Source organism: Anser anser (assembly GCF_964211835.1).
Source record: "Anser anser genome assembly, chromosome: 1".
Classification (NCBI taxonomy): domain Eukaryota; kingdom Metazoa; phylum Chordata; class Aves; order Anseriformes; family Anatidae; genus Anser; species Anser anser.
This window is the reverse complement of record NC_139720.1, coordinates 55,123,237-55,367,029: the sequence shown is the minus strand read 5'-3', so window position 1 is coordinate 55,367,029 and position 243,793 is coordinate 55,123,237. Positions and strand designations below refer to the sequence as shown.

The 243,793-nt window shown below is 54.0% G+C and overlaps 15 protein-coding genes and 4 long non-coding RNA genes across 41 annotated transcripts in view; 8 read left to right on the top strand and 11 right to left on the bottom strand.

The window, feature by feature from the left end:
• Positions 1-14,523: 14,523 nt before the first annotated feature.
• Positions 14,524-17,541, top strand: CBY1 (chibby 1, beta catenin antagonist). 3 transcript variants are annotated; one of them, XM_083813930.1, is made up of 5 exons: positions 14,524-14,613; positions 15,231-15,326; positions 15,857-15,962; positions 16,044-16,159; positions 17,023-17,541. In XM_083813930.1, exons 2-5 carry the CDS (start codon positions 15,249-15,251, stop codon positions 17,101-17,103), a joined length of 381 nt encoding a protein of 126 aa, XP_083670056.1. In that variant the 5' UTR covers positions 14,524-14,613; positions 15,231-15,248; the 3' UTR covers positions 17,104-17,541. The 3 variants fall into 3 exon arrangements, with proteins under 3 accessions (XP_083670056.1, XP_083670058.1, XP_083670057.1); XM_083813932.1 differs by having other exon boundaries at positions 14,564-14,613; positions 15,227-15,326; XM_083813931.1 differs by lacking the exon at positions 14,524-14,613 and adding an exon at positions 14,773-14,889.
• A 36-nt stretch (positions 17,542-17,577) lies between these two features.
• Positions 17,578-19,498, top strand: TOMM22 (translocase of outer mitochondrial membrane 22). Its single transcript, XM_083813921.1, has 4 exons — positions 17,578-17,824; positions 17,914-18,032; positions 18,187-18,304; positions 18,726-19,498. The coding sequence occupies exons 1-4, from the start codon at positions 17,717-17,719 to the stop codon at positions 18,798-18,800; spliced, it is 420 nt and encodes a 139-aa protein (XP_083670047.1). The 5' UTR covers positions 17,578-17,716; the 3' UTR covers positions 18,801-19,498.
• A 222-nt stretch (positions 19,499-19,720) lies between these two features.
• Positions 19,721-29,492, bottom strand: JOSD1 (Josephin domain containing 1). The gene is made up of 4 exons (XM_083813912.1): positions 28,744-29,492; positions 24,369-24,497; positions 24,036-24,230; positions 19,721-22,198 (listed from the first exon to the last, which is right to left on the bottom strand). Exons 1-4 carry the CDS (start codon positions 28,926-28,928, stop codon positions 22,099-22,101), a joined length of 609 nt encoding a protein of 202 aa, XP_083670038.1. The 5' UTR covers positions 28,929-29,492; the 3' UTR covers positions 19,721-22,098.
• Positions 29,493-29,932: 440 nt separating this feature from the next.
• GTPBP1 (GTP binding protein 1) lies at positions 29,933-46,731 on the top strand. Its single transcript, XM_083813863.1, has 12 exons — positions 29,933-30,170; positions 33,929-34,040; positions 36,055-36,235; positions 37,261-37,609; positions 38,052-38,175; positions 40,091-40,205; positions 40,664-40,808; positions 40,951-41,133; positions 41,646-41,781; positions 42,360-42,538; positions 43,031-43,228; positions 44,719-46,731. The coding sequence occupies exons 1-12, from the start codon at positions 29,976-29,978 to the stop codon at positions 44,812-44,814; spliced, it is 2,013 nt and encodes a 670-aa protein (XP_083669989.1). The 5' UTR covers positions 29,933-29,975; the 3' UTR covers positions 44,815-46,731.
• Positions 46,732-47,692: 961 nt separating this feature from the next.
• SUN2 (Sad1 and UNC84 domain containing 2) lies at positions 47,693-56,170 on the bottom strand. 4 transcript variants are annotated; one of them, XM_083813824.1, is made up of 18 exons: positions 56,022-56,170; positions 55,509-55,647; positions 54,998-55,173; positions 54,736-54,870; positions 54,511-54,606; positions 53,969-54,062; positions 53,782-53,852; positions 53,445-53,575; positions 53,040-53,231; positions 52,881-52,958; positions 52,742-52,785; positions 52,397-52,562; positions 52,076-52,303; positions 51,387-51,471; positions 51,185-51,300; positions 50,707-50,874; positions 50,454-50,546; positions 47,693-49,949 (listed from the first exon to the last, which is right to left on the bottom strand). In XM_083813824.1, exons 2-18 carry the CDS (start codon positions 55,625-55,627, stop codon positions 49,836-49,838), a joined length of 2,106 nt encoding a protein of 701 aa, XP_083669950.1. In that variant the 5' UTR covers positions 55,628-55,647; positions 56,022-56,170; the 3' UTR covers positions 47,693-49,835. The 4 variants fall into 4 exon arrangements, with proteins under 4 accessions (XP_083669950.1, XP_083669951.1, XP_083669948.1 ...); XM_083813825.1 differs by having other exon boundaries at positions 54,998-55,170; XM_083813822.1 differs by having other exon boundaries at positions 53,040-53,270; positions 56,022-56,169.
• A 144-nt stretch (positions 56,171-56,314) lies between these two features.
• Positions 56,315-65,665, bottom strand: LOC310887625 (extracellular serine/threonine protein kinase FAM20C-like). 7 transcript variants are annotated; one of them, XM_083813761.1, is made up of 10 exons: positions 61,421-65,665; positions 60,083-60,258; positions 59,925-60,003; positions 59,511-59,603; positions 59,124-59,239; positions 58,736-58,916; positions 58,469-58,578; positions 57,850-58,163; positions 57,644-57,703; positions 56,315-57,563 (listed from the first exon to the last, which is right to left on the bottom strand). In XM_083813761.1, exons 1-10 carry the CDS (start codon positions 61,891-61,893, stop codon positions 57,051-57,053), a joined length of 2,115 nt encoding a protein of 704 aa, XP_083669887.1. In that variant the 5' UTR covers positions 61,894-65,665; the 3' UTR covers positions 56,315-57,050. The 7 variants fall into 7 exon arrangements, with proteins under 7 accessions (XP_083669887.1, XP_083669885.1, XP_083669889.1 ...); XM_083813765.1 differs by having other exon boundaries at positions 57,195-57,563; positions 57,850-57,931; XM_083813759.1 differs by having other exon boundaries at positions 58,736-59,239.
• LOC310887802 lies at positions 57,452-61,576 on the top strand. Of its 2 annotated transcripts, none has more exons than XR_014575772.1 (3): positions 57,452-57,544; positions 60,873-61,035; positions 61,447-61,576. It is a non-coding gene; the product is annotated as an uncharacterized lncRNA (long non-coding RNA). The 2 variants fall into 2 exon arrangements; XR_014575773.1 differs by lacking the exon at positions 57,452-57,544 and adding an exon at positions 59,883-60,023 and having other exon boundaries at positions 60,783-61,035.
• Positions 65,666-65,800: 135 nt separating the features above from the next.
• DNAL4 (dynein axonemal light chain 4) lies at positions 65,801-70,054 on the bottom strand. Of its 2 annotated transcripts, none has more exons than XM_083813950.1 (4): positions 69,365-70,054; positions 69,054-69,266; positions 68,189-68,272; positions 65,801-66,954 (listed from the first exon to the last, which is right to left on the bottom strand). In XM_083813950.1, exons 2-4 carry the CDS (start codon positions 69,123-69,125, stop codon positions 66,790-66,792), a joined length of 321 nt encoding a protein of 106 aa, XP_083670076.1. In that variant the 5' UTR covers positions 69,126-69,266; positions 69,365-70,054; the 3' UTR covers positions 65,801-66,789. The 2 variants fall into 2 exon arrangements, with proteins under 2 accessions (XP_083670076.1, XP_083670075.1); XM_083813949.1 differs by having other exon boundaries at positions 69,054-69,269; positions 69,365-70,049.
• Positions 70,055-73,873: 3,819 nt separating this feature from the next.
• On the bottom strand, positions 73,874-80,623 carry NPTXR (neuronal pentraxin receptor). Its single transcript, XM_083835490.1, has 5 exons — positions 79,867-80,623; positions 76,410-76,632; positions 76,022-76,266; positions 75,468-75,647; positions 73,874-75,362 (listed from the first exon to the last, which is right to left on the bottom strand). The coding sequence occupies exons 1-5, from the start codon at positions 80,422-80,424 to the stop codon at positions 75,138-75,140; spliced, it is 1,431 nt and encodes a 476-aa protein (XP_083691616.1). The 5' UTR covers positions 80,425-80,623; the 3' UTR covers positions 73,874-75,137.
• Positions 80,624-81,643: 1,020 nt separating this feature from the next.
• Positions 81,644-97,994, bottom strand: CBX6 (chromobox 6). Of its 2 annotated transcripts, none has more exons than XM_083809620.1 (5): positions 97,868-97,994; positions 97,687-97,730; positions 97,495-97,560; positions 97,275-97,341; positions 81,644-89,780 (listed from the first exon to the last, which is right to left on the bottom strand). In XM_083809620.1, the coding sequence occupies exons 1-5, from the start codon at positions 97,934-97,936 to the stop codon at positions 88,803-88,805; spliced, it is 1,224 nt and encodes a 407-aa protein (XP_083665746.1). In that variant the 5' UTR covers positions 97,937-97,994; the 3' UTR covers positions 81,644-88,802. The 2 variants fall into 2 exon arrangements, with proteins under 2 accessions (XP_083665746.1, XP_083665747.1); XM_083809621.1 differs by having other exon boundaries at positions 81,644-89,726.
• A 2,321-nt stretch (positions 97,995-100,315) lies between these two features.
• On the bottom strand, positions 100,316-117,119 carry CBX7 (chromobox 7). Of its 4 annotated transcripts, XM_083844137.1 has the most exons (8): positions 117,086-117,119; positions 116,869-116,979; positions 115,701-115,744; positions 111,650-111,715; positions 111,081-111,147; positions 110,147-110,486; positions 107,651-107,785; positions 100,316-107,174 (listed from the first exon to the last, which is right to left on the bottom strand). In XM_083844137.1, exons 2-8 carry the CDS (start codon positions 116,935-116,937, stop codon positions 107,140-107,142), a joined length of 756 nt encoding a protein of 251 aa, XP_083700263.1. In that variant the 5' UTR covers positions 116,938-116,979; positions 117,086-117,119; the 3' UTR covers positions 100,316-107,139. The 4 variants fall into 4 exon arrangements, with proteins under 4 accessions (XP_083700263.1, XP_083700262.1, XP_083700264.1 ...); XM_083844136.1 differs by lacking the exon at positions 117,086-117,119 and having other exon boundaries at positions 116,869-117,065; XM_083844138.1 differs by lacking the exon at positions 117,086-117,119 and having other exon boundaries at positions 107,651-107,782; positions 116,869-117,064.
• A 15,913-nt stretch (positions 117,120-133,032) lies between these two features.
• PDGFB (platelet derived growth factor subunit B) lies at positions 133,033-150,574 on the bottom strand. The gene is made up of 7 exons (XM_083809678.1): positions 147,300-150,574; positions 141,879-141,975; positions 139,468-139,551; positions 138,784-138,989; positions 136,917-137,058; positions 136,365-136,534; positions 133,033-135,139 (listed from the first exon to the last, which is right to left on the bottom strand). Exons 1-6 carry the CDS (start codon positions 147,387-147,389, stop codon positions 136,398-136,400), a joined length of 756 nt encoding a protein of 251 aa, XP_083665804.1. The 5' UTR covers positions 147,390-150,574; the 3' UTR covers positions 133,033-135,139; positions 136,365-136,397.
• Positions 150,575-173,585: 23,011 nt separating this feature from the next.
• Positions 173,586-180,332, bottom strand: RPL3 (ribosomal protein L3). Its single transcript, XM_083832441.1, has 10 exons — positions 180,193-180,332; positions 179,102-179,294; positions 178,311-178,479; positions 177,316-177,451; positions 176,349-176,535; positions 175,786-175,946; positions 175,406-175,507; positions 174,829-174,924; positions 174,236-174,355; positions 173,586-173,702 (listed from the first exon to the last, which is right to left on the bottom strand). Exons 1-10 carry the CDS (start codon positions 180,193-180,195, stop codon positions 173,658-173,660), a joined length of 1,212 nt encoding a protein of 403 aa, XP_083688567.1. The 5' UTR covers positions 180,196-180,332; the 3' UTR covers positions 173,586-173,657.
• A 3,744-nt stretch (positions 180,333-184,076) lies between these two features.
• SYNGR1 (synaptogyrin 1) lies at positions 184,077-200,449 on the top strand. Of its 2 annotated transcripts, none has more exons than XM_083815046.1 (4): positions 184,077-184,327; positions 192,145-192,382; positions 193,368-193,513; positions 196,345-200,449. In XM_083815046.1, the coding sequence occupies exons 1-4, from the start codon at positions 184,229-184,231 to the stop codon at positions 196,561-196,563; spliced, it is 702 nt and encodes a 233-aa protein (XP_083671172.1). In that variant the 5' UTR covers positions 184,077-184,228; the 3' UTR covers positions 196,564-200,449. The 2 variants fall into 2 exon arrangements, with proteins under 2 accessions (XP_083671172.1, XP_083671173.1); XM_083815047.1 differs by having other exon boundaries at positions 184,112-184,327; positions 195,660-200,449.
• A 519-nt stretch (positions 200,450-200,968) lies between these two features.
• On the bottom strand, positions 200,969-204,958 carry LOC310888417. The gene is made up of 3 exons (XR_014575902.1): positions 204,549-204,958; positions 203,797-203,868; positions 200,969-202,603 (listed from the first exon to the last, which is right to left on the bottom strand). It is a non-coding gene; the product is annotated as an uncharacterized lncRNA (long non-coding RNA).
• A 339-nt stretch (positions 204,959-205,297) lies between these two features.
• TAB1 (TGF-beta activated kinase 1 (MAP3K7) binding protein 1) lies at positions 205,298-214,257 on the top strand. Its single transcript, XM_083814996.1, has 11 exons — positions 205,298-205,571; positions 206,214-206,350; positions 206,524-206,677; positions 207,311-207,397; positions 207,894-208,032; positions 208,530-208,643; positions 211,019-211,130; positions 211,233-211,377; positions 211,759-211,981; positions 212,272-212,428; positions 213,566-214,257. The coding sequence occupies exons 1-11, from the start codon at positions 205,437-205,439 to the stop codon at positions 213,771-213,773; spliced, it is 1,611 nt and encodes a 536-aa protein (XP_083671122.1). The 5' UTR covers positions 205,298-205,436; the 3' UTR covers positions 213,774-214,257.
• Positions 214,258-221,809: 7,552 nt separating this feature from the next.
• LOC310888428 lies at positions 221,810-225,686 on the bottom strand. The gene is made up of 2 exons (XR_014575904.1): positions 223,039-225,686; positions 221,810-222,322 (listed from the first exon to the last, which is right to left on the bottom strand). It is a non-coding gene; the product is annotated as an uncharacterized lncRNA (long non-coding RNA).
• Positions 225,687-225,836: 150 nt separating this feature from the next.
• LOC310888378 (beta-1,4-mannosyl-glycoprotein 4-beta-N-acetylglucosaminyltransferase) overlaps positions 225,837-243,793 on the top strand; it is a 22,639-nt gene continuing 4,682 nt past the window's right edge. The window contains exon 1 of one of the 5 annotated variants that reach the window (XM_083815008.1): positions 225,837-225,860. Coding sequence is in view for 1 of the 5 variants with exons in the window: in XM_083815006.1 (XP_083671132.1) it covers positions 231,721-231,800 (80 nt within the window). In the remaining 4 variants the exon portion in view is untranslated. Of the gene's footprint in view, positions 225,861-229,206; positions 229,503-229,782; positions 231,801-233,615; positions 234,725-234,754; positions 234,919-243,793 lie in introns of those variants that run through there. The other 4 variants (XM_083815007.1, XM_083815006.1, XM_083815010.1 and 1 more) reach the window with 4 other exon arrangements.
• The window catches only part of LOC310888421, a 5,831-nt gene continuing 673 nt past the window's right edge, over positions 238,636-243,793 (top strand). The window contains exons 1-2 of the long non-coding RNA XR_014575903.1: positions 238,636-241,857; positions 242,488-243,793. The exon at positions 242,488-243,793 is cut by the window's right edge and continues 673 nt beyond it. This is a non-coding gene — a long non-coding RNA (uncharacterized lncRNA). The remainder of the gene's footprint in view (positions 241,858-242,487) is intronic.

The following is a 243,793-nucleotide window of genomic DNA, read 5'->3' as shown; positions in this document are numbered from 1 at the left end:
TGTAAGTACTTAGATTCTAATTCTGGGTGCCTAAGGCTCTGTCTGTAGAGAGGAACTGGCTGGCACAGCTTTTGAGAACTGCATTATTCTGCAAGAGCTATTCCAGAAGAGCACTTAGGGAGGCAGTCCTTTGGCCTAAAGATGAATTCCTTCACAAAGTATGCTTTTACTCCAGGACAGAGTGCACACGCAGAGGGTAATCTTTCTGGCACTGCTGAACAGCTCTGCAAGAGCTAATGCATGAGGAAACAACCTGCCCTCCATTATTCCTCTTCTTAGAAAAGACGATGAATGCACAGAATGTGAAGATCATTTTCCATCCCAAAGTACAACTTCGGATAACCAGTTACACCCTACATCTTCAAAGCACCGTGTGATCACTAGCTGCTCGCTTGGCTCCCAGCAGATGCTGTGCAATGACCCCGCGCATTCTGTCACCTTACACAGCAGGCGAGTGACAAGGTGTACTCGTCCCTACCCCTGCCTTTGCTGTGCAGCTCCAGCTGCAGCTCGGGCTGTGGCGAGGAAACACACCACTGCCGTCTGCATTTCCTCTCAAGTGAGATTGTCCCAGCTCAGACGAGGCATGACCCGAGTCAAACCACTGCCATAAAATATGCTAAGTATTCAGCTGACTTTGCCATCCACACAAAACATTTTAATCCATGGTAACAGGAGGGAAATCATGTGGTTCTTCTGTTGTTTGCTTCTGGTTTTTATTTAGGTTTGTATAGATCAAATGGACTAGAGTCAAATATATAAACTAATGCCTCCTCTGAACTTTCAAGCTGGCAGTATGCCTGTTCCTAATCAGGACAGAATGATCTGATATCTGGCCTTCCAGAATTTAACACATGAAGATTCAGCCTTCAAGAGCGCACATTTATGTCTGAATTGTTTTGGAAAAACTGTGCCTTGTGGTTTCCATAGGAATATGTTTCACTTACAGTTTGTTTGAGACTAAAACATTCCTGTGGCACACCTGGAGTTTCAGAATGGCAGAATGCTCCTGGGTAAAGACGCAGCAATTTCTTCAGATTCTTCAGCTCTCCTCTCTCTAGCAGCTTTTGTGGTTTTTTTTTTTGTTTGTTTGTTTCCTGTAAAGTTGAAAATAAATGGGAGATTTATGTAAAGGAAACAATTTTGTCTATGTTTTCTTTCTCTATGGTCAAGACCAAGATGAACTGCTAAAGCTGGATGTACAATAGTTCTTGGGATAGGATTGACAAGATATCAGATCAGCCAAGCTTCATAGACCAGACTGGAGATCCAAGATGGTTACACTGTTAAATGGAGATACCTGGAAGGAACAGAGATGGTACTGCGGAACTAGGTGATGTCCAAGTCTTTAGAACTTTAGACAAGGCCTTGACAAAATACTCAACACCACGCTGTTGGGACTGATCTGGAATTAATAAAGTCATAAATTTTGCTATCATTAATTTACCTTGAGTTAATCATTAAGGATATGGTATAAAATTAAAGATCTCTTCTACATATCAGGATGTCCAGTCCAGACTTGGTTCAGCATCAAAACTCTAGAGGAAATGATGAATTAGATGGTTGTGTCCATTGATATTAAAGAGATGCCAGTTGAAGTCAGGACCACAACAGGCTGGCTACGACTGGAAAAGAAAAGATGCCAAAGAGAACTTATTAATATCAAAAAAACAGATGAGATTACTCAAGCACAGTTATTTTTCTGAGTGAAAAAGAAATAATCCATAAGTACGTAAACTATACAAATACAGTAAGCGACAGCAGTCCAACCACCATAAGCTTCATTTTCTTTGTGATAATTTTAATAGATGATTGTGAAATAAGTAATTATTTATGTATAACAAAGGATGTTATGAAAAGAATACAAAATGCAGACTGGAATAAACAAGGCCACTTTTAAGCTTTGCAAAACCTAAACCCAGTTAACAGCCTTTCTGGAGACATGCATCAATATATCATTGGCAGAGTCCATCAAGAAGATAAAGGATGTAAGAAAGCCTTTCCTTTTTGAGAATGCACATTCTCAAGATTTAAAAAAGCAAACCAGTAACGGACAACACCAAGGCTGAAAGGGACATCAAGGATAGTCTATTACAAAGCAGAATCAACTAAATTGGCAGATGTTTGCTTGCCTGGAGAGGCTGTGGATTTTCTTTGACCAGAGGTTTGTTTTTTGCTTGTTTGTTTGAGAAAGAACCAGACAATTTCAGTGCTTGACTATTCTTGCCATTACCCTTGAACTCCGCTATTCACTTAATAATGCAATTTTGTTTGTAAAAATGTGCAATATTCTTTGAGCTAACTCCTAGTTTTAAAGGTCAAATAACTGTGACTAACTCTCGCATTCTCATGTCTTCTACCACAAAAGAGACAAAATCCCAGCACAGTCAGTTCTAAAATAATTGCCCAGACCTGCTGCATTACCTGGGCTTGCTCTTACCTGCTCAGCCCTTCTGGGGCTAAAGCATTGTAACCACGTAGTTCTGTAATACAGTATTGCCATTCCCAGTTTTATGGTGAATTTGCAAGGCTTCAGGAGCAAGGCTTGTCGGGCTTGCTTTCTGTGAACTTCTGGTGACCCTTTTGTAACTTTGTTTTACTTGGTTAGCTGGGACAGCAGTTTCCATAATTGACCAGGTGTCTATGGCTAATTTGTTTTGCTTCTGCTTATCTGTGTTGTACAGCCACCAATTTATAAAAATAGCAGTAACAAGCAGTTATTATGTAGAATGAGAGATTTACAGCTAGCACAATGATGTAGTGTAGAAAAATACAGGCCTGATGTGATAGCAGAGGCCTTGAGAATTGCAGACAAGATGGGATGCAAAGGAGTACAGGCAAGTGATGATAAGAGGCAGTGCACAGGCTTGGCATTGGAGAATTGGTGGCTATAAACAGTTCAGTCATCAGCTATAAACAGCTCAGTGATCAGCCAAAGAAATGCAGGCCTGGAGCTGGACAAAACTGGTTTGGGTAGTAACAAAGAAATAGTATCTAACATACATAATATGCACCACGCGTAGCAAAATCAGATGTAACATGAAACCACCGACATGAAGATCATATTCCTCCCAGTGAAGGACTCCAGATGTGACAACTCTCTGCAACATTCCCCACATGCACCAGAATGAAGCCACCAACCTTACAACCCACAGGAGCAGTGGAAGAGGGAGTGAAATACAAGGAAAAGGGATAGAAACCAAGAAGTGTGTTACAATTTTATAGAAGGACTGTAACTGCATTATTGTTCTTTCTGTAAGTTACAGCTGGATCAATAAACATTAGACTCTTAAGATTTCAATTATACTAGCAATAAATTCTTGGCTTTGCATTATATGTAAGATTTACTTCCTCTTTGTCCATAAACGAGATTCTGAGCATAGCAGTGTGTGTCACTAATTAGTGGCTGACATACCCACTTCTAAATTTCACTGGTGTCTGATAAATTAGGAGAAGCTCAAGGACTGCCTCAGCTAACAAGCAGACCAGTACCGAAACAGACATGGATTAAGCACTCATCCTGGTTGCAGCTAAAATTCAGTCTTTTAAAATCTATCACTGAACACATATCTAATTTTGCTAACATATTAAAATAAATAACTGAATAAATAAAATAAAATTGTAGCATTGAAAAAAACAGCCTTTTTCATTTTTAACAAAATAATTTGTCTTATGAGGAGGGCTGCTGCTGTGACCTTCTGCAATTTATCAATTTCAGAGTGAAATTCTGCACAAAATCTTTGTTACAAGGAACAAAATGCAGTTGCGGAAATATGCAACTCTGAATCATGAAATGACTACTTTGGGAGATACAGGCCTTTTTTTACACTGGGAGAGCTTTCTAAATAGCTTTTGCAAATTCCAAAATAACTGCTCTTGACTAAATCCACACATGGAGATTTTTGTTCTGGAGTAAGTGCACGTTGTTCTACTTTAGCTTAATCAACTTTATGATAAACAGGAAGAACAGGCTAATTATGGAATAAGACTGCCTACATATGTAGCTAAGTGGGAAGGGTAATTGCAAGCACTTACCTACATCTCTGGTCATTTGCGTTAACCTCTAAGGTCAGATTAACTTTACAACTGCTTTCCTTACCCTACTTTTATTTCCTATGAAATCTTTACGAGTCTTCAAAGTCACTGACAATGCTACTGACAAGCTTGCATTTGAATTAATGTTCAGTCACAGGCCTGGTTCAAGTCTATGGGTGAATCATCTTCATTTCACTCAAGTAAAATGGCAGAATTGACTCAATATTCATCAAAAGTCACCTGAAAGAGTGAACAAGAAAATTGCTCACGGATGGGTCTACCATGCAGCAGGACACAGGGCAGTGTGTGTATTCTTGACACCAAAGAAATTCTGACTCCTAATACAAACAAGCTGGAAGTACTGCAAATATTGTCTTAACTGTTATGGCCAAAAAAGTCGATGCTTCTCTAACTTATTCATACATCAGCATTGAAAATTAATCTACATTAGACACAAAATAAAGCAGCTTAATCCACCGAACACAGAAGAGCAGAGTTTTTCAGTGCTATGGCTAAAAAAAGTATAATTTATGGAATGTTTTTTCCTTTAATATATCCCAGCTCACAGAAGCCGAGTGCTTCTGTTGTCAAGTAAGTTGAATAATGACTTTGAGTACACTGCTCTGTTTTGTACTGAGGGCAGCATTTTCATTGGCATGGTTCAGAAACAAGAATGTATTTAATGTGCAGCTAATAAAACAAGTTTGATTTCCAGGTTACACAAGAATTCACTGGTCACATCAAGAAATGACGTTTTACAAGAAAGACATTTTTAAATTCACGCTTGGAAGAGGTTCAGCACTGGTATTAGAGACATTTCTTCTTAAAAAAAAAAAAACAAAAAACAAAAAAAACAGAACACCCCACAAGCTTTGAAGAACTTCAACTTTTGAAAAACAAATGATTTTCACAGTGTTTCTAGTGTTTCTTCATACTTGATGAGTCTGGAAAAGTTAAGGCTTTCTAGCTCAGCTTCTCAGTTGGCAGCAGCTTTTCTTTTAAACCAGCCATACTGCAGAACTAGATGTGCTCTTCTTTTGGCCAGTTTTCTACTCTTGGCTTTGCTGCTGCTTCTGCAAGTGAGTTTGTATGTAAACCACAGAGAAAAACAATCTTGCTCCATTTGTATTCCATATGTTTGCCAGGCTAGTGGCCAGAAGAGATCATGAGCAGTTTCTTTTCAAATTCTAAAACGTGGATAGGCATTGACTGCCTCATCACAGTTATTTTCAGCTTAGAATAACATTTAGAACTCTCAGAACAATTGTAGCCAGCTTAAAATGCTGTGCTTCCTTGATTTTGCTATACATAAAGACTTAATTTGAAGTGATGGCCCAGCCAATAATTATCTTCAGTCTTGCACCTTTAAACTTCAGTGATTGATTAACCTGATTATTCTTGTTTTATCCCTTGCTCCAGTTTCCTTGGATTATCATGGATTCTTTGCCAGCCTTACTGGAAGTGTGTCTGTTTCTTAAACACTTCTTCTGTCTATACCTCAAAGTAAGTTTTCATGCCCCCCTCCTCTGGTGCTTGGTCTGAATTGATGATTAGAAGTGGCATGTAATAGTCTCTGAAACTCAGTACAGGTGCACAACTCCCACTAAGTTCGATATGTTCACAGTACAGCAAACTGGAGATAAGAAGCTGATGAGAATAACAACCATCTTCCATCCCAGGCATTTGTGAGGACAATGACTGAGTGACCTTGAAGGAACTCTATCGAAAGTAAAAGCATCTGCAAATCGACTCAGGAGACTGAACTGCCCAGGCAGAGGACTTTTATGAGTACTTTTATGGAGGAAGTTATGTATATTTGATAGAAAAAAAGATAGGGAAGGAAATTCCAGACACTGTTGGAATAAATATGCAGTATATCGTTCATCACCAAACACCGTATTAAAATTCCTAAAGAGCAAATGCTGGAGGAAGCCTACTGAGAAGGACAAAAATGCTACAGAATCCTGAACTATCATAATTGCGAGACTAGAAACATAACAAAGCACTAGGCTTTGGAAGTTGCATCTGTCAGTAGTTTGAACACAACAAAGGCTGTTTAAAATCTCTTAGAGGACCTGCATCCAGACAAAGGAAGAAAGTCCTCTCACCCATTCTTCTCAGGATGACGGAAGGTTCTAACAGGGAACAGGGAAGGGACCTTACTGGGTTAGGGACAGAGTCCTGTGGAGATAAACTGACAAAAAAGCAACACTAAAAATTGCAAAGCAATCCCACTTCCGTACTCCCTGTATGCGAGCAACTGCCCTTAAGGATCTTTCTGTATTTGCATGGCATATGTAGATGCCAACAAAGAAGATGAGCTATGGCAGCAGGAGCAAGAAAAATTCACTCAACCAACCACAACATCTTCCATCCTTCTCCAAACACTTTAACACCTCTCTAGGACGACGTGCTATTTTTAGCCTTCTAGTTTTCAGCATATGTTGAGACTGCTTCCAAACACTTTCTTTCTGATCATTTTCCAGCTCTGCATCTTGGGTCTGGAGGTCTGAAATAAATACCGAGTCTGGATTGCCCTCATTTAGCATGTGCCAGTGGACCCAACGCCTAAGAAAGTATTTGCACTAATTAGACACACACAAGAGGATATACATGCAAGCAGCTCCGATGGGTTCCAGCTACCTAGGATTGACAAACACATACATATGTACATGTACACGCACCCTCCTGCTTCTCATATGGGGAGGACATGTTACACCAGAGCAAAGACATTCAGAGCAACAAGACTGCAGAGTCTTAGTAAAATAAAATATGTTTTACCTTTTCATCCCAGTTCTATGCCTGGAAAAGTCACTGTTTCATACTTTCCTTGTTTGGACTTAGAGGACTTTGCTTCCAAGTTATGATGAGGTTGGTATTTGCTAGAAGCTTGTCCACATCATAGTTCCTTCAAGAAAAAAAAAAGGCAGAAGAAAAGTTTGAGTCATTTACCACATTGGTAGGAATAATGCCTTAATTTTCATATATTCTCTTTAAAGAGCCTAGCTCATCCACAAGTGAGACATAACTGTTTCTAGGGTGAAATACAGCATCCACTAGTGCTGGCAACACCACGTTGCAGTCATGTGAAGAGGAATAAAAACATCCTCTCCTGCTGAAACTGCTAGAGAAATTTCAGGGTGGTAGAAGGCAATTATAGGCTTGGAAAATAGCTGTGACACCAGGATAATGCCTCCATCTAGTAAAAAATAACTGATTAAATTATACCATAAATGCCTAACATTGCTGAAGTCAGCTGTCTCTAACAGAAGCAAATTTGGAGATAGCCTCCCTCAAGATTTATTGAGTCCATAAATTCCTTTAACAAAATTAATAAAGCACAACACGCTCATCTTCTCCGTTTCAATTTGCAGGTCTCGGAAGAAAAGTGGCACTAGCATCACATCGTTACTGTATTCCTCTGAGTCAGTTTAATAAGCAAATTAATCCCTTCCAAATATCCATGCCCTGTGCAGTTACTCAGTGAAATGCGTTTCCCCCTTGCTGCTCCACGATGACAAAGCAGTGTGGGTGAGAGGTCTTCTCCTAACACTCTGTAATGGCAGGACCCTGGCTGTGGCGAGACAAATTGACACGTTGGCAGCGTGGAGTTCACTTTGATGATAGTTAAATATACACAAAGGGTTTCCAAAGAATAAAAGTGACCTAGAGCCTGGCATAATTGCTGTAACAGTGCATGTTACAAGAACAAAAAAATACACTAAACTATGTGCTTGGTCAAGAGAAACAGAAGTTGTTGCTTCCACTTGCTGGCAGGCAGGACAACACAAACGTTCATTACGAAAATATGTAGAAATCAGCAAGATGCAAGCTGAGTAAATTCTGTGTGCTGTGCTGAGAGTAAGCGTCCTCTGCGATAGCACTGAATATAAAAGAAAATGCCTGACATACTTTATTTTGGACTTTAAGGAGAATAACTTGATCTCTTGCCAGCTTTTTTTCTAAGGGATTGGATTTAACAAAATGAGCAGACCTTAAGACTGATCACCCATTTCCTTTCCACTTCTTCAGTGTGCAATACAGGAAAAGTAAAAAAGTTTATAAATATACACATTCTTAAATCCAATTTAAGAACAATATAGTTCAATGTATTTCCAAAGCATCTCTAGAGAAATAAATGGCTGTCAGTACCAACTTTGAATGCTCTCATTGGCTTCTGTATCAGGTTCAGCATTTCCAGCCTCCTATTCAATGCAGCCTCTGTCTACACTTACCACTGCCATTCCTTCCACTGCTCACACTTTTTTCCATGCTACTTTGCCCAAACAGCCTTCTCTTACTTTTCTCCTTCTGCCTTACTTTATTTGCTCTCTATGCTTACAACTTTTCCCTTCTTTGTGCGACAAATAACCATCTTTCATTTCTTCTAAAACACTAACAAAAACATGACTGATAATAACAATGAATTTCTGTTAGAAATTTGCTATTCTGTGTCCAAGCACAGTGGGAATGTTCTTGCATTATTCCACCATACAAGTAATTCAGGTCCCAAGATTTCAAAACAATTAAATCAGAAGCTCCTAATTAAACAGCCAAAACTTAATTGCCAGGCACCTGCACTAGCTGCAAAATAAATGGTTATTATGGAGTATTTTTGAGAACATAGCTACCTAATAGTCACCTAGTAGGTGACTAAATATCAAATCAGGATATTTGTTTCGGAACCCACAATCTTTTTTTTTTTTTTTTTACCAACTTGATCATCCTTATTTGCAACCTGTTGAACACTGGCTCACCTGTCTCAAATTCAGTTACAAGCTTTCCAGTGTCCTGCACAAGGCTTGGCATACTGACATGACTCCCAACAACAAGTTATCGCCACCAATTCTTTGATCTTGGAACTGAAGTAGCACATTACTTCACCAGTGGATGAATGAATGTATTGTGGAAACAGCCTGCCTGCTGACCTGTGACAATTTAGCTTTCTCTTGGACTGACAAGATTTAAACCTTCAGGGACTCATTTTCACCTGCTTTTATTTCCAAAATGAATCAAATTACATAGACACGTGAGCTAGGAACAAGTACCTAAGTACAACAACCCCTCCCTCACAATGTTAAATATGAGATTCTTCAAAATATTGAAGCACTTGGTGCATAAGTCAAAACTGAGAATTGTTTTTCCCATGTCACATTCTTTGCTTACTTCTTTTCAGAAGGAAATATCTACTGTATTTTGGCTGCAGAGCACAACAGAGACAATGAGCACTGCCTGTGGAAGGCTGACCTGTGATGAGAATCCCTAGACAACCAGCGAAGAAGAAAAGGTGCTGTGGGACATGTGTTTCAAATTAGTAAGACCAAACTTAGAAAAGAAGAAAACTCCTGAGGACTTTAGGGAATCCTTTCTTAATGGTTACGAAAAAAATCCTTTTTCACATCATCTGACAGACAAATTGATCAAAAACAAAAAGAAACAAACCTGTCAGTAATAGGAACAAGACACAGAAGTCAGCAATGGATTCTTTCAAAGAAAGCCTTAGCTTCTGTGACGCATCCACTTGGTAGTTGCATGTCTTTGCAAACATTACATTACATTCTTGCAGGGAGTGCTTATTAGTCTTCTTTGGACTGCTCGTCATCTTGAAGGAATGTGGGGAAAGGAAGGAGAATGAGAAACAGTTCATCAGTTTTGAATCCAAGACTCAGAAACAAGTTTATGCAGAGAGCACCCTCCACAATGTCTATTTTGCTTGGACATGCAACGCAACCATCATTTTCATTTTGGATGGTACATTCACAATTTGTATTTTCAGGGTTCTTCCCCCTGTGAATCAACAAAGATCCTGCTTTCCCACTAGAAAACACAGCAGTACCATCCAGCTATTTATGACAGCTGTTGAGCTGCCAAGAATACCTCATGTGGTCCTAGTAGGTCTCACATTTGCATCCCTTGCTACCCCAGAGAATGATGCAAAATTAAAAAAAAAAGTAAAGCAGATCTCCCATTTAGTGCTGAACGTACTATAGTACCTGGCCTTCACAGGTATCTTAGAAATAGATTCTAAATATTTTGGATGTCTCTAAATAGCTTTTACCCCACGCTAGTTCAGGCTTTCTGTGAGCAGTCATATGCATTCCCCAAAACCTGGAAAGCTCCTTCAACTACATACAAGCTTACAGCAGACACCAGGTATGGAAAGGACTTTTTGGGCCACACAGTCCATTCTCATGGTACTGTAGACACCACATAACATAAACCCTTCCTTATTTCTAATTTTGCTTTTGCTAAAAGCCAGTCCACAGACATACCTTTTTAGCAAAAAGAATCAGAGGAAGACCTGTAGGCCAAGGGATCCTGGGGAGAAAAATGACCACCCACTTTGGACACTAAACTTGTACAGACTAGTGAGAACTGGTTACCTCAGTGTTCTTACTACTTTCCTCTGTCTTTGGTGACAGCAGATTGTTCGTCTTGATTTTCTCTGCTTCCAAATGGGAACAGTCCCAGTCAGTGTAGCTCTTGGCATCGCCAGTGTGCCTAGGTGGAGAGAAAGAAGGAATAGTGAAAGAACACAGAGAAAAGAAAATACTTGTTACTTTTCTATACGGTGTGCTAAACATACTAAGCTTCACATTATCCCATGATGCAGTATCACTTAGACAAAGCACAGCTGATGTCCATCTAAGACATGAGAAAAAAATAAGCTTAGAAGGGGATTTAGAACGCAGGCCCTGCTCACCCTCCTTTGTAAACAAGAGAGTAGATCAACCCAAAGGCCTAACATCTTGTCACCAGCCACTGCCAGTTGTGGAGGGTTACCACAGAGCGTAAGAAACAGACCAATATCCTTTCCCTGGTATGGTTTCTTCCCTGAATCCAGTATCAGGATTCCATAGACAGGAGGCTTAATGTCTCATGATTTCCTGGAGAGGAAATCTAAAGTGATTCACAGAAACAGATGACTGTGAAAGCAAGACGCAATGAGAATGAGAATGAGAAGAAAGACAGGGAAACAAGCAAGGAGTAGCCAGGTAGAACAGTTTGGCAAGAATGGTTGAGCAATCACTTGAAAGCCTCTTCAGAGGCCTGGGAAATTTCTATACAACATCATGACCTTATATCCACTTTTTCTAGAGCAGAGGATACATGTTGTACACATTAGTAAGGCCTAAGAAAGGCCTACATAAATAAACGTAAAGGTGTATGTGCGAATTCAGGGAAGGAGGGCAAAGATGGAGACTGAAAGACAAGGGATAGCTCAATTTCCAGCTTACAGCTTGCTTAAGCTGCCTTTCCTGACAGGAACAAAGCCACTCTCACCTATCCATTATGAAATTACACTGAAAAACTGTGTCTTGAATTCTTCAGTACTGAAACATGATCTTGGGAAACCAGAACTGAAGCAGATACACAAGGCTCAACTCAGCAATGAAGGGAAAACCTAGGGTTTAAGGAAAGAAAGATGACAAATCCATGTAGTTTTTATTTAAGAGATCACTGTCAGACTGTTCTTTTGAATGACAAACTCTATACTTCTGCCAGAGGAATAACTGAAGCCTTGAATAGCCAGCTCAAGTATCAATACGCTGTTATCAGTATCAGAGTTCACTAGCTCAGAGAAACCTTCGATTGTACTATCTGCATGACCTGAAAGCATACGCGCTCTTTATTTTGGATTAAGTAACAAACAAAGTTTCAATTGATTCAGAGCCTATAATTAAATAGAACTGTCATATTTAGCAAAAGAAGGATTAAAACATTTCTAAACATTTCTCCCTCTCCTTTTTTTTTTTTTTTTTTTTTTAAGGAAGGTGATGTTAGCAAGGGAGAACAATCAGACAGTTTGCTAATGCATATATTTAGAACCTTCAGGAGACAGTAAAAGCCCTCTGTGAGAAGAAGAAAATGAAGAACCCAGGAATAAGTAACCACCTCAAAGAGAAGGCAGGTATGAGTTAGGTGAAGGTATATTCCTTGGGTGAGAGAGACAGGGCAGAAATGAGTGACTAGAAATCAAAACAGTGCTTTTCCCTCATTTGATTATTTTGCTTTATAAAACTTTATTATCCAGAAGACAAAGGCATGAACTTCCCTGGTTATCACTTGGTAATTTAATTTAAGGGTAACACCCATTACACCTCCATGTCTTCAAAAGTCACAGTACAACGGATGATTGTATATTAGGATCCCTGTAAGAATCAATTAATAGATGCCTACACATCACTGTGAAAGTCTCTCTAGGATAAGTATTAGTTCCAGACTGCTCCTGTGATGATGGATTTCTGCATCTCATTTTACTTTCTGACTGTTTTCTCTGCCTAGCTGTACACATTTTAGTGAGGGCCTCCTGGTGGTGAAAACTGTGACAGTCAAAGAGGAGGAAAGTGTAGTTTGCAGTGAGGTGAAACAGCTGTCCTCTTATCTCTTGAGCTGACTATAACGAAAAGAGAAACAGAAAAAGAGTTGTTTGCTTCACCAATAAAATATAGGTGAGATACATATTCTGATATCTATGATGCCAGAAGAAAGGACTTAATTAACTGCAGAACACTGAGGTGACAAATTACCTCACTGCTGAAGAAATTAATTGGGCATGAAATTAATTTCATTATGCAAAAAAAAAAAAAGCATAGGTTTTACACTCAGTCTCATTTAGCCCACTAGTGAATGTAGCAAGCTTCAAGCAACAATAATTAAAATGAATGTTCTCTTTGACATCGGAATAAGCCTAGAGTGTCTGAGTTCACCAGTCAGTGGAGTTTCTCTCTAATTGTTGATATAACAGAACAAAAATACTGCATGAAAAATACTATATGAAATACTATATGAAAAAAAAGGCAAGAGAAACACTATGGAGTTAAAAGTCTCTCAGATCATCTAAGCTGTATTGATTGCATCAATTCTGTATTGATTGCAACCTGATAAAGCTGACGATGTTCTAAATTAAGCCATCAAGAACAGCTTGAACCTATTCCACAACTTCTACATTGTCATGTGCTACAGCCCCATCTTTCATCCCGTCACTTTCTCAGCCTTCCACCAGATTTCCCAACAATGTCCTCATAAAAAGATATGCAGTTTCCTTACATGACGCCTGCAGCATGCAGGTTCTTCACTGTCTATACAATGGACTTTTGCAGATCCTAAGCGATCTCTCTAGTTATTGTACTGGGAGATAAGACTGCACTAGGTGTTCACTTCCCCACAAAGTGACAGGCACAGTACACAGCGCTACACCATAATGCTTTTAACACGTCTAAAGTCACATGTCAAGCTATCCCTTGGCAGGAGAACAATACAATATATTGAGAGGCAATGCTAAAAATAGCGGCAGTCAGTTCATCCCAATACCTACCTGATATAAGTGGAGATAAAAACACCAAAAGCTATTGCCAGAATAGCCTGAGAGGTTGGTGCAGCGAGGAAATTCCACCGCATTTTTTGAGGAAACGAAGTCTGGCAAGAACTGAAATTTAGTAAAAACAGGCAAAGGAAGAAAGATTCCTGAAGTAAATCATTCTGGAAATCAGACACTGAACCTCTTTCTCTCGCTCTCAAACTTCTCGAGCTTTCTAAACTCTCATTCACAAGCCCTACCGACTGTAAAAGGCACCCCATACAAACTAGCATCTGCGTGCACAGCCGTGAGGCGTACAGAAGTACGCATTCATGTCACACGCCAAGGTGGTGGGGATCGGCTGCCTGCCTTTTTCTGAGTCTCTGCCTTTGTCAGAGGATCACTGCGAGACTCTGGCTAAACGAGACTGTTTAATTTTATAATAGTCATGATGTATTACTACAACGCTTATCCTGCTTAGTGCAAGAACTCCACGCACAACTGTATTATACAGTTTTTATTATTATACAGAATACATTTATTTACAATTACAATTATAACAATTATAACAATATAATTATATACAGGATACAGCATTCCTCTAGGAAGGGGAATGTTACTACCCCTACAGAGCTGGCAGGGCACGTTTAAAGCCTGCTTGCCCCCTCCAGTAACAAACTCCTTGAGCGTTTATAATGGAAATATAGGTGCCTTTGTCTTTGAGCATCTCATGGCATTTCTTTTCCCATCTGGAGCTCTTCTGCTTTGAGTACTTATTTGGAAATTCAACATTTTTAATGCCTTTAAGAACGATTGGGGGGGGGGGGGGGGAATAAGCAAGCATTAAGAGCCGAGTTCCTCACTCCTGTGTGGTCTCTGACCCACACGCACACACGTTAGGTGCAGGTTTTCCATTCCGTAACTAACTTTACGCTCTCCCCATTTTTCTTCCCAGTTTCTCGCCTCACTTCTTTCCACCCTCCTTACCACCCTGCACAGACACATCTATGGCTGTTAAGCGCTCAGCAGACCCACAACCCCACAAAACCCCCACTTAACCTCCACAAACCCATCTAACCGCCTGGCTACGTTCTCATTTTCTCCTTTTTTTACTGTTTTTCCGTTCCTCCCTCTCCCATTTGCCCATATAAGGAGGGATTCCCCCCCCCCCGGCCCCAGGGCCGTCGCCATGGCGACGCGACGGCCGCAAACCGCTGCCGGGCCACGCGGCGGAGCAGCCTACTGCGCGGAGCGGCCGGGGGGCGCTGCCCGCTGAGGTGATTCCCCCCCTTTTCCCCCCCTTCTCCCCCCCCCCGATCCCGATGGAACAGCCCGCTCCTGCCGCCCCCGCACGGCGGGGCAGACCCAACCAACGCGAGGGCGGGGGGGGGGGGGCGAGGGGTGTGGTGTTTCGCTGAGCCTGCTTGTTTCGCTACTGAGGTGCCGGGAGGGGAAAGCAGGGCGAGAGGAGGGTTGGACCTCAGCGGTTCTCTGCCCCGCCGGCTTCTCCTCAGCGCGGACCGGGCGGGTGGCTCCCCCCGTCCCTTCGGGTGGTGCGGCCCGCGCCCCCCCAGTTCCCGGCCGTGTGGGGAGGGGGGAGGTGGCGAGTGCGCATGCTCCGGCCGCGCTGGGGAAGGGGGCGAGGGCGAGGGCGGGAACGGCCTCGCGGCGGTTTTCAGCCGTTAGGGGGCTGACGTCAGGGGCCGCCTCGCGCCGCTCCCCCCGCCAACCGCCGCGCTCGGTTCGGTCACGTGGTCGCGGAGGCGCGAAGGCGGCCGCGTGCCGAGGGGGGTGGGGGAGGGGCGCGGTCCTGTCACGGAGCCGCCTCAGGCGGGGAGCGGCCGTCGGCGGGCCCCGGCCCCCTCACCCCTGCCTCTTCTTCTTGGGAAGGCAGCCGGGAGGGCAGAGCGCCATGCCTCTCTTCGGTAACACCTTCAGCCCCAAGAAAACGCCGCCACGGAAGGCCGCCTCGCTCTCCAATTTGCACTTGGTAAGCCGCCGGGTTCCGGCTTGTCTGCTTGGGCCCTTGGTGAGGAGGGCTGGGCGGTTCGTGTGGTGGAGCCCCCCCGCGCCACCTTCCTCCCCTGCTGGTTTGGGGTCACAGGGTGCGGAGGTACGAGCGGGGTGGCTCAGGTCATCATCACCACAGCCACTGCCCTGAATGGCTTCCCCTGATAGTTTAAAACCCAGGGAGATGAGTGTGCTCGCTGCCAACGGGACTGTGAATGCAACAGACCGTAAAGAGCGAACATCTCCCTCTTAATCCTCATATGGTATCTTCAGTTTGGGGATAGAGTTTGTTTGCTCAATGTGGGCTATATGTTTGGGTGGGGGAAAGTGCAGGCATGGTAATGAGAGGACACGGTCCTCTGCTGCAGCCGTGCATGAGTATGAGTAAGATTTCTGGCTCCAGGGCCAGACTGGCAACTCAAATTGGGATGGTGGTCACTAAGAAATGGGAGTGTAGGGCGGTGGCGGCTTTGTGTTTCTGTAAAACTCTGTGTGCTCTTCTCCTTGCAGCTGGATAGATCCACCCGTGAGATCGAGCTGGGCCTGGAGTATGGCAGCCCCACCATGAACCTTGCTGGCCAGAGCCTGAAGTTTGAAAATGGCCAGTGGGTGGCAGGTAGAGTGCAGCTCGGCGTGTTTGGGTCTGCGATGGTCATGGATGGCCGATAGTCCTTATCGTGGTCTCTATTTCCTCCAGAGTCAGGGAGCTTCACGGGAGATCGCAGGGAAATGCAGCGCTTGCGCAAACGAAACCAGCAGCTGGAGGAGGAGAACAACCTGCTTCGCTTGAAAGTGGATATTCTGCTGGACATGGTGAGTCTTTAGTGAACTTCCACCCGCCTGCAGCAGCGGAAGTGCCCATGTGAGGGGTTCTGGGAGCACCGAAGGAAGCGGCTCTTACTGCAGGGGGTGAGCCCCACTCCTGCGTTCCCCCACTATGCAAGAGGGCTTTGATGCCAAAGTGAGCATGGCAGTAGTACAGTCTGATTTTATCTGCGCCCCCTGCAAGAAGAGGAGAGGTTCCTCCAGCAGCAGGGCTTGGGTTTAGCGTGACTGGGTTGGCCAGGAGCCCCTACAAGTGCCATGTTTCCTCTTGCCCTCTTAGCATGGAGTACGTCATCGCTCTTGCCACTCCAGGCTCTACGCTAAATGTGAAGTCAAGTTACAGTCACTCTTTCTGGCCACAAATTAAAGCTCCAGGATCTTCCTTGTGGTCTCCCGTCTGTTCTGTATGCAAGCCTCTGGGTGAAGGAATTCCCAAGCCCTGAATTCACTGAAATTCAGCCTTGCACAACAATCACAGCTTTCACACTCAAAATCTGGAGAGTTGCGCTCCCCGTGTGCTAGGCTGTCTGAGCGTGACGTCTCAGCTTCCATCCCGCTGGAGTGGGAACACACACACTCTCACGCGGGTGCTGGCTCATAGCTGTAAATCTTGGTAACATCTTTGGAAAGATTGTGCTGTGAAACGCAAGGCGTCGTCGGGAAAGCTGGGACAAGGGGCTCGCCGTGTGCTGCTGCAGGGAGATGAGGCGCTTTGGGGCGGGGGAGCCATCTCTGTCTGATACCTCTCGCACGCCTTCATGTCCCACTGCGTGAAAGGCGCAACAGACCGCGTTCTGCAGGCGTGGCGCGAGGAGGGAGCGCTTCATTCTTGTTCGCTGTTTGCCTTGCAGCTCTCTGAGACCACGGCCGAGTCCCACCTGATGGAGAAGGAGCTGGAGGAACTGAAGACTCACAGCCGGAGGAGGAAGTGAAGGAGAAGAGCTGGCTGGAGGAGGAGGGAGCGAGGAGGCTGGCTTATTGAGTCCTCCTTGCCCCTGCGGGCAGGATGCCTAGGACTGGCTTGGAATTGTGTCGGTACTACATACAGGGACTTTGTTCCGCGGGACGAGATGCCTGTGGTGCTGTGGGCACTGCGTAGGGGATGCTGCAGCACCTGATAAGTTGCACCACAGCGCTGTTAATGAACACTCACGTTTTTTATTGGAGCACTTTACAGCTTTCCTTCACAGCCATGTAACTGCAGGTACCTTATGCTCTAGGACGAGCCCGACAGCGGAGATCCCCCCTCCGCCGCCAACCCCAGCCCCGCGCGGCCTCGCACCCAGCCTGCGGCCGCAGGGGCCGCTCGTCCCGAAGGGCTCAGCTCTGTTCTCCCCCCTCTTCCCATTAAACGTTGCCTCGAACCCAGACTCGGGCTGTCCGCCGCCTTTTTGCGGGCGGGTGGGCGCGGTGCCACCTCCGGGCAGCCGGGAGGCGCTGTCCCCGCGCCGTCCCCTCCCGCCCCGCTCCTCCCCCGGCGCCGCTCCGGCCGCGGTTCCGCTTCCTGCGGCTCGCTGCCCCGCTCCGTCCCCGGCGCTGCTGGCCATGGCCGCCCCCGCGCCCCTGCCTGCGGAGGAGCTGCTGCCCAAGGGCGGCGCGGGCAAGGCGGAGGAGCTGGAGGACGAGCTGGAGGAGGACGACGACGACGAGGAGGTAGCGGGGAGGGCCGCGGGGGAGGGGAGGGCCGGGCGGGGTGACCCTGGCGGCCGGCCGGGCCCTGACCCCGCGCTTGCCTCCCGCAGCTGGACGAGACCCTGGCGGAGCGGCTGTGGGGGCTGACGGAGATGTTCCCCGAGAGCGTCCGCTCGGCGGCCGGCGCCACCTTCGAGCTGTCGCTGACGGTAGCGCAGAAGGTGTACAGGTGAGGGCGGCCGCGCCGGCACCGGGGGCTGCCCGCGGGCCGGGCGCGCTGCGGGGCGGGCGTCGGGGGCGGGGTTTGGGGACGCTCGTCTGGAGGCGATCGGCGGCAGGCAGCGGCCGGGAGGAACCTTCCCGACGGCCTTTCTCCTCCCTAGGTTCTCCAGGGCAGCTCTGTGGATCGGGACCACCTCCTTCATGATTCTAGTGCTTCCTGTCGTGTTCGAAACCGAAAAGCTGCAGATGGAGCAGCAGCAGCAGCTGCAGCAGCGACAGGTGAGGCTGAAACGCCACAGCCCTCTCTTTGCGGTTCGGTCCAGCTCCCGCACGGCCTCGCAGCTATCAGGCGTCGGCAGAGCTCTGGAAATCTGAGCGTGATTTGCTCCGTGCTGTGGTCTCGCTCATCCCACGAGACGCTCTCGCAGCGAGGCAGCGGTGGCCTGGCCTGCACGCGCGGAGCAGCATGCACGCGGGCTGAGGGGCAACGTCCAAAGCGCCCCGGTTTGATGTTGTCCGGCACCAATCTGCTCTGTTGTTGCAGAGAGGAGACCGGTATTGCACAACACATCTGGTAACTTCGTTACTGGTGCAACGTGCCTGGTCCCGGGGGTGTTTGCTGTCCCTGCTCCAGCTGGGGGAGGGCGGCGAGGTGCAGCCCCTTTACAGCTTCTCTTTTTTTATGGATTCTTTCTTACAGATCCTCCTAGGACCCAACACAGGGCTGTCTGGGGGCATGCCAGGGGCCCTGCCTCCGCTGTCTGGAAAAATCTAACTCGTAGAAGCTGCGTTGGATTCGTATCATGTGGGAAGACCTTGAGATTATGCTGTATTGAACTGTTGATTTGTTGGGCCAGGGCATTTTTTTTGTTTGTTTGTTTTTATTTTTGGTTATAACTTTGGGACATTGACCTGTTCACAACGTGTGGGGGGGGAATTCCCCCGTCTGGACCTGATGATGGCTCCTGCCTGCATTTTCCCCCTGTAGAAGTCGTGAGTCTTTTCTTTCATTCAGTCATTGCGCCGTTACCAGTTACAAAGACTTGAAAGCGGGGAGCTCCCGTGAGGACTCCCCGCCTCCCAGAAAAACCATCCTGGGGCTCAAGTCGGGCTGCAACTGACAGCGGTCAAACCCCCACCTTCCGGGGCTACCTGGAAGCCTCAGGCCACCGGTGACAGAACGAGTAGCGACTGTCCCAGCAGATGAAGTAAAAGAGGAAGAGGGGTCACAGGTAGCTGTACCCCCTGGAAAAAAAAAAAAAATCCTCCGGGAAGACACGTGTGCAAATATTTTCACTGCGACTTTGTGTGTGTGTGCGCGTGCGGAGTACCAAGGGAGCAGCAGCCCAGGTTAACAAAGATCACGTCCGTGCTGATCCTCTGCGTCGTAGAGTAGACCTTCAGATATCAGCTGCATATTTTTTTGTATTGAATATTAAATAAATCCAACCTGAGCAGTGTGGTTTTAATAGACGTCCCTGCGAGAGGCTCAGTTCTTTCCTTGAGGGCAGAGGGGCTGTGCAAGTAGGGGCCCTTCCTGCTCAGGCCCAGCGTTGCTGAGGGGGAGGAGGGCTGGAGAAACTTGGGGTAATTTAAGGGAGCTTTTAGAGAGATTCCAGAATGCTGATTCTAGAGATTCTGCCTCAGCACCACCAACCAAGTCTCAAGGTTTCTTAACTCTCCCCGAAGTCTCAGTTTTATAACCAAAGAAAAAAATTTTATTTTTCCTTTACATAATTTGTTACAGAACAATTCAGTTGAACATACAGAAGTGATAGGACATTTATATGGAAATGTTCTTTTTTCTTCCTTTTTTTTTTTTCATATTTGGTTAAACAAAATACATCTCTGTAAACAAACCCAAGACGAGGCTCTAACAAAACCAAACAAGCAAGAAAACAAACACAGGCTACCGCCCTCCCCGTGGGACGGGGGCGGTGTGCCCACCACCCCCTCAGTCACAGCAGCCTCGCTCCCCCCAGGGCCGTGATCGGTCAGTTTCCCTTTACCTGAGCAGCTGGATCACGCTATTTTGCCCCACGGGAGAGGTGCTGACGTACGAGGAGAGGAAAAGTAGCCCCAAAGTATTTTAAAACATCTTTGCATATTGTGCACTGATCTGTTGGCTTGCAGTTTCCATGCAAACAGGGTTTCTCCAAAGTGCGATTTTAAATCAGCATAGAAAACGGTGCTGTTGAGATTCATTTTCTTTTTTCCCCCCCTTCCTCTCTTGAAGAAATGGCTTCAAGTCAGGAGCAGAACGGCTGCAGGCTTCGCATTCTGCTTGTGAAGTGTTTAAAAATTCTGCCGGCTGGTATTGGTCACTGGAATGTGTTACGAAACAGGACTTTTTATAGAAATGTTGGGTGCTTAAAACACAAGAGCCGTCTGCCCTCGGCTTCAGGAGGCTGCACTCAGCACGCTGCGGGACGGCGCCTGCGAGACGCCCGCGGGGCAGCGAACACCGCCGTGGTCCTGTCGTCACACGGCCTCTGCCCCAAGAACAGCGAGGCGCGGTGCAGCGGTCCCGTTCGGCTCCGAACACCTGCTCACGCTTCGCAGAGCTCTCAAGAGACAAGGAACTGAGAACAGGTGGAACGCCCGCAGCCCTCCCAAGGCTTTGCTACCCCCTGAGCAGAGCCGCTGGAGCCCCTTCCCTTCCCAGAGGTTTAACCCAGCGCTCACGTGGAAAGGAGGGAAGCAAACGGCAGCCCGGCCAGGAACTGCTCAACGCAGCGAGCTCTGCTCTAAATCCAGTGCTTCCTCCTCCTGCTGCTGCCGTGGAAGGAATGACCCAACGACAGCGTGCCCAGCGGACAGAAAACAACCCATCAAGATCCCTCTCGGAGTCTCCGTGGCCAGTCACGTTTTCCCCCGCGGAAGGGAGGGGAGGAAGAAGCGATTTGCCCGTCAGTGGAATGTTTGGCAGCCAGCGCTAAAAGAGAAGTTGGTTCAGCCACCAGGCCCTGGTCTGAAGGTTCTGGTGGACCCTCTGCACCTCCCACGTCAGCTGCAAGTAACTATAAAAAGGTAAAACCTGGCTATTATAAAGCCTTCATGCCTTAGGATGATTTTTTTTCCTTTGTAACTTCAAACTCACTGGTAGAAAAGCTCCTTCTGGGACATTCTGCGTAACATTTGTGACCGCGGGCTAGACTTGTGGAAAGAGGAAAGCAAGAGGGAATGAATTCCTCCAAAAACCCCTTCGGTGTTATTCCCCTCCCCGAGCAGCCCCTAAACTACCGGGTGGCCATGCAGAAAACCAAAATAGCCTCAGATGTTGAAGAAACTAAAACCCAAGACAGTACAAAACCCCAGGCAGACTACAACCTCGATCAAGTTCGGAAACCTGACACTGCTCCACGAGCCTGCGCTTGCTGTTGCCACATCGCCTTCGCCAGCCCCACGTTGCCAAACAACCACTCAGCCCCAGACAGAAATCCTTGGAGATACTGGGGAGGAACCCTCTAGGAACCCAAAGAAGTTCTTGAAAGATGACACTTCCCACCCCCCCCTCTAGTTCTTGGCACAAGCCACCCCTGCGAAGCGGAGGGTCGTGCTGAGCACCGTACCGTTCCTAGTGTTTGAGAGCGCCCCGAAGGACCCTTAGGAATTGCGAATGCCTTCACAACTACTTGTTTTGGAGACGTGTGGAGGAGCAGCAGCGTGCTTGGCCCCTGCTCCTCCCCAGTAAGCTCTGCGGGGAGTTACTGACCACGCGCAGCCTTGGATGACTTGGGGAAAGGGAGGCCAGAGGCTTCCATGCACCCTGGTCCCAAAGCCCAGTTTTTAAAGAGCGCGACGCCTTCTGCTTAGCTGAAGGGCACACAGCTCGTTCACCTTTGTAATTAAAGTGATTAGCTTCCAGTTTCCTCCACTCTGCCCTCGATCCTTCCCCACCCACCGCCCCCAGTGTCCTAAGCCACTGCCCTATTGCACCAAGGAAGAAAGGAAAGAGCCTAGCAAAGGAAGTTCCAGAAGAGAAGAGTCGGGGCACCCATTATCCAGGTTTCAGGACATCAGGAGTTCCGTAAAGGGGCAGAGCTGTAGTGGGAGGACAGAGTGGGTCCGGGTCACACGTCAGCTCGCCAGCTCTGGTGTGCTTCCACCTCCTCTGGCACCACCAGCAGGAGTTCACAGTTCTTTCCTCTCAGCTGGTGTTTCAAAAATTTCCTGCAGCAAGGTAAAACAGAAATAAGCGTTACGGAATGTAGAACTTTGTCATCTACAACAAAACACAACTAACTGTGCAAATGTGGCAGGAAATGGGAGGAACATCCCCCACACACCTGTAATTATTTTCTGACAGAAAAAAAAAAAGTAAAAACCCACTAGATTCAAAACACCTCGACCCAGCAAGTTATTGCAGAATCAGACAGAAATGATCTTAGCTTCAGGAGACGGGTCTACAGAGATGTCATTTTCTGATTTTCCAGGGTGGGAGAAGTAGAGTTAAAACAAGTTCAGTTTCTTCAAGTCTCCAAGACCAAGAATCCCAACGTGTTTAAAAATAACTCCAACAAATCTGGAATATTTGTGGGGAGAAAAAGAAAATCTTCTACCATTTGGATGTCTTCATCCCAGACCTCAGCAGCAGAGTGCCACCCAGTCATTCGACGTGGTTCTGCAGCCCCTTCCTGCCCATAAGCTTCTTCTAACGACAAACCTGGATTAACTGCAGTAACTATGAAAGCCAAATCAATGTCTGCTCCGCTATCTTCCAGCCCACGTTTCCAAAATTCACTACGTAGCAAGGCTGGATTTATTGAAGAGCAGCACACATGCGATTAAATCTACCAGAAGCCCTGCAGAGCCGATTTGCATTGCTTTAACCTGGAAGCGCACAAAAGGCTTACGTTCCGTTTGCCAAGACTTGAATGGCACGACAGGCTCTGCAAATATTGCTCATGTGCAGTCCCTAATTTAGAACAAGCCCGGTTGAGACAGCAATGCTGCTACTGCAGTACTTGGGGACAGGACAGAACGGCAGCGGAACAGCAGCGAAGGGCAGGCTACATCCTACCGGCAAAGCCAACTGCACCCGCCGGCTTGTGTAAGGTTGAAGAGAGGAGGGGAGACAAGCCAGATGTGCAACATACAATTAAATAAGCAAGCAGGTTTTACTGTTGTCAAGAAAAAGGCTGCACTTTTAAGCTGGAAAGATTTTTGTGGGGAAATGCACAAACAGATCAGTATCTGATCACACCGGAGCCCCTGGTGGAGCAGGTGGATGTGGCCTGGAGGAGGCTGCGGCCCATGGAGAGCCCCCGCAGGAGCAGGCCCCGGGCCGGAGCTGCAGCCCGTGGAGAGGAGCCCACGCAGGAGCAGGGGGTCTGGGGGGAGCTGCCGCCCGTGGGGGACCCGTACTGGAGCAGTTTGCTCCTGGGGGATGGACCCCGTGGTACGGAGCCGTGTGGGAGCAGTGCTTGAAGAGCTGCTGCCTGTGGGCAGCCCCCGCAGGCTCAGTTCGGGAAGGACGGCATCCCGTGGGAGGGACCCCACAGGGAGCAGGGGCAGAGTGACCGTGAGGGAGCAGTGGGGATGAAGTGTTAGGACTGATCATAGCCCTCATTCCCCGTTCCTCTGAACTGCTCAGGGGGAAGAGACAGAAGACTCTGCATGGGGGGAAGGTGTTTTGAGTTTGCTTTTAGTTCTCACTGCTCTAACCTGTTAGTACGTTGGCAATAAATTACACGAATCTTCCCCTATTGAGTCTGTTTTGCCCATGACGGCAATTGATGAGTGATCTCCCTTGCCCTTATCTCAGTCTCCTCTTTTAAGGAGGGGTGCGTATGAGAGAGCAGCACAGTGGAGCGCAGCTGCTCATCAGTGTGAAACCACCACATAAGTGGAGGCCCAAGACTCTTACTACTGTCACATCCTTGCTATTGGAATTCAGCCACAAATGTTTCCACCCCAAGTGTTTAAGGACAAATTCCCCCCTCCAGCAGGGAAGGGAGAACAGGACAGCAACCCACAAACTCACACCCACACAACCGAACAAACTCACCTGAGCTCGCTTTCACCTCCAATCCACTCAGGCACCTTGAGTTTGGAGTCGAGGTTGTAGTAGGTGCCTCCCACCTCCCGGACGCAGATCCAGTGCTGTCGCTTGAGGGGGAGCTTCAAGGGACCCCAGCAAAGGCTGGAGGGCAGATTCATGATGAAGCCCATCACGTTGGACAGGGCAATGACATTAACATCCCTAAAAGAGCGCAGAGAACAAACGGCAACAAGATTACGTTCTGGTACTCTAAGTCATCTGTTTTGTGGGGTTTTTTTTGTGTTTTTTTTTTTTGTTACAGACAGCAGCCATCTCTGGAATCACACAGTTTCTTAATACCTGCGCTTGTCCCACCAAACTGCCTCATAGCCTTTGGTCTGAAGCGCTGCCATGATTACGTTCACATCATAGTTCCCATTCCCCAGCATGCTCTTCTTGTGGGGCGTCACCATGGTGTTGGGAGACAGCCTGCAAACAGAACAAGAGGCTGCTCTAGCAGGTGCTTGTCGAACCCGTACTCCAATATTGCCATACAACGCTACGCCTGTTTTCAGGGGGTTTGTTTGTTGTTTAACCATGAACTAGTCCATTTCCCCCTTATCCCTCCAGCCAGGGTACTGAGGGGGCTAAATAATGTGTCAGCAACAGCTTTGTTATACCAAACCTCCAAGGATCCTAGCTTTGACATGACAGACTGCAAAGCGTGAAGCTTTTTCCCCTCCTTGAACTGGTACTTCTGAACGATGCTTTAATTACCGTTCCCTCAGCTGAGGGCTGGAACAAACGCCAGTTTGCCATTTAGAACGACAGCTATCACGACTTCAAGAGTTTAACGGTCACCATCAGTCTTGAAGACTGGATGAGATGGCAAGAGCCAGGGCAGGCTGGCTGCAGAAAAGGTCGTTCTCCTGTCCCCCACTGGTAAATGAAGAGTATTCGCACACAAAGCCGTGAAGACATTTGGGTTTGGGAGGTTTCTGAAGCACTGCCTCTGCTAAAAGATTAAAATACACATAAATATCTGTTGCTGTAGGTAACTAAACAGCTCATCTTGCTGCAAACAAATATTTAAGCTTTAATAAGCTCGCCAAGACATCACTTGCATTACTGCAGTATCTAAAAATCCAGAATCACAGTCCATCATGTTATTATGCAAAAAGATAAGACAGCATTTGCTGTCTACAAACACAGATAATGGATGCAAGTCATAAAAGATGGAGACATGTACCAAAAAAAAAAAATATGCCAGAGTCACTTTCACGATTTTATGGTTTTTTCCCCCCAAGAGACATTGTAAGGAGGGAAAAGGACGAGGTAGTGAGTTACTCTGAGGAGGACAAACAGGTTTCAGCCGCTGGAGGAAGAAGCACAGGGGGAAACTGGGAGCCCCTAATAGCAAAGTCAGACAATGCCGAAGAAGAAAGTCAAGCCCGAGCCCGGCTCTGTTGTGATGGGTTGCTCTTTCGAGTGGTGAGGACTCCGTTAGTGCTGGCACAAGGCTCAGATGTTTCACATCACCCAGCTACCTACGTTTCTCCCACCTCTCCTTCACGTCAGCTCCGTCCCCCAGTGCTCCTGATGCTCCTGCACACCCTTTGCTCGGCCTTCAGCACGGTGCAAGTCCCGCAGGCACCGCTCCTCCCGCAAGAACACCTCAGCCCCTCTGCATTCAGGTACAGGGCAGGGCGTTTCAGACCAGCCAAGGCTAGGAAAGCTACGGACAGATAACCTTCTGCATCAGCTGCGTCTTCTTGTGGCGCAGCCGACTGCAGCAGAACAGCCTGGGAAGACCGCTGTGTTATCTACAGTGGGGAGAAGAGCCTGGAACAGTGTGGGAACCCCAAAATCTGTCAGTACCTGCCGCTGGGCATTTCTGAGCGAGGCCGTGGCGTTTCCAGAAAATCAGAGTTGCCAGTCTCCAACTCTCTGCTGTGCTTTATAATTTTATAATCACAGAGATGCTGCTGCAGCTCATCACAGCCCCGCCAGCATCACCACAAAGCAAGATCACTCAGCTACAACTAATTCCTCAGGAACACTGCTTCAACCTATTAGCTCTCATGAGCGCTGGCAAGCCAGGAAAGCCTCCCAATTAACAGGGCTTGGCTAGCACAAGCACCCCCTTGTGGCACAGTTTCCCAGAGACAAGCTTACTTGAGGGCTGAAAGAACGCATTTATCTTTGTCCTTTCCTGCAACTTTCAGAGCTCCAGAAGTGAGATGAAAAAAAAAAATAGTAGAGGTAACACACTAAGAAGCGTTACCCACGAGCAAACTTTCATCAAGAATTATCCCAACACACTTCTACTCACTTGCACCTAAATAAAGTCCACAGTCATCAGCTGAAGGATTCTGAAGCTGAAAGAACAAAGTTGCCTTCTCCCACTTCAATAATAATAAAACTATTTATCTGGAGACTAATCTGAGGAAGACTGACACAGAATTCCAAGTACCAACCCTTCCAAGCTTTCTAAGTCACAAACCTTCGTCACCATGTTGTCTTAACGGAACAGGCTCAAACTCCAACACGAAGTTGTCTTTCCTAACCAGATCTCAACAAACAGACTCAGGTGAAGCAAAGCGATTTTGTTTGTATCTCCATGCAACGTTTGGAACGAACAATCTCACTTCCCGGAACAAAAGCCAGAGAAACATCAAAAAGAGTTCTTGTACTAGAGAAGAGAGGGAGGGCTACAGAGTCAGAGGGGAGCTTGTAGCAAGCTCTGACATACACTTGAGATAATGATAATAATCAGAGGACACTGGCCTCGAGCAGTGGAGTGCAACAAAAGGGAAATCAATGATTAAGCAATGCAGTCCAATTATTCTTCAAGGGATGTGGTCAGCGCTACAGAAAGCTTAAGCTTATTTGTGATTTCACTACCTTGTCAACACCGGGCTTAAAAAAGAAAACAGAAATTGTATCCAGCAACATTTCTGTAGCGTATTAAAAATACTCATTGGTCCTTTGTTGTATTCGTTAACGCACAGACTATGACGAGACACAGGCAAGAGAGATGGAGAAGCACTGTATAAAGGCAGCTAAGACCACGCTACTTAAAGGCAAGTTGAAGAGCCAGACACAAGTAGTAGCCCAACGCAGATGCAAAGGTGGTGGCAATTCTTGTGCCTATTTTATAGCTCATCCGTTTCTGACAGGGATTTCCACGGGTATTCCATAGTTCTGTGGGGTTGAGTCAACTGCGTATCTTGATCTGATTGCTAACATGGAACAAAACCAGGCTGGAATGAGAGACAAATTCTTCCTTCTAGGGCAAGTGGTCTCACCAGAGGAGCATCCCAACCCTTTTCTGAGAAGTTTCAGGCAATGCACTAATTCTCTTTCACCAAGCCCAATGAAAACCAACTAATTAGATCACCACCTCTATCACATGGGCTGCCTTGGTGTGCTTCAGGCCAACAGGAATCCATCTGTGATTAAGATCCTGACAATCACTGCTCTGGAACAAAACCACAGAGTCTTCCTGCTGGACAAAGAGCGCCTTTACACCGCTGTGGGTCAGCTCCTCTGTGAATAGGAATATTATTTACTACACCGTCACGAACAGCATTTCCATCTGGTATCTGCGGCTGCCCATCACCACAACTCTTTCACCAAAGAAAGGAAGGCATGTACTCGATGAGTCAAGCCCCGGTTCCACAAGTGTGCTCGTTTTTGGGACGGCAGCACCATGCGAGCAGCTCCCTGCGACTGCTTTGTCCAACAGGACCCGCACAACTGCTGCCACGGAGCGTGATTTCCTCCATGTCGCTAGCGCAATGTGCTGTCGGTTGCTGGTAACGGGTATCCAAGCATAACCTGTGCTGTTATAACAATTATAAGAGCTGCAGATTGAGCATCAGGGGAGACTCCATTTCCTCTTTGATTCCTTAGCTTTTCAGCAGTGAAAAGTCATCAGGGTTTTCAAAGGCATGCTCAGGATGATTTCCATTAAGTGTTGGAACAACGTAAATAAAACATTGAGCAAAATATGTGCTATTGTACAGGGCACGTTCATCATTCACATTTATCCCAGTAAAACTCAAAAATGTTTTTATTAATTATCTGAAGCTGCCAGGAAATGCTTAGCAATGCTGCAGAAAACATGGATCTAGCTTCGGAAATTAAATCCAGTTTGACAGAGCGCACAGGATCTCACGGCACGGAAGAAAATCCACAGCACCTGAAGAACTTCATTTAACTGCTTGAGTAAGTCCCTCAGTTGGCAAAACTTCTGATTTCCAACAACTCAGAAGTTTTGCAGTATGAAATTGGGAAGTTTTTATGGTGACCCCTTTGTCACTCCTGCCACCTTCGCTCTCTCAAACCCACCCCCAAATCTGTTATTAACATGAAGGTAACGCACTGACACAAGGCAGGGACAAAGATACGGAAGACTGGCAGAAGATGCATTAAGGTAGGTGTGGGAGAAGAGCATGCAGTAAAGCACATGACAGCACCTGCAATAAAGCTCTCAGACCCAAATTTGGCAGCCGGAATAGTTTGAGAAGAAAGAAAAAAAAAGATAGAGGATTTCTAGATGGAGAGAAGGGGGGAAATAGGAAGGAGGGGTGTTTAAAAAGCTATATTCGGTTCAAAGCAGTGGCATACTCTGAACACCTTTGCTCTGTTTCTCACCCAAAACAAGACCTGAGGATCCCTCCAAGCAGTGGAGGAGAAGGGGAAGCTAAGGGCAGCGCAGGGAGCATCCTACCTCTGAAATATCTCCTGCAGGGTTTCCCTAGTGAAGGCGTTGCTGTCCTGGAAGACATTGTTGAGGGCATGGAGGGCACACAGCTCCCTGCGCTGCTTCTCGTGGTAAATATGCGGCGGCGGCGGCTGGGGCGGCTCCGCTGATTCCGACTTGGCCTTGTCACCTTTCCATGGCACGCAACTCATCTTCTCGCCGGGCGGGCGGCGAGGAACGAAGGGGCCTCGAGTCTCTTCCCCCAGAGCGCCGGCAGCAGCCCGCTGCCCCCTTATTCCGGCGGCTGGCCCCTTCCGCTTCACCTTACCCCGCGACCCCCGCCTTTATACCCCACAGAACCGCCCCCCTCCGCCCATACCCCGTTAAGACGCGGCGCGTCCCCTCCCGCCCCCCGAGGCCCAGCAGCCCCGTCGCTGTGTAACCCCTCGCAGGCGAACCCCTCAGCCCCGGGGCGGCGGCGGCAGCTGGGCACACCGCTCCTTCTCTTCCATCGCCCGCCGCGCCGCTGCCAGGCCGCCCGCAGCAGGCCCCGGAGGGGGAGCACGGCGGCACGGCGGGCGGAGGCTCCTGAGGGCGCCGAAGGGGGGACGGGGGGGCGGCGGGGGCCGTCAGGGGCGGCTCAGCCGCGGCCCTGCATCGCCCCTCAGGAAGGGGCCGTTAGGGCCGTTAAAGCCGTTAGGGCCGGCAGCGGGACGGGGGGGACGAAGCTGCCGCTCAGCCCCAACCTCCCCTCCCCACTGCGCATGCGCGCCGCGCCTCAGGCGCTTGTACAGCCCCCACAGACCCCCGGCGCGCGCCTTCACTATTCCATTGGTCGGTGCGACTGTCTGTGAAAAAGTTCCTCTTTCTTATTGGTTACTCCAGGAGAGCGCCCGCCCACCAAGGTGGGCGCTGCCCATCTGTGGTGGCCGCTTAGTCCCACCCCTTCTTCCGAGCTTTCCCGCTCGATTGGCTCCGAGTGCTGCTCGTCAAGACGCCCGGCCCTCCCATTGGGCGCGAAGCCCCCGACACGTCGCGCGCGCCCCGCCGCCTGTGTACACACCGCAAACACCCCGAGCCGCCAGCGCCTCTCCCATTGGCCCCGCGCTCCGCGGGGGCCTGCCCCTCCGCCCCGCCCTCGCAGCCCCGCCCCCGTCTCCACGGTTACATGCTAATCGCCCCCCTTTCCCCCGCCTCCCATTGGCCGGCTCCCCCGGGGGGGCGGGGCCGGCGGAAGGCGGAGGGCCGGGGCAGGCAAGATGGCGGCGGCGGAGCGGAGCCGCTCCCCGCTGGGGGGCTCCCCGGTGCCGGCCTGCATGTTCGCCCCGGAGCCCGGCTCCCCGGGCGGGGGGCCCCGCCTGGCGGCCGCCGCGCTGCCCCGCCGCGCCTCCTCCTTCGACGCCGAGGACGGCGAAGAGCTCAACGGCGAGCCCGACGTCGACCTCACCAGTAAGGTAGGCCCCGGCGGGGGGCGGCTGCCCCGCCTCGCCCCCCCCCTCGTCCTCCCCCCTCAGGGCCGGGCTCGGGGCTGGTCGCGGGGTGAGGAGAGCGGGGGGGGCTCGGCCCGGCCCCGCGGGGGGCCCGGCAGCCGGTCCTGCTCCCGCTTCCATCTTGCAGCGAGGGTGGTGGTCATAACACCCGCCTCGCGCAGGCTGCCGTGGTGCCCCTCGAGCTGCCAGCCCTTCCCGCTGAGGGGCCGGCGCGTCCCACAGCCGTGCCCGGCTCTGAAGCCCGGTGACAGCTCGGTTGGGTCCCCCTGTGCTTACGCCGTCCAAAACTAGCTGGAGTTCCCTTGTGTTTTTCCGCTGCCCCTCCTCTATCCGCTTCCATTCCAAAGCCCTGGGTTTCCTTGCCCTCAGAAGCGAATGAATTGTAGCGTGTGGATCTAGGTACCTTTCTCTTTGAGGGCATGACCCAGCGCGGTGCCGTATTAAACGTTACGAAGATGTCTTACAAGGAAGTGAAGCGCAAAAGTCACAACCTGTTGAGCCGCCTCCGCGTGTCTTAATGAGCTGGACAAGATTTTGGTACAGGATGCCAGTACCCACCTGTGCTTTGTCTTCGATGTGGCTGGTGCGGAAGAGCACGCAGGAGGACGCTGAGGACTGTCACTGATCCTTGACAGCCAGGAACCCGAGCACAGCTCTGACAAAGAGAGAAGAAAGTCTTTCTCCCACTACCTCCATTTGTATTGTCAGCCAGTCTTCCTTTCCTAAAAACCTGCAGGCATCGTGGAAGCAATACGTAAGTATATATATATATATTTTTTTATTTTTTTTTAACCTTTATTACAGTTTACTTTTCCGTACAGCAGTGTATATATGCTGTCTTTTCCCTAAGACTTTGATTTAACCCCATCTTGGATGAGAGCTAAGACTGAGCTCTGCCCCATCTCCCCAAGTTAGTCACCTGCTGTGTGCTCAGAACAGCAGCCCCACGTGCAGTAGCTTACTTGGTCTCTCCCCTTCCATCCCCCATTTTCTCCGTCTTCCCAGTTAATTGCTGCTTGCCACTTCCTGCTTAAAACAGGGACTCTCCCTGCTGTCAGTTTGTATGCTAGCTTTCTGTCCAGGTCTGAGCCGCCTCACCACTGTGTTGCATGCTTTTCTCCCAGTCTTCCCGCTGACCCCAGCACATTCGTTGTAAGGTGTACTCTGCTTAGAGAAGAACGTTTGGGATTCTGTTACCAAGCACGTAACACCTTGTCAGTCGATCAAGCGAGCAGTTCCATTCATCAGCGCAAATTCATTGCTTCTTGCTTGCTGATGGGCAGTGCAGAGTGGCACAGTCCGTCTTGTCACCTGGAATAAGCTCAGCCCGCTGCAGCTGCCGCCCATCTTAATCCCAAAGCTGACCAGAGGAAAGGTGGGAAAAGTGCTCTCCTCCCAGAGATCGGGGTGGGACTTTAAAGGTGGCATCTCAAACTTGTACGTTTTCATATTTTTCTGCTGTCATGAAAATAGAACAATAACTGGTTGTCGCTTTTTTGCCCTGTAGGAATTCCAAAGTTCCTGGACCCGCAGGACTCCTACCGTTAACTGCTCGATGCCTGGCAAAGTTGAAAGAACAGAAGTGAAAATTTTTGACTCGGTGAAAACCTCTAAAAAACAAGAATACGTAGTACAAGGAAAAGAAAAAAGAAGCATAGATGCCAAGATAGAGGGCCTCTCTCTGACAAGGGGTTTGCAAAGAACAGCCTCCGTCTGTCTAGGAAGGTAGCTAAAGAGATCTTCAAAACAGCAAGCACAGTCTTGCAGTGACCTAGGAAACTGCAGAGCTGTCTGGGGGGCTGGGGACTGCAGAAGCAGCTACGAGGAATACTGAACAACGCTAGAAGGTGTGATCCGTGAAAGCTGACGTTTGTTCTACACGTCCTTATTTGATATCCTACCGGCTACAAGCTGATGTGCTGCTTCAGCCTCCTGCCCAGCACCGTGGAGAACGGCTCCAGTGAACTGCTCGGCTGAAACGTCCCCTGATGCCTGGGTCAACGCGTGGCTGAAGCATTTGAAACAGCTGAAAAATGAAGCTGGTGCTGAAACTTGAAGAAACGGAAGTTAGTGGCCTCTACGCTGATGGCCCCTCTGTTATTTTATTGATCTTTATTAATGTAACAGCCTGTCTGATGGATGTTCCTGGGACCCTGACCTCCGCTGATGCGCTGGCCTGAGCAGTGAGCCGGCCTGCTGTGCTTCCAGGAATTCCTGAAGGTGCTCGCTAGGCAAAACGAGCCCCGCATGTAAACGCACAGCCCTCCGTTCTGTCCCGATCCAGCCTCTGAGCAGCTGCTGATTCTCCTCTCAATACATGTGTATCCCGTGGTCTCCTCTAAGAGAAGAAGAAGAAAAAAAACCAACAAAACCAGAACAAACAACTAATAAAGGCAAAGCTCAGTTCATCGACGCACAAAAGAGAAAGACTACGTGGCCTTGCAGATCAGAGCGCTTTGCTACCCCTAGCGCTTTGCAAACCACGCCAGGTAGTTCAAAGCCGTAGGTAGGGCGTGCACCTAAGCAGGCACACGAAGGCGGTTGTCTCTCAGCTGTCTGCCCCTCGCAGACAGACACGTGTTCTGAGTGACCGCTAACATTTCAGGAACGTGTTGCTTTGGCAGCCTTAAGCCATCTAATCAGCACTTGCTATCTGTGCTCCGTTTCCCCGGGTGCGTGCACTGCTACGGTTTTGAGGCTGCTTTAGTTAGGGGATTTTGGGTTCTCTTACGCTCTAACTTCCTAATAAAAACCTTCGTCACCTGCGTAGTAGTAGGTGGCAAAGGTAGTTCCTGCCTGAGTACACGTTTAGGTTGAGTACAGGTTGTTTTAGGAATGTTGGGCAGGCTGCAGGTGGAACCATTGTGAACTGCCGTGCTTTAGGAACATCTAGCACCAATTTCAGGCTGGCCTGGGTGCACAGTGGAGGGAAATGCGTCTTCCTGGGGGTGATTTTGGAATGTATACGTAAGAACAGCTGGTGGAAGCACGGATTTCACGGAGTGCTGTAGGGTGACACGGGAGCACCTACCCGCAGAGCTGTCCGTGCCTCTGCAATTGTTGGCTATCCTGCGTTTTTAACAGCAATGCCTTCCTCAGTCCCAGCATGTGAGCCACTGTACCAGGATGCTCAGCCACCTGCAGATTTGTAATCGCAGAGGCAGCCAGAGAGCAGGTAGCCACGCGGTCCTGAACGGGTGACGAAGGCCTCCTGGCTCTGCCACCCCGCCAATGTGGCTGCTCCGTGGAGGCCTCTGCACGAGTTCTTCAGCTGTGCCGTACGAGTGGCACGGTTCTTTGTCAGAAGCAGTGCCACACGCAAAGATGTTCTGGGAAAAACCCTTCCCAAAGCACTTTCCTGTCCTCATTTTCCTCTTTGTTTCTGTCCGCTTTTTCCTTCTCTTCACCCCGCAGTAGGGAAGGGCAAAGGAAGTTGTGGTGGTTGCAGTAACTGCAGTCAAAGCTTGTTGGTAACGCAACACTGCAGCTTCTTAATTGCTTTGAAGTCAGTTTTATGGGGTAAATGAAGTCCGAGCTTGGACAAATAACCTTGTGCAGTGTCACAAGGAAATAGTTGTCAGCAGAGCTGTTCCTGAAGAACAAAATACCAGAAAGCGGTCCTTGGGGAAGACCCCTCCTCTTTCAGTAAAGCACGCTGATTGATTGGCCTTACAACTGAAGCTGGGTTTGAAATCATATTGGCTATTTCATCTCTTTTCCAGCTGGTGATGGTGAGTCCGACTTCAGAGCAGTACGACAGTTTGCTCCGGCAGATGTCAGAGAGGATCGATGAGGGGTGTGGGGAGACCATCTATGTCATTGGACAGGGATCAGGTGAGTGCAGCTTCCTCGGGAAAACAACAGAAAACGTAAGAATTAAAAGGACAGCCTACTTCATCTAACGACTACTGCTGAAAGTAGAACTGACTTCTCCAGAATAACTTGGAAACCTCTGTAACAGAACATGTGGGACTTTTTTTTTTTTTTTTTAACCCCAACAACAACTGCCTTAGGAACTTTTGTATAAAATCATACCAGTCTTTTTGGAAATGAGGCATAAGTTGTCTGGGAACAACAGCAGAAGGTGAAGGGTACAACACGTTGTAATACCAATTTTAGTAGAGACTTCCTCAATGTCTGATGGAGGCCGTGTTGTGTCTTGTTCTGGTCACTTCTCCATTGTAAATAATATTTTCACCCCACGGGGCTATATTGGAGATGCTTCAGATGGCCAAAATACATGCTGCTGACTTTCCTTGTAAGCATGTGCCGTGGAGAGGAAGGTTTTCCTTTTCTCGGCGTGAAACTTTTAACGTCAAATTTACCAGGGTGTGACCGCAGTCATTTGCCTTTGCGGATTTTAGCAGTTTAGCACAGATCGCCTTTTTGTTCCTGTTCACAATTGGCACATTTGCATCCCGTGCTGATAACAGGCTGCTGAGCACGGCCTTGCTTTGAAATTGAAATTTCCTCTCTCGCTTCTCATTTCATTCCAGGCTGCCGCACGTAGCTGAGGGAGGTGGGGATCCTTTCTGGGGATTGAGGCTATTGGAAAGAGCATCCGATAGAAAAAAAAAAATATATATATGTATCTTCCACTTTCTCATTCATTTTGAATGTCTATGGTTTTGATCATTTTGGGTGCCTGATGAGATGCCTGAGAGGCCAGTGAAGGCTGCTGGGGCTCACCGCTTCGTCAGCGTTGACCCTTCCCTTTCTCCCTCAGCTCTTACTCACCTGTCCTCTACTTCTCATTCCCCTTCCGTGACTCGGGACCCCAACCACGGCGCCGTTTGTTTTCCCCGCCATCTCCACATCTCAGTTTGATTACGAGCTAGGCTGGAGATGGCCCAGCACCCCTGCTTGTTCCAGAGCCGCGCAGCGGTTAAAATGCCGATCAGTTCGTGCAGGCTGCAGCCACTGCTCGCCGGCTGATGAGTCAGCCGTGCATCTAAATGATTGCACAGCAGTGGCGTTGGTCATCCAGGTGCTACGCGTCTCTCCACCTTTCTTTGTGTCTTTGTTTGTGATTTTTTTTTTCTCTCTTTTTACCCACAGAGGAGATTCGGGCCTGAGATCTGTGCAGCTTCTGAGCACCTGGGGCATAGGGGAACAGCCGAGAGCTCTGGTGGCCTTTCACGTGGCTAGGAAAAAAAAAAGCCCCCTGGCTTTCTCTGGCTCTCAGCTCTTTGCTTGGGTGGGCTGCTCAGAGGCAAGAGTGCCTCCTTGTTTTTCCTGGCCTCGTGCTCGCGTCAGCGTTTCTTGCGAGTGCCAGGCTGAAGGCAGCGAGGCAGGCCAAAACCATTGTTTTAACTGGAGTGTGTGGGGGCTGAAGGAATTGCTGCACGGGCCAGATTTGCAGAAAAAGTGGACTTGGGATGTGGTTTTTATGGAGTAAGCTGATAGTTTAAATTGCTTCCACATTTTACTGGTCAACCGTGGGGATATTTTAGTCGCAGCTTTCCTTTTGTTTATGGTTTTTCCTCTGTTGTAATGTGAGAAGAGATTTTCTGCCAGGCTGAGGGAAATGTACACAAATTACCTTCAGCTCGTGAAGTATGGGAATTAGACAGAAATACATTTTCCTTGCCGATCTCTAAGTTTTTGTTTGCAATAAGAGTAAATAAGGTGAAAGAGGGCATTTTTATAATAATTTTTTAAGACTTAAAGTGAAGAGCATCCTTTTTTCTCTCTGACAAAGGACGTTTGTTCTGTTTGCATGGCTGATGTCTCCGGTCCACGTGTGAATCCCGATGGCTGTGAAAGTCCTGGGCGGAGTGGAGTTGCTGCTGCCTCTTGCAGGGTGGTTCTCACTGTCTGTCCTTTGTCTCCTCAACCCCATAACTAGATGGGACCGAGTACGGTCTGAGCGAGGCAGACATGGAAGCGTCCTATGCCACGTTGAAGAGCATGGCAGAGCAAATCGAGGCAGACGTGATCCTCCTGCGGGAGCACCAGGAGGCGGGGGGCAAGGTGCGGGACTACCTCGTTCGGAAACGCGTGGGTGACAACGACTTCCTGGAGGTCAGGTGAGGAGCCGGGCGCGTACAGGGTTAGTCAGCAGCCCAGCTACATTTATTACCCCGTAAGCGGGCTGTGGTGCTGAGCCAGCAACGCTGACTCCAGTCTGGGTGTTGTAGCTGCCCAACAAAGGGAGCTGAGCTTGACCACTCCTTGCTAACGAAATCTCCTTTGTGTTGTTGTTGCTCTCTCTTTTGTGCGCAGACTGTGAAGGTGTGCCTCTGGTTAGCTGAGGGCTGTTGTTTGGGTGACAACCCCACAGTTTAGGGATCTTTTGTGTGCTTGAATCCCAGCAGGGAGCCACATGTGCACACATACATGTGTGTGTGTGTGTGTGTGTGTGCATATATGCACGCTGCTAGAACACAACACTTCTGGCTAATGTTTCCATTCTACTCCAAGACTGTGATGATTCAGGTCACCTTCTAATGGACGTCTAATAGCTTGTGTAATTTGACTTGAGAGCCTGCCCAGACTTGGACGAGGATGGATTTCCAACATTTGCCAACAGCCGTAATTGTCACCTTTATCAGAGGCAGAAGGAGATTGCTGTAGGAAGGGGTTTTCCCCTAAAAAGTTTGTGTTTGAGCTTTGTCTTTTCTGAAAACAGCAATCTAATCTCCCTGGCACCTGGTGCTACATAACAAGTACAAAAAAAGCAGAGGGATTCTAGCCCAAACTGGGATTTAGACTTTTCTTTTTGAATTGGCCCAGCACGTGTAATTGATTGCAGAGAATAGGAGTTGGAAGAGAGGTTCTGTATAGCACCAAGCAATTTTGGATTCAGCGCTCTGTGTTGTGAGCACCAGCAACGTATCTCCACAGTCTTCCACATCCCAGTTATCCCTGTTAACTAAGTGTGAAATAACCTCTGCTCTGTTTGTGAGGGTCTAACATTTTCAAATTTCTATTTGCAGGTTAGGGAGAAAAATCTGATTATTTACAGCAGCAGTGGCGTTTGTTTTTTTGTTTGTTTGTCTCTTTTCCTTCAGGTCTCAGGTTTTACCGGGCTCCTTTTTCCTCTCCCTTCCAGGGTAGCAGTGGTTGGCAATGTGGATGCAGGGAAGAGCACGTTGCTGGGTGTCTTGACCCACGGTGAACTTGACAACGGCCGAGGCTTCGCTCGGCAAAAGCTCTTCCGCCACAAGCACGAGATTGAGTCGGGCCGCACCAGCAGCGTGGGCAACGACATCCTGGGCTTCGACAGCGAGGGCAACGTGGTGAACAAGCCCGACAGCCACGGCGGCAGCTTGGAGTGGACAAAGATCTGCGAGAAATCCACCAAGGTCATTACTTTCATTGACCTGGCTGGCCACGAAAAGTACCTGAAGACCACCGTCTTTGGCATGACCGGCCATTTACCCGACTTCTGCATGCTGATGGTAGGTAGCAAGAAAAACACACGGTAGCAGCAGCAAGGGCGCCGTTCACAGCTTTACAGCCTCAACTTCTTTCCTACTGCAAGGTCCTTGTGGGTTGTGGAGGGAGGCGGCGTCTCCCAGAGGTGGAGAGCAGCAGCCAGGGGGGGTTTTAGCCAGGATTCTGAGGCAAAGTGTCCCAGGACAGTCAGTCACAAAGAGGCCCAAGGTGTATGATTGTTGAAAATTGAAAGGTTTCTGGTTTCCAGAACACCTGGTTAAAGCTGGAGGAATGAATTCTTAGTGTCCGTGAGCATTTGAAGTGAGCTGGGTCTGCTCGTAAAGTCCCAATGACACATCTACAAGCTAATCACGGCCTGCTGCGTGTCTGATGCAAGACCTTCTCTGTAACCCAGCGCTCTGCGGGAGGAACGCTGACGTGAATGTGTTTGTATCCCCACTGTAGGTTGGCAGCAATGCTGGGATTGTAGGGATGACCAAGGAGCACTTGGGCCTGGCCCTAGCACTCAACGTTCCCGTCTTTGTTGTGGTGACCAAGATCGACATGTGCCCTGCCAACATCCTACAAGGTGAATCTTACGAGCTCTCTCCAGGCGTGTTCCTTACCTCTGTGTGTGCTCTTGTCCTCCGTTTGGGTTGAGGAATCGTTGCTGGAAGAAAGCTGCTTTGTCTGGGTTTGACTGCATCTTAAACACCTTCCAGAAATCTACTCTTACTTTTCCTGGCCTGTTCTGCAAGGCAGTTCACTTGTAGTCACCATTTCAAAGTTACCCAGGTTGGGGGGCTCACCTGGGCAACAAAAAAAAGTGTTTGCTGTAGGATTTATTTTTTTTAACTCTAGGGGGAGAATTGTACAGGTGGGGTAGTGGATTTGCTTTTTCTGTGGGAATTTATACCCAGAGGGAAAGTCTGGAAATCTGCCTTCCTTCTGGCCCGCAGTTTGATTGTGATCTCTAGCTGTGGTCAGACTTGTTCTCTGGCAGCAGCTAGTCGAAGGGGCAGCTCCTGGGTACGTCCTGCTCACCTGAGCATTTCTCCGCTCTGCTGGCATAACTGCAGCCGCTCCCTCCTGTGTCCTCACAACCAACCAACACGTAATCAAATCATGGTTCAAAGCAGCTGCATGAGTTATGGTAGCAGGACTGGAGCAGACACAGGTGAGGGATGGCAATGAGCAGCAGGGGCTAGCAACTTCTGTGCTCAGCAGCAGTTAAAACAGCACATCTAACCCCAGCAATGGCCCTTTAACCTATGCTTCACGTTTTTTCAGGTTGTGACCAACTCTCACCTATAAAATTCTCTCGATGTGTTTCTCACACCTTCAGGAACGTGCTGTGGTTAGTTGGAGTGATGCTTTTCTTGATAAGCAGTCTTGAGGATGGGGAAAGTGTCTGTTCCCAGTACTGTCTGTAGTTGGTTCATTTCTGTAAAAATGCTGAATATTTTTCAGATAAACAGAAGCGTGCGATCAAAAGGTAACTTGAATATCTCTGTAATAGAGATTTGGCAAATAAACGAAAGGCCTGACCCTAACACGGTAACTGGGGAGGAAAGAGAATGCTTGGCTCAGTGAGAAGAGCTTCTCTTGGGAGAAGCTGCTCCTGTGTCATGTTCTGTTTAAATTAAATAGTCACAAGATTTGGCTCAAACCTATCTGTGAAGAGCAGATGGCATGATTAAATGTTTGTGTTTGTACCCAAAACATTAGTCTCCCATAGGCAATCATTTGTTCACAAAACCCATCTAATTGGATGACAATTGCAGAATATAAATGATTTGCTCTTTTAAACCATTGTTAGCTTTTTTTTTTTTCCCCTCATGTGTTACAAGGCACTTTGCAGGAGACTGATGCTGGTGCACCCCTGCTGGGTGACAGATCCGAAGCTTAAAAAAATAAAAATAGGCAGGAGATCAAAGTTGGGAGCTGGGAGATTTGTCCCAAAACAGTTACTTCCAGATCTGGTCCCCCTGCATCCCCCTAGCCTGTGATGATGATCTTTATCCTCCTCATTCTTCTCTAACCTTCTGTGGCAGGTTGATTGCCAGCCAAAGTGTTTTGAGGTTTGTTCGGTCAAAATTGATTTCTAATTCACATATTCTCAAATATTCCAGTTCCTGAGTGCTGACGATTTTCATTGATCGAATTCAATGCGAGAAATCCTTTATAGGAAGAGGAAATATTTTGTAACTACTTAAAGCTATTTAATAGACAGCTGTAAAACTTCACAGCATTGTACTTGTAGCTGCAAACCTGTGTGTCTGTTCCTGTACTGTGTCGCTTGGCAGCCGGCATGAAATGGAAAATGGAATGGCTCCTAAGTCCCACCTTGGCTGCAGCAAACTCGTAGTGGCGCTCACACACCTTTAGCCATCTTCTCCTGTCTGTTTGTGGCAAGAGTACCAGTCTCCCTTCGGGAAACCGAACAAAAGCGATTTGTGAAGGCGGGAGATGCTGCCCTAACAATATTCATTTCACCCTTTAAGAAACCCTGAAGCTGTTACAGCGACTGCTGAAGTCCCCAGGGTGCAGGAAGATTCCCGTGCTGGTTCAGAGCAAGGATGATGTCATTGTAACAGCCTCCAACTTCAGCTCAGAGAGGTAACGGGAGCAGAGGAGAGTCGTTTCTCTTTCGGTCCTATTTGGAGACTGGGTGAGAAGATTCAGAGAGAGAGTCCCATTGTCTAGATGTGTTCAGGTTGTATTTGCCATGTGGTGTGTTGATTCCCTGAGAATGTGTTGGTTCTGAGACTGACCTGCTTGTGTTCCCCTCTGAGGCAGAAATGAGAGGCTGCTGCTGGGCAGTCTGCAGAAGATGGCAGGGTGCGCTCAGCTCCCTTCAGCCCCGGAACCTTACACCTTTTCCTGAATGTCATTAGAAGACAGAGACAATGCTGCAGGGTTTCAAACGCGGGGTGTTGTGCATCTGACTGCTTGCCAGGCTCTCCCTTCCTAGCACTGTGTATTGAATACAGTCCAAGATTTTGGATGTCTTCCTACGCATGGAATCCCAGGCAGGGAAGCAAACTGACTCTGTTTTCATCCATCTTCCTTTACAGGATGTGCCCGATTTTCCAGATTTCAAACGTCACTGGGGAGAACCTAGATTTGCTGAAGATGTTTCTTAATCTCTTGTCTCCACGGACCAGTTACAGGGAAGAAGAACCAGCAGAATTCCAGATAGATGATACTTACTCTGTCCCGGTAAGGGACCTGGCATTTTAGGAATTTTCCACTGTGTTTTAGGTTGAAGAGTGTATCTTCCCTAGAGAGGGGGATGTTCTAGAGCTCATCTGCTAAGTGTGGTCGAGTAAACCTGACTAGTGTTGTTTCCTTTTTGGTACAGGGTGTAGGAACGGTTGTGTCTGGGACGACACTGAGAGGCCTAATCAAGCTGAACGACACCCTGCTGCTGGGGCCGGATCCTCTTGGCAACTTCCTACCTATTGCTGTCAAGTCCATCCACCGCAAGAGAATGCCTGTCAAAGAAGTGCGGGGAGGCCAGACTGCCTCCTTCGCTTTGAAAAAGGTGAGATTTGCTCTGCGCCCCCAGAACAGGAGCTGCCCCTGTAACTTTAGAGTGCTCTTGGAGTTGCGCTGCAAGCAGTCTGCTTCTGCAAACCTCAGCTACCTCATTTCACGGCACAGTAAAAATCCCATAGAACCCCTGTCAGTCCCATGTCCTGGTTGTTCCACCTAACAGGTGCCAGGTAAGAGCAGTGAGACCCAGGGTAACGAGGAATAGCGTTGGAGATGTGTAACAAAGCGAGAAAAGTCTGTGCTGCAGCAGCAGTAGTGTTCCGGGCAAGGTATTCACATACTGACTAAAACTTGGTCAGAAATTCCAGCTGAACTTGATTTTTGCAGCCTTTGCATAACGTTGTTGCTTCCTGCTAAACAGCTATCGCTTTGTCTTTTGGTGGGCATGAGTTAGTATCTGCGAAATCCCTCAGGATCCTGCTGGATGCAGTCAGCCAGAGAAGCAAATTTATTCCCTGGAGGATCATGCTAAAGCTTTTTTTTTGTGTCACTGCTTTTCAGATCAAGCGTTCTTCCATCCGGAAAGGGATGGTAATGGTGTCACCTCGCCTGAATCCACAGGCGTCGTGGGAGTTTGAAGCAGAGATTCTGGTGCTCCATCACCCCACCACCATCAGCCCGCGGTATCAGGCCATGGGTACGTGTCACAGCGTTGTCTCATCTTTGTTTCCCAGCAGCAATACTTTACACCAGCTCTAGGCAAAGGTCTTTTCGCTCCTGACGGCTCTGTCAAGCTGAATGTAAGCTGTAGTTCTTGTTTTAATGGTCCCAGCTGTCCATTAGAGAGAGGGGAGGAATTCTACAGAGAAGAGTAGTGAGGAGAAATAAGTGAAAAGGAGATTTGGGGCTCCAAGTGTACTTGTAGCCTGCCTGAGCCATATTTACACGGTGCAAAGATTCTTAAGCTTCCAGTGCAGAGGGACTCATTTTGGGTCCTGCCGTCTAGCTCAGCCTCTTGGTGCGTAGGATCCTGGCAAGGGTGCTCCAGAAAGTCTCCGTTTGAAGGTAACTGTTCTAGCTTATGCGTGTTTTCTTTTGGAGTACTGAACAAAGGCAGGTGCCTGACCCATGTAGTCTGTGGTACGCAGTAGATTTTTACGCTTCAAACTCAGCACCGTTAGCTGTAAAGTCACAAGAGCCACTTTAGATGTCTGTCTGAAGCCTATTCCGCTAGCGGCACCGGCTGTTGAAAGCCTTTGTGCGTTACATTCGCAGTGCATTGTGGCAGCATCCGTCAGACGGCCACGATTCTCAGCATGGACAAGGACTGCCTGCGGACAGGGGACAAAGCCACAGTGCACTTTCGCTTCATCAAAACCCCGGAGTACTTGCATATAGACCAGCGGCTGGTCTTCCGTGAAGGCCGCACCAAAGCTGTGGGTACCATCACTAAGGTAAAGGCTGAAGAGTCCGGCTTTCTTTTTTTTTTGCCCATTAGCTGCTTTTGGCGCTGAGAAGCCAGCAGGAGAACTGAGGGAGCAGCCCGTCCTTCGATCGCAAGCGTCAGCCCTGCCGTGGGTTGCAGATGACCGGTGTGCTTTGCTGTGTGGTGGGTCTTGGCTGGTGCAAATGAGGGAAGGAGAAGGTAGGGGGTGACCCAGATGCCTCTGGCTTTTAAGGCCTGGTCTCTTTCTGATAGCCTCCAGCTGCTCCCTTCGAGTCACAGTTTGGAGGGCTGTGTGTCACCTCAGCTGAGCGGCACTTTAATCCCCGTAGGGGTTCTTGGGGGCAGCTCAGGGTTTCTTTGAACAGCTACTGCCTTCGTTCTTCTGCCGATGTACGTCGGTGTCAGTTGTCCAGAGGGTGTTAAAAAGCAACACTGAGCCTTGCCAGACGGGTCTAGCTGTTTTACCGTTGCTTTTGCCCTCTCCCTTTGTAATACGCAGTTACTCCAGACCACCAATAACTCGCCGATGAACTCCAAGCCCCAGCAGATCAAGATGCAGTCGACAAAGAAGGGAGCTGTGACAAAACGAGAGGATGGTGTTCCCCCGGTTGGGATGGCAGCTGGGGGCCCGCCGGCAGGGGACGAAGCCCCTTCAACGGCTGCAGCACCGCCGACACCTACCGCCCTGCAGCCATCGGTAAGTGAGGGAAATGGCATCTCTTGTAGCTGTTTGCATCTTGTTTTTTGACTGTTGGATGAAGGATGCTCTAAAGCACAAGTGTTATTCCTTTCATACCTTTACACTTACCTTGGGACTCAACATGTGACAGAAACAGATGGAAATATAAGTAGTGTCACAGCAAAAATCAATTCAGGAGGTTTTCCTGAGGAAGAGCTAGCAGTGTAGGGTCCCGGGACAATTCAGGTTGGACCTCAGGAGATGTCTAGTCCAATATCCTGCTCTAAGCAGTGTTAGTTGTGAAGTCAGACCAGGTTGCTCAGGGTTTTACCTAGTCCTATCATGAAAATCGCCAAGGTGGAAGACTGTGCAACTGCACTTGGCAACATTTCACTACTTGACTGTACCGTGGTGAAAAAGTGCCTCCATATACCCAGTAGCTGAAGTAGTGAAGCACCTAACAAATGCTCAGAGACTGCTGGCTGAAGGAGGGGTAGAGCATCCCCATGCTGGAGAAACTGCAACCGAAATAGTGGTATCAGGCACAGGTTATATGCCCTCTCAGGGAGGGAGGATGGGGATGGCCAAGGAGAAGGAAAGGCTTTTCATTTCTAGACAGATGAGTCCAAGCTGTTTTGTCGGTTAAGTCTTCCCATCTCAGCTTGTCTGAGAAGGATACCCCGCTGTTCTCGTGTGAGAGGAACGGAAACTCCATTCTAACTGCGAGCTTTGGGTAGCTATTTATCAGCTTTATCACGTGGATTTCCTTTTACTGTACTTACCCAGAAAACAAAAGTTCCCGAAACTGAAAGCGTCAAGACAGTCGGTCAGCATTCTTCCTTTTAACTGTTGTAGTTGCCATCGGTCAGGTCTCAGCCTGTTGAGCCAGGCCGGCTGCTGAAAGAGGGCCGCTGGCAGAGGCCCTTCCCTGCACGTACACTCGTTGTTCCTCCCTGATCCCTCATCTCCTCCTTGTCTTTGCTGTGGAGTCATCGTGGTTATAAGAAAGGCTCCTGGCTTCTTCTTTTTGTCCCCTCCCCTGAGAGTCCGCGTTGCTTTCGCTCTTGCTTACCTTTGTCTCTCTCTCCTTGCTGCTTCCCCTCAGCCTGCTCTGGATGAAGAGCCCCACGTCCGTGAGGGCAATAAGGTATCTGGCTGCTTTAAAAGAGAATCGTGGGTTTGCTGGCTGGATTTGGGGTCAGAGTCATGTTAGCAAGAGAGTTCTGGGAGGGGGGTTCTCCTTCCTTCCCCCCCCCACAAAGCCAAGGGAACCTGAGGCCTCGATTTTTCCAGATGCTGAACCCCGTGGCTCCTGCTGACTCTTAGGGGAGTTAAACACTCAGAATATCGGGAGATCAGGTCCTCCCCAGCCTGACGGCCCAGACTTCATGGTAGTAAGCAGCAGATCAGTCACAACTGCCATCCCAGTGTCTGGTTGTGTGTGTTGAACTCTCGCTGTGCTGATGTTCTGATTACTGCGCACTAAGGTGTCTCTTCTTGTTTTTCAGTCAAAAGCCGGAGGAGGAGGAGGACGGCGACGTGGAGGTCAGCGCCATAAAGTGAAGTCTCAGGGAGCCTGCGTGACTCCTGCCAGTGGCTGCTGAATTTCGTACTCCTCCTGCTTCTGAGGAATTCCTCCCCTTCCCTTCAGTTCTTATCCAAAAGATCCAGAGCAGCTTAAACCAAAATCCATCCCAGCTGACTGGCTGCAGAAGAATCTTCCCTCCTCCCCAGAGGAAATGACGGAGAGGAGCATAACTTATAAGCTAACGAAGGTGATGAGACACAGAACTGAGTAACTGACACCTTCCTCCTCCCCCTATCGACACATTTTTGTACATCATGGGCTTAGTTTTTATTCTTATTAGTTTTTATTATATTTTGTGTGCATGAAGACGAGAGGAGACTCTGGATAGAAGCAAGAAGAGCCAGTTAGCTGCCTCCCTCCTCCCTCACCCCATTCTGTCTACAGGACCTGCTGCTCTCTCCCACACGCTGTCTCAGACCCAGGGGCTGTCAAACACCTGAAATTTCGGACTTGCAAAGGTTAAAACAACATTGTTTAGGGTGGCTCCCTATGGCATTGTTTCCTCACCACTGTGGCCACGTGCCAGATAGGTTTCTGGATTCTCCCCCATCTAAAACTATTTGTCAGTGGGTTTAATTTCACGTTGTAGTGACTGAAGTTTGAAGGAGATGATGGTAAGAAAATTCATTAGTTGGAGGTCTAAGGGGGAAGCAAACTGAAAATCAGTTCTTGATCTTAAGTTGAGGAATCCTGTCGTAAAAATCTCCTTCTCAAATACGTTAGTAGCAGTCAAGATTTTAATTAGAGCCGGAATTAATTGGGCAGTCGTTTGCCCATCCTGTTCCCCTTCCCATCCTGCGGCTTTTCCTGTTGTCTGTTCGGTGCATTTTGGAGCAATTCTTAACTTGCCTCTCAAGGCTGTGGCAGCTCAATTAGCAGTATTAAGAACGCTGTGCAGGAACACTCAGTCCGTCCCCTGAGCCAGAGAAAGCCTTCTCACCTCGACGGGCAGAGATCCCAGGTGGGAACGTACCTTGGGAACAGAGACACCAGGCAAACGAGACCTCCCCTTGATTTTGGTCACACCAGGATTTCCCAAACGTTTTCTAGAAGTCGCTGGCCAAAACTTTGCCACGATGGAGGTGATTGGGATTGTCTTCTGCCCTCTTTGGCCAAGAGGGTCATGATGAATTCGCAGCAAACGTACAGAAGTGCTTTCAGGTTTGGAAGCACGTGGTAGTTCTTCTGACTTTATTTTTGAAGCGGTGAATTCTGGCTTCAGGAAGGCCCTGCGAGGACACTATGAATTATCAGTATCATGATTTTTAACCCCGGGTTGTGTGATTTGAACAACTCCCTGTTTGTTATTTCTTTTCCTCTTACCCTGCCTCTCCGCTTGGCTCCCCGGAGGACAGGAGTTATCCCCCGCAGGCTCGCGGTGAGCGGTGGGAGCGCGTGAGCTTCCTGAGGGCGGAGATGGCGTTAACAGCACTCCAAAACCATCGGAGGTGAGGGATTCGGATCGGAGCCAAGGGTACTTTGCCTTAGAGACTGGCGGCCTGAGCAGGGGTGGCAGCGGGGAGGTCAGACGGTCCTTTCCAAGCTATGTGCCTAAACACCAGCGCTCTCCCGGAGAGGGGGGAACCATAGGCGGCTACAACACCAATAGCACCCGCATTGTGAGGGGGTGCGAAGTGTGGCTAAGCAGGGCACACCAGGGCCCGTTGCGTTTCTGTCCCGGCCCTGTGGCAGCATCAAACTGCATCTGATTTCACCGCCCTCCGCTTCCCAGGGGAGCAGGGGGCCCCCGGCGGTTTTCTCTTTCTCCATTCCTTGTGCTCCAAACGAAGGAGACTGCCGAGACTGGAAGGGGGTTGACTTCAGTTCAGGCGAAGGAGGCGGTGCGATCTCTCTTTTGTGACCAGCATTCAAAGATCACTCGGGCTGGCGTGATCTATAAAATAAATTTTAAAAAAGGTTTGTTCCACGTTAACGGATGTCTTGTCGCTTTGTGTCCCTCCGGAAAACCGGCGCGCGCGGCTTTGCCGGGAGCCAGGACGAGGGTGTCAGCCTGGCACCGCGCTCCTTCGCTGGCTGTGCAAGGCGGCTGCGCTCGTGGCGGGGGAGCAAAGTCCCGGGGAGAGCTGCGGCCAAGTCCCTGCACAGCTTTTGCTTTGTGTAAGAGTTGGTGCTTCTCAGTGGGGGGGGATGAGAGTGCTCGCATGGTGTGGGCTGAGCTGCGTGTGTGTGTGCGCCTGCGTGTGGAGAGCTGCTGTAGCGAGCCGTTTGGGGCCAGCTCCATCTGAGGCACTTTGCCCGCTGGAGGATGTGGGTTTTGGGCACAGCACCGTCACTGCCTGCATATGCGTGTGCTCCCCGGGCCCTTGCAGTAGCTGGCAGAACTCACCTGTTCCTGCAAGTACAGTAGGACTCGCCAGGGCTTGGCGTTGGCCTTTTCCTGCTTTCTCGGTTGATCTCAGGTTCCCGAAGGCTTCTCCTGCCCTGCACGGCCCTTTTGGCACACAGGTGAGTGTGGGCGGGAGCCGCAGCCCCGCTCCTGCTGCGGCAGGCACTGGGGGCAGCGGAGATGCTGCTGGAGCTGTGCTCTGCCCTCTGCCTGTCTTCATCCCCAGCCCGAGGCCCGACACCCCGTCCCTTTCCCCATTTATTGCCCGTGGCGGTTTTAGGCCCTGAGGTGGCCTTGGTGTGAGCCTGCCTCTGGCCCCCCCTGCTCAGGCAGCTGCAGGTAAGCACAACAACCGCCCAGCTCAGCAATTCCTGCCCCGGCGGTGCTGAGCAGACGCTGCCCTCGTGCCAGAGCCTCCCCCCAAACGCAAAGCAGCTCTGCTTCGTGGCACGGAGAGCCAAGGCGGGCACGGTGACAGCTGTAGCACAGCCAAGGTCTGCCTCATTCCCCCAGCACGTTCACCTGCAAAACAACCCAACAACTCTCGGTAGTTTTGATATAATTTATTTGTCTTGGTCTTTTTTTTTCTTTCTTTGCATAGGCATAAATTACAATCTGGATTAAAAAATAACATGAACAAAACAGTGCAGCATTTGCAACAGGCTACAGCATCAAGTACAGATTCCTCTCCTGCCTGTAACCAGCCAGCTATGCAGGGCTGATTTGTAACACTGGTGGAGGGCAAGCCCGGAACGAGGGAGGATAAAGGAGGAAAACGGAGTGGAAATGGAGTAAATAGGGGAAGTCTGCTCTGCCAGCTGCCTCTTTTTTCTCCTGCCTCACCTGGTGCATCGGCAGGAGGGTTAAATAAACCCTGGGCAGGAGATGCACTGTGCTGGAGCAGCACCTTTACGCGCCCTCTTTTCCCCTTGCAGCTCAGGGAAGCGTTGCACCTCTCACCTGCACGCCCCTTTTACAAAGCATCGTCTCTTGGGCAAACACCCTGCGTGCCCTCGTGGTCCAAGGGAAAAAGCTGCAGGCACGGGGGCCAGAAGGGACGTAAGGAAAGGCTTTCCAGCCCAGTGCCTGTGGCATTTCCTCCAACAGCTGGCTAACCGTAAGCGAAGGGAAGAGCTTTCCCGTCCCCTCTCTGTTTCTCACCAGAATAAACACAGGAACCGCTCTGCCAGGTCTGGGACAGGTCTGGGCACTCCCAGCAGCATGGCTGCGTGTGCAGGGTGCTCACAGGAGCCGTGACTCCGAGGCGAGCAGGCAGCTGCAGACGAGCTTAAAATAACTCAGGCCGCGGATGCCAAAAGCTGAGGCTCCGTGCTCGATATAGGGGAGGATTTCTCTCCATGGGATTTGGCCGCGGGGCTGCTTTCTCCTGGCAGGGGGGGCCTCCCAGCTCTCCGTGGGGTGATTTTAACCGGATTATTTAACCGGGTGATTTTAACCCCTGGGGCCAGCACGGCCCCGTGCCCTCCTCTACACCCCGTGCCCTGCAGCTCTCCAAGCAGAAAGACCAGAACTGACTCTCAGTGCCCCCCCCAGTGCCTGGGAGGATGACGCCAGCATCCTACAGGGCTGAAACACTACTCACGAGCCCTTCAGATTTATTTTTTTTTTTTAAACTAAACGCAAGACAAACATTGAGGTTAGAAACACTACCCAGAAACATGAGCTGAGTTAGAAACCAGGCGTGCTGCGGGCTGGTGGGGTTGCCTTGCGTCCCCTGTCTCCCACAAAGCAGCTAGGGACAGAGAAAATTGCGGGGCAGCAGGTCCCAGCAATAGCTGCCTATACACACGTGCACCGGAGGACGGCCTCCGGAGCCAGGAGTGCTGCTGGCACCCCGTGGAGGTCCCTGTCCCAGCGGTCCAGCCTTGCTCAGCTTCTTTTAGCTTATCCCACGTGCGTGCGTGCCCTCGTGCTAAGCAAAGCCCTAGCCCCACTGCGCGTGGAAGCCGCTCGCCCGAGCGGTCCCGCGTCACAGACCGGCCTCCGCTTACGCAGAAATTGCGTGGAAAAAGCTTTTTCCTTTGTTATTACAAAAAAAAAAATCCCCAGCACCCTAACCAGAAAATAGCCCCCCCCCCAACCCCTTAAAAAAAAAAAAAAAAGAAGGAACAAACCCATGGGGGAAGCAGTTTTCAAAGAGCATCCTCAAGGTTAACAACGGGCAGCATCGCCGAGACCCGGCGGCACAGGGCTGGCTTTGCAACCCAACCTGCTGCGTTCTCCCCTCCTGCTGCCCCCTGCCTCTACTTTTATATTAATACTTCATTAATACTGTTAATGATTCCCCTCTGCCAGCCCGGTATCGAAGCTTTTGAGGTCTTTAAGAGCTCGAGAAGCACAGAGGGGAGGCACTGCATTGCTCCCCAGCCCGCGCGAAGCCCACCGCAGAACTGCCCCCAGCCGCGGGAAGGGTGCGTGTGCCACCAGAAAGGGGGGAGCCGCCCGGCCCCAGCAGAAAAAACGAGCTTCAAGAAGTCAAAAGTGTCCGAAATGCACCGAAAGCGACCCCGCCGCGTGGGGTGCTCTCGCCTCACCCCCTTTGCAGGCAAAAAGTCCTCTCCTCCGCAAGCAGCAGCGCAGGCAAGGCGAGGGGCGGGGGGGGGGTGGGGGGGAACTCCTCCGGCACCCCGGCACGTCTCCGTCCGAGCCCCCGCCGGCAGCCAGGGGGGTCAGTGCGCCGGCTCCCCGTGCACGCGGAAGCGGTAGATGCAGGTGTACTCGGGGTGGCCCCAGTTGCTCAGCACCCGCAGCTCCACCAGCTGGAAGGCGCCCACGTCGTCACCCTTGGGGACAGAGGAGGTGGGTCACAGCACCGCGGTGGTTGAGATGGGATGGGACACGGAGGCCGCCAAGCCCTGCTCCAGCAGGGCCACCCAGGCTGCCCAGGCGGCTTTTGGAGGTCTCCAGGCAGGGAGAGTCCCCAGCCTCTCTGGGCAGCCCTGTCCTCTCTGCACCCTCCCCTCAGGGATCCGCACACAGGGCTGGGACCCCCCTGAGCCTCCTCTTCTCTCCTCACAGGAGAGGCGTGTTGGTGGGGAGGTGCCACAATAGGAAAGAAAACCCCACCTGAGCATCTCCCGAACGTGGGAGCTACAAGGGAGCGGGAAGGGCAGCAAGAGGCAGCTCCCAATGAAAGAAAGGCTCAAGGTGGCCACCTCCCCGTGCCCCAGTTCACAGGCTGAGGGCTCTGAGGACAGGGGGACCACACAACCCACCCCACATCCTCACCACCACCACCCCATTTCCCTCCTGCGGTTCTGTGCTCCGACAGCAGCGCCGCGCCTCACCTCCAAGAGGAACGTTTGGATGGGATTGCCGTCCTGGTCGTAGGTGAAGCGCCCCAGGAGAAGGCCCTCCTCCTCTCGCTCCTCTTTCAAGCCCTACGGGGAGCAGGGAGGCAGAAAGGGAGAGCTGGGGGTGGGCAGCGTGGCCAGGTTGGGAGAAGGAGACGGAGGCATGAGGCTCCCCAGCCTCCCGTCCTCCACCACAGCGTCCTCCACCGCGGTGTCCTCCCCAGCCTCCCCCCTGGGCTCTACTCACGTAGACGGTGAAGTCCTTGGGGGCGCTGGGGATGGTCCCCTGGGGCGAGAGGGCTCTGGGGACGTGCTCCAGCGTGACGGCCGTGGGGCGGATGAGGCTGGAGAGGCGGATGACGGCGAAGCCCTGGGAGCCGCGAAACGCCCAGCAGTTCCCAGGGTTGACGTCTGGCTACGCGCGCGGGAAGGGGAACAGCAGCCCTTAGGTATCAGCAGCAACCTTACCCCCTTATCACTGTTTTCTTCCTCCCACCTCCACCAGCCCAACCGCTTGCCTTTTCACACCCAGCACCCACCTTCCAGTACAAGCGTCACCGCGGCTGCATGGGGCAGTGGGTGCTGCAGGAAGGCTGCGGCATCGCTCGCTGCCACCCCAGCGGGCTCAAGCAACTGCAGGAAGCCTGACTGCAAACTGCCCCCATGCAAAACCCTGCTGAAACCCCTCAAGGACACCCATCTCGCCCCGCTCCCCGGGTGCCCACCTGCAGGATGACGCGCGGGGACTGCGAGTGGTACCACAGGGGGATCCCGAACAAGCTCAGCAGCGCCGTCCTCGTCTCGTAGGTTTCGGAGCAGCGCGTGTTGATGACGCTGGCCCCTGGCACGGCGAGGGGAGGGCAGGGGTAAGCTGAGCACCAGCACCCCACGGAACAGCCCTCCCCCAGCTCGCCCCCCGCCACCTACCCGCCGACTCCAAGGCATAGTCGACCATCCCCACGCGGTCCTCGCTGTAGCGCTTCAGTGCCTGGTCTACGATGAGGTGCACTTGCTGCAAAAGGGGGGGGAACAGAGGGGTGAAGTCAGGGCGAGGGGGTCCTGCCCCCTCCCCGGGGCCTCCAGCCCACGGGGCCAGAGCCCTTCCCATGGAGCAGGCGGGCGATGAATCAGCGCGGCAAAAACGAGAGGACATGCACTTGGCTGCAAAGCCTCATTAGAGGTTGCTAAAAATACCCCCGCTGAAAGGAACTGTGCAAGGGAAGGGGCAGAGCCCGGGCTCGCCCTTCCCAATGCCCATGGATGTGAGGGCCCTGGCCAAGGAGGGGGACAGGGACCAGGCCCAAGCATGGCCCCCCCAAATCTGAGATCCCAGCAGGGCACTGGGCGTCCTTTGGGAGCCGAACCCATGTACATGAAGCCCGTGCAGGCTGCGGGCCCTGCCAGTCCCGCTCGATCCCACCCTCGGCAGGGACCTGCCAACGAATCTTTCCAAAGCAAACAGCCTCATTTTTTCCTGTGGTGTCATTCTGCCGAAATACTTTGCCCCAAGTGACTCAGCACCGCTGCTAGGGACGGGGTAACCGAGGCAGCCCAGGCCGTTTGTGAGCACTGTGGGGTCCCCAACCCACGACTGTCACCGTGTCCCTGGGGCTCACCTCCTCCGTCACCCCCCCGGCACCCCCTGGCCGCAGGGCCACGCCGATGCCGGCCGAGGCCTCCCGCGCCGACAGCCTGCGCTCCTCCTGCACTTTGGCCAGGATCTTGCGCTCCAGGGCCTGGAGCTCCGCGTGCAGGTCCTCCCGCTGGAGGACGAGGGCGGCCGCGCCGTCCTGGTGGGGCTGCGACAGGAACCGGCCGATCCACGCCGGCATCTGGGCCTCCACCTGAAACCGTCGCGGCAGAGCTCAGCCCCTCACAGGGGCCGGGACCCTCGCCCCCGCCGAAAAGTGCTTGGGGGAGTGGGGTTCGGGACTCACGTCAGCCCGCAGCGCCTTGAGCTGCTCCAGCAGCCCCTCCACGTGCTTGCCCATCGCCTCCTGGTCCGACTTGAGCCCCGCCAGCTCCCTGCGCAGCCCCGCCACCTCCTGCTCCAGCTCGCCCATGGCCTGCTGGAAGCCGCCTCGCAGGTCCTCCCGCACCGAGCTGCGCCACGAACAAGAGAAACACAACAAAATGTCTGCACCGAGGCACCTCCGTGCCGCTTACCCCCATGTTCACCCTCATTTCCCTTGAGGCTGTGCCCCCACCCCGAGCAAAACAGGCCCGGATCCCCCCGGAGCACCTCAGCAGGGGTTTCTCCCTGTGCTGCCATGCGCCATTACCTCTGCCACCCCGAATTCAGCTCGAGCAAGCGGGCCTCCATCTCCTGCCAGCACAAGGAGGAACAAAAATCCGCGTGAGATCTGCAGCGGCGGCGGCAGCGAGCTCACCCCACGTACCACCGGGCGTGCGTCCCCTTACCTGTGAGGCACGCGCCATCTTCTCCAGGCGCCCGTCCATATCCCTCTGCACCTGGGCTCGCAGGGCATCCAGCTCCCCCTGCGGGGCGAGGACAAGGAGGGGACATCAGAGCCTGTCCCCTCGCACCCCCACACCTCGGCCACCCCTCACTCTCCTCACCTGAAGGTGTCCGGCCATGTCACCTCGGAGCTGCTCCTTCATCCCCGCCTCGTGGCGGCTCAGCAGCCCCTCCAGCAGCCCCAGGATGTCCCCCGGGGGTGGCTCGCTCCCCGTTGCCGCCGCCGCCGCTCCTCGTCGCAGCTCCCACCGCGACACCTCGGCCTCCAGCGCCTCGAAACGCTTCTCCAGGGCCTGGAAGCGAGCCAGGAGCCGCTGCTCCCCCCACAGCCCCTGCGGCGGGGAAGGCAAGGCGCCATGCAGCCCCCCCATGCAGCGTCCTGTTCACCTGCTGCTCCCCAGGAGAGCTGGGAAGCTCCCTGGGGAGCTTTGGGGACTCTTCCCCCCACCGTGGACCCTCTGCCTGCCTCACCCCCCAGTGTAACTCCTTTGGGTGCCGCGGTTTACCTGGTCCAGGGCGGTCACGTCTCGTTCCCCAGGCACGTCGGAGGAGGATGCGGAAAGCCGTGCAGCCCCCCACCACGGGAACACGGGGAAGCTGTGCGTCGACAGGCCGTACGGGTAGAAGTACCAAGCTCCTGGGGACGTGGGATTACAAGATGATTAAACAGGGGGATGGCAGTGGGGACAGAGTGGACATGCCACACTGAGCCGGCTACCGTCCCATCCCCGTCACCCCCAAACCAAGGTCCAGGAGGAGCACGCTGTCTCTCCAGCCCCACACCACCACAGCACGGCCCCAGACCTCAGGGCAGGGCATGAGGGGACCATGGGGCCTACTCACCATAGGCGGCGGCAGCGAGGAGCAGGAGCAGCAGCAGCAGCAGCAGGGACTTCTTCAGCCGCGGGTAGCGCCTGAAGGAAGAGGGCTGTGGATGCATCCCGCAGCAGTGGGATGGGGCCCCGTGGGGCATCCGCTCGCAGGGGGCTGCGGTCTCCCCATGCTTCCCCCACCCCGGGGCCCTGCTCACCTCGACAAGGGGACGCGTGCCAGCTGGGGAGCCCGGCCGGCCAGGCGGTGCCAGGCGGCGCCCACGCAGGAGAAGAGCCACCCCACGAACCGGACTGGGGAGGGAGGAACGGGGCTCAGAGAGGATCCCAGCAGGGCTGTCCCCTCTGCCCCCAAGGCTGCTCTTCGGAGGAAGACACCCTGCGTATGGGCTAAACGGTGCTCCGGCAGCGGGGCCACCCCTTCCCTCCACATCTCGAGCTTGTGAGAAGTAGAAAACGCCAACCACTGCGTGCATTTAGGGTCAACAACATGCGAGTGCAGCAGCCCTCCAACATCTCACCCACACCACTGCCCAGCTCCGCTAACAGCCCTCGTGCCGCCACCACCACCCCTCCTGCACCTCCCCAAACCCCGCTGCTGACATTGTCCCTTCTGCGACTTGTGTTTATTTTTATTAGCGACACCTAAAGGGAGAACAAGCCTCCACGTGGGGAGGGGAGATGCCAGCAGGGAACAAAGCTGCCTCCAGAAACACCCCCCCTGCACCCGGACCCCACTCACCCGGCGAGGTGAGGACCTGCCAGAGGAAGGAGCCGACCCTGGAGGCCGCGGACCTCAGCCCTGAGCCGGAGCCGCTCTGGCCAGAGTAGAAGTGACCTGGAGAGGCAGCAAGACGTCAGGCAGCACCCTCACCCCTGCCCTTCACCATGTGCGAAGGCTTTGCATGGGGGTCAGGGTGCAGGAGGGGGCTGGCCACAACCTGGGGGCCCGCCACTGCGTCCCTACCAGCGTAATCGTCCTCCGAGGAGTACCCAGACGAGGAGGCGTAGGTGTCGTATGTCTTGCTCTCCAGCAGCCCGTTGATCTTACTGGACTCCGTGTCCCCTGTGCCTCTTCTCCTCCTCGTGGAGAACTCCCCACCTGTGTCCCCCCCGCCAAAAAAAAAAACAACCCCACAGCGTCCCCTCAGAAACCAGCCACCCCAAAAACACCTTGGGGCGCCCCAACACCACGGGGAGCCCCGGCTGCTACGGGAGGGCGGGCTCACCCCAATAAATGCTTCTGTCCAGGGGATCGTCCAGCCCGGAGGTGCCCAGGGCAGACAGCCCCCGGCTGCCCCCCAGGTAGGACTCGCTCATCATGGACTCGCTGTAGTAGGAGGTCTGGGTGCTCGGGGCGGGGGACAGCCGCTTCGTGCTGCTCGATTTCCTCCGGACCGTCCTGCTGGGGGGCGAGAACCGGCTCGTCGGCACCGTACCGCGGCGGATACATGGTGGGGGGGGGTGAGAGGCCGGCCCCGGTGCCCACGTCCCTGCCCGCCCCAGCTCTGGGACAGCGCAACCACTGCTTGCGAAACCCGCTGCCACCGGCCCCTAGGTGGGGAGCCCCCGGCCCCGCTTCCGCTCGCACCGCTGCGGTTTTCCGGCGCGGCGCGCTTGCAGCGCGCTTCCCTCCCGCCATCGAGCCGGAGGCTGCTGGGAGCGGGCGTGCAGGGCGCAGGAGAGCCCGAGCACCCCCCTGTCCGTCCGTCTGTCAGTCCGTCCGCGCCCCCCCCGTACCTGCCGGTGCTCTCCTTGAAGGGCGTCTGGTGGCCCCCCAGCAGGGAGCTGCTGCTGGTGGCATCCTCGTCCCCGGGGTAGTAGCGCGAGGTGACGAGGCGCTGGCTGCGGCGTGACATGGCGGGGGGACGCGGCTCACCTGGGGGGGCACGCAGAGGGGCGGGGGTCAGCCTGGGTGTGCGGGGGGGGCACCCACAATGAGGGGACAGCCGCATTTCGGGGACGCCCACAATGACGGGACGCACACACTTCGGGGACACCCCATGCAAGCGGGGGGCAGCAGGGAGGTCGCGGGGTGCCCAAGGGGCAGCAGGGATGGGACCAACCCTTGGGGTGGGGGCTCCTCGCCCCCTCCCCTCCCACCTCCCCACCCAAAAGGGCACCCCCTCACGCTACCCCCATTGCCACAACACCCCCTGCAACCCCCCCCCCTCCACCCCAACCCCACCCCAACAAGCCAGCCCCCCTCCACCTCCCCCCTCCCCAAAACACCCCCCCGGGCCCCAAACCCACCGGGTGCCAGGGGCGCAGCCCAGAAGCAGCAGCAGCCCAGCGGCCCCCCCCCGGCCCTGCTGCCAGCTCCTCGCCGCTCCCTTTTGTTTTGCAGCCGCTGCCCCCCCCCCGCTCCTCCTCCCCCGCTCCCCCCCCGCCGCCCCGCCCCGTGCACGGCGCGCGCGCGCCCGCGGCCCCCCCCCAAAAAAACCAACGGGGGGGGTGGGGGGGGAGCGAAACCCGGCCCCAAGAGTCCCACGGGCCCGTTGTGTAACGAGCACAGCAACCCTTTGTCTCTTTTTTTTTTTTATTATTTTTTCCCTCTTTTTTTTTCTCTTTTTTTTTCATTTTTTAAATTATTTTTCTTTTTCCTGTTTTTTTTCCTTTTTCTTTTTTTTTTTTAATTTTTTTTTCTTTTCCTCCTTCCACCCCATTTTCCCCTCCAGCCTAAATCCCACGCCATTTCCCAGCCTCCCCCCATTATCCCCCCCCCTCCCCATGGCTCTTCCAGCTTGGCCGTAGGTCCCCCCCCCGTACCCCGTGTCCTTGGGGACCCCTCGCCACCCCCTGCCCGGTGCCCCTGGCGATGGCTCCCCGCCACCACGAACGCCCCCATCCCACGGCACCTGCCCCCAGCTGACGCAAATATACCCGGATTAACCCCCCGGCGAGGCTCAGGGGATAAGCTGGGTGCCGGGCGCTAAATACGGTGCCGGGCCCCGGGGTGAAGCTGTCCCCCGCCGGAGCCACCTCTGCGGGCGACACCGGGGCCGCCACGGGGATTTTCGGGTGGGTGTGGGAAATCCGGGGGCAGAGCGGCGCGAGTTGGGTAAGTCGAGGCGAGCGGGAGCATGCGGGCGGCTCCGGGATGGCTGGGACACGGGGAGCAGTGGGGAACTCGTGCCTCGGTTTCCCCACGCCAGCACGCAGGGACCCTGCCGGGGGAGGCCGGCGCCGTGCCACGGAGCTCGCAGACGGCCCCAGTTAAACACCGAGCTCTGGAGGAGCTTGCCGCAGGCTGGGGAAAGGCTGGAAAAATCCCTGCTCTTCCTAAAAGGGTTTGGAGGGCCCGTACGACGCGTCCCGGCACGCAGAGGTAGCCCAGGACTGGAAAAACAGCCCCGGTGGCCAGGATCCCGAATATGTTTTCTTCACTAGGCCAACCTTTTTATTTAAATAATCCGCCCATCCCGACAATCCCCGCAGCCCGCCGGCCCACCGCATCACCCCAAATGCCCCATCCACACCGTGGGGTACGGGGCTGCCAAAACCCGATGCCACACACCCTGTGCCTGCAGCGTGACAAACCCCGTCCGTCCGACCCCATATCACACCCACGGCCCCACGTCGTCCACCACCACCTCCCCGGGCCGGGCCGCCCGGGCCAGGCAGCGTCCCACGGCCGCCAGCACCTTGCCCAGGCGCCGGTCCAGCGCCCGCAGGTGGGGCTCGGCCAGGATAGGTGCCAGGGGGTCGTCGGCCAGCGCCTCCCGCAGCAGCTCGCTCAGGCGGTAGGGCTCGGTGGCCAGCAGCTGCAGCCGCAGGTAGGTCGACTTCTTGATGCTGCCGAAGCGGAGGAAAGAGGGCTCGGTGTCGGGAAGGGGGGGGTTTCCCCCGAAGGCAATGCGGTGTGGGCGCCTTACCTGCAGCACTGCTGGAGCGGGGCCAGGATGGACATCTCGTCGTGCGAGTGCGTGCCGAAGCTGGGGGAGAAACCCATGGGATGGCATCGGGGCACGCACAGCGTCACCCCAACAGTGGCTGACATTTTGGGCCACGGAGACCCCCAGCATCTTTCCACCCCAGCTGTGTCCCCTTTGGGGTGGCTGGGCCCCCTCTCCATCTTTACCCGCGGCCGTTGTCCAGGTGAAGCAGGAAGGTGTCGTTCCCGAATTTCTCGAAGGTCTCGTAGTGGTGCCGGTCCATGTTGCCTGGAGCAGGGAGGGGTAAGGAGAGGGTGACAGCAGCGGGGATTCAGGCGGTGTCCTCGGGGATGGGAGCAGGGAAAGGCTGGGTGCCGGGATGGGCCGAGCAGCCTCACCCACATACACAACGTGCCTCTGGTTCTCTGGTCCCAAATCTGGGATACGGGAACAGGGAGGCAGAGCACCCTCGTTGTGCTAAGCCCACTCCCCAGTCTGACCATTGCCTTCCCATCAGCTACTGGAAAGTTGAGGGGAAAACTGAAGGGATGCAGCTTGCATGGGGCAATGCCCACACAGCTGGAAACAAGCAGGCCGTGACGGTGGGTTTTTCCCTCGTGCCTCCGCGGGGAGGTTTGTGACCTGTCTCTACGCGTCTGATTGACGCGGTCCAGCAACCGCCACCCACCAAGGAGAAGACAAATGAGGCCACCACACGTCCGCTGTTTCCCCGGTGTGGCAGTGACCACCCTACAGCTCACAGCTCAGCTGCTTCAAGGAGTGGAGAAAGGGTGCGGGGAGAAATCCGCGTGGCACACGGCTCACCCATGAGGAAGTCGAGCACTGTCATGTCGATGAGGTCGAGCAGGCGATGGCCCCTGTCGTAGGGCGGCGTCTGGCGCACCTGGGCGCAGTAGTTGGGGTTCAGCTCCCACCTGCGGGCAGAGGACGGGTGACGGGACCGTGACAGTGACCGCAGGGCAATCCGGGCAGCCCCCTCCCGTCCCACAGCCCCCCCATGCCCCACCGATCCCCCATGCATCCTCCACCCACGCGTGTCCCCTCGCCCCCCGTGTCCCCATCCCGGCTCACTCAGCCTTCTTGCTCTTGTGGTAGGAGCGGCGCCAGGGGCTGCGCCAGGAGCGGCGCTTGGCCAGGGCTTTGTCGGGCAGCAGGGCGGCCATGGAGCCCTCCAGCTGGTCGGGCTTGCCGCACAGCGCGTGCTCGGTGGAGCAGTAGTAGGAGCACTCCCCGTAGAAGCAGACGTTGCCCGCTGGCGTGGGGGACAAAGCAAAGGGTGATGGAGAGCGGACCGGACACGGACCAGACGTGCACAAAGCAGTGGTGAGGTGGCCCTGCTCCTTGAGGACAGCCCCATGGCAGGGGACGTGGTGGCAGCTGGGGCAGTCCCCAAATGGGTGGTTAACAGAGCAGGAGCAGGCAGCCACGGGAGAGAGGATGGGCAGAGGCGAGAGCTCACCCGGGGAGATGAAGAAAGTCTTGGCCAGTTTCTTGTCGGTTGTGATGTCCCGGATCTCCTTCGTTATGTTCACCAAGCGGCCAGAAACCGGAGGGATTCGCCGGAAATCCAGGATCCTAAAATGCAGAACTCGGCACAATTTCTAGTCGACTGAGCCTATTTTCTCACGCCAAGTTACTAAAAGCACCGTGAGGTGCAGGCATCCTTCACCACACACAATACGGGGTGAAGAGGTGGCTCAAGGAGCCATTCCTCAGCTGCATCCACAGTTGGATGCCAAGTGTGCTTGGAGGCTGCAGACCCCCAAAGGAACCTTTAGGCCAGGTTTCCCACCCCAAGCCCCAGGCAGCCACCACTTTTTGGGCACGGAGCAGCACGAAGACCCACCTGTCCAGGTGAAAGGCTGCGATCTCCGCGTTGTGCCGCTCAAAGTCCGAGAAGTAGAAGAAGTCAACGGGGGTCTCCTGATCCCGGCTCTGCCTGCGAGGAGCGGGTAGGATGGGGATGATGGCCAAGGATGGGGTCACCTCCTGCTTGGCCCCATCGCACTGTGTCCCCAGTGCCACTGCAGACGCAGCCAGGAACAGCTTCTTCTTCCAGGTGTGCCCCGCTGGGTGTTGTGGCCCCAAATCCCACAGGGACACAGGCTGGAAAATGGTCCTCATGGACCTTCTTCTTCTCCTTCCCACCACTGGAGGTCACTACCCCATCACGAGCTGCACCCAGCCTGCTGCCGGCAGCGCCGGGGAAGGCGAGAAGGGGGCCACCCGGTTTTGGGGCCCGAAGCAAGGCTCTACTCACTTCATGGGCTTGAAGAGGGCCTGCCCGTAATTCGGGAAGGTCATGATGAGCTTCAGCTGGGTCCCACCGGACTTCTGCACTGGAAGGGGGCACATGAGGGTGAGGGGGGACGGTGGGCATGGGGTGGAGGGACAGGGGCGCGGGCAGGGGTAGGGTACCCGAGCTGACGATCCTCATGGTGGCCAGGTCGTGGAGGAGGGTGGGCATCAGGGGGTCCCGGCGGGGGTACAGCTCGTAGCGGTTGATGCCGACGTGGAATTTGAGCCAGGCGGGGTAGGTGTCGTAGGCCGTCTTCCCTGTCGGGAGGATCGTCTCGGCTTTACTGCTGCTGACCCTGCAGCCCGACAGCCACCACCACCCCAACAACAACGACAGCGTTTAGTTGGGACGGGGCATGCAGCCCCAGCACCTTCCCTGGGGAGACCCAGCACAAGCCCTGGGCGCTGGTGAAAGCCCCCAAGCAGGTCCCACCAGGGGTTGGTGGCCAGCGAGACCTGCCAGCACGGCTGGAGATGGCTCAGTGGCTTCCCTTGAACTCCCCATGGAAAGGCCCCGGGCTCATCCCGCTCCTCCCAGCCGTGCCTTAATTTCCAGCTGGTCTTGTTGCGTTTCCCTGAGGGGTTAAGCTCCCAGGAGCTAATGGGACGTCTGCCCCCCGTGCCAGTGCCCTGCTGCAAAGAGACAGCCCAGGACGTGAACCCAAATCCACGTCTCTCTGGGAAAATGCAGGCTGCGGCCCAGACAAGCCAAACCCGTCTCCCACCATTAGTGGTGGACGAGGTGGTCCTCAGAGATGGAGCAAACGCCCGTTTGTGGACGACAGCGCTCAAACCAGCCCCTATTCTCTCTCATTTTCAGCAGCCACCGCGTTTGGAAGGTGTGCTTTCCGTAAGGAAGCTGCTACATATTGCTGACGGTAACTCTTTTAATATCTTCCCACCTAATTAGGGGTTAGTGGCGCAGGGCCAAAAATAGGCACCCAGCAGCAGTGAGATCACCGTACGGCGGAGCCTAAGGAGGTCAGCGAGCGCCCTGTGAAACGCAGGACAGACGTGGTCTCGTGACGAAAGCTAACCTACATTTGGGGTTTTGCATTTCCAGAATCAGACAGGTGAGAGAGGGGGATAAAACCAGTTAGAAATCTGGAGTGGGGAGTTCCTCGGGTACAGAGACAGGCCAAAATCTTTGCGCTGGGGAAGGCAAGGAGATGAGGAGATGACCCAGAAGATACTATACGTAATACTATGAATAATTCAGGCTTCTCCTTTGACTTTGCCATGTGCTACACAGGCAGGCAGGCTCCCTGTGGCTCCCCAGGGTAGCAGCCTGGAAACTCGGGGCTGAGACAGGAGCCGAGGCACAGGAGCAGCTCACTGAGCGCTGGGGCTCTCCAGGGTGGGATGCTGATTCACCAAGGAAGCGACCTGTTTGGTCCCCACCTTTTGTCCCCTCAAACACTGCCAGGTATCCCCCCAAAAACCCAGCCCGCTCCTCACCATTCGTCGCTCCTGCTGCTTTGCAGGCTGAACTTCTCCATGGGGTTGACGACGAACAGCTTGTCTTTGTCTGTCACCTCCGGCATCGGGATGTTATAAAGGGGATGCTCAAAGAGCGCGGCCAGCTTGGATCCCTTGGTCCGTGCCTGATTCACGTCTCCGTGCTGGTGCTGGATCTCTGGATCCTTCGCTCGTGGCCCCGCTCCCTGCGGGTGGGAGCTCTTCTCCAAGGAGCCATTGCTGCCACTGAAGTCCTGGAGGATCCGCAGGCTCAGCTTTTTGGGGCCGGCCAGCAAGGGGCTGCCCGACATGGCGCCCGAGGCTTTTGGTGCTTTCCCATCACAGCTCCAGCGCCTGCGAGCCGTGGGGAGAGCTAAATCCATCGCCAGGTGCAGCAGGAGGGCCAAGAGCAGGAGGAGGAGGAGGACAATTTTAAATTTCCTTTGGACGAGCGTCTGCAGCCGGCGCCGCATCCTGCCGCGCCTGGGCACCCACGCGGGGTGAGCAGGGAGTCAGAGCATCCACGGCCCCGTCTCGCCTCCGAGCAGAAATTAGAGATCTAGAGTCCTGCGTCTAGAGCATCGCAGCAAAAAGCAGCCGGCGCAGAGTCACGGGAAGACCCCGGTGGGGTGACACCGCCGGCGGGACAGGCTGAGGGCTAGGAGGCTGCAGCGGGGTTTATCGGCGCTGATAAAGGACGAGCTGCCGGTGCCAAGGTTAGCGTGAACGGGGCAAGTTCCAAATCGATAGCTGCAGGTGGCTCGGGGACAGAGATGGCCACAGATAAATCACACACGGGCAAAAAAACAGGTCGCCTGCACCATCCCACCCCTCCGGGCTTCTACCTGCCCAGCTAACCTTGTTTTTGCCCCTTTTTCACACACCTCTGCCCCATCTCCATCCCATCTGCTAGGTTCCTACTATACTTATGTCCACGCTCATAAATCAGTTTTGCTCCCACTGCTCAGGCTGGGCAACTTTACCCCCTCCCCATCTATCCAGGGATGTTTGCATGCAACCGCCTTTCAAAAAACCACTCCAGCTGGGCAAAATAAACAGGATTTGAGTAGCAGCATCGCTGAAAAATTGGGGCGGCGGTGTAAGGAAGGGCTTGGCAGGAGAGGTACAAGGGCAGGGCTGCGCTGAGTGCCTCTGGAGCAGGCAGGGAGCCGGGCTGGAGCCCCCCTCCTGTGCCACAGCCCTGCGCTACCCTCTCGCTCGCGCTGCCCTCTCCGCACCGGCCCCGTCCGGCCCACGCGGGCATTGGGAACGCGGTGTCCCTGGCTCGCTGCGTCCCGCGGCGCGACAGTTGCTTGGAAACCGCCTCCGGCTGACACCGTCAGCCGCCCCAGATTCAGCCAGCCCCGCGTTTCCTTCCCCTCACCGCCGCGCGATAACAGCATGGCCGAGGGGAGCCGGGGCGCGCAGGGGAGGAGAGCTGCTCCCCGTGGGGCTGGCGAGCTCCGAGGCGCGCAGAAGGAGCCGGGCGGAGGGGAGCAGATGGCTCGCTCGGGGAAGGGAACGCGGCGTCTTGCACCAGGAAGCTTTCTGGATCCGGTCTGGATGCGCGTTTTGGAAAGAAGGCGCCGAGGAGGGGCTGTGGCTGGAACACAGGATCGTTAGGTCATTGCTTACCACAAGAAAAAAAGAAAGCAAAAACATGTGCTAACCGCTCGCAGCAAAGAAGCTGGGCTCGGCTCTGGGAGCAGGGCCACGGGTTCTTTTATCCCAGAGCCAACCCTGGGAGAGCAAAGGGAGAGGGAGACCCCCCCCAGTCCTTCCAGTGCCCCAGCAGCAGCTCCAAACTGGGCTCGTAGGATGACAGGGGGACAAAACGTCCCTCCTATGTCCTAGAGCCAGCCCCGAGAGCCCCCGGCCTTCTCTCCCCGCTATGGGTTGGAGGTGTCCTTCTGACCAGGAGCCCATCCCCATGCTAGGGGAGTCCACAAATCCCCCCCTCCTCCCCAGCCCTAATTTAGCCCCAAATCGGAAAGCAGAGGAAGGGGGAATAGGTGGGGCGCTCGCCACCCTTGGCGCTTCAATGCCGGCATTAAATATTAACCAAAAGATTTTTTCAGAGAGTCAAACGCGAGCCTGCAGCAACGGGGAAGAGCTGGGGAGCTTCAAAGCCTGCCCTGACTGCCTGGCAGCCCGGCAGTGTACCGTGTTGCCATGACATCGTCGCGGAGAAGCGATTGAATTTGCACCTCTTCCCTCCATGTTTTTTCCAGCTCCTTTACCCCTTCGCAGCGGGCTCGAGTCACCTGCGGGATGGAGGAGGAGCCGCACACCCAAGGACGTCTCCTTTGCTGGCTCAGAGCGCAGACTCCCCGCAAGCCGACAACGACGTTGCCCGTCTCCCCTCGGCGGGGAGGGATGAAGTCACGGAGCACAGCCACACTGCGGCTTTCCGGGACGGCCGGATAGAAAGGGTCGTTCTGGCTGGCACTGATGCATCACCCTGAGTTTTTCATCCATTTTCCATCTGACTCAGCCTTCAGGCTTTTGAATGGCGACAAGAAATGATAGGGAGAGGAGAACAATACTGAGATATCTGGTCCCAACCTCCCCGGCTTTCCGTTGAAGTTTTTTTTAAGGTAAAAACCTCCAGTGAGAGATTGCAGTTTTATAATCGAAAGCATATAGGCCCTGCAGGCTCCCAAGCATCAGGGGCAGAGGGAAAACATGGGACAACAAGGGGCTGTCTCCGATCCGTGAACTTTACTCCCCTGTGAATTACAGGCATGCCCAAAAGTGTCAGTTCTGCAGCAAAAGGAGGGTGAAAGTCTCTTTTTTATAAGGCACAGGAGCCAGCACAGCATGATCCAACTTGCGACGGGCAGGAAAACTGATCCTACTGAATACTTGCTTGGGGCCTTGACACACACAGCTGAATTTTATGCTTTTGCATACAACAGGCATTCAGACCGGCTAAAGGGGGTTGGCTTCTTTGTGGTCACTTTCCATAGGCAAGCTCTTGCCCTCGGAAACAAAAATAACCTGCCGGCCTCCTGCGAGCCACCTCGCGCTTACCTCAGGGGAGCTGCAGCGCAGGAGCTGCCTCGCTGCGAGTTCACACCTAGCTCACCTCCGCTTGTTCGCGTGCTCGTGCTTCGAGGAGGCCGGGGACTGGTCAACGTTCACTCGTTGCAGGTCACGGAGACATTAGCTGTGGTCAGCCGGGGGCCACCCAGATAACGGGAGGCGGCGAGGCCAAACGATTGCACGCTGAGGTAAGCGGCTCCCTCAATCCCTGCAGGTCAGCACGACCCTGCAGAGATGCCCATGACCAGCCTGTCCGTGCACAAGCACACAGCAGTTAATTATTCATTAGCGCGAAAGAAGCACGACTGAAGAGACTACATACGGCTGAGGGTATCATCCTGCTCCAGCAAAGGGCGTTCCAAAGAGCCGGCTTTACCTTTCCCTCTGGATCTACAGATAGAAAAGGCAGGGGAGGTGGGAAGCCTTGGAACAGAAAACCAGCTTTTCCACCTGCCAGCTGCAGGAAGTGCCAGTCAACAGTGCTATTTTCATTTAAATGCAGCCAGCTGGAGCGAGACGGAGTAACCACACCAAGAGGAAGCTCAAAGGATTTGGAGTCTTCCAGACTGCTCGACAATCCTGGCACCGTGCTCTGCTGTACCAAGCAGATATCACGGTGCCAGTCACCTGCTCTCCCTACCTTGTAAGCCCCTTCCACTTTTCCACTTGATCAGTAAAGAGTTACGTGCGAGGATGTGGGGCCCAGCCAGCACTGATGGTGTAAATTTGAAGTCATTTCTAGTGGTCTCTATATTACTTCAATTCCTGCCTTATCACAGAGCTCCTCACATGCTGAGATGGCAGACAGACATCTTCATCATCGCACCAATGATAAAAATGAGTTTGAGAGAAGGAACTAAGGGAATTGCAAAATCCTCCACCAGTTTGACCCACTGCAGGCACTCATGCAGAAAGGTCTTCCAGAATTCAAGTAGGGGCTGGGCTACAGCCTCTCATAAAACACGAGCAGCCACCGGTACCGCTGTTGGCCTTGGAGGAACGTCCAAAAGCCCAAAGCAGCCACAAATGCCAGACCCCAAAGGTCAGAGTAGGGGCACCCTGGCTGGGCAGAGGACACGGGTACGCTCCTCTTGCTGCTACTCAGAGGACTTGGGTCAGCAGCACCGCAGACCTGGCACCCTTCCTCAGCACTGTGGCTTGGAAGGAATTCAATGGGGAGGGTGAGAGTGCTTCTCTGGTACCTAGGAGTCACCAGGGTGAGAGACCTGCTGCCGGCCTTTGCCTCAGCTACGCCGCTGCTTGCTTACTTCCATGTCTCCCGAACTATTTCGTCTTCCACGTTGGAATTTTCACTTCAGAGCAAACACAGGAAAGGACAATTTAGTACATTTTTATTGTAAAAAAAACACAGTTCCACAGATTTATATAAATAAGCCACATACGTAACATCCAATTACGTTCATCCTCCAACACTGACAGCTTTAAAAGATGAAACGGGCTAAAAATGCAAGTCCAAAAAGACGTTAGGTTTCTGATGACCAAGTGATATCTCACATGGAGCCTCCTTCCCCTGCCAGCCTCCAAACAAGATGCTGCAAGTACACAGCACTTGCGACACCCCCGAGAACTGACAGGGAGCCATTCAAGCTGTACGGAGAGTTCTCACCCACTCCCCAGGCATCGTCAGCCGCCTGTGTTTTAACGCTGTCTGAGCGTGCGGGGGGTGAGAAAGGAGGGGGCAGCTTGCAGAGCAGCCTCCTACGCCCAGGCAGCTCAGCTGTCCTCCCAAATCGAGCTGGGGAGGGTGAAACGAGCCCGCTTCCCCACAGCTAGCACCTCCACGGACAACCCAAAGGCACACCCTTGACACAGCCCCTTCTGTGCAGTCCTCTTGCAAGGGAGGAGGAGGAAGGCATTGTTACGCCGGTGTTCGGAGAGAGGCACCGGTCAGAGCCACACCATACGGAGTGGGGAAGGCAGGGAAGAGAGGAGACAATGCGGAACGAGTGGGAGGAGAAAATGTAGGGCTCGATAGCACCTTTCCTCTTTTGCTTCCCCCCTCCCAGCGCTGCTGCATGGCTTCGCGGCGTGTCGTGAGATTTACCTATCCACCGCCTCCTGGGCTCGAGTGCCACGGAAAGAGCCACAGGCAGATGAGAAATCCCACGAGCGAGGAAGGAGAGGCAAGTTTATACACATATGCACCAACTATACGTATCCCATGGAACTGTTACATCGGTATGAAAAAAAATCTCTCGACGTTTTAACTATTAAAAATAAAGCCCCGCCTCCAGGTCGTACGAAACCTGTGAAGAGGAGGAAGAAATCTCTTGCACGCAGCGGGTCTGGGAGCTGGCCAGACGTCAGGAGCACTTCCAGACACACACAGCCAGGCTGCCACCGAAGAACATGTACAGCAGGTTCTTCACCTCGTGCGTGATCTCGAAGCCAAAGCCTTCCCCGATCACCACGTGCCAGGAGGAGCCAAACTTCTTGTCCATCATCTCTTTGATCATCTTGGCAGCACTCTGACAAACATTAAGGAGGTGAGGCAGAGCAAGCAGTGAGTTTCTGTGCGGACAACCCCCTGCGCTTCCCCTCCCTTTAACAGGGTCCTCAAGCCACAGGCAGCAGGTAGAGCAGCTGCGCTGAGGGCGCTCAAAGCACCCCAGGGCTGTGCCGAGGGGGAAAGGAGGTTACTGTGCTTTCAGCAGCCTCCAACGCAGCAGCTCGGAGAAATTAAGGAACTGCATCTAGCAGCCACTCCGGCTCCTGTTCACACAGTCTGAAGCAAGAATTCTTTTTTAGATGGTGGCGGAGTTACACTGGGTGCAGCGAGCGCGAGAGGAGATTCAGGTCACTAAGCTGCGGCTATTTTTACAGGAGTCCTTCCCCCCCCCCCCCTTCAAGCTAATTACCAAAACACTGAAACTAGGCTGACTTTCAAAAGGCTTGCTTCTCTGAGATCACACCCTGCTTGGTCTCGAAAAGGAGAGAGGAAGATTTTGCAGTGCTGCGCAGTGTCTCGGGCAGGAGGGGACGGAAGGGATCTCCTGCTCTGTAGCTTTGCCTTGCTCCAGCACAAAATCCCTTCGGCAACAAGCAGTCTGTACCCTGCCCGGGGAGCAAGGTGTGCTTTCATTCATCTTTTGAAAGATGGATGCATAAGTTATGGTCTTTAGTTCTCAAAGCTAAAGGCACTCCCCATTTACACGCTCTCAGTAATTTCATTCCAGAGGATGAAAGCTGAGAGGGAAGTCTAAGCAGACTGTACCTAAAGGTTCAGAGACCTGCATTTGCTCACCCCCAAAGTAAGAGCTTCCTGCCCGCTCTGGTGGGGAAGGTTTTGCTCGACGCTGAAGAACGAACCTGCGTTTTGGGAAGGGCCCTCCCCACACAGTTCTGAAACAAGCCCTGAGGACAGAGAACATCTTAGGAACAGAGTGAGTGGAAGCACGTCATAGGCAAGGCAGGATCAGGAGGAAGGTAAGGTTTGTGAGACAGCATCGCTACGTGACTCATCTCTGCTTCCTGCATGAAAGCAAAGCGCTATTACAGGTCCTGCTGACAAAGGCAACCAGATCTGAGATCTAGCCAAGCTGCCTCTTTCTGCCCTTGCTCGGTAGAGGAACAGAGTAATGTTCCTGAACTGACAGGCTGTCAGTGTCTGACTCCACTCTGCCCTACAGCCCCAGCCCCAATCCTGCAGATTCCCCGAGCTGCAGCAACGGAAGGCCGTCCTGACTGGGCCTTGGCCGGTACCTCGTTGTTGGTGGCGTACTTCTCACACGCCGTGACACACAGCTCCATGGCCTCTACGCGCATCTCCTCCGGCATGTCCGTGTGCTGCAAAGAGCAAGCAAGCCAAATTAAGCAGAACAACAAAAGCTAGACACAAGACAACAGTAAGTGGCCTCTATGCTGCCCATGCTGTCGCTGGGGCTCAGGCTGCTGGGCAGGGGCAAGAGGCAGCTGCTCCTTGTGATGTTTGCTTCGAGCAGGGGAGCACCACCAGCAACAGAAGCTTGTCATTTCCACCATTTCAGAGAATGGCAGATATGAAGATGGCTTATTTACAAGCTGTCCATGCAGAATCGTTCTCTACCTACATTAAGGCTAGCATTAAGTAAGCACAGCTTAGAGGAGGAGCTAAATAGGTTTGACAGTTTTCTTGTTACGAGATGAAGGGCAAGAATGTTAGCACTGCTCCTACCGCTGTCCTTAATGATTGCTGTAAGCATAACAAAGTCTAAACGACATAGCCTTTGCCTCCTTTTCTGCTATCTGGCTGGCTAGCAAGATCTTTTACTCCAGCTCCATTAGAAAAAAAGCTGTACTTAGTGTCCTGAACACGGGAGGGGGCTCCAAAGGCAGCACGTTCAGCCCAATAGATGGATCACTTTGCCCGCGGCTGACAGGGGAACAAGGGTGCTAACAAATCTCCTCAACAGAGGTCAAGGGCAGGCAGGAAGCAGCGGCGATGACTGAGATCCCAACCCAGGACTGTTAGCGTGCACTCCCAGCAGCTTGTCAGTGGGAGAAATTCTGCTCTGGAAAGTTGGTGAGAACGAAGGCAGAATTTCACACCTGCAACACCGGTGGGCACACAATCCACCCCTCCTCTTACCCTAATCAGTGGAAAGCTGTGAAGTCTTTTATAATCAGCTTCCTCCTTCTTCCCCTCCCCAGTGTCGGCCATGGTCCTTCCCCACGGACCGCAGGAAGGGACGGAGGGCCGGGCTGGAGCTCAGCAAGGTGCTGCAGTGCAGGCAACTCGGAGGAACGCAGCTCTGAGGACAAAAATGGACCAGCAGCAGGGAAAAACTCAGCCCGGAGGACACTGCTTAAAAACAAAAGACAGGAAGACAGCTTTGAATTAAAACAGAAAGCTAATGAAACCCTTACGAGAATGCTGCTCCTGCCTTCACAGTTACTTACTGTATTTCACCACCTTCTCACACGCTGTGCACTTAGTTCTCGCAGCGCATTAACACAAACAATCGTTTAAAACGTAACGCTTTCCATAAACGAGCCTTCAACAGCACAGCACTTCCCAGAAGCACCAACAGAGCTTGAGGGACGAGCCAAGCCGGGGCACTGCTCCCAACAAGCGATGAGCACGTCAACCCTTGTCATTTAATGCCAAGAGGACACTATTGCCTGCGAGGGCTTGAAACGGTGCACCACGAGCAAAGCGTAAGGGAAGTTTAGGAAGAGGATTAGTGTATATAAGCATACAGAAATACCCTGATCTGTTTTGGGGTAGTTATTCATGCGATTCACGAATGTTTGCCGAGCTGGGGGCTTGGATATTGGAAAACGCTGGGCCACTGCTGTGTGCCCGCCCACCAGCCGGCCTCCACCTGGGCCCAGCACCGCACGGCCCGCACTCGGAGCCCTTCACCACCGCCCTTCCGTGCGGGATGAGGGAAACAGCCCCACACACCCGACCCCACGGCGGCCAGCAACCGCTCCCCGCAGCGAGGCAGCCGCCACGAGGCGAGCCTGGGGGGGACGGGACGGGGCCCCGCAGCCCCGAGAGGCGGGGGCCGGGCAGGCCCCGGGGCGGGGAAGGGGCCGGGAGGGGAGCGCGGCCCAGCCCCGGTCGCGGCCTCACCTGCGCGGCCCGCAGCGGTTGCTAAGGAAGTGCCCCGGCTGTCTTAGCAACCGCCGCCGGAAGTCCCGCCTCCGCGCCGCCCATTGGCTGGGAGCGCCGGGCCGCCTCGTCCTATTGGCGGAGGGGTGGCCGCGGGGCGCTGGGGGGGGCCCTGCTGGGGTTAATTGGGGCAGCCTCATTAGGGCCGGCCTCATTAAGGCCTCCCCGTGCGCTGGGCAGGGCTGCGGGGGCTGGGCTCTGAGCCTGGAGGGGCAACGTCTCGTTGGCCTAAAGCCGCCGCGGGGAGCGGTTCTGAACTCCAAATAAAGATATTTGTATCGATAAGCGCCTTTTGTTTTAATTAGCAAAGTATTTATATAAATAAACAAGCGCCTTGTGTTTTAATTAGCAGCAATAAATGGTGGTACGTGTGTGTGTGTGTGTGGAGAGGCAGCCAGCTGTGTCGTTGCCTTTCTGCAGCTGGGAGGGAGGAGAAGCTGGCCCTGGGGTCTGGAGAGGTGAGGTGGGTTCGGGTCCTGCCAGCAGACCTTGGGGGTCTGTGGTGCTATTAGTCGGAAATTAATCCAGGCAAATTAGTCTGAAATTAATGGGTGAAGAAGAATCAAGCTCCTGGATAGCACCGGGGAAAAGGCTGCTATTCCTGGGCTGCCGGGCACGACGCGTGGGTTTCCATCAGGGCGCCTTCTGGTCATGGGGGACAGCTCGTGTTCGTCAAGACCTCTGGCTGGTGTGTGTTTGAAATGTCCTCGCCGCTGGCTGCCGAAACAAGCGATCGATTTTCTCTGAGACAGAAAAAAGAGGAGGAGGAAGAAGCTGGGCGTTCTGCTCTCCCCTCACCCCGATCTCCAGGCTCGCCCCTACAGCTGCAGGGCGGCTGGCTGCCCTGTTCACCCCTGTCCCCACAGATCCGAGCAGAGCCTGGGGCTGTCGTTGCAGTGGCCGGTGCTGGGAGGACAATGCTGCAGTGATCGTTTGTCTTCCCGTCTGCCTTCACCGCTGCCACTGTCAGGAAGCAAACGCTGCCTCCCGTTCCCTTCGCTTTTACCGCCGCAGTCCCATTTGTGGGGTTGGTGCCGGTTCTGCCTCCTTCCCCTTTTCTACAGGCAGTGGCCTCTCGCAACAAGGCAGGCACAGCACTAAAATTGTGAAGAGAGAGATAAAAGCTGGGAGATCATCCTTTTTCTCTCTTTTTTTTTTTTTTCCTTTTTTCAGTGGAGATAATTAGGAGCAGAATCTCTGCGAGGAAGATCTTTCCATCATTACTTTATCTCCAGGCAGCTACTCTAATCTCTCCAGGGATACAGTGCTTTCAAGCATCGTATTCTTTCTGTGTTTTTCTTTTTTTTTTTTTTTTAATGCTTTAATCCCTATGTAGTTCACCCACTTTTGCTACGAAGCAGCGAGTCGGCAAGAGCCGCCGTTTGTGTGCGTGTGTGTCCATCGGCGGCTGTGTGAGAGCACATGCGCCTGCGATTCTGGCTTCAATTAAACACGCTTTGGTTTTGATCAATGTGGGTCCACGGGGAACGCTTCCCGAGGGAAACGCAGACACTGTTCGTAAGAATAATTCAGCGGCAGCTCCTAGGTTAAAGCTGACAAAACCAGCCAAACCCAAGCTCCAGAGGGTCTGAGGTGAGGAGCTCCGTGTTCCCCGTGGTTGCGATGGGTGATGCAGGGATGGAGGGAGAGCATCAGGTGGGCCCCTTCCCGTCTGTGATGGCTTAGGAAAACGTGGGCAGCTTTGTGTCTGAGCCACTGGGAGAAGGGCTTCTGCGGGCTGCGCCTTTGCAGGATCAAAGCCGCTCAACGCTGTCTTGGGCCGATGCAGGTGTATGGGGGGTATTTTCCATACGGGGTGGCCTGCTGCCCACCTGTAAATGAAGGCAGTTCTTTGGCAAGGCTCAAATTCGCACCTCTGGCTGGGTAACACACCACGTTAGAACAACACTGTGTTGCTGCTGCACAACGGTGTCAGGTTGTGTCGTGTTTGCCGTTCTCCTCAGCTGGGAAATGGCCACCGAGCGATAAAGTCACCGCAACAGCAGCGACCCGCTGGAGCACTGCACGAGCCCTGGTGGGCTTCCTGCCCGTGGGAGCGAGTGGTGCAGGCTCCCGGCAGGATGCAGAAGCCCGGGGAAGCAATTAAAGCAGCCTCCCATCGCTAGGACAGGGCAGATAGCAGGGCTTTTTGTACTGTCACCTGCTGGGGACACGTGCAGCCCGGCTTGGCTGGGTCCAAGGGGGATGGAGGTTGGCATGGCACGGAGAGACACAACCCACGAGCCCCAGTTGAGGTATCCCAACTCCCGGTGTAGGAATTTCAGCGTTTTTTTCTCAAACCTCATAATTAATAGGTTCGGCCCTTGGGTGGGAGGGTTTCCAGCCACCGTGTTTGCCCTGGTGATCTCGTTCTCTGCACAGCAAAGTCCTTTGGGGGGAGGCTTGTTTTGAGCCTGACTAAGCTCTTGGTCTGCTGGAAACCCCGCGGCAGTGAGCGTCACAGTTTAGCAAAGCACCTCTGCTCTTTCTACATCTTTAATTTATCTATTATTTATTTATAATTTTTTTTTGTCTCTTTTGGGAAGAGGTATCCGGACACTGAGCAGTACCCAAGGCACGTATCATGGCCACAGCGTGCTCTCAGCACAGCTGTTGAACAGCTCCTTCTTTAACCCTCCCAAGAACGATTTTGTTTTCCCCTGTCTTGGTGCACAAAGCATTGTTTTTCAACAGGCTGTCCTTAGAGAGGCTCAGGTCTTTTCCTGAGTGGTTATGTTTAATTTAGAAGCTAGCGATATCTGTAAGTCACTGCAATTACTCCTTCCAGCCAGCAGCACCATCGATTTGTTACCTCCTACCGTCTCCTCCAACCAACCAGCCTTTTAAGCCCTGTAGCAGGTTTTTGGTTCTTGCAGGGCTCAGATAACCAAAAATTGTACCTTCCTGCTCTTCTTTTCCACCCAGATGTGGAACACGCAGCCGCAGAGCGTCAGTGCTGGGGCTCGCCTCTCCCAGGAGGGAAATCAAATATTTATTCCTGCTCTTGATTCCCCGTCTCTCAACCAGTTTCTAATCTCTCCATAATGACTTCGTTTCCTTAAGAGCCTTATACAGAAGAGTTTGCCGTAAGCCTTTAAAATGCCTGCGTAAATTATAGCCAGCCTTCCTGTGCCCCCCATACTGCTGAGGCGTCCCCAAGCCTCTGGGGACGTAGCTTCAGGTGACACCCCCAGCCTGCTTTGTGGCATTAAATATCTGCAGCGTGGCCAGCAGGAGCCATGGGGACGTGGCTCAGCTCGGTGTCCCCACCAGCACCTGGCAAAGGCAGGACCCAGGGGAAAACTGGGGCCTCTGTGCTCCGTTTTCCCCAAATATCGGCGAGGTTGTGGCCCCGCTAGAGGGGACAAGTGTCCTGCAGCCCCGAGTGCTGTGCCTGCCAGCCCTCTCCTAGCCAAGCCTCACGCGTGGCTCGCTCAGTAACTCATTACCAGCGCTTAATTAGGCCACGTGAGCTCCTCGGCACCATGGGCTGACCTGGAGGCAGGGGTTTCCTGCTGCTTCCCTCTCCCTGTGCTCGGGGCTGGGTTCCTCCTCCTTGCTCTGCAGTGGGGTGGATGAGAGATTCCCAAATGGTGCCTTGCCACGCAGCGATACCCAAACCTTCCCTGTGATGTTTTGGTAGGGATCTTCCATCTCCCTCCGGGTGCACATCCAGTACCCTGGGGATTTTTCCTGGGGGATTTTTTCCTTCTTTTTCACCCGAAAGCAGCACGGGGCTCGGGTTTGCAGCCCGCCTGCCCTCCCTCCCCACGGCACCCCACAGGAGGCTCCGACAGAAACACCACGTTTATTGTCCACAGCCAGCGTTACAAAAGAAACGTCCCGACACGACACGGCCACGCGCAAGCGAGCGAGCAAGGTGGGGGGGGCACGAAGATCACAGTGTCTCCCACTTGGCACAGGGGCTGCGCTGTGTCCCCACCACGTCCCCCCCTCCCCGGCGGGCTGTCCCCTCTGTCCCCCCTTGTCCCTGAGCCGCAGGGGGGGGGGCAGCTGGTGCTGAAGGTGCAAAGTGGGACTTTTTGGGGGAGCACTGGAAGCTGGACATCACACGAGCAACCGTGAAACCCCCCCCCGAAATACCCCCCACCCCCCAGCGCACACACACGCACACACACACGCACATATCGAGACACTGGTGACCGCACGCGTGGAAACATCGCACCCGCAGGCACCCCAGGGGGAAAACCCCCTCCTGGCCCCGCTCCGGCCCCAAGGCCAGCGGCTCCCTTCGCCCCAGCTCCATGCCACCAGTGTCCCTGTCCCCAGCCAGCTCAAAGCAGGGGACCGAGGCACAGGCGAGGCCAGCAGCCCCCTGCGAGCAGCTCAGTGCCCAAAAGGCCAGGGGGGTGGCAGGGAATACTGTCCCCCCGTGTCCCTTTTCCTTGCTTTTGCTCCACTCCCTCCTGCACCCCGAATAGGACGGGGGGCACAGGGACGAGGCTCTGCCCCTCTTCCCCTGCCTTCTGTGTGGGCACTGGGGCCCCAGCACTGGGAATGCTTAAAAATAAATAAATAAATAAATAAATAAATAAATAAATAAATAAATAGTCCCCCACAGGGCTCCTTACACCCACGGGGGGCCTACGGTGCCTGGCACACTTGACTGGAGAAGAGCTGAAGGGGAAGAGGGGAGGATGCTGATGGCTACCAGCAAACAGCTTGGGGCCCCGTGGGAGAACGGGCTCGCAAAACCAAATATCAGGGCGATAAAAATAAACAGGGGAAGGGGGTGCCCTGCTCCCAGCTCCCCCAGGCCCCATAGACACGACAGGCAGCGTATGGCACGGTCCTGCCAAAACAGAAATAGGGCAAGGTGGGGGGGGGGGGGACAGCATGCCGGGGAGGTATGAGCTGTGCCAAGGGGCTGCCACGGGACCTCCATGCATGCCAGCCCCCCCGGGACGCTGCCGTGGGGGCATGGAGCATCGCCCCGTTGTGGTGGTGGAGGTGGTGGTGGGGCCCGCTGGTCTGGGAGGGGACAAAGGGGCTTTTCCTGCTGTCCGCGGGCACCTCGGCGCTGGGGGGGGCCGCTCACGCCTTCCTCCCCTCGTCACAGGCGGTGAAGGCGCCCTTGCTGGCCCCCCCGAAGACCTCCACGGCCTGGTCGTCCCACTGGATGACGTTGCCCTGCAGGCGGGAGGTGCAGTTGGCCAAGGCCAGGATCTCCGCCGGAGCCAGCATGTGGTCCCACACGCCGAACTGCGCCAGCTCCCCCACGAAGGCCTGCGTGGCGTCAAAGCGGCCGCCCAGTGTGTCCTGGGGACGGAGGTCACATTAGCGAGCAGGGAAGCCCCCCTGGCCCTACCAACCAGGGCCCCGTGCTGAGAAACCCCTGCCCGCGCCCCACGGGCCGGCGGGTACCTGCTCCTGGCCCAGGATGATGACGCCCTGGGGCTTGATGGCGTGCCACGAGGCCAGGTTCTCGCCGGCGCCCCGCTGCTCGCCGTCCTGGTACGCCGACCACTTGCCGTCCCGGGTGGTCCACGCCACGCAGATGTGGTGCCAGGCCTTGTCCTTCAGGCTCAGCGGCAGCTGGGCGACCTTCGTGTGGAAAGCAAGAGCTCGGCACTCGACGGGGCTGCCGGGGGACCCCTGTGTCCCCCAGGCCTCCATCCCTCCTGTGGCAGCACCCTAAATTCTACAGACATCCAGATCTGCTGCTTCTCCCCCTGAAAACCCACCCCGTAGAGCTGTCCTCCCCATCCTCCTCCTCCACAACCCTTCCTCCCATCTCTTCCTCCTCGTGGTCCCCCATGCCGATCCCAGCTCTGCATTTCTCCAGGCCAGGGTGGTGCAAGCACAGGGAATGGGGACCAGACCCGGTGATGCCCGGGGGACCGTTGGGATCACCAAGGGATGGAGGGAAGGGGACGAGGGAAGGCGCTTCCCTCCTGTCCCGCTCCATCTGGGCTGACCTTGTCATTGATGAGCAGCTCCAGGGGGTTGGTGCCCCACTCCAGCAGCACGATCTCGTTGGCTTGGCTCGGGACGGAGTAAGAGAAAGGGGTGCCGAGCCCCGCCAAGGCCTTGGACTTCAGCCACATGCAGATGGTGAAGGCGTAGAGCTCCGGCAGGCTCTTCTTCATGCGGGCGTACATGTAGTTGTTCTGCACCGGGATGGTCACCTTGAAGGCATCGGGAGGGCTGTAGCCTGGAGCTCCTGCATGCCAAGGACAGGGAGGAGAAGAGGAGGGTCAGGGGCAGCTCTTGGGGTGGGGACACCCATCCCGGAGCTCCCCTGGAGGTGCACCTTGGGGCTGGCATCACGCCACGCTGCCTGGTTCCCCGTCGGGCAGGACTCACCGTGCTCCAGCTCCGCCACCCGGCTCTGCAGGGAGTTGAGCTCCTTCTCGATGTCATGCTGCTGCTGGCTGCGGTCGGTGTTGGCGGCCTGCCGCTCCTTCTGCAGGGTCAGGATCTTGGAGAGGAGCTGCTCCTCCAGCTGCTCCATCTTGGTGTGCAGCGCGTCGCGGGCGAGCGCCGGGGCGGTGGGCACCGAGCCGTTGGTGCGGGCCGGCAGCTCCTGCTGCGCTCGGTGGCAGGGGGGAGAAAATGCAACATGGTGTCAGCACAAAAGGTTAAATGCACAGCCCCAAGGGCTTCTCCAAGAGCTTTGTCCCCATCAGCCTCATCATTATGAGGCTGCCTCGGTTACCCTGAAGGACTTTTGGCTGCTACGGAGGCAGAGCAAGACCAGGGCGCACAGCAGCTCGGGCCATCCCGCCACTCGCTTCGCTGTTTCGGCACGGACAGTGCCGTAGCGTCATGTCCCAGGGCTGCAATCCTCTTAGCCCGGCTCAGCCCCTGCGTGGGCGCGTGCACGCGTGCCGGGTCAGGCAGGTAGCTCCCCGAGGGCGTAAAGCCAGCGTCGCCCATCTGCTGGCAAAGCCCCAGCCGCCGGGACGCGTGTAAGCGGTGCCGCGGAGGAACAGGGTCAGCGGCCGTGACCCCGTCCCGTGGGGACACGGTGACACCCCCGCCCCGCTTCCCTGCTCGCACCTCCCCGCCGCGCCGAGCTGCCCTGGCTGGAGGAAAGCCAGCCTTGGCCGTGCAGGATGCGGCCGCCGCGGATGGGAACGGCAGGGGGAAAGTAGCAGGGAGAGGAAGAGCGGAAGGTGGTGTTGGCGTGAGCGCAAGCGGAGCCGGACCAGGAGGGAACACGCTGAGGCTGGAAGTGAGGAGATGCTGCCAAGCGCCAGCGAAGCTCCGGGCTCGGGAAAAGCCTCCAGCGGGGACTGCCGGGGCAAGACCTCCGCAGGTTTTGCAAACAAAACCAAAGCGGAGAAGCAAAAACCAAAGGGGTGGTTGGGCAGAGAGCATGTGCCAGCCCCAGCCAGTGAGCACATGCCAGCTCTTACTGCCGGCTTTCTCCGGGAGAGAAAAACCTCTCCCAGGAGGGAAAAGCACCCGGCAAAGGGCACCCTGCCTCCGGTCCCCGTAACAGAGAGAGGGGTTAGCCCGGGAGCAGTGCCACGGGTACACGTTAGTCACGGCCCCGCGTGTGCTCCCCTCCGCCGTGCCTGCAGGCTGCGACTGCTCGAGCCGGGGGCTGGACGCCTGCCTCCCTGCCGCACGCCCAGCTCCATCTGCTGAGCACCAAAAAAGAAAAGACCGGGCGCTTCTGTCGCTCCCGCTAGCCCCCGATAGCCTGCCCTACGTTACTCAACATGGGATGATCGCTGGCTTTTTTTTCTTTCCTCCCTCTCTGTAACTTTTCTTGCTATGTCCTCACTTCTCTTGCTCCGTGGCATCTCCTCGCGTGCCCTCCTGTCCTGCTGGGGCACAGCCCCCCCAAGGCTGGGCTGCCTCTCCTTAAAAAGCATCCCCCGCATCTCCCAGCGCTTTTTTCCTCCCGAATTATTCGCAAAACTATTAATTACGGCCGTGCAGCTGTTATTTACCGGCGGCTTTCGGGGAGGGGAGAGGGGGGAGCGCCTCCTCCCCGGCTGTTCGGTGGGCGCCCGGCTTCCCATCTGCCGCCGCGCAGGCAGCAGGGGAGTGGGCAGCGGGTGCGGGGGAGGCTCGCTCGGCGCTTTTTTGGCCACCGGAGCCAGCGAGGAGATTGAAGGCTGCCAGGTAATATTAATCACGTTAAATGTCAGCGGCTGGCGGGGGGGCGGCGGGGCCCCGCACGCACTTGCTCAGGCTGTAGTCATTGTTCGGCAAATGCACTTTCATTTATGTAAGGAGATCAGAGCCGTAATTTACTAATGCATCAGCAAATCTGCTCCCCGGGGCTTCCCCTCGCGCCCCGCTCACCTTAGCTGCTGAGACAAGGAGGGCACGGATGAGGGATGATGCTCACCGTGGGACCCAGAGCGGGGTGTGCGGGGAGCAGCAGCACCCACACCAGCTCCGTCCCCTTCTCTGCACCCATCCCACACCGGCACAGCTCCTTTGCAGCCCCTACCACCACGGGAAGGTCGCTGCTTTTCCTCGCAGGGGAAAAGCTCACGGCACGTTTCCATCCCCCCCGAGTCTTGCTCAGGGCTCTCATCGCTTGGGTGCCCCTGCCTGTGCCCGTCGGCCCGCTGCCAGCAGCCAGCTCATCAATCTCCAGGCTGTGCCCCTCCGAGGAGACGTCCTCCTCCCTCCCAAACCTCTCCATTTCAATTTGCAGCAGTAATTAAAAGCATGTAAAAGGAGCATCTGGCTCCCCTGCTCGGCGTGCCAAGGCGATGCGTCCCAGCGTACAGAGAGCGAGGGGGGAAAGGAAAAGGGGAGGAAGAAGGCCAGCCACGCTGTGCCCGAAGGGAAAACAAAGAGAAAGGCGTTTGGGAGACATTAGGGAGAGGTGACGGACGATGCTCCTTGGTGAGGCATGGTCAGGGAGGGCTCCCCGATGCGCCCACCCGTCCCCTCGCCCATGGGGGCATGGAGCCTGCCCCGCTTCCCCCAGGGCAAACCAAGAATCAGATGACTTGATAGGTTTTGTATCAATAAATCGTATGTCTTACAGGGCCCAGGTTATATTGATGACTTTCTGACAGCCCCCCAAAGCATCCAGCATTAAGCCTTGTTGACAAAACCGTGGACATCACCTTCCCAGGGCGTTTTGCTTCACCCCGCTCCCCAGACCGAGCTCAGCCAGGATCCCCTCTCCCTCCTTCCCCCTTCCATGGTCCACCCCAGTGGGAATTTTGGGTGTCCTCGAGGTGCTGCACAGCATCCTACGGGGCTGGGTCCCCCAGATATCGCGTGCTCCTTGGGCACGCGTGGATATGGGTGAGCCAGAGCCCCCCCACAGCCCGCGGGACCCTTCCCTGGGGACGGTGCTTTGTGGGGAATTAAGGGGAGGTGGGCGTTGCTGCTGGCGCTGGGAGAGGGGCTGGATGCTGGGGCCGAGGAGGACGGGCAGCAAGCCCCAAAGATGCCTCCTTCCCCTGCCTGTGGCCTGCTGCTGCGGTGAGGGGACAGAGGGGCAAAACCAGCCCCGAAACCACCTGCTCTGCCCCGAGGGGGTCCGAAGTCCCCCTGCAGGCAGTGGGGAGGGCGCTGGGGACCCGAACGCGAAGACCAGGCGGTCGAGGGCTCGCAGGTGGCTCTGGCCCCGGCGCACCTCGGGGGACAACGCGCCGTCCCCGGGGCGATGGAGCCCCTGGAAGCAGCGCCCTGGGAAACGCAGGCGGCTTCCTTCCAGCAGCTCCCGCGCGCCCTAACAACCGGCCTCCGCCGACTCTGCCCCCTCAGACCCGCAGACCCACACCGACTCACCTCCACGGACCCCCCCCCCGGCCCCCCCAGAGCCCCCTCCCCGCACCTCGATGCGGTCGATGCGGTCCTGGAGGGCCCGCACCGCCTCCTCCAGCTCCCTCACGGCGGGCGGCTCGGCGGGGGGGTGCCCCATGGTGCCGGGCCTGGGGGCGGCCCGCAGCCCGGCGGCGGGGGCCGGGGGAGCCCGCGAGCCCCCCTCGCAGCGGCTGAGCTTGCCGGTGAGCTCGCGGATGGTCTCCTGGTCCATGCGGATCCGCTCCTTCTGCTCCAGCGCCGTGCGGCGGAGCTGGGCCGCGGCGCTGCGCAGGGCCAGCAGCTCCTCGGGGCCGGCGGCCGCGGGGCACTCGGCGCTCAGCGGCGTGCACACGAAGCGGCTGAAGAGGGGCGGCGGCGAGCCGGGGAGCCTGGGGCCGGCGCTGGCCAGAGCCTCGGCGGGGCCGTGCAGGGCCCCCAGCCCCTTGTCGGCGGGGGGGAGCAGGGCGGCGGCGGCCGAGTCATTGTCGGCCGAGGAGGAGGAGGAGGAGGGTGGGGAGGAAGAGGCGGCGGTGCCGGCCGGGTGGACGCTGGCGATGATGCAGATGATGGCCCCCAGGAAAGCCAGCATGCCCGCCGCCAGCAGCACGGCCAGAAACTTCAGGGTGGCAGCGGCGTGGGGGGCGCGGGGCCCGAGGACGGCGAGAAAACGGAGCGGGAGGGGACGAGGGGACGGAGGGACAGCCCGGAGGCAGCCGGCGGGGACGGACGGACGGACGGACGGACGGCACCGGCAGCGGCAGCAGCACCGGCGCCGGGGCCCCGTGGCGCCGCCCTTATAAGCGCCGGGCGGTGCCGCACGCCCCGCACCGCCCCCGGCCGCCCGCAGCCTCCCGGTGCCCCCCCCCCGGCCCGCCCCGGGGCGGGGTCCGAGCGGCGGAGGCAGAGCCCCGAAGCCCCCCCCCCCCCCAAAAAAAAAAAAAAAAAAAAAATCAGCTCTGAGAAAAAATGGGGAAAAAACGGGGAAAATTGGGTTTGGGAAGGGGGTGACGCTCAGGCAGGCATCCAGCCCCAGCTCCGCCCTGGCTCCTGCCAAGCCTTCAGCCCGCCTTACCTGGGGATCCGCAGGGCCTGCATGGCGCGCACACCCGCTGCCAGCCCGGCTGCCTTTATTTCCAGGTCTCCCGTCCCAGTAAACGTGCCTCGTGTCACCTCACCCCCGTCACTGGGGCTGTCTGCGCCAGCACCCTCGAGCAAAACCTCACCGACGTCCGCGTGTCCCGTCCGCCTCCCCGTCCTTCCTGCTCCAAAAAACGCGGCTAAGGCGGCCTCACTGGCAGCGGGAAGCAAAAGAGCTGCCCCAGGACGCCCCCACCGCTTTTTTTGGCACACCACGGGGTTGAGGTGAGCCTGGCACAAGCGGCACAAAATCTTGGCCGTGCTCTGCTTCGGCGGGCAGCGATCCCTGCCAAGGGCGCACCGTTTCTGGAGAGGGCTGCCCCGGGGCTTCGTGAGCCACGGACGCTGGAGATGCTCCCCGAGGTGGCAAAACAGGGATCCTCCCGCAGCAACCCCAGCTGGACAAGACTCATGTCAGGGAACAGCAGCGTTATGGGGAGTTTTGGTCACTGGGCACCTCGCGCGGCGCCAGGCACGGGCAGTACCTAGAAACTACCCAGCAAATATTAAGTCACCACGGTTCGCACCATGGTGCTCCCACGCCAGCCCTCGTCGCCCCAAACCACCCCCTTCCCCCATCGCAGCTCAGAACAGAGCAGACATTTCCAGTTGCCCCCATCCCACCTTCCCCCCAGACCCCCATCACAACCCCCCCAAGAACAACCACCACGTTTGGAATGTAACAATTTATTGGGGTTAATTTTTTTTTTCATTTTTTTTTTTTCTTTTTTTAACTCCCCATTTCTGGCATTGATACAATATTCAAGAGCAGCAGAAAGAACAAAATGTACAAGAATACAAGAGTAATTAGCACAACCCCCACCCCCAAAACCTGGAGCAAACCAGTTTTCTTTGCGGGAAGCGCCAGGGGAAGGGGCGATTCAATCGCCCCTCCAGCGGCTGTGCCTCCCACCCATCCACTCTAGACAGAGTTTAGCCAGCTGGGAACTGGATTAAAAACAAAACAAAACCAAAAAAAAAAAAAAAACCACAACAAAAAACAGAACAAAAGCAAACACTATTTAAAATGAAAATTGCAAGACAAAAAAAAATATATAGATATACAATTCATCCGTGCACAATTCTTAAATGCATTTTTTTTTCAAAATAAAAAAAAAATTACAAGATACATATTTAGGTTTGTTTTAAATTAAAAAAAAATGACCCCCTTCACTCAGTATGCCAAGTGAGGGGAAATGAAGAGACAGATGGGGTGCACCAGAACCACCAGCACTCTAGGAGTTAGTTCTGCCCTTCTCTAAGAGAAAGAGTAAGGCTCTGGTGCTGCCAAAACTCAAGCGCAGGCAGGATCTGAAGCACCCGAGTACCACAGAGCTCAGAGGGGCAACTTTTGCCTGCTTGGCGTTTGAAAGAGTTGCAGGAACCTGCAGGATTCGAGCCTAAGCTTGGCACTGGGGAAGGTGAAAGGAAGAAACAGATGAGGCAGGCCCCTGTCCTCCACCACCACCGGACAACTTTCTACCCAAAAGGGAAACAAACGAAAACAAAAAAGAAATCCCAAAGCAGAGAGAGAGTCCTCCGTTCTTGAGGAGCAAACAAGGCTTCATGGCAGGGGACAGGGGAAGAGGAGGGGAGGACAGCAAACCAAGCTAATGGGGGCAAGAAGGGGGCACAGGCATGACGACTTTGTCCTAACACAAGTCATCACGGAGATTTTTTATTTATTTATTTATTTATTTATTCCGTTTGAGAACTTGACCTAAGACCACGTCCTCCTCCGCAGCCAGCAGGCCTGGCTGCAGCGGGCTCGCCCCTTCGGCCACCTACCTGCTGAGGAGAACCCACCTGCCACGTCTCTGCCCGGGGGGCAGCCTCAGCCCCTGCACGCCAGGGCGAAGCCGGAGCCCCATGGAGCTCGGAACAAAGCCACGGGAGCCAGGGGCTCTGCTGGGAGCTGGCTCTTCAGGGGCTCGTCCCGACCGTGCCCCTTCTCTCCCCGCAAGATGTGTTTTTCGAGCTGCTCCCGAGGCTGGTGTCGCACTGCGTCCAGCTGCCCTTCCATCACTTCGTTTCCTCCGCGTGCCACATCAGAGCTCCTGCTCTGCGCTTTCCAATCCTCCATCCCCCTCGGAGGGGCAGGGTTTCGAGGCAAATCCCTCAGAGGGACCCTCACCCGGGGACAGCCCCGCAGAGGCTCCATTTCGCACCGCACAGAGGCAGGAAGGGACAGAAGAGCTGCCGGAGACAGCCTGGTCTCCCACGGGCAGACGGGGAACAGCACCTTTCACTGCTGGAAGGAGAAGTTTGAAGAGAAGAAGAAGAACCCGAAGCCCTGTGGCAGCTTTTTAAGCGCGGCAGCCAGGACGGAGGGCGCTTTGGACTCGCTGCACAGAGCGCGCGAGGAGTTGCCGGTGCCAAAGGTCCAGCACGGGGCAACGTCGAGAGGGGAGAAAAGTAGAGGATGGATGGGCAAAGAAGGGAGAGGGTGAGGATGGAGACAGACCAACGTCTCCTCCAGTCTATACCCCCAAAAAGAAACCCTACGTATTGCGCTTTGGGAAGGACCTTAGGAACCTTTTAAAATAAAACCAGTTATTTGCTCAAACCCGAAGCGCCACGATGCTTGCTGGAGTCGCCTAGGGAAGGAAGCACAGGCAGGGAGAGGGGGATTTCTGAATCAATACTCAGCCCCCGCCAGCCCCGTGCAAACACCACGGGATCCATGCTCCTGGCATCCTCAGCCGGATCGTGGCAGGGAGGCAGAGGCACAGGGTGGCAAAACCCCTGGGGAAAGGCAACAAACCACGAGGGAACCTCGAACCCAGGGGGAGCCCAAAGCCCGTCCTCCCCCCTCCAAAAAAAAATAAAACCAACCCTCAGAAAAATGCAGCCTGGGGAGCACGGGGTGGGACGGGGTGGGCTGCACACGGGGTGGCGGGGAGAAGGGGGTGGTGGCAGAGGGGAGGGGGCGTTTCTTTTATATTCATATATTTCTATATAAAAAAGTAAATAAGATCCCAGCTCTTGCACGATTATTGGGCGATCGAAAAATGCAGCAAAAGCAAGCGACATTGGAGTAAAAGGATGCGCCAGGCAAGGAGGAAAAAGGGCTTGTCAGAAGGTGGGGAAGGAGGCGAGGGGGAAAAACAAGCACTTAGCCAGACACGCGCTCCAGGTTTGTTACACCTCCCTGGGGAGAAAGATCTGCTCCCAAGCCGTCTCACTAATGCCACAGCCCAGACTGGGCAGAAGCTGGGGGGGGGACACTTGGGACAGCACCCCCAGCACACGGCAGAGCCCCGAGAAAGCTCTTCCTCTTCTGCCAGGAGGCCCCCAAAGAGGTGGTCACCTCCCGGCACCGGGAGCTGCCGAAACCTCCTCTACAAAGAGGGGCTGGGAAAGGGAGTGAAATCCCTAGGAAGACTCAGCTCGGAGACAGCTCCTACCTGGTAAAGAGCAGGATCGGGTTTCGTTATTTCATTATTATTATTTCATAAATCCCCCTGGGAACGTCGGTGAGGGGAGACGCGGAGAAACGCTCCTCCGAAAACAGAAATCGAGTCGTGGCTCACCGCAGCCGGGCCTGCTCACCACAGCCTATTTTCTCTGTTTTCCACCCCGAAAGGAGCTCGCATCTCATCGGCTTCGCGCCTCCCTAGTCCCGCTCTGCTCAGCGAGGAGGGAAGAGAGCACGAGACGGGAGGCTGCCGCTCCGAGCTGAAGGCTGCGGGAAGCACTGAGAGACCTCGGCGGGTAGGGAGGGAGGGAGAGAGAGAGAAGGGGAAGATCCCGAGAACAGCGGAGGCTGTGGGAGGCGTTGGGACGTCCGTCGCCTGCCGCCGCCGAGCCGAGGGCGCCGGAGAAGTCCATGCGAGGAGAACTGTCCTGGCATCCCCTGCCCGCCGCCTTCTGCTCAGACACCAACATCTGGCGGCTCCCACGCGCCAGATGAAGGCGCAGTGGACATCTCGGCTGGGGCACCTAGCGCCTGCCCACTTGGAGGAAGCGTTAGGGACGCTCTTCCCTCCCGCCCGCCGAGAGGCTGGAGGGGAAGATTGCAGCCCTGCTCGAGCAAAATCCCGTCGGGGCCCTCCTCTCTCCTCCCCGGAGCCTGGAGAAGAGGGCATGCCTCTCGGCAAAGACTTCTGAGCACACGAGGCAGCGCCTTCACCCGCCCCTGAAGGTCTGGCTGCAGCCAGAGAGGGGACGCCGCACGGCACGCGGCTGGGGCTCGGCTCTCCGTCCCGACGGGGTGAATCCTGCGTGAAAAATGGCACCGGGCAAAGCTCAGAGACCCTAAAAGGAGGGGAGGGCGAGCCTGCTTCCCGGGAGGTGAGCCCCCGCGGGCTTTAATCCCGCGTGGGCTCGGGGGAGGGAAAGGAGAAGAGACGGCGATTTGGCAGGAAAGGTACGCGCCCACCCCAAATCTAGCAGCTTGCTGTGCATGCAAAGTTAAGTCAACTGTTTCCGTGTCGCGGGCCTGGCCCGCGCTCGGGCAGAACGAGGGCCGGCCGCTGCTGAAGGCCGGGGAAAAACCATTTGGAGACTCCACCTTAGCTCACAGGAGAGGGACGGGAGGGAAGGGAACTCACTCCGACACTTGGGAGGCAAGGACGGGAAGGGTTTGCAGACAGGGTTCCTCCAACACGCAACTTGCCTTTTTCAGCTAGGAGGTCGCTGCTCAGTCCCAAGAATGCCTTTCCCTCCAGTTCAAGCAAGCCAAACACCATCCCAGACACACATGCTTCGATACTACAAAATACTCTTTTCTCTAAGGACCATCTAAAACCACTACAGTTTGTGCAATCACTGCATTTATTATTCATTTTTAAACTCGCTCTCTCGCGCTCTCTCTCGCTCTCTCTCTCCCTGTAGAAATTTTTTTTAAGCTTTTCTTTTTTTATGCAAAACTAATCATTTCACTTTTTCCACTCCATCATAAAATCTCCTCTAAAAACACAACAACAAGAGAACAAACATGGCACAGACACAGAGAATTATCTCCCTGTTTTTTTTTGTTTTTCTAGGGGTTACGGGGAAGGGAAGGGGATACTTTCAAATAAACTCCTCCCTCCACCCCATGCCCCTCCTAAGGGGCACGGAGAGATCTTTTCCTCCCATCTCCGTTACGGAGCATGGGCAAAAATATCGGAGGGGGAGCGTAACCCACGTGAATACGAAGGTCGGTTAGTCAGCCCCAAGCGGCTCGTCCACCCGAGGGAACTTTTGAGGCTGCTGCTGCCTTCGGGTTAGCAGACCTAACCCGAAAAGAGCACGGGATCTTTGTTTCAGATCCAGAGGTTCAGGGTTTGGTTCCCACCTGGTGACGCCCCCCCCCCGGGGGGAGACGCGTCACGCAAGCGGTCGAGCTGTGTCTGCAAGCCGGATCGTACTCCTCTCTTCCTCCACAGAGGGGATCTACCGCACGAGTTCCTCTGCCACAACAAGCCCTCCCCGTCTCCTCACCACAGGAAGAAGGTCCTCGCGGAGTATCCCTACAACGACCCCACTGTTTTGCTCTTCACAGACAGTCCCCTTGCTTGTCACTCTGGAGAAAGGCAAAAACCCTTCAGTTAAACGATTCCTGCCCCCCGCCCCCAAAGAACACCGTACAAGAGACACTGGGGAAAAGAATTCTGCCAAGCGAACACGTCTTGGCCAAAACACATCAAGAGTTTCCTATTAAAGTTCCCTTTTATCTCCCGCTTAAACGCTTCAGTTTGTTTGTTTTCAGAACCTCATTACCACAAAACGAAACACATCACCACGCGCACACCAAACAGCAACTGAACAACCTAAAGTGACTGGCCAGTTTGCATCCACCCCACAAAGAAGCTCCTCTTATCCTGCAGCCTCCAAATAGCAGAGTTTGTTGTTGTTGTTTAGAAGGGGAATAAGAGAGAGATCTCCTTGCTATTTCCCGAAGAGCTTCTCCCTAGAACTACAATCTTTGAAGCTGCAGTCGCATGGATAGGCTATGCTAAAATAAGGGATCCCCGGGTGTGCCAGGCACAGGAAAGATGCAAAAAGTAAAGACACAAAGAATACAGGCAGGTATTAATACAGACACGCACACGAGTCCAACGAGTTATAGGAAGCCTTAGCTCGGCGAATGGATCGGGGAAGTCTCTTTCTCCCTGCCCCTAAGCTTCAGCCGTGAATGCGACCGCATCCCCAAAGCGTCCACTGAGCTCTTAAAACGAGGAGAGGAAAAAGAAGGGGTGTGCCAAGGGGGGAGCTCCCGAGCATCCTCCCGCAGAAGGGAATTTCCTTTCCCCCACCCTTTTCCACCTCCGCACCACGTATGTAGAGGTAAAACCCCTCGGCCCCATCCCGGGGCCGGGGCTGAGAGGCGAGGCGCTCCCACGGGTCGGTCCGTCAGCACCTCCTCGCCTTGTCCCCACAGCCCAGCCACATGCAAGGAGGGGGAGAAGGGAGAGCAAAGGAGCGGCATCTCACCGTCACGCCTACGGCTGACACGGAGCCGAGCAAGCCAGAAGAGGCAGGAGAAGGGGAGAGCCTGGTCCGGACACGAACAAGGGTGGTCGGGGAAAGAGGGAGCTGTGCGGAAGAGAAGGGCCAGCTACGGGTCTTGCTTGCTCCTGCTTGCAAGGGACAAAGAGAAGGGATTTGTAGATCGACCCAGGGGTGCTCTGAGAGGAAGAGAACCAGCACGCGTGCTTCTGATGCGAGAGAGAGTTATTTCTTGTCAGCACCTTTGGTTGACAGTTGTACGGGCCCTTTCAGATCCCGAAATGACAGGGGGGAGCCCTCTTCCAGGCCGCTCTGGGCAGAGAAAGGAGAGGAAAGGAAGCGGGAAGAGCAAGCCGCCCACCTCGGCGTCCTCCCTTCCCTCTGAGGGAGCAGGGGGGAGCGGAAAGGTCGAGGGGAAGCTCAGGCAGGAGGCAGGAGGGCGGCCCTGTCAGCGCCTCTCCTCCCCGGCTGCGGGACGGACGCAAGGCCCAACTCCCGCTCCCACCACAGAAGGGCCGAGGGGGGGAGGACATTTCATGCCCTCTCCCCCAGGCAAGTGCAAGTGACGAACGCCAGGAGGAAGATCTGGCTGGAAGCAGACTCCTCTTCTCTCCCCTCTCCCCCCTGCAAGGCTGAGCAAGTCGGAAGATGCGGGAGGAGGAGGAGGGAGCAGGCCACCTGAAAGCGGCCGCACAACTGCCAAGGTAGCACCAATAGTTAGAGGGAAGGGGAAGCCAACGTGGGACGGTTTGCGGCGTGGGGCAGCCCCACGGCCCCAGCTTTGTCACCAGCACCTTCCAGGCACGGCGCTTCACCTCACGCCCCTCTCCTCCTTGCCCTGGGGCACCTGGAGCCACCACCGCAGCACAGGAGATGGCGGATCCAGGCCGCGGGCCAAGGAGGGCGAGGACGGTAGGATCGGCGGCGTGGCGAGGGGGAAATAGAGGAATGGAAGAGACTGCATGCACCTCGGGTGGGGGGGAAGGCTCAGGGGGTGGGGGCTCCAGTCCTCTTCCGTCCACCCCTCAAGGCTCCGGAGCTCCTCTGCAGTTTTTGTCGAAGATGAAAGGGGGAGGAGGGGGAAGAGCGGCTTCCCCACAGGCGCAGGCACACACTCAGCCCCAAAGGCTCCACCGCCGGTTGGACAACACCACACTCAAGGACAAACAACCACTCCCCAGCCCCACCACCGCCTCCTCCGCCTCCCGCTCCCCCCGCAGCGCAGCGCTCCAGCCTCCGGGCAGGAGGGGAGGAGGAGGAGGAGGAGGAAGGGCAGCCGTGAGGGACAAGGGACAGCGCAGGGGAGAAGGAGAGAACCAAGGACAGCCATTCACACCACGACTTCTCGCAGGTAGAGCTCCCCCCACGCCCCTGGAGCAGGGGGACCTGGCTCGCTCACTTGCTGCCGCCTCCCCCGCCGCCCGCCGCCGCCACCTTCTCGAAATCCTCCGCGTTGCAGAACTCCTTGATGGTGACCGTGAGGAGGTTGCTGGTGACATCCGTGACCACCACGTTAGAGCAAGGGGACATCTCGGGACGCCAGTCGCCAGCCTCCTGCTCCGGCTCGGAAGAAGAAAGGGACAAGGAGGGCGTCTGCCCCCCGCCGCAGCCTCCCGGGGGAGAACGCTTGCTGGTGGCAGCTGACTCGGGTGGGATCGAGAGGTCGAGGACCTCCGACTCGCGCCAGTCGGGGATGGCCGGGCTGAGGGTCTCGGGAAGCAGCTTGGGAGGGGAATCATCTGGGTCGGAGGAGGAGTGGGGGGCGGGCGACGGGCAGCCGGAGGAGCTGGAGCTGGGGGCATCGTACGGGGTGGAGCCCATCATGAGCCCGCAGGAGGCCGCCTGGGAACCTTCGGCCTCCCCTTTGCCCTCCAGGGAGGGGGCGGGCGCGGCGGACGGCTTGTTGTAGAGCGAGAAGCCGCCGAACTTCATGTGGCGGATCTGGGTGCGGAGGACGCTCTCGCTGAACTTTTTGCTCTTGCCGATGACGCGGTTTCGGGACGGGATCTTGGGCCGAGCCAGGGCCCCCCCGGTCCCGTTGGCCGGCTTGCCACCTTTGTCAATGACTTTGAGGTTGAGGATGATGCGGCTGCGCTTGGGCTCGCGGGGCTTCACCTTGCGGTTAATGATGCGGACGGTCTCCGAGAAGGGCGAGACGGGAGGACGGATGCCGGCCCCGCCGCCCACGCTCCCCCCGTTCTGGGGGTCCGGGCGAGGCAGGGGGCGCCGGGACATGCGGTGGCATCGCCGGATGTCTTTCTTGAGCCGGTGCACCGCGGCGCTGGAGTGGAGCTTGGGAGACGAGGTGCTAGAACCAGGCTTGACAGAAAAGTGTACATCCCCAATGTGGAGGGCCTCCGCTTGGGCCCGAGCCTGCGGTGGTGGGGAGAGAGAAAAAAAAAACAGGGTCAGAGAGGTAGCCCAAATGCAGCCACATCTCAAGCCAGGCGCCGAACAGCAATGCCACGTCACACACTAATGACAACCACACATCCACACCACCTCCCCTCGAACCCACCGGTGATCTGGGCCTGGAACCCCCCTGCCCCAAAAACGCAGCTCTGTCGGTGTGAGCTCCCACTTTCGGTGCCAGATTCCCAGTTCTGTCCCCAGCCTGCCACCGAGCGAGCGTCCCAAACTAAAATCCAGTCTCAAGAGAGGGGGCTGCACCCTGTCCTCTGGAAATAAGCAGGAGATGAGGGGGAGGCAGAGAGTACTACATCCAGTTTGCTTTTCCCCTCCCACAACGAGGCATATCTGCTCTTCCACTAAGCACGGTAGGTCTTGAGAAACAAAGATGGAGGTGGGCGAGGGTGGTCTGATGAAGTTGTCTTTGCCAAGCACAAGAAACGCGGGGACCCGAAGCTTAATTTTTAACTCGAGACCACAGGCAGGTTGCTGATCCCTGTTCTGCTGTGTGAACAAGGTCCGATGTTCAAAGCCAGAGATGAGGCGAGCTGGAGCTCGAGCGAAGTTTAACTGCATCTCCAAGGAAGACACTGCTTTGTCCTTTTGAACACCATACCTTTTTTAAAGCTGTTAATGAAACAGCAGGAGCAACGCTGGCTTAAATGCTTGGTGCCAGCCCTCCAAGAGCCAGGGCAGAGGAACAAGACTTCTAAGCTCTTCTGTCCCTTGGAGACAGTGCCCTGGTTCATGAATCAGAGACACAGGAGCAATTTCAACCCCATCCTCATCCCCCCTCAGTGGTGGCCACAGGCAGAAGCAACCCACAGGTTGATGGGGCGAGCCCCCTCTCCCTTCACCCGTCTAGCGAGCAGCTTTCCCCATCTCGTGGGCACAACCAGAACTGCAGTGCTACGAGACAGCTGCTTTTCTTCCCCAACTTTCCTCTCCGGTTGCCCCCTCACGCAAGCCAAGATCGGGATGGCCGCCTGCCAGCTAAGAGCTTAAGCACTCCCAACACCATCTCCTTTGTCGCCCTGCAGGCTGTGCCTCCTACCGAAGAAACGCCTGGGGAAAAAAATGTTCTTGTAAAGGCAGCAATCTAACAGATCTAAGCAAGGGGCCCAGGCCTGCTCTTGCACAATGAGCTCAGAGCCCTGGGCCCGCGTCCCCAGAGAGCTCTGCTGTCACCCTGTGCCCCTCGCCTCCCACCGAGGTCCCAGCAAGAACCACAGACCTTGAACGAGCAGGGAGCGGGGACGTGAAGACATTTTGTCCCTCCCCGGCTAATGCTGGGTCGTTCCCTGCATTCTCCTTACATCCTGGCTGTAAAAGGACTGCAGGGATGAGGCCTCCTTCCCCTGCCGTATGCATGCAGACTGAAGGTTCGCCCGCACCGGGGATTCAGCCTCACGCATCACTCCACGCCCAAAACAGTTCAGAAAATGGACAGACATGGTTCTGTCTCAGGCATCCAACAGGCTGGAGCATAGCAGCAGCTCTGGATGAATTCCCTCAACTCTCCGTGCTCTTACCCCAGCCATCCATGACGTGGAGACCCCTTCAGAAGGGCACAGGCACAGACAGACGCACACTTAGGGCTGTCCTCGCTCCTCCTCTTCACAGGTCCCTCTGAAGCAGATGGCGGACACCGGGACAAAAAGCTGCAGTTTGCTTTCCCACGTTACATACCAGCACGGGCTGGATCAGGAACTTTATTCTTCCTTCCCCAAAAGCAGACAGCCCTTCCAGCACTGCTGCTCTTATGCTTTGGGCTTCTCGCCAGTTTACCACCGTTTAGTGGATAGCAAAGTGCGACACAACGTCCTGTTCCAAAACACGGGACTGGGAAGCCAGGCAAGCAGACACAGACATCCTTCAGGGCCTCTCCTGCTGCATGTCTTCTAGATGAACTCGCTGGCAACAACCACGCCTCGCACCGAGGGGCTCTGCCCGCCCCATGCCCCGCAGAGCCAACTCTGAGTGTGGCTGGCTCACAAGGCTGCCTCCCATTACCCACCTGAGAAAGCAGCACGCCTTATTCCCCCACCACCCCCTGGTTTAGAGGAAGCCATCGCAAACACCCACGGATGCCTTCTACACCCCAAATTTCTCGGTGAAGTTTCCCATCAACCACGGGAAAAGAGAAACGGTAATGCTGGGAGCGTCGCTGCTTGGCCACTTCCAAAGTCCTGCTGCTGTCATGTTTTCTGTCTGTGCACATCAATCAGCTCCTGTCCTGTCTTGACAGACAGCTGGCTTTGCTTTGTGCTTACGGAGCAGCTAGCACCCAGCACTGCTCCGTGCCTAGGACTCTCCCAGCGTGCCACGACAACTAGGTCTCCTGCATTTACTCTGTGTCTGCGTTTCCAGTTACTTCTGGGGCACTTCTTCATAACTCATGTTTCAGCTCTCTGCATTCATTAAATTCCAGTTTTGGTGCTCTCCACGCAGACTACATGAACTGTTGACCTCCTTGGCCAAACTGTTAAGAGACAGGGTAAGCAGGGAGCTCCCCAGGTGCTACGCTGCTGTTCCCAGTGCCTAGCTTCGACGCCAGTTCCAAAGAACAATATGCAAATCTGCGGGTTACCTTGAGCTTGTTTCTCCAGGTAACGTTTCAAGAAAAATAGTATCGGATGCCCTATCTAAGACCAGCCCCCTCAGCCCCCTCTCACTTGCGAAGCTCCATATTCCTACCGCAGGATCAGGTTTATTCAGGCATCAACTACACGAACTCCGGTCCCTTCCCTGCAGAGCACAGGGCATTTTCTGGGCTCGGTCATTTCCTTCTCTTGCTTCCAACTTCAAGCAACGTGCACCTGCCGTTTCCAGGAGACTCAGCGTTCAGGTTTAGCTGCTGGAAACGCACCTCTCCCTGTTACAGGTGCGTTACTCTATCACGCTCAAGAGCTGTACGAACACCAAGCCTTTGAAAACAAACCTGTTCCATCCTCTCAGACGCGTCACCGGGCTGTTACTCAACCGAGAACTTTTCCAAATGGGAACTACCTCGCTGGGTTTGGCTGCGTTCACCCGCAGGATTTGCTCACCGCTGAAGAAGTACTCAGCACGTACATGAAGTAATTCGCTCCCTGCTTACAGCTCAGCCTACATCAGGAGGCAGCTTCTGGAGGCTTGCTGCAGTGCTCTGTCACGAGAGCGAGGCAATTGCTAGGATCGCTTCCCTTCCCCCCGCTTCCCTTTTGGGATATGTATCACCTTTATTTAGCTTGTACAGCTCTTTCCCATTGCCTCTGGGAACTAGTATTATCTCCCTTGTTCCCTACTATTTCTGAATAAATGTCCCTCGAGGCCCAGCGAGCATATTTGTTCATTCATCCCCTTAACGCACTGAGGCGCACAAGCACGTACACTGACACGTGCTCGGTGAAGGCTTGCTTACCTGACTCGTATCAAAACCTTCGCAAGGTCTTTTTTTGTTTTCCTTCCAGATTGCAAGGCAACAGATTTCTCGTTAATTATTTCAAAATCGAGTGATCTCCCGTAGCACTGCTGCACCGTAGTAGCGCTGCTCTCTCGCACGTTACTGGTTCTGCCTCGTCTTTTATTCTCCACCTGCATTCCCACAGTCCTTGTTCCAAACGGCACTTGCAAGAGCTCTTCTTTCCCCTTTCTGGCTGCCATTCTGCCTTTTTATTGCCCTTTTTCTTCTGCAGCCTTCCAAGCGACAAGGCAACAGCAAGCCAGTTCATAGCATAGTTCTCCCAAGCAACACTGCCATAAACTAAAGTTTCCCTACTGGATGGGGAACAAAATGCTACAAAGGGGAACAGGCTGTTTTCAAACCGCTCGGGGATAATTTACGAACAGGGAAGAGATCAAAAGAAACCCAGCTCCAACTTCAGAGTTCAAGGAAGGGCGAAGTGACAGAACAACATGCTGCTCTGCCCCTTCTTCCCCCCTCTCCCCCACCCCGCCTCTCCTTTACTCTGCTCTCAGTTGCTTCTCTCTCCCTATTAACCTTCTCCAGCCTTTTTCCCTCAGTGTATTTACAGCCACCCCGAAGAGGAGTCTTTGCTAGCCACCCACTGAGCTTGGAGACCGGGCTCTGTCTCTTAATAGCACGCGCTAGACTTTATTAGATTAGTTGGTGAGTTTTGCATTCCTCACAGCGGAGTGCCGAGGGAAAAGCAAAATATAAAGAGCAAACGAAGCAGGGGAGAAGAGGAAGATTACCACAGCGTGCACGATCGGTTAATGTCTCTTTCTAACCTTGCACAAGCAGCCACTCCACCCTCAAGCTGAAGGACCTGTCCTCAAGGAAGACTTCTGGCAGACACCAAAGCAGGAGGGTAAGAGCCTTACGCGCCGCGCTGCCCGTTCCAGACCGAGGGCTCTGCTTCCCAGGCACAAAGCTTGCAGCATACCAGGAGCCTCCCAAGAATTACAGCCTCCCGCCAAGCTTGATCTCAGCTGTGGGAAAGTTTGCCCCTAGTACGCGGAGGATAAAGACCCATTTCCTGCCCAAAAACTCCGCCGTTGGAATTTGCAGGGGTCCCTTACGGGGCCGGCCATCTTGGTGGCGGCATCGCAGAGCCCGGCCCGTGGTTTCCCTTTGCAGTCTGGTCGAAAGGGCAAGCGTTGCGCAGCTCTCTGCAACGGGAGCCTGGCTCACAAAGGCAGCAGGTGGCTGAAGATGCAGCTTTTCAAAGCTTTTCCCAAGGCGTGGGCCTCTAACCTGCTGGAATGCTTTCTGCAAATCCCCCCGGGTGCCTATCTGCAGCTTTTGACAACTAATCCCTGGATAAACCTATCCCCACCTGCAACCTAAAACATCCACACAGGCCAGGGGACAATGGTATATCGGAGCACGTATTTCCACGCCTTCCTGGTGGCTCAAAAGACCAAGTTCAAGCACTGACATACGTGGAAGATCCTAGCAAGCCACTGAGTCGAGGGCAGACCAGTCAACCAACGCAGTCCTAGGCCAGGCTCCTACTTAAACGTCACTCCGCCCAGGCCTAATCTGTTCAGCCAGCAGATCAAAAAGAATATTGTTCTAACTGCCAACTCCAAAGACTCCCTCTGGGAAGCGAGAGTCAAATTTCTTCCCCTGCTTCCGAAATTCTCACTGGCAAGAGATCCTGCAGCCGAGAACCAAAAAGGTCGCTAGCGATGCACGAGGCAGAGGCGAGTCCCGCTCGTCCCGCGGCAGCGCCAGCCCTGCGGCGTTATCAGAGGCCACGCCTGCGTCTTCAGCAGGTCAGAAGATTTGACTGAGCCGCACGGGGAGCAAACAGGACTGGCTGACTAGCGTGCCGGTCCCAGCCGCTTCTCTAGCTGCACAAGGTTTGCCTGAACAGAGCTCGAACAAGTTCAGGTGGAGCTGGCTGAGACGCGGTTACTTCTCGCTGCCTGGCCTGGGGTGTTATTTTTTAAGGCAGGATCAGAAGTTGAAGAAAACGGCAAGTCGGAGCACCGGCAGTTTCACCGGCTCTGTCTCTCCAAGCTGCAAACGAAGCGAGAGCGACGGGACTCTGCCCTGCCCTGCACGACTGGGCACCAGCCTTCAGGAGAGCACGTCCTCCCCCTCATCTCGTCCCACCTTCTCCAAAGTACCATGCCAGTTACACAAACCTACGGGTTTTCGGTAACATTTGAGAAGCTGGCAGAAGGAAGATGTGCCACGGAAACGTGTCAGGGACGTGATTCAAAGGATGCTGTTGAATAATTCAGGTTCCAAGTTTGGGAGGTTTTAAAGAGCAAGGGGAGAAGAGGAGGAATGAGTGGGTTTTGTTGTTTTCTTTTTCCTTGCTTTTTTTTTTTTGTGGTTGTTTTTTTGTTTGTTTGTTTGAATGAGAGCAAAAAATTGGCAATGGATTTTGCCGTAACACATTCAGAATCAAAAGAAAAGAAACTGATTATACCTGGTAAAGTCAAAAGCACAGAATAAACAAAGAAGAAATACACTCTTCTACTGCTGAACAATGCCAGGTGTTACAAATACCAGAATTTTTTAATTCAAGCAGAGAACTATTTTAAGCCGGTGGTTTCCCTTTAAGCTTTCCTCTGCATTGTTGGAACCCTAAACACTAGGGTTTCATTTAATGCGTGACTGCCAGAAAGAGAAAAACCAACTAGTCCAGTTTCCCCGTACAAAGATTAAGAGGTGGTACCGATCGGTTACGTTTGTAGTTTCTGTATCTGCAGACTGAAAAACTTAGCAGCAGGAGAGGAAAACGACAGAGAAGGAGGATAGATCTACCATCTGGACTTTCGGAGGATTACCACTGTCCCCTGGGTTTTACTCAGGGCATCAGGATACGCCCATTCCTGCATTTCTCCTACGTTATGCGCTCTCAAAGCACAGGAGAGGTGACACCCTACCCCTCATCGCTCTTTCCACTGCTCATTCAGTTAAAGTGCTACACGAACTTGAGTAAAGCTGCTGCTGCTGCCAGCAAGAGGAGAGCATTAACCTGTTTCACAGATGGGGAAACATGCACAAAGGCTAAATGACTTGCTCGAAGCCACAGACTGACTCGGTGATGGAGACACCTTACTACACGGTCCACTCCGGCTGTCCCAGGGCTTCGTACTGGATCAAAACCAGGGAAGCTCCAAATTCCCTTACGTGCCTTAACCATACAAAGGTGCATTGTGTTTCTACGTTCATCTGAAGTCCGTGATCAAGGTAGTTGGGGGAGGTTGGAGGGGGGGGAGAAGGAAGGAAAGCAAGGAGTTCTGTCTTTGGACAAATAAATCCACAAAGCTCGCATAGATGTCACACAGCTATCAGGCTTCTGAATTAAAAAAAAAATAAGTAAAAAAAATAAGGGGAGAGCTGCACTAGGACTCCCTTCGTCATTCTTCTCTGCAAGAAGGCAGAGATGCTACGACGATACCTTCTTGCAAAGGCGCAGGGTCTGACAGAGAGCAATTGCAAGCTCCAGCTGCTATCCTACACAGAGCAGAAACATTCCCCCCCCCCCCCCCCCAAAAAAAAAACAAAAAAACAAAACCAGCCTGCAGCTTACGGATCAAACCACGCGACTCCCGCGGAGCACCTACACGCCAAAACGCGGTCAGAAGAGCGCGAGCAGCAAGCAGCAGGACTCCAGCCACGGCCGCCCAGCCGCTCGGCGCGCTGCGAAGTCGCAGGGCACGGGCTGGAGGCTGCTGAAGGCAGGGGGGGAGAGCGGGGCAGGCTCGCTCGCTACTGCGACAGCAGCAGAAGGCCGTGAAAGGGGGGGAGAGGATTCCGGAGCAGGGACCGCAGCCTCGCCACGCACAGCCGCGCGTGTGCGAGCGTCCTGCTGGGGCACCCGCCAGGCACGCACCCGCTGGGCTCCTGCCTCCCTACCCCCTGCCGCGGGCGGCCGGCCCCGCGTCCCCCCCCCGAGCGGGGCGCGCGGAAGCGCGGTCCTTCCAAGGGCACGGCTCCGCGAGGGGTCTCGAGGCGGCGGGCTAGGCCTGAGTTATTTAAATGAGAGTTACCTTCAGGAGAAAAGTTTTGGGCTTCGGTCCTCTCTTCTTGGGCCCGTACAGCTCCCGTTCCCGTTCCCTTTGGGGAGCCGAAGCGGTGGAGAAGTTAGAACGGGTCCCAGCGGGGGGAAGCGCGGGGGCGACGGCCGCGGCCGCCCCCCTTCCTCCCCGCTCGCCCCCGGCCCTGCGGCACCCCACAGCCGGGCACCCCGCGGGGCCTGGCCCTACTCACTTCTGCTCGAAGGCGGCGATGAGGCGCGAGTCCAGGATGTTCTCCTCGGGCTCCCAGGTGCTGTACCTGCCGGGGCGGGCGGCGAGACAGGGGCAAGGGGTGAGCCCCCAGGACCCCCCCCCCCCACACACCCCATACACCCCCCCACGCACCCCACGCACCCCCCCGGGGGGCGCTGCCCCCCGCACTCACTTGATGGCCCAGCCCTTCCATTTCACCAGGTACTCGATGCGCCCCTGAAAAACACGGGGGGGGGGGGAATAAAAATAAAAAGGGGGGGGGATAAAGGATGGTGAGAGCGGGTCGGGGGAAGGACCCGAGGCAGGCGGCGCCCCCCTCCCTCCCTCCCCCCTCCCGCCCGGCGGCCCCGCACCTTTCGGATGCGCCGCTTGATGATGGACTCGGCGGCGAAGACGCGCTCCCCCACTGCAGACAGCTCCATCTTGGGCTCCTCGGCGGCGGCGCCCACAGCCCATAATAATCCCGCCCGCCCGCCTCCCCCCCGCGCCGCCCCGCCCCGCGCCGCTACGACCGCCTCTAACGCCCCCCCCCCACCCCAAGCGGGTACGCGCACGCCCGCGCGCCCCCTCCCGCCGCGGCCGCGCGTGACCCCCCCCCCCCAAAAAAATTTTAGTGGGGGGGGGTTAAAGGGGTCGAGTGTGTGGGGTTGGTCCGAAAAATAAATAATTAAAAATGCATAAAGATCAAAAAAAAAAAAACCCACAAAAATAAATCAAAAAATTAAAAAAAAAATGGGAGTAAAAAGTAAAAAACACCTCGTTTTCCTTCTTTTCACGCCATCTTTTCCGTGCCGTGAGGCGCCGCAAGGGAAACAGGCCCCAAAATCTTAATAATAATGGTAATAAAAGGCAAATGGTTGGGTGCGGGGGGAATTCCCCGCCTCGAGTGCTCCCCTAAGAGCACCCTCGATCTGCAGGAATGACATCTTGCAGGTGGTAACGGGGCAGGAGGGGGGGAACTAAACCCCGATAAATCCCAACAAACCCCAATGAACCCCCAAAACCCAACAACGCCCCCAGAAAAACAGCGAACCCCAACCAACCCCAAGTGGCCGCCTGTGACACAAAATGGCGGCCGGGCCGGGGGCCCCCCGCCGCACCACGTTTGTGCTCAGCCCTCATCCTGCCTGCGCTGTGACGCGTCTGGAAAAGAGCAAGTGGCCGGTGCCCGCCGTGTTTTGGTGTTTTTAATTGCGTTGATTAACGCTGTCTGTAAAAACGAGTGCTTCAGGCTCCCCATCCAGGAGCCCCCAGCAAATGGGGGGCTCCCTGGGGCCTGCTCCTCACCCCTCGTGACAGGACAGAGCCCAGGCTCGCTGCACAGCCCCAGAGCTCGAACAAGTCTTGCCCCGGCCCACACTTGCTCTTTTTTGGCCTCTTGCAGCAAAACCAGCGGCTGAAGAGCCGCATCCCCAGGTATTTCCTTTGTTTCGTTCACATTTCCAGTAAAACTCTCAGACAGGGGAGATGGCGGTCCCGGAGCAGCCGCTGGTCCCCACAGGAAAGTTGTGGGGAAGCAACAAGATGTGCGGGTGCAACGAGGCCTTCCTCCCCAGAACCACTGGCACACAGCCTTTGAGCACAGGGGGAGAACAGGAGGTATGAGAACATTTCTACTTTATCCATGCCACTCGATAACGAGAAGCTCACCTGCTCCAAGCCCCCAGGCCTGTGATTTTGCAGACTTGGGTTGGCATCTCCACCCAAACGGCTCCAAGAGTTGATCAGCCAACGCTGTCGCTCCAGCACTTCTGTTTTCTCTAGCAAGAAGCGGTCGTACCCTCTGCTGCGCTGAGGGGCTGGGGTGCAGCAGCTTTTCTGGTGACCTTTTTGGGTGCTGCTGGCTGTAAGCAGGGGCCCAGGACACGTTCTGAGGTACAGCCAGTACCCCATCCTCACGCACCCCACCAGGAGAGCTGCACAAGGCAAGCTGGCAGCACTGCGTGGATCGGAGGGGTGGCATAACAACAAATTATTAAAATATATATATACACACACACACACCATCCAGATTAACCTTTAATCCAACCAACACACGCATGTGAAAGGACAAGCCGCTGAGCTGCGAGTGCCAGCCAGCCTCTGCAGCATTGGCAGGGGAGGGAAGAAACAATCTCTGGAGCAGGCTTTCCCATAACGCTGCACTGCAGTTCCTTACTACTTCACCTGACTCGCTAGCTGCTGCCAGAAAATTAGTGGCTGGCTGGAGGCCTGCTCCAATGCCATCGGTCACATCCAGCCCCGCTGGCTCAGGACAAGCACGCCGACCACACTTTGGTAAGGCAGGCATGGCCGGAGCCGTGACTGACTCAGGAAAGCCCCCCACCCCGAGGCTTTTGCTCCCCGTGCTGTTGTGACTCGGCAGCCATGCTCTCTCTCCTCCAGCTAGTGCCAGCGGAGCTGTCCTGGCACCACCGCATCGTGTGAGGACGTCAGGAACTCCCTACACCCGGAGCAGCAGCCACCCTGCGACTGGCGTTCTGCTTTTCCAGTTCTGATCCATCAAAGGCCAGCTGTCCTGGGTCACCTCTGTACAGCTCTAACTCACCCAGTGGTTAAAAATTAATAAAAACCTAACCTCCTCAAATTGAAGTAATGAGTAATGCCAGGAACAGCCTTCTGCAGGCTCCATTCTTCATCAACCTTCCTTTACTGATCGTTCTCACGCACGCACACGCATTTTTCCGTTCTTTTTCCAACCACACTGCGTGCTTATACCAACAGGAGCGACGGGGGGAAAATAATTCAGCTGTAGAATTAAAGGAAGGGGAGGTAAATGACCACACAAACAGACCATTAAGTAAATGTCAGTTCTCATATTTAATATTTTAATAATTTTGTTTGCAACATTTACCACATAAATCATCTAAATAAATAGATGCTGTACAGTCTCTTATCCATATCAGTACAAAAATAAAACCACACTTTGTGTCAAATTATACTTGAGCCTGCCCTCCCTTTGCTATTACAACCTCCGTTTACAGCACATACTTGCTCAGAAAAGGCATTATACTCCGATGGGTTTGTTTGGAATTGGTTTACTCCCTACTTCTCCCCCTCCCAGACCCCCCCCAAATACATTCATTTAGTCTGTACAAAAGCTAGAAGCTCATTCTGTGCAAAAGGAAGCTTTCTGTGTGCAAAGACTCGGATACTCTAGCGTGCTGACAGGAACAACAGCAACAACCGAAGAGACAAGAACAAAAACCAGGGACCCTCCCTCCTAACTGACCCCATCCCCACGTTCCCCCCCGAGCAGCGGGGAAGCATACCAAATAAGATGAGTCAGTGCGCAGAAGAGTCCAAATGGCGTAGATAAGCTGAGGGGAAAGGTTGGAGCTGAAGCCCCCTTGAGAGAACTGGGGTTCCTCCAACCGTAGAGCTTACTAGGCGAGGGAGAAGAGTCTCTCATCTTAGCCTGCTCAGAAGGTTCTTTAGATATGCAGAATAAAAGCTTCAACTGAATCGTTTTAGTTATTTTGTCACCGTTTTGTTGGAGATAAGGTGAGGAAACAGCCTCCAGAAAAAATCTGAAGACAGCTTCTGGCTCACCCTCCCTTCCTCTCCCCGCGTAAGGACAGGAACCTCCCCAGTCCCCACCTAGGCTAATAAGGTGCAATTCTTCAGACAGAAAACTTTACACAGATGTCTCCAGAGCTGGAAGAAGCGGCCGTAGTTCCAGACTAGGACTGCTGAAACTGAACTTCATTTTTTTTCCCCGGTCCTCAGGGAAAGGAGGTGGCGGGGAAGAAGCCAACGCGCACCCTGAAGGTGAGCTGGGGACTCTGCACGTCTCCTCTCCCCCCTCAGGGAGCCCTCCTTCGCTTGGCATGGCTGGAGCAAACTCTCCCCCTTCAGCCATGGGAGGGAAGCAAAGGGTTGGGTGGCAGCTCTGGAAAAACGATAAGGAACAGCCAGCATCCTGAAACAGATACATCTTTTGCTTTTCAAATGCCACTTTTAGGCAGACGATAAGGAGTGCTTTGCACTCCTAGTGCTTTGCATTTCCAAAGTGCTTCAAAACATACTTCAGACTTAAAAGCAAAAAAAAAAAAAAAAGCTGCTTAACATTTTGACAGATTTGCAAAGAGCTTCTTTGTGCTGACACTACATTTTCTGGTTAAAAATAAAGTAATAATACAAAAAAGTCTCTCCTCCTCCTCCTCCCAAATCCCCCTCCTAGTCAAAACTCTGCTACCCCAGTAACGAGATAAGCTGGTGGAGGTTCTCAACAGGCTCATGAGCTCTCTCCAACATCTGACTGGCACCCTCAGACATCACCCACAGCACGTTTCAGACAAGAACTCCTGCAGTCTTTGCAGGGTGGCCCACGGCAGACAGAAACAATCTCAGCAGCGAAGTACCTACCCACGCCGTCTCGGTAGCAATCCATCTCTCCCCTAAGAGCCATTACCAACTCCCACTGAGCTCGGCTCCTCTGTACAGCTCCCGGTTACCTGGGGATCATCCCTGATAAGCCACTGCACTGAAAGTAAGGGTGCAAGGGAAGAGGGCTGGAAGAGAAAGAAAGGATCATCCCCTCAGGAAGTACTTGTTGCAGGAAAGGATTTGAAGGGCCTGAATTCAGTTTTAAGTGATTGCTTCTCTCTCCCTCTGGCAGTTTCATAGGTGTTCCCATCTTAACCAGCTAGGTGGAATCTGGGTGGTTCGACACCCAGAAGGTTCGTGCCTGTCTCTGCAAGGACGGCAAGCGCAGCTCCACGGCAGTCAGGCTCAGTGGGCAGAGGACAACGTGACCGTAAGCTATTGTCTCAAAAACAAGTTTACCGCGCCCTTGGAGACCACTGTTTTGAAGACAAGCAGGGTACTTGACGTGCTACAGACGTGCTGCCTTGACCTGTACGTGCCACTGCTATACACTCTTCATACCCTACGTAAGCTGTTAACAGACGTCTCCCTTGCTTTCCCACCAGTAACAGGGACAGATGAATGCAGCGCTGACCAGCTCCTCTCTACACAGCCCACTCAGGCGGCCATCCACCCACTGACGCACCGTAACTGATGCAAGGGATCACAGGTTTTGGAGCAGAAGAGGCTGCATTTGAACAGTGGCTGAACATGGCCCGACTCCATCCCCCCATTGTCTCTTCTCCGTATATTGACCCTTCCCCATCCCCATCATGGGATTTTCCTCCTCTTCTTAGGGACTAAGGCGAATCCACAGCCAAGTGAGCAGCACGCGGAGCCTGTAGGGAACAGGCTGCTTTAATTTAGCTGCTAGTAACTGAACTGGGCAATGGATGGCAGTTAACACCAACATGATCAATTACAAAAAAAAAAAATCAGGTTTATCACCTCAGCATTTGTTTTTAATCATGGGGGTTTTGGCCCGAGGCCCTAGATGGGCCTTGAGTTTCACTACAAGTTCTCTGCTCTTGCAACACATCTTCTCTCAGCTAACTGCTCACCCCAAGGCCTGCCCTCAGCAGCCTAGCAAGAGCAACTCTGAGGCACCTCCTTCCCTCCCTTCCCCCAGACAAGCAGCTGCCCTGCTATTTTCCTATAGAGTCCAACAGCCTGCTTCTTCCCGGGCTGCAGGGAAGCAAGGGAGGAGCAGAAGAGGGGTAGATACCACTTAGCTTTAGGAAAAGGAGGTCCCCCCCCCCCCCCCCCACACACACACTTTCCCTACTTCAGAAAACACGAACTTAAAGCCTGAGAGGAAAGGGTGGAGAGGCAATGGTAGATCGAGCTTTGCTCAAATACATGGATGTGGCTAACAGCACTTGCTGCTGTCTTCCGCACCCCAGCCTCTGTTGTGGCTACCACTGAGGGTCTTGCATGAGCTACCCTGCCTATTTTTTGACCTGTGCAAGGCCTCCCGTCTCTATTCCAGTAAAACCATCAAAGAACGCTAGCTGGTGTACAGCAGGAAACAGTACTGGGGCCACTGGCCCCCTGTGAGGTGAACAAACATTTTTACACAGTCAAAAAAAACACCAGGAGAACAATTCTGGACAGTTTCACAACACTAACAACAACCAAAAAAAAGCCATTCATTCATTTCTCTGTAAGCTTCTTTCTGTTTCTGAGCCTCTGACATAAGCAAGGGTCAAGTCACTAACAAATTTAGGCTTACTTTGGAAAACAGAATGGCACCTGGGTGTTCTCACAACGATATCCTGGCTATGCTTGAAAAAGGAAAGGAAAATAAAACAAACACCTTGGTCTGACTTCACAAGCAAGAGGGCCCCCAAGCAAAGGCAAGACAATAAGGAGCATGCAGGAGCTACGAGGCTACTTAATGCCACTATTTACGTGCTGAAACTTGCTGTTCCAAGGCATCACTAACATATCCAAGCAGTAACATCTAGTTTATAACCAGCCAGGAACAGAGGCAGTCCTTTCCAATTATTTATTGTTAACACTAGTTGGAAAAAAAAAAAAAAAGAGGTCTTCCAGTCTCAAGAAGCCCCTCAGTCCTGTCGTATCATATACAGTGACTTTATTGTGAGAAGATTTATGAAGAAACTTGTCTCCTAAACACGGCTGGTAAATTCTTACATGGAACAGTTCTTGGAGAATTTTGTTCATTGTGCATATTTCAGTAATTTTCACTGGCTGAAGTTTGTTTTCCTTGTTTATAGCCATGGAGCCAAATGAGGTATGGGAGAGTTAGCCCATTTCTATTCTCAGCTTGTTCTTCAAATAGAATTACTAAACTCTGCTTCAGCTGGATGCTATTCTGGCTCTCCTAATCAAACGGAATGCTTAACGAAATTCTGAGCACAGCATCTGATTTTCCTGATATGCTAGCCTGGGAGGTCCCAATTCAATTTTCTGATTTTTTGGCTGAACTCGCAAATGGACAGGACTGGGGAAAAAGAGACAAGTAAACCCAGAGAGCCTCTCCTGCCACCAAAAGTAAAAAAATCCCCATACATCTCTACACCTGCAGAAGTGGAGTAAAGCTAATTTTAAAGTCCCTGAAGACCAGCTCCACCAAGGAAGTCTACAATGATGTGTCACCAGACAGCATGGAAGAGAGCCACATCTTAAGCAGAGAAAAACCTTCTCAAAAGATCTTTAAGATAAGCAAGAATTCATGAATGTCAAAAAAAACAAAAAGCCAAGAAAAAAACCCACCCCACAGTAGCTGCTTAGTTTCCTGCCACAAACTCCTCCTCACACGCACACACGCCAGACCCACGCACATGCAACTTGTTGGATCTTAACCTGATACGGGTTAACTCCTAACTGACCTGCACAGAAAACAGCACGGTAGCCAGGTACCTCGCTTGACGCTTCATGTAGCAAGGTGATTAGTCACCAGAAGAACACAAGCTGGCCTGATCCAAAAAAATGATTAAGAGATGAAGCTGTGGGTGTATCATCTTTGGGGAAAAAAAAAACACCACAGGTTTTTGAGAACTCCACTGCAAGAGGAAGAAAAGATGTTTAAAGAGAAATGCCAAAACAAAACATTGAGAAGTCTCAGCTGGTGAGTGGAAAAAAAAAAAAGCTGAAGACGGAAATCCAGTTTACTAGGACAAGCTCTTTCTTGCCACAGGATTGGTATTGCTTCCAGTCTCAGCCAAAACCTGTTTACCTTAGTAAATAGGAAGCTTTTTGGTGCATTTGTACACTGCGATGAAGACAGGAGAAAGGTGGCAGTAGCTGCATTAAAGAAAACAGATCCAACAGATGCCACGAAAATGTAACAGGATGAGCTGGAGTTCACGACTTTTCCAAAAACAAGCTAAATATTACACTTCTGCAACGGTAACTACCTGACCTGCTGCAACCCGGATGAGTGGACTCAGCCATGTAGGAAGACCACAGGTCACAGCAAAAAGAGATGCAGGTATTCAGCGTATTTGGCACGTGTCGGGAAGACGTGTGTGTGTGCGTGCATGTGTGTGTAGGGGGTGACAGTGAGAGAGAGTATGCGACCCCACGCGCTGCAGAAGGGTGATCCTGTTTACACGATGCAACTCCAGACTCGGAAGCCTTGCTCCAGACACCCACTTTCAACAAACATCCTGGGCCTGTGTGCTTACCTCATCCATTCTGCCCTTGCTAGCTATTCTGAGCTTCTTTCCCACTCGCTCTTCCTCCCACCACATAACTCTCCCCCCCTTCCACTTCTCGCCCTCTCTGATTTCTCCATAATTAAACTTTCGTGTCACTTCTTTGGGAGACAAAAGATTAGTCCAAAAATTCAGGATCTTCCCAGCGGTCCTGAAACTGCTGTGACGCAGTAGAAGACAGGCCTGTTCAAACAGCTTTGAGACGGAAGGGGAAATCCTACGTCTACACTGACCTGTCACATCCTATCTGCCATAAAACCTGCTTTTAATAAAAGCTTTTGGGGCAGCCCAAGCACTTTGCAAAAAGCAGATGTTTGGATGACCAGAAGTCCCAGAGCTCCCAAATTCTGCAGGCTAGCAGCCAAAGCCTTGCAAAGGAACTACTGCACGCTGCGGAGTTCCACAGGTGTCTTTACCTCAGAGCTCAGAGGGCGCGTAGCTTCCTGTAAATACAGCAGGTAAGAGATGCATTGTGTGGAGTGGGGAAAGGGAACAAAGGATTTAAGGACAGTAATCACGACAGCCCATATTACTCTGCAGCACTCTCTCTGCCAGTTCCCACCTCAGACTCTAGGTTACTTTTCTTGCTTTCCATAGGAAAAGGTCTATAAAATTTTAAGTTATTTAAATAAAACTTGATTTTAAAAAATGGAAGAGAATACGCACGTGCGAGAACAGATGTTAAACTACCAACTCAAAAGACAGCAATTCTTCAAAAACCTCAAAGTGTCACAGGCAGTCCAGCACAAGGCATTTTTAAGTGCAAGATCAGGCGGGGTCTATTGAAATGCAGACCACTTTCCTTGGCAAAGAGTTTTAAGCCTTCCAAGGGGAAGTTCCCATCAGTAAAGTAGTACAGGATCACAGATACTGTGAGGAGACTGGAGTCATGGCAGATTATTACTCCGACAGTACAATCCAAGAATTCTCATTGCTAAGAATTAAGATTTTTTTTTTCCCCTCTTCAACTCTAATGCATGCCTTCCCCACATGTTGTTTACCTTGGATCTCCCAATGGCATCCAAGAACAGAATTTGCTGCTAATCAAGGTCCGTTCCTAGCTCAGTTCTGTCCAATTCCTGTGTCCTGGGCCCGTGCCAGTATCTCGACTATCTTTGCAGTGCCAGGCAATGCTTCAGTTGTCCTGGTAGCCCCTCCTCCCAGGGAGCAGGAGTCAGTTTTCAAACAACTACTACCACGGATTCAGGGCAGCATTTGTCATTAATACAGAATTTGGCAAAGGATAAGAACACCCCACTTTCCGTAACGCATTTCTCACACAGCACAGACGAGCCTGGAAATCTTGTTTAGCGTAGACAGAGCGGTATGTCTTGACTGTGCTGGGTTTCTGAGCTTTAATGAGGGCAAATTGAATTTAGGGAGCCAATCTAGATTTCAGAGATGCATTTCAGGCTTTCCTGCATGATCAACAAGCAAACGGAGAAACCTCTGCCGTCTGGGTGGACCTGTGCTGCACAGACTTACTTACCACAGGCAGGCAAACACAGTTCTGAAGTCCTGACAGCAGGCCACAGGGAAAACAGCACTGGAGAGAAAGTCTTAACAGGCTGGAGTTATCTACACAGGTAGGATCCATCGCCTCTCGCTGCTGGATGAAGAGAGGGAGGAGGAAGGTGGGAAGAGCAATGCACAGAGAAATATCTTTATCCAGGGGATATCAATTGCAGAACAAGGCGGCAGGCTGGAGATCCAGCTCTCTTTCCACCTCCACATGCCCTCTCCCCACAAACGCAGCTGCCGCCACTTAGCAGGATAAAAGGGGAATTGTTCAGCTTGCTGCTTTCACATCTAGGAGGGGAGTCTTTGCCAGGGAAAGGGCTGTCAGTTTTTCGGATGGACAAAGCAGTGACAAACACACACCCCCTATGCTGCAACCCCCCCCCCTTTTTTTTTTTTTGCGTATCTGAAAGGGGAAAAAGGAGGAAAAAGAAAAGGTCTCTGTAAACATTTTAAGGAGACATTTTGGATTTTTTTTCCTTAAGGGATAAAATAACCCCTCCCTAGCCCCACCCTAAAAGCACTGGATTTGGGGAGCACTGAAAACAGAGATTCAGAACTGCGCACTCCGGTCTCGGAAGAAGCCCTCGGCCACTTGTGCTTCTCTGAAAGTGACGGTGATGGAGTTTGCCGTGATGTCTGTCACTGTCACTTCGCTGGGGGGCACAGTGGGAATCCAAGGGAGACTGCCATCCACATCTGCTGCAAAAGGAGAGGCAGATAAGAGCACGTTAGTGAGAGGGAGAGAGGGCAGGGGAGAAGGAAAGGGGAAGATGGAAAAGGGGCCTCCTTTCTGACAAATGGTGGGTGAAGTCAGCCTGTACCGAGTCTGCACACACAAGGCAAGAAAGGGCATGGCCAAGCCCTCCCCTCAGAGGCTAAGGGAAAGCAGGAGGTCACTGCAGGTTATAATGGGGAAAGCAAAGAGCAGCAAGGGTGTTGAGATACACCCCAGCATTGAATCAGAAAAGACATAAGGCACCAAGACCCGTTAACACCACCCAGTGCATCCCACCAGCCACAATTCCCTGACATCTCTCATGTAACAGCCCCTCCGCTGCTTCTGTCAGTAAAACCCACTCACCCAGGTGAGAGCTCACCTGCTTGCAAATGCCCTACCCTGCTGAAAAGTCAGAAATCACAAGCTCTTAGAGACACTCCACTCTTCCGACCCTCCCACGGGAATCAAAGGGAACCAAAATCGAGGGTCTTCCGTGTACTGCACCTGTAATGTAGCCTGGGTGCAATTCTCTCCAAAACTCATCAATATTGCTTCACGGAGAAGCTGCTCTCCCTTTTTCACATCCGTCCTTTGCTCCCTGATAGGTCCATACAAGAAACCCAAACATTCCTGCACTTTCACACTGTAAGGATAATTAACCGTCCCTCTCCCACCCAAAACCTCATTTTTAGCCCCGAAAGACAGACACAAAAACATACAGAGGGCAGAAAACATACCCCCTCTCTGTCACTCTACCTGTACCATGCTCTGTTGTCCCCACCGAGGCAAAGAACATGGGAAAAATATCCCTAGCAGGGTATTTCCTGGCTTCTGTCTCAAATATTTGGGGTGTCTACTTTCACCTCAGGAAGAGTCCAATCCACCCTGGCGCTAGGTGGAATTCCACACATGCCATACGTCAAGGAGAGAACCGTTTTGCACATCTCTAGTGCCGCCCACCCTTCAGATCCCGGTGTGCTTTAAGGACCAGCACTTCTGGGGGAGAACAGCCCCCCGCATTTGGCCACTGCCTGTATGTGACCCCAGGTTCCTCTGTGCCTGCCCCATTGCTGCCCCTCTGGATTTCAGTCGCTGTTTGAGTCCCTCTCAGAAAAAAAAAAAGAGGGGATAGTGCTGATTCTCAGAATACAGCCCTCTCCCAAAATCCTGCCTCATCCAGCCTGGCTCACAACTACTCCTAGCAAGGAGTAGCAGGATTCCCTTAGCTACTACAAGCTGCACAAGCCCTTGTTTTCCACTCCTCGGGAAGGCTTACGCCTTCAGAAGCTCTAATAATGCACGGATAGAGTTTCCCTGGTAACTCGGAGCAACACGCACATCCCACAGCTCTCCCGCACAAGATGCTGGTATCCCTCCCCACAACGCCAAATGTGCTTGGACATCTCCCATGCCTACACTCACGCTGCCTACTCAGAGGGATCAGGCAGGAGTTACCATCCTCGCTTCATCTCTCTCCCCCCCCTTGCACATAGCTCTGCAGCAACAGACTTCAGAGAGGATGCGGGGTGTGGGGAGGAAGGGGAAGGAGGGGGCAGAAGGAATGCACTGCGGGTTCCTAAGGGCATTCCTGTTTGCTCTCAGAGCTGCACTAGGAGAGGAATGCTGGTGTCCTTGCTTGCCCACAGCCAGCCAAGCTCCTCTTAGCAGAGCAGCAGGCAAAACACGTGCTGGTACGTGGACAGAGGCAGAGCTCATCACTGTCACACCTGCGTGTCACCTCTGCTGGGAGGAAACTGAAAGACTGCAGTAACTTCCAGTAACTTCTGCCTGTTTTCTAACATCGGGAGGGACATTACCCATTTAAGACTACAACCGCACAAAAAAACAGATTAATCACTGAACATTGCAGTTGGAAGGGACCCACAAGGATCACCGAGCCCAACTCCTGGCTCCACACGGGACCACCCAAACCTCAGCCCATGTGTCTGAGAGCGTTGTCCAAACACTTCTTGAACTCTGACAGGCTCGGTGCCCTGACCACTGCCCTGGGGAGCCTGTTCCAGCACCTGAGCACCCTCTCGGTGAAGAGCCTTTTGTAACACCCAGCCTGCTCTCCCCTGTCGCACCTTTGTGCCTTTCCCTCAGGTCCTGTCGCTGTTCACAACAGGACGGTAGATTAAGATAAATCAGCAGGTTAAGATGTACTGACACCCAAACAGGAAAGGAATTTGCAGACAGGAGAGCCACAATGCGAGCCAGGGAGAGCTGCCCTGAGGACCTGACCTAAACCACAATCCCAGGATGGGGCAAATAAGGGGGAAGCACGTAGAGCATCCTTCTCATGCCCCAGAACTTCCCAGTCAAGAGGCGCCTGGCCTTACCTTCTTTGCTGGTGTTCTGCACGGCCTCCCAGTCCTCGGGGCTTTGCCTGGCCTCCAGGCCCACCGCATCGTTCAGGAAGAACTCACACCTGCAGTTCCGGCTCTCCAGGCTCGTCATGCGGGGGAACTTCTTCCGTGACAGTCGCAGGTACTTCTGGTTTTTGCGTTGCTTCCGGAGAGAGAATGGCAGGACTGTTCCCCCAGTCTTCTCTGAGAACTCTGCCTGCCCTGTCTTGGCCCCTGGCAGGCTACTGTCTCCTCCTCCAAACCTCCGTGCAAGAGAGAAACAGAGCTTCTCCTTTCCCTTGTGGGCACTCCTCAAGTCCATGCCATACAGCCGCTGCCAAGACATCAACACAGCAAGGGGCAGAATGGGAATCTGATAATAGCCAGGGCTCTCACCTGGGAGCTGGGAATCTATTCTCAGTTCAGGCCCTGGGCATTTAGGTGACCTAGGAGAAGTCGTTCTGCTCCTACCACACTGTTTCTCTCACTTCTTCACCTGCCATCCAAGCTCCTTCTCACACAGGCAGCCTGAGATTGGCTGCTTTGCGGGGCACCCATCAAAGCATGCTGGACCTCCACTTCCAAGCAGCTAGTGGCTTGCACATGTCAGGAAGTCCAGGCCCAGGGTGAAATTAAAAGACCATGCAAACCAGGTAACTATTTGCAACCACCCAAGTCCAAAGCTAAGATCCTAGTTCACAGAGCAAGAGCTGTTTTTCTTCCTTTGTTTTTTTTCCCCCTTCTTCTCTGCTTTGTTAGCTGCTGTTCAGCTAACAGGTTAAAAGAACCTGCCTACCCACTGATTTAGCTTGCTACCTCCAATTTTGTCCACGCAAAAACCAATGGACAGTTTCCACTTTCCCGTGGGCAGGCCAGCAGCGCAGCAGCTAACCAGTCAGAACTATACAGTAGAAGAGCAAGAGGCTACCTGCAGCAGGAGGCGCTTTGGTTTGGGGCCTCTTTTTCTGTACCCTGAAGCGCGGTCTCTCTCTTCCCTGTGAAGGAGGAACACAAATCAAGCCAAGCACCAAACACCACAGCACAAAGCCTAGTCAAGACCTCCACCTTCTGCAGCAGAGCTCCCTCATTTTCTCCATCAAAACCCAATTACAAGCAGCGCGGGCTTGGAAAGCATGCCAGAATTTCTTCTTGTAGGAGTGAAATTCTTTCTACAAGGGATTTTTTCTCTGACTTTGCTGATCAAGGATGGGTTAGGGAAACTTATCACCTCACATCACTCCAGTCCAGCCCTGGACCTGATTAAAACCTGAAACCGATTGCGCTTTGGCTCAATGCTGCTTGTGTTTGGCCTCATTTCCCAAACAGTGCCAGCCCTGCCTTATCTGCCTCAGCCAAGACCGGGGTACAGAGATGGAGCAGGACTCATCCCTACACATCTCATCTTTGATTGAAGTAGGGTACTTTATGCACGCTACGAAATAAAGACACTATTTCCTTTTCCTGCATCCAGGGAGAGAAAAGAACATGCGCCCTTACTTTTCTTCATAAGCCACTACCAGGCGAGGGTCCAAGATATGATCCTCTGGCTCCCATGTGCTGTATCTGAAGAAAAACATAAGGAATATAAAGTAAACAACATTTTAATGAAACATTCTCTCTGCAGGGCTGCTCCCAGCGTGCTGAGGCCCTGGATACTGTCTTCACAAGGGTCAGTGGGGCCTGCCACAACATTGCTAGAGCTCTGAGGAATCCCAGCCATTCCCCCCCCAAAACTTCCTGCCAGACACCACCTCCTCTTCCCAAAAACAGGCAGGGCCAAGCATCAGGCAGCAATTTGTAGAACAGGGAAGGCTTTCTTCCCCAGGGCTCCCTCCACAGTTTGCAAAGCCTCTGCAGAGGCACAAACTGTTTTTAAGACAACGCCTAACCAGGTCACATTTGCAGCACTCCCACAAGTCCAGTAAATACGTGGAACGAGATGAGATCTGACACAGCTTTCTGAAAAATGGGTCTCTCTTAATTTAGAGTGCTCGAGGATTAAGTACACTTTCTCACCTGCATTATTAATTACCTCTAATCACTGGAGCCTAAAGTATTTATTTAAGAAGAGTTCAATTTTTCTCCACTGTTGCCATTCAACTAAACATGTTTAGGCCTGGGCCCTGAGGCAAGTTGATGGCGCCTTTCCAACTCTTCCTCCTCTTGCCCGGCTCCCCCTGCAGGTTATTTCGGTCTAGCAGAGGCCATCGGTTACATCTGTACCAGAGCAGGAGGAACCCACCTGCATCGCGGTTAGGGCTACTGAAACTACTCAAAATAAGCTCGATGCTCTGAAAGTAGCTCGTGAACAGCGTCACTCGCTGCCCCATCTCCCTCTGTGATTGCCAGATAGCTACGATGGAGCCAGCTGCTCGGGAAGGGTATGAACCCACACAGCAGGCCACACCAAAAGCCGTTCCCAAGGGGCACAGCCACACTTAATACCAGGAGGAGCAGCCAAAAACTCCCATTGTAAAAGGTTTCTGGAGGGTGGAAGGGTCACAAGGCAGTCCTTGCTGTGGGTTTTTTCTAAGGACTCGTGTTTGCCCAGAAAAGATGGGTGGCGTGTCTCTGTTACGCAACCTCAACAGCAAGAAAGCAAGCCTGAAACCCCAAATGCCTCCGGCCCTTTGGTTTCCTGGCCTGGAGGCAGAGCTCCTCCAGCCCCCGGTGAGGAGGGCCAGACAGGAGATGCGGGTGGGTGGCAAGAGTGCTTTTGTATCCGTGCCTCTGAGCTGGGGGAAAGCATTTTAGGATGCTTCCATTTCTGGATGAAGCACAGACTGCACATGAGGGCATGTGGCACATGCATATATGTATGCAGGGGAGGTGGTTTGGGAATGTTTTTCTTCTACCTCATGGGCGGATGAAATGGAAAGGCACTGAAACACGGGAGAGTTCCTGGAGAATGGTCCTACCCATGAAGGTGCAGTTCTTTTACGAATGGAGGAACAAAAATACGAAATTCAGGTATCCCAGAGCGCACCGTCCATCAGAGGGTTAAGAACAGACGTCTTCATAACCAACTGATCCCTCCCTCCCCTGCCCAAGCCTCCTGCAGCAACCTGACTGTGAGCCGTCAAAGCCAAGATGCTGTTTGAACAGAGGAAGGTTTCCTCCCAGCTGCAGGGATTCTGGCACTCGTTGTACAAATTTAGGAAAAATAATAACACTGGGGGGGAAAGGGGGGAGGCCATCAGATTACTTTTCATGGGCAGGAGAAGAAAGAGGATTTGCTTTAAAAAAAAAAAAGAAAATGAAAAATCCATGGTGGGTGTTGCCTTTTTCTCTGCAGCTCAGTTCCTGGCTTCACTGCAGTGGCAAAACACTGCATATAAAAAAAAAACCACAGTTCAGTTTGCCACACACGCACACACACAGAGCTATATATACGGGCACACACAGCCCAGGCTGCAGCAGAACTGCAGAGAGCAGGCACTCTGGAAAACATAGATCATATGATCCTCCTCCCCCTCCTTCTACTCCTCCTCTTCCCCCTCCCCTCTTAACTCCAACACAAGTTGTAAACAAGCTTGTAGCTAGAATCAGACTGTAACTCCTCCATTACTTGACTCCTGCAGTACAAGCCAGGAATCTGAGGAGCAGGGCTTTAACAATTTTCTTTTAACTGTCAAATATCAAATAAACGGCAAAGCAGCCAACTGCAGTCCTATCCTTGCTCTCCTCCATGAAGCCTTCAGTGGGAATCATGGAGTAACCGGTGCAGAGATTACAGAGCAATGCGACACAGCTGGGGAGGGGAATGAAGCAAAACACAACAAGGGATGAGGAAATAGATATATTGGAAGGCAAAGATGCAAACAGCTTGTGGTGCTACATGCCGTCACAGGCATATTTATGTTTACAGAGACAGAAGAGAGACTGCTAGCAGGATGGAAGTGACTTGCATGCTCAAAGCATCCTGGTTTTAAGCAACTCAAGCCACTGAGTGAACAGTTAAATAAATCAGTGCTCTTCAAAGCTGGAGCGTGCAGGAAGAGGGAAGGTGTTCGGACTTATCACAGCATCACAAGAAGGGAACCTTCGCACCCCCCTTGCTCTCTGGGCAGAAGGCTGTGCTTTTAACTCTCAGAACAGAGCTCCTGGTTCCCCCCAAGTTCGTTCCAAGGTGCATGGCACGGAAAGGCAGCAGCAGGAATAAGGGCTGCTCTGTCAAAAGAAACACGACACCATGCCTCCATCCACCTTCTGCAAAGTCACTGGCCAAGAAGGACCTCAAAGCGTTTGTGGGAAGGAGAACGGGACAAACATCGGTATTCCAGCCAAACGGGACGGTGCCTCACAGACTACGCATGTTTCCCAATCTCTACCAGTGATTAAATTAGGCTTTGCTACTTAGGAGGGAGAAGTGGTCCAAGAACTGAGCCACACTACGTGGCAGCTGGTACTCAAACGCACAAGGTTACGCTCCAACAGCAGAATTCACAGTCAAGAACAAAGTCACCCCACTCCCACCACCACCACCAGAGAGAGAAAGCTGCTTATTTGTGCGTGCCCTCTAAGCGCAAGGATTAGGCACACAGGAACACATTTCAGCCTCTGAAACACCAGGTACAATCTGTCAGGACAACATCCAAGCAGCCCCCCTCTGCAGCTGCAAGGATGAGCCAGCAGGAGTTCCCTTCTGCTCAGCACCATCCAGTGCAACCGCACGCGTAGCGCAGTCGTACCCACGCACGTTGTGCACGTGCACAGCTACAAACAGAAAAGCAGATGGGTCCCTGCATGGACCGTGAGGCTGTTCTGCTAGAGCGCTAGCTGACATCATAATATTCTCCAGTTACCTAATCTTTTTAATCTCAAAGCTTTTTACAGATTGTGTAGGCACAAAGCAATCGCGCTTCTTCAGAGGCGGTTGCATTTTAATAGAGAGGTATCTGTAAACAGTGCGCAGCAATGCTGTAAAAAGATAGATACATTCTTTTCTTCTTGCAATATGGCAATCAAGCAAAAGCAGAAAGAGCACTCAAAACAACAACAGCTTTCAGACAAGGAAATGAAGGCATGGCGGTAATTTTCAAGGGACAAAGATCGCCTTTATTTGGCTACCATCAATAAAACTGAAATATTGCCCCTTTCCTTTGTGAATTGCAGAAGAGATACAGTAGGACTACAAGATAAGACCACCACCTTGTTTTCTATTTTAAAAGACTGCAAATAGCTCTACAAATAAAGCGGGGTCCTCTTGGTGCTGACTCAGAAAAGCAAGCCCCATTCCAAATCCAGAAGAATCAGGGTTCCCCGTCAAACTCGTACTGAATTTAAAAAGACTTGTATCTAGAAAGCATCTCAATGGAATATTTCAGTGGTGGCAAAAACCAATCAGAACAGACTGACACACGGTTTGTATCCCTCGGCTGCCAGTCCGGAAATAGTACAGAGTTTTGGTTTGTGGCTCTTTGTTTGTAGTTGTTGGAATGAGGCACGAGGTTACCCATGAAGAACGAGACGCTCAGTTGCAGAGATACAGTGAAAGCTATTACCGAATATTAAAGAAAAAAAAAAAGACAAGTAAAACACAACTTACTTTGGGGGCCATCCTTTCCACTTCACCAGGTATTCTACTTTACCCTGAGGGCGGAAAAAGGAAGAAGAAAACAGGTGAACTCTGCAACCAAATATGGGCTACAGTAAGAGGTGCAACCAATCAACAGGACTAAACTCTGCAACTGAAGAGCTCATTTCCCATCTCTTTATTTTCAAAAGAAAGCCACTTCCTCGTTCAGCTGTGCTTGCTGTACCTCTTCTCCCAGGACATGGGGCACAGGGCTATTTAAAAGTGCCTGAACTACCATCAGCTTGGGATCATACCTTTGCAGAAGCTAGCAGGCAGAACCCCAAAAGCCAGCCGGCAAGCCAGACTGCAACCGTCCCTGCGCTTACAGGGAACGCTTCAAGAAGTCAGCATGCATAAACGTGAGAGGGAGATGCATGCCAAGAGCAGGTGTCAAAGGAATTTGTTTAAGCAGGGAGGAGAAATACAAGATTTCAGATCCTATGAAGCATCTCTTTGGCATGTTCCCTTCCAGTTGCTACACGCCTTACTGGAGCACTGCTCCATCCATCACAGTCACGCATCCTTTCGACCCAAACAAACAGCAGTTCACAACCCAACTTCAGAGTTAACCGTTTATTTGTTCACTCCAAGTACAAAACCAAAAATCCAAGCAGCAGCAGCACACTCAAGGGCCCAGAGGAGCACGCGCAATCAGCGCAATCTTTAATATGATACCGAGGGACTTGCAAAGCACTTCCCAAAGCACGGCAGAGGCCTTCAGGTTAGCAGGAGGATGCCAGCGCTGCAGGTGCACAAGCCTTTACACAACAGCGCAGGAGGCAAAGCGAGCTGCAACGTGGGATTTATTTGCCTACGGGGGGCAGCTCCCAGATGCTTGGGAAGGCGACGCTATAAGGAACTTTGTAAAGGCTGGGGGATCCCGATGCGCTGCATCCCGTGTAACCCCCCACGGGGGTGCAGCCCCTTCCTCCACAGGAGGAACCCCCCCCCGCCCCCAACCTGCCCGGGGGTGCCCAGTTCGCCTTGTCGGCAACCCCAAACCCACCCCAACCCCTCCCCACACCTCCCCCAGCCCCGTCAGCGCCGTGAGGGCGGCGGGAAGGAGCCGGTTCTGCGAGGGGGGCGTGCGTGAGGGGGGGTGGAGGGGGTCCCGCTACCCGCCCGCCGCGCAGCCCACCTTCCGCACACGCTTCTTGCGGATGCTCTCCACCGCGAACACCTGCTCCCCGATGGCCGACAGCTCCATGAGGGCGGGCGGGCGGAGCGGGACGGGACGGCGGCGCGGGCGCTGTGGTGACGGCCGTTACGCGGCGGCCGTTGCCCGGTGGCGGCCGTTAACGGTTCCCCCCCCCCCCCCACTCCCTCGCACGCCCCCCCCCGCCCCGCTTTAGAACCTGCGCAACGTTTTCCTCAGGCGCGCGCGGGGGGCGTGGCCCGGCGCTGGGCGGGAACCGCCTGAGGGGCCGCTACCGCCCCCCCCCCCCCCATCCCCTCATGGCCGCCCCCCCCCTCGCGTCCCCGTCCCCTTGTCCCCCCCCTCCGCCGCCGGTCGCGGCTCCCGTTTTTTTTCGCTCGGGGAGCAGCGAGGGGGAGAGGGAAGCCCCCGGCTGCCGTGAGGCGGCGGGGCCGGGCGGGAAGCCGCCGGGTGACAAAGCGTTAAGGCGGCGGGAGGGCGGGCTGAGGGAGGGGAAATGGCGCCCGTCCCCCTCAGGCGCCCGCCTCCCCTCAGGAACCCGTCCCCCTCAGCCGACCGTCCCCTCAGGTGCAGCCCCGCGCCACCGGCTGCTGAGGTATTTCTTCTCGTCTTTGCCATCTAAGAGCAGCCTGCTCAAAGTTCACTGCCCAGGCTTGCGGTCGTAGGGCTAACCATTAAATGCGGGTAGCAGCCTGTAACGGCGTTCTGGCTTTGTAGCTGCTTAGCCGTGGAATGTTCAAGGTTTCGGTGCTGTATTGCAAAGTAAAATGTAAAAAACTGTCAGTCCTTCCTTCTTCATATTATATTTCCACGTTTTAGAGGGAATAGAAAAAAAAATACAAATTTTACTCTGTAACTCAAAGTTAAGAGCTTCAGAAAAACGAGAGAGAAAAGATCAGAACATTTCTCTGAGTTGCGAGTCTTTTTAATCCATTTCCTTTCACTCAAATAAAATTATTGCAGAGCTAAACTGGAAAATGGGAGAAACTGTACATTGTCAACTGTACGTTGACCATGTAGGGATAAAAGGAAAAAAATATCCCACCAGCACAACAATTAAACTTGCAAGTGAATTCGTTATTGATAACCTGCTGGACCTGTTAGGATAGGAGATTCACATCTTATTTAATATGTCTTTTAAGCTCAAGGGTTATTTTTTTCAAGATTAAAGTAAGTTTGTTGTTGAATACTGAAGAGGTTCTCAAAACGAAGCAACCTGCATTTGATCACAAGTTTTGATACTCAAAACAGAGCTGTACAATAAGAATCCAAGCCCTAGATACCATCAGTCACATTTCTGCACGATTATTCCCTTCTTTCTTCCCACTTCTCCCTTTCTTCTTCTCACACCAACTATTGACCCAAATTCGATTTAAGTGATGTTTGCTTCAGGCATGTCACAGCTCTTGAAAAATGGTACTCCTTCACCTGGAGGTGATGAATGCTGCCCATAGGATGACAGCAGCATGCAGCCAAGTTCCAGGCTCATTTCCCCCACAGGACTACAATTTGTGTCGTTGATTGCTGGGCATGCTTCTGTGCCACTCCTCATCCATTCAAGGGGCTTTTATTCTCACATGAAGTTATACCGACTTCAGTGAAATTTATCTGTGTAATTCAGGCAGCCACAAAGGCAATGCTCCTGTTTCTTCAAGTGCCTTGAGTGGCAGAACATGCTACTGTGGTTCATTTTCACTTTTCAGAAAATGTTACTGAGTCTCTCACAATAGTCTGAGCAGTTTTCTGCAGAGCTCGTTTGCACAAAAAAAATACTTTCTAAAGCTGTTACTCCACAGTTAGTTATTATTTTAATAATGGTTATAATGTAATTTGAATAGATGGAGTGTGGAGGTTTTATTTTTGGTTGATTAGTGGGTTTTGTTGGTTTTGTTTGCTTGTTTGTTTGGTTGTTTTTTTTGCATTGACAACCAAAACTGGAACCATAAGGGTGAAAAGCAAGAACATCTCCCTTCCTCCCACCCTGTCCCAAGTTTTGAATTACCACTAAGAGAATGTTACTCTGCCGTTTATAGGGACTAGAAATAATTAAGACGAACAATTTAAGCAATCAAATTTTTCACATCTGACGGCCTTTAAAAGCCATTCCGTTAAAAGACCTTTTTAAAAGTATATCAAGAACTAGATTACAGAAATCTTTACTGGAGTTGTTCTTGTTATGGCTAATTGTACAACCACACTAATACATAGCCGTGAACTCAGTGTGCAGAAAACCAAAGCAAATATTGAACCTTCCTTAGTACAAATTCAGAGACCCAGATCCACGAGTCTTTAATCAAAATTCCAATTAACTTCAAAGAGTTTTACTTGAGTAAAAATTGCAAGCAGAATTTAGCGTGGAGAAATTACCATTTTAATTGCTACTAGTTTGATTAAACGACTCAGCCTGCAGTAGATACAGGCACTTACATTAACACTAAAAATTATTAATGGTCATTTCTATTCTACAAAGCCTAATCCTGCCAAGGATTTTTTTTTCTTCCTTTTTTTTTTTTTTTCCAGAAGACTGCAGCAAAGATCAGGATTGCTTCAAAACAACGCGGCACATCCCTGAAGAAACGCTGCTTGATGAAGCTCCAAGAAACGACCTTGCAGCAGAAGCAGGATTTGGCAGCCTGCGAGCACGACGCTGCCGCGACTCCGTAACGCCGTGGGAGCTGGCAGCCATGAGCAGCCGTGCTGCCGATGATGCCGTTCGCAACGTATCGCTGGCTTGATTGGTGAGCTGGCCTATGGCTGTGCGCTGCTGTATGTTTAATTATCAGTAGATGGCACTCATCGTGCTGCTCTGTGTGCGCAGGTCCATTTTATGCGCAGATCGTGGGTTTGGTACGCAGCCTCGTAACACATCACAAAACCAAAGGGCAGCAAATGGACAAGCTGGCGTCTGAGACCAGCCCGGTCAGAGCTGAGCTGAATCAGCGGGCTGGAAGCAGGGCAAGGGACAGGCAGGACATGCTGAGTGCCAGCAGTGAAGCCCAAGGGCACCAGAAAAACTACCCTATGGCTATGCCCATAGCCATCAGTGCTTTTAATGCTGTAGGTTTTTTAAAACTTATGGAAAGAATGCAGCTGCCCTCTGCCGCCAATTGGCAGCCCCTTGGTTTACCCAGAGCCTTGCAACAGCAGCCAGCGACTGAAGTGTTTAAAGCTGCACCTCTGCTGCGTGTTCCTCGCCTGGCTCTGATCCTTTCCCAGCACAGAGATTTCCTGAAAACAGATGGCCAGCTAGCCCCAGCCCTTGCATAAGGTGATGTTCTGCTTTCAGAGGTTACACAAAACACAAGGAAAACAAACAATTTTGTCCCTTTGCCATGGCTAAAGGAGCTGGTCCTGGTTAGAAGAAAGATCTCCTAGCGCAAGCCTAGGGCCCTCTGAGAGCTCCAGGTGGGGTCTGCCACGAAGAAAATTATCTGTTTTGATTCAGTTTCATTTCATTTCTACCCTTAGCCCCTTTTTACCCAGCATGGGTTTTCTCCACCCCTTGCAAGGCATACCTCACAGCTTTCTGCTTCAGCTTTTCACCCTGTTAGATCAGGGCACCCAGCATTTCTCTTTCACTGTGGCTATACCTTGTGTGCAGCCCCGAGGCACCAGGAGTGCCGTCTAAATGGGATGGCAAGTGCTGAACCCCAGACTGTGAGCCTCTGAACACCACACAGCTGGCACTTGTCCCTTAGTGTCACCTCACCTCAGAGGGCAGCTTTCCTGCACCTTGGCTCACAGCCGGGAGTGACATGGAACCATCCTTTAGGTTTTCTTCCCAATCTTCCTCAAAGAGCTCCACTAGTTCCTAGAACAGGATCAGTGCCGAAAGTAGCAGCTACCATTGTTCTTTGGAAATGCCGCTGAAAGGTGACTTGTTTTCTTACCTGTTCAATGATAGCTCGGCAGGTACAGCGCACATCCAGCGGTGCTAGTGATCAAGGTCCCGTTCCTCTTCTGTCTTTGGGATCCCATCTTTGGGGACACTGCCCCAAACACCAGGTTATTTTCTGTCTCGGGAGTAAGGGGGCACACATTCACCCCCTGAAGCTGTCCCACTTGGCGCAAAACAACTTCGGAGCTCCCTGGGCCAGGGAGCAGGCGGCTGTGTGGCACAGCCCAACCTGACAGCTATTTTCCTGGGCAAGAGATCTGTGCCCTGGTCCCGACGCCGATCCCTGGCTGTGCGTACATGTTATCCAGTGCCTGGTTCCTGCGAAATACGTAAACGGGTCCTTGTGAAGGTGCTGAAAGGCCGGTGTCTGCTTTCCAAGATAAATACTTAGCTAGAGAACGGTGTTCCTTCTCTCGGGGCCACTTCAGATGCTGAATATTTCTGTGTCACAGCAGGACTGAAGTACGCTGGTTTGGTACACAGAGTACACAGTTTTTACAGCTTCCTTTTCAGGAAGCTGCAGTAGGATTTTTTTCAGTGCTCTGAAGCCTAGAACTGAAGTGTGGGTGGGAAAGGCAAAATAAGCGCTTTTGTGGTTCTTTTTGTTTTGTTTTGTTTTGTTTTTGTTCGTGCGTTTTATATATATACATATATTTGTGGTTTCGATGAATTTTAGTTTTGTTGTTTCAATAAGCTTGAATTTTGCTGTTTTAATGAAAGCCTGCCCAACTATGGCCATAAGTATGTCTTTAAAAAGCCTTAGCTCCCACACACTACAGAAACTTCTCCAGCTACTCACTCTCGAAGATTCCTGCCCTCATGTTGCAGCAGCGTTCCTGCAGTCCACCTGTGCTCTGTCCCCTCCTGCCTGTGGGACGTCCAGCCCTGGAAATTTCTCTTTTCAGAGGGCTATCTGCATGCAGGGTGCTGCACGGCCAGAGTTGCGATGCTCGTTTTCTTCTTTTCAGCAAATAATTTTGCATTAGGCTGCCATATAAAATTAAAATTAAAATAATGTGGAGCAGAGCAGGCAATTGGACCTCCCAACCCTTGCTGAACATCCGGACCTAGGCCAAAGTGATTTCTGCTCCGTGCATACCCTGTGCCCCCCTAAGCCTTCCATCCCGGCCTGGGTGCCCCAGCTTGCTGCTCGGGCTGAGCTCTAAGCTCCAGGAGGATTGAGCTCTGGCACATTTCCTGCCTGCTCCCTGCCCGGGTGGTGGTTTGCTGATTTGGGGTGCCTCCTTAGATCAGCAGAGGCAGAGACCTGGATGCAGTCCTGGGAGGCCCCTTGGCCCCTCCCTACCTCGCTCTCTGGGCTAAGGCAGCCTCTGCCACCAGCACTGAGCCTGCACTTTGTGCGGAGCGCTGATTCTTCTCTTTGACGGTTTCCTTCATAAAAACCGAGCACTTCCTGGGGGAATGTCCCCTGGGCTCTTTAAAGCCATTCCTGATCCTCGTGCCTGACCAGTGCCCTGGCTAACCAAAGCTCAGCCTCTGCCTCCTGGAGGAGGACAGCACACAGCTTGTCCCCTCGGAGACTCCCGGTGCCACGTGGGGATCGAGCCAGCGAGCCCCAGGAGCAGGGTGCAGGTTGCAGCACTGCATCGTGCCACCCCTCTGCCCCGTCCCTCGGAAGCTGTATTCCCAGAAGCGATGCGGAGAAAGGAGTTCCTTTGTTCTCTTACTCAACTGCTGCTGGCTGTTGGCTTGTCCCGTGTATTTGGGCTTGGCCAAAAGCTGCTCTGCGACTTGCAAAACAAGGCCAGCATTATCTGCTACCTGGCGGCTGGGCTGTAAGGGTGGGACAAGTCATTTCTGAAGTGCCGGGAGATGGACGAAAGGCACTAGTGTCCTGAGGAAGAACTCTGCAGCCACCGCTGCCCGCTCCCCCTGCCCCAGCGGCTGCTCGTTAGGTGGCACTGCAGGCCTGGGATTTCGGGCGAGCGCAAGCTCCAGAGGGCTCCTGCGGGGCTGAGCAGGGCTTTGCAGGCTCTTTTTTTTCTCACCCCAGCTGTTTATTTTTCCCCTCAATTGCCAGGAAACCTCGATGTGGAGGGAGCGGTCTGGATTGATGCTGCCCCACGCCACAGCATCCGCGCCTCCTGCCCCTGCTGCGGCGATGCCCAACGGGCTGGTGCTTGCCCCTGCTTTTGGCAGGAGGTACCCAACGGGTTTGGGGGTGTTCCTTCTCCACCGAAATGTCCTGAGCTGGATCGGGGCAGGGAAGGTGCCTCTGCTCTCCCACAGCCCTCCGAGCCACCTTCTTCCTCACCTTGCTTTCCTTGGCAAGACCTTGGGTAAATGTTTAGACAGGTTTTCAAAGCCAGGGAGCGCGCAGGCAAGATCCGGGAGCGCTTCCCTTTCATAATTGGGCCCAAGTGCTTTAAGTCTCTCTCCAAGCGCTGCTGGTTAATCCAGGCTCGATCCTGGCAAGCTCACGCATTCATGGCTCTACCGAGGTGCACCTGCAAATGCCGTGGCTATTCCTGTCCTGGCACCTTGCAAGAGCCAGGCCAGGGCTCCTCCACCCAGCGGGCAGCTGAACCTTGCCCCAGCCCGGGCACCTGCAGCCTGCCCAGTGCCCCCCTGTCTGAAGCTGGAAGATAAATGTCCTTGAAATCTGAAGTAACCACGATAATTTGATTTTGAACAGGAAAATGGACTGTTTTTTCCCCTTATCTAATTGATTAGGAATGTCAACTATTCCTTTCTGTACACCGTGCATGCCTCTTATTTATGTAGGAAGCAGCTGGTCTAGTGATTCAGCCAAACACTTTTTCTAACTAAAAAAATAATCAAGCTTGCTTTCTAAGGGGGGCACATCGCTGCATTTCATCGCAAGCTGACAGACCGAATCCATCTCTCCGCTTCTCCCCCTGCATCCTGACGTGTCCCCAGGGAGCCACGTCCCCGCTCCAAAGACGAGGGCAGGAACCTGGGGCAGAGGTGCCACGACGGGACACGGGTGTCGCGACGGGACACAGGCTTGGCAGCCACGTCTGGGTGCCCGGCTGACATCAGAAACCACCCTGGCTTTTGTCTGGGCAGATTTCTGCCCGCGTCTATTTCTGCACACTGCTGAGCAGGGCTGGATGCGGCGGGTGCTGGCCGGAGGGTGACGGGAGCTGCGTGTCCGCGTGACTCCGCCAGCGACTCCTTTCTGTAATGGGCTTAAAATGGAGCGCTCGTTCCCGTTTTTCTCAGAATGCAGTTACGCTTCCCATGCGAAATTACACAGGCTTAGGCTGCAGTTCAGAAAGTTTTCTTAGGAAGTCCCCAAAACTGCAGCGTAGTGAGATTTGTTGCAGAGGAAATCTGTTCATCTGGCCCAACCGATGGGTGCTGTATGGTATGCATGCAAAACTCGGCAGAAAGATGGTTCTTGGTGCAATTTGGTCAAACGGGTGAGTAAAAGCCCCTAAAAGACTTCAGACCCTGCAGAGTCACCAATCATCACACCTAGGAGTTGATGCAAAGTGGCCAATCCACAGAAGCATTCTGCAGGATAAACATGGAAATAAATTAAACTTGCCGAAAAGAAGGCAATCAACATTATAGGTGCCACTGTAGAGCAGTCACCGTGTTTGGCTCCCATCACGCATCTCCAGCAGCCGTGTCAATGCCCCAGTCAGGGAGCCACCTCTCCTCTCCCACCAGCAAATCCCACTTGTGTTCCTGCTCCCGCAAGTGCTGCTGGCTTGTTTCTGCAGCTTCCACTGCCCCCGTGCCCACACGGCCTCGTCCCAGGGTCAGAAGAAGAAGTAATGGAAAATTAAGTAAGGCCACATATTGCACGGGGAGCGTAAAGGTGTGTCTCCAGTAACATCCCTGTTCTCAGAAGGTGATGGATCATACACTGAGGGATGGTTGGAGTAGCAATTGTCTTAAAATCTGGCCTTGGCATTGCCTGCAGGAGGTTTGTACCTAGCTGGGGAGAGCTGGGAGGCACCAAACAAATGGGGCAGTGTCTTACCTCTCCTCTTTAAAAAGTTCACAGGACTTTTTGTCACTCGGCCGTTGCTGATCTCACCGCCACTGCTTCCCATGGTCCGTGATGCAGATCAGCGTGGTGGGTTTTCATCACACCTCATGGATGTGTGCTTGCCCCGTAACCAAAATGGGATCTGGTAGAGAACAGAGCCACCCCAAGCAGGGTGGAGCAAACAGAGGTATGGGTGGACTTCCCCAGTCAAAATGGCACATAGTCCCTGTGACAGGTTGCTTCAGGGAGTGATCACTTCGATGGTCTCCTTGAAAACACCTCAGTCTGTTGGGTTGGTGTGACACCGGTGCAGCTTTCAGCCAAGCCCACCGCTTACCTACACTGGACTCCAAGCTCAAGTTGCAAAGACCATTAAGAAGGGTTTGAGGGAGCAGTGTTGAGACCACCTGGATTAGCCTAACATGAATATTCCCCGGTCTATACCCTGGCTGTGCAGCCCCTCCTAGGGCGATCTCACAGCTGAACACGCAGCTGTCGTTAGGGCAGAACAACGCTTCGCACCTCAGCGCTGGATATACAAAAACAACCGAGCTGCTGCTTGCTGCCCATTGAACTCGGAGGGACGAGGCATCTGAAAAGGCTTGACTTCACCAGCTCTGGCAGGAAGCGCTGCAGTTTGTTTAACCAGCTAGCCAAACAACCTCCAGCACCTGCTCCCGCAGCAGAGGAGGCCAAGAGGCCAAGCAACAAGAGCTGTGCCAGATAAAAATTTCCACCGAGCTCTCGCCATCGGGAGGGTGAGCCATCGGCAGTGCTGCCCAACCACTGAGAGACCATCTCCACAGCTGGACGGGACCCAAGATGGCCAAACTGGTAGCCCCCACTGCACATTGAAGACACATGCACGGAGATCTGGTCCAACGTTTGGGTTTGGTTACCCCAGATTTTCACCTGTGTTATCAGGAGAGGGTGAGTTGCCAAAGGTTTGACAGCTGATAAGAACAAGCGCTGTGCCAGTGCAGGGAAAAACCCTCTCTCTGACACGTTTCAAGGTCCCCACGGGACATATTCTTTGACAACACTGCTGGAGGACGAGGCACACTCTGCAGGTTGAGCAAACCGGATTTCGCTGAGACAGCGGTTCCCATGATCAGATGTGAGCACTGGCTGGAGACGTTAAATAAATCAAGGTAGGAGCTGTGTTCCGGGGCTTGCCGCTGCTTGTCATACACTGGCACATTGTTCTCCCAAGGTGGGATTCACTGAGCTTGGTGTTTGCCAGCTGAAAATTAAGCACCTTAAAATGAGCTGGCTGAAAATTAACCAGTCAAACACTGGCAGCCCTTGTCTCCTTCTCTAGACAAAGGAGAGCGTTGAGCACTGCCACGACGTGATTCATCCCAACCCTAGGGAAATTAAGCCAAGGAATTGAGTTCTGTCATGGAGGTGCCCATCTCTGCTGACTATGGAGGGAGCTGAGACAGCTGGATGAGACTTTGGAGCCAACTTTTAGGTGTCTACCACGAAGTGACCCCCACCATCGGCCAAGAAGTCCCAGTGTGTGATACCAGCAGACGTGGACGGGTTTGGGAGCACAGCAAGTGCATAGGAAGCACAAACCACAGCCTTCAGCGGGGCTGCCTGCTGCATCCCGGCTCTCCCCCAGCTTCCTTCCTAATGACCTCCCTCTGATCCATCTCCAAAACCTCTTTGGCAGGGCTAACGCCTGCTCCGAAGCTGGAGTTCGCTCTGGCTGCTGCCATGACTGTGCGGAGCCGCGTCGGTAGCAGAGATGGGACGTGTTTGTCAGCCCCTAGCGCTGGGACCATCTCCCCCGGCAAATCCTGGTGTAAGAAATCTGGGGGGATGCACACAGCTGAAGCAATGCCATTTTGTCTTAAAGACAGGATTTGGCTTTTAAAAAAACAATAATTAAAAGATCAAATCCTGATTTTTTTCATCTTCCTTTCTTGCACCTGCTATTTAATGAGAAATCACAATAATCCTCAAAGAGATAGAGATATAGAGATGGTAGAGATAGAGATAGGTAGAGGTAGAGGTAGAGGTAGACGTAGAGGTAGAGGTAGAGATAGACGTAGATGTAGATGTAGACGTAGATGTAGATGTAGTTGTAGACATGGTAGAGGTAGAAGTAGAGGTAGACGTAGACGTAGATGTAGAAGTAGAGGCAGAGGAAGAGGTAGAGGTAGAGTTAGATGGAGATGATAGAGATAGATAAATAGATCTGATCAACCCCTTGATGGCCGTTGGTTGACGCTGCCAACAAAGAAGGGCCTCAGATGTTAAATTTCTCAGGAGAGAAGTCAGAATAAACAAAAGCAGTTTTCCTTGGATTCCTCCAGCATGCAGACACCTGAATGCAGTCAGCTGGGTGCCAGCGACAGTTGGCTGGGAGAGAAATCCCCGGGAGAAGAAAGCTGAGCCCCAGCCAAGTGGCACCTGACGACTGGAGAGCCAAGGGGCGAGGAAAAGGGTTTCCCCTCATCCCAGGCTGCAAGCCTGGCCAGAAATGTCATGGAATGGCTCATCCCACGTGTGATGCGTATCGTTTTATTATTCTGTTTTATTTAACCTGGCAATAAATCAGCGTATATCATATGACTGCTGTGATTAGCTCCTACAGGCAGCTCCTTAGCTCGGGCTGGCTGTTTGGGGGGACACGAGGGACATCACTCTGCAAAGTGGCTCAGCCCCATCCTGCCGACGGGCACCAGAGGCTTGGAGCGGCCCTGGAGACACCAGGAGCTCTTCTGCAGCAGCGACGGGAGCAGGCTGGTGGTGCCGGGGGCCATCACCCCACGGACCGACCCCGAGACAAACAAGAGTGGCCCAGGAGGGCCGTGTTGCGAGAAGGAAGTATTATTTAATGTGCATTGTGTTGGGAAATGAAAACAAGGGGCCTGGCGCCTAGCCAGCTCCCTTGGCCTCTGATTTTTTTCTTGCTTTTTTCTTTTCTCTTCTGGGCAATTGTTCTGGTTAGGCCTTTTTTTTTTTTTTTTTTTTTAATTATTCTGTTTTGTTTTGTTTGCTTTGGTGTTTTCGGAGCTGACAATGCGCGGGGTGACTTCTCGGCGCGCTTCCTGTGTTTTGGCACGGGGGCTGCACGAGCGCTCCGCCGCGCTTCCCTCCTGCCACCGCCACCACCACGGCCACTGTCACGGCCACCAGTGTGTGGGTTACATCACGGGGGCACGGGGGCTTCTCGCCTGCCCCCGGCGGCGCGGGGCAGAGGGGAGCGGCGGGCAGCGGGGTGAGTCAGTATGGAAAGGCTGCGCGCATTGCTGCCGGCTGACTCACCGGCCCTGAGGAAAGAAAAAAAAAAAAAAAAAAAAAACCAAGAAAAGAAAATTCCAGCCAGATTCTTTCGGGGAGGTAAACAAGGTCAGGCAGCGCGGCCAGATCCTGTTTACCTGGGACAGGACGGATTTGCGGAGCCCGCGCTGGGAGCGGGATGTGTTGGCACAACTCGGGGCACCCATGAAGGAGCCCCCCGGGTCACTTTGCGAGAAGCCAGCCGGCTCCGGCATGAGGACAAATTCCCAAATTCAGGATTCCCCTGGCTGCTGCCGGTGCTCACCCACAGCCCCCCACGTGCGGAGGATCCCACGCGGTCCCGCTCTCCCTCCCCACGCGGAAGCCCCGGCGGCCGGGCAGCCCATCGGCCCCTTCCAGACGCTGACTGAGTGTTTTTTCCTGATAGCGAGGCGTGTGTGAGTGGATGTTGCTCAGGCGAATATCCTGTTCTTGCGACGGGACGGGGACGCGGGGGGGTGTTATGCCGGGATTTCGCATTCCTGGCATTCCTGCCTTGGCCGGGGATGGGAGCGCTGCAAAACAGCCTGGTGGCAGGGAGCGGGCACCCACGGGCGCACCGAGTGTCCCCTCCATAGCTGGTGCCCTGGCGAGCCTGGGGACATCCAGCTCTGTGTCCCCACGGTGTGAGCATCGCCGATGGGCTCGGCTGCTTCTGCAGCACCCGTCCCTCAGCTCAGCCTCTTCCAGCGTGTCCTGGCACGGGAACGCATGTGGGGGCTGCAGGGACTCGTTGGGTCCCCGCATCCTGCCCCTGGCCATGCCTGGAGGTGAGCTGGGACCAACAGCCCAACGATTCCAGACTCTGCAGCACAGAGAGCCTTTTGCTTTGCTTTTCTTTTTTCTTTTTTTCTTTTCTTTTTTTTTTTTCCTTCGTTCATTGACAGAACAAAACGAACAGGGCCAGTGCTGCATCGTGGTGGTTTTCCCTCCCGGCCAAAGCAAGGCCCTTGGGGTCTTGCTCCTCCAGGTGTTTGGGCTCTCCCTTTTCACAGCGTGCCGTGGGTGGTTTCGTGGCTTTCTCAATGAAATGCGCGCGACACAGCCCCATGGGCCGTTGAAAAGAAGGAGAAGGAGACGCCCTGGCTCTGGCCACCAGCTGCACACGTGTGCTGCTGCAAGGGGAAGGGACGGGGAGGGAAGGGGACAATGCCTCTGGTCACATGCAGAAGCCAGGCTTTGAGGAATTGAAAGCGTGTTATATCTGCAAGATTTCAAAAAATAAAAAAACCAAAAAATGAGCGTGCTTCTGCGTTTGAGGAAGTGGCCGGCGCAGCGATGTCCCCCAGGACCGGGAAGGCTCTCGAGGGAGTCCCAGCGATGTCCTCACCGCAGGGACACTGGGGCAGGGTCTGAAACCCACGGGCAGGGCCTGCCCTGGCCTGAGGCCCCTACAAAAAGGGGCAGGCGCGAGACCTGAGCTCCCCAGAGCAAAGGTCCAAAGAGCAGGAGCACGAAGCTCCGGGCGCTTGAGAACTTCGTCCTTGCTGCAGCTCCAGGTCCTGGGGGTGGGAAACCCCCCCGGCACCCACTGGGCTCCCTGAGCATTACAGCCAAATGACTAAAGCGGTTAGGTCACTAACATGAGCTGCTTCCTTTTTTGGGCAAAGTCAAATGTCAGAATCACAGGTTTCCTCTTTCCTTAGAACTGGGCTTTCTCGATACCACAAATCCTTCTTGCGATGCTAAAATTAAAGGGTCTGAAAGCACATGCGGAGTGTTGCAATCCCGCCGCTCTGCTCGCTGCTCTGCGTAATGCGCGAGTTGGGTAACAAACAATAGAGGTTGGAAATAGCCGGGACCGAGATTTCCTCTTTCAGCTGCAGAATTGTTTCCTTGGCTGGTGCGTGCATAAGCCAGGTGGCAAAATGCTTGCCCCCACCAGGCTTCCTGGCAAGCAGGGGGACCTTTGGGTGAGGGGTGGAAGTGAATATAAGAATAAGCCCCCCCCAAAAGCAGCAGCCAACTCTCCTTTAGCTTAGCTGTGCCCTCCTGCTCCGCTGCGAGCTCGCCCAGCTTTCCAACAGCCGATTCTTGCAGCTCCTCACGAACTTCCCAGGTTCGTTTGCAGCCCCATGGATGGGCACAAAAAATGTGTGGACACCGAGCACCGCATCCAGCCAGACCCTGGCGCTGCCACCAAGCCCACCCGTCGGTGGCACCTGGCTCTGCGCACGCACCCAGCGTGGGAAGCCAGGGCAGGTCTTCTGCTCTCTCCTTCCTGGCCACAGGCTTTGAGACCCTCGGCAAAGACCTAAGGAAATAACTAAGGGCAACAATAGGTTGCGGCTCAGCCGGCGGGCTCTCCATGGAAAAGGGAAAATGCGTATCACGGGGAAAAACTGCAGATCCTGTTCAGCTGCTCCTTTCTGTTTCATTTAACGGAGGCGGCTGCACTGGGAAAATGCTTTATTTGGTTATGGGGCTGCTCACATCAGCCAGGAGAACTTCGTCTGTGCCAAACCCAAATGCAAGGAGCCAGCTCCAGTTCCAGCCCCTATGAGCAGAGCCACGCCGCGGCTCGTCCCTAGTGGCCCCAGGTAGACGAGGACCGGCTAACGAAGCTGCTGGCTGCCCTCACGAGCCCCATCCCTCCCTGGGGAGAAACCCGCACCCCCAGCCTTTCTCCTCACTGCAGCGGGCTCTGATCCTGCCCTTTGTGGACCTTTTCTGGGTTTGTGCATCCTCTGGGAGCACGAATTCGGGATGGGCAAAGCCAGCGTGCCACAACACCCCTGGCCAGCCGGAGGCTTGCTGCCCCTCTGCTGCGCTGGTCAGCTCTGCCTCAGACTTTCCAGGGCAGGTTGTGCTCCGATTGCCGTGTTTTGTCCGTGGCCACCAGGTTTATGGGACACCAGGGAGAACCCCCTTTTTCCTCCCTGCCCCCCCAGCACACGCTTTTTTGTTTTTCTTCTTGATTAGCGGAAAAAATTCCTGAATCCATCGGGGGGGAAGGAAGGTCTTTTCTCTCTGTCTCTCTCCTCGGTCAATCAGTCAGATACAAACAATTTCCATCGTGACCGTGAAACACTTTTTCCACCGAAATAACACCTCTGCGGGCTTTAAAGGCGCAGGTCCCTTTGCACGGCCCCCACCTCGGGGTTCATCCATCCCCACGCTCCTGCCCCGACCTCGGCCTCGGCCGTGGGGGGACCTCTCCTCCTCTTTGCTCCTGGAGCAGTTTCTCCCGTGCAGAAAACACCCGAGCAGGGGCTCTTTGGGGAGCAGAGCTGCTTTATGTGGCTGCATTGCCCAGCGGTGGCTGGGGACGAAGGTCAGCGGATTTGGGAACTTGGGAGTTTCCCAGGCTGCTGGGCAAGACGGCAATGGCCTGGCGTCCCCAGCGCGCTGTGCGAAAAAACATCGCTGCGAGCGTTTCGACACGGCCTGTCAGGCCACAAACCTCCCTGCGACGTTTGGGTCGCTGAATAATTGCTTGCAAACGGCTCCTCGGACTGAGGTGGTGATTGCAAGGGGGTGGTTTTCCCTGAACCCGCTCTCATCCCAAAACCCGGGCAGCTCACGGTGTTGGAGAGTCCCCAGGCACCCTCCTGGCCGGGGGACAAAAAGGGAAGGGGAGCCCCTGCTTGTTTTTTTGGGGTCCTGAGGGTTCATTTTTCCGCTAACCCTGAGATGAAAGCTGGGAGCAGCCGAGGCTGCTTGGCTCCTTGGCAATGCCTTTTAAGAGGGGAAATTCCTGAGTCACGGGCCGATTACAGCCCAGGAGGGGACATGGCTCCGCTTGGTCACGGGCTGCGTGAAGGCGAGTGGTGAACAGCTGCAGGGGAGCCTGACTCCTTTGAGAAACATTTTGTGGGCTTTTTTTTTTTTTTTTCCTAAATGGTTTTTAATTCTTTGTATTTTCCTCCCTCTGCGCATCCTGCTTGGCACGGGCAGCTCCTCCACCCCCAGGACCCACCGGGCGCACGGACGGTGGGATGGGGCCGCCGTGGGACATGTCCCCTCTCCCCTGTGTCCCTTCCCACCTTGGGGTCCTGTGGGACGTGTCCCCTCTCCCCATCGTGTCCTGTCCCACGTGGTGCCACCACGGGCGCTGCTTGAAGCTTGGCTGGCCAGATGTCTCCTCGGAGCCACAGGACTTGGGGGGCCTGCGGTCCTGCGCACTCCTGAGCACAGTAAAACCAGCAAAGAGCCAAGGGCCTGGTGAGGAAACTGGGGCTAACAGATTTTTAACAGATTTTTATTTTTTTTTTCACCTGGCCTCCAGGTAAAACAGCAGGCGCTGGTAGAGCCGTGGCGATTAAAACAGGGAGAGCTGCTGTGGCTGCCCAGTTTTTGGAGATTGCCTGTGGCACCGAGTGAGCCAAGCCGGCAGCCCTACGTGGAGCAAAGGCTTCTCCCCGGCACGCCGCAGCTCTCCCGGGGCTTCTCCCTCGAACCCAAAGCCCCAAAGCCCGAAGAGCGGCTGCTTCGCCCGCCTCGCGCCCGCCTGCCAGCTGCGCAACACCTCCCTTGCTCGGGGGAAAGGGAAAAGCGGCAGCCTTTCCGAAGGAGGGAAGGACCGACGTCGTCTAGACGGTATGACTAAGGAGGGACCGGGCCGAGCGTTTGCACAGCTTTGAAGAGTGTAAACACCGGGCCAGCTCCTTCAAAGCAGAGGAATCCGGAGATGGGATGAAAGCACAGGGCAATTCTGGCTGTGCCTCCGAGCGGAGGAGCTAACAAAAAAGGGGACCTCTCGATAAGAAATCCCCAGCGCCTGAGTCATTTCGGAGCAGACCGTCCGCTGGCAGAGGCCGGAGGGAGGGCTGCTGCGCTGCTGGCCGCGGGCAGGTGCTGGCAGGACTTTCCCAGCAATGGGCTGCTTCTCCCCGCAACCTCGGATTAAATGTCCTGAAAATGAAACTGGAGGCACCGGGAATCCCGATCTGCCCTGCAGTGAGCTGCTTGCGCCTCTGCTGACTTTCATTCAGTTCACGGAAAGGAAGAGAAAATGTTGCTGGAGAGGTTTGGTTTCCTTTTTTTTTTTTTTTTTTTTTACAACTTTAAATACAGTACTGAGTATAAATTAATCTTACATTAAAAAAAAAAAAGAAAAGCCAAACAAAATAAAATAAAACCTCACCGTCTTTACAAACCGAACGAAACAGAATTTGGAAGAGGAAAGCAAAGCATCTTAAGACTTGAGGGCTCGGGGCGGGAGGGCAGCCCCAAGCTGTGTCTTTGCCTCCTTCCCCAGCTCCCTCTGGGGTTTTGCTCTGCCACGGGGCCGCGAGCGTGGGGAGAAGGGGCTGGTGGGGCAGCTCGAGCTCAGCTTCGTGTGCAACTCCACAGCACCCGGCGGGAGCAGAGAGCGGGATTCCCGCGGTGCCGCTGGGAATTCCCACTGCGTGTAACATTTCTGGTGCGTAACCTTTCTGGCGATGACTAAGGGGTGTGCAGCTGGCCCCTGCAAACAGAGCCCGTCTCCCTCTGCCACCGCCTGCTCGGTCGTGCTCCGGGTCCTCCCCAGGCTCATTTCTGTCTCAGATCGCTGCTGCCAACCGTGAGGGCCGTGCTCATTCCTTTCTCTACACCTACGCCGAGCTGCCCACGGCTTGGATCGACTTCCAAGCTAAGTGGGGTTGCAACAGCTAATGGGTAAAATCCAGAAGGAATCTGAGGGGGAAAATGCGAGGGAAAAGACGGGAGAGCCAGGGCCGCTCGCAGGGCGAGAGCAACGACGGCACGGTGCGCAGGACGCCCGCGAAGGGGTTAAAAAGCTCGGGGGAATGACATGATTCTGCTTTCAGGACCACAGAGCAGGCAAGGACAGCTCACTGAGATTAAGTCATGCTTCTAAGTTTGGCTGTTGCTGGCCTTGTTGTGCTGCCGCTTCGCCTCCTGCAAGGAAGTCGCGACGGGGGGTTGGTGGGGAGCGAGAGAAAAGGGCAACGAGACGGGGAGAGATCAGACGGGGAGTCTGCCCGTCCCGTCCCAGGCCTCGCGGGCACTGAGTAACGCTGCAGACACAGGGCCCTCTTCTTCCAGCCCGACGGAGCTGACGCACGCCTGCCCCCTCCGAGCTCCCTGCCGCTGGGGAATGAAATCCGTTTAAGAACATATATATATATATATTTATATATGCATGTATAAATACACACACACACACGCAAACACATGTATAGATATACACACATATACACGCGCACACATACGGAGCGAATTTTAAAAAATAGATCTGAGTCCGAGCCTGGAAAGTTGAGTTCTCCACCAGCATGTGCAAAGATGGCTCCCCTCGTGAGGGGCCGGGGGCGTGGAGACAAGTCTGCCGCCGTCTGCTCCTTCCCCACGATCCAAACACCTTCCAGTCAGCACCAGGAGCAGGAGGGGAAAGGGAGGGGGGGAATGCATTTGGCTTCTCGGTTTTGTTCTCGTGGTGGTGGTTGCTTTTTCTTTTTTTTTTTTTTTTCTGTTCCCCGAGATGTTGTGTGTTTTAGTGGTTTTGGTTTTTCTTTTTTTTTAAAATAAAATATACGCAAGCACGTTAAAAATATATATCTGTCCAGGTAGGGCAATAAAAGTCCTTAGTGCATTTTCCATCGTCGGCCGCCGCTCGCAGTCTGAGATATGCCTGTTTGCAAAACGTAGGTCCAGTGCAAGTGTGGATCTCAGCCGGGCCCCCCAGCCTTACCAGAAACACAAGGAGAAGGAGGAATATGCCCCTTCCTCCCTCTGTCTGTTTGTTTTTCTCCTCCCCTCGGAAGAAATTGGACCCACTTTCCTTTTCACATTTTCCATCCCGTCCTCTGGAGCAGGGAAGGCATTGTCCTGTCCTCGTCGCGTGTTGTGGCTGTCGGGGATCACGGTTTCATTTGTACTTTGTTCTTTTCTCATATATATATATATTTATATATATATGCTGTGTTTGTCTTTTTTTTCTTTTTATTTTTTTTCTAAAAATTTATATCGTTAATAAATGAAAGGAGGGAGAGGCTTTGGTGGGAGAAGGTCCACTGATGGAAAGGGAAGCACCATTTGCCGCCTGAATCAGTCGTTGAGGCAGACGGACAAAGAGGAAAAGTTATCACTCCAAGGACCCCATGGGGGCAATACAGCAAATATATTAAATAAACCTGGAAGTGAAACAAAAATAGGCACGGCATTAGAGTATGTAACCCTCTGCCCCTGCAGCTCCCATCCTCTCCCTCATTCTCCTCTGGAAATGTTTGCGTTGAAGTGCCAAATTAGAAGCACGGGAGGGCTTTTGACCTTCTCTATTTTTTTCTCCCAGACAGCTTGAGCCAGAGCTGAAATTTGCATGGGTTTGCATCACTCGTACCCTGGGAACCGTGGGCTGGCCAGGAGGATCCTGGGATGATCAGAGCCCCTGTGGTGCTCAGCGTGGGAATGACAATCCCAAGACACCGGCTGGTGCCCCTCCTCCCCCGATCCTGCAAGGCCACGGGGCAGAAGGCCATCGTCTCCCTGTCCTGAGGCGAGGGACGGGAATGCAAAGTGAGTGGCCCAGGCTCATCCAAGGAGCTGTGGCAGGACTGGAGCTGCAGAGCCACAGGCCAGGGCTTTCAGCGTTGGGCTGTGCTGCCTCCTTCCAAACTCAGCCCCCAGTGCTGTGCCCAGGCTGCTCTTTCTTTCTTTTCTGCACCTTTCCCTCTCTCACGAGGAACCAGTGCTTATTTTCCTTTTGCTTGTACCAGTAAAATTCTTCTGCTGATGAGGGAACTACTCCTGTTTACACAAGTCAGGGAGAGAAGAATCAGACCCTGGCCTGACAAAGTCCAGATCTATTGCCCGAGATTCCAGTTCTCCTCTCCCCTGGTATGACCTTTCTTATGCGCACGGGCTTCCTGCTAGCAGCGGGATGAACCAAAAGCATTGCCGCTTTTCAGTCTTTCTGCCAACCCAACTAATGAAAGAAAAGGAAAAGGGATCCCCAGAGCAACATTAATTCTCTGCTTTCAACGGAGAATCAATAGAGAAAGGAGAACAGGAGCTGCTCCACAGAAGAGAAGAATAACATGGATCCCAAGGGGATTTAGGTGCAGAGAGAAGTCAGGCTTGCTGTCTGCCTGTAAGGGAGGCAAAGGGGAGGCTGAAGCCCCAGAGCAAGGCAGGGCTGCAGCATGACCCCGCTGCCTCTGCAGAGAGCCATAAAGCCATAAATAGGGTGCACGTGTTGGGCCCCAGCCGTGTCCTCCCCCCTCCTGCAACCCTGCTTTTCTCACGCCCCGGTCCTGCGGCAGCCCCGCACCGAGCGAGCGGCTGCAGCTGTGGGAAGCGTCCGAGGTGCCCTGTCCCGGGAGAACATCGCTCCCGGCTGGAAGAGTAGCTTGCTGTTACCTGCTTTGTGCTCTCTCTCCCCTGCCAGCACTTCTATGCTATGAGGATTTCTTTCAGCACTTTCTTATCGTTGACATGCTTGTACTTCTTATGTTTTCTCTTCTGTGCTGGCGGCCGGCGTACCCGCTTCCTCTGCGAGACAGCGGCTGTGGTGAACGACGGTGACAAGCCTGCCAAAACAGAGGGGAGCGTGTACAGCAAGGGGACACCGGGTCACGTCGAGATATCTTCCCCCACACACTATCAACAAAGAGCTCTGCAGTCTTCTGTTTTTCTCTCTCTTGCCCTCTGCTCTCCTCAGTCTCTGCCCTCTGCCTTTTCCCACGATGTCCTTCTCCTCACCCCTCACCTTCCCCTCCTTCCTTTCCCTCGGTGTCAGCCCTTGGCCGGCAGGCAGACATCCTGGGAAATGTCCTCAGGCTGGTACGAACCAGCAGAGGCCCATGGGATCCCCCGGAGCTAAGCAGATTTAAGCCGGCGGAGGGCTCGTTCCCCTCTCCCCAGCCTCTCTTCTCACGCCTGTCTCCACGCTACGAATGCCCAAATCCTTACGTTTCTGCTCACGTGGCGCTGGCCGGCTGCTCCTGGGGGGCGGGCGGGACACCGCTTCACACCGGCACTGCACGTGATCCTCCAAAGGCACGACGACTTTTTTGAATTTTGGCTTCTTCTGGACAAATTCGATCTTGTTCACCTATTTGGAAGAGAGGTACAGCCAAGAGATGAACACAGCTGTAGCTCCGACTCTGTGAAAATAATCAGCATCCGTGCGCTTCGGTGCTGGCTCTCTTCCTAAAGGGTCAGGAGGCAGTTTATGGAGCACGGTTCAAGGCCAGGGGTGGTGCGTACGGGAGCTAATTTTGCACACACGATCAGAGAAGCCCTAAACCAGGCAAGCTGGGATGTGACGGGCTGTTTCCCCCGTCCCTAACTTGTTACTGCTGGTGGTGGGGAGAGGGATGAGTGGCTGGCCACATGCAGAAGCACGGGACGTGCAGAGCATGCCGGCCTCTTCCTGACAGCCAGGACGGTGGGGACCTGAATTAATCGCCAGAATTAATTGCCGCAGGGTCTCGCAGGAAGGGCAAAAGGAGAAGAGCTCGGGCTTGACGTAAGCAAACACTGCTTCAGCAGGCCTGTCTGAATTTGTCTCCTGCTCTTTAATAACTCGCAGGGCTGAAGCCCTCAGCTCCGTGTTTCAGGGGGAAGGCGGTGCTCTGGAAATTCCCTCGGACTCTCCACCAGTGCTGACTCAGAGGGAAGGCTCACAGCTCCGCATCCCACCGCAGGGCACGGCACGCGCTGCCTAGGGGGTCCTCCCACTCCAGCAGCGGCCGGGCCTGACCCCATTCGCCTTATCTAACGAGACCACGGTCCCTGAAGTGCTCTGCGAGCTATAAATACTTGCTCTGCTGCGCCTCTGGGACTGAATTCCTCCAAACCCACTGCCCCAGCAGCATCCCTCAGCAGCACCGCGGCAGCCAGGCTGTTTATCTTTCCTTGAAAGCCCACTCCACACGCTTCAGACCACACGCTGCTCGCTAGACAAACACTTCCAGCCAAACAATAGAGAGACCTCTGTCCTCAAAGAAACCATTTCCAGGTCACTTTTTCTGGCTGGCTTTTGACCTCTCGCTTGCTTTTTCCACAAAAACAACTCCTGCTCCCCCCACGTTTTTCCCTCATTCAGCCTGGCTTTTCTGAGAAAGGAATTTCCTGATGAAAAGGGCTGCGTGAATACAACCTCTCCCGGCCAACCTCTGCCGCCTGCCTGGGGGAGTCTCTCTTACGGCTCGGGCAGAGGATTAGCGCGGGATGAGTATTATTTTTAAACAAGCTGTCTGGGAGGAAGCTGTGAGAAGATCACTATTAGCGGAGGGGCGGGCAGGATCAGAGCAGGAGGTTAGCCATCAGGTGCCTGCTCGCTGCTGGACCGGGTCGGGAGGGAACCGTGGGGCTGGGGAAAGAGGAGAAGCTGCTTCAACGCCTGTCTTGGGCAGAAGCCGCAGCAGCAGCTGGGGGATGGAGCGCTGACACCACAGGCCCTCTGTATTTTGCATCAAAAACAGCTCCTGCGGTGAAAGAGTCCTGGTTGTCCTGCTCTAACACAGACGAGGCTGCCTCGAGCTGCAGAAATAGCAAGGGCGGTGGCGTGGAGCTGCAGCTGGGGAACCGGTGCCCTGCAGCACCGCTGCGGTGACAGTCCCCAGCTGCTGGACAGCACCAGCCCTCCCGCGGACATCGCCGCGCCGCAGGCTGCAGCGCTGCGTGGGTAATGCGGGAGACGTGACCGCAAGGAGGGCGTCAGGGAACAGGCAGCTGGGCGAGCCTTGCACCTGAGACCCGCCGGGGTTTGGGGTTTTTTTTTGGGGGGGGGAGGTCTGTGGGAGGAGGGAGAAGCGGGAGGCATTCCTCTCACCTGGACGTGCCGGACGCGGATCTGCGTGGGGCGACACTGCACGTTGCGGTTGTTGCAGCAGCCGGAGCAGCGCTGCACCTCCACGCAGGGCGGCCACACCACGAAGTTGGCGTTGGTGCTGTCCACCATGGTGCGGGAGATTTCGAAGACCACCGCCCGCGTCTTGCACTCCGCGAGGACAGCTGGCTCTGCCGCTGCCAGAGCATCTGCGGGGGGCCCGGAGAAGGAGGGAGGATGAAACGGGCTGTGCAGCTGTCACCGACCTGCTGCAGCCACCTCCAGCGGGAAAAGCAGAGAGCCTGCACGGCTCTACCACACACACACACACTCCTTTCCCCTTCGCCCACCCACCCAGATCTCTCCCCGGACACAAGGGAGTGGAGGGCCCCCAGCAATACGACGCTCCTCACCACGGCAGGAGATGACAGCTCTTTCGAGCAAATCAGCACCGCGGGGTGAGTCAAAGCAGAGCAACCTGCAGAGCTCCGGACTCCCTCTCCTGCCCTGCTGGGGTGTAACACCCAGCTCCCACGTGAGCCCCGGACCCTTTTTCCCGTCTGTCCACACCCCCACGTGCACAGCCATCTCTACCCCGACACAGGCGCTCCGCACACGTACCTGCAGCCCCCCGCTGCTGCCCAGGCAGCGTCCCAGCAGCCCCAAGGTGCAGCACCCCACACTCACCCAGGCTTCGTCTCTCTCGAGCCAGGGACGCGGCGTTTGGACCGGGATGAGTTGCATTCAGGTCCAGGCTGGAGCTATCCTCCTCTGCAAAGGGAAAGACACGACCCGATAGCAGCGGGTAGGGGCAGGAGGAGAAGGCAGATGCTTGTGCTCTGCTCAGCGGGCGAGGTGCAGGGATGAGGGATGAGCCCATGCCCCCAGATATCACACAAGGTAGAAGTCCACCAGCAAGGTCACAGCTGCGCTGGGGCACAGAGACTTGGGGTTTGCTCCTTGCTCGGTACACGGTTCAAAGGAATACGCCTGTCGTGAATGAGGGGTCTCTCTCCCAGCCCACACCCCCTCTGTGTTAAGAGTCCGTTTTACAGCAGCAGAACTAAAAGTGAAGCTAAAATGGCCGTTTTTCCCCTCTGCTGCACCGCGGGAGCTGGAGGTAGCTCCGCGAGCGATGGGAGAGGAAGACAGATAGCACCGAGCCCGGCTCTGAGCAGGTCCCTCCCGCCCCACGGCTTTTTCCCATAGGAAGTGCTGAATTGAGAAATGCCCATAGTCCCCACGGAGCACTCGGCCGCGCAGCCCCTCCTGAGCTGCGGACAATGGCCGCGCTCGGAGATAGCTCCCACCCAGCCACAGCTCCTTCCTTCTCCGGCCGGCTTTAGCAGCTGAAGGAAGCTGAATGGACGTCAGCAGCAAGGGAGCAATTTTCTTAAAGGGAATTTGGGGCCAGTGGAAGATCTCTGCTTATCAGACGTGTGGTGGAGCAGACTTCCCACACCTATCATCTCCCATCCCTCTTCCTCAGTCCTGTCCTAGCGCCGTTGTTCTGCCAGCACACGGCTTCCACGCAGGGCAAGCAAATGGCGATGACGGGTCTCCGTCTGAGGCCAGAGGGGATCCACGGGGAGCAACAGGGACGGCTTCACAGCACCGCTCCGTGCCCCTCCTACCAGGGACCTGAAGTGAAACCGGTGACTCAAAGCTCTCCAGCCTGCTGCCGTGCCCCTGGGCTTTCCAAGCCAACAGGGGAGCCCTGCCTTATTCCCCGGCCTTGAGGGCAGCTGGTAGCTGCGATAGAGATGTATCTGTTCCTTGGGCACCGGGAGATGACAGGCTGCACGCATCTTCCCCACCCCTCCATCCTGCGCCGCCTGGCACGCCGTCAGGCGAGGGTGGGGGCTGCCTTTTGCGCAAAGGTTAAAGCGATGGGAGGAGAGGGAGGGGAAAAAAATAGCAACAACTGTTGACTCGAAACAAATCTCCTATTGAAAACCGGGTCCCTCCCTCTCCAGGTTGTCCTTCTACACCCTGGGTCGGCACTGAAGAGGCTTGGGGCGGGGGGGGGGACCGGCCTGGGACAATCCGGCAGGGCTAATTTTGGAAATTGCCCCATTGTGCGGCTGGTGGACGAGGAGGGAGCGGGCGAGGGCAGGGAGCGGCCGTGGCGGTGCTGGGGAGCCTCGTCGCCTCTTTCTAAGGCAAACAATAGCAGAACGCAGCTGGTGCCCTCCCCCTCGCGTTCCCCCCCTGCCCCTCCAGGGCCATTTTGAAAGGCAGCGGGAATGCTTTTGAGACTGCGCCAGTGGTTGGACTGGCATAGGAAACAAAAGCAGGAAATTCTGTTCCCCCGTAGATAGTGTCTCGGCAAGGATTACAAAGCTCCAAACAGACAAAACACGAGAGAGAAGGCGAGCTGGGGGGGCCGGGGGACGACGGGCGGGAGCAGGGTTAGAATAGAAAGGAATTTGCTCTGAAGAGACCGTTTATAAATAAATTCCTGGGCCAGCCCAGCCGCCGTGGCGCGTGCTCCAATTCCCACACGTGCCGACCCCTCCGCGCTTCGCCGCTCCGGCCGCCCTCCGCGCCAAGTGACCCCGTGGCACTGCAGCCCCCGGGGCTCTTATCTCGGGGCAGGAGGCGAGGCAACGCGACCCGCGGCCGGCCTGACTTCGCCCCTGGGCACGTGGCCTCGCCTGCAAGCTAAACCGGAGAACCTGCTCGGCCCTCTTCTCCTCCGTCAGCCTATTTCCACCCCTCGATTCTCTGCCTCCTGTGCTGAGCCTCAGCCAGCTCGAGCCCTGCTGCCTGTGCACCTCGCGGGGTGAAAGGCGCTGATCCCTGCTCTGTGCACTCACCTTGCCCATCTCTTATCGTTTCTGTGTGTCCCTTGTAGAGCAGGCAGTTAGGAGGAGGTTCAAAATGCATCTACTTGCCTAACTCCCATAGGTTTCAGGGGGACTAGGGGTGTTAATGCGCAGGTCGTGGCCCCTGAGTGGTTCCTGTATTGACAGTGGGTTCTGCTGGTAGTGTGACTGCTGGAAAACGGATTGCCCTTTTTTCCCACCTCCCTGAAGAGTTAAGAAGGAAAAAAAAAAAAAAAAAAAAGAGGAGTGTTTGGCGAAGAGGAGATTTACCTACGGAGTCTATCCGCAGGGCACGCTGGAGGTCGCTGATGGAGCGCACTGAGCTGTCACCCAAAATCTCATAAATGTCTTCGGGTATGGGGTCCCCCTGCCAGACGACAAGAAAAAAAAGGAGAAAAAGAAGCATTAGAGGGTTGGTCTGCAAACGGCGCATCACAGAGAGGGGGCGTGGGGAACCGAAGGTGCACGGGGGAGGCACGGCAGAACCGGCAAAACGCGGAGGAGGACGTGCCCTCACGAAAGCAGGAGCCCAAAACCCGAGCAGCAGCGAGAGAGCCCCTCTCGCCGCCTCTCACGAAGCAGTTGGTAGACCAAAAAAAGCAAGTAAATGCCTGAGCTACGCGGCGAAGCCCTGAATGTGATGCGAGCAGCCAGCAAGGCTTCCTTCTCCGGTGCTGTATGACTTCTCCAGGTGGCCTCTCATTCCTGCTGCCTGCAGTACAGGCGTTTTAACAGACTTCCCTTACGCTATCAGATAAAACCTTCCCAATATTTCCCTCTGTTATGAAACTCCCTCGCGGGCTTTGTGAGATTATCGTGTGCATGTGCGTGTGCGTGCGCGTGTTTTCAAACCACAGCGGCCCAATAATATCCAGCATTTGCATACTCTTAAAAAAAAAAAAAGCTGGGGGGTGGAGAGGAAGATTGACCTTCGCAGCTGAGCTCGCTGCTCCGATATGAGCCCGCGGCGAAACCGCAAACGCCGCCGGGAGGACATGAAAGGGTGCTGGGGGTGGTGGGCTGCGGGGCTGGCTTGGATGACAAAAAAACACGTGGGAGCTTGGGGGACACTGGGCGCCGGTGCCAAAAACCTGAAGTAACAAGGTTTATACGCGTCGGGTGGCGGGCCAAAGCCGGGGTTTGCGCAGGCAGGTGCAACGCCATCGATCTCTTGGGAATCTTACGCTGGCACCTGCCTCGAATTGGTCCCGGTGGCAGCACTTAGCGTGACTACAAAGGAGTCGTGTGGGAAAGCAAGCACTGATTAAACCGTACTTCCGAAAGGCTAGAAAAAGAGATGGGGAAAGCACTGGCCGGAGTGTTTGCTTAGCTCCTAGCTCCCTTCATTCAGGGCTACTCATGCGGAAAAGCTGCTCTTTCAGCCGGGTGCGGGATGCCGCCGGAGGCGCAGCCCCAGGCCGTGCCCTGTAACTGAGAGGAGAGCTTGGCTCGCCGGGATTTTCATGTGGGTTTTTTTACGGGCACTTGGTGGCACGTGTGTGGTCCCTCCGGCTTACAGCTATTCCTTCCCCGCCGGGGTTCAGCGCGGAGCATTTCCTTTCTGCTCCGAGCCGAGGAAAACCAGCAGGCGGGTGGCTAAGCGTTGGCTTTTAGGCACTGGGGGCTTTCACTGGAACCAGCGGCAGCGATGAACGCACAGCTCAGGGCTGATGATTCAGGGCTCGCTGAGGAGCTGCGAAATGAGGCCGCCTTCTGACAACCCCTGTGGCGTGAGGAAGGAGTGGGACCACACGGCAATTCCCAGCACTCGCGGCCAGGCGCTGGGCGGTGAAATGCAGGCGTTTTGCCGTTTGCACCTGTCAGCCCAGCGCATCTGCGTGCAAACGCTGCTGTGCATGGATGCCCCTGCTCCTTCCTGATACTTAATACGTGTAGGAAATGGAACTTTTATTTTAAACTCCAGCACCCGCCGGGGGAGAGCGTGGGCAGGTGTTACGAGACTCGGTGGCTCTGGAGACGAGCCGGGAGCTGTCACCTTGCTAAGGGAGCAGGGGGGGGAAGCAGAGAGGAATCGGGGATCGCAAAGGCAGGCCCCGGGGAGCTGGATTGCTGGGCACCGCCTGCAGGAACGAGCTCCGCTCCCTGCTCACGGCAGCGTTTTGGGTGCCAATTTCTCTCCTGTGGCAGATACTATCAGCACGGCTACGGCGTATCCGCAGCCCACGCGGCTCATAATCCTATCCTCCTCCCCGGGGTTTGTGCGGCAGCTCTGCCACTGACATCTGCAAGCTCCTTCCTTCCCCCTGCACTGCAGAACTGCGCGCAAGAGGCAGCTAGGCAGACATGAGCTGCGGCTTGTCCCTGCTCCCTTTGGCCTCTGGAAGAGCACCCTCAGGCCTGGGAGGCTCGGGGCATTGCACTCACCCGGCCCGGAGGCACTCGGTGGGGAAGCGGAGGTCCACCAGGCTCCTCCACCGGGTGCCATGGGGCCAGAAGGTGGGGGAGCAGCGCAGGAGGTGGGACCCCCGTCAGCACAGCCCAAGCCGCTGGTGCTTTTCCTGCTTAGCAACTCTTCTGGGGTTATTTGTCTAACGCAGGTTAACAATCTCCTTTTTTAACTGCGCGGCAGATCAAAGAAGACTTTTGTCTCAATGGACTCCTGGCTGGCTGTCAAGTGCCCCAAGGCCTGGCCTCGTATTCCTGCGAGGCCGCTGAATTCCTAGAAGAAAGCGAGTTTGTTTTTCCCTCCCTCCCTCTGCCCCCAGTGCCTGGCTCTCCCCCGAACTGCACCCGCAGGGACGTCCCCTCCCTTCTCCTGGTGCCACGGCATGTCTCGCAGCAGGCAGTGGAGCCCCGGGCAGGCTGAGGGTGCGAGGCCGGGGCCTCACGGGGTGGCAGCTTTGCCTCCCTCCTCCCAGACGTCAGCAGCTTGGGCTGCTGCAAACCCATGCACGCGCGGCGGTGCCCTGCCATGAGCCCGTGCCGTCCTACGTCACTGTCCCCATGCACGCGTAATCTCCCAAAATCAGCCTCGCCCCTAGCCCCACCACCTCTGGAGCTTTCTGCCGATGTATGATTTCGAGCACTGGGAAAGCTGAAAGCTCCGATTCGTGGGCAAGAGTTGCAGGGTCCTGCCCGATGGCGCAGCATCTCCCCTGCTAGCAGAGGTGATGTGGAGAAAGCAGCCAAGGATGCTCCCAAGGTGAGGGCTCCCCCAGCCCTCTTGTTTTTTGGGTGGTGTGCCTACAGACCTACGTGGGACTGCACCAGGAGGGCAGGGAGGTAGCGCTGCTGGCCTAGGGCAGGGCAGCACCCAGCTATCTGCTCCTCTGCCCAGGAGAGAGAGGACTTTTCCTGAGCATCTCCACACTGACCGCAACAGGGGATTTTGGCAGCAGGGTCTTGAGTGATCAGCCAGGCAAAAAAAAAATAAAAAAAATCATATAAATAGCATTTTTTAATGCTGAAGCTGATGGGGAGACTCTGCAGCGCTCCCCAGCAGAAGGCTTGGCAGGCAGCACCAACCACTGAACACAGCACGGGGTCTTCTGTCAGAGGACCACGCATGCAGGGACAGCCCTCCTCAGAAGAACCCCTTCCACGTGGGATGACAGCTGACAATTTGCTTCCTTAAAAGCGTTAAACCTAAGGTTTGATCTAGCCCACGTTCCTAAAACACAGCCAGATTTTCCCCTCCCCTCCTTTCCCCTTTACAAGGCAGCGGCCCGCTGTGTGCCGGCAGCACCGCAGGAACTGTTGTCCTTCCCTCCGGCTGCCATGCATCAGCTGATGGCGAGAGGCACACGCACGACTTGCCTCCTCGCTCGCTTCCCAACACCCAAAGGCATCATCCCTCCGGTTACCAGCAGCCCTGGCTCCCCCGACCTGTCCTTGCCACTACCCGATGCTTGCAGGAGCCCCGCAGGCTCCCACCGGGAAGGGGCACAGCGGGGCCAGGGCCGTAAGCGAGCGCCCGGCCGCACCCCATTCCTTGGGAATTCCAGAAAGCCCTGCCAACAGGGCTTCACCCAGGCAGAGCCACGCCTGGCTCAGCCCATCTCTGTAAATGTTGCAAGGCAACTATTGCAGCCCGCGGGGCGAATGCAAATCGCTCCGCATCCTCGCTTCCCAACTGGCAAATACCTTCCCGCTGAGGCGCGCGCTCCCTCCCGCTGGACGGGCTCCAGGGCCCTCCAGCTCCAGGTGGGTGTGATGGAAGAGGGAGAGGGACTCGGGAGACTCCGTCTCAGATCGCTGCGGATCGGGGCGAGCTGGTGCTCCTGCCGAGCCTTCTCCGGGACCTTCACGCCCTGAGGAGGGGTGCAGACCCCCTTTGGAGGATGCCTGCCGTTCAGCAGCGTGGTTAGGGTCACGCTGTACGCCCGGTGCAGAGGTGACGTGCCACCCTTGGAGTGGATGAGGGGACTGGCTGCAGGCAGCTGCATCGGCTCAAGCGGGAACCTTCCCGGTTCTCCAGTGGAATGATGAATATCGCTATTCCTCCCAAGAAACCTAATGGCCAGAGCCAGAATCCCTGAACTCTAACCCTACCGGACTGTCCTGTGGCTGTGCGGCGTTTTAGCGTGGTTACAGCACACAGCAGCAGCGCCCTGGGATCAGACACATCTTCACCCAGCGCCAACCATAGCTGCTGTTTGATGCTGCACGGGAGAAGCCACCCACAGAGGAAATGCCATCCTCTGCCCAAAACAAACACAACCACTGGGCAGCCCGCAGCTCTAACTGCTTCCCTTTGCGGCTTGGGCAAGGGCAGCGCGGGCCCGTGAGGAGGCGATGCCACGCTTCGCACCCGTCGCCTTCCCCGCCGCCCGCGAGCGGGGCTGCCTGAAAATGGGGAAGGAAGAGGCAGACGTGATGCAAAGGGAGGAAAGTTTTGGTGGAAGGAGATTTCCTGCCTCTGACAGCAGTCCAGCCGCAGAGCCGACGCACGGCTCGGTCTCCTCGGGTAGGGCTGCGGTGGGAACCGGCCGCCGTGGCGAGCTGCAAGGGGGGCTTTGCGCCCCCGTTAATTCAGCCTGCGATCGGACGGCGAATCCTGGCTGCAGGATTTGGGGGCCTGCGGCTCCTTTTTCCCTGTCCGCGGTTCTGGGAGGGGAGAGGCAGGCGAACCGGCTGCGGGAGGGAAGGTGGCTGCGCCCTCCAGGTGGGCGACTGGCGTCTGCCCTTCGTGCGAGCCCACCGCTTGGTGCCCGCCTGCGTCCCCGGGGGCGCGTGGCAGGGACAGCGGGGTGCGATGGCGTGCGGGACCCATCCCTGAGACAGAATCTCCCCGAACCCCTTTTTTTTTTCCGCCCCCTCGGCTACACCCTGCTTGGCATCCCCTCAAGCGGGGGGGGCGTGCGCACCCCCTCACGGCACCCCCTTCCCCACACCTCACCCCCGGGCAGCGCCACCCCCTTCCCTCACAGCCGGGCACCGGCTGCAGCCCGGGCTCCGCGCCGACAAATCCGGGGAGCGGAGCCGGCTCCCCGCCTCCCCCCGGCCCCGAGCGGGCACCCCCCGCTCCCTGTGGGGGTCGGGGCAGCCCCTCCGCGCCCCGCTGACGGGAGGCGGCGGGCGGGCGGCCGCGCCTGAGGGCCGGGGGCTGCCCGCCATTAGGCGGCACCGCCTCGCCCCGCCCTGCCCCGGCCCCGGCCCGCCGGGCCGCCGCTCGCCCCCTCCGCCCGCCCCGAGCCCCCTCAGCACCTGCGGGGGGCTCAGCCCACTCACCTCCAGGCGGGCCAGGGGCAGGGAGAGGACGAACGCCAAGAGCACGCCGAAATTCATCCCGGCTTCAGGCCCCGCCGGCTGCGGGCACATGGACGGAGAGCCCCGGCAGGCAGGGAAGCGCTGGAAGCTGACAGCCCCCCGCGGCGGCCCGGCCTCAGGCTCCGCGCGTCCCCATCGCCCCTCGGCGCTGCGGGAGCTCTGCGAAGAGGGGCGAGGGGGCTGAGGAGGGTCTCGGTGGCTCCTCGGCCGCTTTGCTATCTCATAAGGCGGCTGGGGACAAGCCGCGGCCCCTCCGGGTGGCGGGCATCCAAGGGTCCGCGTCCCCCCGTGCCGCCGGCGGTGCCTCGGTGGCTGCTCCTCTACCAGGTGGTCCGCATGCTACTGCTCCTCTCGGTCCTCTTCCTTTTGCAAATGCATGCGTGTTTAAGGAGAAAAGCTTTTGCGGATGGGTAGCGACGCCTCAGTGTTCTTAGGGGGAAAAAAAAAAATGCACGGAGTAATAACAATAATAATAATAATAATAAACTTTCCCAAAGTTTGGTGCCAAATCCAAAAATCAAATCTTCCTCGATGTCTCTTTCTTTTTTCTCTTTTTAATTTCTCTTTTTCTTCCTCGCGCCTTCTCGTTTTCTTCGAGAAAAGTTGTAAACTGGGTTTCTTCCCCTTAGGTTAAGCGCTGGCTTTGGTGCCTTCTGTTCCGCGATGCTGGCAGCAGGCTTGGCAGCAAGGCTTTGCTTTGGTTTTGGAGACAGGTGAGAGCAAATGCCTGGGTTTGGGTTGTTTTTGTTTTTGTTTTTTTTTTTCTTTTTTTTGCTCCAGACTGCGCCTGTGTGCGTGCGTGCGCTGAGCCTTGACAAGCCTCAGAGCTCAGCCGCCTCCCGCACCCTGCTGCAGCAAGAGAGGAGAAAACCGACAAGGTGAAATGCAATGGGAGGAGAGCGAGCCGGTGGATCTTTATTTTAGTCTGCGAGCTGAAAGAGAGACTAAACTGGCACTCGGGGCTGCTGCTTTTATAAAGGAGAGATGGGTGGAGCATAACTTGCCATCCTCCTCTTGGCCGGGTATCAAGGCGAAAAATCTAGCGAGGGAGCAGCAGCTCCTCGCTGACAAAATAAAAGTGTGTTAATTTGAATGATTAATTAATTAAAAATGGCTAACGCTATAATATTCCTTATAGAGTGGCTTGAATATCGCGTGAGGAACGGGGACAGAAATTCCTTCCTCCTCAACCAGAGATAAGAGAGGAGTTCCCAGCTCCAGAGTTTGCTATTTTTCTTGCCCTGGGTTCTCGCTGTTGCAGTCAGGAGCTCGTATTCCTCAGCTCGCCTCACGTCCTTCCCTTGCAACACTTGCTCCGGGGAGAGATACGGCTTTAATAGCTTGCATCTCTTTGTGTGCAGAAGAGGAGGAAAAAAAAAAAAAAGAAAAAAAAACGGAGAAATTTAAACGTTGCTACAAGGCAATCTGGTGTTGCACGTGGCACCGGGAGGTGTTTTTCTGTGTGATTATCTCCGCAATGTAATAAACAGCTGAAGGGAAATTAAGCAAGCAGATATTTGCTCGGGGAGGGGGGCGGGAGGGGAAGGCTGCTAACAGGTGAGTTCAAGAAAGAGTCATATCCTATTGCAAAAACACACGTACGCACGCCCTCTCATGTACGTATGGGCGATCTCCCGGTGTGGAGTTGCACACTTGCAAAGCACGCTGCGGGCACGGCCGGGAGGGCTTTCCTGCACCGTCTTTGTGCAGCCTGGTCTCCACCGACACATTCCTGCACTGTCATGCACCGCAGGCACTCAGCAGGCGATCGCTCTGAATCCCAAGCATCTTCCCCTGCTTCCTCCGTGCTACGCGCAGGCTTCTGCTCGAGCCGCTCGCGTGCTCGGCTACGTGCAGATTTTGTCTCATTCACACATCCCTGGGCGTCCATGTGTTTCTCCTTCACTCTCCCCCTCTCCCTTCCTTTCTCACATGCGTACACCCACCGGCACGGCAGTGGCCTCATCTCGCAGCATCACACATGCTCTCTGAGACTCCCTGGGTGCCTGCGAGCCTCATGCAGCCAGCCTTCTCTGAAACACACGGTCTCGCACCCACGCTTACGTGTGCACCATGCAAGGTGTCCAGGGATGAGGAACAGCTACGAGATTTCCCCAGCTCTGAAGCCGGGGCCATCTGAGGTGGGTGAATGGGGAGATAAGGAGTGTCCTGGGAGTCCCTCAAACCGAGCTTGAGGTGGCTCAGTCCCGGTTTTGAAGCTCAAGTGGGAGGAAGTGGAAATGCAGTGCATACCTCTGCTCCTTTTTCCATCGCCAGAGACCTTAGCAAGGACTTCACCTTAGATGCTCCAGCTGTGCTAGCCCAGTCCCACCCCAAATTCCTCAGGACGCTCTTAGAATTCCCCTCATTCTCCATCTTGGCCCGCCAGCCATCTCTCTGCCCCCACAGCGGGGTGGAGATACTGCCCTAGCATTCACCTGGGGGCTGAAGCTCCTCAGAAATCTGCAGAAGGCCCCAAAAACAGGGCTTTAGAAAGATCTGGGTCCACCTCACCTCACTCCAGGTGGCACAAACCAAAGGAATGCCATAGCCATCGGCTCCTCGGCGGGCTGTGGGGGGAATGTTGATGATTTGGGTTGGCAAAACCAGCTCCTGCCTGACCCCGTTAAAGTCCGTAAGGGGCAAAGGGAGGCTGAGCTGCCTCCCCACCACCTCATCCAGGCTGTGCAGGGGGTCCCCCACGCCTCGGTGGCTGCCTCGCCAGGGCAGAACAGCCTGCGTGTGGGAGGGCTGAGCAGGCTCCTCCGCAGGGACATCTAGCACCATCGGAGAGAAGGATGCAGCAGCACGCTAGCAGGGAGGAGTGCTGCTAATTTTCTTGCTTGGTAGGAACAGGAGCTGCTGCAGGGACTGCTTTTGGGGGGCTACGTGCCTTTTTTTTTTTTTTTTTTTTAATATCCGGCTACGTTACATGCGAGCTGGGATAGAAATAGAGTTATTTATTTTCATGTGGATGATGCCGGGCAGTTTTTAGAAGCTCAACATCAGGAACAAAAAGCTAATCCCCGTTGAATCTCCAGACGGCAAGGAAGAGGATGTTTGGAATTTGACTAATCATCTACCTATGACCCCGCCTGGAAATAGAGCAAGACGATATGCGAGCCGCTCAGGCTTCAGCCGCTTTGCCTCGCTCCTTCTGCTTTTAAGATAGGGACAGATTTTTCTCCAGTGAGGTACTGAAGTTCAGACCGTGCCAGCCTCGCTCCACTGAGATCATTGGTGTTGAACCCAACAGGGTCACACACACTCAAAACCACGGTGCCCTGGGCTGGGTGTTCCTCTTATTCTCTTGCTTTTGTGAAATCCGTTTGTGGTCTACCCTGTGAGCCCCTAAATCTAACGGGGATGACTCCATTGTCTCCTCATGTGGCCTGTGGGGTGGGGTGGAGGCCTGCAGGCCCACTGGTGGAGGTCATCGTTGTCACAGATGTCACACGACAAGGGTTTGAAGCTTATGGTGGTTCAAGGCTACGTGGAATGGCCAGATCATAAAAATGTCCCCTCGGAGCATCACAACTTGACAAAGCCCAGTCGCAACTGTGGTAGCTGGCAAAGGCCCCTCAGGCAAACCACAATGAAAACAGGGATTTTGTAAGGGCCTGCAGCAGGGTTTCTTATTAAAACACTTTCACCGCCACGACAGCTCCCTAACCTGTGAACAGCTCATCCCTCTGGGTTATTTTCTTGTCACAAGGGAGGAGGGCAGCACGTGTCCTAGGATGGCACGCAGCTCCTTGCTCACGTTGGTGGAAAAAATGACCTACTCGCCACCATCCACAGGAGCATGATATGAGGGGCAATATCTTCTTTTTCTTTTCTTTTCTTTTTTTTTTTTCCAGACTTGTGAAAGAGTAGGAAGAAAAACAGGGCTTACAATGGAAAGCAAGACTCAGTCTGAACAGCTGAGTTGTCTCAGCCTCTCCGTGATGAATCCCACTTTGAAAAACAATCAATGGAAAGAAATTAGGAGGTGCTGACAGCCGGCGTGTAGTCAGCCCGCCCACTCGCGGTACCTAGCCTAGGTGTTGCGCCTGCTCCGGGTTCAGGGGAAGGATGAGCAATCCCCACACCTCCTCCTTGGGGCTGCCGCAGCCGTCAATGGAGGGGGGCAGCTGTGACGGGCACCTAGAGTAAGCTTTACGCCTGGTGGCACCAGGAGGTGCATCGGGTTTACACCACGGGGGCTGCTTCCGTCAGGTTTATCCCAGTGGGAGCCATCAGGATGGGGGCAGCTGCTCCATAAGGCCCCAGGGCTCCCATGGGAGCTGCATCGGCTTCCCGACGGCTGAGTTTAGTCAGGGAGGAAGGCAGGAGGAAGGGGGAAGAGGAGCGAAGGAAGGAGACAGAGACAGGCGGGCGGCCTGCTGTTTATATCTGGTGCTGGAGAAAGGCAGGGCCTCGGGGCATCGAGGGCTTGCATAATTCGCCTCCTCGCCCCTGGCGCTGGCAGGGAAAGTGCTTTCCGAGGATGAGTAAAGCCCTCGCAGAGAACCTGACCCCAGGGGAAGGTGTCACCAGGCGAGCAGGCATTTGATGGCACTCGCCAGGCTTCCTCCAGGGCCTCTCCTTCTCCACGGTGGAGGAATTCCCCCTGCCCCTCACCTTGTCCACCATCTCACCCCTTCCCAACAGAAACATGACAGAAGTGAAGGGGGATGAGCACGCAGACACATCCATCGGGCAGAGCATGGACCCTGGCAGGGGGAGAGGGCTCGTGCCGGCTGCGGCTGCTGCCCCGCGCCCTGGGCCGAAGGGGAAGGCAAAGGCACCGCCATCCCTGCGGATGTGCAGGTCGAGCAGGATCCAAAGAGGGAAGGCGAAGCTGGGGGGGGCTGATTTCCCAGTGCTTTCCCGTAGGCATACAGTGGGGAGGAGGGGATGCGGCCTTCCCTGCTCACACCACCAGCTATTTCTCCCCCCTCCCCCAAGTTTAGGGTAGAAGGGAACAATTTCCTTACTCTGGCAACCATCCATTATGTCTATGGATCTGCTCCCCACCCCATTCCCCCTCTCTTTCCTGTTTTGATGAAAGGAAAAAATGTTCTGCTTTCCTTCTTTATTTTTCCAGACTGGTGAATAGCACCTGAAAGGAATTTCTCTCCCTCCCCCCTTCCCCTCTCTCACAGGATAATAAATACAAACGTACGTGTGTGTGAGTGCGCTGCGCATCGCGGGTCAGCTGTCAATTCTGACGAGGCAGAGGCTATTTTCGTCTCCATTTCAGGGAGGTGGGCAGCGTGCCCCCTCCCCACCCACACCACCCCAAGCCCCGCAGCCCCCGCCACTCACCGTGTCCCCATCCTTTGCCCCTGGGTCCGCGGCGAGCAGCGGCGGCGGTGGCGGCGGCAGCGAGAAGGAAGCTTGCCGAGCTGGAGTAAAAATAGCCCCAGCAGTTACTCAGCTCAGAACGTAACATGACTCATGATGTGAAATGAAGACGAGGGTTCGAAAACCAAAAGCGAGCGGCTCTTCCTCCCCCCTCACCTGCTAGCGGTGCTCGTGGGGCAGAGCAAAACGTGCCCGAGCACTGCTCAACGTGGGTCGGGGATGGAGAGCCCCGCGAGGTCTGGTCCTCCCGCCTGCGATGGTTTGGTCGTGCCGACACCGGCGGCAGGTGGATTTGGTGATGCTGCGCCCTCGGCTCCTTTACCTCCCGTAAACCCTGGGCTCAGGGCACAGCTGAGATCCCACTGCCACAATGGGAAGAAACACCTTGTGGTTTCTGCTCTGCAGGGGCACGGACGCAGCCAGACACCCCACCGGTGATGGGGAGAGGAGCGGCTTGGTGCCCGCAGCCCACCCTGCGCCCTGTCCCCGTGCTGGGTGCTCGCCGGGACGTGCGGGAGAGCGGCACCCGCGATATGGGGGTGGGCAGGCCGTCGCTATCTGCTGGCGTGTGTAATAAAGGAGGGAGTTTAAAAATAGACTTTGAGCTGCAGTGCCGGAAAGGCAGCGAGACGTATAGAGCGGGTGTGTATTTATCCTACACGCCCTGCGCCTGACGCCCCGCTGGCACGGGGACCGGTCACCGGCGCTGGATGGGGCAGGTGACGAGGGACATGGGGGGCTCCAGGCTTTGTGCTTCGGGTAGTGGGGCTGTGCCGATGCCCCAGCATCGCCCCGGTTGGAGCAGCGGGACACGCGCCCCTGCCCGGCCCAGTGTGCAGCTCCGCCGCCCCCGTATGCCCAGACAAAGTGGCATCTCTCAGGACAAAGCCTTTCAATAGATCCCCTGCCCTCTGCCCTCTCCCGAACAATGAGAAATCAAGGAATATTGTCCGAGCTGAATAAAAAGATCTAAATTTAGAGTGTCTGATGTGTTCTTGGTTTCCTGCCATGACTCCCCTCCTCCTTCCCGGCCTCTCTCTCCAGTGCTCGCTAGCCCTGTGTGCAGAAAGGTTTCTGGTGGGGTGAGATCACCAGCAGGACCCTGTCTCTCCAGCGATGAGACAGAGGGGAATTCCAAGTTTGACTCTACACTCTATTTCTGTAGGGGAAGGAGGGGGGAGCAGGTCTTTTTTAGCCTCAAAGGCTTAGATATGCACGGAGAGGAGGGAGACCTAAGGTCAGCAGAGAGCAAACTTTTTCTCCCACTTCACTGTCCTCCTGTCCTGGCCCTGATGTCCTCGTGCTCTATCCCAGCCTCTCCGCCTGCTCCCACCCTCAGCCCCAAGCTCTCCCCTTGCAGAGAGCTGATCCAGCCCTAATGTTTGGGCTTGTAGGACCCTCACCATCCTCCTGCATCCCCTGAGTGGGTCTGGCACAGAAGAAAGCAGCTCAGAAAGAGCAAATAGAAGAAGAAAAAAAAAACACCCAACCCAAAAAAAAAAAAAAAAAAGAGCCAGGAGGGGAGGGAGCGGGGGGTGTTATCCAGCAATGTACTCCCAATGTTTAAACAAGGGACTCCCTTGGGTTCATGCCTGATAAGGCTGGGTGTCAGGGGAATCTATTCATCTGTTTTCCTCTTTAAACAAGAAAGGCCTTCCCATCAGCACCGTGAGGAGGGAGCCAACAGCTCTTGATGAACAGACTTGTCTGAAGTGCACACGCGGGAAGCCTTTCTGTCCTGCTCCCAGGGAGGGAAAAAAAAAAAAAAACGGGCTGTGAGTACGGACAACCCCGAGCGGTGCCAGGGGAAGGGGAGCGTGGGCCAGCGGCGAGGGAGGGACACCAGCAGCCAGCTGGAGCTCGCCAGCACGTCGGCGTGGTGTCTGGGTGCAGAGGTCCACTCCCATAGCAGGACGGGGGCAGACGGGCTGGGGGATGCCATGGGAAAGTCCTCCAGCCCCCCTACTGCCTGGTGCAGCATCTCCTGGCTGGGTGATGGAGCAGGCAGGCAGGTGGAGCAGGGCTTTGAAGCCAGCCAGGCTCTCCCACGCTTCGCTCCCTTTCCCTGGCTGCGGAATCTGGCAGAGGGGGAGTCAGGAGCCTTTTTTTTTTTCTTTTATTATGATTATTTCCCTTTTGCCAAGAATATAGGGGCAGGCTCTTTGAAGTGATGCTCGCGCTTGCCAAGGACATCGCACACCAGGCGCGGGACAGGAGGGGGAAGGAGCAGCACGAGGTGCTCGTGGGGACGGGAACGGCCACCGCAGCCCCAGCCAACACCACGTCAGTGGGCAGAGCATCGCCGTGGGGCTGGACCCGCCGGGGCAGAGGGGAATGGAAAAGTTCAGGTCTCCCGTCCTACGTGCAGCCGCTGCCAGAAAGCATCGGGCTAATGGATGCAGCAGGGCGGGGAGGGAAAAATCAGCATCGAGGCTGCAGGAGATGAGGCCTCCTGCCACGGGCTGGCTTGTGGCCCCACAAGAGAGGACAAGCCAGGAGCTGGGGTGGCCCCAACCCAGGAGGTGCACCCAGGTGGGTGCAAGTCCCAGGGGAGGCTGGCTGGGACAGACAGGGCCCGGTAGTGCACCCAGGGTCCTGACAAGCACTGGGGTGCGTTCTCATACCATACGGAGGTCTGGGCTCAGAGGACGAGTCCTTGGGGACTGCCCTGACTGCTCTTTGTTGGTGATGGGTCAGGCCCAGGTCCCAGCAGGAGATGCGGTGTAGGTCCAAGGGGACAAAACCACCTGGTATCTTCAATCTGGGGGCCATCCAGGACAACCAGTAAGGAAACTGGGACAGCAGGGAGCAAAGCCATGCAGAGGTACACCTACAGCATTGGTCGGGCCAGCAGCAGGCACCTGAGCTTACCTGGAGCCCCTGGGTCCCTGGGCAGAGGGGTGGGGGTCCCAGGAGAGCCTGGTCGGGGCCACTGAGCCCCGCTGGTGCCCTCGGGGTGCTGACAGCCATTTGCCACCCTCTGGCAGGACATTCCCAGCTCTTCAGGGCGTGGGGCCCGTAAATCTGTCCCTGGTGAGGCTCACCATCTGGGCAGGATGTGGATTACCTAACCCAGCCAGAGGGAAAAGAGGCTCGAAAGCCAAGACACACCTGAGCAACACGTAGCCGGGCTGAGCTATCCTCGCCTGGCCTCTTCCTCCTTTCGCTCGCTCTCCCTTTCTGGAATGACAGCGCAAGACACTGCCTCCATCTCGGCAACCTATGCCAAGAAACTTTTATTTTTAAATTCACAAACAATGACCTAGCAGCTGCTCCAAGCCTTTTTTTTTTTTTTCTTTTATTTTTTTTCTTCTTGGTAACAGTGGAAATTATATATATATTTAATTAGCTCATCGGAGCTAAATTTCCCTTCCCACCATTCTTCATTAAAGGCAGATGTAAAATGACCCCCGACTCCAATCTCTATTGAAGGGGGTGTGACCCCTCTCCATCAAACACAAGTTTCCAGAATGCCAGTTTCTCCCATCCTGCCTCTTTGCTTTGTCCAATTGTTGGCGGATGGAGCCAAGAGTTTAAAATGCCATTTCGGCTGCCTCTCCGTTATCTTGGGCAGAGGGAGGGTCGAGGTACCTCAGAGAATGGAAAAATCCAGATAAAGGAGGAGAGCGTGGCACAGATATACCCTCACACCGCGCAAGCCCTTGGATCCAGCTTTTATCCAAGGATCCTATTTTTTTTTGCTACTAAAAACCAGCAGGTTTTTGGAAAACATCAGCTCTCTCAAGTTCTCTCTGGACTTGATGCCCAGCCCAGCCTGAAGATCTTTATCTTTTGTGTCCAAAGGCTGCATCTTCCCCACGTGTTGGCCAAGTGTCCTCCCATGGGACAACCCTCCCGACCCACGTGGGGCTGCCAGCTCTGCCAGGGGACCGTCACTGCCACCGTGGGGTTTTTGAGCACTTTCTGGTCCCCGGGGTCCAGAAGTGATGGAGGATGGATCCCTTTTTTTTTTTCCCCTAACCTGCCAAGACATTTCCATGGGCAGCAGGGGCTGGTTCCTCGTGCCCACTGCCCCAGGGTTTGAGGAGGGGCTCGTGCTCCAAGGTGCAACCAGACTTCCTCTTCCCCCACCGAAACAGCCACCCAGGGACACTCAACACCTGGATTTTGGTCACTTTGCCGTGTCTCAGAGCAATCTGTCTCTTTTTTCCTGCCTCCAAGTTTGGGACCTGCTCGACCGCTATCTGGAGCCACAATAGAAGGTCAAGTCGGACGTAAAGGCCGGCTCCTGCCGCTGCTCCGGCAGGACAGCGAATAGGTCAGGCTTATCTCAAGAAAACAGCTCCAGGAACAGCGCAGCCCCTCTGGTCAACCTGTCTGGCCTTCTCCTTCTCCTTCCCCCTGCCAGGGGAGCCCCCACGGGCCACGGGAATTTCAGGAACGCCGGCCACACAAAGCCCCCTGCGGTGACAATAGCTCCTTCCTTCCTCCCCGCGTCCCTCCTTCCACCTCTGCAGCTCTCACACGCTCCCAGGGCTGCACCCGACGTCTGCCAGCAAGCCCCGAGCAGGGATCCTCTCCCATCCTCCTGCTCCAGCCGCCCAGGGCAGCCAAACTGGGGTTTCTGGGGAGGAGGGGGGCTCACCGGTGCTGCGGCACGGCTCGGGAGCAGACGGATTTACATCTCTGTCTGTGACCGAGGGTGTGGTTTCAAAATTGGCGCAAGCAGCTCGGAAAAAAGCTTCTGGAGAAAGCGGCAATCCCGCCTGCACCCCTCTGCCTCCAGCTGTGCGATCACTCTGTTCTGATTTTATTTTTCCTGGTTCGTTCCTACTGCTGGGATAGTTTTCAGCCGGATCAGCTCCAGCTTGCCATCCCACTCCTGCCTGCTTAGGAAGCTGGGGCAGGCATGGCCAGGATGGAGGCACCGTCCCTTCTGCTGGCAGCAGAAGCTCAGACCAGGGGAAAGCGACCCCAAAACAGCCCACCCCACGTCCCCCTGTCCACATGCATCCCCACGAGGGATGCTCCATGCATCCATCTCCAGGCGGCCACGCAAATGTGTAGGGGAAGGTTGTTGCCACATCATTTCTTGAGTGGGAACAGATGGCTTGGAGGTTCTCCTCCTGCATGTCCCCGCACATGTGGCTGTGGGATCAGCCATGTTTCTGACAGGAGGGAGCCTTTTCCGAGCTCCAGGCTGAGTTTGAGGAGCCCTCTTTCCCCCAGCCCAGAGCTGGGTGTGAAAGCCACACAAGCCCTGCGTTTCTGGTGGACTGGAGCTGGGAAGCAGCAGCAGCGCTGCCCTAACCCACCGCCTTCTGCCCCCTCCCCGGCCTATTCCCTGACACAATTCCTATATAGGCCACGTTGCTGTTGCAATCATCTTTTAGGTTAATGAAACCCTGAGCTAGCCCCCTTTTTCCTCCCCCCTCTGCAGGGAAACCATCCCAGCGGGCAAAGCAACTGCCAGGTATCTGCTGTCTGCTCCGAGGGAGGCACGCTCCCAAGGACACGTGTGGGAACCTGGCTAGGGTGTCCCATGGGGAGGGGGCAGGCCAGAGCTTATTTCCCTGACGCCGCTTTCGAATCGAGTGGCTGCAGCTTAGTTCGTGTTGGGTAAAAGAGTCCTTCCCCCTGCTTTTTATGGCCAAGCTGAAGGAGCAGGCTGCCTCTTCCCTTGTAACAGGCTCCCAGATCCATAGTGATGCTGGCCTCGTTCTGCACCGGCTTCATCAGGAGCTGGTGGCACCGGGATATTCCCTGGCCCTCTTCCAGCTCTGCTCAGGGAGGCAGCGATGCACTCGCTGAATCGTAGAGACCTGCGATTTTGCCTGGAGATAGCGCTGGGCAGAAATGCCAGGCTTGAACTGGTGCTTCAGCAAAAAATGCAGGCAAGCAGGAAGGGGCCGGGGGGAGGGAGCACAAGTTGTACAGAACAGATCCTTTAGCCCTGTCTGGAACCGGCAAAAAATCACAACAATAGTAATATTCATCATCATCGCAGCACTCAAATATCAACTTCCATCTTGCAGTTTCTGCGTGCGCGCTGACCCATTTACTTTCCCTGGTGAGACAGGGAGGGATTGTTAGCCTATGGCAGGCGTGGGGAAGCAGATATCCCGAGCCCCGCAGAGAGGGCTGGTAGCAGGGTTTGGTTGATAAATCGGTTCCTGTCTTCTAGTTTCATGTTCGGAAGACTCTGCAGGATGGACGTGTCCTAAAAAGAAGGAAGAAAGCCCTGTTGTGGCCGCAGTAAGCCATGCAGCGCAGCCGGACTCGGCGCATCAAGCAACTCGTCTCTCCGAAAATATTTGAGATGATTTTTTCCCTCACAAGGCGTTTATGGTGCATGGGCATGTGGGACAGCGTTTACCGTCACTGTGAGCTCCTGAGGTCGTGCTCCGGGCTTCAGCTGTTGGTATTGGGCTCTGGCACCTTGCAGTGGGACTGAACGCGGAGCCACCAGGGTGATGCACAGAGCCACTGTGCGCGGCGCCGTGCTGGTGGCTGAAGCCCTTTTCCCAGGCCAGGGGACCCGCTGTGCCTGCAGCTCCGTGTCACCGGCGGCGTGCCCGCCCGGCCTCAATGGCAGGCATTGTCCCAAGGAAAGGGCAGCCGGGCAGCCGGCAGTGAGCGTGCGGGAGCAGCTGGGAAGGGACGCGGGGGCAGAGGTGGCCGCGGGGACGGATGGGGCTCGGGGCTCGCAGGAGGTCTGGGGTGGGTCAGTGCAGATCACGGGGGAGAAATCAACTGGTTTCTGCACCCAGAGCCTCGGTGGGAAATGTCTAGCACCAGAAAGCTGAAGGCTTCCCTGGGCAATCTGCTTTTCCCATAACCGGCCCTGCGTTGCTTTTCTCCCCGTCTTCAGCGCAGCGCTCACGGGGCTCCCTCGTCCCCTCTCTCTGGAAAGCACGGTGGAATTTCAGTAATAAATATTCCTCTGATTTCACCGTCAGATGTCTGGGCCGGTTTCTCTAACGCGGCCCCTACCAGCCCAGGGTGGGCGTCTGCCTCCACCAGCTCCAGCCTGCCAGTAGGGCCATGAAACCGCTCACAAAGGAGAGCAATTGACAGCATTTTTTCCTAATCTATTCATAGTTCTGTAGGGCTTCGGTCTATGCTCTGGAAGCATACGCCGGTGGGTGATCATCTTGCATTCGAACAGCTGCTAATCTCTGCACATTTGCATCCACCCGGGTTTTCAGCCTCTGTTGATCTCAGGGCATTTGGTTTTGGGGTTTCTGTAACAAGTATTTTTTAATTTTCAAAAGCGTTTCCCTTCTCATTATCGGAGAGATCACCCTGGGACAATCATTCTTGAGGGAGGAAAGAATGGAGATAAATTAGAGATGCGTTTAATTGCAATTCATTTAACGTGCCCAGGATGAGCTGGAGGGTGGGCAGGGCAGCAGGGGAGGAAGAAAAGTGAGAGCAGTTTGCCCCTGGGTACCTGCTGAGCCTGCTGACTCATTACACTATGAGCCGTCCTCATTTAGGAAAGATCACAGACCTTGGTTTTGCCCCAGACCCCGTGGAACCTTGCTATGCCCCCGGGTATGTCTGCAGGTCTCCGGGAGATTTGGGGATCCTTCTTCCCAAACTGTTGCATCCCAACCTTCTCCCTGCTCTTCTTCTGCAAGCCGAGGTCCCAGCGGGGAGGAGGCAGAGCTGCTTTTCCAAGCTGCCTGGAAAAAGAGGTCTGACACCGCACGCTGCCAGCGGGAGACCCCAGGAGAGCAGGCTGGGCTGTGCTGCTTGCACTGAGCTCCTAAAGCCTCCAGAGCCCAGCTTCCCTCGGCTGAACCTGCTGGAACCTGCCCTTGCTTTCTGCCAGGCTTCTTTACGTTGGCACAGGCTCGTCTTCAACGAAAAAATAAGGGGACTTTCCCAGACACCCTGCTGCAGTGGTACCAAAATGAGACCTCTCTGAGAACGGACTGTTCCGGGCTACCGGTATCCCTCTGCCTTCCCTGGGCTTGGCGCTGCAAGGAGCTCTGCTGTCTGCTGCTATTTGGGTCAAAGTTCCTCTCTTAGGTTTCATCGTCGGACTCCAGTTAGGATTTCTGCTCAGTTTTCTTCTAAATCTGCAGGTCGGCCACGGGCATTTCTAAGTTCTCAGGACCTTCAGAGAGAAGCTGCTGTCTTGCACCCACAACCACCAACACGAAAAAAAAGAGGCTGGAGATATTTGCACTTCCCTTCCTTTGGCTCTACAGAGTTTCTGTCTCCCATCCCCATGCCGGGCAGACCCTTTTATATTAATTTCCTTATTACCACTTCTTCAGAGGTTTGTCTGTGCTACCTAAAAATGCCGTCAGAAAAGGGCTGAGCAGCGAAATTAAATGTTTTCTTCAATAGATTCAGAATCCAGGCAGGCATCCTGAGAGTTGTCTAGAGACATTTGAGGTGCCTGAGAGTATCTGAGACACACGAAGGGTGCTGGCAGGACGGCCACGGGACTTACTGGAGACCAACACCCTTCTGGAGCAGCAGCTGGAGGCCAGGCAGTTTACGCCACCGCACCTGTAAAGGAACTGCACGCCAATATTTGGGCAACCGCACCGAACCACAGCTGAGTGAGTGGCGATCGCATTCCCCACACCAAGCGAAACAACACCAGGATGAATAAAAAATTTGAACAAACGTGGCACTACCGAGCCTTGCAGGCTCCCTGTCTTCCCTGCCAAACCCAGCCCGGTTCCTGCACCAGCGCTGAGTCGAGCTGCTTGTCACTTCTGCGACAAAATCATTTCCTCCCCGCTCGGGCTGGCCATCTGTTCGCTCCTCGCGTTGAAACGATTTTGCTCCGCAGCTCTGTAACCCGATGATCAATAGCTGTGCCGTTTCTGGCAGCTGCAGCGCTGCGTAAAATCGTTCCCAAGCGCTCCTCTTACATGGGTGGGGTGGAAGGAGCCTGGAAATCTCACCGTGGTGTTGGCCATCGGCTTGCTCCTTCTCGGCCTCAATTGCGTGACGCTGCTCGAGGTTGCGGTGAGCTCTGTCACTGTCACGGGGCCGGGGCCACCACGCATCGCCTGTATCTGCTGGGAATGACTCGAGTCCATGGTCCCAGGGGGCTCCCCAAATCGAGGAGGGTGCTGTGGGTGCCTGGGTGAGGGCTGATGTACGTAGGCGTGATGTGGAGCGTGTGCTGGGGGATGACGGGAGAGCAGCGGGGCCGGGACCCCCACCACATCCCCTCACGACAGGGGAGGAGAGGCTCCCCGGGGAACAAGGGAGCATTGAGCCCGCCGTATCTCTCCGGGGCTCGGGAAGCGGAAAGGCGATAAGAACCCTCTCGGAGGAGGAATTCCTTCTCACTTTCCCCTTTCTGTTTGCTTTACGTCGGAGATAACGCCAGGCTCGGGCGGCTTACCTGGAGGCCAGTGCGAGAAGGGGCAGCCCCAGCCACCCCGTGCCCTCCCCCAGCAGCACCCACACCAGCTGCGGTCTCTGTGAGGGGAGCAGCCCGGCCACGGCCCCCTCTCCTTGTCCCCACGGCTGTCCCTTGTCCCCGTGTCCCCCTGTCCCCGCTCGTGGTGCCCTGCCGGTCACCGCCAGGAGCCGTAACCCAAGGAGCGGCTCGGAAAAGGAACGAGATTATGGGTGGTACGGCCAAGGCCGATAACGGCGGCAGAACATTTGGGTTGCATTTCACCGTGGGCCTGCCGGGGAGGGAGCTGTCTCCGGCCTGGGTTGGACATGTGGTCAGGAGAGTCGATCCCTGCTGGCCCTCATATTCTTTGAATCCTCCAGCCATGTGGGATGGTGATGGTCTTTCCACCTTCCACCACCCGGTCTCCCCAGGCCCCTCCAGGTCTCCCAGCCCGCTGGCAGGGCACTGTGAAGCTGTCAGACCCCATCCCATAACGGTGACGGCCCCTATTCGAGGTGAGGAACACGGGAGAGCAGCAGGACCGATACCTGTGGTGGCCGTGGCTAACTGGAGGACCCCAGCACTGCTCCAAGCCCATCTTTCTGGGGCTGTGATGTCCCCAGGGACTGACCGAGCAACGTGAGGTACAAGCACACTGTGTGCTCCATGGCCAGCCTGGGCCAGCTCCACGGGACATGGGAAGGAGACGGAGAAGGTGCAAGCAGTCGGACCCAGCGGGGCTCAGCCTGTTGCCAATTTTCCCAAGAGAGGCTGAGCTCGGGAATCCCAGAGCATGACGGGGCTTGCGGGTTGCCTCCCCAGCAGATGTGACTGATGAACAGGAACATTATTTTGGCTGGAGACTGGGGCTGTGGTGGTGCCCCAGCCCCACACCTCCCCAGCCCTGCTGGTGCCCACTTGCCAGCACCGGGGAGAAATGATGTGCAAGCACTTCGAGGTGGGCACAAACATCCAGATCAGGGTTTGCCCGTGATTTCTTGGTGTGAAGAAGCCAAGGAGAGGGAAAACAAGGAGAAGATGGAACAAGGAGGCCAAAGCTGGTGTTTTATCCTTGGCTGGAGCAGGGTGTGAGCACAAAATCTCGAGCAGGATTTTTGGGAGTGACGCTTTAGGTCTGGAAAGGACCAAATTCAATCCTTTTAGGAAGGGACCCATGAGCACAGCTTCCAGCGAGGTGACCCAGACATCTCCTCGTCCCCTGAAACCTGTGCCACGTGGCGATGAGCGGTGCGCAGATCCCCGGTCCCCTGTGTTGCTGAGGCTGGGACACACGTGTCAGGACACCTGGAGGTGGGCTGCTGGTGCCTCGGCCATCCCCTCCTCTGATTCATTCCTGCCGTTTGCCACCCGTCCTTGCCAAAGGGAGGGCTGGGGGAAGAGAGGGTGACTCAGGCTCAAAGCCCAGGTGGCCGTCCTAGCCCAGGGACACCTGAGGGCTTCCGGCGTGGCAGGAAGGCGGTCGGAAAGGCAAACGTTCCCAGAGGGGCCGTGAGGAATAGCTGCCGAATAACAAGGGTTTCCCTGCCTCATTGTGTGCCTCCGCATCTGGGAAGCTCATCAAGCCCACGCGGCGGCGGCGGGGTGAGCTCATAGCCAGGGCGGGAAGGCAAACCCGCGGGCTTTGTCTGCTCTGAAGTTGCCTCCAGCCCTTGGCTCCCCCCATGGCGCTGCCACGGCTGATGGCACCCCAATATCACCCCGGCTCATGGCGGGGCGAGGAGGTAGGGTGCTCCTCAGCAAGCACGCTCTGCCTCTGCAGGTGTACCTGCCGTGGCATTGCACCCACTGCCAGGGTCACCACGGCCCGGTGCTGACACCCCCAGGGCCCAAATGCTCTGGGGAAAAGGGGACAGAGAGCACTCAGGAGGGCAGAAAGCAGGGAGAGGAACGTGAGGAAGGTGAGGATGACAGCAGAGGAGGTGGTGCTCCAGGCGAGGGGAGCTGGAGCAAGCGGCTGGGTTTTGGAGAAGGAGGTGAGGTGGAGGTGGAACCGCTGTTAATGAATACTGTATGCAACCTAGCAATTGAAATAGATCGTGCAGCGAGATTAGAGGTCATGGAAAGTGTATTACGAGCCTTGCATTGCTTTTATTCACTGGAGACCGTTGGAAAAACAAGCAGGAAGACGGCACAATGGGTCCCCCAAGCCACATCTCAGCATACATTTGAAAGACAATGGAGAAAACGATTAACTCCAAGAGTCCTCTATCCTGTCTCCAGCAAGATGCATGCCTTGTTTTGCCTGGCGAGGAACTAGGGATCAAACAGACAATGCCAATTACAAAAAAAAAATCTCTTCGAAATTTCTTCAGGGGAAAAAGGGGGTGGGGAGAGGGGAAGGGTGACGCAGCCAGCAGGGCTGAGCACAGCCTGAGCGAGCTGGGCCTTTGGCAGATGTTGGCTTGCAGAGGACAGTGGGGTTGTGCATGGCCCAGGTGACTGCAGCGGGGAGCAGCAAGGAGATGGGGACCTGCAGCCCTTCTTCTGCCAGGGCACCTGGCCTCCAGCCTCTCACCTATCTTAATTAGATAGATTATCCAGTTAAATCGCTCTTCCATTGGTGTTCCTCTCCCTTCTGGCAGATGGCGGCTTTCTTTCCCAGGAACCAGGAAAGCTGTGCGGCTCTCCTCTAGTTCTGCTGTGCCCCCACACATGACCACACACCTCCCCTGTTCAGATAACCATCAGTGAGAAGCTCACACGGTTTTATTGAGTATTTTACAGTTCTGCCCTCTCTGCCCTACGCTGCTCCCCGCTGGGTCTCGACCCACATGTATCCTGTTTGCGTGGGCCTGGAAGCTCTCCACCACTGGTTTTCCTTTCAAAATGAAGAAGGGAGGTAGGGGGAAACAAGTGGTATGGGTGGAGGAAGGCTAGGAGAAGAGGAGGAGGTGGGAAGAGGTGTGGGGCAGCCCCTTCTGGGAGCACCTGCTGCGAGCCACCCCCTCGCCACCGCTCCCCGTGGAGCCCCAGGGAGGTACCGTCACATCTTGGCTCTGGAGGAGAGGGGATATCCTTAACATCACTTCTTAAGGTATTTTGGCTGAGCATCCGGTCCCCTCTTCCTCTCCCCGAGTTCCTGTCCTCCGGGTTGAGTGGTGACCTCAACCCGCTCCACGGGTTGTTGATTTCAGAGATGCAAGACCTCCCCGTGGTCCCTCCTGGGCCAGTGGGCTACTTGCTTCATTTCCTAAGTCTGGAAATAACCTGTTATTTCGGAAGATCCTTCCCAACCCTGAAATCAGCCTCCTCGAGGGTGCTATGATTGCTGCTTTGGCTCGTGCACCTCCTTCCTCCTCCTCCCCCAGCCTGGAGGGGTCCCAGCCCTTAATTTAACCAGGGGTTGGTGGGGTGCCAGGAGGTTGCAAGGAATGGGAGCACCCCCCAGTTGAACGGGTCCTTCCCAGAGCGGGGAGCTTCTGCCCCAGGAGCCGCAGTTCTGTAGGAGCATCCAGCCTCCAGAGCGTTCATCTCACGCTGGGCTCCATCCCTCAGCATCCAGCTCACATCCTCAAACCTTTTGTGTTCTGTATAAACATCTCTGCTCAGCTCTTCTGAAGGGCGTCAGAGGAAGCAGTGGTCTACAAAGAGCACGAAACCTTTGTGTCATGGTCTGGTCCGTTTGTCCTTCATGGACACGTTCAGCTGTGCAACGCCGCTGGAGGCAGGGAACAGACCAAGAGATGTAGGGGCTGAATGTGATGCTGAAGCTAACGTGTCAGTGGTAGGTGCAGACCCCCAAATTCCTTCTTCCTGAGCTCCCAGTTTCCAAGCTGGGTTCATGACAAGCCCCCGGAGCATCCCGCGACCACCCCACAGCCTCAGCACCCTCCCCACAACTGGAAGCCCACGGTGTGTTGACCACCACATCACCAGGGCTTCCCCTGCCGCCCTGGGCCGTCAGATGCTCCTGCGTCCACACATGGGGACCGAACGTGGTTTGTCCAGGAAGGAGGGCAGGTGCAGGTAAATTTGGAGCACAAGGAGCCAGAGGAGGACTTGCAGCTCGGCAGCAAGCAGCTGCTGGTGGCGGGGCGGCTCGCAGGAGGGGCAGCCACGGCACAGGGGTGCTGGAGCTGGGAGAGGCTTCAGCGGCGAGGGGGGACGGAGAGCATCCGGAGTTGTAAGTGAGGTCAGGTAATGTCTCATATAGCAGTTCCTGTGGCGCTCTGGGAACAGACAAACAAGGCCTTCCTTCCTCCCAGCTTCCTCCTCCTCTCCAGCGCTCCTTTTCGGGAGAGGCAGCGGGCCGGATCACTCCTCCCGCATCACCACCAGCATCCCCTGGGGAGGCTCACCTGGCCACAGCTGCGTGGCACCCACGCGTGGGACGATCGATGGAGGTGTCCTGGGGTGTCCTGGGGCTTCCCGAGCTGGTGTGGGCACAGGCAGCGCAGCACCTGCTCGCCTCCCAGGTGCTGGTGCTATTTTGGGGTGGGGGAGCCCAGGGAACAGAGCTGCCATCCCCTCACGGAGCCACGATGGGCACTTGACCAGGTGTAAGGTCCGGCACTCAGTGCTGAATGGCAGCGCTATTTTAGGGATGTTTTCTTTCCCTCTGCTGGGGCTATTTCTGGAGGCTGAGTGGGTACCAGAAGGGCCAGGATATGGTGTAGATAAAGGGCTGATGACATTTCGGCGCTCGTGCTGCAACCACAAAAGCCACGCACAAAGGCAGACCCTGGGAACAGCAGCGCTGCTGGCCCTTGCTGGAGGCAGCAGGGTAGGGGTGCTGCGAGCTTCCCCCAGCAGTGCCGCCCCACGGGTGCCCTCCTGGCTCTGCGGTCCATGGTGCTCTCTCTGCTGGGACACCCCACAGCACAGCCAAGTGGACAGATGTCCCAACAAAGATGGTTTTCTTTAGGGATCCCTTGGGATGCAGCACCGCTGAGCAGCACCTGCAGGAGAAGCAGTGTGCGAGGGCGCTGGGGCCCGCTGGGACAGGCAGGGGCGGCTCGTGACGCTCCAAGGCAGCGCCTCGCACGCTCCCGCTGGCCTTTTCGCTCAAAGTTTCCTTTTGTGCATGGGGGACAGAGGGCCCGTTGTGCACATGGGGGCATTTTGGGGTGGAGGGGCCAAGCTCCGAGGCGACAGCGAGACCCGCGCCCACGCCAGCGTGGCGCGCTGCCCGAGATCGTGGTGCGGGCCTCCAGAGAAATCCCAGTTTATTTAACCACAGGGGAAGGGCACGACGGCCGTGCCATCCACGAGGGCAGTGTTTCACCCCGCTCGGTGTCCTTGAGCCCGTCCCGGTGGCGCGGGGCAAAGGGCGATGGAGGGGAGCCGTGGGCTGGCACGGTGACACAAGCCCCTCTGAATCCCCCTCTTTGTTCCCTCGGCGGCGTCAGCCGCTCCTTGCTCTCTCCAGGAGATGATTCTGCTTCCGCCGCGGCCGTTTCCTGTGTTTCTCTCTCCTGGAGAGCCAGGCAGCATCAGCACAAAAACAGGATCCGAGCTGCTTGAGAATTGCCCCGATAACAATGGCCGAGGAGACAGCGCTGGATGGGGCGAACGCCAGCTGCTGGCTCCCCCCATCCCAGACAGCCCCGGAGCCACTCGCATGGCAGGGATTTAGGGCAGGGAACGAGCAGCCAGAAAGGGGAAATGTGGGGTGACCCCGTGCCCAGCAGCGGGTCCGTCCGCCCCCACACCCTGCTCATGGTGACAAGGCAAAGGGACCTTGCAGGTGGAGGTGTGGAATTTGGGGAAGCCTCACCCGTGGCTCAAAATCCCCACCTGGATCTAGCTGTGGGTCTGGAGGAGCTCCCAGCCCCCGGTGCTCCCCACAGCTCCCCTCCATCCCCACCGTCCCACCAGGGCACCCAACACAAGAGGTGCCCTGGAGATGGAGGACCTCAACGCCATCCTGCCCTGCTCCAAAGGGCGGTGGTCCCTGCCCCGGGGTGCCCAGCAGGTGCTCAGGACCTTGGAGCAAGCGGTGGGATGGGACCCACTCGCCGGTGGTGCCACGGATCTGTGAATTCATGGCAGGGGAGGAAAAGCTGACTTTTGGCCAACGTAGGAGGTCCCGGACCAACAGAGGCAGGAAATAGCAACGGTGAGCTAATAAATAAATGGCGCAACCGTGCCTCTGCCTTACATGGTCTTCGTGGGGAGTTTCCTTTGTTTTTCAGGTTGGCTATTTATACCTTGGAGTGTGAAAATGATGTCAACCAAGCCTCTGCTCGCAGCGGAGAAAACAAGCCCCAGGGCTTTTTGTAGGGCTGAGCTGTCCTCCAGCAGCAAGGCAGAGGCTGCCTACGGGGCGAGGGGAGACAGCGGGACATGCAGTCCCCCAAAAGTCCCCTCCACTTCCACGCACCCCTTTTCCCCTTTTTTTTCTCTGCCTCACCGGGGAGCAGCCTGCAAGGGGCCGGCCCCATCCCGCTCACCCTGGCGGTGCCTCCCGGGGGACGTGGGGCTGGGGGTCCCCCATCTCACGGGGTTTTGCTGCTGGGATGCTGGCAGCGGGGTGGGAACGGAGAAGCCGTCGGGAGTTCAAGGCTTGCCAGTGAACTTGAGACAAGCAAAACTCTTGCTGGTGACACATGCATCAGGTGTTCGGAGACGATAACAAAACCCGCCTGAGGTCATCGATATTTAATTAGCAATAGGCTCAGTTAAACATTATCCCGGGGCCAGGAGGGAGGGGGGAAGCGCTGCTGTGAACAGGGAGATTTAACCCTTCGTGGAAGGGCAGGGGAAGAAGAGGGATGGCTGCCCATGAGGAGAGGGGCTCCTCAGCCAAATCTCTTTGTATTTTTGTTATTCCCATCACCGTCAAAGCTGGCATGGGGAAAAATGCCCCACTCCCCAAACCGTGTCACCAAGGCACCCTCCCCTCCAAAATCCCCTCCTGGCTGCCCCCAACCTGACACCCATCGCTCGCCCCGCAGCTCGCGGGCCCTGCTGACAGCCGAATGTGAGCGAAGCTGGGCGGGGGACATGAAAAGCAGCCGCGGCCTCAGGCACCGGGGACACCTGGGGAAGGCTCCTGATGGGAGAGGGGAGAGGGAACTGCTCAGGAGATGGCAGCACCGGGGCAGGGACCTTCCCTCCCCAGGGACCCTCCCCAGGGACCCTCCGTCCCCTTACCCTGCTCCGCAGCAGGGCCGGGCGCCCCTGAAGAGGAGGGAGGCGTGGGGCAGGGCTGGAAGACTTCCAGCCTTCCCAAAACAAGGGCAGGGCGATGCCTGCTCATGTTCTATCTTCTGTCCCGGGGGCAGGTGGTGACACTCAATTTCTTCCCCATGAGCAATCCCACTTCCCCTCACCAACAGGTCCCGAAAAACAGAGGTGTGGGCGGGTGGGAAATGAGGAAATCCCGCATTTCGGGGCAGTGAGAGCAGCGACAAGAAATCCTCTGCAGCCCTTGAAAGCTGTGCTGGAGCAGGGGCCTGGCTGGTGGAGCTGGGAAGCTGGGAAATGACGTGGAAATCGGAGGAGCCCTGGGGTGCGGGACCACTGCCCCTGCACCCAGCAAAGCCAGCCAGGAGCAGGGGGTGCAGCGGAGCGGCAGATGCAGGGATTTCATCCGCAAGGAGCGAGGAAATGTCCCGGAGCCGTTTGATCCCATTGTGTGTAGGGAAGCGGAGTGGGCGTCCAGGCTCTCTGTAACTAAACAAAGATTATAAACACCTCCCGCCACCGACATCTCCCGGGGCCCCGGCTGCTGGCTGAGTCCCAAGGGGACAAAACGGGCTTTGGGTTCAGTCCAGACCCAGGCTACGGTGGTAAGATAAGAGCGATGCGCACGGCGGACGTGTCCTGCCACCACCAGCAGCAAAATTTTTTGGGGGGGGGATTTCTCCCTACAGCGCTTGGCAGGAGGATGCACGCCTGCTGCGTTCATGCACAGCTGCTTCGGTTCAGTCTCCGCCACTGCTGGTGTCAAGAAGGAAATTAAAAAAAAATTAAGAAAAGCCCTTTGGTGGGTTGACCGGGTGTGAAACTGTGCCTGAACCGGTCTTGGAGAGGGTGATCCCTTCGGGCGCCGGGCTGGATCCAGGCACGCTGCTTTTCATCCTTAAACCCTTGGGTCTGAAGCTGGGGCTATGAGGGCACAGCACATCGTGATGCTGCGGGGCTGCTGGGGGACCGAGCCCCAGCTCTGCCTCCAAAATGGCACCGGCTGTCCCGGGGGACCCCAGCCCAGCCCCGCGCCCACGTTTTGGGGAAGTCGGGAGGCAGCAGGAGATATATATAGCCCTCCCCACTCTGTCCAGCAGCTGCCACAAACACACATGATTCCCCAGCACCACGCTGGCTCGGAGGGGGGAAGGAAAAAGGGCTTCCCAAAAGCCACGTGGCCTCCCGCAAGCCTCGCGCTGCCCCAGTGAGCAGCACCGAAGCCAGGGCTGCAGGAACACTGGTGCTGCTGGTCCCTGAGCACCCAAGCAGGGACGTGCCACCGTCGCAGGTACCTGCAGCCTTAGGGTGCGGCCAAGGGCACCCCCCTTGTCCTGCACGGGGAGGCCCCGACCTCCGCGGGGTCCCGCAGGCGCTTCCAGGGGCTCTAAGCTCCTGCAGGGAACCGCTCAGGGGTCCTGTAAATCAAACGAAAGCTTGAAAAGGGCCGGCGTGGCTGCTCCTCCAGCGCCGGGACGGGGGAAGCAGCAGCCTCCAACCTGCCAGACGTGTGCGGGGAGACCTTCTGGGCTCGGCGCGCGCTGCGTGCCGCGTGAACCCGGCCTCGCTTCCCCCGGGGCGCGTTAATAAGCTCCTCTTCCATGTCAGGCGCACTTGAAGCTCGCCGCCTGTCACTCAGATCAAAGGCGAGGGGCCGGGGCGCGAGGCGGCGGTGTCAGCTGGGCCACTTGTGAAGCTAATTGCAAGAGCCAAGACCCCCGACTTGAACTCTCTCCTTTCCCTCCCGGGCAGCCTCGCGCGCTTCTCATGTCTCCGCTCGAGCGTCGCAGCTGCGTCTCGTTTCATCTCCGGCGAGGGAAGGAGCTGGGAAGAGGCAGCGCCGGAGCCAGATGTGCTGCGGGAAGGCTGTGAAAGCAGCCCCCGAGCCCCCCGGGGGGGCCGGTCCCAGCCCCTGTGTGCTGCCGGCAGCTGGGGAGCGCCGGGTTTGGGGCCGGGGTTCCCAGATGCCGGGGGTGAAGGCCGGCCCCGCTGCTCCAGCTGGGACGGGGCACGTTCCCATGGCGCTGCTTGAGCCAAACAGCGGGGTCAGGGCTGTGTCTGGTGGGAAAAGGGGTCTGCTCCCAGCATCTCCGGGGTGTGGGACCCTTCCCAGCCGCCTGGATGGATGGAGGCTCTGCAGAAGGGAGGCTCAGGGCAATAGGGCCAGTTGCCAGACCCACACATCGCCCCAACTCCAGCTCAGCGTCCCACGGCTTCTCCCACCCCATGGATCTGGGTGGCTTCGCCCCAAAGCCCGACGCTCGGTTCCCCAAGTGCTATCGGAACATTTCAAGGAGCCCTGGGTGACCAAACCTTCCGCCGAGCGGGGATTTTCTCCAGGCCAGCCCCACCGGCCTTGGGGACAAGTGTCCTGCACACCTTCTGCCGCCACCATCCACAGAGGGAGGAGCGCCACCTCCTGACGCCGGTGTCCTCTTATCCCCAGGTTTTGAGGAGGAAAAAGGATAAAAAAAAGTATTTTTAGGGGTCCTCCCACACCCCATCAGCAAACAACTACCCCCTCCAAGAGCAAACACATGAAAACCAGGCATTAGGTCCCCAGCTGAAACAGCTCCTCCTGCTAGACGGGCACCGAGCACCTCCAACACCGAGAGCATTTCTTCAGGATTGCTTCCTTTTTAATTAGGTGCTAATTTGACTAAAAATTCCCTCCGCTGCCATTACCGCTTGGAAATAAATTCACCAGCTCTCCAGCCACCGCTGGAGATTGCACCACAAGGTGCCGTTCGGTAAAATGAGGAGGTTTGAAAGATTTTTTGGCAGGGCGGAATTAGCGGCGCGTCATTTGTCATGGGTTTTCATCCCCGACACCTCACCGCTCGGCCCGATAATCCCAGTTCCCTCTGACATCCAACTGGTTGGATCAAAGCGGCAGTAGCAGATAGGGCTGGCGTCGAGCCACGCGCCGGCTGGCCAGCAAGCACAGCCCTGCTTTAAAATGGCCAACTCACAGCCAAGCCAAAAGACGACGGCAGGAAAACCTCCATCTTCGGAGCTGCTCCCAAAGCCAGTGCCTCGAGATGGCTAGAGGTTGGAAATTCCACTTTTCCTGCGTTGGGGAATGTTAATTTAGGGCTCTGCTCTACCCACCTGCCAATTTGAGGGAGATTTGTGAAAAAAAAAAATATAAATAAATGGTGGTTGAGACCTCTCTTGTTACAGTTGGCTGCAATCAGCCAACAGGTTCATGTGTTAAATGAGGCTGACAGGGAGCCAGCCAGATCATGCAGTCATGGAGTCTGGTTTCTAGGGCGACAAGGTAAATGTTTTCCCTCCTTCTGGCCACCTTTTAACTCTTAAAAGGTTCGTACACATCACCCCAAAAACCATTTTCTGCATCTACTCGCTCATTTCAATCAGAGCAAATAGCGTCACGCTGGGTTTGTCTCAGAGCAGCTCCGCGTGTCAACTCATTTGGCACGTAAATCGGGAGGGTTATTGCCTTAATCACTGCCTCCTCTCCAATTATGGGCAGCAAAGGCTACACCAGCGCAGTTATCTAAATTTACATGAGCCTTCAGTCAGGCTATGGCCCGAAGCACGGGTGATCTCACTATTGTGGCTGGAGGCACCCGAGCGCTTGGGACTGCGCTGCCTTTCTTGGTATAACACCACGGCTCCCATAAACGCAGTACTCCAGTCGGGACTCACGCTGTACAGCACCGACCCTGCCTCTCCTGTCCCGCACCGGGAGACTTGGCGGGGACCAGCAGCCAGACTGTCTCCCCAGCACAGGGGGAGTATTTTCAGCCAGGCGGTAATGCAACACCAGCAGCCCACGCAGCTCTCCCTCCTCAAATTGCATTTGAACTGTCGGTATCAGGATGAAAATGTCACCCTGCTCTCCAGCAAGCCCGTTTCCTATCACCAGGCAATAACCCCACACCTGCAGAGACAAGCCAGATTCCCCTGAATCTTCCTAACACCCCCCCAACTCAGAGGGAATGAATTCGGTCATGGTACCTGCTGCCTTCTGCTTATAGAGGTCACATCTCCTGCCACTTGGAAGATTCCCATTGTAACAGCATCAGCCACCTACCCCAAGCAGCTACATAAAATTGTGATGTTTCACCTGAAGTAGTTTCATTAATTTCAGAATCAGTTCAACTCAAAGGAGCCCTGATCTGTCAGGCAGGGAACTGGCACATGAAATGCCTCAGTAACTAACCCCAAATGCTATTTCACACAGCCACGTATAAAAGCCTAGCTCCGCCCCAACATCTTTGCTCTCTGAAAAGTGTAAAGAGAAAGTAGTCATCGCAGGAACCCTGTTAATATTGGCATGTTCACGAATGAGATTTGATTCTTTGGTTTGGCTGATGCCATGCATAAGGCCTGCAGGCAGAGTACCAGACTTGACGTGGCTATATATAAACCGAGTGACAAAGTTAAATTCTTTAAAATCTTTATTTTTTGGTCTGAGAGCACGCAGGCCGCAGAACACAAGACAGTTCCACACATTAAGCTGTCTCCTCTTTTGCAATGCGATCTTTCTTGAGTGGTCCCTGGAGGAGAAAATAAATTATGTTAACAGCAGTCTATTGCACACTGATGACCACATCACATCCAAATTACAATGCTGTAATTTTTACTTAATTTTTCTCCTCTTGCTACAAATAAGTCTTCAATGACACCATCTGTTCCAAATCCCAAGTCCCAACCCCACAGCTTCAGTGGAAAGCTGAACCTGGCACAGCCAAGCTGCACCAAATTAGACTTCAATTTCAGTGGAGAATTGTTGGTGCCACCTAGTGGGGAAGCTCCTCTGCATCCACCGAGCACAGCATGACACAGAAAGGACGCAGGGACTGCAGATCTGCCCTCCCAAGTGACAAACTGAGACCACCCCCCACAGCCCACCATCGCCTGGAGATGCTCTCAGATCAAATGCAGTGCCAAACCCCTGTCCACAGGTGTCACTGAACAGCACAGCTCGGCCCTGGGGCAGCCCAAAGGCCGAGCTATAAACTTATTAGCCAAAAAGACAGTACCAAGATACGTGCAACACAAACATGTCAGATTCTGGAAGCGTCCTTACCATGAAAGACTTCTTTTCCTCGGCTGTCTGGAAGCGGCCATGACCGAATTTGGAGGTTGTGTCAATGAACTTCAGGTCAATCTTCTCCAGGGCCCGACGCTTGGTCTGCACAAGCAGGGACTACAAGAGAGATGGCAGGTGAGTACAGCAGCAGCACCCTTTCTCCTCATCACCTCCATGGGTAACACCTCTTAAGTCACTCCAACCTCACGCTTCAGCTGCTAGGCACAAGGCACATTTGCTGATAAGCTGTCCCACACTTCTGGTGAGACTGAGGATGGGTCAATCCACACCGGCATCAAAAGCAAGCCCAGATCTGCCTGCTAGTATCCTTGTGATCCACAAGGAACCTCAGCCCTGGAGAGCATCCTTCGTTAGAAACAGACGTGGAGCGAAATAACTGGGGAAAGGACTTAGTGCTACGCCAGAACTCATTAGTACCAGGCGGGTTTGCGTGCACGTGTTCAGCAAGTCTTTTAGGCCTCTCTTTCTGGCTGGTTACATGAATCCCCACAGCCCAGACATCTGTCTCAGGGGCAGCGCAGCTGCTCCAAGTTGTTCCTACCCATCTGACACGTGTCTGTACTACTCACCTTGCGCAGGGTTAGGACCCTCTTCTTGGTCCCAACGACACAGCCCTTCAACATGATGAAGTCGTTGGTCACCTCACCGTAGTGGACGAAGCCTCCCTGAGCAGGGAGAGAACAGTTAGTGCTCGCTAAGGGGCAAGATCACTGATCCCATGCTTGCTTACTGCCTGATGTCCTGTGCTACTTCTGGGTCTTGGCCATTCCTACATTCACTGAAGTCCCCATTTCCTCTGTTACCTTTTACTGATCAAGTTTCTTGCTGCTGTATGACTTCTGCTGAGAACAGCAACATCAAGAGGCTGACGAAACACCAAGAACTGCTTCCCTGGCTAAATGATTCCTTATTTACATGAGCACCATTCCTAGGTTTGTAACATCCCTCTATACTGCTGCCAAATACTAGATGCAGTAAGCACAAGTTGCACGAGTCAATGCTGGGAATGACTCAGCACCAGCAGCACCACCACCTCCCACAGCAGCTTTTTCCTCAAGAGCTCTTCATCGAATCATTTCACATCTCCTACCACGCCCATTCGCCTCCCAAGACTGCCACTCTCTCCACACAGCTGCAAGGACTCACCAGAGGATTGATGCTCTTGTCAGACAGATCATAATCAGTTGAGGCATTGTTTTTGATCAGCTTTCCATCCTTGATTTGGTAACCCTGACCGATCTTGTAGATCTAAGATGACAAGAACAGTAGGAACAAGGGTCAGGCATCAGTCAGAATGCAAACAATTCTAGCTTGGGATGGAGAAGAGTATCCGTTGTACTTGATAACGTGGCCATACAAGGATTTTATGGTTATCCACTGTATATGGCTATGGTTACAGCCCCCCAAATTACATTCAAGCAAACAGAGCTAAGCTACCAAAGCAAAACTCTCCACCCTATTCCCTCTCCTGCAGTGAGTGAGCCTGGCCAGCTCCAGTTTCCCCCCAGCAGTTCAGAGGCACCCACCTTCTTATTGATTTCAGTTCGATGGTGATAGCCCTTCTGACCAGCACGGGCCACGGAGAAGGCCACGCGAGCAGGATGCCACGCGCCGATACAGGCCACCTTGCGCAGCCCCCTGTGAGTCTTGCGGGGCAGCTTCTTGGTGTGCCAGCGGCTGGTGACACCTGGAACAAGAAACCAAAACAGCGTTGCTAACTCTTCTCAAACTGCGATGCTGTTAAAATGTTAAACTAGAGTTTGCGACACCTTTTGAGCTGCTGTCCCTGGGCAAAAGGGAACTCAGACCTAGCACCCAAGAACTACCTGCTTTTCTTGACACACCCTGTCCCACAGCTCCCCACATCCATCCCCGGCTGTCCTGGATTGTGTTCTCAGAAGGAAGGCAGCATGGAATGACTCCTCACAGATGTCAGGCGCTGTGCCCAGCGCTTATTCCATGGTCTCATCACCGAACTGTGACAGCAGTACCTCCTCAGCTCTTGGCCCATGCATTTGTGGCAACTAAAGGCCAGGATTTCATTAAAAGTTGAACCCTGACGACAAAGAACCTCCCTCCATGTGGTTACCTTTATATCCCTTGCCCTTGGTGACTCCAATGACATCTATCATCTCATCCTGCCCAAAGACAGTTGACACAGGCACCTGCTGCTCCAGCTTCTCCCGGGCCCAGTCCACTTTCTCAGCAACAGTGCCACCATTCACCTGGATCTCCATCAGGTGAGACTTTTTCTGTCTCAGGGGAAGCAAGCGCATCTAGGATGCAAAGGCTGAAATTTAGTTCCTCTTCAAGACAGACCTCGTATCAACTATCCAGTACCATTCTAATCCTGGCCTGATTTTTTTTTTTTGGAACTGAACATACTCTTTTTCTAAGATGCAAACTTAGAAGAACTGAAGTAAATGATTCTACACTAGGGGGAAAGGCTGTACTGTGGCTTAAATGACAAGTCACAGCATCTGGGAGCTAGATGCCAACCCGCAGATCAGAGGACTAACAAGTGCCTCTAGTCCCACAGCTACCAGCCAGGCTCCATCCAGCAGTGACAGGAGCCAAAGGCCACCACACTGCAGGACACTGAGTAGAGTCACGTTTAGCTACTCCCACTATATTCAGTGCAGAGGGATTGGTAAGACTATCGACAGCAGCTGCAATGCTGTCTCTGCTGTCTAGGCACTGGAAGCTAGTTTTATTGAATAGTCAAGTCCTAACTAGACACCTTACAGCACTTATAGCCGGCTCAAAGATGTAATTACACCCCCAAAAAGGTCTGGCAGAGCACTGACAGCTAGGGACACACTGTCACTACCTCCCTCCAGTGGCCACAGCTGCCCTCAAGGCTACTCACCCACACTGTGAGCACACACTGCGTACTGAACAAGGACTACTGGTACTTTTCATGTGCTCGAGTTATCACCAGACAGGTGATAAGCACCTGCCAGGTGAGCAGAAGTCTCACTACTGAAGTGAAGCAAGCCTTACAGCTTGCAACCTTCGTTGTTTCGCCTGTGTACCTGAGTCCTGCAGACACTTACCTGAGTGTGAGCCATGACTCTAATAACCTGGCAGTATTTCTTCATGCTATTGAAATCTTTCTCCAACTGCTTTTTGCCCTCCTCATCTTGCCATTTCTTGCAGTATTTGGTGAAGGCCTTCTTCTTGGACTTGTGCCTTCAGGAGCAGAGCAGAGACAAGGTTTGGCTAAGCCCTTCATCGATCCCCCACGGAGGGGGGACGAGCGGAAGGAGCTGCCACCTTAGCCAGTTTGGGCTCATTGCCAGCTTCTAAGGAATCTTTTCCACTGGCAAGCGGAGCCTGGAGCTCATCAGGCAGAGGCAAGATTGCCAAAGCTGAGCGGAGCTGCCATGAATCCCAAAGCACATTAATATTCACAGTACAGAAGACAAAAGACTGTAGAGAGATGTTGAACAATTAACAGAGTAACAGATCTTTAAAGCCACTGTGTTAGATGACTGCTATCTGCTGCAGAACACCCTTGTAAGCCCGAGCTATGCCTGACAGGTCGTTACTGTAACACCCGTGAGAATTATTGCACTGCTCTGACGTCTTCTCGGCCTGCGAAGTTCATAAACAGGCTGCAGGCTCGAGACACACTGGAGCCGTACTCAGGCAAATGTGCATATTTGAATCACAACAACAGTGCCTGGAACGGTAATCAGAACTAACACTTGTCTTCCCCTTTCCTGAGAAAACAAGGCCACAGTCAGGACTCGACACTCAACAACAAGCGCCAGAGGCGATTTCCTTATGTCCGCCCGTCGAAGTATCATCATGTGTAGCCTGCTGGGGAGATTTCAGGCAAAAGCCAACGCTGTCACCCCCATGCCAAGAATGACACTAAGCTGTCATCTTCTCATAAACACTGCTGTAGCATGGCATGCTATCAGGCCAGGTCACCGAGGCCAAACATTAACTGCAGAAAAGCTGCCTCAAGAAGCTGTACTAAAGTAACTTGCAACCCAGATAAAAATGAATGTTAAGTCATGAGGCAAAAATCCTGCTCTCTTACCAGTTCTTGTAGAAGCGCCGCTTACACTCATCGCTGATGTGCTCAGCAAAGATGGTCTTGAAGCTGCGGAGACCACGAGGGGTCTGCACATAGCCCACAACGCCTACGATGACCATGGGAGGAGTCTCTACTATAGTGACTGCCTCAACCACCTCCTTCTTGTTCACCTCTGGAAGAGGACAAATACAACAAGTCAAAACCAGCATCAGCTGTTAAGCACCTTCTGTTCCTCCTCACTCTCAAAGCCTTCAGTTACATGACTCAAATTCTTTTCACAAAGGCAAAGATGATGCATGGCAAAAAGACCTGCTGAAAGTGATAATTTAGAGGCTTGAAGAAACTAGAGGCAGGCTCAGCTGGAAGCAGAGACGAAGCCAGATAAGCAAAATGGATGGCAGCCAGTAACAGAACTAAATCAGGATTTGACGATCAGCAAGGAAACACCAAAGGTGATTTACTCATGTCTACCCATAGAGAAGAGGTCATCATACGCAGCCTGTTTGAGTACAGGTAAAGTAAGATATCAGGCTCCTATGTAAGTCACTATGCACGTCAAGAGGACCATTAATAAGACAACCACTCCTAGACAAAGTCTTGCTGCTGGGACATCATTCACACTACAATAGGATGATTTTGGGGTGCTTTATAACCCACCCACCCAGTCAAGAAAGGCTTTGAATTGGGTGAAGTCTAACTAGAACTAAAATCCACAGCTACCTATGACCTAACAGGTCATCTTTCATCATTTGTAAGAAAATATCTTCCTCCATGGAAGAAACATTAATACATACTGGATCCAGGTCTGTCAACTTCGCGGACAATGTGGGTCATCCCAGCTTTGTACCCCAGGAAGGCAGTGAGATGGACAGGCTTGCTAGGGTCATCTTTGGGGAAACTCTTCACCTTGCCCCTGTGTCTGCTACTGCGCTTGCGGGGCAGGAAGCCCAGAGACCCATGCCTGGGAGCTGAGAACTTGCGGTGAGACTAGAAAAAGAAAATAAATATTTAATGCTTGCTTCAGAGATTCACTTAACCCCATCGGAGGGCCAGCTGCCAGTTCTTATCATTAACTATATATAGCAAAAGACTTTTTACGTTCTTGAAATTCTTGGTATCAACTGCTTGGCTTCTGAAATCCATTATAATATTAGACTACAGTTTTTATTCCTTAACTACATTTTTCCTAGGTTTCCTCGATGTCCCGTTTCAAGCTCGTTTTAAGAAACCACTGAGTGCCACTCGTTACAGAAGCACGCGTGCTGTAACGTGGCCACAGCGCACCACCAGAATTTCAGCGCACCCTACAAGTCCAGGGATAGAGAATCACAAATAACCTTACAATATTTCAATAAAACTATACAAATAAGGATAGTAGAAACAATTCTAAGTTGAAGCAATGAAATAAAACATTTTAACTCCCATCTTTGAGCCAGCTGTTTTGGGTAGAAATACACCCATCAGCAGCTGTAGTCTCCCCTGCAACCTGAGAGTTAAGTAATGCTGGGTAACGCGAAGCCCCATAAAGAATAAAGAATTACCGACCCCATCTCACACCCGAGTTTAAGCAAAATACCACCGTTAAAAGGCATAGCATCAAGCAGCAATCGAATAGGTCCTTTACGAAGGACTCGCTCCAGAAGCCGCGTTAAGCAGAGCAGGTTTACAGCCATCCATAAGGCCGCTTCCCCCCGCCCGCCCCAGAGGCCCCACACCGTGCCCGGCCGCCCCCCGCCGCGTCGCGGCCCCAAAATGAGCCCCGCGCCGCCTCCCCGAGGAGCAGAGGCACAGCGGGATGGAGGCCAGGCGGCGGCCGGGGCCGGGATGGCGGAGATGCGCGGCGGATGACGCGGCCGGGCCGAGCCGGGCCGGGATCGGGACCCACCATCTTGTCCCCGCGCCGCGCCGGAAGGGCCGGGCCGCCCCGCGCGCACCCTACTTGTAGGCGGCCCGCCCCCCGACAGGGAGCCAGGCGTCTCGCGAGTGCGGGATCAAAATGGCGGCGGGGGCGGGGCTGGCGGCCATTTTGGGCATGTCAGCATGGGTGGGTGGGCACAGGGGTCCCCGCTCTGTCGCCCCATGAGGTGGCATCTGTGCTCGGCCACCCGACCCCAAAGGGTTTGGGATGGGGACAGCGCTGCCATGGCCCTCTGCTCCTCGCCTGGCGCTGAGGGTGGCAGCCGCAGGCGGTACAAAAGCCTGAGCCAGCGGGAATAGTGCTGTTTGCAGTCACCTCAAGCACACTCAGCATCTTCCCTTTGTCATACAATAAAAAGCTTTTTGTAAAAAGCCAAACACAACAACAACAAAAAAACCAACGCTGTAACCAATGCCAAAACATGCTCGTAGCTGAAGGAAGAGACAAGGCAGGCATCGGGTACCTCGCTATGTTCCTGTTTTTTAAGTTGTCCGCCAGCTTCCACGAGAGTGGAAGGACCAAGGCAGAGGCGGACTCGGATCTGCTTACAGAAAGCTGCCCACGATTGTCACACCATCGTCAAGTTTGGCTAGCCAGCTCGGAAATCTGAATTGGCTGAGTTTTGTGAATTAGTTCAGGATGCATTTGGTTGTCTTCCACAGTGCCGCACGCTGAATATACTGGCCAGCCAATACTGAAGGCCTTAGGTAAGTGAAAGTGCATTGAAACAATTAAGTCTTTCCTGGAATCAAGTCTCTGAGATGGAACCATAAAAAAAAAATTAAATACCTTGCAGAGATTCTTGAAAGTGTAAATGCATACACTTACAAGTAATAACAGGCAATGTTATACTTTAGTTAAAAAAACAAAAAACAAAAAACAGGGGGTACATAATAAAACATACACCTTCTTAATTCTTTAGCTGTGTCATTTATTATGTTGTCCAATACAATAGCCCAGTGTCATCTTTCAGATGTACATAGCGCTAGAAAGTGTGTACCACTGCAATCAACCTTCTCGATTTTTTTTTTCTACAAAAAACCAATGTTCTTGCTCAAAGCTGTGAGCGAATGCATGCCTCAGCAGAAAATCCTGACATAATGTGTAGCTGTTTTTATTAAAAAGCTCCATAGTTACAGGTAACTGTAATGACTCAAAAGATGCTTGACAAATCTTCACTGTACTTAGAAAAAGATATTAGACAGTGTGAAAAAACAGAGTAACAACAAAGAAATGAAAACACGTTATTTAAAAATTAATAAGCTAAAATAGGTTTTACTGCTAGCATTGGCATCTGTTTTGCTTATATGTGTATCTCAAAACATCAAAAGACATCAAACGAATTATTTCTTGCAGGGACACGTTCTCAAGCGGATTGTGTGTTCTTCAGGGACTGTGTCCCACTGTCTATTTCCACAGTGCTTGGTACAACAGAGCTCCAAATTCAATTAGGGCCTCTCTATGCTGCTGCTGAATTAATAATAAACAATAACAACAATGTAAGTGATAAAGTTATGCTGTGACAGGGAAACCAAAAGTAAGACTTATTGTGGAACCTGTCAGAGATCTTGTCAGTTATGCTATTCACGCGTTATTCCTCTTGCTCCACGTACAACCACTCTCGGCATACCAATAAGCCACGAAGACAAGCTCTGTCACGGGGTGATGCTGGATCTGCTCATGTCCGTGGCTTGCTTATGCAGGAGCTTGCACAGAAGCATCTCTTTAGCATAGGGGCAAAGCAGAGATGAAACCTGAACAGGGGGGGAGCTGAAGGACAGCAGATAAATTATTCACTCTCCTTCCTTTGGCACAAGGAAATTGGATAGGACCAGACCATAGAAACTCTCTCAAACTTCTCTAGACCTGAAATTGTGTGAGTGCCACTGCAGGATAACTGATTTGACACGCGACTCTAGCTGAGACGTGCCCTGAAGCGTCTCTGATCCTCGTTGCGGGGCTGTAGTGCTTTCCCTCAGTGTCAGTAAGCAGAGCCCTGGCATCCATTGGAGTTTCCTTTTTTAATCCTGAAGGATACACAGACAGTAAAACCACCAGGAACTAGTCACTAATTAAAGTAATAGAAGTCAGTTTGTTTGTGGGTTTCGCATTTTTTACATGTTTGAGAGGTGCAGGACACCTAGCCAGTGGATGCAGGAGCTAAGGGAGCGGGGAGCTCCACAGGCAGCTCACTGGTAGGAGCCAAAACCAGCTCGGCAGAGGTCCCACCGCTTTGTCACAGGCTGGGGCTGGGAGGCTGGGACTTCAGGGGTGTCCCACTGAGCCCCTGGGCTCCCTGCAGATCCAAGCATTGCTCAAAATGCCCAGGTGTCGTGTTGTTTTGGGTTCAGCCTGACAGCTTCAGCTGGGTTAATACGCACTGAGCCCTGGCCTCCAATAGCTGGCAAGGCATCGGGAATCAAGGTGGACGATAAACCTAAGAGCCCAGCTTGGCTGGAAGCATCCAGGAGGCCCCTGGCACTGTGGGGAGATCAGGGCAAAGCCCTGTGCTGGCAGTGTCCCCAGGGCCAGACGCCTCCTCCCTACAGCACGCGTCTCCCCCTTGCACTGAAGCCATCTGAATTCCCACCGCTGGGATGCTGATCGGTGCAGCGGAAGGGCTGCACGTTATGATCATATCTAGTTACTGCAAACATTAATGAAATAGTTGAAGCAAACACCTTCCTACAGAGCCAAATCCCGCTGCCAGCTGCGCAGGTGTAGCTGAGAGCTAAGGTGTCCAGTGCGGGAAGGCGACTTACCCACCTAGTGTGAAAGAAAAAAGGTGCTCTGTTTGGAGGTCCCTTATGGATGCTTTGTGAGGACGATGTTTCATTGCCTGCCTGAATGTGGGAAGGGCATCAGTATGATCTGGAGGGCTGAGGGTCCGACCATGCAGCTCATCTTCCCAAACAGAGCTGGGCATGGCTGGATGTGAAGTGGGACCGTGCATCCTCTCTCTGTCCCCAACCTGCCCCTCAGAAGGTGACGAGGAACAATAGCTGCTCACAGCTACTGCTATTGGGCAACCAAAGGCCGGGCTTTAATTGCTCATTTATCTCCCCTAGGTTTGCCTCTAACTCCTACACCCTTCTCTGGCATTGCAGGGCTGGGTCACAGACTGCCAATAAAACAAATTCATGCTGGGGCAGGACGAAGTGGTGCTGGAGCGAGCTGAGCACGTTCCCCACGGAACCGGTCCGCAGCCTGCTCTCTAGCTGCTAGAACGGGTCTGTGCACAGGTGTGGTCCGGAGGCAACGGGGCCAGAAGCAGTTCAGCCGGTCGTGTTGCTTTGTCAGCCTTTGAGGTCAGTTTTTTAGCAATAAGGAGCCGGAGACGTCCCGAGGTTTGCCTGGTGGAAACGTGGTGCAGAGCAAAGCTGGGCTTTGGCCGTGCCCAGGCTGGCCTCAACGCCAGGCAGCCACGGATGTCACCGTGATGTGATGGTTCTCACCTAATCGCTTCTTTGGGATGGAAACCAGGGTGCGGGCACCTTGCTGGAGGACGTGATGTCCCCCAGGTTCCCCCCCAGAGCATCCCCAAACCTCATCCTGGTCCCTTGGGATGGGGCTGCCGTGAGCTCAGCGCTCCCAGGCTGGAGCCAGCCGGGTGCCTCCTGCAGGGAGCACCTCCCAGAGAGCCTCAAATCCGAAATCCCAGGGGGATCGTGCCAGTAACGCGGGCACACGTGTGCCGGGGTCCACAAGACGGGAGCTGCCCGGGATGCTGCGCAGCCTCGACCTCGCTCCCTGCACCACCTCCCCTCTCCCACTAATAGACCCAAAAAATAATAATAATAATAATAAAGAAAAATGTAAAAAACACGTGTGTGTGTGTGTGCGGGGGGAGGGGGGTGGGGGGGGGTGAGCGCTCCCGCGCGGCGCGCCCCCGCGGCGGCGGTGGCGGCGTGAACGCGCACGGCTCGTGTCCGCCGCCGCCGGGCTGCCAGGCGCGGCGCTGCCCGGCTCGGCACGGCTCGGCACGGCTCGGCGCGGCCCCGCCATGGACGGGGGCGCCTTCGGAGCGGGGAAAGCCGGCGGCGCCTTCGACCCGCAGGCCTTCCTCCGGCAGCCGCACACTTTGCTGCGGCTCCTCTCCTGGGTGAGGCCGGGACGGGAGCGGGGCTGGAGCGGGTCGGGAACGGGGCTGGACCGGGACGGGCTCGGGGGAGGCCCCCCCCGGCTGCAGGGCTGGCAGCCGGCACGGTCCTCGCCTCCCCCTGCACATACATACCTATATATATATCTATATCTATATGTACACCCTCATTCTCTCTATATATACGCAATATCCTTCTCTTATGTTAGATCTCTTAAATCGCTGCATGTGATATAGATTGCATAATATATGCCATTATTCACACTAGGACAATTATATACGTTGTGATATATATTAGCTATAGTCTGCGTGTACGTGGAGCTGTGCGCGTATGTGGATATACATCGCTGCGCCTCCGTGCATACGTACCCGTGCACACACACCCAGGGATATGCATGTTTGGGTGTCTGCGTCCATCTCCTGTGTCCGTATTTCCATATATAACACATCCATGCACATATATCCACATACGCGCCTGCACACCGCCCCCCGTGCATCCTGGATATAGGGCCACACGGGGGGAGAGCTTTGGGGTGATGCCGCAGGGTGTGTGGGGCTTGGCCGTGCCTGGGCGAGCGGCTGGGGGGCTGCTGGGGGGGGCTCTGTGCTTCCTCTTCTTCCTCTCACCCCTCCCCAGCTGCTTTTCCCCGCAACGTTTTCCCCCCATCCCACCCTACGCCAGCGCGTCCCCGCAAGAAGGTCATTGGGATTAAGGGAGCGAGCTGCGGCGGGCAGCCGGCGCGGGAGAGATTGAGGTCTGGGCCGGGAGCAGAGGAGGGAGGGCAGGGAGAGGGAGCCGGGGGACACATGCGCACCGGAGGGGGAGGCGCGAGCTGCCTGACATGAGAAAATAAAATAAAATGCAATAAGCGGCGCGAGGGGAGCGGGGGATTAAAGGGAAGGTGGCCACGGGGAGTGCCGTCCCTCCGTCCGCGGGGGTCCTGTCTGCGGGTGACGTGACTCGAGGGTGGCTGGAGAGCTGCTGGATGGCTGGGGATGCGATTAACGCTGGGGGGTGGTCTGTCCGTCTGTCCGTCAGTCTGTCCGGGCTTGTTTACAGCCAGGCTTGTGACCGCTGCGCTGCTGCTGGGTGAGGGGGACACGCGACGCCTTCCCCGAGCGGGCAGAGCAGAGGCAGCGTGCCTGCCCGGGGGTGATGGGCGCGGGGTGACCTACAAAGGCTCGCCTGCTTCTAATCTCTGTGACAGAATTTCCTCTTTCTCCCTCTCTGCCGCCTTCTTTTTCCTTTCCTTTTTTTTTTTTTTCCCTCCTTCGTGACTTCATTCAAGCACTGCGGGGTTCTGGCTTCCCAAAGGTGAGGCAGAGAGAGAGCAGGAAATATGGATATATTTTTTTGGGGGGGGCACCTGCTCTGCTCCAGAGTGTCTCAGGTGCTGTCGGGTCGCTCTCTGAGCTCAGCCCCATGCTCCCAGGTCCCCCCAGCAAGGAGCACGTCCTGGGGACCAGCCTCTCCCTGGCACCCCACGGTGTTTCCCCATCGCTGCGGGTCTGACCTTGACAGAGGACAGGCTGGGCTTTACCCCAGGTGCTGTGGGATGGACCCGTATGGGGCTGTGGGAACTCGTGTCCTATTGCAGGAGCTGGAGCTGCTGCGGGGCAGCAAGGGACCCGGCGTGCACCTTTCTTCTCCCCAACAACAGGTTCCTCCCTGTGCTTTTCCACCTGCTTGGCCTGGTGTGTCCTCCTGAGCATCTCTCCCTCCCCACAGCCAGGGAGCCACAAGCTGCCCCCATATATTTAGTCATGACTTTTTTCCCCCAAAACTTGTGTCCCAGAAGGGTCCTGACGGGTGTTGAAGCCCCATCTCAGGCTGTCACAAGGGGCCTGTATGGCCCCTTCCATAAATCAGCTGAACTTTGCTCAAAAACAAAAAAAATGGTTCGTGGTTGTTTTGCCCTTCTCACTCCCTCTGGGAGAGACTTCAGATGCTGAGATGCTCAGGGCCATCAGGGCAAATCTATTCACGGCTGGTTTTTTTAACCGTTTCTTTCCGTGCTCTTATGCCCTTCGGTTTAAATGGTGCTTCTCCTTCCCTGCTGATCTCCCCTGGGTGCATTTACAGGCGGCGAGCGCATCTGCACTTAGTCTGCGTATTGCCGGCTCCGCGAGCCGAACCCTTCTGTCAACGAAGGGCTCGTCCTTGCCGTGCTCTCCCAGGAGTCCTCCCTTCCCACCCCAGGACCTAATGGAAACGCTTTGATGCCTCCTCAGATCCTGTGTGCCTTTCGCCTCCTCGTCGCCTTGCAGGCCCATCCGCTCCCCGTGGCTAGCCGGAGACTCCTTTTGGCCAGCTGCATGTGACGAGCTTTAATTAAGAGCAGAACATCTTACGGCTGCTTCCCGAGGCAATGACCTTGTGCTGGGGCCGCGCCGTGTTTTAGCAGACGGTTACGACACCCGAGTGCGTATGGCACTTTACCAACGGGCAGCGAAGCTGGCTCGTGCCCACGGAGCTTGCAGCCCAATTCAGGCAGCGGCGACGAAGGGCCGCGAGGTCAGGAGCGGATGGGCTGGCAGCGGGTTATTTACGTTGCTCCTCGCCGAGGAAGAGATGGGATGGGTTTGGAAGGGAGGATGCTGAACTGCGGAAGGAGGTTAGCGATTCTGGGGCGTCCGTCCGCCAGCTCAGGTTACTTTGGTGCTCTGGAGGGTCAAACATCCTTGGAGGACCTGAGGTTCTCCCTGCCACTGAAGGTTGTGCCTGGCTCCGAGGGTCCGCAGCAGCTCGTGCCCTCTGCCTCCTCTCCTTCACGTGTTTTTTGGCCAGTGGCTGCATGGTGTTGGCACGCGATAAAAGGAAAGCGACTTCTGCTCTGAGTTAAGCTCCAGGCAGGGTTCCTCACAAGGTCCCCTTTGTGTGTCAGCATCACCGGGGCTTTTGGGGGCCGCTGTCGGTGGGATTGGGCGTGAGGCCGTGCCAAAAGACGGGCAGTGGATGTGCACAGCCACGGTGTGCTTCGGGGCTGGGCGCAGCAGGTTGTGCTGTGCCCAGCGTGACATTTCCAGGAAAGACCTTGGAGCAGGAACAAATCACCCGTTAATGGCATCTGCAGATAAAAATCTGAGAAGCGGCACAGAGGGACCGAAGGCGATGTTGAAATACAAGCAAAAAAATTTGCTCTGAGTAAAAGAGAACTCTTCCTGGTGGAAAAAGGTGCGATTTGGGGTCACTTTGCTGAGCAGCCACTTGGCGATGTGGGGGGCAGTCAGGAAAGCACAGAGGGACCTGGATGCTAGCGTGGAGAAGGCAGGGTACGGCCCAAGGGAGCTGTCACTAGGAGCAGTGGGACAGAAGCTGCTGTTTGGCCATGGGAAGAGCGTAAAACAGGATGGAGCTTCCCGCAGTGCCCCCAGGAAACCTCTTCCTCCCTCACCATCCGCTGCCCCGAGGGCTTCCCAGCAGCCGTGGGCTCCCAAACGTGGGCAGCAGAAGGGTTAATTGCTGCCAAGCCGGGCGTGAAAAAGAGCTGGCTGGGGAGGAGAGCCTGCTCCGGATCCCACGGCAGGAATTAAGGATGCAGGAATTAGGGATGTGGAGCCTCTCCCCCTCCCCGCATCACCTGCTCCAGCTCAGCCCGGGGAAGCCGGTGCCATGTAGCTGGCGGCCAGGGAAAGGGGCTGGGGGTTAACGCCACCCATTTTGGAGGAATCGAGGGCTGAGCCCCCCCCTGCCAACACGGGGGGATGCTCCAGGGTCAGGGCTCGTCAGGACACCGCTATCCGTGCAGTGTTAGCTGCGAGGGATAAACAGAGGCCTTCTGCTTCCAAGCTGCCGGTCCCACGCGTACCAAAAGCCGCGTGTGTTTTCCTGAAAACGAGCTAAATACAAGGAGATTTCATGATGATGATGATGATGATGATAATCTATGGCTGCGCAGGGCTCTCCAAAGCTTTCCAGAAACCGCGGCTGAACGAAAATGAAAACCCCCTCATCTCTGCCAGGCCGGCATTTGATATCTCCCTTGTCCTCGCATTTTTAAACAGATTTATTCCTGGTTGCTACCAGATCAGGCACAGGAGAGGTTATTGCCTCATTCTGCCCGGGATGGATTTGATTTGAAGTCCCGCAAGCAATATTATGTCCCCAAACCGTTTCCTTTCCCTAATAGAATAAAACAGGGGGCTGGGGAGGGGGAGAGGAAGCAGGCAGGGCAGCAGAGCCCGTGGCCGGAGGGCACTACAGCAAGCCAAAGCAGCCTCATCCCTGATACGGCCCTCGTGGGGATTTTAGGGAAGGAGTTGTGACAAATTCCTGGGAGGAGGTGCAGGAAAATCCTAGCAGGGCACCCGAGGCCCATCACATGATGCCCGGGGCTGGGGATGGGCAGCGCGCTGGAGACCTCACATGATGCTCAGGAGTTTGTGCCTGGCCAAAGCAGATCTCTGGTGGGAAAAAAAAGAGGTCTTTCATGGTGGGATGCAGCTTTTTGTCTGCTCGGCACTTTTTTTCCCATTGTAAGCCTTCACACCCTTGTAACAGCCCTTGGGAAACCAGGGCAGGAAAACTCTCAGCCTCCCCCCGTCTCGTCCTGCAGTGCCCTAGCATTAAGCTCATTTTTTTTTCGGTGTCTCTCAGCGAGTTCCTCTGTCTGTGTCAGCTTTGCAAAGTGCCCAGCTCTGGGCTTCGCCAGGTGCCTCAGAGCCCTTCAGTTAAAACAAACCTAGGGAAATAACTGCAGCAGCCCGTGATGATGTGCTGTCAAAGGAGCAGTGAAAACAGGGTCCCAGCAGCAGGCGGCTTGCCCAGATCCCCTCTAAGTGCTCTTTTCTGCCCCTTTTTCTAGTCAACAGCTGAATATGTTACTGCTTATGCCATGAGCATGCACCTCCAAAGAGATGTCACACCTGCCTGGTTAGCGTTGCTCCCGGAGGCCTGAGGAAACCTGCCCAACCTAAAAATCTGGTTACTTTAAGCCCCGTCAAGTTCCTTGAACAGCCTCGCCAAAGAAATGAGGCCACTCCAAAAGGAAAATGCCTGCCTGGTTTCCACGACCACGCACAGGAAAGGAGCTAGTTATCTCCCTCTGCAGAGCAGGGGAGAGGTCCCCAGCAAGAGCACTCTGCTGCTGTGGGGGATATCGGGATGCAGGGCTTTGCACCAGCCTCCTGCAAGTCACCTCCCAGCTGTACGTGTGTTTTGGAGCATTCTCTTAGTCTCTGTATACAAAGCTTTGTGCAGCGGGGACTCGCCACGCGAAATGGGGGTGCTTCAGTTCTACAGATAGCAAGGAGCAGCAACGCGCGGGGGAAGGAAGGCGGCTGGCGTTTCTTGGTAAGCGGTGCAGATGTGCCGACAACGGGAACATAAATGCTTCCTCCTCGCAGGCTCGTGGTGCTTTGTTTATAATCCAGGCAGGCATTCATGCTGCACCTGCCGCCTGGATTATCTTGGCACACGCGCAGCTTGCGAAATCAAGGAAACACAAAAAGCTTCGTCTTTCCAAGAGGCCTCGCTAAGTCAGCGAGCTTCCACCCACCACCTATGCCAAGACGTAGCTGCCGTGGGTTAAATACTCAGCAGTTCAGCCTCCTGCTGGAAAATTTAGGGGGATGGGGATGTCCCTCTGGTCTTGTGCACTCAACTGTTTCTTTAGGAAGTGCTGATGTAGGCAGGTATGAAGGGACAGATGCAAAAAGGAATTACTATTGAGGCTTCTTGTGCTCGGTGAGAGCCCTTCCAGGTCGGCGGCAAACCAAGAGATACGAGCCCAAAGAAGACGTGTATCATGGTAGGAACAGAGTAACCAGAGGTGTCTCTGGGGAGAGGCAGTTGCAGAAGTTCACTCATCCCAAAATGAGCAAGCAGAGACTCAATACAGAGTGTTGCAAGGGTTGACCTGACTCAGGGAGTCAACACTTCACCATTATTGAGCCCTGAAACAAAAACGAACACCAGGCTAAGCCTCTTTTGAGGCTATTTCTCGTCTTCCAAAGTGAAGCCCTGCTTTCCATCTAATGCTGCAGGAAACCAGGCACCCGCTTTGTAACCTCAGTGTCAGGAGGCTGGTGTTTCAGGTGGTACTGGCAGCCCTGGCAGCGCCTGGACTTCACTTCGAGCAGTCTGTTGGCCCTCCGGTAGGTCGGAGGAATAGAGCACGTACTGCCAGCCCAGCCTGCCGGTAACGTGTGGGAGACCTCCCGCTGAAAGACCCTGTGTGTAACTGTCTGCGACTTGCTGCCTTTCTAAACCATTCAGACTGAAATCTCGAAGACCAGACCTTCGCTTTGGGCATAAGAGATTTTAATTGGCTTGTGTTTTTCATGGGCAACTTGAGCAAAGTGTGATCAATTTTGATTTTCAAGAAGGAGGAGGAGGAGGAGAAATCAGCTGTTTTATCTCCTATCTTTAAAATCTCTTGCCAACATTCAGAGAACCCATACAGTCCTGATGCTTAGGAGCACCATCTCCCAGCTTTGTGAGATTACAGTAGTGTGTCAGAAACACGCCCAACATCAGCAACACACACATGGGACCAAATTACGAGCTTTTGAGTGAAAAAATTATACGGGTGTCAGTAGATCCGTGTTAGAGCTTGGCAGCTGAAATGTGGACACCGTTGAGGGCTGTCAGGGTTCCTCTGGCTCTTGATGCTGTTGGTCAAACAGCAGATATCTGGAATGTGGGTCTGGGGCATCCACCAAGGGTCTGGAGATACCCTGCAAAGAAAAACCTGCAAGTGCCACCTTCATCTTCCTCTCTTTCTCCTGCGGCTGCACGGGGAAGCTGTTTGGTTGAGATGAAGGACTGGGGCTGCCATAAATACCTCTCTGCCATGGTGAGCCTGCTGTGTCAAAGAGGGCTGGCCTTGCGGCAGGTGACAAAGGCTAAGTCGGTGAGCGAAGATTAAACTGGCAGCTGCGGATTAGGGCCTTCCTACCTGGCCTCATCCTTAATTCTACCTGGTTTAAAATAACGCGCAGCGGCAGTGGCGGTGGCGGGTAGGGAGTGCTGATGGGGGCCCTTCTCCTGCAGCTGTGATCAGCTTTTGGCATTAGCCACGGTGACAGCGAGTGCAAGAGTCAGAAATCTTGCAAAAGCAGATCCTGGCAGTAAATGGGCTGGGCAGGAGGGGGGGACGTGGTGAGCTGAGAGATGGAGCAGGCAAAAGTGGATGGTCTCAGCGACCCAGGGCACGGGAGCAGATAGAGCAACAGCAGTGGGAAGAGAGGAGAAGGAGGGAAGCTACCCATCCTGTTAGATCTTCTAAATGGCTGTAAGAGGTGATAAAATGCTTTTTAAAATAAATAAAAAAGCCCAAGCAAGGGGGAGGGGAGAGCGGGAGCCCGGCAGGTCAGCAGGAAGAGCTGAGGCTGTGGGAGGGAGAACGGGGAAAGGAGCTCAGTAGCTTCATGGATAAAATTGGAGAACAAATGCGTGGTGGAAACAATGACTTCCTAGAAGGGAAAGGAGTGGGTAGGAGAAAAAGTGCAAAGTAAGCAGATTGCTGCTGCTGGTAGCTCTTGCACGCAGGCGCCTGCACCAAAGCCTTATCCGAATTTACACTCCATGTCACCTCCCCATGTGTCCACGGGAAGCCACCCTTCCTCCGGGCTGAGGCTGCTTTACATCGGTTTGGATCAAATGGATGAAAAAAAAAAAAAGCATCCAGAAGTGCCCTATTTTAAGCTAATCCTCTGAAATAAAATAAAACTCCCCGGGGCCACCGTCCAGGCGAGGCTGTGGGACGGGAGCCCAGCACGGAGGGATTTCGGTGGAGGGCAGCCGCGCTTGCGGGAGCTCCCCGGTGCTGGTCCAGAGGGGTTTGCCCTGATGTGCCTCCCACCTCCATCCCCCCCAGGTGTTCTCCATCGTGGTGTTTGGCTCCATTGTCAATGAAGGGTACGTGAACCGCGTGGACGATTCGCAGGAGCACTGCATTTTCAACCGCAACCGCAACGCCTGCAACTATGGCATTACCGTGGGTGTCCTCGCCTTCCTCAGCTGCCTTCTCTACCTGGCTCTGGATGCCTACTTCCCGCAGATCAGCAGCGTCAAGGACCGCAAGAAGGCAGTGCTCTCGGACATCGGTGTCTCGGGTGAGCTTCCTGGCTGGCTGGCACAGTGCTGCTCTCCTCCGCGGAGAGTGCTGGCCACTGCCTTCGTTCTTCTCCGTAGGAATAGCTGAGGGAGTCCTTTAGGATCAGCAGGTCTCGTCTCCCCCATGCTTATGCTTGATAAGGCCAAGTGTTGGTGTCTGGAGACGGTGCTCCCTTCTTCTCCAGCTCCAGGTGTTTGAACCATATATATTTTAACATAAAAAAAAAAGTTGAGGATTTCATGCGGACATGTGAACTTTTTGAGGGCTTGTGGCTTACAAGTTTGTTCACGTTTAGCCTAGCAGTCCCACACACAGGTAATGGTGCAGAGAAGGGGACAGATGAAGCACTGCTTGGCTGCCACTTCCAAATGCCCATTTCCATGGCTGCCGGTCATCTGGTTACTCCTGGAGAGAGGGCGAGTCCTTCTCCTCCCCACCAGATGCCAACCTGGATGCCCAGCTCCCTGCTACCCAACCCCTTTCCCAGGGATGCAGGATATTGATGATATCTCAGCACCTTTCCTCAGGATAAGGGCTTTCATCGCTGCTGACCTAAGCAAAGGCCAGTTGTTGTGCAACTGCAGGCTGGCTGCTCCTCCTGCAGCTCCCTTGGAAGGAGCTGCTCTTCACTTGTCCTTGCAGGACAGGGTGGTGAAGCAGTGGTGATTGCTCTTGTACTGAGAGCCAAATGCAGGTCCTGTGATCAATCCAAGCCCAAGCAAACAAAACCTCCTCCCGCTGACTCCCCTGAGGTACTTTCTGCAGGCACCTATCATCACCTTGACGGTTTAGCTGTCAGTGAACCTACTCACTTGGGCTTAGAAAGCCTGCACAGCCAGAGTTTGGCCCAGCCTGCAGTGCACTGCTGGGTCTCGTCGGGTTGCAGTTTCCAGAGAAACGCGATGTGTTTGCGTTGTGCTCATACGTGCCTTCTTGATCTCTCTCCCCTTCCCCTTTGGCATGCTGGTGGTGGTCCGTCCCAGCCTTCTGGGCGTTCCTGTGGTTCGTTGGCTTCTGCTTTCTGACCAACCAGTGGCAAGCTTCAAAAGAAGAGGACAACCCAATGAACGAGGGAGGGGATGCAGCCCGAGCAGCCATCACGTTCTCCTTCTTCTCCATCTTCACCTGGGTGAGTAGAGAAGCCGTGACATCGGATCAAGTGTCCTCTGCAGTGTGTTAGCTTGTGGGGAATGGGAGGTGACTGGCTCTGGGATCCCAGTTCACATGGCTTCAGAGAGGGAAAAGCAGGAGGAGAGGTGGCTGAGAGGGGAACCTGGCGTGGTGGTTTCACACTGATGGGCAACTAGGCTCTACCATGCCGCTCTATCACTCCCTGTCCCAAAAAGAACAGTGGCAGACAATATGATGGGAACGGGCTCATGGGTTGAGATAAGGACAGGGAGATCACTCACCAATTGCTGTCATGGGCAAGACAGACTCAGCATGGGAAGATTAATGTGATTTATTACCTATTGCTAACAGGCTAGAGCAGTGAGAACTAGAAGCAAACCAAAAACACCTTCCCCCCATCCACCCTCTTCTACCTTCTCCCCTTGAGCAGTGCAGGGGAATGGGGGCTGCAGTCAGTCCCTGACGCTTCGTCTCCGCCGCTCCCTCACAGTCCCTCTCTGCCCCTGCTCCCCGTGGGGTCCCTCCCACGGGATGCCGTCCTTCCCGAACTGAGCCTGCGGGGGCTGCCCACAGGCAGCAGCTCTTCATGCACTGCTCCCACACGGCTCCGTACCACGGGGTCCATCCCCCAGGAGCAAACTGCTCCAGCACGGGTCCCCCACGGGCGGCAGCTCCCCCCAGACCCCCTGCTCCTGCGTGGGCTCCTCTCCACGGGCTGCAGCTCCGGCCCGGGGCCTGCTCCTGCGGGGGCTCTCCATGGGCCGCAGCCTCCTCCAGGCCACATCCACCTGCTCCACCGGGGGCTCCTCCACGGGCTGCAGCGTGGAGATCTGCTCCGTGTGGGACCCATGGGCTGCAGGGGGACAGCCTGCTCCACCAGGGGCCCCTCCACAGGCCACAGGGGGACTGCTGCTCCGTGCCTGGAGCACCTCCTACCTTCCTGCTGCACTGACCTTGGTGCCTGCAGGGCTGGTTCTCTCACATTTCTCATTCCTCTCTCCCAGCTGCTGTCACATGGCAGGTTTTTTCTCCCCTTCCTTAAATCTGCTCTCCCAAAGCCCCCCCCAGCGTCACTCCCTGGCTCGGCTCTGGCTAGCAGCGGGTCCCTTTTGGAGCCGGCTGGAGCTGGCTCTGATCTGACATGGGGCAGCTGCTGGGCTCTGCTCACAGAGGCCACCCCTGCGGCCCCCTGCTACCGAACCCTTGCCACGTAAACCCAATACACCTGGGAAGCAAGGACACCAGAACGTATGTGGAAGGAGACTTCACACAGACTCCAGTCAAGAGTGTCCTTGACAAACCTCCAGAATGACCTTGTGCAAGCCAGCCTCCCCAAGCGTCATTTCCCTGCGCATGAAAGGATTTTAACTGCACTTTCAGCTCATCAGTGCTAAGCAGAGAAGGGAGCTACAGACTGGGGGTTCACCACTCTCTCTGCTTCATCCCCATCACATGAAAAGCCCTCGGTGGCCACAAGAGGCTGTAGCCACATCCCTCCCAGCTCTGGGGAAGCAGGCTGCACCCATGACTGCAGCTCCACTCGGGAATGGCTTTTTCAGAAGATGACAGTGCAGGCTTTTTAGACTTCCCTTTCCCGGCAATCCCTTGTTCCCCGTTCACTGGGCAGACTGTGGTGTGCAATATAAATAGAGCCCCTGCAATCTTCATCCCATCTCTGAAAGTACCGAGTCCTCGTAGCTTTATCTCCTGTGTTGGGCAAGGGCAGGTAGGAAGGGTGCCGAAAAGGCAACAAAGCTGTTAGGGAGGGGGGCTGTCAAGCACTGAGCACCAGCCAAAGTGGCAGCAGGGGCCAGGGGCAGCAGTGTGACCACCCCGCAAGCCAAGCCTCTTGCTTGAGTGCTGCCAAAGGCAAGCAGTGGCGTCCCTTCAGCTCCAGCAGAAAGTGTGATGGGAACCAAGGCTCATACAAGGGGTCCCCCAGGACCCTTTTGGAGAGAGATGTTCCCACCACCTGCAGGGTCCTCCCCGATGCATGGGCTGCGAGTGGCTAAAGGCATCCTCTTCCCCAGGTCCTTGTGGTTTTGTTTTTGTTTTTATTTATTTTTATTTTTAATTTCAGTCAAACGCTCTGGCATGTTCTTTCTCACTGATTCTCCTCCCCACACCTCTCTCTCTCCTCACAGGGCTTCCTCACCTTTCTGGGTTTCCGGCGACTCAGAGACATTACTTTTCAGGAGGAATACAACACGCTGTTCCCCAACTCCCCGTCCTTGCTGCCATAATGCCCCTCACTGGTGGCGAGCCTGGGGGTAGGGACAAGGGGTGCAGATGAAGGAGGCTGTCGAGCAGTTGGCTCCAACGCTCTGATCATGGGCGTTCGCATGTTCCTCCTCTGCCCCTTCTCTCCCTCACCCTAACTAATGCTGTGTAACACTTGTGCCTTTCTTCTGATGACTGCTCAGACCTAATATTTCAGCCAGGAGATGCCTTCTGCCCCAACCACTGTATCTTCTCCATTCCTCCCAGCCCTCATTCCCCAAACTCTCCCCTGTGGGGCAGTTCATGACCTGCCAGACTGCTCACCTCTGTCGGGGATGCTCTGGGAAGATGAGCCGTGCCTGCTGGGGTCTGAGATGCTGAGCCACATGCCCAGGCTCCCTGCTGGCCACCCCATTGCAGCTTGTCCCTCTTCTCCTTGCCACGGAGCTGGTGCTTTCTGCAGGGCAGCCTGAACCTGGACAGGCTTCGCGCACTAACCCGTAACCACTACTAACCCTCCTTTTGTTTGTTTCTCTCTCTCGGTACGTTCCCCTTTCTCTTTCTCCCATCCCCTCTCTGCTTCCCGTCTCTTCCCATCCTCCCTTCAAGGTGGGCCAGGCGTTCCTGGCGTATCAGCGCTTCCGGCTGGGCGCCGACTCGGCCCTCTTCTCCCAGGACTACATGGACCCCAGCCAGGACTCCGGCATGCCTTACGCTCCCTACACGAACGAGGAGGATGCTACGGACGCGGTGGGGACGTACCAGCAGCCTCCTCCAGCAGATGCTTTCGACACCGAGACACAGGGGTACCAAACGCAGAACTACTGAGCCGCCGATGCCCCTTCCCCGTCCCCTTTCCCTTCTGCCCCCTTTCCCACTGCCGGCAGCAAGCCGAGGCACAAACCAGACGTGCGTAGTGGCACAAGAGGTGGCTCTCAGCTATGCTCCAGCCTTCTGGGTCATCTGTTTTTATTTATTGTTTTTAAAAAAAAAAAAGAAAAAGGGTTCCCCATCGCCTCTTCCCTCTCTACCCCCTAGAACTACCGGCCAGCACCAACATGTCCCAAAATCTGTCACTGAGGGAGGTCCCCCCTTCCCTCCTCTCCCTCCATCAGTGGGGCAGGGGGGAAGGATGCTGGAGGTGGAAGGGAAGAGGCGTTCCTAGGCGAGGCGATGTTGCTCCATGCTGCAGGAGATGCGGGAGCATCCAAACTGGGCCCGAGGGCCTGTTGGCTCAGGGAGGGGAGGGTGGAAGGGGGGCAGGCTGAGAGCTGGCATGCAGGCGTGCAAGGGTGGAGGGAGGGGCTGCTTGGGGGGCAAGGGTGCCCTTCCGTGTGAGTGGGGAAATGCTTTATTTTGTGAGGGTTTGGGGAGAAGCGGGAGAGGGGAGGGAGTGCAAAGAGAGAAAATGGGAAGGGAAAGAGGAGTATTTGCAGGTACAATCAAAAAACTGCAGCTTTTTGTAGATTTTGCTGTAGATGAAAGCAAGGGGCTTGAGAGAGCAGAGCAGAGGGGCAGCGCTGTGAGAGCTGTTCCTTCCCTTTGGGTTAAGATGGAGGTGTGTTTCCCCTCGTCTGCTTGCCGTTTCACCCTGGGCAGGAGGAGGAGAAGAAAGCTCCTCAGTGTGCTGCTGCATCCTCCTCCCTTCCTCTGGTAGCAGAGTGCAAAGCCTCTCGCTGGCACCACCTCGAGCACACGGGAATGGAGCAGGACCCCCTAGAAAGAAATGTGGCTGCCGTCACACTGTGCGGCCGCCGAGCAGTGGAGGGTCTGTAGGTGGGCTTCATCTCTCACTCGGATGGGGCGGTCAGCACAGCAAGGGGAGAATTTCCTCCATCCTTGCAAAGTTGGTTTGTGCCGGGCTGGGCTCTCTGAACGCTGGTCCTGCTGTACTTTGAATATATTATACCTTAGTGCTCCTTCTGCAGCATCTGGTATGTCTTTAAAGCCTCACCTAGGTGGCAGTAGTGCCTCTCGGATAGAGCTCGTATGGACATTACTCCACACTCCTCGTGATTTTGCTTCAAGTCAAGACACAGCTCCGGAAGCACACTATTTATTCCGGGATAAAATTAACGTCTGTGCCTAAAGGGAAATAACCGAGCAATAGCCAGATGGGCAATTTTCAGCACAGACCTCTCAGAGCACAAGCAGTGGGGTATGTCTTGAGGAGCTCTATCCCCTGAGCAGCTGCCGTGGTCCATGCAACGTTGACCCAGGTAGCAGAGATCAGGAGCAGATCTAGCATCCACAGGTGCTTCACCTGAGCGTTTGGCCCATTCCCTGTAGCATCCCTTGGAGCCAAGAGGATCAGACGCAGGCATGGCCTGTGGTTGTGCAAACATCTCATCTGGAGGACACTGAGCCTTCCTTCACCCACATCACCAGTCCTCCTAGCACTACTCTCCAGCTGCCCCACAGCAGTAGAGAAGGGGTAGACAATGCTGAGTTGCAGACCCCAAGAGGGAAGGGGGAACAGTTGTTCTCCGTTGCATGTGGGCACGGTTTCTACCTGCTCCTACCAGCTTTCAGGAGCTGCTAGACCTCCACAGGGGTGAGAGGCAAGCCTGTCACTTGCAGACTTGTGCTGCTGGCTGCTATCCCCATGGCTTGCCCTTCCTTGCTGGTGGTTGCTGATGATGGGAAAGGGTGACCAACCACCCCTGTAGACATACAAGGAGGGCCTGGGCAAACGTCCTGTGCTCTGTGGCTGCGAGCGAAAGCAATACTGTACATAGGAGGGGTATTTTTCAGAGGGAAGCCCCTCAGGCTTCTTTTATTTTCTGTGGGATCAGCCTAATATTTAGGCTTGGGAGGGGGTTACTTTATTGAGAGAGATTTGTTATGTCTGTGGCTGTGGGGGGAGCTCCCTCCAGTCCATCTCTCCTAATGGGGGAGTGGAATGAAAGAATAACGAGGTGGAGGAGGAGAAAAACTAGTTGTACTCACCCAGACTCATCCGTGTCATCCTTCATGCTTTCATTTTGGGTGTGTGGGGGAAGCCATGAGGAGGAGGCGGCGGCGGCTATAAATAATCAACCCTCAGCATAAAAATATGTTGTCCTTTCTGGGAGGAATTGCCCATTACCTGTCCCACCTCATCAGGGAGGGGGTGAGGGACCAGGTGCATGAGGAGAAGTATAGGCCATACGTTGGGGCGGTCTACATGGGGACCTGTTTTAGGGTGTAGCATGTGTCTATCTTCCATGCCCCTTCCCCCATCAGAGCTACATAGATGGCTAAACATCATGTGGGGGTGACTCACGAGAAAGCTTTTCTTTATCGTCTTTGGCTCGCCTCCCTCGTAACCATCTGATGGCCTCCAGTGGGTTTGAGGTGGGACAAGCCTCCCCCTCAGCGCCAGCACTGATGGGAGGTGAGCCAGGTGGCTTCATCTGGGCTGCTGCCCATCTCTTTGTCCCTTTCCTCCTTGCTTTGCGTCACCGCAAAGGCATTGGTATGGCAGGGGACACGAACAGTAGATACTTGGGCAACTTGTTGCCTTTGCTCATGGCAGAAGGCGTACTCTCCTCGGGTTGCTGTGCTCGGAGCCTTCACAGTGGAGGGTTGGTGGTGACAGACCTGGGGGTGGGACTCGTCTGGTTTGCACATAGCTCTTTAAAATGCAATTTCCAGTGGCATATGGCCGTCTCTGTGGCTGAGGAAATGGACCTACCCAAGGGGTCGCTTATCTAATCTTAGGCGTTTCTGATAAGGTGCTGCCTGTTTCTGGTGATCGTAGGCAAGGCCTGGGCAGCTGGCTGGAACATGTCCCTTTTAGACCCTAAACTTTGGTGAGATCAGTCCCACTCTAGGGATTAGGAGATCAGAGGGAAGGCTACATAAGCAAAATGATAAGAAGGCTCTCTTCCTGCCATGCCATTTGTCTGGATTACGGAGGATTATGGATCCCCTGTTGGGCGCAATGGCCCATTGATGTCTTGTTATCTTACAAAGCCTCCAAGTAAGGGACTTTCACGAAAGCAGGGGCTGTGAAGGGCAAAGGAATGATCAAACTTTGCCCCACCTCTACCTATGGCTTCAACCTCTGGACACGTCCCCATGCCCTGTTCTCCCCTGTCCCCACCACCCAGTTCATCACCTCATTACACACCCTTCCCCTCCGCGTTATTCCTGGCAGTTCCCTCAGGGGAGGAGGGCATTTGTGTCCCCACACCCTCGCGAGCACCTGGGAGGACCCGGGAAGGCAGCGTAGTGGGATGGCCTCCACAGGAGTCTTGGCTTTGGTCTCCAGAGCAGGTGCAAGGCAAGGAGCCCAGCAAGGCCACCTCGTGCAGTGAGTCCAAACCATCCATCCAAACAACTCCCCGCTGCCTCTGTGGCATCCGTAACACCACCTGGGCTGCCCTGCCCCTTCCCCTGACACATTACTGCCTGTGTATAGTATATATATTATATATATATATTTAAAAGGATGTATAATATAAAGCTATACATATACACGTATATACGATGACTCACGGATGGCCTGCTGCATACAGGATCCCCTGAGTGGTCTTGTCTAAGCCCGAGTGTCCCTTCACCCCTCCTCCCCGCACCCCCGACCGTCCTCAAATCCCACTACAGCGACCCCCGCCACCTCGGCACCTGTGTTTACAATGTCCTATATATTTGTGGTTAACAAAGTGAAGGTGGTAACTACTGGTGTCTCAATAAAGTTACGACATTCAAAATAACCAAACCATGTGAAAAATTGGTCTGGGTTTTCTTTGTGAAGGGGTGGCTTTTCCAGCTCGGTTCGTTTAAATAGCAAGGCTTGTGTGTCCCCATGAGGACAGCCTGCAGGCTTGTGTGGGAAGTGGAGTTTTAGACCAGTGTCCTGGGGTATCCACTGCATGCAGTGTCACCACACCAATCTGCATCCAAAGGGTCCTGAGGTTCCTGCAGCAGGGACGTGACCTGGGGCAGCTCAAGGAGTGGGACTTCTCCTGCTGGAGCCCAGGATACCACGTTCCTACAGGTTTAGTGAAAATCGGTGGCATCAGTGGAGAGAGGCCTGAACAACTGCCCTTATTGGGAGGGACTTTCCAGGGAGCTAACAGCTGCTTGTTTTGCTTGGCCTGTTCCAAATCGCACCCACCAAATGTCTCTTACCTACTCAGCAGGAAAATATGAGAAGGAGCTTGAAGTACCGTATTAGAAGGGGAGTCTTATTATGAAAGGGATAGATGGTGTGTATGGAGGACATGCAAAAATATAGTATGAACACCAATATTTTCACACCAAGGGAAGCAGATCTGTTTATTATTTCAATGTGTCTTTACTTCTACACTTCTGTTCATCTGTGTGTGACCATTGCTTGGATGTCTAGCATAGTACACATTTTCAAAACATAACCAAATACTGGGAAACAAAAGCTCTCAAGACACTGCTGACTGGGTTTCAGTAATAGATAGCCCACCATTAAAAAAGGATCTCATTTCAACTTGCTCTGTGATGAAAATAAAATTCAAAATACTATCCTGTGATAATGTTTAGATAAAGCTTCCTGCTCATCACCCGAATACCTGGGTATGTAACGTGCCTACCACTGTGCAACTTGAGTACAGTAAGCAGAGACACACGATGGTAAGCTGGCTGTACCCAGTCCTCCAAACTGGCTCCCCTCTTGGGTACAGCTGGGCACACACACACTGTAGCTTCACATAATATACCCAAAAGCACTGATATACCCACCTGTCCCTCGATTAATCTTTCTTTGGAAAAAGATCTTCCTACAGCCCTAGCTTTTGGGGTGGAAGTGTTTTAGAGATGTCTTAGCAACGGGAGGAGTTAAGAACTGCTGAGACCAAATTGTCAAAAACAAGCATTTACGATGAGTAAGACTCCAGCATTATGAGTTTGTTTCTTCTAATCATCTGAAATCTTTTTAATTGCTTTCTGGTATTTCAAGCTCTTATGAGTCACGTTTTGAAGCTTCTCCCTGCAGGCATGACATCTACAAACACAATCCTACTATAAAGTTTTTTTAAAAAGTTCACATAATCCCAGAACTCCGGGAGATGGGGCTTTATTTAGCATATCACAGAAGTCAGAAAAATCATATGCCTCAGCACAAATGAAACAACCTCATTTCTCTCCCTCAAAACTCCAGCTGGTCTACAGCTCTGTACAAAATCTCTCTCACAGTGATATTTATCTCATTCTCTTGGGGGGATAAACGCTCCCTCACCATTTCCCTTTCTCCTCGCAATAGCTTTCCAACTCTCTGGCAGGTGCTAAGGGAAGAAATTGCTACCTCCTCTCCTCTCCTCTCCTCCAGCTCTCCTTCCTTTCTTCATGCTCGTTCTCTCTATTGCTTTATCTCTATTTCTTGGCCTTTCCAGCCTGCCTGGAAATAGCAGCTTACAAAGGAGCCAGGAGCATTAGGGCATCTGTGCCTGTGGGAAGCATCGGGCTGCAGTTGGCAGAGGTAGGTGGGGTGAGCTCAGGGTGGAGCTTGCAATGCCACCCCCTCCACCATCCTTTTCTGTCCATGGTAGGTGCTGAGCAAGTGTAGCAATCTGGCTCTGTCACAGACCCTTCTTTTCTTCCACATCACCTGCTGCAAGCCTTGCCAAAAATCATGACTTTGTTCTCCAGCCCCAGCCTCCATTATTAGCAAAACAAGGCAGAAAAAAAATCTCCCTAAACACATCTCGCTTGTGATCGGCAGCGAAAAAACAACTGATGTGAGGGTTTCTGCTGGCGATCCTGTAATTGCCTCCCGTTGTGTAGGATGTCTGAATGTCTACCGCAGCACCTGCTGGGGCTGCCCTGTGCTCCCTGCTCCTTGGGGCAGGGTGTTCAATAATATTCTTCATTTTTTATCCTCTAGCCCAGCACAGTGACCGTGCTTCTCCTTTTTCTGCAGAGAAAACATTTGCAAAAACAGGAAGGCTGTAAGTAGTACAGCTTGGCACCAGAAATACTGTGTATATAAAACCTGGCATTGGGAACAGAGAATAACGAGAAACAATAAATACAAAGAGAGAGAGAGAGAGAGAGAGAGGAATGAGGAATACAGGAGTTTAACACGGGAGAGGGAGCTGAAGATTTGGTAGTCACTGAATCAGACAATTCATTTACTGGTGCATGGATGAGTTCAGTGACTGATATCCTGCATTCCTGGGGAGATTTTTGCTGTATGAGAATACAGCATGGTATATAGCTGAATTTCTGGGAGGATTTACTGAAGGTAGGAAGCATAAATAAAACAAAGAACAGATAAGCACTATCAATACAGCAACAGAAGCTCTGTCGGTGCAGTATTCCATCTAGCAAGTACTGCTTAAAGATGCTGGTCTCTGTGAGCAGGTATTCATAAAGCAGCAAACAAGCTTCAGTAGCACTTTCCTTTGGAAGATTGCAAAAGGATGGACAAACATGCATTTAGCATTGTAAGCAGCCTTGCTTGGCAAATCAAACTATTCACTTTTTGCAGACTAAGTAGTTAAGGGCCTTGCTCAGTCTTAGGGCAGAAGCTCAGTGACAGAGCCACAGGAATATCCTGAAGCTGTTACAAATATTTTCACCAACAGCAAATGTTTTGCACCGGGTCTGTTTTCCAGCCCAAATGAGGAAGAAAAAAAGAATAATAAAAAAATGGAATGACGGTGATCAGTGACTCTGAGAGCTGAAGTCAGACATTTAAACTAGGAACAGGGCATACAACTACAAAGAGGTGACTAGTCATTGTACAAACAAGGAAAATGGCAGCATTTCTGTCTCATACCTTTAGGAAAGTTGTTTTACTCATTGAGATCATATTCTGCCCTATCACAGACACATGCAGACTCCACTCTTGCTAGTTTCAGAAAGACTTGCAGACATAAGAAGATAAAAATGACTCCTAAACCCCCAGTCCTGCAATGCGATACACCCTGGCAGTCTCTGAGCACATCTGAAGCCTTGCTGATTTCAGTGGTGTTCTGTGCAAGGACAGGGTCTGCCTGTGCTCATCAAGGTGCATGACTGCAACCTTGAATGTCATTAAATAAGCATAAGCTTTTGCTGCAATGCTGAAAATGTGACATCGTGTTTTAAAGCAGATAAACTTGCCTGTTGCTTTTCAGCAGCACACACAATGCTGTTCTAGGCAGATTTCTGCAGCACGAGGAATTTTTCTTGATCCTGGTAAGAAAACAGATCTTCATTAGTACTAAATCCATCCATCCTACTTTTAATTTTAATGCAGACTTGAGCTCCATTACTAAAATTATTTGTACCCACTCACAGCTTTACCCACAGGAATACTTCAAATGACATTGGTGAAACCAAGCTTATGCATAAAGCTAAACATATGAAAATTTGTGTGTAGACTGAGATTCTAATTTTAGCATTTTCTTCTATCTTTCACAAATATAGCCTTTAAAAAGTAATTCTGCCTCCGTATCTAAGTCTGCTTGAATCGCTGAATATATATGAGTCTTGTGTGAAGGGAAAGGATCTGAAATCTTTGTATATTTGGAAGAGATGTAACAAAACAATAGACAAAGGATTTACAGGAAAGGAAGCTGGAATCCTCTGGCAGGATCCCCTGCAGCAAAACCCATCATTCCATAGAATGAGGTTAATTAACTGGCAATTATTTCTGAAGTGCATCTGAATCTAATATATTTGCCACAAAGATGTCATTAAAAGAGTATCAAGTGGCTGCTGGAAGTCAAGACTACTTAACACTCATGCCCTCACCACAACTATGCTGCTACATGACCGAAACTGCAAGCCTCTCGTGCTGAAGCACCTTCAGCCTGGATTCACCCAGAGAAATGTGCTCTTCGCCCAGCGCCCTGGTGCTGCAGCCTGTTTACCTGTCATCATGCACTTCAAGACACACCAGTCACACACCTGGAGGACTCTTCCACTGACTTGTAATCATAGAAACAAAAGGTTGAAAAGGACCTACAAGATCATCTAGTCCAACCGTCCTCCTGTTACCAGCAGTACCCACTAACCTACTAAATCATATCTCATAGCACCTTGTCCAGGCGCTTCTTGAACACCACGAGGGACGGTGACTCCACCACGTCCCTGGGCAAAAATAATATAAACGTCTCTTCCATATAAAATCATATCAATCATACAAACGTCTCTTCCAGGATGGTAGCTCTTCACAGGCTTCAGAGTTCTGGCAAAGGGAATTTCACTTATCAACCACTTGGAAGACAAATACCATATACACAATGTCCTTTGATTCCTGTGACTTCCTCCCACTCCAGCAGAGCTGGGTAAGTGGGAACTGTCCCTCCTGACACAGTTCACCTCAGCCTAAAAAAGACAAAGATAGGTTCTAAAAGGTGAATAAAAGCATTTCTCTCTGTTTTTGCACGTATCATGGGCAGGCAGGCTGGCAGTGTTGAGCAGGGAGATGAGGGCAGCCGGTCCCACGGCAGTTGCCCCCCCCAAGGACTCCCCAGGCATTTTTCTGGAGATCAGACCTCAGCAGTCACTCCATGCCAGCAGAACAACGTGCCGCCAGCTCCAGCACTTTGGGGCCAGCTTTTTGAAGACCTGAAGGTGCAGAGAGGACCGAACCAGGCTCTGTTCAGCAGTGCCGAGTGCCAGGGCAACAGGCAGTGGGGCACAAACCGGAGCACAGGAGGTTCCCTTCCAACACCAGGAACCATTATTTACAGTGCGGGGTGACAGAGCACTGCCACAACCTGCCCAGCGACCTCCCCCTGCCTGCAGACCTGAACATGTCGGCCTCCCCTCAGCGCCCTCCCCCCGCCGCTAGGCGGAGGCCAGGCCGGGGCTCTGGAGGAGAAGGGCGGGGGGAAGGAGGAGGCCGCTGCTGCAAGATGGCGGCGCAGAGGAGGAGCCTGCTGCAGAGTGTGAGTGGCGCCTTCCCCCCTCCCTGCTCCCGCACTCCCCCAGGTGTGTGCGAGGGGGGACCCGCGCCTCCTTCTCGCCCGGCCCCGCAGCGCCTGAGGGGGAGGCCCGGGGGCCGGGAAGGTCCCGGTGCCGGCGGGGAGGTGGGAGCCCCCCGCGCTGCCCCCGGTCCCGGCTGGGGGAGGCCCTGTTGGGCTCGCAGCTCTGCTTCCCGGCCGGCCCGGAGGGCTTGGGGGGCGGCTGGTGTTGGTAGCCCTGTGTGAGGGGCCCCCCGTCGCTGTTGGTGGCCCCAGGAGCCCCCCTGTCCCGGGGGAGCGCTGCCAGCCGGGAGGGTCCCATCCGGTGCTGTGCGGTGCGGTGCTGTGCTGCACCCAGGGCAGGACCCGGCTGCGACTCTCGGTTCTGGTTTCTTGCTAGCAAGAGCCGGAGGTGCGGCCAGAGCTCGGCTTCAGAGGGAGAGGTGGTGGTAAGTGATCCAGCTCTGCAGCGAGGGGCAGGGAATAGGGAGTTAGCGGCTGGGGGGTGCGCTGCCCTGTTAGCAGAGGGGTGAGAAGAGGGTGGGGACGGACTTGTAACCCATGCTCAACCAGCATCTTCAGCCTGCTTGGGGCTTACGTGGTCTCTTTCCTCTTTCTGCCCCCCAGGAACAGCAGCCCAGTTGGACAGATGACTTGCCATCCTGCCATCTCTCCGGGGTGGGCTCAGCTCCAAACCGCTCCTACAGCGCAGATGGCAAAGGGACAGAGGGTCACCCCTTGGAAGATAACTGGTTAAAATTCAGGTGAGCGGGTTGTGCCTTGATCACGGATCCCTGCAGACACAAGGGCAGGTGAACGTGATGTTTAGCTCCTCACAGAGGACTCAGAGAATTCAGGAGGTGTCTGGAGGAACTTGTTACATATGTCTTTGTATCACGGCCATCTATGACCTCTTTGCTTTTGCTGTCTCTGATAGGAGTGAGAACAACTGCTACCTCTATGGTGTCTTCAATGGTTATGACGGCAACCGGGTCACCAACTTTGTGGGTCAGAGGCTCTCTGCTGAACTGCTGCTGGGCCAGCTTCACGCAGATCACAGTGATGCTGATGTGCGTCGAGTCCTGCTGCAGGTAAAGCGGCTTCGGCTGGGAACAGCTCCTGCTTCTCACACTACCCACCCCCTCTTTTTGCCACCAGGGGAGCAGCATCTGGTTTCTGAGGGGCTTGGAAACATCTGCCAATGGTTGTGATTGTACTCATACTGTGAGCAGCTGTAGTGCTTTGTTTCACTCCCACCTCATACCCATCTGTCCCCCAGCTCTGTCAGCACACTGCTGAGAGCTCTCCAGGAAGCTGCAGCCAGTCTTCACTGGACTTGTAGGAACAAGTCAGCCTGTAAAGGAGATGACAACGAGTGAAAAGGAGAAGTTAATGCGTGGGGAGATGGATTTGCGAGCACACTTTCTTGAGTGATAGATAAGTTTTTACAATCAACATACAAAATCAGATAGGTCTCTGACATTGCTGTGATTGTAATTTGTGTGTTTTTGTCTCCTGTTTTGAGTAGTAACAGATTGTTTTTACAAGCTGTTAAGTAGCTTCACTAAAATAATTGCATTTTAATATGATGATGTGATCTCGAATGTCTATATGTACAGTGATCAACCACTTTTATGAACCGGTCTTAGAGAGGTGAGGATGGGTAGTCTCAGAGGTCTGTAGGTGCTGGATAAATGCTCAGTTTCTCTTATGGCCCTTTTTAGGCTTTTGATGTGGTAGAAAGAAGCTTCCTGGAGTCCATTGATGATGCTTTGGCAGAGAAGGCCAGCCTGCAGTCCCAGCTACCAGAGGTAATGTGGCCTTAAGAATGGAGATTTCTGGAGGTCCTACTTTCCAGACTGTTGGATGGGACGTTAGTCAGTCCGGTCTGAGCGCAGCTGTAATTGAAAATTGTGTCCCTGTAGTTCTCTTCTGGGAGCTTGTGGGAAGTGAAGCAAGTGTTTTGGTCTGCTTCCCAGAGTTCCCAATGTTCTTACTGGCAATATGTAGACACATCATTGGTTTTCTTAGTAAAGAACTAAACATATTGTGGAAAGGTGTTCAGCCCATGAGGCGTGGCTCTTTCAAGGACAAAGACATGATATGGGTGAGAGGCAAGGCCTCAAATTTGCATGGCACCTGGGCAGATGTGAATTCTGGTCTTCAGGTGAACTGGACTGTCATTTCCAGAACCTTATCAGACCCACGGGATTTGTTAGGATTGAACAAATAATTGTATGTCTTACATAGTCAGCTTCAGTGTTGTGGACTGTGTGTTTAAGCCTCCCCCATAATCTTGGGTTCCAGGGTGTTCCTCACCACCAGCTGCCTCCTCAGTACCAGAAGATTGTGGAGAGATTGAAGGTTGTAGAGCAGGAGATCTCTGGAGGAGCCATGGCTATCGTGGCTGTTGTTCTTAACAACAAGCTCTATATTGCCAACGTTGGTGAGTTGTTCATTGTATTTCAGCATTTGTTCTTAGCATTTCAGTCTAGGCATTTCTGAGGATGGCTGCAGCTCTAGGAAGTGAAAGAAATCAGAACGTGGGGGGCAGTTTCTTTGGTCTGTGGCCGACGAGCGATATGCTTGTTACTTGTAGGCCCAATTGAAATCGGTCTGGGTGATCATCTCTGCAGATATTGACAGATGCAATGCATGTGTCCAAAGAACAGGGGAAAAATGGGTTGAGAGGCAGTAGTGCAGGTTTGCTGAGGAGTGGAGAGCTTGCTTGTGAGGTGTTGGCTCAGGCCTAAGTGAAGAGCTGCCTAACAGGCCTAGCATGCTGCGGGCAAGGCTACTTCTGGGAGATGATGAAGAGAGAGTACATGAGCTTTTCTCTTCTTTTCTGTCCTTATTCCCCTCTCCTTTTCCTTTCCCATTTGGATATGTTCTCCGTCTTAACGCAGAGCTATCTGGTGCCTCATCTCACTACTCCCGCTGCAGGTACCAATCGGGCACTGTTGTGTAAGTCCACGGTGGATGGGCTGCAGGTGACTCAGCTCAACGTGGACCATACGACAGAGAACGAGGATGAACTCTTTCGCTTCTCCCAGCTGGGTGAGTGCTTGATTTTTGTCTTCTTATCTGAGAACATCTCGTGCCTCAGTTTATCTAGGGCACCAGGAATGACTCAAGCCACTGGAAACAATAACTGACCACAAAAAGAAGCTCCCTGTGGGCTGTGGTTTCAAATTACGAGTTCAGTGCCTTTTTCTGTGTGTCTAGCCACAGTGAGGCTACAGAGTGAGTAAGTTCAGCTTGCTGAACCTACAGAAAACTATCTTTTTTTCTTTTTTTTCCCCCTTTGTTCATTTTGAGACTTGGTTTCATGTCTGACTGCCAAACTGACATTGATTTGCCCTCCAGCTGTGCGATTACTAGAGTCGATAAGGAAGCCAGGAGCAGAAGCACACAGCCAGAGGGCAGAAGCAGGATGGACAGTAGGTGACTGCCCCTCTGGAGGCAAACCACAGTTATGCTGGTTAGGTTCTGCCACACCCTCAGGATGGTGCGTTTCAATACGCCTTTGTACAAGCTGCTACTGCAAAAAAAAGCAGGTAGACTTCAGACAGAGTCAGACCAAACACTGACATTTACTGTTCTCACATCAGTAACCATTGAACTCTGTCTAATACTGACATCTTGCTTCTGGCAATTTCCCTTTTCCTTTACAATGCTTGGCGTGTTTCTTTGTCTAGAACTAGCCCAGGCCACTTGTGTGACTGTTAGCACCAGACTCTTCTTGTTGAGGTACTTATGTTCTGTGCCTTTGCTTAGGTGGATCTAACTTGGCATTCTTCATGAGGCTCACCTGGTAGTTATGTTCTTACCTGGTGAGGCTGTCAGTGTGGTAGTTTTCTGCTGATAGGTCTTGTTTCACTCCATTTCTCTTCTTTTTTTATTTTTCCTTACTCATATTCCTGCAGTAGTGGCATGTGCTATGAAACAGAGGACTGAATACAGGAATCTAGGGAAAGAGAGCCTTTCTACTGCCAAAAACACTACCTCGAATTTAGCTGCAGTCCACAGTGGAACAGGAATCTGCTAGATACGCTGACCTTAATCCAACGCAGCAGTGGCTCTCCAACTGGCAATCCCAACAGAAGGGAGAGCCAGTAGAAAAAAGCCAATGTGCACAGGGTTTTGGGGGCCCAGTGGTTATTGTTGTGAGGCTAAGTTGAAGCACAGCGATAAATTCTATCCCCCAAACTCTTTATCATGATGGTGCCTGTGTTGCACCTGTCCTGGGGAAAGGGAGAGAGAGGCCTTACACCTGTGTGGCACACAGGCCCAGCACATTGCAGCTCACTCAGTGCTCCAGGAGAGTCGCTGTGATTTAGACACAACCTCTCTGGCGTGCTTGGAGCTTCCCCGTGTTTGTGTCTGTCGATAGCTTGTATCCCCCTGCCAGGAGCTGGCAAATGAGCCAGGCCATGTTGATGAGTCAGCTTCGGTCTGCAGCAGATGGCAGAGTTGTGTCTTACTGCTGGGGTAGGTGTGGAGCCATCTGCGCGGTGAGGCTTGGTTTGACTCAGAGGGAGAGTTTCAGTTGGACCCTTGCCTTCACCTTGTACTGAGGACAGTCATCCCTAGATAAAAATCTCAAAATAACATTTTCTGCCTGTTAGCTCCAGGTATAACCAGGAAGGGGGAATTGCCAGGACAGACCAGGTAAGTGGCTCGTCTGCTCTGAGTCCTGCCTCACGTAGCAGCTATCCCCAGATGGTCCCTGGTAGGACTTTCTTTGAGATGTGATTCCTTCATAGTCCCTGCCGGACATACAACATAGCAGAGGTATATCCCCTTAAACTTAATTAAACTAAATACCTGTTTGCGGATTATCCTTGTTTTAGGAGTAGCTAACGCCAATCTGAGCACTTGAGCAAATTCAGTCCTTGCAGACAGTTCTCCGTTTCTCCTTCTCCAAGTTAGCATATTAGTGAATTTGTCATACGGAATTTAGGAACAGGGATCAATAACAGGGTGGAAGAAAAAATAAGAATCCTTCACATATGTTTTCCCCCTTCCTGCTTTCCTCCTCCCATCATTGCAGTCCAGAGCTGACAGGCGCAGATGTTCCACTGCCTTTTCAGCAAATGCCTGTGCGCTCAGGCCAGCTGCTGCTGGTGGCTTTGGACCAGGACGTGGGCTTTGTCTCAGGGCCAGCCACTGCATTCGGTGTGAGTGTTGGGCTGTGTGCATCTCTCTCCTCTCTCGTTCCCAGATTACAGCTAATGAGAAGGTGTCCCTTGGAACAGAGCAAACTGCTCTTCCTTTCCTTCCTGCAGGGAAGAAAGATCTTTTGGCATCTTGCTTCATCTTACTGTTCTCTTTAGCTGTGGATATTTCTTTTCTCCTTGCTGACAGTATGACCGCAGGGAGTCCTGCAAGTTTCCCAAACGTTGTATTTTTATTTTTTTTTAATCTGGCAGGTTTGGATGCAGGGAAAATAAAACAAGTGGGAACTATTCGTGGGCAGGAAAGCACTCGGCGCATTGGAGATTACAAAGTCAAATATGGCTACACTGATATTGAACTACTCAGGTCAGAAAAACTTGCTTTGTGGTTTTAGTCCCTCTTCTTCATGACCCTCTGTTCTTACCTAGTGAGGAAGCAGTGATTATTAAAAACCCTGTCTCTTTCCAGTGCTGCTAAATCTAAGCCCATCATAGCAGAGCCTGAAATCCACGGAGGGCACTCGCTGGACGGGGTGACTGGCTTCTTGGTGCTTATGTCTGAAGGGCTCTACAAAGCTCTGGAGGCAGCTCACGGGCCTGGGCAGGCCAACCAGGTGAGTGTGCTCTCACAGGAAACGTTCCCTCAGCTGTTGACCTCCTGCAGGGGTGTCAGCTCTCCTGCACAGGCCGTCCTCCACATCTGTCCTGTGAGTGCTGCCTGGGCCGGGTGCCTGTGCCACCCCATTCCAGCCTGTAATGATGGGAGGGCTGCTTTGCCAAGCCAGTTCTTCCAGGCAGCTTCCTGCCCCTTTAGGAGGAGCCCTTTAAAGGGAGTGGGACGATTCTAGGCACAAGGCACGTATCAGCAAGTGAGACTGGCAAGGACCCTAGCTGGATAAGTTGCCATAAAAACTCTTAGATCACTTGGCCGGATAAGATTTCCTCCAGAATCTCCTAAACATCCTTCTGCTTTTTTTTTTTCCCTCTCTGCCCAGGAAATTGCAGCCATGATAGCCACAGAGTTTGCCAAGCAGACTTCGCTGGATGCTGTGGCCCAAGCAGTGGTGGACCGTGTTAAGAGGATCCACTGCGACACTTTTGCCAGCGGTGGGGAACGGTCCAAGTTCTGTCCCCGGCACGAAGACATGACGCTGCTCGTAAGGAACTTTGGGTACCCCTTGGGTGAGATGAGCCAGCCCACGCTAACACCAACACAAGGTATGCTGCGGAGAGAAGGAAACAATAGAGGGTGGAAGATAAATCCTCTTGATTGATCTGGCATTGACCTAATGTTGGGAGAGGAGGTGCTCAGTGTAGATTTTTTTTATTAAACGGATTATTGGCTTCTGAGGTCTAGAGTCTGCAACAATTTACATCTAAGAAAGGCAGTTTGATATAAATTCTTCCCTTGGGATCTTTGACCCTTCCTTTGACCTTTCTTTGATGCTGTGCACCATCGGTCACTGATGTCTCACCTGCGTTTGTAATTCTGTTTTCTCACTTCCCAGGAGGCCGCGTCTACCCAGTCTCCGTGCCATACTCCAGCTCCCAAAGCACAAGCAAGACAAGTGTCACGCTGTCCCTTGTCATGCCTTCCCAAGGCCAGATGGTCAACGGTGCCCACAGCAGCTCGACTCTGGATGAAGCCACCCCCACCCTCACTAAGTAAATACCCTGCCCTCTTGATACCCGCAGCCCCCCGTACCTCACGCAGGGTGAAGTGGTTGGGAAGCAGAGAGATACCTGTCAGTTACCCGTCACTCATTCCCTTATCTGCAGCACAGCCCTCCTGGCTGCAGTACTGACAGCCAGCCGAAGTTGTTGGCTGGAGAGCGATGTGTGAGGGGTGGGAATGAGCAAAGCAAGCAGCGCTGGAGCCAGCTCTGGGAACATGCCCTGGGAGAAGCATCTGCTGCTGTCACCGGAGGGCACTCTGGCAGCAAGCAGCCCTTCTCTTTGGATGTTGGGTGCTAAGAGTGTTGGGTGCTGTGCACGGAGGGAGTATGGGTGCCCTTCATTTTTAATAAGGAAAGGGGGATGTGCAGGAGAGGTGGTGCTGCACAAGCTGGCTTCCTCAGAGGCGGAGGCCAGGGTAGAAAAAATGACAAAGGTTAGACCTGGATTCTGTTTGGATCTGCTTTGCAGGATCGTACTCATGGCTCTGGTTTGAATTCAGCCTTTGGCACAGGGTGGAGTGTGTACAAACAGAAAAGTGAAGAAGCTCTATGGTTATTGTGTTCTGGTAGCTCCAAAAACAATGAGGCTGACACACCAGGGCTGCTTTGGCTCTAACACAGGTCATGCAAGAATAGCTTTGCTGCTGCCAGACTCTTCCCGTAAAGATTGTTCTGAATGGGTATGAGGAGGCCAGCAGAGTGCATGCCCTTTTTCCCCCTTCTTTCCCTTTTTCCCCCTTCTTTCCCTTTTTCCCCCTTCTTTCCCTTTTTCCCCCTTCTTTCCCTTTTTCCCCCTTCTTTCCCTTTTTCCCCCTTCTTTCCCTTTTTCCCCCTTCTTTCCCTTTTTCCCCCTTCTTTCCCTTTTTCCCCCTTCCTTCTCCCCTCGGACGTCTGGTTGTACTTAAGGTTGTCCAGTTAAAGGTGAGGCAGGTGTCTTTGGCATTCATCAGTTCCACACACTTCTCAACATAGCCAGTGCGCTGACAGAGCAGGAGGGCTGTAACTTTTACCTGTTTACAAAGGATGGTTTAATCTGTGAAGAACTGCCACTTATTCTGGTGCCTTTTGTGTGCAAAGTTGCACATGGGGGGCAAAATAAAGATGTCTGTATTCTCTTTCTCCACAGCCAAAGCCCCACTGTGACTCTCCAGTCCACCAACACCCACACACAGAGCAGCAGCTCAAGTTCGGATGGGGGTCTCTTCCGCTCCCGACCCACCCACTCGCTCCAGCCCGATGAAGATGGGCGCGTAGAGCCCTACGTGGACTTTGCAGAGTTTTACCGGCTTTGGAACATGGACCATGGCGAGCAGGGAGCGCTGACGGTGTCCTAACGTGGAAATGTGCCTCCTCCGACCACCCAGCGCTCGGCTGCGTGAGCAAAGACTGAGGCAGGGATGAGAGCGCTGCAGCTGAGAGCTGTGTTCTGCCCAGAGTTAACTCCTGTCCGGGATGTGCTGAGCGCTGGGCTGGGGAGCGTGTGCTGCGCTCTCCACACACGTGTTGCCTGTGCCATGCACCTCGTCCCGGCCGACCTCTGCCCCTTGGAAGCCCTGTGAATAAGGGAAGGGGTCTTGAATGCAACCCTCGCTGCAGGTTTCTACAAATAAAGTTGCAGAGAGGGCTCCCTTCTGGATAATGCAAGAGTAGGGGCCTGTACAAAGGCTGTGTGCGCGTGTGGGTAGGTGTACGTGCGTGTGCCTGCGTGTGTGCGTGCTGTCATAATGTTTCCACAACTCAATTCATAATGCTGTGATTCCAGTGTTCAACTCCATAGAAGATACCTCTATTTTGCAGAATAAATAACTTATAGCTACACTCATTGGCACCTGTGTGGCTTGCTCTCTTCCTTACATCACCCGTGGGTGGGTGTGACAGCTCTTCCCAGTGAAACCCTCTATTCTTCCAGCCCACGGGGTTGCAGCTTGCAGCGAGCAAGCTTCTATCATAAAAGTGGTCTGAGCTTGTGTAGGTGACTTTAAAGTGTAAGGTCTTTGTCCCATGCTTTATTGCAGAGCTTTGGTGCTGGAGTTAAAATATAAATTATTGGTTTTGGTAGACAAAACGCACATCTCTCCCCTTAATGCACTTTCACGGACTATCTGTGAGGTTGTAGAGGGCAGGAGGAGAGTTTGACGCATTTTTTTGAACTGCTTCTGCTAATGTCCCAAAGCGAGTTTCGTGCTGACTGAAGTGAAAGCCGTAGCTACGTCACGATGTGGCTGCCTCGCAGACGAGTACATCCTCGTGTCAGAGCAGAGGTGGGCAGCGAGGAGAGGAGGTCTGCTGAGCTGCTTGCTCCACGTCAAGTCAGCGGAGGCCTGGAGGGGCTGGCAGAGGTGTCGGCATCGCAGCGATCTTCTCCTTTCAGTTCAGGCTGCTGACGGCAGGCGGCAAGCGCGCCTCTTCCCTGCCTGCTGCAGCCTCCTGCTGCAGCCTCCCCAAAACCTTGCAGCTCGCAAGCAGCACGGGGAGGCCTCTGGGGTGACCGCGGTGCCTGGTGGCTCCCCAGGGAGCTGCGATAAGGCTCTGGGCAAAGCGAGACGGCCAGAGGTTACGGGTGAAAGGACGACGCTTGGGTTCCTGCCCTGATTTATTGTCGTGTCAGGCTGGTCACCTTAGGAAGGAGGGGAGTGGGGAGGGAGCAGGGCCTGCGGCAGCAGAGGCCAGCGTTCAGCCGAGCCCCGGTGTCTGCAGGTTCAAGGTGCTCGTAGCGTGCCAGCCTTGGAAGGGGCGGAGGGAGATTTATCCCTTCGGATAAATCAAATAATACCGAGTGCCCCGAGGCAAGATCTGAGTTTGCTGAGAAATATGTGGGCAGGATCAGAGCAGGGAGTAGTGCTTGCTTCTCGGGAAGGAATCCCTTGCATGCCCGTGGGTGGCTGTCCCCTCTCCCACCCAGGCCCTGCTGACGCAGCTTTGCCCCACGGGGCTTCTCGTGAACCGGGCCGGGCTCCTGGCTGCTGCGGATGCCCTTGTTTCTCTGCCCGCCTCGCTTCCCAGGAAGGCTGGGTGTGCAGGGCACGGCTGGCGTGCTGGCACGGGCGACTGCCCTGGCGCCCGGGGGAAGAGGCAGCAGAGCCGTGCAAGGTTTGGTGCCTTGTCCCTGCATCTTCCCTGCAGGGGAAGGCATTTCTCACCCGTCCTGCCTCTGCCCGGCCAAGAGCAGGGAAATCCTGAGCCCAGCCTGGTCTTTCTTTAGGACCTCACTGAAATGTTGTTTGACCTGGGCTCCCTGTCCTTTCCTCCAGACTGTTGCATGTCTGTTTAGAAGGATGGTGCAATCCTGACATGGACTAAAATGGAGTTGAAGAGGTTTCATGCTCTTCTGTGTTCTCTGACCTGGCACGGATTTCGATAGCTGTATAAACAAGTCTTTCTTGCTTATTCCCCCATCCCATTTATCTATGCTATTTGCTAACTTCTACCAGGAACACTTCAAGTGGGAAATATTCCAGCATGCGGATGCTCCAGACAAAGTTCAAGAATTGCCAAACACACTTATATAAAGCAGATCACACAAAACAAACTTTTCCTTTGACATAATTGCTAGTTTACTAAGTATGAAAAAATGAAGTGGGTAGGAGCGGGTGGATCGGAGCGGGTGGATCGCACTAAGCTGTGTCTGTACAGCCACTGGAAAAAAAAAGGGGAGAAAAATCACTTTTCTGTGCATGCTATGTATGCTTAGCAGTCCAGGTCAAAGAATTAATGTGTTTGGGGGAAAGAGGCTCATAAGCGCATGTCAGTGTTTAATATTGTCCTTGGGGAGCTTTGAGAAGACGCAGGCTGTAACAACAGTGGAAAAACCCGCGCTCCCCTGTGCCTTTAAAGTGAAGTGGTGGATGGTAGGGGACAGGACCAGAGCAATCTGGAGAAACAAGAGCAGGGGCCTTTCTGCAGGGTGGTGAAATTCAAAACCGATAGAAATATCAAATTCTGGGCAGAAAGGGACAAAGCCAGTGCAGCTACGTAGCACAAGGAGCTTTCTGCAGACCTCCGGAAAGAGGAGGTCATGTCAGGGGCTGGTTTCGCTAGGGGGCTGGGGCTCACGTTGCTCTGGAGCCAAAGCAATGCCTCCATCCCGAAAGCCATCCCCAAAAGCCTCCTTTTAGCTTGCTCATCCCCAAAATGCTGTTACCACCTTGCCAGGTGGATGCGCTGGCGTAGGTGATGGGGTAGCTCCCATCTGCATCTTTCCCATCTGCAATTTTCCATCCCTGCTTGCTTCCACGTGAGGATGCGGGGTCCTTGCCCAGAACCCCTGCCCCTTGACTGCCATGCTCTGGGGAGGAAGGAAAGTGGTTCTCTGCCCCCTCCCCTTTTTCCTTTCACCACATTCAGCTTTTGAGTGTCAGGAGACAGTAGAAGGGCTCATGGCACAGCTGAAAAAAGAACATGTAGTCATTGGCTTTCTGTTGTTTTGGGATAGAGATAGTTGTAGCTGAAGGGAGAAACTGCCTGAAATATATAAATTTAATTCCCTAGCTAATAGATAGTTATTGATTGTACATAATAATCTGATTGCTCCTTCCATAGAAATTCTGAGGAAGGGCTTTAGAGTAATTCCGTGCAGTTCATTACTTGAGTAACTCACCTTTCTCTAGTTAAGAGCATCTCTAAAATGTCAGCACTGTTAACGAGAGTTGTAAATAAACCACCGGGGATGGGTTAGGTATTTTAAATCCTCTAGTTCTCGCTGTAAGCGTAGGAATGCTATTCGGAGTATTCTGGCTAAAATTCAACGCGAGCACTTATATTCTGCCAACTCCAATCCCCTCCTGGAGTTTCAAATGGATGCGATATTTATCTTCACTTCCCGTCTTAACTATTGTGTGTTGTTGCTGTAGGTTGCTAAACAACTGCTGTCTCATCGGTGGCTGTATTTTGCTAGTGAATAAAGTGATCCCCATGTGCATCCGAACCATAAAGCTATTTGGAGTCCTTGCATAAGAACCCCAAGGTACGTGTAAGCTGTTAATATTTATTATGTGAAGCTGAGAACACGACTGAAGATGGAGGGATTAGAGTAACCGAGTTCAGGCTGCTGAACGGGCAGGCAGAATGGAAGAGAAAGCAGATGCCCAGGAGGAACAAGCGCAGGAAGCACGAGGGCTCCTGCACGCAGGATTAGACGCCAGTGGAGCATGGAAAGCAAAAGGCTGGGAAGGCTTCGGAGAGCGGCGAGGGGAGCCGGGGCGGGGAGGGCAGATGCAGCACTGCGGCTTCTTGCTCGTAGGCAAATCTAAACCTCTCTGCTTCCCCCAAATCGAGCATGGGTTTAACCACAGGCTGGCTGGGCTGCCAGCAGCAGGAGCCCTGTGCGAGGGGACTTGGCAGCAGCAGGAGGCAGCTTGGGCAAGGTGTTTCTGAGATGCATAGGAGAGGGCTTGGGCTTCTGGGCCACGATGCTTGGGCCTGTCCTCCTCCCTGCGAGGTGTTTGGAGAGTCTCCTAACCTGCTTTCTGCCTCATCTCCCAAGAACAGCATGACCTAGAAACCCTGCGTTTCTTCTGCTGGTTTTGCTTGAGCTGGGCAAAGAGCTTTTTTGAGCCTTGCAAAAGCCAAGTGGTGGTGGGGAGTGACACCAGCTCCTTTCTGAGGAGCAAGAAGCAGCTGCTTTGATTTCCACGATTTGACACAAGTCACCAAACACCTTTGGGACATGCTGGGTTTGACTGGTGTGAGTTGGGAGTGGGGCTGCCAACTCCACACATCTCCATTTGGGAGCCAGGGAAGCGCTGCTGCAAGAAGCCCTGCTGGTTATTGTGGTGTTCAGGTGGCAAAGAGCCACCAAAACATCTCAGATGGTTGCTGTGGTTGGTTTCCAAAAGCCACCACCAGCCCAGCCATCCAAACCCAGGTTCCTAGAGGTGGCCAAGCACTTCCTAACACGCAGCACAGAGCTACCCGCAGGAGAGAAATCAGGCAAAGGAGGCTGCCTCCGACCTCTGGTGGGAGCTGGTCACTTTGGCAAGTTCAGGGCTTCTTTCAAAGCAGAGGGATCAAAGCTGAGCTGTTGGCGGTTTTGTGCATCAGCGCTTCGGAAAGTCCCTTGCTCCAGCCAACTGGCAGTGGAAGCAAAGCAGGTAGGTGCTGCTCTCAGTCATGGTCTTCTCCTGTCCTCCTCAGTGCCCGAGTCCTGTTCTGGCTGTGGGTGTGCTCAGAGAAATGGCAGAAAACTTGGCACCTCCATCACCGCCAAGGTGAATTTATTGACACCCCCCCAGTCCCACCAGATCCTGGAGCCAGCTCTGCTTTTCCTCCTTGCTCCCATCATTAGCTCTCAGCTGCTGCAGAGAGAAATCTCCAAAATAACTTCACAAGGGAGTTCTTGCAGATCTGAAGACTTGAAAAAAAAATAGACTGTATGGGAAATGGAAAAGGTGAAGAGAAAAAACAACAGGCAGTCAATAAAAGCTTTCAGGGAAGAGATAAGAGCAACAAAACAGAATGGCTTACTGCTAGCTAAAGGTGTGATGGGAATGAAAAGAGCTTCTGCAAATGTCTGGAGGGGAAAAGAAATTAGAAGAGAAGTGTATCCATTAGTAAATGAGTGTGCGAGTGTATTATTCATGGCTGCAAATATCTGAGCTGCAAAAGTGTGACATTTTTACTCCTATCTGCCTTTAGTGGCAAATTTAAGAATTTCGGATAGCAAGGAGGTAATTAAGACCTAATAAGGCAGCTTTTGGCTGCCGCTGCACCCGCTCGGCACACGAGGGAGGTGGCGGCACCCCTGCTGCGGCTCGCCCCGGTGAGGCCGCTGCCTGCTCGCAGAGCTGCAGCCCAAGTGGGCATGGGGAAAGCCAGGCAGACACAGCACCCTGACCCAGGCAAGGTGCCGCATTCAGTGATTTAGCTGAATTTTTAGTATCACCAGGTGCCCTTCACTGGGGGTCACTGCTTTTCAGCGGGTCACCGCGGCCCTGAGGCCTTGTGGCACCGAGGGGCCTTCACCGGTGCCCGTGGAGGGAGTCAAGGAGGGCAGAGCCCGGCGTGCCTCCCGTTTGCGGCTTGCTGCCAGCACCACCACGACACGGGCGTTAATTACTGTGCTTGGCACCTCCCCGCGGCCCTGCCGCAGCCGGCGGGCAGCCCGCCAAGCGCGCGGTTCTGGGGAGACGCGCTGTCGTGCTAATGGCCTTACACCGGGCCTTAAGTAGGCCGGGGACCTGCAGCTCTCCGAGCAGGAGGAGCGCTTCGCTCGCCTCTAATTAGAGCAATTTCTCCGTCCAGGCTTCGCAGCGGGGCAGCGATTCCTGCAGGAGGGGACGGTGCCCGGCTCTGCATCCGAAGCGAAGGCCAGCTGCGCGGCCCGGGCGCTTCGTAGCAGAGAAACGAGGGTGGTTTCCAGAAGAGCAGCCACAGCCAGAGCAGATCCAGGGGATGAGAAGAGAGCATGTTGTGACAAACTTCGTTCGTGAGGTGGCCGATGTTTATTGAACCACAGAGCGTGGCAGCTTCGATGGGGTATTTCAGCAGAGAGCATAACTATTTCGGTGTTTCTGAAAAAAAAATTAAAATTGGCTCGCCTATAAATACTAGCACGTGAAAGCACGCTGCCTGGAGAACCCAGCCTGCAATGATAAATGACTGCTGAGTGCTATTTAGGGCACGGGGGCCTAAGTAAGTGCCAGGGAACTAAATATCTAGTTGAGCCTTGGCACCCTCACAGATGAGTTCAAAGGGGGATGGCAAAGGGAGCCGCTGTGGGCTGCCTCGCTGCTGGGGCTGGTCAAGTCCCCGTGCTTGAGAGCATTGCTGGGAGCCACACCATGGTCACCACAGCCTCCTCAGAGGGTTTGTTCATTAAACCCCATCAAACAGGACACGGTTGTGGGCAGGAGATAGCACAAAAGCCAGATACACCATGTGGATGCGGTGGGGACAACCCAAAAAATGTTAGGAAAACGTAATGGGCATCGAAAACAGAGCGTTTGCTGGGACACCCGGCATTTGACAGCCTGCATTGGGAAATCCCTGCTGAGCTGGGCTATGCAAACAGCCTGGCCCCTGATCTCTCCATGCACAAGTCCATCTCTTCACTGAGGTGGCCGTGCTCTCTTCCCACCGCTGCTGCCCGCAGGCAGGGGAGGCTGCAGGGCTGGCAGGAATACGGAGGAGCTGAAGGGATGCAGCAAAGCTCATGCTGCTTTTACCGAGCACATCTAAAGCACGAGGCCAAACCGTTTATTTATGGTCTGGCTGATGTGCAAAACGTTGACCATGGTGAATGCTGCTAGAGAGAGAGCAGGCACCCTCGGGAGGGAGGCTGGTGCAGCGCCTCTGCTTGCCTCGTCCCTCCTGTACCCGTGCAAAGGCTGCTGCAGCCTTGCAGGAGCGGAGCTGCTGCATGCAAAAGCACAGTGCAAAACCACAACGGGCGCTAGCATGAGAAAAAGGGAACTGTGCTTGAAGAAGTGCTCTCGGCTATTTTGCAGGTTGACTGGGACAAGCTTGCAGGAGCTTGAGCCTGTGCACGTGTCCTGCCCCAAAGCATCATTGCTTATTATCAAATACCTGCAAAACACCACACCGGGCCACTGCGTTAAGCAGATACCTGGAGGGAAGTGAGGAAGGTCTGCGTAAGGGGTATGTGGGTGGAATGAGGAGCCACAAATCCAGCACCACCATGAATCTCGCTAATTTAGTTAAGCCGCTATATTTATTCAGTGCTCTGTAAGGCCTTGATTAGAGATTGGCTGCGGAGACATTTGTTTTAGATTACATGCAGCAAAGATCTCGTGCCTCTGAGAAGGCTCTGCTGTCTATCACTCCCAGGTGTTCAAATACCATGAATCAGATCCCTCAGTATTCTCATCTTTGGCTTAAAATAAAAAGAAAATAACACCAGCTCCTTTTCCATTTGTGTTTGGCTCTTGCAGCCTCTGAGGTACCTCAGTGGCCACTCCAGGGGTTTCTTTGCAGACCCCATGCTCTGAAGCACCCTGAGAAGCAGGAAGGGCAGAGCAGGGGGGCTGCATGTCACCCCCTCGCCCTCCTTCCCGGCTCATGTTGATGTTAAAGGCAACTCCATCAGGCCTGAGCTTGTTCTGTCCTTGAGGCATCTGTGGTATTTCGGACCCACACTCATCTCCAGCAGCCACGGCTGGGGAAGCAGCAGCCAGCAAAGACTTTTTTTCACTAGAGTCCTCTGGTCTCTCTTAAAGCTGGAGGGAAGCCCTTCCACCATCCCTGCCTCCTTTCACCCACAAAGATCGTTCACCACAGGAAAAACAGGTTTAAATAAGCAAAAAGGAAAATAAAAGAGCGCTCAGAAGGGAAATAGCTCTGCAAATTAAGACCCAAAGAATCCCGGAGGTATTTGATGCTTGAGCGGCTGAATGAGATGCCAGGCAAAGCATTCGGAGTCACTTATTTATTTAAATTGGCATGGGGACACTGCTCAAATTTGCTGCCTGCAGCTATCCACCAGATCCAGCAGAATGATGTGGGCATGGCAGGCAGGGGGGGCAGAGCCCCATCTCAGGAGGGCTAGGGTGCCTGTGCTATGGGGCTGCCCGCAGCCACCTGCCCCAAATAAATCTGGGGGAGGGAGGTAGCAGCAGCTGGGAGTGGGGGGTCAAAGCTGTCCCTCCTAGAAGTCCTACGGGGCTGTTTTTGGGGTTCTCCTCCAAATACCCCCTTGGAGGTCCCCACCAGCCCTCTCCTGCTCCATGACCAAACGCGAGCACTGCAGCACAAAGCTGTCGAACACATGGGGCACGGAGCAGCAGGAAGCAGCGATCGATTGCCTGAGGTTTGATGGGTCCACATACAATCAGACCACCTCATTTTCAGCCACCAGCCTCTTCCTGGCCTCCTGCGGCTCAGGATGTAGAGAGCAGCCCGTGGGTTACTGCAGCCTGTTGGGACCGACCTGCAGAAATTCAGGCAGCTATGTAAGCAAGGAGAATTTTGTTTCCCTTCCCAAGCTGGGCTTGAGCTCAGCTGCATTCAGAGTAGAGGTTTGTTGGCTCAAGGTGGAAATGAAGGTGATCTAAACCCAAGCCCAGCTTTGTTTAGCTGTGTTACGCTCCTCTCTCTGGGGCTCTGCTGGCATTGTACACTGTTTTCCAGACTAGCACCAGGCATTTTGTGTGGACACGTTCCCAATGGCTTTCCAGGCGAGGAGCTGTGATAAAAACCTAACCTGTTATGTTGTAGGGCACTTCCTCTTTCCCCTTGCATAATCGGAGAACAGCATTTATTTGGGACATTTATGGTTGCAAGGAATGGTACCCACGTCGTATGGCTCACCAAACAAAAAGGAAAAGCCCACAATTAAAATGCAGCTAAAGAAAACATGCGAAAACCAAGATGTGGAACAAATCCCAGCTTGAATCATCTGGCTCCAAGACCTGCGTGGAGCCCATTGAGCTTGAGCTAATATCTATTCACAACATGCAAGGAGCAAAGACAAACAGGAATGGCCTGGAGCTAAAGTTTCACTGTGCCGCATCCGGAGACAACACCAACCCCTCTTCTGCTCTGGCACCGGTCGGGACAATGTTCCCTCCATGCCCTCCTCGTGCACTCCCAGGAAGGCCTCATCCCCTTTTTGCTCCCTTGCCTTGCATTTTGGGGCACACATACCTGCTGAAACCTTTTTTGCAAGGCTAATTGACCCTGCAGGATGCGATCTGCTGCCAGCACAACGTCGGCGCATCCTCCCGCTCCCCTGACCTGCAGGACTTTGTCACCGTTGCAGGCAGCACGAGCTGGGTGAAGGAAACAGACAAAGTTAAGCCAGCTCCCATAAGCAGAACAGGTGATGGAGAGGATGCGTACGGCACTGAGCCAGATATTTTGGAAGTGCTCAGGAGGCTGAAGCTGCTGGCGGGGAGCGTGGTGGCGACAGGTAGCTGGGCTGGGTTACCTTTTAAATCTGCTCAGCTGCAGGCGGAGAAGATGCGATCAGACCTTTAGGTGTCATTTCCTTTCCAGCTCTCTGTTTGCTTCCTAATTTCGTGTTTCTGGGAATCCTTCCCAGCTCCAAAGATGGGTAAATCTTGGCGAGGGCACTGTGAGCACCGCAGCTCCCCGGCAAGCTGCAGCCCCCCAGGAGCGTGCCCAGGCGCTGGGCAGGGCAAGCAGCTCGCCGCAGCGTAACTGCATTGGCCCTGCAATAAGCTGTCACTCCAAGCAGGGTTTAATAGCTTCATTAGATTAATGAGCCTGGATGAACCGAGCCTGGGCAGTTCAGCCAGTGCAGCTGGAGCAAGCACCACGGTTAAGCTAACATAGCCAAATTTTGCCAAAGAAGAGGCCGAACGCTGATGGCTCTCACGCCTGTCCCAGACACGTCCCCAGGAAACCTGACTCGTGGCTGTGCTGCTGATGGTGATCCCGCAAGTGCCTGTCACTGTCTGAAGTGTTATCTCTGGGGGGCTCTGATAAGCCTCCGCATCTCACAGGCACTTCAGAAAAGAGCAATAAAATAAGATGGCAAACAGCTCGCCAGCACACTGCCCCAGCCCCAGGCTGCCCCAGCCGGTCGCTGTTGCAAGGGATGGTTTTTGGGCACTGGAAGCACTCTCTGGTACCTGCCTCCAGCCAGAGTCGTAGCTATGAGAAAACCCTGTCCGACATTGATAACTCCCCTCCGCAGTGTTATCAGAGGCCTTATCAACGCACGCAGCTGGTGCCGGCTGCAATGAAATTGGTTTCAAGCCTGTTTTCTTTGCAATTCCTCAGCTGGACATGCTTGTATCAGTCACAGGGGCCGGGGAAATCGATCTGACCCGAGTGGAAGCGCATTCGATCAGCAGCATTTTAACTCATCGGGCTGAAAATCCCCCCTCCTGCTCTGCTTCCTACACAGGGGTAACCTCGATAGCTAAGCTTTGATGGTGCTGGTGAGCACTTGAAGCCCACCAAAGAGTTAAATCTTCTTGTGTCTCGCCGAGGCCACCGCGAGCTTCCTGACGTTTCTCCCTTCAGCGGTTTCTCACCCGCTTGCTGCAACCCTCTGAGAGCCGCCCGAGCGCGCTGCTTTCGTTGGGTTTGCAGCTGAACGGCCCCGTGGCGGGCCCACGTGTGAGATCTGCCCCAGGGACCGGGGCCTCACGCCTTCCCGGGGAGGCTGTGGTGCAGCGCTGAGGCGGGCACCAGACCCCGGGGCTTCTCCTCCTCCGTGGGTGTTGGACCTGGCCGGCATCAGCAGCTCTTGGATGGCCCCAGAAGAGCCCAGTTGTCCTTCTCCTTCCCTCCCATGCCAGCGCGGCGGCTCTGAGCCACATCTCGGTGTCCCCAAGCATGCAGCTGCCACCAGGCTGGAAAGGCCTGTGGGGGAAGGAGGTGCTTCTCGCCCAGCGAGTGGCTGGGGGAGTTCAGACAGAAGGAGATGGGGCAAATCCCAGCGAGAAGACAACATGGAAGCAGATGAGCTGGCCCAAGCACACACACTTGGGTTTTCCCCCCCCATGTTGTGATAAGGGGCCCTCACCACAGATGGGATTGTTTGTGCTGCCCAGCGTGACCCGGTGGTACGAGCCCATGCTGAAAATCGCTTTGCCTTTAAGATCCTCAGCTGAAAAAGAAAAACGAAACAAACAAACAAAAAAGCAAATGCATTTCAGGAAATAATCCAGGGAGCAGGGCTGCCAGAAACCCCTAAGTGAGAGCAAACAATCCTTATCTGGCAAAGTTTTATGTTACTTAATAGCAGTGCAAGTTTAAAGGCATTTTTTTGTTGTTGTTGTTTCTGTTGCACACAAGGCATCATTTCTGGGTGGATCCTGTTATTAGTGTTGGTTCCTGAGTATTTCTATCAGGGTGTTTGTTCATCTTCCCCTTGTCTCTGCTGTAGCCTGATTGCTAGGAACGGTGATTGCCAGCAACTGTAATTTTTTTAGATCAGAGGCCTCAGAGCACTCAAGGAAGAGATAAATATTCTTGTCTTACCCTGCTGGCTTGGTGACCAATGACAGAAATGTCACTTTGTTGTTTTCCTCCCTGCCACCAGCAGTGCAAAACGAACAAGGGCATCAGATTTCAGGAGCGCTTGGCTCAAAGGGGGACTTTGTTTGTGGAGTCGGGCTCAAAAGGGCGTTAAAAGGGCTGGGATCCCAAAGGGGGAAACCAAGATGACCTTTTGGTGATTTTCTGCAGAAAGGGCATCAGCGAAAGTTGGGCTCTGCGGCCATTACCCGGGCTCTGTAGCTCAGTGCGAAGGAGTTAACCAAATGTCAAACTCCTTGCGCGCAGGGAGCCCAAGAACCACTTATCAGCAACGGCCACATGGTGGAAAAAGGTCGCATAACGGCGGCGGAGCAGGAAGCGTTTATAGTTAGTTCCCCTTCGCAAAGGGACATGCGGAGTCACCCACGCCTGTACCAGCAAGGAACAGCCCCTCGGATGGGCACCAGGCGTCCCAACAAGTGATGGAGAAGCGCCTGTCCTCCTGCCTCTAGCTGGTACGTCCTAGGGGTAGACCCTGCGGGGGTTTAGCAGAGGGGCTGGGGATTAAAGCCCAGCACCCACCCGACACCCTGCCCGGAGGAGCTTGCCCACGCCTCCCACCTTTAGCATTGCCCAAGAAGAAAGAAAACAGGCCCACCGAAATCTGAAAACACACATGAAAAGGCTTTGCCTTCAAAGCTTTGCACCTGGCTAGGCTCTAGCACGGGGCTGGGGGAGGCACAAATATTTGCGGGGCTGACTGCATCGCCGAGGAGTGCGCGTTGCCTTCAGTCGCGAGCACACAAATTTCTTGGGTAGCAAATGAGCTGGGCTGAGGCTCAGCTGTGGCTGGGCGGTGTTTTATCTTGCTTAACCCATCGGAATTCATTTGCATGCAGAGGTTTGGATTTTAGACCATTTAAGGTTAACTCATTGCAATATGGTAATCGGCTTCTTCCCCCAGGAGCAGCCGCCGGGGGTTAGGGAACGCGAAGAGCAGAAGTTGCTCTGCGAGTGTGGGGTGAGAGGTTTCTGCCACCTTCGTGGCTGGGCTCGCTGAACCCCCGGGATGTCCCTGCAGCTCCCTTCCTGGCGCCAAACATCGTGCCCAGAGCTCAATCCCTCTCTCCCCAGCAGGAGAGGGGCAGGAAGCGAGCACACAGGGCACGCTCTGCGTTCTCGCCCTCTTCCCGCTTGTTGGAGAGCTCATCCGAGTCGCTTTGCTGAGAGATATCCTCCTCGCTGCCAGGTTTGGTTGGACTTGGCCGGTGGATTCAAACCGTATTGTGGGCGGCTGATAGACAGGCAGATAGACAACGTGATCGTGAGAGCTTCGTTTCTGTAAGAAATCGGGCTAAAAATGACTCCTCATCCCGAGGGAGCTTGTCCAGCATGTCTCAGTCTGAAGTATGCAAAGCAGAGAGAAAACACTACAGAGGCAGCAATGGTTAGGTTGCTAATTCGAGACCCACAGTCAAATTTCTCCCCTACCACAGACTCTCCGATTGGTCTCCAGCAAATCATATAACTTTTCTAATCCTCAGTTCCTTTTATGTAAAACAGAGCCAAAGGTTTGGGGTTTTTACCTTTTGGAGGTGGTACGATAGCTACGTAAATTAAAAATGTTGAGGCGCTTGGATGCTACATCTAAGCCTACAGCCTCGGTCTGGTGCCATCAAAGCACGTAAGATCATTAAAATAATAATAAAAAAATAATAAAAAATACAACTTCTGCTGTCTGGGTCCACAACCCCAGACCCACGTGGGTTTGGAAAGAATATGCAGGATACCCGGGTGCACTGGTGGTGGTATTTCAGCCCACACTGCACCACTTCTGCATCGCTCTGGTCCAGGGTAAGAGTAGCAAAACCTTGTCTTTCCCCACACAAAGGTTGAAAGGAACGGATAAAATTTCCTCCCCCCCAAGTCTTTGCAAGGGTGTAAGAGAGGTGCAGATGCCCCGGGGAGGCTGAGGGACCTGGCTGTGCAGTGAGGAGTGCTCGGTGTGGCAAACACTGTTTGTCACAGGACAGGGGAGCTGTGGTATTGCAGCTGCCTCTCTGCACGGGGATGCTATTCTAGCTCCCATGTGTGGTCTGATGTTCCTGAATATTTGCAGTCGCTGGGTTAACCCTTTAGTTTTCTTTCTGATTAACATGTAAAAGTAGTGGCTGTCTTCAAACTGCTCAGGGAACAATATCTGAAGCAAGGGGTAATGTACTGCAAGCTAAGGAGGTCCGAAACTGCAATGCTTTCTTCCCATCAGTGTCAACCTCCCCTTCTGTGATGGGCGTTTGCTGGCTGGGGGAGAGGAATCGGAGATTGCTGCCCATCCCTAATGGGATTTGTGCTCCCAGAGCTGAAATCACCCACACAAACAAGGCTAATGCCATCGCTTGCCAGCCCTCCCCCCCAAAAAAAAGCTGTCATGGATCCGACGCAAATTGAATCGTGGCTGAATCCCCCTGGGGCTGCGGGAGCTGAGGGCTCCCTCCAAGCCCAGCTTTCTGCTAGGGACCCCTGGCTGCCCTGGAGAGCATCCTCCCATAGATGAGAGACCTCATCCCAGTCCCAGAGATGGGGATGTCGTCGTCTTTGAGGTGTGTTCCCACTGACATCACGGAGATGGAGCCTTTCAGGGTCCTCAAGGACTCGCATTGGTGTTCTGCCCCAAAATTATCTCTCTCATACGGTGAGAACTTCACTTGTTGTACCATTGTCTTCCTCCTCCATCCTCACTCCTCTCCCTCAGTCCTTCTGCAATGCTCCTGAGGCACTTTTGAAGCCAGGTCACCTCCGGGTGCCAGCAGCCCTCCTTCCACCTGAGTTTGCGGAGGGGAAAATTCCCCTTCACTTCTGCAATCTCTTTGTGCGAGCTCTGAGACCGTCTCAACCTTGGCCTTAAAATTAGGATGGCTACTTCTTGGTGCTGGCTGGGGAAGATGGCGAGGACAGGCAGAAGGTGGGGCCGTGGGGCCTCTTCGTCCTCAGCCATCTCTTGCGGATCCCCGTCGGTATCCCACGGGAGCGGGTGGCAGCGGTTGGAGAGCCGCTTGCACCCGCCAGGCAGCCGCAGCTCGCCCATCTGATAACCGGCAGGTTGGAGGGGCGTTGGCACCGCCGCTTTGTTTTTGAGGCTCTGTTTTTCTAAATTTCCAGCAAATCGCGAGGAAGGGTGTTCTCTGGCGCTGCTTCCTTTTGACCTTTCGTTAGCTCCCGGTCGCAGGGGGTGAGGTCCCACGCTTGCCTTTCGGCGTGTTCGCAGCCGTGTTGCCCAGCCGGGTTTGTTTTGGTTCTCCTTGCCTTTGTTTCCCTTTCCACGGATCGGCCCGACGAGGAAGAAGGCAGGGAAAAAAAAAAAAAAGTCGAATTAAGAAAAGGCAGCTTTTTTTTTTTTTTTTTTTTTTTTGCGGTTCGGGTGCAGGCGCAGGCTCTATTTCTGGCACCGCTGCAAACTTCCTGCATGTCGCCGGGCAAAGCAGCTCGCACATCCCCACTTCTCCTTGCCTCCCGCATAAAAATAATAATAAATGAAAATAAAAAATAATAATAATAATAAAAAAAAAACCAACAACAACAAGGAGCGCTCCTTCCCTCCGCTCGCACGGGGAGGGATGCTGCCGCACCGCCGGGCTGGGAAGGGGGGGGGGGGGGGTACCGGCGTGCGGGGCTGCCCCGCATCTCGGCGTGGGTTGGGGAAGCCCCCCCGGGGGTGAAAGCCCCCCCTCGGGGTCTCCTTTGTGCGGGGAAGGAGGCGGGGGGCGGCCTGGCCGCTGCCCCGGGGGAGGGGAGCGGGGGGCGGCGGCAGCCCGGGGGGGGGGGGGGGCGGTCGGGCGCGCCGGGGGAGGAGACAGGCGGGGAGGGCGGCACAAAAGGGGCTGCTGCAGCCCGGCTCGGCTCGGCATCCCCGGCCCCAGCCGTTCCCCGCGGCCGGAGGGAGGAGGAGGTAGAAGGAGGAGGTGGTGCCGGGCCGCTCCGCTCCGCTCCCTCCGACGAGGAGGAGGAGGAGGAAGGCGGCGGGGGGCTGCGGGCTCGCCTCGCCCCGTTCCGCCGCGGCCGGCTCCGAGCCATGCCGGGGGGCGGCGGAGGGGCCGGGGGCGAGCGGCAGCCTCGCCCCGCCGGGGGCCCGGCGGGCACCGCCGCTGCGCCGGGCGGGGGTGAGTGAGCGGGGGGCCGGGGGGGGGGGGGCGAGGGAGGGAAGGGAAGCGGGGGGGAAGGGGGGGGGGGTCGGGGGGCGAGCACCCTCCCCGCTGAAGTTGCCCCGGGGCTGCGGGACCCCCCCCGCGCTCCCCTTTCCCCGCAGCCGCCACCTGCGAGTTGTGGCTGCGGCGTCATCCCCTGCGGGCAGCGCCGAGCCCCCCCTCGCCCCCCTTCCTTTCTCCTTATTTATTTATATTATCGCGGTTTTTTGCTTATTTTTTTTTTTATCCCCCCCCCCCTTTTCTCATCTCCCTCCCCATAATCCCAGCATCCCCCGCTAGGGAGCAGCGGCGGTGGGGAGGAGGGAGGCGATGCCGCCGGCCCCCTGCCCGCAGCTGCCGGGGATGGAGGCAGCCTCCGGCCGGGGCACCGCAGCCCAGGCCCGGCCTGCCGGGGGGGCACGACACGGGCTGGGGCTGCGTGCCAAGCCTGCAGCAAGCGAGGAGTAACAGGAGTGCGTGTGTGGGAGGGAAAACACACAGACAAATACAGCGTGCGGTCAGCATCCAGCGGCCCTGCTCCGTCTACCCCCTGCTCCGTCTCCGCCTCAGACCCACTACGAGCCCCCCAGGATGAGAGCTGGCCACGAAAGGATGCGGGCACCCAGTTCCTCCCGGCTCGCGTTGGGTTGTTTGTGGGCTGGGAAGAGCTGCGTGTGCCCGCTGGAGTGGCATGGGCTGGCGCAGCTCTGTCCTTGCGAGAGTTTCGCTCCCTGGGCGAGCATGACAAGGGTGATGGGAAACACGGCATCTGCTGCGGCTCGGGACTTGCTCAGACAGCTCAGCAAGGGAGGGAGCGGGATGGAGAGAGGCACCTCTCGGCGCCTCATCCTGGGGCTTTCCTCTGGGGGTTTCCACAGGCTGTTTCCATGAGCCTCGCCTGGGAGCACTGCTCCTTCCCAGCATCGAAGCTGGGGTCTTGCACTTCTCCACCCCAGGGCAGCGCTCGGGCCACGAGAGAAGCCCGCACAGGCAGCTCGGTGTGGGTGCCGAGCACCTCCCCTCCCAGAGAATGGCCCTCCAGTTAATGCCAAATCCCTCCCTTCGAGTGGGAAGTTCAAGCCCGTGAAAACACTCCGTGGCACGGCTGCTAACAAGTACGACTTGAGTCACCAGGAACCCCCAGCCCTGTGCAAACTGAATTTCAAATTCCCACCTACTCTTGTTCCTGCTTGCCCCATCCCAGCAGGATGTGAGTCAGCGGGGACTTTTTGGGCCCCCTTCTCAAAGAGCAGCTACCGTGACCTGCAGGTCCCACCCTCAGAAGTGGTGTTCAGGTCCAGCTGGAGCCCGTGGGTCGTGAGTCACTTGCAAGTCCCAGTTGCTGCCAGCTCCTCCAAGAAGAGCTGAAATTGCACAGGACCTACCATTGCTCGACCCTTGGACAGCAAAGAGCTGTCCTGGAGGAGATAGAAAACCCAGGGGCTTCCCACCCTCCAGCACACCTCCGGTTTCCAAAGCTCCCTGAGCACAGCCGTAGCACCTGTGCTGTATTTTCAGCCTCGGTAGTAGTGCTGGGAACATCGTCTGAGTGAGAAGCAGTCCTGTGAGCTATTCCTGGGGAGCCTGCAGGCTCCCCGTAGCGATATAAAGCAGGCTTTGAACGAAAGCCATCGCGAGCTGCCCAACAGGAGCGAAGCTGGGAGTCCGCCACTGCGTTGTCATAAAAGTCCCTCGTAGATTTATGGCCCTTCTACGCCCTCAGGTGATTTTGCAGCAGTGGTAAGCAATCCACTGCGAGGTATAACATTCCCTCCCTGTGAGGACTCTCAGTTATACCTGTACGGCGTGTTTATTAATGCCTTGGATACAGCAATTATATCCCTAGGAGAGGGGAGGGGTTTGGATTTGCTGCAGGTGCGCTTTCTTGCCTCGCTCCAAGTGCAGTTGCCCAGCTGCTGCCTCACCTGCCTGCCTGCACCCCTTTGCTCTGAGGTGCCCAGAGCGTGGGGAGCCCAAAGCAGATGGGGTTCGGGGCCTGAGCTTGCAGCATCCCTCTGTCCTTCCCCACGGATGTCGGTACGCTTGGGAAAAGAACGAGTTGGCTGTGCGGTGCGTGAGGATCGCCTCAGCAAGGCGGTCAAGGAGAGGAGGTAGAAAATTGCGGGTGTATTTGCACTTCAGGAGATGGCCACGACTGCGATCGCTTATCTAGAGCCCTCATGCCCAACAGGGGATGGGAATAGCTGGTCTGGGGGCTGCTCTGCTGTTGCAGAGCCCACTTAACGTACCCCAGGAGCGCGGCCGCTGTCTTTGGTGAGTTTGCTTGGGGAACGTCCGTGTGAAGTTTGTGTGCTTGCGCGTTTCCCGTACTCCTTGTGTTTATCCTTCCCCTCCCGTTCCCACGCACAAGTGGTTGCATGCGGCGTGACTTCGTGGCCTGCCAGATGGGTGTCACATGCGTAGTGCATGTCTTCAAGGGACGGTTGCGTGACAGGCTTAGGTGGGTGTTTGCTAGGTGCACACGAGTCCTGCTGGGTACGCTTACAAGAGAACACCCGCCCTTTTGTAGGGTTTATGTCTGCAATAAATTTGGCATGTATAAGCGGCCGCGGGTGCAGGAGTCGGGAGTTGGTCGGGACAGCAGGCTTGGGTGTTATTGTGCACGTTCACTGCGTGAAGGACGCCTCAGTTCAGACAAGTTCTGTCTCTGTCCCTCCCTTGCTTTGACCTGTCAGCGAGCAGAGATAAGCTCTCTCTCACGGCGGGGTTTATAGCTGAGTTTTCAGTGTGTTGTGTCTGAGGTTCCTCCTGTCTTGAGAATAGCATCTCTAAGGTGCACCTGCTATCAAAAAATCGATGTTTGTGTTCCCCCCCCCCCCCCCCCTCATACACTGGATCGTAAAGGTGGAGGAAGGAAGCGAGGGAGTTTGGTGATGGACAGATGGGGCGAGCTGGGCCAGCATTCATTTCTGAAGGCTGCTTAGGTTTTAGGTGGGGTTGCTTGCTCTAAAATGAGCCCTTTGTACATTGTTGGAATCCGTGACCCAATCAGTGGGACGTAGCTGGAGGAGGTGGTGCTAACGAAGGCTGGTACAGCTGACAATAACTCTGGCAGAGAGGGCGGCGGGGGGTGGGGGGGTACTGACTGGCACAAGAGGCTTCTTCACATCTTTAGGTCAATATAAGGTGCTCGGAAGGGCTGGTTCAAGTTATCAGCCCTGACTGGAGAGGTAAGAACGTGTGGCTAGTTGTCACCACCTGCTTTTCCCTACTGTCACCTATCAGTTTTGTGACAAAGTCAGGCCACACTGTTTGTTCTGATGACAGGATGGCATCTTGTGGTACTCCAATGAAGCTTAACAGTGGGGTCTGAAATCTAGGGAAGGCACGTTCAGGGGGCAGTGCAATGCAAGGGGACACAGGGTGCGTTCTAGGAATGCCGAGTGTTTCCACAATGGATGCTCTCGGGGAGGTGGTGACACATGTGGGCCGCGCTGTCAGGCTGGTGCTGCAGGCTGGCCGTGAGGAGCCTGAGCAGAGCTGCGTGGCAGGGCTAAGCCTGGATTGTGAGCGGTTCTGGGTCAGGTTTGGGGCGCTTGGACAGTTAGGGGGAGTGTGCGGCTGGGACTGGGCTGTGCTGCAGTGGCAGTGCTGCACGGGGTGCCAGGACCAGGTGCTTCTCCCAGGGATCAGGGCAGAGCTGCAGTCGGAGATGCTGAGCTCCCCCTTCTCCTGGAAGAGGCAGGAAGAGATGCCGCATGTCAGAGTGGTGGTGTAGGCTGCGCAAGAGCACCCCGTGCCTGTATCCCTCTGAAATGGACTCTGCTTGCAGCTCTCAGGAAGAGAGAAGCACGATTTCTTCACCTTCCTTTTCTGATTTCTTTGCGCTCCCTGCAGTGCAAACCCTTTACTTTCCCCAAGCTGCTCCTGAGCACAACAGGTACCTCCAAATGCCTGGACCAGGGTGGGTATGTTCTTGTGCTCAGAAACTTGCCTGGTAGAGCTGACCGGTGAAAGGGAGTGCAGCTCCGAGCTCTCACCAGGCGGGCTGCAGGAAGAAAAAGCACGAAGGGAACTGGCTGCCTTACAGAAAAACAAGGGCTTGTTCTTGAGCCGTGATTTAGGAAGTGATTATTCTCGGCTTGAGGATAGCAACAGTCACCTGAGCTGCTTGCTGTGGGGGCCTCAGCCTTTCATACCAAGATAACATCCCCCCCCTGCAGTTGAATAGGCAGCTTGATGAGCTCGGTTAACATTTCCTGTTTCCCCAGCTAAGGGAGTGCCCGGGCCAGTGTCTAAATAGGCTTTTTGCAAAAAATCCTCCGTGACTGTGGTGTCTGAGCAAACTGAGCTCTGCCAGAAGTCTCTAAAGCAAAACCTGCATGCAGTGGGAGAGGTGGATGTGACCGTCCGGGGTAGGGGAGAGGCAGTGGGGGCAGCTCCTCTTGCTGAGGATCATCTTGGTGCATTGCCTTTTATGACAAGGTTTCCCTCCAAGAGCCTCGAAGCAACTTGTTAAGCTTCTCTTAATTAAGCAAGCCCGTTAGTTGGAGGTAGAAAAGTGTCGCTCCCGTTTCCCACCCAGGGAAACTGAGGCAAGGAGCAAGGCTGGGACATGTCCAGAGCAGCACAGGCAGGGGCTGAGCACGAGAGCCATGACCGAAGCGTGGCACTTCTTGTCCTTGCTTTGCTGCCGGCCATCTCAGAAATCCTAAAGGATACCCACAGGCTGGTTGCGGGTCCTGAGGGGTTATTGATAGCTTGTAGTCACTGCTTGCACCCTGCCGTCCTCATCACAGCTATCGCCTCCTTGATCTGCTCCCTAATCTATAATCCCAGCACCCTGTCATTTTTCCTTGGTGTGCAAATCCTTGCAGATTGGGCCAGGGTCAGCGAGCATAATCAGACTTTGTCATCCCTGTAAGGATTTGGGGTCATATTTGTCTTGGGGTGTTGCCTTGTGTGTGTTTTGCATGCTACCAAAGCCTCAGCAAGCGGGTTTGAAGCACGTTGGGAGACCTAATGCAAATGAAACCCACTGCATAACGTCTTCGGCAACTGTGAAACCTGTGATCTAAGCGCAGGTATCTGCCGTGCTGACTTTATCTGCGTTAGGATCCCCTGTTTCGACATTCAGATACTGGAACCGCACAGAAAGCAAGCGAGACAGCGTGGCAAACAGGCAGGAAGGGGAGCCTCTCTCCTAGATGCTGAGCCCTTTAAGAGAGAAGGGGAAGGTAAGCCGGAGCCCTGAGATTTTAAGCGGGTTGTGCTGAGGCTGAAGAGAGGGCTATGGCAGGGCTTTCGGTTCCTGCTCTGCCAGAAGGAACGCTTCTAGCTGGGCGCCAGGGAAAAGGAGGAGGACAGAGGCCCGTGCAGACCGAGCATGTTGGGCACGGACGCATCTCGGAGCCTGTGGGAGCTGGAAGAGGTAGGGGCTTTGGAAGGGCTCGCCCGCGGTGGGGCTGGAGGTGGATGGTGCTGTGTACCAGGGGGTCCTGAGCTCACTGAGCTGGCTGCACGGGGTAAATCAGGAGAGCGGCACCCCAGAGTGATCAGCACGCAGTTATCAGTGACCACACTGCCAAGGGGAAACCTCATTGGCCCCGATTTTTGAGGGAGGCAGCATCTCCCTCGGGCAAAAAGAGTGGGGCAGAAAAGCGGGGAGGGGATTCCGCCTTTCGGCTCAGCCTTCCCCACGTGTTATTTGCGCTAGCAAAACTGTTTCCTCTTTGCTGCCTCCAGAGCATGTTCAGTTCCCTTTTCACCTGCCACGGCAGCCCCCCTCTCCTCTCTGCCTTGCTGTGCCAACGCTGCACGGGCAAGTGGCACCGCGCAGCCTGCCCTGGAGGGGACACGAGCTGCTGCTTTTCCCCCGGGGCCATGCGAGGTCTCTGGAGAAGAGGTGGCTCAAAGGAATTGCTGTTTCTCAGTCGGCCCGGTGTCCCCAAATACCTCCCGTCGTGCTGTTTGGTGCAGGCCTGACCATAAGCGAGCGGCCGTCGTGTTCTGGTAGATGTGCTGTTGGCACGGAGCCTCCGTGGCCTTGAAATCCCTGCGTAGCAGCAACTTTTGGAGCAAGGGTTGACCACACCTGCGTTCAGCCTGGCCGGGGGGGACGATGGGATTGCTTTTGCATAATTTAGTAGTCTCTTGAATTATTTATAGTGCAGTTGTGCTCTGGAACAGAGTCTTCTTGCTTCCCGTGAGCGCTGGGGGGGGGAGGGAAGGGGAGTTTGTCAGGCATCCAGGTTCGCTCACTTCGTGATGAGGAAGTGCTGTGGGTTTCCTTTCTGCCCATGTTTGTCTGCCTTTGTGCAGCTGAACCGCCTCGTAGATGTTTCTGTTGAAAACAACAAAAAAAAAATAAAAATGCAGTTTTGGTTTCTGCACCGTTCAGGTGTGTTGTTCTGCTGAGCATCTCTGTGGCTTGGGCTTCCTGAGTTCAGAGTGCTGTCTTTGCAGCAAAGAGATGATGTCAAGCTGGAGACAGTGAATCTAGTCCTTGGATTTGGTCCCTGACTCAATTACAGGGCTGTGCAATGGATCTAGGGCAGGGATCATCAGCATTGCTCTCCGAAATATTCAGAGGCTTGAGAGCTTTTAGTTTTTGAAGGCCCATGTTGTCCTGCCAAAGTGTTTTTTTTTAGCTTTGGCATGACACGGCACATCGGATTTTACAAGAGAACATCAGGACCTGTGGACTTGAAAGACAAGGTGATCGAGCAGCAACCTGTACAAACTGCACAGCTGAAATTCCCATTGTTTCTCAGTTATTAAACCCTAAACAGCAACCAGCTGAAGGCAGAGGGGGATTGGGGTGGCTTTTTTTTTTTTTTACAGGCTCTTGCAGCGGAGAAGCATCACGAAGATGAATTGCTGCATGTACTGCATGCACTTCATCCCCTTTGGCCCTCTGCCTTGTGGTGGCAGGTTGCTGTTGCCATGCAGGTGGGATAATCCTGCTCCTGCTTAGGTGGTCCTGGTGACTGGAACATGGCTGCGGTCTGCTCTGCATTGCACGTCCTTCCTCTTCACCGCTGACTCTCATGGGGGGTTTATACACTAGCTCTTAGTGCCTTCCTCTTCTCCTTCATTTCTGGCGTGGCTGGGCAGCTGATTTGTCAGAAACAGAGTTCAAGATAAATGTTTATGTTATTGAGGACCTGAAAGGGGAGGGAAAGGGAAGGGAACTTGGCCTGTAATCAAGAGGTGGTGGCAGTAAACCGCACTGTCTGTCCTTCTGTTGAACAGAAATGCTTGGCTTCCCTGTTTTCATCCTCATGCTGTTGGTTTGTGGCTTCTACATTTGGGAGAGGCTGGACATATAATCACCAGAGGTCCCTCAGCCAAGCTGTGCTCTCCCACCTGACCGTGGCCTGGTTCTCAGCCTGAAACAAACCCCTTTCTTTCATTACACGGCTTTACCTCCTGTCGGGGAAGCTGGCAGCTGGCTAAATGCAAAAATTCCTCCTCGTCTTTCCCCGAGAAGTAAGGCAGTGTTAGGGAAGAGTGGGAAGAGAAGTGGTATCGTGGTCTGTGCGATGCCCAGGATGACCTGCTCTCAGTCCTGGGCGCTCAGCTTGATCTGGAGATCAGGGTAGTGCTTTGCCTAGTGAAAGGGGATGTTTGCACAGAAGAAGTAAACATATTGTTGAGACCCAGGCCTGCTGCAATGCCTGTAAACAAGATCCAGCCATCTGTGGGAGGCAGAAGAGAGATTTATGTGACCCTGAGTTAAGTGCATTAGGAGGCTTTTGATTTCATTCTGGGAAACTGCCCCTTTTCGTGGTGCCATATGCCTGTTACCGACACAGAGCCGCTACCGAAGATTTGATTTGTGTGGGTTTAATCCGAGGGGCTGCGATGCTGCAATCAGGAGGATTACATAAGCAGGGGGTTGTGGCTGCATGCCGGAGCCCGAGGTGCTCTGCAGAGCCCCATGCCCTTTGCCTGCTCCAGAGGTGGGTGTCCGGGTTGGTTCGCTTCTGCCTTGGGGGAAGGCGTTGAAGAGCTCCCTGCCTATCAGCGCCTTCCTTCCGAAAATAATAACCAAGTGAAGCGGCAGCGGGAGATCCAGGCGGCACTGTGTCGAGGTCTTGCCTAAGTCTTGAAAGAGGAAATGAAGAACAAAGGCAGAAGAGACAAATAAATAAGGGTCTGTTCTTGGTCCAAGAAATATTCCCATGGGTTGGTGTAACGTCCTCGGGAAGATGCAGTGCTCCCAGGGCTGGGGTTGGTTTTTGTGAAATAAAACGAAAGGGGGGGGATCAGGGGTGGGAAGGAGAGAGAGACACCTTAGGGAAACCTCTCAGCATGGAGCCAGGTTTCTCCGGCTGTTCCCGGTGAAGAGGGGTTAATGCTTTTTGCATGGGGTTGGCTGGTCACCAGGCATTCAGAGAAGAAGGGGACCCGGGGGCTGCCAAGCAGGACCCCTGTGGCCTGAAAGAAGGGGAGGAGGGGAAGGAGGAGTCTGGGAATGCTCTTCCAAACAGTAATAGATGGGCTACTGTGGGAAAATGAGAGCACTGCCAAACCCCAAGTGGTTGGTGATGGATGGGGGAGGAAAGAGGGCGGGGATGGAGGGCCAGCTTTTCGCTGTGGCCACCAGGATCTCGCTGCTGCTCCATGGCCTCTCTTTATTTATTGTCTTTCTGGGGTTTAATTATTCCCCTCCTCGACCGAACTTGGAGAGCTTTTATCCCGGGGATGCACAAACAACTGCCACCCATTTCAAAATAGCTGGAGGCAACGTGGTTTCTGTCTGGGTCTGTGTGCTCTGCCCATCACTGTGGCGTCAAGTGCTTCTTGCTTAATTCCTTCTTTAGTTGCCTCTCTCCAGCCTGCAGGAGATCAAAATCGACCTCCTCTGGTCTGCTCAACCTGCACCTCCCAGATCCTCGGGCTGTCACCAGGTCCCCAGGAGCTCTCCTGCTTTTCTTTGCTCACTTGCATGATCTGGTGCATGTCTGCTGTGTGCCGTCATCCTCAGCTCCGAGTTTAATCTTGGCTGCTCATTTTGGTGCTGTTCTCAGGATTCTTGACTTGTATCCCGCTTGCTTGACATATGCGGACTGACTGCCAGGGTCTGCTTTGAAAGCAGTTGTCTGCTGCTTCTTCCAGATCCCTCCTTGAGATGTTCTTCCCTGATGCTGCCAGGAGAAGTTATCAAGCTCACGGCAGTTGAATGGGAGCCTCAATGGAGACTTGGTTAGATGAACCATGCTTAAAAAATGCCCTGGCTCTCTAAGTATCCGAGGATGTAACTATATGATATGACAATTTTTGTGAGAGAAGCGAACCTCTGAAATCATTTAGGAAGTTTCTGCTGGTCAACTGCTTGTTCCCATCCCCAAGCACTTCTTGAAATTTATTTTTAACTTAGATTGGCTGTTGATTTGGGCTTACAATGCAAACTTAGATATGATTGTATTGACAGCTGAGTGGTGGTGAGTGAGGGGGGAGAACCTATGAAACCACAGCCTGTGTTTCCACACGCATCACTTGGTCTCTGAAAGCATGATTTTCCTTTATCCTCTGGCGAAATGGTTGTGTCCTGCCCCACTCTGCAGGACACCGAAACTAGCTGGGAGTTCTTGCATACTTCTTTGATTATCCCGTGGACTGTCTGAGGACATAAGCTGCAGTTGCGTAGTCTCATTCCAGTTTCCTTTTGGATTCCTTGTCTCATGATGGAGCATTCCTTCCTTCTAAGACACAAGTCAAAAAGCAACAGAACCAGCAAGCTCCGTTTTGCGTTGCTATAATCACTGCACACTTGAAGCAGCAGTACTGCGTTTGGCTTGGTTTCCCATCTTTGGAGGGTTTGTGTGTACGTAACAGAGTGCAGTGAGCAACCCGTCAGATCACCCTCTGATGTCCTGAGACCCAGTCTTGGGACCTTGGGATGGAATCTCCAGAGCCATTGCAGCGCTCTTCAGGGAACTGGGTATTTTGAGGAGGCAGTAAGCACGGCTGAGGAAGAGTCCTTCCAGGATATCAGGTGTAAGTGAAGGAGAAAAGAGGATGGAAGTGCTATTTTTCCTTCAGTGGATAGAGTCCTTAGCACAGTGGTGCTAAGGAATTCAAATTGTGGCTTCTGAGAGCATCTGAAGGATCGGAGTGTACTGAGGCATCCCTAGAACCATGGGAATTCCTGTGGTGGGACTGGCCTTGGATGGGGAGAGAAGATTAGTTACAAGGGAGCCTGGTACAGCTGAAGGACACTAAGAAGAATATTTGTTAGATTCCAGTGGAGTTAGAAATCCAGATTGAAGTTTCCTTTAGTATGCAGTACTATACCCTTGTGATGTCCAAGTACTTGGATAAAATTAAATTGTGTCTCATAGGCCCTTCTTGGATTTCAGTAGAGTTTTCTAGTCTTCTCTGAGCAGATCTTCTTTTAAACCGGGGGCTGGAGAATTATATAATTATGCTGCTATTAGTATTATGGTAGTTAAAGTAAGAACAATCTGTTCAAGTGAAGGGATTTATAATGGACTCTGAAGGTTTTCAGATGTTGGTTTATTCTGGTGACTTCTGGAAGATCAGTCTTGAGACAGAACACTGTCAACAAAGATCACTTCATCTCCAGGTCCCATGTGCTCTATACTGAAGGTTAAGAGCTGCATCATCACAGAGCATGTACCTGTCTTGCTGTGGTTGGGGATGTGGCATCTAAAATAACAAAGGCTTAGTCCACTGAAGAGCAGGCCAAGACACTTTTTGAGAACAGTCAAAACAGTGAAAGCTCCTGGAAGGTGTGGAATCCAAAGGTATTGTTCCTTTACAAGGTGAAGAGGTGGGCAGCCATGGTACTTAAAAAAAAAAAAAAAAAAGACAAAGTTGAGGCATCTGCACTGCATCCATCTTAGTTTCAGTATATAGCGCATCATAGCTTCTGGTGTGGAGCACTTTGGTTTCCTACAAAAGTGCATAGGAAAGGAGACACCTTTTTTTTTTTCCTTTTTGACCACAGATGATGCTGGTCAGCTGAGGCATTGCTAGGCCTTGGACACAAACCTGATGCTTGGAGTTGACATGATGTATGCCATGTGTCCCCCTTCAGTGGGAAGGGGAAGGCAATGCTTTGGTTTCTCGGTTGTGCTCTGGCCAGCCTCAGCATGGCCTTGTGTAGATTCACCCTTTAGTTGTTTTTTTTTCTTCATCCAGCTTTCTTCCTGGCTTGATGACACCCATTGGTGAGCGAATGGCAGCTCTGGAAGTCATCTAGATGCTATGGCCACACCTGGTTGAGAGCAGTCACCTTATGTCTCCCCTTCTCTCCTTGTTGAAAGGGAGAGAAGATGCTTAAGACAGAGCCTGGTTCTCCCTTCGCCTGACCTTACTTGAAGGGTAATTGTACTGGATGTCTTGCTCCAGCTGATTGTGCTGGCAGTGAGTCAGTGGCACCTTGTGGTCGATTGCCTCAAAGCTGCAAAGGAAATGCATAGCATGAAGTATTGCTGTTTTGCATTGGTGCTGCGGGCAGTAACTCATAATGAAGGTGGTGGAAAAAGAATGCGTTCCCTTCCTGAAGCTTCCTGAAATTTGGTTGGAAGTCGATATGGACCTGCCTGTGTTCAAACCACCTTTGTACCGTGACCCTCCCAGAGCTTCCTGCTAACATCCTCATAGCTTGCAATCTCTGAACATCCTTCACGTGAGAGAAATGCTGAGCACTACCTATGTTCTGGTACATCCTGCTTCTCTCCACTTTCCCTGCTGTTCAGCTTTGTAGGATAACTCTCTTCTTATCCTTAAGCAAAATAAAGTTCTGCTGTCCTTGAGCTAATTACATTTAATTTGTAAACAAATAGTAGTTTAAATATTTTTTTCTTACTTCTGTGGGTGTTTGCAGATCAGAAGTAATTAGAGATTTTGGTGTGTTTTGAGATGCTGTGACCTTGATGTATGATGTGATTCCTGTGCCCCATGAATGGAACGTAGAGCTATCACTAAAGAAGTGAAGGATCTGTTCATGTTTGTCTATAGCTAGAGGAGAGAGACGGTTTGGCCCTCAGTGTGGGATGGAGGATGGAGGTCATGCTGGATTTTATTCTGCAGTGTGGAAGTGATTCTAATTTGAACCATTGCATTGTGTTGAGGTGTCTGAGTGATGGGTGATACTGAATGGGTCTTAAGGGATAACTCCAGGCAGAGGAGATGGACATTTCTGTACGGGGGGGTGGACGACACCAAAAGCTTCTGCTGTGACTTGTCCTCATAAGCAGCTTTTTTCCCTGTCACTACAGGAGAGGTCCTGAGAGTTTTGAGTCCTGTGCCCTAGCATGCCAGAGGCTGGGGTATTGTGCATCCAGTGGCCTCTTGCATGGCCTCTTGCCAGTGTCCTCCAGAAGAGAACATTAGGGTGGGTGACTTGCCACCTCTTAGCTGCGCATATTATCTCATCTCATCACGTATATCTCTTCTGCTCCTTGAAGTCAGGATATGATTTCAGGATGGTATAAATTAACAGGTCACTTGATATAATGGCAAAGTAAAACTGTAACAGGTGCTGGGGAATAACTCGTGCACTACTTCTAGCTATCTTCTTTGAAAGCCATTCCCCTGCATGGTAGACACACATCTTCTTCAAGCAAGGAAATATCAAGGGTGGTCCTTTACAAAAAGAAGCTTTCGGCTTCTCTTGCTGATGCTGAACATTGCTGAAGTTGTTTATAATTGTATGTTCCCTAAAGAGCTTTGTCTTAAAGGAGCTAACTGTCCACACTCCTCCTGACTTTTTCTTCTGCTTGAACATAAAACCAACGGGGGGGGGGGGGGGGGGGGAAGCTTTAAACCTGACAGCAACTTGATCTCTCTCCCTGAGATCAACTTTACTCTTTTTCTCTCCTCATTCAAAATTGTCATAAGGGAAATCTCTTCTTGCTGTTTTCTGTGTTCCTGGTAACTGATGGCTGCTTTGTGACAGAGCAGCTGGGGTTTCTTATGACAAGCTGAGATGTCTCCCTGACTGGTACCTCCTTTCTCATTTCAGCCACATATAAATGTTCTGGATGGGGAAGGTGGGTAATAACGTTTTCCTCCCCTGCTGGCCTTTGTCTCCAATTAGCCACCACTCAAAGACACATCTTTTGCTGCAGTGCTGATCAGAGGATATGGGAAGGGATACGTGACTGATTTTTAGCATCTCAGCCCACCCAAGGGTGGATGAGCGCTCTCTCCACTCCCTGTCAGAGGAATCCCTGGCATGTGAGAATGGAGTGGGTCCTAGGGAAAAGGTTTTGAAGAGGACACAGCTGCTTTGCTTCCCTCCTTTTAGGAGGGGGATAGGAAGCGGGTTCATGTTCCCACTCCCTAACAAAGGCAACTGAGCAGTGCAAATTACCTCCTGGGAAATGTCGGCAGCAAAACAGCAGAGGGTACTGCAGGGCCAGCTTGTTTTGGCAGAGCTGCAGGGGAGGGCTGTGCGCACCAGCCCGGCTCTCCCAGACGCAGACTGCAATAGCAGGGAGACAACGCAGCCGTGCACGGGCTGAGTTTTGCTGGTGGGTGAAGAGCTGCAGAGCCGTGTGCTGAGCCTGACAGATAGTGATGTATGCAAATGTCAAGTGAGGAAAACATGCTTTACTTCCTAAAACCGTGCATCCTGCTATGTTGACATGGCACACCGGATCCCAGAAAGCGAAGCAGTTTGTTAAATGCCAGGAGTTAGAACCTCTGTCTGGGATTTCCTGTGGCATGCGGAGCGTCACAGCCATCTGGGAAGAAGATGGAGACCTGCCGTGTTCGATTCCTTCTGCACTCGTCCTCTGTGCTGGTCCAGCCCAGAGGATGCTGGTTGCCGTGCATTTGTGTGTCCCATAGGAACTGGAGTGAAGCCAGCACTACCTGGCAGCCACTGGGATTGCCTTAATAGAACAGGCCAGCTCTTCTTGCCTGAGCCTCAGCGACCTGATGTCTTGAGGTAATGCCTCGGAGGAAGCGCAGGACACCTCAGTTGGAGAGAACTGCACTAATGTACCAGCAAGGGATGTCTTCTCCTAGCAGCCTCTGCTCGCTTAGTCTTTTCAGCTTCTTCCCCACACCTTGGGACAGCAAAACTGGTGACGTGCAAGGAAGAGGTGCTGGATACTCCTTGACTCTGAGTGATCTCACTGCTCCAGAAAGACATTAACTGAGCCTTGAAAAGAAAAATACCGTGGGCACAATTAGATGCTCTTGGGGGGTGTCTGCAGCCTCAGTTCACCCTCATGAAGAGTGGCTGACAGTGAGCACAAGATTGTCCTTTACAGCTTTGAACGAGGGAACTCGAGGCCCTCCATGGTAGGGTCACCACAGGG

Bases quoted from the DNA above. Each gene is read 5' to 3' on its own strand.
- CBY1 (XM_083813930.1), top strand. From the start codon at position 15,249: ATGCCTCTCTTCGGTAACACCTTCAGCCCCAAGAAAACGCCGCCACGG. The intron at 15,963-16,043 runs GTAGAGTGCAGC...TATTTCCTCCAG, and splicing joins AAATGGCCAGTGGGTGGCAG to AGTCAGGGAGCTTCACGGGA. The intron at 16,160-17,022 runs GTGAGTCTTTAG...TTTGCCTTGCAG, and splicing joins TGGATATTCTGCTGGACATG to CTCTCTGAGACCACGGCCGA.
- TOMM22 (XM_083813921.1), top strand. From the start codon at position 17,717: ATGGCCGCCCCCGCGCCCCTGCCTGCGGAGGAGCTGCTGCCCAAGGGC. The intron at 18,033-18,186 runs GTGAGGGCGGCC...TCTCCTCCCTAG, and splicing joins GTAGCGCAGAAGGTGTACAG to GTTCTCCAGGGCAGCTCTGT. The intron at 18,305-18,725 runs GTGAGGCTGAAA...TCTTTCTTACAG, and splicing joins AGCAGCTGCAGCAGCGACAG to ATCCTCCTAGGACCCAACAC.
- JOSD1 (XM_083813912.1), bottom strand. From the start codon at position 28,928: ATGAGTTGCGTGCCATGGAAAGGTGACAAGGCCAAGTCGGAATCAGCG. The intron at 24,231-24,368 runs GTATTAAGAAAC...GCGCTCTTTTAG, and splicing joins GTTTGGTGGGACAAGCGCAG to GGATGTTAATGTCATTGCCC. The intron at 22,199-24,035 runs GTGAGTTTGTTC...ACCTTGCTGCAG, and splicing joins GGAGGTGAAAGCGAGCTCAG to GAAATTTTTGAAACACCAGC.
- GTPBP1 (XM_083813863.1), top strand. From the start codon at position 29,976: ATGGCGGCGGCGGAGCGGAGCCGCTCCCCGCTGGGGGGCTCCCCGGTG. The intron at 36,236-37,260 runs GTGAGGAGCCGG...TCTCCCTTCCAG, and splicing joins AACGACTTCCTGGAGGTCAG to GGTAGCAGTGGTTGGCAATG. The intron at 43,229-44,718 runs GTAAGTGAGGGA...CTTGTTTTTCAG, and splicing joins CTACCGCCCTGCAGCCATCG to TCAAAAGCCGGAGGAGGAGG.
- SUN2 (XM_083813822.1), bottom strand. From the start codon at position 55,627: ATGTCACGCCGCAGCCAGCGCCTCGTCACCTCGCGCTACTACCCCGGG. The intron at 54,063-54,510 runs GTGAGTGGGGTC...CTCCCTCCCCAG, and splicing joins GCAGGTCCTCACCTCGCCGG to TCCGGTTCGTGGGGTGGCTC. The intron at 50,875-51,184 runs GTGGGCACCCGG...CCGCGCGCGTAG, and splicing joins CCCCGCGCGTCATCCTGCAG to CCAGACGTCAACCCTGGGAA.
- LOC310887625 (XM_083813759.1), bottom strand. From the start codon at position 61,893: ATGCGGCGCCGGCTGCAGACGCTCGTCCAAAGGAAATTTAAAATTGTC. The intron at 58,579-58,735 runs GTGAGCCGGGAT...CTCTGCCCGCAG, and splicing joins CACAAGAGCAAGAAGGCTGA to GTGGGAGCTGAACCCCAACT. The intron at 57,564-57,643 runs GTAAGGCGCCCA...CCGCTTCGGCAG, and splicing joins CCGCTCCAGCAGTGCTGCAG to CATCAAGAAGTCGACCTACC.
- DNAL4 (XM_083813950.1), bottom strand. From the start codon at position 69,125: ATGGCCGACACTGGGGAGGGGAAGAAGGAGGAAGCTGATTATAAAAGA. The intron at 68,273-69,053 runs GTAAGAGGAGGG...TGCTCTTTGCAG, and splicing joins ACAGCTTTCCACTGATTAGG to CACACGGACATGCCGGAGGA. The intron at 66,955-68,188 runs GTACCGGCCAAG...AATGTTTGTCAG, and splicing joins AGTACGCCACCAACAACGAG to AGTGCTGCCAAGATGATCAA.
- NPTXR (XM_083835490.1), bottom strand. From the start codon at position 80,424: ATGCTGGCTTTCCTGGGGGCCATCATCTGCATCATCGCCAGCGTCCAC. The intron at 75,648-76,021 runs GTCAGCCCAGAT...TTCCACACGAAG, and splicing joins AGCTGCTCATCAATGACAAG to GTCGCCCAGCTGCCGCTGAG. The intron at 75,363-75,467 runs GTACCCGCCGGC...CTCCGTCCCCAG, and splicing joins TCATCCTGGGCCAGGAGCAG to GACACACTGGGCGGCCGCTT.
- CBX6 (XM_083809620.1), bottom strand. From the start codon at position 97,936: ATGGAGCTGTCTGCAGTGGGGGAGCGCGTCTTCGCCGCCGAGTCCATC. The intron at 97,731-97,867 runs GTGCGGGGCCGC...CGTGTTTTTCAG, and splicing joins TCAAGCGGCGCATCCGAAAG to GGGCGCATCGAGTACCTGGT. The intron at 97,342-97,494 runs GTGAGTAGGGCC...GGCTCCCCAAAG, and splicing joins ATCGCCGCCTTCGAGCAGAA to GGAACGGGAACGGGAGCTGT.
- CBX7 (XM_083844137.1), bottom strand. From the start codon at position 116,937: ATGGAGCTGTCGGCCATCGGGGAGCAGGTGTTCGCGGTGGAGAGCATC. The intron at 110,487-111,080 runs GTAGCCTCTTGC...ATGTCTTGGCAG, and splicing joins CAAAGCGCCTCCTGCTGCAG to CGGCTGTATGGCATGGACTT. The intron at 107,786-110,146 runs GTAAGGCCAGGC...CTCCTTTTGCAG, and splicing joins GCAGAACACCAGCAAAGAAG to CAGATGTGGATGGCAGTCTC.
- PDGFB (XM_083809678.1), bottom strand. From the start codon at position 147,389: ATGTGCCCGCAGCCGGCGGGGCCTGAAGCCGGGATGAATTTCGGCGTG. The intron at 139,552-141,878 runs GTAAATCTCCTC...TTCCCTTTGCAG, and splicing joins CCTGCGGATAGACTCCGTAG to AGGAGGATAGCTCCAGCCTG. The intron at 136,535-136,916 runs GTAAGGATTTGG...CTGTTTTGGCAG, and splicing joins AGCGCCACGTGAGCAGAAAC to GCTTGTCACCGTCGTTCACC.
- RPL3 (XM_083832441.1), bottom strand. The intron at 177,452-178,310 runs GTAAGAGAGCAG...CTGCTCCTGAAG, and splicing joins CGGCGCTTCTACAAGAACTG to GCACAAGTCCAAGAAGAAGG. The intron at 175,508-175,785 runs GTGGGTGCCTCT...TTGTCATCTTAG, and splicing joins GAACTGAAATCAATAAGAAG to ATCTACAAGATCGGTCAGGG.
- SYNGR1 (XM_083815046.1), top strand. From the start codon at position 184,229: ATGGACGGGGGCGCCTTCGGAGCGGGGAAAGCCGGCGGCGCCTTCGAC. The intron at 184,328-192,144 runs GTGAGGCCGGGA...CATCCCCCCCAG, and splicing joins TGCTGCGGCTCCTCTCCTGG to GTGTTCTCCATCGTGGTGTT. The intron at 192,383-193,367 runs GTGAGCTTCCTG...GGTCCGTCCCAG, and splicing joins CTCGGACATCGGTGTCTCGG to CCTTCTGGGCGTTCCTGTGG.
- TAB1 (XM_083814996.1), top strand. From the start codon at position 205,437: ATGTCGGCCTCCCCTCAGCGCCCTCCCCCCGCCGCTAGGCGGAGGCCA. The intron at 206,351-206,523 runs GTGAGCGGGTTG...TGTCTCTGATAG, and splicing joins GATAACTGGTTAAAATTCAG to GAGTGAGAACAACTGCTACC. The intron at 208,644-211,018 runs GTGAGTGCTTGA...TTAATCTGGCAG, and splicing joins CTTTCGCTTCTCCCAGCTGG to GTTTGGATGCAGGGAAAATA.